The sequence below is a fragment of the Martes martes genome, assembly GCF_963455335.1.
Source record: "Martes martes genome assembly, chromosome: 12".
NCBI classification, from domain to species: domain Eukaryota; kingdom Metazoa; phylum Chordata; class Mammalia; order Carnivora; family Mustelidae; genus Martes; species Martes martes.
Genome location: NC_137900.1, coordinates 13,131,354 through 13,393,764, shown reverse-complemented (window position 1 = coordinate 13,393,764; position 262,411 = coordinate 13,131,354). Strand labels below are relative to the sequence as shown.

At 39.4% G+C, this 262,411-nt stretch overlaps 3 protein-coding genes across 7 annotated transcripts; 2 read left to right on the top strand and 1 right to left on the bottom strand.

Moving 5' to 3' along the window:
* Positions 1-16,028: 16,028 nt before the first annotated feature.
* Positions 16,029-16,370, top strand: LOC308353047 (elongin-C-like; the record flags this gene model as incomplete). The annotated part of the gene is made up of 1 exon (XM_080819643.1): positions 16,029-16,370. Exon 1 carries the CDS (start codon positions 16,032-16,034, stop codon positions 16,368-16,370), a length of 339 nt encoding a protein of 112 aa, XP_080675769.1. The 5' UTR covers positions 16,029-16,031.
* A 51,646-nt stretch (positions 16,371-68,016) lies between these two features.
* Positions 68,017-199,114, bottom strand: LOC308353221 (uncharacterized protein C9orf85 homolog). Of its 5 annotated transcripts, XR_013967764.1 has the most exons (6): positions 198,719-198,919; positions 158,274-158,380; positions 99,511-99,658; positions 89,129-89,223; positions 75,259-75,358; positions 74,668-75,180 (listed from the first exon to the last, which is right to left on the bottom strand). XR_013967764.1 is itself a non-coding variant. In XM_080820066.1 (4 exons), the coding sequence occupies exons 1-4, from the start codon at positions 198,818-198,820 to the stop codon at positions 132,381-132,383; spliced, it is 471 nt and encodes a 156-aa protein (XP_080676192.1). In that variant the 5' UTR covers positions 198,821-199,114; the 3' UTR covers positions 131,186-132,380. The 5 variants fall into 5 exon arrangements, 1 of the variants encoding a protein (XP_080676192.1); XR_013967762.1 differs by lacking the exons at positions 74,668-75,180; positions 75,259-75,358 and adding an exon at positions 68,017-68,140; XR_013967763.1 differs by having other exon boundaries at positions 74,667-75,358.
* Positions 199,115-199,291: 177 nt separating this feature from the next.
* On the top strand, positions 199,292-255,256 carry ABHD17B (abhydrolase domain containing 17B, depalmitoylase). Its single transcript, XM_080819404.1, has 4 exons — positions 199,292-199,907; positions 243,618-244,087; positions 248,838-249,017; positions 253,714-255,256. Exons 2-4 carry the CDS (start codon positions 243,621-243,623, stop codon positions 253,931-253,933), a joined length of 867 nt encoding a protein of 288 aa, XP_080675530.1. The 5' UTR covers positions 199,292-199,907; positions 243,618-243,620; the 3' UTR covers positions 253,934-255,256.
* Positions 255,257-262,411: the final 7,155 nt, after the last annotated feature.

Here is a 262,411-nt window from a genome sequence, read left to right as displayed (position 1 = left end):
CTAGAGGATCTCATCATGCAGGTTACCTCTCTAGTACGGATCAGGAAAATTCCAGGCTCATTGGCTTAAAATCCCACTGATGGAAGAGGCTGAGACTGCACTTAGGTATTAAGTCTTGGTAGGGCTTAACATAAGTGACTGCATTTGGGGCCTATGGTTTCTTTTCAACACCCAGGCACTTTCGTCAACCTGCAACATTTAGTCCTTTGCCTAAGTAAACTCTACATTACATTACATTACATTAGTCCTTCACAACTCAATTTAAGCAAGAACCATTTTCACAGGAAAGCCTTCAAAGACCCTCTCCTCAACCTGAGCCTGGATTCAATGCCTGTTTTGTTATTCCTATAACCCTTTAGGGCCTTTCGTCATATAAAATCATACCTAATCATCTGCTCACATATGCATCTGTCTCACTATACCCGTGGTTTTCAAGTTCAGCTGTGTATTTGGAAGTAGAGTGTGGGTACTCATATATTTTTAAAAGCTCTCCCATGATTCTAAACTGCAGTCAGGTTTGAGAATAACTGCTTCACGCTGTGAGTTCCTCCAGGGCAAATATCTCCTCTAATCTGTCTTTTACCTGTAGCAACTAGCCCATAGTAGATGCTCAATAATGATGATGAATTAGGGAATAAATGGAAGCTCAAGAATGCCACAATAAGGAGTTTAGACTCCATGCATGGAGACAATTTTGTAAGCCCTCCTTGACCACTACCAATCGAATTATATTCTATCTCCACATTATCACAGTGCCTTATACACCCCTGGATCAATGGGTATGATATGCGGTACTAGAATTGCTTCAGAGAAGGTCTCCTCAGTTGGACTGTGGCTTCTTGAGGGCAGGGATCATGTGCTATTCATCTATGTGTTCTGGGTTAGGCCCACTCAATAAATGTAGAACAAAACAAAATGAGATTACCCCAGTCTCAAAAGCTATCCATTAACCAGAATCTCCAGGTCTTAGCTTCATTATCTTCCGCGGCTCTGCTTTCCCTTCCAGTACTAGATGATGAGGGTTTTGTGCTGTACAAAACTGATGTAGTTGAAGTAGTAGAACAAACTACCAAAAGCATGGTGCTGCCAAACAATTCTCGAAAAATTGCAGAAGTGGAGATGTTTGTCATCATCCTCCCTGCACCCTATGACCTACCACTGGGATTCCTTTTAGGTTCACTGGCCCCTATCAATGTCTCGTTCTCAAAAAAGCTCCCCTTTCCACCTCCCTCTCTCCCAAACCAGAATTCCCTTTCCTTATTTGGTTTATAATCAACTGGGTAATAGGAGAAAAATAAGCTGTACTTAATTATGTAAAAAACTTTGCCAAGGGTTAAGAAAGCAAGTGTGGATTTTGCCTTGGCCTCTAACCAATTATGTGTCTTCAGCTCTGTAGGTCATAGCTTCTTCTTATGTAAAGTTCTTAATCATCACTTTCTGTAAATCAAGCATTAGACCTCACCAAAAAATTACTCATTTAAGTTCACGAAGCTATGAATATTAGGTAGATTTAAACCTCCTGGGAGTATCTTCTTTTTAAAAACAGCTCTTACCTATATAAGTAAGCCATTAAATGGCACTGAAAGATATCTATATGGGATCTGCACACACACCCCCACACCCCACCCACTCTGGGTTTTTCTTTTTGTTTTTTGCTTACTTTAACATACCACCTCTATTCTCTTACTAGATGAATAAAAGAAAATTACTCGGCATCTTATTTCAGAAAAATGATCAGTTCCTAATATGAATGTAAGATTAAAATTAGGGCAACTCTGTGTCTATGTGCTTTAGGGGATAGTGTTTAACTATCTTTCTTTTAGTGCCTGCTCAGTGAAGTGGACTGAGGGAGCTGTAGGGAGGGGGAATGTTTCTGGGGTCAGAGAAGAGGGAAATATTTCTAGTGTCATCCAATGTCATCTCCAAGGCAAGAAATTGCTCAGGAATTTGCCTTTTCTTATCTTGGTAGCAGATGTCCTGGTCCCAGGTTCATATAATTAGAAGAGTCAACTTGTTCTGCTAGTTCTCCTGCCCTGCTCTCATGCTTACCAAGTAACGCTCGGATGAACATTTAGCTTCTCATATAGACTTCACTGGCAGAGATTCTTTCTGGCAGTTACATTTCTCATTGTCATGATTTAACTCCAGCATTTTCGGTTCCATGGAGTCTGTTGAGCTAAGTGAGCATGAATCTGTCTCCCTATATCTGGAAAGTTCTGGGACTCTAGCAATATTTGGAGCCGTAAGACTGAAGGCCAGAATATGGGATGTGAAAAATAGACCACAGCAGATGCCATGAGCCCTGAGTGGGTCCCAAGCAGGAATGTTTCTTCCGTGACTCCCCAACTTCCTCCTATGTGCCAATGAGTCCTAACTTAATCTAGAAGCAAGGAGGTGGCGATTAATGTTGCCTGAGGACTGCGGACACAGCTCGAGAATACCTAAGGGTCTGGAGGGAAAGTGAGGAAGACAAGCTCATTATGCCAGGGCCAAAATGCCAAAATGCCAAAACGCCAGGAATAAAATAATCAGTGGCGACTCCAGACATGTTTATTCATGGAAAGAGGCTGCTGGCCCATTCTTTTAAAAGCTTGAATAGTTTTTTAATCAAAAGAGAGCTAAAATTGGTGTCATTTTATTTCATCTCTCATTGCCAGTCAGGGTCGTACTTCAGACACCCTAAAAGAAACTCCAATGAGACCTCACCCAATCTGAGGAGTGAATTTATATTGCTCTGATTGTATTATTGTTCACTGTTTTGTTTTTATTACCACGTATTGCATTCCAAAAATAAGTTAGGTGCTAGGCAAAAAACTGAATCAGGCTCAAACCCTGCTTAAATTAAGATGCTGGCTGCCAGCCTGTCTCACAGGAATCCTAGGAGGGTTTAAAGCTGGCTTGAAAACTGGTAAAGAACTCCTACATAGAGTTGTCAAAATCCTAATGCAAATAACCAATCCACTCTAATCATATCAACACTGTATGTATGTGTGTGTGTATAATATATATATATATGTATATATATATATATATTTCTATCTTCCATTGTTGTGAAGATAATGGATATAAAATACCTAGCTCATGTCAAGCAGTCAAAAGTGACAGTAATTATTTTTAAATTATTCTCATTATTACTACTACAATTAGAAAAGAGATTGCCAATGTAAAGCAGATTTTTCAGAAGAATGGTAAGAAAGCCATCTAACACACATCCACGCTACCACATTCCACCACCTCAGTATCTGAAGCCCTTATTTAAGAGAACACAGAATGGTGAATGAGCACATTGGCCATTTGCCATTCACTTAGTTCTAGAGATAGCCTTGTAAATACATCAAAAATAATATGGTGCTAATAGGCAGGGACAGAAGCAGCCATAAACCCTCATTTATTGTACCTATTCATTTCTATGCCAATCACGTTCATCTCCTAATAATGAAATTATTTTCCATTTATCAAAAGTCCCTTTTCTGTGGGGATATGGATAACTACTGACAAAAATCCAGTAAACCACTAAATGGGAAAATCTGGAAGTCAGTTGAAACCACCAAGTGAAATAGTTGACGGAATTGAGCTAGGATTCAAAGTCCTCTCTAATATATGGTTTATAGTCCCACAGAGATAAGAAAACAGACAAGCCAGAAGCAGAAGATAAACAGATACATAAAAACTGAATGGTGGGGAGAGGGGGCGCCTTGGTGGCTCAGTCATTAAGCCATTAAGCATCTGCCTTCGGCTCAGGTCATGATCCCAGGGCCCTGGGAATGAAGCCCGCATTGGGATCCCTGCTCATCGGGAAGCTGGCTTCTCCCTCTCCCACTCCCCCTGATTGTGTTCCCTCTCTTGCTTTGTCCCTCTCCGTCAAATAAATAAATAAAATCTAAACAAAACAAAACAAAACAAAAACTGAATGGGGAAAACCATCTAACCTCTTTTGGAGGAAATGACTTCAGAGGTCATGAAGAGTTGAGAGTGCTAACAATTTATTTTGGCGTGGAACAGTAGAACATACACGGCTCAGTCTCATACATCATTTCATTTGATCCCCACAATGACAATGTAGGCAGATTATATGAGAGAATGTCCAAATTGCCAAGCCCTAGCTGGAAAGGAAAGAATGACTGGATCTACAGACTATTGTAGATTCTCCCAGGAAAGATTTACTTTCATATCTTTTCTCAGTTTTTCTTTTTAGAAGAGATTTCTTTTCCCATCAGTTAACTGAAATTTAACAACTGGCTTTGATTCAGCCTGGTTCAAACGCTTATTTTTTTTTTCATTTTATTTTATTTTATCTCTTTTCAGTGTTCCAGAATTCATTGTTTATGCACCACACCCAGTGCTCCATGCAATATGTGCCCTCCATAATACCCACCACCAGGCTTACCAAAAGCTGGACCCTCCTCCCCTCCAAAACCTTCAGGTTGTTTCTCAAATGCTTATTTTTTTAAAAGATATAATTTTATTCCACTCCAAGTGAAGCAGCCTATTGAATGTAACAAGTATCATGCTGTTCCCAAAAGATCAGGCTAAGTCAAACATAAAGAAATGGAAATTTAGAATGCAACAGATTTACTAATGATTTTGAACCATGCAGATGGCCAGTCTGAGTTGTTAAGGTCACAGAGAATTTTTCCTGTGAAATTTCCTAGGATTGACTTTGTATGCTCTCCTTGAATTGATCGGACTGTTTGCTCAAAGTGAGAAAAATACTCTCAGAAAAGATCAGAGAGAGAGACAAACCATGAGAGACTATGGACTCTGAGAAACAAACTGAGGGTTTCAGAGGGGAGGGGTGGGGGAATGGATTAGCCTGGTAATGGGTATTAAGGAGGGCACAGATTGAATGGAGCAGTGGGTGTTATACACAGACAACGAATCATGGAACACTACATCAAAAACTAATGATGTACTGTGTGGTGACTAACATAACATAATTTTAAAAATTATACACACACACACACACACACACACACACACACACACACACACACATTCCTAGCTTCCATCCCCAGAGATTCTGATACAGTAAGTCTAGGGAGAAGCCCACATACATATATTTTAAATTTTCTGCAGTGATTCTGATGATCACTTGATTTGAGAAACACTACTCGAGTATTGTTTTCCTGAGTACTGATCTGTCTGAATGCAACCAGTCCCTGTTAGCGAATAATTTATGATTACTTTGAGTGATACCATTAATGAATAGCCATATGTGTAAAATTTTGTGAAAATTCACAACTTCTTTGCTTTCTTTTATTTCAATCATTCTTCCTCCCCACTTCCTCTTTTATTTCTTTCTCTCTCTCCTTTCTTGTTTTTGCTCCATAATAAATAGGACCCTGGAATATTAAAATAAAGACTATAACCTCATTTTCTCATTTGATGAAGTGGTAGGTAGCCTGCATAATAATTATGAAAACCTGCAATAATATAATAGTGTTTTTATTTCTATGCATTTTTTAATGTTTGTATAATTTCTCTTAAAAAGAGAAAAATTGTGTTTGTGTGTGTGGTCAGTTCAGTACAGGTAAGGAAATGGAGGCCCAGAGAGATGAAAGCCCAGAAGTACATGGTTCTAGGTAGTGGGCTAGGATTCAAGCCCAGGGGTTTGAGTCTAGATAGGAAACTCCCAACACGTCACCACTCCACTTCTGGGCCTGTGGGACATGTCAAGTCAGATGCAAACAGACTGGAGATATTTGGTCTGAAGGTCAGGATAGAGACCTAGGCTCCAGAAAGAAATGCAGGACTTGGAAGCCCTTAGAGGTAAAGCCCTAGACTGGATGAAACCCCCGGGATGGTATTTGTATTTGTAAGAGGAAGATAACATATCTGAGGAATTTCAAATTTCTAAGGGATAGAAAAAAAAAAAGAACTCACAACCCCAAAGACTGATTAAATGGCAGTAAAACAAGCAAAGTTGGTGTTTTATGAAAGTCCGTGGAAGAAGAGTGTTACAAGGAGAGAGCTGTCAACAGAGTCAAAAGCTACTACAGTGAAGTTCAAAAGGGGACTCAGAAGATTCTTTGGCTCTAGAAATGAGAAGGTACTTGCTAACATTGCTTGGAGTGGCGTCAGTGACATCAGACACGTGCCAAGCTGCATGTGGGTTGAGGAGTGAGAGGTGGAGATAGCGAGTACGAGTCTTCCAGAAGTTTGTCTATGATGAGATAGAAATTACGAACATGCACAAAATAACAAAACGGTTAAGACCCAGTCTTGCAGGGGTGCCTGGGTGGCTCAGTGGGTTAAGTCTCTGCCTTCCGTTCAGGTCATGAACTCAGGGTCGTGGGATCGAGCCCCACATCAGGCTCTCTGCTCAGCAGGGAGCCTGCTTCCCCCTCTCTCTCTGCCTGCCTCTCTGCCTACTTGTGATCTCTCTCTCTGTGTCAAATAAATAAATAAACTCTTAAAAAAAAAAAAAAAAACCCAGTCTTGCAATCAGACAGAATTAGGTTTGAACCCCTACTCTCCGCCGCACACTTGTTGCATAATCTTAGCTGGTGCCTCAACTTCCTGAGTTCAGTTCCCTCATTTGCACAATATGGAAAACAACACTGACCTTAAAGAGAGGCTGAAAAAAGTAAGTTAATAGGTTTAGAAGCGTCTAGCTCCGTGCCTGGTACAGACGAAATGCTCAGTAGATGGGAAGTCCAGTTTTTTTGTTTTTTTTTTCTAAGATTTTATTTATTTATTTGACAGAGAGAGATTACAAGTAGGCAGAGAGGCAGGCAGAGAGAGGGAGGAAAGCAGGCTCCCCGCTGAGCAGGGAGCCTGATGTGGGCCTCGATCCCAGGACCCTGAGATCATGACCTGAGCCGAAGGCAGAGGCTTAACCCACAGAGCCATCCAGGTGCCCCGGGAAGTGCAGTTTTATTAATGCTCTTCGTACACCATTCAAGAGGATACTGAAATGCCGATGGTTGAAGTCAGAAGCTGAAGACATAGGAAAGGGGTCTAACTGATAGAGTGCAATTCATGGTCGGCTGAGGAAGAATCCAAAGCACAGATAGAGGAATTAACCACGAAAAGGAGAGTGGATTGGTAAATCCTAGGGTAGGCAAGTTTGTAGGTTAAGTGGTGCCAAGTAGAGCCATTGTCTGTCTTGTGTGTTCTCTTTTTCTGAACGATGCGAGTGTTGAGGTCATGTGTGAAGGGGCAGGTGGTAGAAGCAGAGGCTTGATAAAAGGGGAAAAAATTTAAATATCCACCATGGAGAACCTGGAGGTTGCTGATAAACATGGTGGACCATATAAAGCCTGTTAGGGAATTTGAATCATGTCTTAGGGACGATGAGTTTACACCCAATACTATATGCCTCAAATGTGTCAGGTTAAAATGCCACGTTTTATGTTCTCTGAATCACCAGATTTCTCACCAACAATGATATGGACTGATAGAAACCAAGAAAAGACCCCACTGCTTCAACAGCCGGTAATATCATTCAGTTGCATAAATGTCACTTTGCTTAGCGTTTTTAAAGTAAATACACTGCACATCTTTGACAAAAGCATTGCTGTTGTTCATCATTATTGACATGACTCATCCATCCTATTGGTAAGTATGCTCGTTCTGCTCTCTAAATGGTACTGGCACAGAGAGAGAAGCAGGCGAGCAGCTCTGTAAGGCATTAAGTTGCTCTTCTTGCATATGAAATATACGAGGATGAAGCTTAACTTCAAATACAAGACATTAAATTCTGAGGGTCAGAACTAAAGGATGTGAGCCCACACTTTACACAGAAATTTGTGACTCCTTTTGGTGATCTTTAAAATATCATTTAAAAACATGTGTCTTTGCTGGAGGAATCACAGTGGGAAAACATCCCACAGTCTGTACCCGTTTTCTCCCACGAAAATACCAGTAAGTGGTTCTTTATGCTTAGTTTGGTTGATAAAGTGTATATACTTATCTCACCACCATTACCTAAATAAAACAATGACATTTGATTGGGAATAATCAAATAGAGATCTTTTTTTCAAGTTACTCACTTGAACAAAAGAACCTTTTATTCTTCTCTTCCTTATTACAAAAGCAATACATGATAACTCTAAAAAAACATTAAAAAGAATCAGGTGTATTCCCATTATAATGAAATAACCTGTTTGCATTTTCTGGTATGTATTTCAAGCATTTTTTCTAACCATATGCATATTATCTGCATTTTTAACAAGAGATCATGCTATTTTGAAATTTTGTTTGGTTTGATAATATACATTTATGTATGCACTCAATATTCTTAAATAATCTTCAGCAATTTTTTTTTAAGATTTTATTTATTTGACAGAGAAAGACACAGTGAGAGGAAACACAAGCAGGGGGAGTGGGAGAGGGAAAAGCAGGCTTCCTGCCTAACAGGGAGCCTGACATGGGGCTCTATCCCAGGACCCTGGTATCATGACCTGAGCCTAAGGCAGACGCTTAATGACTGAGCCTCCCAGGCACCCCTCAACAATTTTTATAAAGATTTTGTTTATTTATTTATTTATTTGAGAGAGAGGAAGCAAGAGAGAGTAGGAGTACGGGGGAGGGCTGCGTGAGGGAGAGAGAAGCAGACTCCCCACTGAGCAGGGAGCTTGCCACGGAGCTGACCGCAGGACCCTAGGATCATGACCCAAGCACAAGGCAGATGCTTAACCGACTGAGCCACCCAGGTGCCCCCAGCAATTTTTTTATTAGCTGTTGTCATCTGAATGTGCTAACATTTAGAATCTAATCCCTTAGTGTTAAACATCATTCCTCCACTGACATTTTTTTTCTTGTTAGTGCTATCAGCTACAATAAAATAAACATGCTTATAGATAATTCTTGGTATGTAACAGTTACTTCTTTCATAAATATTCCTAGAGACTTCAATGCCAGGTTAAAAATTATGCTTACTTTTTAAAACATCTGTTTATTAGTGCAATAGATGGTTACTATCAATAAATATTAGATACACATTTATTGAATTATTAGGTAGTAGTCTAAACAACAAGAATACTCAGGAGAGCAAATATAGTTTCTGCACTCAATGGCCCTAAAATTTGGCGGAGACAGAAAGTAAACAATCCTTTGTCACATATTGTTAAAATGGCATTCAGGAAAAAAAGCACCAAGTTACAAACCCACCATCAGTATACGAGAACACCTATCTCCTTACATACATACCAACTTTTAATACTAAGCCTAAAGAAAAAAGAAATGTCACTTTGATGAGTGACGATGTTTGTCATGCTAATTTGCATTTCTTTGATTACTAGTGAAGTTGAATGGTTTTAAACGTATTTACACTGCTCTGACATATTTGGGGGAAAGTGCTGCTTTAAAAAAATCTGTGGAATTGTTTGGCTTTTCTATGCAGCTCCTAAAGTCTCATTTTTCATTTTATAAAATTTCTACAGCTCTGTAGAAATAGAGTTGAAATAATCAATATTGTGATAAAAACTTATATTTATGGGGTTTGACTCGATAAAGCTCGTTTAAAACACCAGAAGGAAGAATGAAGGAGGAATTTTTATATTGCACATACAAGTGCACATTACCATAAATTATAAAACTATTTGATGGTTCTAAAGAAAGGAATGAGGAATCAATTTCCCTTTCGATGCCTGAATTCATATCCTTAGTATCTCTCCCACATGTATATTTTTACTTCTACTTATTCAACCAGTATTTTGTTCAGTAAGAACACCCCTAAAAGCAGTCTGTGATAGTGGACCGTAGTGATTGTTTATTGACAACCACTCTCCCCTCCCCCTTCTTCCAGTTTACCAAACACAATTTTGTTCTGTTTTCTACTCCTGGGGGAAGGTACACTTAACCCAGCTCAGCGGCACATCCTAACCAATCATGATTCCTCCATTCCATTTGCTGGGTTGGCTTGGGTCTCAGCCCGTGACATATTTTCAGCCAATGAGATGAAGGAGAAATCTGCTGATAGCCTCCGAGAAAGCCTGCCTTACCTTTACAAAAGATAAACTCAGAGAGACCATCTCCTCCACTTTGTCAAAGACTGTCATGTCTGCTTATGACCATGACTGCCACCTTGTAACCAAAGCTACCCAAATGAGAATGGCTAAGCAGGAAATACAGAAAGAATCTGGTTCCTCGATGACATCATTGGGCCGATAAATAAACCCAATCCTACATAGGAGCCTTTCTTCAAGACAACTTTGTATGTGTCTTCATTGTTTAAGATGTTTCATTTGAGTTTCCAGTTACTTGTTGTCCACATTATCCTGACTAATATATTTTATTTTGAATTTACAAGGTAAACTTAGGGTTGTTAATTCACCTCTTTGAGTTCAAGTTCTTCATTGAGAGAGAGAGAGAAGCAGGGAGAAAGGGAGAAAGAGTTATTCTATATATCTCAAACCATTATTTTATAAAAGCAAGTCATTTTTTAATATTTAAAAAATAGATACGATCTCAGGGGGAAAAAGTCTTGGAAGATAAATTAATTAAACCTTTAAAAAAAAAAAACAGTGTTCTATCTTTATTTTCGTCATTTCTTTGTGGAGTGAAAAATCCCTCTAGATTCTGGTTGGGAAATCATTTGATTAAGACAAGTCATATAGCCATAAACTAAATAATGGTATGAATAAATTTTTGGTTCTTTTTTAAGATAAGAGTTCTAAAAAATCAGAGTTCGTGGAAAACAAGAAGGTTGGAGAACTTTATTAACAGAGGTGTGGGGTGCCTGGGTGGCTCTGTGGGTTAAACCTCTGCCTTCGGCTCAGGTCATGGTCCCAGGGTCCTGGGATCAAGCCCCGCATTAGGCTCTCTGCTCAGCGGGAAGCCTGCTTCCTCCTCTCTCTCTGCCTGCCTCTCTGCCTATTTGTAATCTCTACCAAATAAATAAATAAAATCTTTAACAGAGGTGTGAGGCCATTAGCCATGTAGAAGTTAGATCAATTTCTGAAAAGAAAGGGATAAAGCATTTTAGGCATTAAGCTGCATAAACAGAAACCCAAGGCCAGGAATAATTATGGTGAATGAACAGGCCTGGGGGAGCACTCCAGCCTGACTAGGACGGAGATTTCGTTTATGGAGATGGATCCTAAAATTAGGACTTACGGACCTTCAGGATTGTGTATGTCTTCTCAGAGGCCTTTGAGTTTTCAAAGACAATTTTTATATTTAATGTTTTCATTTCAGGGATCATCTAAAACATTAGTGTAAGTTTAGGTAGATCCCCTAAGGATGGCCCCTGAAACCCAGTCACTGCTACATCATTACAGGACCTATTCTGGTATTCATATTTATGATCTGGTTCATGGCAGAACTTCTGGTTCACTAAAAAAAAAAAAAAAGGTGGGGGGGGCACCTGGGTGGCTCAGTGGGTTAGGCCTCTGCCTTCAGCTCAGGTCATGATCTCAGGGTCCTGGGATCGAGCCCCACATCGGGCTCTCTGCTCAGCAGGGAGCCTACTTCCCCCTATCTCTCTGCCTGCCTCTCTGCCTACTTGTGATCTTTCTGTCAAATAAATAACTAAAATCTTTAAAAAAAAAAAAAAGAGAGAGAGAGAGACTTTTTTCCATAATGAGAACTATTCTGCTATATGTTTTCTGTTTCCTTTTCCTTTTTCAACACACAGCTAGATTATACTTACTAGCCTCTCTTGATTTGTATGTCGCCAGGTGACTGTTCTGGCCACTAGAATGTGGGCAGAAGTTATGTGTGCAATTTCCAGGTCAGGCCCATATAAGAACATACCCCACCTTTCCTCCAGTGCATACGATTTTTGCTCTCTTTCCCCATCTGTCAGCTGAACATAAAGGCCACTAAGGATAAAAGGCAGTTGGAGTCACAAAATGGAAGGAATCATGAAACGTGGAAGGTTGGAGGATCAGACTTTGACATGAGTGAGAAGTGAATTGTACTGGGGTTGGCCACCAAAAACTCAAGGCTTACATGTTATAAGAGCTAACACTTTCACTTGTACCCAAAACTTTGAAAGAGAAAAGTAGATGGAGAATTGAACCATCATATATCATCACGATACTTTAGACTTGCTGAACCCCAGTGAAATCTGCTTTCTGGAGTATAGGTTTGTGTAGCAATTAACATAATGAGAAAATGTTAGTTTCACATTCCAGTGATAATTCAATTAGGTATTCTTGAATGTAGATTTCCAAAAAGGCAGAATGCTAACGTTATCTTCAAGTAAATAAGATCATTTACAGAGTTTTAAATGACTCCATTAAAACTGGCATCTGAACATTTCTCACTGCCTTGAAATTATTAATAACATTCTGAACATTATATTTATATGAACACCCCATTACTGCAAACTGATTACCTACAGTACTTACTAGTAGATATTTTTTGGTATTTTTAAAACTAATCTGGGCAATTTAGTTTCAGCAAAACAAGCATCTTCTATCATGTTAATGCTACTAATTAAAATTTTATGGGCTTTTTAATTTGCTTAGTATTTAATTTGTAATCTAGTTTGACTTTAAGTTTATATAACAAATAAGGGCGTAAAAGGAACATTTTGTACCTACTTAAGATTCCTATAATACAAATAATTTATGCCAACTGTAAATCCATGAGTTGTTTTTGTTTTTGTAAAAGAGACAACAAAAGAGGAACAAAAAGGTCTGCAACTAAGTCTTTCTCGTGTTGAGCCCTGGTTCTGTTACTTACTAGCTATTGGGTGTTGGGCCAGTTGTTTAACCTCCTCAGACAATATAACTTAACTTTAAAGTTAGGATAATAATTATTGCCTCTTAGGATTATGCTGCTGGTAAAGCATGGGCACGTAATAAACAGCAGCCATGGGGCACCTGGGTGGCTCAGCAGGTTAAAGCCTCTGCCTTCGGCTCAGGTCATGATCCTAGGGTCCTGGGATCGAGCCCCGCATTGGGCTCTCTGCTCACCAGGGAGCCTGCTTCCTCCTCTCTCTGCCTGCCTCTCTGCCTACTTGTGATCGCTGTCTGTCAAATAAATAAATAAAATCTTTAAAAAAAATTAAAAAATAAACAGCAGCCATTACTGTCATCTATTGAATATTTTCAAGCGGTTCAGCCTGGTGGAGTTGTGATTTACATTTGTATGAATTTCTGATTTTGTCACATTTATATCACATTCAAGATCAACAACTTAGAAGAATTGCCTATGCTTTTAAAATTTGTAGTATTATCTTTTTTTTTTAGTTGTAATATTATCTTTTTAAGTATAAATCAGTGATCTTACTTTAGACCCACAGCCTCTACATATAAAAGCAGATTTAGGTGAATCTTGACTTGGAAATACTTTAGACTGAATTAATTCTATTTCTTAGATGCAGTTTTTTAAAAATGTTCTTTCTAGTACATTAAACTGTAATTCTGAGTTTTTATTAATTCAGGTTGATCTCCTTCATAAGCAGCCTAAGCTTGTAAATCATGCAGATTGAGAAGTCTGCATTCAAAAAGTCTTGTGTTTTGTGGGATGCTTGAGTAAGTTCTGTTGAATTGATAGTCTTTTTTTTAACACTTTTAAAAATTTAAATTAAATTAATTAACATATAATGTATTATTGGGTTCAGAGGTACAGGTCTATGATTCATCAGTCTTATGTAATACCCAGTGCTCATCACATCACATGCCCTCCTTAATGTCCATCACCCAGTTACCCCATCCTTCTACCCCCCTCCAGCAACTCTCAGTTTGTTTCCTATGATTAAGAGTCTCTTATGGGAGATGCCTGGGTGGCTCAGTCAGTTAGGCCTTTGCCTTAGGCTCTGTCATCATCTGGCATCAGATCACCCTGGGATCGTGTCTGGCACTGGGCTCTTGTTTAGTGGGAAGACTGCTTCTCCCTCTGCTTGCCGCTCCCCCTGCTTGTGCTCCCTCTCTCTCTCTCTCTCTCTGACAAATAAATTAATAAAATCTTAAAACCAAAACCAAAACCAAAACAAAACGGGGATCTCTTATGGTTTGTCTCCTTCTCTGGTTTTGTCTCATCTTATTTTTCCTCTCTTCCCCTTACGATCCTATGTTTTGTTTCTTAAATTCCACATATCAGTGAGATCATATGATAATTGTCTTTCCCTGATTGACTTATATCACTTAGCATAATACCTTCCAGTTCCATCCACATCACCGCAAATGGCAAAATTTCAATTTTTGGTGGCTGAGTAATATCCCATTGTGTATGTATATACCACATCTTCTTTATCCATTCATCTGTCAAAGGACATCTGGGCTCTTTCCATAGTTTGGCTATTGTGGACATTGCTGCTATAAACATTGGGGTACAGGTGCCCCTCCAGATCACATTTGTATCTTTGGGGTAAATACCCAGTAGTGCAATTGCTGGGTCATAGGGTAGCTCTATTTTCAACTTTTTGAAGAACCTCCATACTGTTTTCCAGAGTGGCTGCACCAGCTTGCATTCCCACCAACAGTGTAGGAGGGTTCCCCTTTCTCTGCATCCTCTCCAACATCTGTTGTTTCCTGACTTGTTAATTTTAGCCATTCTGACTGGTGTGAGGTGGTATCTCACTGTGGTTTTGATTTGTATTTCCCTGATGCCAAGTGATATTGAGCATTTTTTCATGGGTCCGTTGGCCATTTAGATGTCTTTTTTTTTTTTTTTGAGAAATGTCCGTTCATGTCTTCGGCTCAATTCTTGATCAGATTATTTGTTCTTTGATGTTGAGTTTGATAAGTTCTTTATAGATTTTGGATACTAGCCATTTATCTGATACGTCATTTGCAAATATCTTCTCCCATTCTGTCAGTTGTCTTTTAGTTTTGTTGACTATTTCCTTTGTTGTGCAAAAGCTTTTTATCTTGATGAAGTCCCAATAGTTCATTTTTGTCTTTGTTTCCCTTGCCTTTGGGGACATCTCTAGCAAGAAGTTTCTGCAGCCGAGGTCACAGAAGTTGCTGCCTATGTTTTCTCCTAGGATTTTGATGGATTCCTGTCTCATATTTAGGCCTTTCATCCATTTTGAGTCTATTTCTGTGTATGGTGTAAGGAAATGGTCCAGTTTCATTCTTCTGTATATACCTGTCCAAATTTCCCAATACTGTTTGTTGAAGAGACTTTTTTCCAACTGGCTATTCTTTCCTGCTTTGTCAGAGATTAGCTGACCATAGAGTTGAGGGTCTATTTCTGGGCTCTCTGTTCTGTTTCATAGATCTATGTGTCTGTTTTTGTGCCAGTACCATGCTGTCTTGATGATTACAGCTTTGTAATAGAGCTTGAAGTCCAGAATTGTGATGCCACCAGTTTTGGTTTTCTTTTTCAACACTGAACTGATATTCTATTAATACACCAGTAATGTGTCAAATCAATCTCCTTAATCTGGGTTCTATGGAAAATAAATCCTACCATTACTGGACTGAAATTAATCAGAGACTTTTAGACACAGAGAATTGCCTTAGCTGGAGTAGGCAATCCTTTAAAGGAGTTTCTGTAGATGCAGAGACATCAGGAGGCACTGAAAATAAAGAAAGTGCAAAGGAAAGGAACAAACTGTCCCCTGAGCGGTGTGGAACCCCACGAGCTCTTGTCCATCTGGAACATTCAGCTTTACATTCTAGGGACACAAGGCACTCTTTCTCAGCTAGAGGAATAATCACACATAATTTTTCACGGACAGCATGAGTGTCCTGATGCTTTGTCCTCTTAGGAGCTTACAATGAAAAAACGACTGGCATTAGTAAAAGGCCTCGTATCAGAAAAAGGTTATTACAGAGTAGCAGGGGAGCACTTTCCTTTAGAAAATGGTGTTCAGAGCCATTAGAATGCACAGAACTAGGAGACAAATCATAAGAGACTCTTAACTATAGGAAACAAACTGAGGGTTGCTGGAAGGGGGTTGGGGGTAGGGGGTAACTGGGTGATGGGCATTAAGGAGGGCACTTGATGTAATGAGCACTGGGTGTTATAAGCAGCTGATGAATCACTAAACTCTGCCTATGAAACTAATAATACACTGTATGTTAATTAAACTGATTTTAAATTAAAAAAAACAGGACAGCGTCCCCGCCTCTCCAGGAAACTACCAAACTTCCTGTGGAAGGAAAGTAGAATTTCATAAGAATATAATGGATGGAGAAGAGAAAACCTATGGTGGGTGTGAAGGCCCTGATGCCATGTATGTCAAATTGATATCTTCGGATGGTCATGAATTTATTGTAAAAAGAGAACATGCACTAACATCCGGAACAATAAAAGCCATGTTGAGTGGCCCAGGTCAGTTTGCTGAGAACGAAACTAACGAAGTCAATTTTAGAGAGATCCCTTCACATGTGCTATCAAAAGTATGCATGAATTTTACCTACAAGGTTCGCTACACTAATAGTTCCACAGAGATTCCTGAATTCCCAATTGCACCTGCAATTGCACTGGAACTGCTGATGACTGCGAACTTCCTAGATTGTTAAATAAAATAAATTATAATAAACTGTTAACGTTTTTCAGTATTTAATACCTGCAGTTCGGTTAGTAATTTTTTCATATATAGCACGTTGCCTGTGTGCAGTTGAACTTTAAAGTTCATTGCAAAGCAGATTATCTTCTGTTCTTTTGCATAGCAATGAGAGTTGATATTTGTTTGCTACATTAACAAATTAACGATATTTTCACATTGAGAAATAAACAAATATGCCCAAAAAACACAACAACAACAAGCAAACAAACAAAAGAATGCACAGAACTTGACAACTGAGGGCACGGAACTTCCCCCAGAGACAATAAAGTGAAAGTCGCGCTGTGCCGCATCACATTTGGCCACTGTGGAAACCAGCCCTCGGGGCTGGCTTCCACCTCCCTGCATTTCACTCCGTGGTGACCCCAGGCCAGACAACAGGAGGAGATTTTATGTTATTTTGAACTCATCAAATGCAGGCAGCTTTCACTAGAGTCCCAAGGATCACCAGATTCGTCGGGAATATTTGGTACAGGTGTGTACTTGGCAGGAAGGCAGGACACTGGAGTGAGAGATGTATTGGTCTAATCCCAACTCAGCAACTAAGAAGCTCCATGATGTTGGGTAATTTACTTAACCTCCCACTCAGCTTCAGCTTCCTGTCACATAAAATGAAGATGAAAATGCCTGTGTGCGGGGCGCCTGGGCGGCTCAGTGGGTTAAAGCCTCTGCCAAAGGCTCAGGTCATGATCCCGGGGTCCTGGGATCGAGCCCCGCATCTGGCTCTCTGCTTAGCGGGGAGCCTGCTTCCCTTCCTCTCTCTCTGCCTGCCTCTCTGCCTACTTGTGATCTCTGTCTGTCAAATGAATAAAAAAAAAAAGAAAAAGAAAAAGAAAATGCCTGTGTGCTCATCTGGGGAGGGGGGGATTTATTGCAGTAACAAGAAATGCAAGACAATAACGAGAAATAACCCGGTCAGTACTCAGTAATTATTCATTTCTCTCCCTCCTGCTTTTCCTCCTCCTCTAAACTCTTTCTCTACTCTGTTTCTCTCTCCTTCCCATTCTCCACCCCTTTCTTTCTCAGTATAAAACTGGTATATTTAGGCTAATTCACTGATCAATTTTGGGGTGCCTACTATGTGCCAGACACCCTGCTAAGTGTGTGCGCTATACAATGTAAGTCGGGGAGGGTTTTGCGTAAATAAAGGTAGCTTCACGATTTATTGATATCCTAATGGAAGCGGCAACTTCAAACTGTGTCATGTCTTCTTGACTGAAGGCTCAAAACTTGGATGTGAGTTTCTACCCTTAAAGACTAACCTTCCTCTTCCTTCTTTGCTTTTCAAAATCCTGGCCCAGTGATACAAAAATTTAGATTGTCTGAGAAGGAAAGTGCTCCAAAGTTTGAAGGAGAGGGGACTGGCCCAACCGGGGAGAGAGCTGGACTCCCCAAGACTATAAGGAGAGAGAGTAGGGTTCTACCGGTGGTGAGGCCCTTCTTTCCACTCTCACACAAAATGGAATGTCTCCTTACTGAGTATCACATCCTTGAAAGCCACAGCCATGTCCCAGGTACTGAATAGGACAGAGAGAAAGAATATGCTTAGAGCAAAAGAGCTGTCTGCTTCTGAATGGACCAGAGCATCACAGGGCTTGTCCCACACTATAGATGAGGCAAATGTGGAGTGTTTTCCTCCATAGGAAAGCGAAGGGGATGAAAGATGAAAAACTAAATGCCGCTGTATGTCATATATACGAAGGCTGGTTAGGGCAGATTCTGGGACAGAAAAGCCAAAATTAGTTTTATTTCAAAAATTGAAGAAGTCTGCTATCCTGCACCCAAGGTTTATGAAACAACCCAAGCCATTCTCGAATAATCATTCTCCAGCGTTTCACATGCTGTACTGTTGGGAAGATCAAAGTATCAAATTGAAGCCTATGGAACTGCCCCTCAGCAATTTCCTGTGGTTCAATCTAATACTATGGTTGCTCCAAGAAGGGCACGACCAAGGCAGAGATGGAAAACTGGTAGTTCACTCTATCGCTTGTTTTTGGTTTGGGCCTACAATATTCTGAAATATCCAAACTCTAAATACATAAAATTGGGAGATTTCCCATAAAATGCTGATTCCTGGCTTCTCTGGAATAGTCAGAATATTTGGCAATGAGGGGCCCATGTTCCAGGATGGCAACCATTTGCTGAAGCTGAGTAGGGAATGCCCTTCTTTAGCACATGTTCTCCAGTCTGCCTGTCTCCACAACCTCCTATTCTCTCCAAGATACTGAGGTCAATCATCAATATCACTTTTTCCCCTTATACCTGCCCTACCTCATTCATTTACCCGACCACCACAGATACTTGCCCCCGTGACTCCTGGAGCCATCAAGGAAAGCTCATAAAATGAAGACAACCAGGCAGACAAAGTGGGGAAGATTCTCCAGAAAGAAGGAAAGCACAAATGTGTGAGAATGCCTGTCATGGCAAAGTTAAGCTGGGGTGTATAAGATCCAGCACCTAAGGATGATGCTGGAAAGATAGGGTGAGTCAAGACCGAGAAGAGCGTTGTTTGTGATACTAAGGAGTTTACCTATGAGGCGTGATGGGAACTAGCAGAAATTCTTAGGCAGAAAAATTAAGCTATCGTTTCTGGAATCTGAATTATTACACAGATGGATTAGCGCAAGAGGCTGGAGGTATGGAGGCCAACCTAGAGACGCTTGCTAAATTCTAAGGATAATAAGGCTCTGGACTGCTGGGCTTTTTCTTCATTTAAATCATATAGAGACCAGATATTCTTCCCATTCCTATCAAGTGGAAGACTTAAAAATGAGGACATGATCAAATGACTTTATTCCAGTGACAAACGTGTGCTACAAGTGAGGAAATGGAACAAATATAAAAACTGGGTTTAGGAATGTCAGAAAGAGTATGGCAGACACTGTTGGTTAACAACCCAACAAAGGTTGACTCCTTTCTGGCTACCAATTTTGCTTCGGTTATAAAGTGCTCAGCCTCATCAGATGAAATCAAGACTGGCTTAAGCCAAGTATGACAATCCCATACCTCTCTTACAGTGATTGGTCCAGGGGTGTGCTGGTAATCTGTTTCTAGGCATTGAAACATACGAAGTTTGCTCAGATCTTCTTGGAGATTTTCCTCCTGCTAGGAAAAGTACATGTGGATAGAGTCTTTCCTCCCAAAACCCTTTATTCTTGCTTTTTGTCATTGCTATGTGACAACATGATGCTTATAGCAGCTACAGCCATCTTGTGCTTGTGAGGGGAAAAGACAGGAGAATTGCACAGACATTCATTTGTTCACTCACTGAATATTTACTGAGCTCTTACTATTGCTGGATGTTCCAAGCTTTGGGGATACACTAGTAAATAAAACTGTCTTACACTGGATATTCAACCAGAGCATATTATGAAGCAGAAGATACTAGTGTCACTATTGCTGAAGACACTGTAAATTAAATATTGTTACTTGCAGCCTGAAGTATTCTAAGTGAATAAAAGTGAAGAATAAAAGTGAAGTATTGTAAGTGAATAAAAGGTTTATTATTACTAATAGTAAAAAGTGGAGGTTGGGGCACCTGGGTGGCTCAGTCGGTTGGGCGTCTGACACTTAAATTCCTGCTTGGGTCATGATCTTGGGGTTGTAGGATCAAGCCCCACATCAGGCTCCACACTCAGCAGAGAATCTGCTTCTCTCCCTCTCCTTCTCCCTCCCCCACCCCAACCTCATGCACTCGAGTTCTCTTTCTCTCTTGCATGCATGTGCGCTCTCTCTCTCTCTAAAATAAATCTTAAAGAAAAAAATAAAAGTGGGGGCACCTAGCTGGCTCAAGTGGTAGAGCACATGACTCTTGTCCTCAGGGTCATAAGTTCAAGCCCCATGTTGGGTGCAGAGCCCACTTTTAAAAATCAATCAGTCAATTTGTAAAAATGATTGAAATATCTAAGCTGAGCGTAACTTCCTCAAATCCCCAACCCCACAGATTTATTTGCATGTGTCATTCAGTATGCAGGACTTATCCCCTACCTCACCCTCAAACACAGACACAAAAACAAGGCATGGATGAGTTTTCATGCTCATCTGGAATAGAGAAGAGAGTGATATGGAACAGAAGGATAAAAAGTATCTGCTATCCATCCCAACTCTCAGGGGCTATCTATAGAGAAGCAGGGATTATGAACAAAAGCTAAAGCATAACGATGAAAGACTCTAAGACATGCTGTATACTAGGTACCAAATTGCTACTTAGAGAGAAGAGCAGGTCCCCAGTGTCTGCACAGCACAGGGTGACCCTGGCAGGAATCTCAGGGCAATCGTGGAGCAGATATGCCAGGAAGCAACATTCCCACTGAAGAGCCCGGCCCCAGTAGCTACGCTAAAGAACAGTAATATGGTGGCTAATAGCAATGGACTTGAGTAATGATACAAAATTAGGACATGTGTGGACTTAGTCCTGAGTACAAGTGAGAATCTCATGACTTTGCCAAAAAACTGAAAATGAGCTGAGGTCCTCACACAGGGTAGAGAGGGCTGTAAGGAAGCTCAGTTCAGGCCTTATTAATGTTTTTCATCCGTGCCCACTGGTTGGTGAGCTGGTAATATTCAGGTTACACTGTGATATTAAAAAAAAAAAAAAAAAAGACTGCGGCTTCTCATTCCTTCAATATTTTTTAATTTACCGATAGCTTTTTTTCTGTTCCTTAATTTAAAACGCCTTTCCTCATCCCCCAAAAACATATATTAGTTTATCAAATTTTAGATCTTGAGAATTTCAAAAGAATTTAATCTTTTCTAAGGGAAGGGAAATAGAAGTTTTCCATCCAAAAATAGGGGACAAAGCAAATTTAGTTAAGGAGGATGCTGTGAAACACACTGTTTCTTCATGGTCCAAGACCTTTATAATTTATAGAATTGGAGATCCCTTTGAGAATTTGAGGACACTCTAGGCTTCTCTGCACATAAGGCCCATTGGCATGGATACATCTGAAGCCTGTCCATTCCCTCCGATCTTGGATGCCAAGGGATACTAAGTTGAAAGCTTGCATCAGGTCTTAGATTCTAGCACTTCTGTAGTTCTGTCTGGGGTTAGAGTATAATGCCACTGAAACAAAGTCCATGAATTTGGTCTACCAAATTACCAAAATGCCAGTTAGCATTATGGGAATCCCCAGGGTATCCCTGAACCTTTTCAAAATCCATCACATGTAGATGACTGAATACTGATGAATTATCTTTCCAAGTAGGTGTTCTTCCTGACACAAGTAATAATTTCACACTCCATTGTGTCCAATTGAGAGCCTCCCCTTCCAACACAACCGATCACCACTGTACCGAAGAGTTATAAAGACTGACACTTTGTACTCGTAAAAGAGTCCTAATGATAACTACTTAAATTAACAGGCACTTGAGCAAACTCTTTAAAAACATTATCCCTTTCCATCCTTATAGGAGAATGAGATTATGAATGAATACTCCCATTTTACAGATATGAAAACTAAGGTTAAGTGTCATAACGAAGGTCACCCAGGTAATAAGTGGCAAAACACATAACTATGCCAGTTTTATGATCTACACGTTTATGTACACAAATTCACATATTGAAGTCCTAACTCCCAATGTGATGGTATTAGGAGGTGGGCCTTTGGGGGGTAGTTAGGTTTGAATTAATTCATGAGGGGATAGCACCCCCCCATGGGGTCAGTGCTCTTATAAGAGGAAGAAGACATAGCAGAGCTTTTTCCCTCCACTGAGCAAGCATGTAGCAAGAAGGTGGCTGCTTGCAAGCCAGAAAGAGGGCCCTCACCGAAACTCAACCCTGCTGGCACCCTGATTTTGGACTTCCCAGCTTCCAGAACTATGAGAAATAAATGTTTGTTGTTTAAAGCCACCCAGTGTGTGGTGTTTTGTTACAGCAGCCTGAGCTGACTAAGACACCCAGGATGGCTGAATCCATGCCTTTCACTCCTATGCTTTTTGCATTCCAACTAATATGAATGGTATACTTTGTAATCTAAGCCCCAAGTGTCAACCCCAAATTAAATGAGTTCATAAATTGGGACGCCTGGGTGGCTCAGTTGGTTAAGCGGCTGCCTTTGGCTCGGGTCATGATCCCAGCGTCCTGGGATCGAGTCCCACATCGGGCTCCTTGCTCCGCGGGGAGCCTGCTTCTCCCTCTGCCTCTGCCTGCCACTCTGTCTGCCTGTGCTCGCTTGCTCTCTCTCTATAACAAATAAATAAATTAAAAAAAAAAATTTAAATGAGTTCATAAAAGCTCAACATAAATACTCCTAAATCTCCTGAGATAATTTCAATTGAATAAGACTGGCTTTTGAAAGACAATAAAATGTACTGGCATTGAAAAAAGAAAAAAAATGTCTTTTCACTTAATTGTTAGAATCCCCCAATCTATATCCTGCCCACATAATTCTCAACTAATAATAGCCTATTTCACTCAGTGTCAGCAGAGAATACAAAATGCTGTAATCCACATGCATGTTATTTTGCTGTGCATGCCTGCAAACTATAATTAGCAGATATCTTCTTCAAACATCAAGCCAAACATTTTTGAGTTTTTTCTTGCTTCCAGAAAAATCAGGAGCAAACAGCTTAGAAAAACATTTTTGTTAAAAAAATAATAAAAATAAAAGGGCAAAAAAAACAAACCCTGTTCTTTCTTCTAACACGATTTGACTTTGAATCTATCATCACATTTGCTAATTCTTTTGAAATCACGTCTGAAATTGGTGTGACTTGAAGGACAGAATATAGCCATTATAATATGAACATCAAAGAAAACACATCAAAGAAAATGACAGCAAGGGAAGAGAACCAAAAACAGATTTTGAAATTGGACTTAAAGGCATCTTATTAAAGATCCTGGTGGTCTCGGCAAGAGTTGTTTTGTTACTGATGAATGTGGGAATAGCGTACCTGCACGCAAGTCCTTGTCTTGGGCTATGCTTTTGGGGGAACACAAAAACTAAGAATGGTTACACCTGGGAATTAGGAATGGAGAAGGGGAGACATTCACTTTTTAAGCTTCTGTGCCTGTGTTACTTTTGTCTTTTGAGTGTTTCATATCATAAATAAGAACTCAAGAGTACAGAATTGTTCTATATATAAATGACTCCTCCTAAACAAAGCAAACCAGGCTGATCATTCTTATGGCTTTGTGCCTGTAGGGAAAGTGATAGAGCTTTAAAGATTAATTTTTTTAAAGCTCTTAAAAATTTTTTTCCACTCCTGTTGTAGGCATTCTCTGCCTTTAGTGCCTGTGGTTCTTGGTCATACCACTTTGAAGAATGAAGAGGTAGACCAGATGAAGAATGGTCATCATAACTGAGCAAAGCAAAGTTTATTGAGCAAAAGTATAAAGCTCCCACAGAGGGCGGGGGGCCCAAGAGGGTTGCCCTCAGAGTTTCTAAGTTGAGGGGTTTTTATGAGCTCTTTTGCAGAACTTTCTTAAGCAATCAGGGTGTGATGAGTCCTGCCAATCAGGGCTTTGGTCACATATCTGTCTACTTATTAGGTTAATGTCAACATGCTGATGGCCTTTTTTTGCTGACATCTGGCGACTTATGCCTCAACTGCCCCTTGCCCATGATATTGACAAATGTTTTGTGATTAACTGCCTTATTTTAGGACGTTTTGTAAAAGTCACTTCTGCAAAGGTTTCAAAGCAGAATGTTAGTGCAATCCTATCTGAGCTGCAAAACAATATAATAATGGTGTTTTATTCTAGCTGTCCTGGTTCCATATTTTCTTGTTGGGGACCCTGGCCCTGACTACCTAACTTTGTCCAACTCATTCCTAACACTTCTACACATAAGTTTTCTCTTTTTTTCATATTTTTATTTAAATTCCAGTTAGTTAACATATAGTGTAATATTAGTTTCATGCATAGAATTTAGTGATTCATCACTTACATACAACACCCAGTGCTCATCACAAGTGTAAAGCTCTTAAATTCTTGATCTGAGATGAAGCTTTTGTGCTCAGGGCTGGATCCCTGAGGACTCTGCCCTAACTCATCTCAAGATTTTAGGTATCAGTGTTCTCCCCTCCGTACTTCACCAAGCCTACAGTTTTTCCTCTTGTCCATCTTGACCCCTGTATCGTGCCCTCCTGGATTTACTTCCTTTCCCATTTAGTAAGACTCCATGGGACTCTGTGTTACAACCATCATATTTTGCCATCCTTTCTTATTCCCTTGTTTCTACATACCATTCATCCTCCAATTTCTAAACTGGATTAGTCCGAACATTTGCCTCCAGGATGCTGAGGACTGCTGGAGAAAATGATTTAATTTTCTTAATGATGTAGGAATGGAGCTGCTGCTGGTTATGGTATCCAGCCTCAGCAGACCTTCACCACTATTTAACAATGCTATACTGCATTGCCGTATGCTGATTTCCCACTCCCCATCGCTCTCCCTAACACTCATACCCACACTTCCACTGGGTGTCTTTGATCCGAGTTCCACAAAGAAGATGGAAATTGTTACATGTTAAATCTGCTTTTTTTTAAATTTAAAATAATCTATATCTGAACATGTCTTCAGAGAGCTAAAATGTATAATGTGTTTGCCAAGTACCGGGTACTGCTCTAAATAATACAGTAGCTAACACTTACTGAGCATTTATTATGATGATGTATCACAGTAACTAGCATCTATGAAGCACTCAGTAAATGCTGGCTGTGCAATGATGGGCCCAAAAAGTCGACGTTTATAGATACGGTGTCAGAAAGTAAAGTGATCAGTCCAACTCCAGAGCTTACACACTTAATCTCTACTTCTTCCCTTATGTTCTTTCAATAAACACTTTGGCCTATAATCCTTACAACATCACTAACTCTATAAACTTTTTCTTTGTACTATACAAGCAGATTCCAGGTTTGGGGGAGTGAGGAAGGTAAAATAGCTAGGAAAATTCTGAAAAAGATCAATGATAAAGACAAATTAATGTTTATATATGACAGTATAAATCTCCAAGTACCTGAAACAGTTTGGTAACAGTGCCTGAACAGAAAGACCAACAGAACAAAATGAAGGTCCCAGAAATAGGCTGAGATACATATGGGAATTTAGAATATGATAAAGGTGGCATTTAAATTCAGTGCAGAGAAGATAGGTTATTCAGTAAATAACAATAGTACAATACAACTGGTTAACCATCTGGCAAAAGTAAAATTGGATTCCTTCCTTTTTTTTGTCTTATTTCTTTTCAGCATAACAGAATTCGTTGTTTATGCACCACACCCAGTGCTCCATGCAATACATGTCCTCCTTAATACCGACCACCAGACTCACCCAACCCTCACCCCCCTCCCCTCCAAAACCCTCAGTTTGTTTCTCAGAGTCCACAGTCTCTCACGGTTCATCTCCCTTTCCAATTTCCCTCAACTCCCTTCTCCTCTCCATCTCCCCATGTCCTCCATGTTATTTGTTATGCTTCACAAATAAGTGAAACCATATGATAATTGACACTCTCTATTTGACTTATTTCACTCAGCATAATCTCTTCCAGTGGGTTCCTTCCTTATTTCTTATAAGGAAACAAATCGCAGACAGAAAAGGATTATACCTTAAAAAACAAAATTATAAATGTACTAGAAGAAAATATGAGAGAATGTTTTTGTAAGAGTAGAGTAGGTGTGACCTAAGCAGGAAACAAAAGCTAGAAGATATTAAAAAGCCTACTGATATACTTAAAACGTACAAATTAAAACATGAAAAAAATACCATAAAGGAAATTGGAAGTAACCAACCAGGGGAAATTCCTCAATACCTGAAGAGATCAAACCAAGGAAAAATTCACATACTAATGAAAAAATGATTGGATAACATGAAGACAGTTCACAGAATAAAAAATACAAGTGGCTTTTAAAAACTAATGAGAAGATGAAATAGTACTTAAAATGACATGGCAGTATATTTCACTTATGGGTGTGGAGGGGGCATATTTATAGTACACTGTACAGGAAAATGCTAGGAAGTAGCATTATTGCTAGGAGTGAGTTGGACAGTTAGGTGGTCAGGGCCCAGATCCCCAACAAGAAAATATGGAACCAGGACAGCTAGAATAAAACAGCGCTATTATACTGTTTTGCAGCTTAGGTAAGATCTCACTAACATTCTGCTTTGCAGCCTTTGCAGAAGTGACTTCTACAAAATGTCCTAAAATAAGGCAATTAATCACAAAATATTTGTCAGTATCATGGGCAAGGGGCAGTTGAGACGTAAGTCCCCAGATGTCAGCAAAAAGAGGCCATCAGCATGTTGACATTAACCTAATAAGTAGACAGATATGTGACCAAAGACCTGATTGCTTAAGAAAGTTCTGCAAAAGAGCTCATAAAAACCCCTTAACTTAGAAACTCCAAGGACAACCCACTCAGGGGCCCCCTCCCTCTCCAGGAGTTTTTATACTCCTGCTCAATAAACTTTGCTTTGCTGCCCACCACTTTCGTCTGGTCTACTTCTTCGTTTTTTAAAGCAGCGTGACCAAGAATCGCGGGCACTAAAGGCAGAGAAATCCTGCAACATTATCGCACATTTTTTGAGAAAGTGTGAGGCAATTTGATAATAACCATCCAAATTTAGATCCAGCAGTTTTAGGAATATATCCTACTGGCTTGTTTATGTAAACTTAAAATGATAGCCGCTGCAGCATATTTATAGTAGAAACAGACCAAGACATAATTGAATGGCACTAGTAGGATTTTAGTTAGTGCATCATTTCCATGGGAAACTCTCCAGTCATTTTAAAGGGATAAAATAGGGGCACTTGGGTGGCTCCGACCGAGCCCCCCATCAGGCTGCCTGCTCAGCGGGGAGCCTGCTTTTCTCTCTCTCACTCCCCCTGCTGTGTTCCCTCTCTCACTGTGTCTCTCTCTGTCAAATAAATAAATAATATCTTTAAAAAATTAAGAAATTACAAAGTAAAAGGAATAAAGCAAACCTATAATGACAGATATGAGAAGATCTCCTAAAACTATTTTATACAGAAACAAAAAAATCGTAAAACAAACAAACCAGAAACAATGAAATGTAATTTGTAGGCTTCTAGTTAAAAAAAAAAAAAAAAGCAGGAGTGTGTATATATGCATGCATGTATGCTTATATATTTAAATACAATATCTCTTAAAGGGTACACAAGAAACTAATAACAATGGTTGCCTATTAAGAGATGGGCTCGAAGAGTTGGGTTCCATTCCTTAGTAACAGACTCCAGACTTTAGCTAATTTCACGCTCAACTAGAATAAAGATGAGGTGTCCTAGCTTTCTTTGCAAACAAGTGTGGCTCAATTATGGCCAACGCTGTGGCCACAAAAGGGGTTGTACTCTTCTCTCACTTCTTGCCAGACAGACCACGGACCTGCTTCCTGGACCCGAAGCCACGTACTTGGAGCATGAGCGAAAAGCCCCATTCTTGACGATAGCACAGCAACAGAAAGAAATCAGGGTCCACGAAAATGGTGGCGTCATCACACTGGCCTTGAACTCCCTCCCTCTGGACTTCTGTTTTTGTGGGAGAGAAATAAGTTTCTATCGTGTTTAAACCATTGGTCTGTGAGAAGCTGCGTCATTCATAGCTGAAGCTGACTTACCTAACTGATTCAGGAGGTGGGGGGCCAGGAGACTCAGGAGCAGGAATGGAGGGTTGACTCCCATTACTGAGTTCCTTTTACAGGTTAGAAACATACCAGAGTATGGACAGTACAATGAAAAGTCTTTATAAAGGACCCTACTTTGTCTTCTCTCGATCTCCTCTATACTTTGAATCATTGTGGGGGCATCTTCATTCCTTTAAGATTATCACAGTTCCAGGATATTTTATTTATTCAAAAAGCCTAAAAGCCCAAACAATTTCTTACTGAGTATTCTGGCTGTGAGAATCTGTGAAAACAAGAGGTGGGTGTGCATGTGTGTGCAGCATGCAAAGAAAGGAGGAGAATATTCCTTTCAGCACACTTCAGTCTCAGTTGGATTCTTCCTCCTTACAGATATTCTGAGGCTGAGGCTTTTTATACCATCATAAATTAAGTTGTTTGTTACTAGATCAATTCTTAACTGGAGTCATTCCAATGCCGTGCTAGAAGAAGTAGCTATTTTATTTAATTTAGGATGTGCTGGCAAGACTGCCAAACATCAACAAGAACCCAGAAACATTCTCAAGCAGACGGAATGATACACAGCCACGATGTCAATCATATCTTTGCTTTCAATTTTGATTTATGGATCTCGTTTTAGGAGAGTCAAAGGAAAGAAGGTAAATTTGGGAACGCCAACCAGGATGCCGGGTGATGTGGGAAATAAAGGCAGAAGAAAATGTAGATAAAACTAATAGGTCCTTATAACCTGCAGCCCATTGACAAATACTTGAGGCAGGCAGAGAACTACCTTCTTCCAAGCAGCTCACAACTGTCTTAGTGTTAATGCCTTGCTAGAGGGAAAAACAATCTTGGTTTGACCATAGCAAGGCCTCTGGTATCCCATGAGTCTTCTGTAGCAGATGAAAATCCCTTTGGAACTTCTCTTATCTCTACTTTTCCCAACCCCAAGGTCTCTAATCAGTTGCTCCTCACACTCAGGGGCAGCAGCTCTTTCCGCCCACAGGTGTTGTCCCCATGCTTTAACAAAACCACCATTTTGGACCACAGATGTCTCAAGAGTTCTTTCGTGGCTGTCGGCTCCGGACCCCACAACATTCCAAACTACATCATTGGGGGACAGGATGCCCATCACTTTTCCTGTGGGTGAGAATGAATTCCCTTCATATTTCTCATTACACACTACTGATATCCAATCCTGGCTGAGCATTAGAGTAATCCTGAGGTACTTTTTAAAAATACAGATTCTCTGGGCCCTGGGTGGTTCAGTTGGTGAAGCATGTGACTTTGGCTCAGGTCATGATCTCGGGGTGGGGCGAGGGCTGGAATTGGGCCCTTGGTCGTGGAGTCTGCTTCTCCCTCTTCCTCTGCCCCTCCCCTCAGAGTGCGTTCTCTCTCTCTCTCTCTCTGTCTCAAATAAAACAAATAAAATATTTTTAAAAATAAAATACAGACTCACAGACTCCGTATGTCCAAAATTCTGGTTTGGTAGATCTGTTCAAGCCTAAATTTCAGTATTTTTTAAAAGTTGCTCTGCTAGGGGCGCCTGGGTGGCTCAGTGGTTTAAAGCCTCTACCTTTGGCTCAGGTCATGATCCCGGGGTCCTGGGATCGAGTCCTGCATCGGGCTCCTTGCTCAGCAGGGAGTCTGCTTCTCTCTCTTCCTCTGTCTGCTTGTGCTCTCTCTCTCTCTCTCTGAATAAATAATAAATAAAATCTTAAAAAAAAAAAAAAGTTGCTCTGGTGATTATGGCAGCTGAGTCCTGGTTCTACATTTACAAAGACCTGACATAGAGCCATTCAATATCTTTAAATACTTCTCATGTGTGAATTACCTCATCAGACACAGGGAGGTACACTATTGGTGTCCTGGCGGCTGGCTAATGTGTCTATATATCACTACTATCACCTTTTCCACCAACTCAGCAACACTGTGCTCACATCACTTTCTTGCTTTGCCTTTTTTTTTCTAATTAATTACTACATTTGTCATCTGTCCAGTATGCCCGTCAGGACTTTCTCTACCTGTATCGTCTAAGAAGCCCTATTCAAACTAAATGGAGGTGGTGGAAGGCAGACAATAAATAGGAAAAAAAAAAAGGACTTATCATCAGTTCAATAGTGTCATGGCTTCTGGCACAGGGTCATTATTTTATATCAGTCCAACAAAGTTCAAGAGATAACACCTGTCCACTGCCCCAGGGATACTCTTGCGGACCTAGATGAAGGATGAAGCTGCTCCAGAGGGCCCCCCAACCTCATCCTCCATTGACGCCTAGAGTTACGGCTCATTTTATGCCATACCATGGGCAGAGCTTTGCAAGGAGTCCAACTTGGCCAGTGAGAGGGTGTGGTCTCTAAAAAATTTAAAACGATAACACAAATGATTAGGAGGCAGTTTATCTTTTATTATTACCACCAGCTGGTGATTCTAAACAAAGTTGGTAATAAAATATCCCTCCCTGAAAAAGTCTTTTTTGGAATCTAAATTCTATAAAAATAATGATTCTCAAAATGTGGTCCTAGGTCACCTGCACAAGAATCATCTGGGAACTTGATAGGCAAATTCCTGGGGCCCACACAGGACCAGTGAAATCACTTGGAAGCAATATTTGTTCACACACATTTTTAACGAAGCACCTGTATTTGCGTAATTGAAAAATCACCTTGTGATTCCTCAGATGGCTTGGGGATTCTGCCCCAGACACAAGAGAGGCAAATGTTTTAAGTACTTCCACTCACCAGATATCCTATTAATCTCAATCTTCCAGGTTCTATATTATACAGATAATACATGCACGATGTGGGTTGAATTGAATTTATGTGCCCCAAAAAAGATATGCTCAAATGCTAGCCCCCAGTATCTGTGAATGTGACCTTATTTGGAAATAGGGTCCTTACACATGTTACCAAGTCAAGATAAAATCATACTGGATTAGGGTGGGCCCTAACCAATTACTTAGGTGTCCTTAGGAGAAAAAAAAATTGAACACAGACACAAGGGAGAAGGTGAAGAAGAGAAAAATATGTCACCCAACATTAGCCTAATTAGCATAGGGATTACCTCACACAGGTTATTTTTAAGAAACAGAGACACAGGAAAAGTTCTGAAACTCAAGTGGAAGTTACTCTTTCCTAGGGGAAATTTACATTTTTGAGGGAAATCTCCATTTGTACATGTGTACGTGTGTCTTCCTCTCTGTGCCAGGAAGAGGAGGATGACCAAATCTCTAGAAACTCATCAGTGGGGAAGGCAAGAACTGAAATCAGCACAAACACTGAGACAGGGAAACTGAAGGACTCCATAAAGATCTGCTTTTTGCTCCTCTTCCTGCTTCTACTCTTGCTAGGACCTGCATCCCCACCCCATTTTACACATGCCTTGTAATGGAAATAGCATATGTCCTCCTTGTAAGGGTCAAGGAGTTAATGATTTCTCTAGAACAGGATATATCTAAGGAAGGACCAGGTGAGAATGACCTGGTGAAGCTATCATCTGTGTATTCCAGACTACCAGCACTAGACATCTCAATGCCAAGGCCCCCTGACTCCAAGGAATAACACCTGGGCTCTCCTCTTTGTTCTAACCAGTTCCTGAATGCCTGAGGGGACATGTACAACAGACCACCTTCTCCAATTAAAAACCCCCAAGTCCTTAACAAAGATGAGACTCATGCTGCCTTCCTCTCTGAGTCTCCCAGATGTTCTGTCTGTATCTGTTCACTCTCTATCTTCAATAAACTCTGCTTTCACCTCCTGTTAGCTCATGTTTGCTTCTCATTCTGAGTGAAGCCAAGAACGCTCTCAGCTGATCCTCCAGGAACCCCCTTCTGGGTCCTCAGACCCCGCTGCCCATATCAAAACCATACCCTTGCTTACTGTGTTTTCCTGGTAACCTCCCATAACTAGCCTCACTCCTGCCCCAAACGTTTTTTGTCTTTAGTTAGGTATTGTATTTAAGGAGGTGGCTTGGACTGTTTCTGGGATTTACTCAGTTTTCCTGAGTCTCTCTTATGTATATATGTTATTACCCTTCTGTTTGTTCTTCTTCTGTTAACTCTCTTTTATTAAGAGGTGTTTCAGCCAAGAACCTACAAGGGTAGAGGGAAAATTGTTTTCTTTACTGACAAAGGCCATGTGCAGATAGAAGCAGAGTTTGAGGTGATACAGTTGCAAGCCAAAAAATGCCATGGATTGCTGACCAGAAACAAAGAGAAAGGCAAGGAAGGATCCTCCTCTAGAGTCTTCAGAGAGAGGATGGTCCTGCCAACATCTTCATTTCAGACTTCAAACCTCCGGAATGGGAAAGCAATAAATTTGTGTGGTTTTAAAACACCCAGTTTGTAGTAATTTGTTATAGCAGGCCTAGAAAATGAGTACACATGTTAAATAAGAACTTTCAAAAGCCAGCAATAAATAATCTGTTCTAAATGAATGATAAGAACACTCCTGTGTTATGATACCTTGGGGGATGTCTAATCATGTTCCCGAGGTCATACACACCAATTTGCCTGTAAACCAAAGACTCTAGCAGCATTTCTATTAGGCCGTAAAACAAATCCAGTAAAAAGTAGCAGAATGTGCCACCCCCAAATATGCCTCTTTGGCATAGGGATTATTTTGAGCTGATTATTTTGAGAAATTGCAGGCACAGAAGCTCTGAAAACAGAGTAGAAGTCACCCTTTTTAATGAAATTTACATTTATAAAGAAAATCTCCGTTTGTGTCTCCATGGGTGTCTCCTTCCCTGTAGCGGGAAGAGAATGACTAAATCATAAGAAACTCAACAATGTAGAAGGTACTTAAATCTGCGTAACAAACCTGACCCTTGTTTACTCTGCTTTTCCTATTAACCTCCTATTGTAGGCCTCCCCACTCCACACACCCATCTTCCTTTTGTCATTAGCCGAAGAATGTATTTAAGGGGGTAGTTTGGGCCATCTTGGGAGTTGCTCAGTTTCCCTGGATATCTGCAATGTACACATGAGATATACAAGCTAATATATCTGTGTGTTAGTTTTCTCTTGTTAATCTGTCTTTTCTTACAGGGGTCTCAGCCAAGGACTCAGAAGCGTACAGGGAATATTTTTTCCTCCCCTATAGCAGGAAATGGTATATTTTCATGTCACTTCTCCATAGAGAGTATTTTTTTTTAAGGGAAAGTGAGGGAGAGAGAGATAGAGAATCTTAAGTAGGCTCCACAACCAGTGTGATCATGACCTGGGCCAAAATTAAAAGTTGGAGGCTTAAGCAACTGAGCCACCCAGGTACCCCTCTATGGAGAGTATCTCTGTGATGAAGTTGATTATGGGACCAATACCTCCTGCCTAATCAGCCTAATGATGATGATTTTTTAGCCTAGCAGTTACTCTCAAAGGAAAATTTTTAAAAATCTGTTAAGTAGGATGCAATAGGAAGTTACTTAAATCAGAGGTCTGAAAGCTCATCAGGAGAAGGAAAGAGAGGGACAGGAAAAAAAAGAAGGGAAGCAATGTTGTTTTTTACAGTTCCACTGAAGGAGATCCCCAGTTAGGTGTTTCACCAAAATAGCCCCTTACATGAGCCAGATTGAAGTCGAGAACCTATGCAAAAGTTATCTTTAGCTCATTATAATACTAAGATCTCCTCCTACAGGTGGGGTTTTCCACCATTTTTTTGAACATATAATGTATGCATTAGCATGTTGATATGCTAGGCATGCACAATTGAACCAATATGCCTAAGTAATAGAATATTCATAAGTCCCTTAATGTATATGCAAGTTCCCTGCCTCTACCCCATAATACACTGAAGAAAAGCTTCCCGTACTAACCCCATGGGGAGAAAGTGTTTGAGAACTAGATCCCCATCTCCTTACTTGCTGCAAGTAATAAAAACCATTTGCTCAAACTAAAAGGACTAGGGCTGATTTATTGGTTGATGCACCCAAGAAGTGAACCCTTTGCATCTAGTGAAAACCCACTTTCTGATATACATTAAAAAAAAAAATATCCATATCTCTATACATTATTATAGTACTGACCCCAGGATATATGTTGTATAATCTTCAACAACAATAAAACACTCCAAAACATAGTTACTTAAGACAATTATTTATCATTTCTCATGATTCTGAGGGATAGGCATTTAGGCAGGGCTCTGCTGGGTAGTTCTTCTGTTGAAAGATAAACCGAGGCGGGGCGCCTGGGTGGCTCAGTGGGTTAAGCCGCTGCCTTCGGCTCAGGTCATGATCTCAGGGTCCTGGGATCGAGTCCTGCATTGGGCTCTCTGCTCAGGAGGGAGCCTGCTTCCCTCTCTCTCTCTCTGTCTGCCTCTCTGCCTACTTGTGATCTCTCTCTGTCAAATAAATAAATAAAATCTTTTAAAAAAAAAAAAGATAAACCAAGGCATGTTAAAATTTTAAAGAGTTTGAGCAAAGACTGATTCAAAGTGTGGAGCATCCAATCTGTGGATAAAAGGGAGCTCCAAGGAGCTATACAAAATAAAGGCTTTTATAGGCAGAAGAGAGTAGGAACAAGGAAGTCCTAGTAGGCAATAAAGCTGATTGGTTACTACAAAGCTGTTTTTACTTTAGGGCATGGCATGGGTCTAACCAGGCAGATTACCTGACTAGTGCTGATCAGTGATTCCTGAATCTCTGGTTTAAGATTCCATTTCTTTCTCTTTTGTTGTTGCTGTTTCAAGTTTTTATTTAATTTCTATTTAGTTACCATAAGATTCCATTTCTGAGAACCAAAAGCTAAGTCTTGATTTGGTAATATAAAGTCTAGCATAAGCAACTTGATTTGGGGCCTATTATCTTGCTTTTAACAGTTCCATGTGGGTTTCTGACTGAACTATATTCATCTTTGTTGATCTGAGTCCAAAGGTCAATAAATTATTATTTACTATATATGTTATCATATAATATATTATATATATATAATTATATGTTTTTTAAAAGATGAGCTAAAATGCTTTTTAAACAGCTAGTTATAGGAAGGGGGAGGGAACATGGTAGAGAGGACAGCAATAGAAAACTTCTACAAATACAACTTGTTTTGTGTGTTTGGATTTAGAACTACCTAAATATTTTACATCAAAATTAAAACAAAAGTAAATAATAAAAGCAACCTCTGAATTCAAAAGTTAAAGGAAACAAATGAACCTAACTACATTGTAGGTATTATAGTTGATAGAATAGAGAGAGAAATTACAACAAAGAACTTTAAAACACAGTACTTGTATATTCTTTTTTTATTTATTTATTCATTTTAGAGAAAGAGAGAGAGAGCAGGAAGAGGGGAAGAGGGAGAGGGAGAGAGCAAATTCTCAAGCAGACTTCCCACGGAGCACAGAGCCTAACATGAGGCTCAATCCCAGGACCCCAAGATCATGACTTGAGCCAAAAATCAAGAGTTGGATGCTCAACCGACTGAGACACTCGGGCACCCCAATAACTGTATATTATTAAGAAGGTACATTAGAGGGGTGCCTGGGTGGCTCAATGGGGTAAGCCTCTGCCTTCAGCTCAGGTCATGATCCCAGGGTCCTGGGATCAAGGCCCGCATCGGGCTCTCTGCTCAGCAGGGAGTCTGCTTCCCCCCGAACCTCTGCCTGCTGCTCTGCCTACTTCTGATCTCTCTCTCTGTCAAATAAATAAATAAAATCTTTAAAAAACAACAAAAAAAAGAAGGTACATTAGAGATACATTCTAAGGACAAGAAGACCGGGGTGGGGGCGGGGGGAAGAAAACCTTCAACCATTTTCAGTAATCTTATTGGAGGTGGTAAGTGTTACAATTGCTTTCTGAGATGACTGTGTGCATTGTATGGTAAAAATAAAACATCTAATTAGGCTGGTGTCACAGAGAACTGAAATCTGTGTGCATGCCATTACCAGAACATACAGATATACATTTGATGAAGTTAAATAAAAACCAAGTTTTAACTTAGAATTGATAGTATACGTATAAACTCATGATGTATTTTATCCTAACAACAATAAAAAACAAACATATTCCCTAACTCTAACCACTGAAACAGCAAAGAACTAATGACCAACCTGGTAGCAATGAGCACCCTAGTGCCCAGACTGTGATCTCTAAATATCATTTTTCTCTTAAAGCAACAGAACTCTTTGCAAAAATGATTAAGCCCGGGTCTAGAGTAAGAAATGTAAAAAAATACTGGAACATCATTATTCAAAATAGGAAGGAAGCTATTGAACACCATCAGGGCAGTGTCAAAAGTGCCCAGGCACTGGGGCACCTGGGTGGCTCAGTTGGTTGAGCATCTGCCTTTGGCTCAGGTCATGATTCCAGGGCCCTGGGATCGAGTCCCACATCAGGCTCCTTGTTTAGTGGGGAGTCTCCTCCTCCCTCTCCTCTGACCCATCCTCTACTGGTGGTTTTGCATGCTCTCTCTCTTCAAATGAATAAATTTAAAAATCTTAAAAAAAAAAAAAAAAGGTACTTCAGCATCAACCTAAATAAATCCTGCTGGTCTGAAATAGATCTGAGCATCAATGAGCATAATGATTCAATGGCCAGAAATACTTTAATATGGTTAAAACTATGAGTTGATAATTATTCTAAAACTAAACTAATTGGTCACCTTTGGAAATGCCAGGGAAAGGTCATTATATTGAAATCTGATAAATATAGGGAAAAAATCAAGCCTCTCCTACCCTTCCTATCAGTCTGTATTACAGGATAATCAAATAAGTAGTTGATAAGGGTAAGTTTCTCTTTATAGAAATAAATGAAAAAGTAATAATAGAATTAGAGTATCACCATTTTGTAACCCCCAATGAATGTCTCAAAACGAGAGACAGACACGAAGACACTATTTGCCTCATGATGGAAAAACATACCATTTATGAAGTAGTGTTGAAAAAAATTTTAACTTGAAATGAGCTTCTAAATCTGCCAATTTATAGGAAATACAGCAAACAAAGGAATATTTTTAAATTAATATAGGGATACAATTCACAAAATCCAAACTATGGAAGCTATAAAATAAGCAACAAAAAAAAAATTCAAGGAAAAAAAAAAGAGAGAGAGACAGATATAGGAGGAACCTATAGTTTAAAAGAGACTTTGAAAACCCATCAACCAATGGCAAACAATGGCCCTTACTTGGATTGCAATTCAAAAAGAAACTATTAAAAAAGTTTTTTTAAATAATCAGTTTGATGTGATGATATTGATGAATTATTGTAAATTTGCTTACATGTAATGATAATGTATCGTAGGTATGTTAAAAAAGAGAAACTGCTTATTTTCTGGAGATACAAACTGGACTTTTTTACAGAGGAAATTATATGATGTTCAGGACTTTAAAATAATCTCAATGAGGGGAGACTTGAAGGAATATGGGCAAAAAGAGCTTGACCGTGTATTAATTTTTGAAGCTATGTATTGAATACACCAGGCTATTATACTATTTTCTCTACTTTTATATATGTTTGAAATTTTCTAAAATAAAAAATTTTAAAACATCAATATTTATTAAGGAGTTAGATGAAACCCAATTGGTAGAATGACAGAATTCTATAAGCTCATCTTTTTACTATAATCTCCTCTCTAAAGGACTCGCTTTTTGGTGGGCAGGTCTCATGCATCTTGGTATACTTGGGTCTTAACACAGTGACTGGCGCATAGTAGTTGCTCATGTTTGCTGAATGGTAATAATCACTTCTAGCATTAGCACCAATGGTCTACTTCTCTGGTCAAATTTGTTTAGTCACCCACAAGTTTAGAAGGCTGCTGATTTTATTCAGAAATGTTGGCCATATGACAGCCCCTGGCAATCTTCATGCAAGACTGGGTACGCTCCACATGACACATGACATGTCACACCATCTAGGTATTCCTGTACTGAGTCCCCATAGTAGTGCTTATACCAAATTGCAGCTACAAACAGCCTTTTCTGCTCAAGTGTCCTATCTTCAAGTGTACCTCCCAGAAATAACCAAAATCTTGGCATTCTTCCTCTTGCTGAAATTTTGAGGCTTTGGCCAAATGTTGAGCTTCTGGAAGTTTTGCTCCTAATTCACTGAATTTGAGCACTTGCCTAGTATACAGTGGTTGGGGGGGCAGGTAAGAGGAAATCCATGCAGAACCTGAAAAAAACTCTATGGACAACAGAACCTAAATGTAAAATGATAAGCTATGTATGTATATCTAGGGTTTTAAAAGGAAACTTTGGTGTCACTATTAAACTCGGGCACATTTGTCAAAATTCCTTAGTTTAGTATGATGCACGTGTGCAGTGGGATGCTGACAATCTAAATTTAGAAAAAGAAAACTGACATATGGGAGGAGTGATCTGAATTTCTACCTACCTGAAGGTAAATTTTATGAACAAGAAATGGCTTGCAGGGGGTGAAACAGAGACAGTACAGAGGTAGCCCCCTATGTTCCTGAAGGGCCTTGACAGCAGCAACGGATGGGACTGCAGAATGCAACTGGACATTTAATTGATCTGGTGACTTCAAGATATTAAAAATTTTGTAAGGCCATCCACTACAAAAAATATCTTGGCTTCCTCTTTTCAAGATACTCTTGGCCACCAAATTGATATTCTTGTGGAAGACATCTGCTTGTAGGTGATGACTTAGAAATGGAACAAATATATAGCATAAATCTTCTGCCCTCAATTGCCTATTCTGCCAGCCATTACTAGTACACGTGGGTGTTAATTTGGTAGCTGTCCCAGATTTCAGAACAACAGAGATGGCTTCCAGCTAAAAATGGTGACTCGAGGATACATTTAACTACCCTTTATTTCATCCAAGTTTTCTTTTGAAATAGCCTATAGATATTATAAACAAGAAACATAGCAATGCCAGTAACTAGAAATGAAGGCATCTTTGTTAAGTATCATAAAGATGAGACCAGGAAGAGAAGGCCTATCACTCCAGGTTTCTTTGAAGTCTGGAAATTATATGAAAAGAGACCTCAGCAAAATCTGACCATAACCTTCATTGCAGTAGCAAGGGCCGGAAGTAATGGTAAGCCATTGGTGACCTTGTAAGGGGCACATATAAGTCAGCCGCCCCGCCTCAAGCAAATGCACTGCATGCCAGAGCCACAAAGAGAAGGAATCTTGGGGACATTCCAAATTATCTTATACTGAACATGGACTACCATGACGAAAAAAAGCACAAAGAGGCTGCCATTGCTCTCTCTACATATAAAGGCAATTCTGCCAGGAAAAGAATGAGCTGCTGTCCAGCTAAGCTCAGGCTTACCTGATCTGAGAGCTTCAAATCCCCACAATCTCTAAAAGAATATAAACCACCAACACTGGACCAACTCAGACCTCCTTCTCTCACTGAATAAGGTAAAATATGAAAAGAGCACAAGTCAAAAAAGGCACCAATCTGAGTGGTGGTCTAAGTAATGAGATTAAATTTTGCTAAATGCAACTTCAGAAATTCTCTGATTAGTTGAAGAGGATTTTGCATATTGTACAACAGAATAAGCAGTAACTAAGAACACAAAAAAGCTGACATTGAAAAAGACTGAAAAATTACAAAACCTGATTGTCAAGTTTCAAGCAAATCAGTGAATTAGGACCCAGACACCAAGCAATCTTAACAGAATTTGGAAAAGATAATAAAGAAATAAAAAGGGTAAAAGAAAAGATAAAAGCTGTGGACAATAAAACCAGGAGATCTAATATGTATATAATAAAGCTGGCAAACTCGGTTTAAGAGATAAAAATGTAACATTAATATATTGGAGAATCTGAAAATATTTTATAAATTAACCTGGGGCTAGGATAAAAAAAGACAAACTACTATTAACAGACTTGCAAAATTCATATGCAAAATTTACCACAGATTTGCTATATGTTATAATTTGAAAATTCTTTGTAAACATCTGGCGGACATATCTGAAATTCATAGAGGAAAATATAATTATAAATATGCATACAAAATAAATAAATATAAATTATAAAAATTTACTTAAAAACATGGGAAAACTTGAGTATTTAATTTTTACAAAAGAAACCTAAAAACAAGTAAGGCACCTTGCCCAAAATTATACATCTTGTAAGAGGCAGAGCATAAATTTGAAATTTCACAGCATCTTAAAAAAACATGTAAAGCTTCCCCATTTATATTAAGAGCTCCCATAATGTTGTTAGCAAACCTGACTGAAATAGCAAACACACACACACACACACACACACACCCCCCATGTAGATTATTTCCTTTAAATAGATGGAAAAAGCAAAAATAAAATACCAGAGAATTGAACGCATACTAAAATAAAATGATATAACAATGCTTATTTCAGTAATGTAAGGATTATTCACTCTTAGAAAATACATAGTACTGTATTAATATACCAAAGAAAAAAACCCATAATTTTGATACATTTCATATATGAGTCAATGGTATTTGATAAAAATCAACATCATTTTTTGATAAAAACTTGAAGCTTAATTTTCTTAATACAATTAAGACTTTTTTCTCAAAAAAGCAGGCAGGACCATAGTTAAGCTAAACCTATACATACTTCCACTGAAGTGTGGAATATTTAATATTGTTCTCAATAAGCAGTAAGACCAAAAAAAAGAGAAAAAAAGGAATGAGTTCAAAAGGGATTCTATTTTCACAACTGTTAAACTTGCACATTTTATTCCTCCCCACCTCTTACCTTAGCTTATGTTTGTTAGAGTCTTTCACCCTTGTGAGACATAAATTCAGGGCAGAGGACAGCTGTCAAATGAGTTTTGCTAAATTCCTGGGGTTCCCACTAAACATTGTAAAGAATCAATTCCTATGAATGAGGGTATAGAGTCCCTCCCATAGAGTACAGAAGATACTAATGATACCATTATTGGTTTAACAATGGGTCTTAAATCAGGTTAAGGTCAATATGATATAAGGGAAGAAAAAGTCCAAATGTGTTTTTTCTTCCTGGGTTTAGGCTGGAAGAGGTAGAAGAAAGAAGAAAAAGATGTGGTCGGTTGGTGGTCAGGAGTTCACCTCTCCAAAATCTGTCCATGTAAAGGGACAGAGTGATATGAACAGAGGCAATCGTGATGAGCAAAGAGGTTGTTTCCCGTCACCCTATTTGGGATTCCAAGAAGACGCTGCGCAGGAGGAAATATACCAACATCTGGCTGTCAGGTAAAATGGCCCAGAGCTTCTACGGTCTTTTAGCAAATCTAAGTCACTCGCAAACTGAAAGACCTAATAAAGTAAGATGCTACTGAACTACGATACGCTTGTAAGAAATAGTCCAATTCCACAGATGAGAGAATGTGAAAAAAATAATGCACAAATTAGAATCAACAAAATATGGGCGTACCCCTAAGCTGTCATGTCTGGACATGTCTCAGTCTCAGCAGCCTCTGTGTCTAAATCAGCCCTTGGTATACAGTAGGTACTCAGTAAGCGTTGAAGAAAAGGGGAGGGAGGGAGGAAGAAAAACTTGACTTGTCCAGCATCTGAATACAGTCCTCAGAACTATACATAACCATCTTCCCTTTCCTTTTTTTAAATTCCAAATACTGGTTCCTATTCTCAAACACTTCTGCTCTAACCAGCTCAGAAATAACACAATTTCTGCCTCTAGGGGCTCTTGCCCCATTGTCTTAAGTCATCGGAGATCCTGTATCTATTCTCCTCACTTCGAATTTGGCCCTTTCTCCTGTCCATAGCATGCCTCAAAATTTTTTTGCCTACACTGTTCTAGAGGCCAATTATGAAAAACAGAAGATTTTATGAATTTTGGGGAAATGGAAGAAAAACTGACCTCAAGGAAGTTGACCAGGAATAGACTGCACTTGAGCTGAGGCTTGAAGCATAAAAAGAAGAGGCGAGCCAGCACCGTAACACAGGTGAAGACATGGCAGTCTCACGTGAACTCAGCGTGCTAGGTCAAGGACTCAGAATGCTAAAATCCTTTGATTGTCCAAAATCTACCTTTGCATAATTTTACATTATAATTTATGTTCCATGTGCACAAATGCACAATGTGTTTTCTTCTGACAGCTGGCAATAATTAAGCAAGATTTCTGAAATCAAGGTCTATGTGGCTGAAAAGGTGCATTTTTAACAGGTGATTCTCTAGTTATTTTTAGCAGCAGCTGACTTGACCAATAGACCTACAAATATTTCCACTCCTGGAAAAGGGCACAGTCTGTGTTTCCTCCTAACTTGCTGGCTTCTCCTTGGTTCCTTTAACTTGCAACATCTCCTCTTTCAGATTACTGAAATTTGAAGAAACCCGAGAATTCTTTCGCTAGCTCTCTTTTCGTCTTTATGGTTGATTTTTTCTTTAATTTCCAAATTTTGAAATACTGGAGACATTTTTTAAAAACACATATAACATTTTTGCAAGTTATGAACCATATTAGTAAAACCAACAAGGACCAGGACTACAGTGGGGCAGGTGAGGCACTCATTTGGGTGTAAAATTTAAGGGGCACCAAGAAAACCCCCAATACTCAGGATAAATAATATTTTCATGCAATATTTTTAAAATCAAGATTAATGTGAAAAAAAAATCCATGGCAACCCAAAAATGACAATTTTAGATAAAGACAGGATCTGACCCTGTACAACACTGCCTCAGTGGGCTCACTGTAATCCCAGCCTTGGTTCCAATATACTCTTATTTTTAAAAAAAACAGATGGCTAGCCTGAGGGTTGTGGTTTGCCAATTTAATTTTTTTAAATATAGCATTAAAATATTATTTATCTTGATTACTGAATTTTGAGGTACCCCTTAGATTTGTCTTTCATGGTCCCACCCATTGCCCAACTTATGAAATGGAAAATGTCCTTCAGTTTTGCTTGTTTGTAAACTTTATAAAACTAAAATATAAACTTCATAAAACTTGAATTCATTAATCTAAGGTGTGCTTTTTTCTTCACTTAAGTCTCAGAGAATCCTCAAGGCTTATGAGAGGAGCCGTAAATCAGTCATATTTATGGTTTTCCAGCTTTCGATCCTGTGGCTACATCTTTATTTGTCATGTTCCAATTAACAGATGTTTGGGCTGTTTCTAGTTATTTGTCATTATAAACCTTGCTTCTGTGATCATTCCTGTGTCTGCTATCCACAGTTTGATGGTATTAGTGGGTCGTATGTTTGGGGGATGGTTGCCAATATGTATCTTGAGGGTTAGTGACAAAGGAAGTTTCCAAAGGAATTTTTATATGTTGAAGTAGACCTAGAGGATCCTGGGGGTCGGGCTAAGATCGCCTTTTGCCCTTAGCAAAGCGTCAACACCCAAGCAGTTGGGTCCCCAGAGGAATGTCACTCTGTTTCAAGGACTTAGAATGGGCTGTAAGTATTAAGGAAATTTAATAATTTTTCTTCTGCCTTCGTTTCCCATATCAACAGGGGGTATGTAAGTTGATATTTACTAGATAATGCCATATTATGATCCAAAATGCTTATACCAACATCCACTTCCACCAACAAGAGTTTTTGTTGTTCCTCAAGCCCAAGAGACTAGGACAACTTTTTATAACTTTTAAATCTTTTGTTAATCTAGATGGTGTAAGCGATACCCCATTGGTGTTTTTAACTTGTGTTTCCATGATCAACAATGAGATCGAGCATGTTTTCATACACTCATCGAAGATTCGTAGTTCCTCTTTCAGAATGCCTGCCCACATATCTTGCCCAATTCTACATTAGAATAGAATCGAATAGATATAATAATATATAGTAATAGAATACAATATATATGTATGTATATATGTATGTTTTGTTGGTCCTTTAATTTTTTCAGAAATTCTATATATACTCCAGCCATCAAACTTTTAAGTACTCCAATGTCTTCACTAGTCTTTTTACTCTCCTTATGATAGTTTTTCATTTGTAAAAATTCTTAATTTTAATGTAGTCAAAGGTATCATTCTTATCTTTTATTACCAGTATATTTTCTTTCTTACTTAAAAAATCATTTCCTGGGGCACCTGGGTGGCTCAGTGGGTTAAGCCTCTGCCTTCGGCCCAGGTCATGATCTCAGGGTCCTGGGATCAAGCCCCGCATTGGGCTCTCTGCTCAGCAGGAAGCCTGCTTCCCTCTCTCTCTCTGCCTGCCTCTCTGCCTACTTGTGACCTCTCTCTCTGTGTCAAATAAATTAATTAATTATTAATTAATTAAAAAATCATTTCCTGGAGGTACCTGAGTGGCTCAGTTGGTTAAGCATCTACCTTCGGCTCAGATCATGATCCTAGGGTCCTGGGATGGAGTCCTACATCGGGCTCCCTTCTCAGAGAGATCCTGCTTCTCCCCCTCCCTCAGCCCCTCCCCCTGCTTGTGCTCTCTCTCACACACTCTCTATAAAAAAAAATAAATAATCTTTTTAAAAAAAAGCATTTCCTGCTCTGTCATAATTTTTTCTACACTTTCTTCAAATAGTGTTACAGCTTTGGCTTTCCCATGTAGGCCCGGAATTGATGTTTTAGATATCATGTGAGGTAGGGTTCTGATTCCAGTCTTTTCGGCATGGGTAATTTACTGCTCCAGGAGCATTTCCTAAAAAGACATTCCTTCCCCACCAATCTGCAATGCCACATCTTCCACATAACAGGTTTTTGATATGTGTTATAAGTTAATTTATGTTTCATTGGTCAGTTTTTTAATCTTTGTGTCAATGCCAGACAGTCTTACTTAGGATAGTTTTCAAATAAATCTTGGTTTCTAGCTGGTCATAATCTCATCTCCTTACCAACTTCTTCTTAAAGAGGATCCTGGCTATTTGTCCCTTTAGGACGAGTTCATCAGGTTCCACTGAAAAATTCCTGGAGAGTATAATTAGTATATACAAAATCAATCCGGCAAGATCAATTTGATATTACAACGTTTGTCTTCATTAGGATGAACATGGTACATCCCTCCATTTATTTGGCTCTTTACTATAGGGGGATGAATGATGGCCTTGAAAGGGTAAGTTCATAACCCCTCAAACCTATGAATGTGATCTTGTTTGGAAAAAGGGGTTTTGCTTTCACCCCGGCCTTCAATCTAATGGCAAGTGTCATAAGACACAGAAGAGAAGGTCATGTGAAGGTGGGGGCAGAAACTGGTGTTATTCAGCCACAAACCAAGGAACACCTAAAGCTGCCAGAAGCTTGAAGTGATAAGGAATGATCATCCCTTAGACACTGCAGAGAGAGGGAGGCCCTGCCAACATCTTGGTTTTGCATTTCTGCCCTACAGAACTGTGAGAGACTAAATTTCTTTTGTTCTAAGACACCAAGTTTGTGGGAATTTGTTATGGCAGTCATGGGAAACTAATGCACTTTTAATAAAGTTATAATTTCTTCACAATGATATTGTTTGTTGTATTTATTCCCAAATTTCTTATTTTTATTGCCATTATAAATGGCATCTCTTAGGATTTATGTTTATTTGTGGTTTACTAATGATATTCAGGAAGGCAATTAATTTTTGGATGTTGATTCTGTTTTCAAAAACTTCATTAAAATCTTTCTTTTTAATAAACATGTGTCAACATTTTACTGTAATCTTGTATGCAAGCAAGACAAAATTGTTCTTTGCAAGTCAATTAAAATATTTGTTCCTGGTAGGGAAATTTTCTAGGAAAAAAAGAATACATTAGATACAGAAAGAAAGAACAGTCTATTTGAAGGTCACTGGCTGATAGTTGCATGACTCACTAGTTACCCAGAACAAGTCTTCATTCCATCAAAATTTATCAGAAATTGACACAAGAATTTATTAGAAATGCTAACCTTTCCAAGAAGGAGGGTGTGAATTACAGCCTGAAAAGAACCCAGATCATTTTTCTCTTATGATGGCTTCGTCACTTTACCAAGCACATCTTCCCACTCCTACTCTCCCTCATCTCCAATTTGTCCTTAACCTATAGCCCTAACTTTAAGGCAAAATTCTAAATCTAATCATGCTATTCCTAAGTGCAAGTAAAAACCTCAGTGTTTTGGGAAGAAGCCAAAATTCTTAAATGGCCCATAAGGCCCTGTAGGGCTTGGCCTCCCTCTGTAAGTCTTTCCTCTCATCACTCTTGCCCTAGTGCTCTGGGCTGCAACCACACTGGCTTTCTCTTAACTTTTGAGAATCCAAGTGCTCCTTTGCCTGTCAAGTATTTCTTTCTTTCTTTTTTTTTTTTTAGATTTTTTATTCATTTATTTGAGAAAGAGAGAGAGCAGGAGCAGTGGGGAGGGGTAAAGGGAGAGGAAGAAGCAGACTCCCTGCTAAGCAGGACCCTGATGTGGGGCTCCATCCCAGGACCCTGGGATCATGATCTGAGCTGAAGGCAAAGGCTTAACCAAATGAGCCACCCAAGTGCCCCAATCTGTCAAGTACTTCTACAAACTATTTCCTCTAGCTGAAATCCTCTTTCCCTTACCTCTCTCCTAGCCAACTCCCCCCATCCCTCACAGCTCAGCTTAAAGTCATGTCCTCAGAGTTTTCTCTGATTCTTCCATATAAATAATAAATGAGAATTCCCCCCATCCCTTCTTTATTGTTCCTGTTAACTCTCAGTGTCTCTCCTGCCAGTACTCATGGATTTTTTTTCTACTAATTTTTTAACTCACTTTTAAATTTATATTCACTGAAATTCACAAATATATAGTCTTGTAATAATTACCACAAAATTTTCCTCGTGCTATCTTTTTGTATCTTCAGTCCTTCCCCTCCCCCTCAAACCCCAGCAATCACTGTAGTTTTGCCTTTACCAGAATGTCATTTAAATGTCATTTAAAAACAGTAGGATACTAGAATAAAAACTGACACACAGATCAGTGGAACAGACTAGGGAGCCCAGAAATAAACCCACGCATATATGGTCAATTAATTTACAATAACGGAGCCAAGAATATACAATGAAGACTGGATAGTCTCTTCAAAACTACACACACACACACACACACACACACACACAAATTAAACTAGACCACTATCATATACTACAAACAAAAATTACCTCAGATTGAACTAAGGTCTTGAATTTAAGACCTGAAGCCATAAAACTCCTAGAAAAAAAAAACGTAGATGGTAAACTCCTTGACATAGAGCTTGGTGATGACTTTTTATTTTTATTTTTTGAGGATTTTAAAAATCTGACACCATAAGCAAAAGCAACAACAGCAAAAATAAACAAGTGGGACAAAATCAAACTAAAAAGCTTCTACACAGCAAAGGAAACAACCAACAAAATAAAAAGGCAGCCTACTGAATAGATAAAATATCTGTAAATCATTTCTCTGTTAAAGGGTTAATTTCTAAAACATATAAAGAACTCATACAACTCAATTGCAAAAAAAATCAAATAATATGATTAAAAAATGGGCAGAGGATCCAAACAGACATTTGTCCAAAGAAGACATACACACAGCCAACAGGTATATGAAATGATGCTGTACATCATTAATTACCAGGAAAATGCAATTCAAAACCATAATGAGATATCACTTTGCCCCTGTCAGAATGGCTAGACTCAAAACAATAAGAAGTAAGTTTGGGGGAGGATATGGAGAAAAAAGATTCCTTGTGCACTGTCCATAGGACTGTAAATTGGTGAGCCACTAAGGAAAACGGTATAGAAGTTTCTCAAAAAGAAATTAAAAGTAGAACCATCATATGATCCAGTAATTCTGCTGCTGGGTATTTATCCAAAGAAACTGAAAATACCAACTAGAAAAGATACATGCACCCCCATGTTCACTGCAGCATTTACAACAGCCAAGATACAGAAACAACCTATGTGTCCATCAATGGATAAACGGTTGAAGAAATACATACTCAGCCATAAAATAAAAAGAATGAATCTTGTCATTTGCAACAACATGGATATACCTCAAGGGCATTATGGGAAGAGAGATGAGTCAGAGAGAGAAAAACAAATTGCACTTGATCACTCTTACAGGTGGAATCTGAAAGTAAACAAATAAACTAATAAATTACCACTGTATGTTAACTAGCTAGAATTTAAGTTTAAAAATCTGAGAAAAAAAATAAATACAAGAGTACATATGCATTTAAAAATGATCTAGGTGTTCTTGAAAAGAGATATATTCTCCAATTACTAAGTACAAAGTACTACCTATTTGTTCTTTAGATCAAGATTGTTTATTGTGGGGGCACCTGGTTGGCTCAGTTGGTTAAGCGTCCAACTCTGGATTTCAACTCAGGTCATGATTTCAAGGTCTTGAGATCACGCTCAGAGTCGGTCTCTGTGCTGGGATGGAGCCTGCTTAAGATTCTTCCTCTGTGCCTCCCCTCTCTCTCTCTCTTAAAAAGAAAACAAAAGAGTATTCGTGGTATTCCTCAAATTCTCTTTATCTAGAGTGATTTCTCTTTTTGATCTATCAAACATATGTATTTGTCTATCGCTGCTTCAGTTTGCTCAATTTATCACTTATCTACTATGTATATGCTTTATGTATTTGGAACTTATATTATTAGAAATATACAAATTTAGTACTATTTGTCTGAAAAACTGAACTCCGTATCATTATATAGTAATCCCTTTGATCTCTAGTATTATATTTTTTCTTTAAATTCTAGTGAGGCACACATATAAATGCACTGGATTTCTTTTGGTTATGTCTACCTTGATATCTTTTTCCATTCTTTTTCTCCTAACTTTATTTGTCCTTATGTTTTAAGTGTATAACTTATAAACAATACAGAAATGTCTTTTTTTAAAAGCTACCTGATAACCTGTAATCTTTAACAGTAGAATTAAGTCCATTTACATTTATTGTGATTACTAACTTACTTGGATTTCTTTTTCCATCTTATTTCAAGCTTTCATTTTTCCTGCCCTTGTTTCTCCCTCTGTCCCTCCACCTCTCTCTGTCTCTCCGCCTCTGTCTCTATCTCTGTTTCTGTCTCTCTCCCTCCACCGTTCTCCTTACATTTAAACTCACTATAGGTATTTTCTTCTCATTCCATTTTTTCCCTTAACTGGTTTGGAAGATATACACCTTATTTCTATTCTTAGTCACTAGACTATACATGGACACGTAGCTTAACAAAATACAGTCTTTACTCACCTCACATAAATATGAAGCTTTTGAAATGCTTTAACTGCAAATACCTTGTTTCCTCACATGCAATTGTGACCCTATATTTTAGCTCTATCTTAATTTTAACTCCATAACTTAAGGATTGTTCATGTTTTAAATATTTATTTATTTGACAGACAGAGAGAGAGAGAGGCAGACAGAGAGGGGGAAGCAGGCTCCCCACCGAGCAGAGAGCCCAATGCGGGGCTCGATCCCAGGACCCCGAGATCATGACCTGAGCCGAAGGCAGAGGCTCGACCCACTGAGCCACCCAGGAGCCCTGCATTATTCATGTTTTATAACATCAGTATTTGTTTATATATTCCTATGGTGTTTACCATAATCCTTACTCACCATTGTGTCCTGTATCTCAAACCATTTCGGGGACCACTTTCCCTTCTTGAAGTTCATCTTTTAGAACTTCATTTGGGCAAATTTCTTTTTTGGGGGGTAGTGGTAAACTCCATTTTTTCTTTTACTGCAAGTTCCTTCACAAATCTCCATTCTTGAAATATAGTTTTTCTGCATATACATTCTAGGTTGCTGGTTATTTTATCTCAGCACATTTTAGACACTCCTCTGCATCATCTGGGTTCTACTGCTCAGAAGTCAAGTGTCAGTGTCACTGCCGTCCTTTGTTTATGAAATGTCGTTTCTCTTGGGCTACTTTTAACATCTCACTTCTGTAACAGAAATCTGAAAACCACGACTTTCATGAAATTATCAACCATAAACTTTTGAAAGTTGCTCTTCCCACATTCTCTATCTTATCTCTTTTTGTAACTTTTTTTTTACACACTTTCTATCACTTAATCTGTCACATTTTTCATATCTTTGTACTTCTCTGCAGAATTCTGTTGCTTCTTTATTTCACTGTTGTTTTTTGTTTTATTTCTTTATTTCTTTGTTTTCTGTGTTACTTCTTTTTTTTTTAGATTTTATTTATTTGTTTGACAGACAGAGATCACAAGTAGGCAGAGAGGCAGGCAGAGAGAAACAGAGAAGCAGGCTCCCTGCTGAGCAGAGAGTCCAATGCGGGACTCGATCCAGGACCCTGGGATCATGACCTGAGCCAAAGGCAGAGGCTTTAACCCACTGAGCCACCCAGGCGCCCCTAGATTTATTTTCTACTTCACCAAGTCTTACCTAAGCTTGAGTCGTATGCCCTTTAACTCTTACCCTATGTTTTACATTTAATTTATTTCTCCATCCAGATAATAAGTTCTACAGAGTCAAACAGGTTTGCTTATTTTGTTCACCGCAGTAAACCCAACTGCTAGAGGAATGCATACATAATGAGTGCTCCACAAACATTTACTGATAAACTATTACATGTTATATTCCTGGATATTCAGTTTGCTTTTTTTCCTCCGATCTATTTGCTCATTTTGGTTGTCTTTTATTTCTTGCTTTATTTCTTCCTTTTATTTTGTTAAGCAGCATAAAAAACTCTTTTGGATTCTGTATTTAATAATATCAAATTTAAATATCTTGCAATTCTAGTTGTGCAGACTGTTTCTGCTAACCCTCATTCAAAGTAGCTTGTTTCCTCACGTATTTTAAGTTTGCTTTAACTTTGTGGGAATTTTTTGAGGTCTGAAATGAAGGAAGAGTCCTCCAAGGAGGATTTGTGCTGCTTCTGCTCTGTGCCTGAGGACATCAGAGTCTACTTTAAACTGTAATCCCTAGGCGTGCCTGGCTGGCTCGGTCCATGGAGCCTGTGACTCTTGATCTCAGGGTTATGAGTTTAAGCCCCATGTTGAGTACAGCAATTACTTAAAAACAAAATCTTTAAAATGATAAATAAATAAACTACAATTCTTAATGTGTAGTTCTCAGGACCACAGAGATAATATAAATTCAGCCAAATCGATGGAAGATTCTCAAGAGGAGGCATTTTTCTTTTAACCCCTTCCAATAATACCGCAGCCAACACTGCAGTCTGCTTCTGAGGGGGTGAGTTTTCTTTCTCTGGTTCACCCTTGGTCCAAGAACATATCTCTTCCTATATCCTGGGTGTGTATAAGGTGATTATGATGTAAGGTGGTAAATGTACATCCTACGTCCCAAGACTCTGCCTCCAATATCCCTTATGCTCCATAGCTCTAAGCCACCCACATCCAATGGCTTTACTATATGCAAGGGATTCAGGGTTCACTTACTGTCTTGGTCTGCTCAGGCTGCTAGGACAAAATATCAGAGTAAGTTGCTTAAACAACCTATTCTCTCACAATTGTAGAGACTGGAAGTCTAAGATCAATATTTTAGTAAATCTGGTTTCTGGTTAAAAAAAAAAAAAAAAGAAACAAACAAAACAAAATAAAAACCTCTTCCTGGATGATAGATGGCCTCATTCTCACTGTGTTTTCACGTGGACCTTCCCTCAACAACTGTGTGCGGGAGCAGGTGGTGGTGGGAGTGAGGTCTGGTGTCTTCATACTTATAAAGACACTAATCCTATTTTAACCTCATTTAGCCTCAAAGTTACTAACCTTATAACCTCACAGTTCCTCAAAAGTCCCATTTCCAAATATAGCCACGCTGGGGGTTAGGGCTTGAACATATAAATTTGGGGTGTGGTGCAGGACACAAATACTCAGTCCATAACATTTATCTCCAGGTTCTCCTGAACCTCTTTATTCCTAACCTCAGAGGATTTCCATTAGTTTCCTAAAGGGCTCATCCGACTATTTCAAAAGGGTGTTTTTTTTCTTTATTGTTGTTGAGTATTTTTAGATGTCACGTAGCAGACATGAGTTTCAGAATCTCTAGCTTTTTGTATTGCCAGAAAAAGACATCTCTTCTCTATGTATAATCTTGCAGTAGGCAATTCTATCCAATCTTATATACATGCTTCAAATAACACATCAAATTTATATTCCCAGCCCTGAATTCTCTCCTGAGATTGGGATTCATAGCCAGCTGCTACTTGACATCGTTACTTGGAAGTTTATAGAATATTTAAAATGCAACATATCCCGGTCAGAACTCATAGTCTTTCTCTCAGATTTGCTGTTCCCCTCATTTTCCTATCTCAGTAAATATCACAATAACCGCTGAATCGGTCAAGCCAAAAATCCTAGACACCAACTTTGATTCCTCGTTTTTCCTTTCTTCCCACAGGCAAGGCAAGAACAAATCATGTCTTCCCTATTTTAAACAGAGGCCCTCAATCTGTCCCCTTCTCTCCACCTCCTTTTTTTACCACCTTTGTGCAGGCCAGCATCATGTCTCCTCTGGCCACCTCTATGGCCTCCTAACCAGGGATCCTTCTTCTACGTTCACGCTCCTACGAGGCTCCACAGATCAGCTAAAGTGATCCTCACCTATCGTCTCAATAACTTAAAATTCTCCATTTGCTTCCCATTACGCTTACAAGAAAAGTCTTACTATCATTTCACAAAGCTTTAAATACTCCAATGATCGTCTACCTCTCTGAGCCGATCATGCCCGTCTTCCCTGAGCTCCCCATACCATGCACCCTCTGGCTGTCTTCCTGCTTCTCAAGTATGCTTAGTTCATTCCCACCTCAAGGATTTTATTCTTGCTGTTCCCTTTGCAGGAACACACTTCCCCATGATTTCTGTTTCACTGGAGTCTCAGCTCAAATGTCATCTCCTCAAAAAGACCATTTCTAACCACTGCGAAATATTTCCTGTTCGTTCCTCTGAATATGCCATCCACCCATCTCTACTCTACTCTGTTCCCTAGAAAGCTGACCTTCATGGGATAAATCAGCCAGGATTCCTTGATCTCTCTTTCCATTGTTTGTTTAAGATTTTATTTATTTATTTGACAGAGAGAGAGAGCACAAGCAGGGGGAGCAGCAGGCAGAGGGAGAGGGAGAAGCAGGCTCTGTGCCGAGCAAGGAGCCTGATGCAGAACTCAATCCCAGGGCCCTAGGATCATGACCTGAGCTGAAGGCAGACACTTAACCGACTGAGCCACCCAGGTGTCCCTGGGTTTTGTCAATGGGAAGCAATGATGGAAAACGGGAGGGCAAGAGGAAAGAAAGATCTGGGCATGTATTTCCCTGGCTCTCCCCATGCTAGGTTGCTGGTTGGTGGTCGCCATGTTCCTCTACCCACGTTCCGAACAGCTGCCTGCTTTCAGAGCTATAACCTCCCGTGAGGTTCCACTAATGGCTCCTTTCCCTTATCCCTCCAGGCTCAGGTATAATTGTTGCTTCCTATTTGGGGGCCTGGAATGTTTCAGCCTCATTGTTAGTTTCCCTTCATTAAATTCTTTCTCCGTGAGCATGCCATCGTTTCCTGGTGCATCAGTTTTCCAGGGCTGCCACAGTAAAGGACCATGAACTGCACGGCTTAAACAACAGAAACTTCTGGTCTCACAGTTCTGTAGGCTAGATACCCAAGATCAAGTTGTCGGCAAGGTTGGCTCCGTCTGAGAGGGCTGTGAGGAAGAATCTGTTCCATGCCTGCCCCCAGGTAATGGCGGTCTGCTGGAAACTTTTGGCATTCCTTGCTTCTCCGGGCATCATCGCACTCTCTGCTTTCTTCCTCACATGATATTCTCCCTGTGTGTGTGTCTCTGTGTACAACTTTCTCCTTTTCTAAAGACACTGGTCATATTGGGTTAGGATTACCCTAATGACCTCATCTTAATGAACTACATCTGCCACGACCTTATGTCCATTCTGAGGTATAGGGGTTCTGACTTTATATGAATTTTGGAGGGGCACCATCCAACCCATAACACCTGCTGGAGCTCTAATAGATATTTCCTATCCACCATCACTCTCTATTGCATTTCCCTGTTCATTTTCTTATCGTTATTTTATGTTATTTTATTTATTTTTTTATATGTGTGTATATTGACTTTCTGGTTTTCTTTTTCTCTCAGTAGAATGTATACTTCATGGGGGCAAGCTGTTGTTTACCTTGTTTTTTGCTGTAACTGTACAGCATCTGACACAGAGTAGGAGACCAGTAACTACTTATTGAATAAATGAATAAATGGCAATATCTAAACTTTGGTTTAGAATCTTACACTGCTATAGGCTCTCATTGGTACTGAGTATGAACTACAATATTCTCATGCAACTGTAACATCTCCATCTCCCATACAAGAAGTTCAGACTCTCTATTTAATTGGTATCTTAGAAAGCAACCTCATGAGGAATGAGAACACTTGGTTGTTTTTTGTCCCAGATCTCTGTTTATTTATTGTGTCACGTTATGGAACTCTTGTAACCTCTCTGACCCCGAATCTCCCCAAATGAGAATAAAAATGTTTTCTAACCAGAAATATCGGAAGGCTTTTATCAGCTAACTATGGACTCAAACAAGCTTTGCAGAATGAGGAGTGAGAAAGAATTGCAAGCAATCATCATCTTTATAACGATTACGGTTACTAGGGGGATACTATTCAGATCCCAACTTGCTCTTAAGGATGTTAAGAAACATTGAAAGAAAAAGCAGCTGGCTAGTCAAATAAATTCAGGCCAAATCAGGTTAAAACAACTCAGTAACTCTCATAACTTTTAACAGTTTGAAGTATATTTACATTTTCTGTGAGTATCATAAACATTTTTTCCAAACTTAAGCATGCAACATTATTCAAACCATCTTATAGGGCAAAGCGTAGGGAAATGATGAATTAGGGGTTCTGTCTAAGCTAAAGAAGTCAAAGCACACAAAAAGTATAGTAGACTTTTAAACCAAAAGTAGAAAAAGAAAAGAATTTTCTAGCTCTAGATGCCAACATGTGGCTGGCAGGGTTTTCCAGCTCCAAAGCAATATAATGCAGCATTAGTCCTCAGCAAAGAACAGGATGACAGAGTTTCCACAATTAAATCCTTCCTCTTACCATAAATATTAGAGCACTTTTGAACCCTGCTCTTGTCATCCTGGCATAAAGTTAAAATTATGCCCCTTCACATTTTTCCTCATCACAGTATCTACGAGAAAACAGAGGGAAGCTTCCAAAATGTGACTCACTGGTGGTACTCTGGAGTGTGTGCTTCTGTGAGTCCACAGGACAGGCACCAGCCCACGTATATCATACACGTTCTTCTTACTGTGGCGAAGAAATTAAGGTTGGTCGAATACTAAATGTCATTTGCTGCTACTAAGAATGTTTTATCTAAGCTGCGGGTTTAGAGTTCCTCCTTCTGCTCACTAACAACTGGGGAACTAAAATAAAGCTGCCAAGTTTATGAGCTGATAGAACTACAGAATATTGCGATCAAGCCTTCAAAACAGAGATGAGGAAATCAAGGCACAGGGTGATGAAGTGAATTATTTAAGATCGCAAGAGGTCTTTGTATTACTCCAGAGGTGACCACCCAGGGAAGCGGACAATTCTGTCCTGATTTGCCCAAGCTCTCCCAACGTGTTCCAGCCTATCCAACTTTAAAGACCCTGGTCTCCTAGCTAGCTTAAATTCTAGGATTTCATTTGGAAGGTGATATCTTAGAGACCAGCTAATTCTTCCTTCAGATCTTCAGGAGAGAACTACCTAAAAAGACAGCAAAACAACTCTTAGAAAAAAAACTAGGGTTTGGTCATATCCTTAGACCTTAAACATCAGCTGGGAACTGAGCCTGTACCAGCCCAAGGAGAGTCCGACCAATCCCATTGTTCTTCCTTGCTACTTATCCTTCACTTACCCTTCTACAACCTTTTACCTGCATAGTACTCCGGGAGTCTTTCCCCCGATCTTCCTTCCATCAAAGATACATCACTTTCCAAATGAAAAGTTTTTACCTAGCAAAGGAAATCATCAACAAAGCCAAAAGGCAACCTACTGAATGGGAGAAGAGATTTGCAAATTATATATCTGATAAAAGGTTAATACCCCAAATATATAAAGAACTTATACAACTCAACACCAAAGACCAACAATCCAATTAAAACATGGGCAGAGGTTCTGAATGGACATTTTTCCAAAGAACACATACAGACGGCCAATAGACACAGGAAAAGATGCTCAACATCACTAATCATCGAGGAAATGCAAACCAAAACCACAACGAGATATTACCTCATACCAGTCAGAATGGCTAGTACCAAAAAGACAAGAAATAATGAATGCTGGTGAGGATATGGAGAAAAGGGAATTCCTGTGCACTGTTGGTGGGAATATAAATTAGTGCAACCACTACAGAAAACAGTATGGAGGTTCCTCAGAAAATTAAAAATGGAAATATCATATGATCCAGTAATTTCACTGCTGAGCATTTACCCAAAGAAAATGAAAACAGAAATTTGAAAAAGATATAAGCACCCTTATGTTTATTAAAGCATTATTTACTATTGCCAAAGTATAAAAGCAACACAAGTGTCCATCAATAGATGAATGGATAAAGAAGATGTCACACACACACACACACACACACACACACACACACACACTATGGAATATTACTTGGCCCTAAAAAAGAGTAAGATCTTGCCATTTGTGACAATATGGATGGACCTAGAGGGTATTACGCTAAGTGACGTAAGTCAGACAGAGAAAGACAAATACCATATGATTTCACTTATATGTGGAATCTAAAAAGGAAAATGAACAAACAAACAAAAAAACCCAAACAGACTCTTAAATATAGAGAATAAACTAGTGGTTGACAGAGAGGAGGTAGGGGAGAGAATGGGTAAAACAGGGAAACGTGATTAAGAAGTACAAACTTCTAGTTACAAAATAAATAAATCACAGAGATGTAAAGTACAACATAAGGGATATAGTTAATAATCTTGCAATAATTGTGTATGGGACAGATGGTAATCACACTGATTGCAGTAAGCACTGAGTAATGTATAGAAATGTCAAATTACTATGTTGTATACCTGAAACTAATATTGCATGTTGACTATATTTCAGTAATAAAAAATTGAAAAATAGAATAAAAATGAAAGATACCTCATTAATTGGCAAACATTTATCAGGCACCAATTATGTGCCATGCATCCTGCTACAAACTGCAGATACCAAGACACCATTTTTTCACTCAAGGAGTTACAGTATGGTGAGAGAGAACATAGAGAGATAATTGTTTGGTAGAGTGTTAGGTGAAGTGCTAAAGTAGAAAGGTTAGAACTAAGCTGTTCCCTCACACAGAGACCACAAGTGTTAAGAGAATGAACATACCGTCCTACCATTTCTCTCACCCGTTTCCTTTCTTCAGGCTTTAGTATCTCTTAACTGAACTAGTCTAACACCTTCCTAACTTTCTCCCTGCTTCCAATCTCACTTTTGCCAACCTAACTTTCACTCTTCTACCAGAATGATATTTTTAATTGAAATCAGCATATCTGGAATATAATAGAAATGCATAAATATCTATTGAATAATTAATGTCACCCCCCTGCTTAACACAATTCAGTAAGTTCCTAATGTACAGAGAGGTGCTTGCAAACGTTCCCACTGATTTGTCCCTACTGAGAAGGGGAAAGAAAACACATAAATCCCTGAAGGTATGATTCAGTACAATGCACAAATGTAAGATGTACAGCTCAGTAACATTTTATGTTTGCATAAACACATGTCCACCACTCAGATCGAATATAGGACATTTTCATTTCATCCAGAAATGTGTTCTCATGCTCCTTCTCAGGTCAATCCTCCTCCTCAGAGTTAACCACTATTCTATCTTCAATCACTTTACATTCATGCTGCCTATTTTTGAACTTCATATGTTCAATGCAATCATATGTATGTACTGTGATTTACTGGAGTATCATTATTTTATATCAGGTCACTTCTTTTCTTTTTTTTTTAAGATTTATTTATGTATTTATTTTAGAGAGAGAGAGAGCAGTGGAGGGGGCTAGAGAGAGATGGAGAAAGAGAATCTCAAACAGACTTCCCCGACTGTGGAACCTGATGCGGGGCTCAATCTTACAATTCCGAGATCATGACCTCAGCCAAAATCAAGAGTCAGATGCTTAACCAACTAAGCCACCCAGGCACCCTGGCCAGTCACCTTTCCTGCAACATCTCAGATAGAAATTTCCATCTCCCAGCTCTAATACACCCAGTGGCCACTCTCAGGGCTCCACTCTCCATACTGATTTTTTTTCTATTTCCTATAGATATCAATTAGAAAGAATCTCAAAAACAAATTCTCAGTAAAGGAAAGAAGATACAGATCATGTATATCAAGGAAAATATCCTCATGATTTATAACTAAGAAGTTATATCTGTATAAACATATGTTTGAGGATTGACTAATCAGATAATGTCACTTTGATTCAGGAAATCAATTGCCTAATAGTGGCCGTCAGAGCCAAAGACAAATTTGTCATTAATATATGTGAGCAAAAGGAAAATATCCAGAAGGACTGGATGAAAAAGTACCATTAACTGAGAGCTTATCATAGTCTAGGTAAAGTGCTAGCTAAGCACTAGGGATTTGAAAATGAATATGCCACACTATTGCTCTAAATTGGTATTACTTTTTTTTAAGATTTTATTTCTTTATTTGATGGGAAGAGTGAGAGAGAGAGAATAAGCAGGAGGAGCTGCAGAGGGAACAGGAGAAGCAGGCTCTGTGCTGAACAGGAAGCCCAATGTGGGGCTCGATCCTAGGACCCTGGGATCATGACCTGAGCGGAAGACAAACACTAAACTGAGTGAGCCACCCAGGTGCCCCTGATAGTACTTTTCAAAAAAAATTATACCTTTACTGACAGAATGGGAGAAGATATTTGCAAACGACATATCAGATAAAGGGCTAGTATCCAAAATCTACAAAGAACTTATCAAACTCAACACCCAAAGAACAGATAATCCAATCAAGAAATGGGCAGAGGACATGAACAGACATTTCTGCAAAGAAGACATCCAGATGGCCAACAGACACATGAAAAAGTGCTCCACATCACTCAGCCTCAGGGAAATACAAATCAAAACCACAGTGAGATACCACCTCACACCAGTCAGAATGGCTAAAATTAACAAGTCAGGAAATGACAGATGCTGGCGAGGATGAGGAGAAAGGGGAATCCTCCTTCACTGTTGGTGGGAATGCAAGCTGGTGTGGCCACTCTGGAAAACAGCATGGAAGTTCCTCAAAAAGTTGACAATAGAGCTACCCTATGACCCAGCAATTGCACTACTGGGTATTTACCCTAAAGATACAAATGTAGTGATCCAAAGGGGGACATGCACTGGAATATTTATAGCAGCAATATCCACAATAGCCAAACTATGGAAAGAACCTAGATGCCCATCAACAGATGCATGGATAAAGAAGATGTGGATAAAATGGAATACTATGCAGCCTTCTAAAGAAATGAAATCTTGCCATTTGCAACGACGTGGATGGAACTTGAGGGTATTATGCTTATCGAAATAAGTCAATCAGAGAAAGACGATTATCATACGATCTCCCTGATATGAGGAAGTTGAGAGGCAACGTGGGGAGTTTGGGGGGTAGGAAAAGAATAAATGAAACAAGATGGGATGGGGAGGGAGACAAACCGTAAGAGACTCTTAATCTCACAAAACAAACTGAGGGTTGCCGGGGGAGGGTGGTAGGGAGAGAGTGGTGGGGTTATGGACATTGGGGAGGGTATGTGCTATGGTGAGTGCTGTGAATTGTGTAAACCTGGAGAGTCACAGACCTGTACCCCTGGGGCTAATAATACATTATATGTTAATAAAAAATAAAAAATTAAAAAATTAAAAATTTTTTTTAAAAATTTATGTCTTTGTCCCAGTAGCTCCACTTCTATAAATTTATCCTAAAAATATATTCAAAAGTGAACAAAAATACAATGAGAAATACCCAAATATGTTGGAATTATTAAATAAATTATACTGAGTAAATATGGTTGAGTAACACAGAACCTTTAAAAATATACTCTTAAGATATATTTAGTGAAAAAAATTAACATTCAAAATATGAAGTTAAATTTTTTTAAAAGCAGGCTACAAGTCCAGAGCTATGGTGTGATACAAATTATGTGTGTGTATATATGCATGAGTACATGTGCTGATAGGATATATGTATTAATACACACACTCATTTGCATTTCCCCACACTGTAACTAAAAGTACATATTTCAGAATAACTTTGTCAGTAATAATCTACTGTTTCATCTTTGCCAACTGGATATGCCAAGATATAATGTTATTTTAATTTGGATTTTTAGATAGTAATAAATATTTTGCAAATCTTTGATTCAGAATTAATGAGGATATGACAGTAAAAGTACTAATATGCTGCTGGTTGTAGGAAAACTAACAGTTACTTTCAGGGGCAATTTGCAAGTATCTATTAAAATGTTACTTGAAGATACCCTATGACAAGCAATTCCACTTTTCAGGATCTGTCTTAGAGAAACAACTTACATACATATATATCCAAGGACATATATGCACACTGTAACACTGTCATAAAAAAAACAAAAATAGCCTATGTCCTCATCAACCGGAGAAGGGGTAGAGGGGCGCCTGGGTGGCTCAGTGGGTTAAAGCCTCTGCCTTTGGCTCAGGTCATGATCCCAGAGTCCTGGGATCGAGCCCCGCATCGGGCTCTCTGCTCAGCGGGGAGCCTGCTTCCTTTCCTCTCTCTGCCTGCCTCTCTGCCTACTTGTGATCTCTGTCTGTCAAATAAATAAAATCTTTAAAAAAAAAAAAAAAGAAGGGGCGGATTAGGGTTTATCACATACCAAAAAGATTATACAGCAATGAAAAATAACATAGTCATTTTAAAGATTGACAGAGACAGATTTTCAACATATTTTAAGTAAAATACAAGGGGAAAAATAATATACAGGCTATGAAACTTTTTGTAAAAATAAAGCAAAAAGCAATGTTACACATATTCCCAAGTTACAAGTGTATCATGAAGATGAACAAAATAAAAAGGATAGTCAAAAGAAGATGTGAGATATATATGTATGTATGTGTACACACACGTACACACACGTGTACACACACACACATATACACACACACACACATGCACACATGGAATACTACTCAGCCATAAAAAAGAATGAAATCTTGACATTTGTGATGATATGGATAAAGTTAGAGAATATTATGCTAGGCAAAATACATCAGTCAGTGAAAGACAAATACCACATGATTTCACGCATATGTGGAATTTGAGAAACAAAACAAATGAACAAAAGGGAAAAAAGAGAGAAGGCAAACCAAGAAAACAGACTTTAACTACAGAGAACAAATGGATGGTTACCACATGGGAGGTGGATGAGGGATGGGTGAAACAGGTGATTTCACAAGGAGAGCACTTGTGAGGAGCACCAGGTATTTTATGGAAGTCTAATCACTATATTGTACAAACGAAACTAATATAACACTGTATGTTAGTTAACTGGAATTTAAATAGAAACTAAAAAAAAGATATCTAACATTGTGATAATGTGGTTACATTTGAGGAAAACACTGGTTTTGGTGGGAACATGGTTAAAGGAGATTTTTATTTTCTCAGTGTTTTGTTTCAAGAAGAATGCATTAATTTGGAACTATATATTCATTTAGAAATAAACATTATTTTGAAAAATCAAATTGCTTCTTGAATACACCAATTTCTGCTATAAAGATTATAAGGTATTTTTTTAAATCAAAACCAATTAATTTATACAATGAATAGCTACATGTCCACAAGGCTAGGTATATCTGAACTAACTCATATGTTGTAGAGCAAACATAGAAATCTTTAGCCAGATTTATAGTTAATGAGTAAGTGTTGATTTAGTCTCATTAATTTCATGAGTAAGGAGCTTAAGTTCCATATATATCAGAGTGCACAAGTGATAAATTCCTGTCTGTTTACTTGGACAAGTTTTACTGTTTAAACTGTTTGGAATCTAGTGGATTAGGAACTTGCCTGGTTAGTTTCAGTTACAACAGATTTCATTACATCAGAAATTTTACTAGCTCTTAACCTTTAAAGCAATTCAGACCTAGGAAAATTCCCAAAAACCTTCAAGAAGGCAGATAGGTAGGTCATAAATAATTAAATTTTGGGCAATCTATTTCTTTTCCTTAATTTTAATAAGTATTAACTACTGTTAACTATCATACAATGCTTTATTAAAGTGATCATTTGCAATAAAAGCATTAGTTTATGAGAAAGCATACATAAATATTTTCCTTTAAGCTAATAGTTAAAAGGATTTTTAATAAGATATTATTCTAGAAACATAATTCAATTTCATTTTTTTGTTTTAAATAATTATAATTGAGGAAAGAAAGTAAGGGAGGGACTGGTATTTGGTGTAAAAAGATAGCTAAACTTAAAATACTCCACAGCTAGGAGAAGTATTATGGTGAATTTTTGATAAAGACAAGTAATTTTTTTTTCTCTTTCACAAACTAAATTTATTTATACTTTCTTAATAAAGTAAAAGAAATTTAGCCAGTTATTTCCCTCTTCATAATAACCACCATAAATGTATAACTTTATTGCTTCTTCCACAGGAAGATTTAATAGTGGGATGTTTCTTTCCTTTCCTTTCCTTTGGCTAGAAATGGAAGAATGAGAAGGATTGCCTTCTGTGGTGTTTTTATCTTACTCTACCTCTTGAGTGGTAAGTCATTGACAAAACGTAAATCAAAAAGAGGGAAAATTATCTAAGAGATTGCAGAATTACAGTATCAGTGAAGGAGGACCTTAAATAAGGTAATTAAGGAGCTTATAGCAAGGCCTAAGAAAGCTCTTTTAAACAAGCAGTACAAGCTAACATTTACTGAGCATATACTGTATGCCAGGAACTGGTCTAAACATTACATTTGCATTAATTCATTGAACCCTCGTGAGTTAAATCCTGTTACTTCTCATCTTATAGATGAGAAAACTGAGTTTCTAGGTGGTGGCCCACTTGTTGTTATTGCTATCACTAAGCTGGAACTAACCAAATGAGTCTGGAAGCTCTTATAAATATGGCAAAGAGAGGGGCACCTGGGTGACTCAGATGGTTAAGCATCCAACTCCTGATTTTGACTCAGGTCATGAAATTGAGCTCCCTTGCCCAGCAACACAGAGTCTGCTTGTCCCTCTCTGTCTGCTCCTCCCAATCTCTCTCTTGCGCACTCACTCTCTTTCTCAAATAAAAACTTTAAAAAATAGATGGCAAAGAAAACTAATTAATTAAACCAAATAAGCACAGACACAGGCCTTCTAGCACTCCTCCTGTTAAATGCGCTCTTCTCCACCATCTCCAGCATTCCTTTGTTGATAAAAGAACCAATAAAGGAGACAATAGGGCACTTTCAATTCCTTTTATAGGATTCCTAAAGCCCTTCCTACTAGACAGATATATACGAAGGTAATACCTCCAAACAGGCATGTTCAAGCACCATTATGGGAATTCTCTCTCTCAGGGAAGTGGTAAGATGATAATGAAGACAGTTACTCCATGCTGAACCCAGGGTTCTCTTAGAGTCACAACATTTAATGAACAAATGAGTCACCCGGGAATCTTGCTAAAATGCAGAATCTCATTCAACAGGTTGGTGTGGGGCCTGGGTCTGCATTTCCAACAAGCTTCCAAGTGATGGAAGATATGTTGGTCTGGACACCACATTTCAACAGGAAGAATCTAGAATGCATGCCAGAGATAAATAAAATTCTAATATTAAGACTTGGAGACTACGAGTAGCAAAGACTGGGGTCACTAACTGAAATGCCTCCAGCACCTGGTCAGCTCCTGTCACTGGGGGAAGAGCAGGGACAGCCGGGATCTGGCTACACACGTTCGCCGCCATGGAGAAAGGAGAGCCCGGCAATTACCAAACCTTCGGATTCTTCAAGAGAAGCCAGAAATCACGTTTTTAGGGAAACTCTCCACATATTTTGATATTCACAACTAATTTTTGAAAGCTCTGTGCAAGTTCAACAAAACCAATCTGGCCCCTGGACCACCAGGCTGTGGCCCCTGCCTCCCACACCACCCTCATGACTAAGTAGAGCACACGACAGAGAGGCAGTGGGAAACACACAGCGAAGCGTAGGTCTCAGCTGCGTTGTACATCTTTCTTTCTTTTTTTTTTTTTTAAGATTTTATTTATTTGACAGAGATCACAAGTAAGCAGAGAGGCAGGCAGAGAGAGGAGGAAGCAGGCTCCCCACTGAGCAGAGAGCCCAATGCGGGGCTCGATCCCAGGACCCTGGGATCATGACCTGAGCCGAAGGCAGAGGCTTTTAATCCACTGAGCCACCCAGGTGCCCCCGTTGTACATCTTTCTACCAGCTTCTCGGAAAAACTGTGGAGAGGAGCATGTGAGTAAGTGGAAAATCACAATAAGAACACCTTTGGTGTCTTGAATATCATGAAAAAATGATTCAGGGAGGGGACTGCATTAATTTGGCTGGATACACAGGGAGGATGTGAGGGTTAAGGAAGAAAATTCAGCATAAAGAGGAACCTTGAAGCAAGGACCGCCCATGAAGTAAGGAGTGGTTATTGAAAAAGCTCACCATCTGAGGCGCCTGGGTGGCTCGGTCAGTTAAGTGTCTGACTCTTGGTTTCAGCTCAGGTCGTGATCCCAGGGTCCTGGGATGGAGCCCTGCGTCATGCTCCACTACCAGCACGGAGTCTGCTTGATATTCTCTCTCTGTCCATCTCCTTCTGCCCCTCACATCTGTGCTCTCTCTCTCTCTCCCTAAAATAAATAAATAAAATCTTTTAAAAAATAAAATAAAAATAAAAAGCTCACCACCATCATGATTTTATAACATATATTCAAATAACTAGATAGGATTTAGAATATATCTTTAAATAATTATATGTAAAAAATTTATTGGATGTTCCCTGTTAACAAACAAAGTCATAGAATAGTATAGTTCAGAATTAATCATGCAAGGAAATACATTTTACAGAGAGCCTGAAGCTTTAAATTCAATTGTTAAATTGGAATATATCATGCTATATTGATGTTAATAAAGCCAAGAATAAATTTTCAGTTAAAAGACACTGAAAGAAAGGAAATCGGATCTGAGAACATATTTATAAATACTCAGGCAAATGGACAGATACAGTCAACAAAAAAGCCTAAAAATTAAGGTATCATCTTCAGCCATAAAGAATGTCAGAGCCACGGTTTTAGGAAGAAGGTTCTGGATACTGGGTGTGGGATCAGGAGGATGAAGGACCATCTAAGAGGGAAGGAAAGAAGCTAGAGCAGATCTCCCGCAGGAAAACAGTCCATGGGCCTCAGGCGAGGCAGAGAAAGAGCTAGAATCCTATGAGATCTCCACCTCGGAGGGGCCGCTGGCACCGAAGGTCTGAGCCACACAGTGGATCTCTGAGGGCAAGGGGTGAGATTAAGATGTCCTAAGTGCGGGAGGAAAACTCTCTCAGGCATGTCTTCAAGAACTAAGCAGCTCCAGTACGGACAGGCAACGGACCCAGAATCTAGTAAGAATCGAAACATCCAGAAAGAAGAGGGCAAGATCACCCAAAGAACAAATAATCCAGTCAAGAAATGGGCAGAGGACATGAACAGACATTTCTGCAAAAAGACATCCAGATGGCCAACAGACACATGAAAAAATGCTCCACATCACTCGGCATCAGGGAAATACAAATCAAAACCACAATGAGATACCACCTCACACCAGTCAGAATGGCTAAAATTAACAAGTCAAGAAATGACAGATGCTGGCGAGGATGCGGAGAGAGGGGAACCCTCCTACACTGCTGGTGGGAATGCAAGCTGGTCCAACCACTCTGGAAAACAGTGTGGAGGTTCCTCAAAAAACTGAAAATAGAGCTACCCTACGACCCAGCAATTGCACTCCTGGGTATATATCCTAAAGATACAAACGTGGTGCTCCGAAGGGGCACGTGCACCCGAATGTTTATAGCAGCAATGTCCACAATAGCCAAACTGTGGAAAGAGCCTAGATGTCCAACAACAGATGAATGGATAAAGAAGATGTGGTATATATACACAATGGAATACTATGCAGCCATCAAAAGACATGAAATCTTGCCATTTGCGACGACGTGGATGGAACTAGAGGGTATCATGCTTAGCGAAATAAGTCAATCGGAGAAAGACAACTATCATATGATCTCTTTGATATGAGGAAGTGGAGATGCAAGGCGGGAGGGGTTGGGGGGAGGTAGGAAAAGAAAAAATGAAAGGATGGGATTGGGAGGGAGACAAACCATAAAAGACTCAATCTCAAGAAACAGACTGAGGGTTGCGGGGGGGAGGGGGGACGGGAGAGGTTGGTGGGGAAATGGACATTGGGGAGGGTATGGGCTATGATGAGTGCTGTGAAATGTGTAAACCTGACGATTCACAGACCTGTACCCCTGGGGATAAAAATACATTATATGTTTATTAAAATAAAAAAATTAATTTAAAAAAAAAAAAAAAGAAGAGGGCAAGATCAGGGATCCGAAGAAGTTAGGCAGCTTTAGGAACACAGCGTGCTTGCTTAGTACAAGGGCTTTAGATTGCAACAGACCTTTTTAAACTCCTGTCTCTGCCACTTGCTTAAGCTACTTAAAATCTTGAGACTTAGTTTTCTTTTCGGTGAAATGTAAGCAGCTTTAAAACCTGCCTGGAAGGTCTCTTGTGAGAAATGATTGAGCTAATGCGTGTAAATTGTTGAGCAGAGTCCCTGGCATGTGCTTAGGTATTTTTTGTGGGGGTTTTTTTGTTTTATTTTTTGGGTTTTGGTTGTTGTTGTGGGTTTTTTGGGTTTTTTTTTTTTTTTGGCATACGCTTAGTTCTTAAAAACAAGTACTTGTTGAGGGACTGTTGATTATGAATTGAAAGTCTGTCACGCTCAGAGAGAAGCAACGTGAAATTTCCACAGTGTCTTGAGAGGTGGTTGAACTCAAAAAGAATAGTCAACAGAGGTTAATTAGCCTCATCAGCCAGATTGTTTTCTCTTAAATGTGATATTTTCTAACTCTGAGTAAGGCAGAGGGAGATGGAAAATACAATGTACAAAATGTCTAGTAAACTCTTCTTTCGGGTTATCGATGAACAGGAGTGACACAGCTATGATCTTCCATGTTGAAAGATGGGAACGATGAACAATGAGACAGATTTGGTCTCAGTTTCAGAAGAATCGTTGAATAATGTGAGGTGTTTTTAAAGGGGATGAGTCACTAGCCATGGTTCCCTGCAGAAGTCAGTACAAAGGAGATTTCTGAATTCGGTGGAACTAGTGGTTCTCAAACACTGATCCAGATCACATACCCTCAGCTCTTTCTGCGTATCTAAAAGACACACTTCAGAGCCCCACCTCCTGCAGATTCTAACTCAGGTTGTAGGGGCTCTGGGAATCTGTGTTTATTTTAACTGCTTATATAAATGGGATGCACGGTCAAATTTGGAAACCAATCTTCTAGATAACAGCTTCCAATCTTACCTGTGTTAACTAAGTTCAAGAATCTCTGGGCTATTTCCATGTAACCAAAATGAGTAACATTTTAAGCCACTGAATTTGAGTGTTGAAGATAACCAACATTAATCAGGCAATAAATATTCACAGACAATCTACCACATATAATGTACTGCCTTAGACATTGAAGTAAAGGCCTAGTAGTACATGGCTGAAATTCAATTTTCTTCCACAATAACTGGTTTGATTTAATTAGGCACTGAAGAACTCAGTGAAATGTTTTTTTAAGATTTTATTTATTTATTTGACAGACAGATCACAAGTAGGCAGAGAGGCAGGCAGAGAGAGAAGAAGGGAAGCAGGCTCCCTGCTAAGCAGAGAGCCCGATGTGGGGCTCGATCTCAAGACCCTGGGATCATGACCTGAGCCTAAGGCAGAGGCTTTAACCCACAGAGCCACCCAGGCGCCCTGAACTCAGTGAATTTTTACCAACTAAATTGTTTAGACCACCTGGCTTCATACCTAATTAGTATCTGTTCTGGGGGTTTCTAGTTCATGAATATAGCATATTCTTTGACATATCCCCCATTTTCAAAATAAAATAATTATAATTTATATGAGTTTTTAGAACTTTAAAATATTGCTTACCTTTTTAAGTTGAAAATAACCATTATCACTTTCTCTCTCTCTCTCTTTCTCTCTTGCTGTTCTCACTTCTATTTTCCCTTACTTCTTTTTTCTCCCATCTCTGGAGATGTTGGAGGTATACTTTGTAGATTCTGCAACCTTTCAATGCCCTTCCATGGATGTCTTTTGGATTTTGGAACCTGCAGAACAAAACCTGGTCAGTATTGTATGAAAAAGATTCACCTAAGAGGTAAGTCTTGACACTTACAAAAAAAAGTTATTGGAAATGAGTATAGAAAAAATCCTTTTATAAATGCTTTTATAAAAGCAAACATTCACCAAACATTTACTGCATGCCAAATGCTGTACTAAGGGCTTTACTGGGTTACATTATACAAACAAAACAATGATGTGGGCTGGATCTTGTCACTATCCCCACTTTATTTTAATTTTTTAAAAGATTTTATTTATTTATTTGCGAGAGAGAGAGAAAGTAAGAGAACAAGCAGGAGTGGGGAGGAGCAGGAGGAGAGGGACAAGCAGACTCCTCCCTACTGAGCGCAGAACCCACCATGGGGCTCCAACTCATGACAGTGAGATCACGATCTGAGCCAAAGCCAGAGTCAGATGCTCACCTGACTGAGCCATCCAGGCGCCCCAAGGATCTTATCACTATCTTCATTTTAAAGATGAGAAACCTGAGGCTTAGGAAGATTCAGAAATGTGCATGATGTTTCGCAGGCGGTAAGCATCGAAGCCAGTATGCAAACGCACATACTCCGATTCCAGAGCCTAGGCTCCTAGAGAATGTCCGAATTGCTCCATGGATACCACGCCCAGAAGCCAGCCTCGTCTGCACAGGTTAAAAAGTAAATGCAAAAATCTGAAGGATGAAAATGTTCGAAGAAAATCCTGAAGAAAGTATCTGAAGTTTGAAAGAGAAGAGGCCTCTTGAAAATCCAAAAGACAGATTGTAAAGGAAATGACCAACAAATTTGAAGACTTCAATATCTTATAAAATGTATAAAATGAATGACAACCCCCAAATCTGAAAGATAAAAAGCAGCTCAATCCATCAGTAAATATCAAAGAAATGCAAAATTACAGAAATACATATTTTTTGACCCATCAGATGATAAAAATTAGAAAAGCTTTATAATATCATGGGCTAGTGACAATATGGAGACATGAGAACTCTCGTACATTTCCAGTGAAAATTTAGATTAGTTTAGTATTTCTTTGAAAGATTTATTTATTTATTTGAGAAAGAGCGCGGACACACCAGCAAGGAAAGGGACCGAAGGAGAAGGACAGAGAGAGTCCTCCAGCAGACTCCCTGCTGGGCACAGCCTGGCGCGGGGTTCCATCTTAGGACCCTGAGATCACCATCCGAGTTGAAACCAAGAGTCAGATGTTCAACCCCCTGAGCCACCCTGATGCCCCTAGCACAGCATTTTTTTTAGACAATTTGGGAATTTAAATGACTGCAGCCTTCTACAAAGCAATTCTATTTCTCAGTATCTATTGCACAGAAATATTTCACACGTGACACAAAAAGCCATATTCTCAGGGTTATCCCTGGAGTATTGTATTTAATAATAAAGTAATGGAGGGGCGCCTGGGTGGCTCAGTGGGTTAAAGCCTCTGCCTTCGGCTCGGGTCATGATCCCAGAGTCCTGGGATCAAGCCCCGCATCGGGCTCTCTGCTCAGCGGGGAGCCTGCTTCCCTTCCTCTCTCTCTCTCTGCCTACTTGTGATCTCTGTCAAATAAATAAATAAAATCTTAAAAAAAAAAAAAGTAATGGAAATGACCTAAATGATTGTCTATAGGAGAGTGTTATTTATATGATGTGTATTCAGGCCATGGAATGCTATGCAACGTTTAGAATGAACTAGATCCCTTTGTTAACATGGGAAAAATCTCGAAAACGTTGATGAGCAGAAGAAAAAGTCAGTTGCTAAACAGTAGGTATGGCATCCCAGTTATGAATAAAAACCTCCATGAAGCAAAACTCTAAATTCCTGAATGGAGTTGGAAGGAGAGAACAAAAGTTATAGGAGATCAAAGTTAGTAAGGAGAGAAGAGAACTTGGGGATCCCGTGGGATGGGTTTTGATATTAAGAAGGTTATTTGATCTTGTTCAGCTTGTCTAGCCTGTGGCCTCTCCCTAAGCTCCCCCCTTTCCCTCAGACTCCCACCTCTGCCAGTCAGAGCCCCTTCCTTGTGGAATGGGAAAGGGGCCAAGGCCCCCTGGAGCCCTGAGATGCTGGCTCACAGTGATTGCTCTGCTCTCCCTAAATAAGGACAGACTGTTACCAAGGCAGTGTAACTTCAAGACAAGTACTAAAGGCAGTCTGCGCAAAAGAAAGAGTCTGGGAGCTGACATGTCAGATTACTGACCATAGTTCTTGGTGCATCAGGACCTGGTTTGACTAGTGTTGTGGGCGGAGCCGTTTCCTAACGTGGAAATTTTGTTGTGAAACAAACAGAAACGGAACTTAACACTTTTGATGGCTTTCTGCATAGGGTTGCTCAACTTGGACACTACTGACCCTTTGGCAGGATAATTCTTTGTTACGTATAGTAGGGTGTTTAGCACATCTCTGGCCTCTACCCACCACCCGCCAGTAATATCTTCCAAGTTGTAACAACAGAAATGTTTCTGGGCGTTATCTAATGTCCTGGGGTGGGAGGCAAAACTGCGGGTTTTGCTCCAGCAGCGGGACTACTCCTCTCCCAAGTTTCCAACCATCTTGTGTTCTGCTGCCTCTGGGGAACTGCCCCTCCGTGTTCTCCCTCCAGACCTGTGAAGCTGGGGGTACGAGGATTACAGGACAATACCGTCACTTACTTTACACTTGTGTGTCTTTTTCACATTGTCTGCAGCAGCATGCATTCCCTCTGTAATCAAGTGAAAACTAAGTGAGGCCAAGGACACGCGTCCATTTCTGAGAAGCACTTACACATCTAAATGACCCCTTCTGTGGATTCAGCCCTTTGAGTAACTCATGACCTGGGTTAAGCTGGGGAATGAGGACGGGAACTTCCCAGCAGCTAACGCTTCAGAAAGTCCCACACAGTCAGTGGCAGCTGCATGGCTTTTATCATCTGAGTTTGAAAGCTATTTTGTTTTGAAATTTCAAAGCTTTTGTATTGCAGTGTACCCATCCAGAATACACTCAGGTGGGCATTCTTAAAGGCAAAATGTGTCTTGATAAACCTAGAATTTTTGCTTTGCCTTTTTTTTTTAACCTGTTAGTTACTTGAAGCATCTGAAGCCAGGCAGACTGGACCTCACACCCCACCTCTTTTTTTTTTTTTTTTTTTTTCCACTAAGCTCTACAGCCAGCATGGGGCTTGAACTCATGGCCCCGAGAGAGAGTCACATGCTCTACTGACTGAGCCAACTCCTACCTCTTGTGTTTCCTTTAGGAGGAATTCAGTGGTATTCCATTTTGGGCTGCACAGAGACCCAAGGTGACTGCTTCCAGAAGAGGACAATGTCTTCTGGAATGAGTGCTACCTACTGTTGCCACCGTCCCCTGTGCAATTTCTGAGCCAGTGGTGCATTTCCAAGTTGCCTGATGAATCAGCCCATGCCCACATCTCACCTGATCACAAGACAACGAGCTACCATCTGCAACACCTCAGACCTTTGCAGGTCATGCAAGTTGTGGTCTGAAAAAAACTCTGATTTTCGAGGTGCCTCACTCCTTCTCCCCCACTCCAAACTCCTTCCAGAAACATCCTTTCCAACACCATGTCTCTCCTCTTTCTGCTTAATTCCCCTTCTGGTGATTTCAAAGCTACCAAGAAGGAAAAGTGTAATTCCTTGAGTCAAATTATGCACACTGTCTCTAGTTAACTAGTTTTCTTAAAGATTTCCACATTCCGAAATACAGTTACAAATGAATTGTATCCCAAGATGCCAGGAGACCTGAAAGTGTTCATTTGGTTTCCAAAGCCAACTGCCTGGCTCTTTGGGGGGTAACTTACGGCACAGGACAAAGTGTTTTTACCATAAAGAAAATAAGCCACAACTAAGCAAACCAGGCCTCAGAACTATGAACCCAAATGGCAAAGAGCTCAGACAAGGGCAAGTGTTGGCACTTCTGTCTCCTATCTGCGTTAGGATTTGTCCAAATTCCGGATTTCCATACCTTAACCACACCTAAGTGCTTTGGCTCATCTAACTTTGGGAGAGGAAGTAATTCACTTTAAGCAGCGGAACAAATTCGCCTCCACAAGGAATTTTAGGGGGTTCCGAGTACACTTGGACTGATGTTCAATTATTCTCATTCAGGGCCCTACTTACGCAATACCCAGATTACTGTGTTTTAAATTTTTAAGTTGTTTTTCTCTGTGTTGTCAGGAGTTTGAGAAATCCATATGGTAAATAAAAAATCTCAACAAAATCTTTTTTTGTCTTCTTCTCGGAACCTAAAACAACATCTCACATACAGTGGGCCCTCAATAATTGTTTTTCTATAAAGTTTGAAGAAAAACTAGCGTTCTTAAAAAAAAAAAAAAAAAGTCCAAGGAAACAAAACATTTCCCTCCACACTCATTTCAGCTATATTTCTTAGACCATATTTATGAACTTACTAAGGAGAAAGTTTCTTCATCCTAAAATTTAAATCCATTTGCCATTATTCACTGTCACTCTATGCATTAGCCACGTTGTTAAACAGATCAATGAACTTCATGAAGATACTTCTAATTCTGTTGTGTTTTTTTTTTTTTTTAAGATTTTATTTGTGTGTGTGTGTGAGAGAGAGAGAGAGCGCGCTTGAGAGGGGAGAAGGTCAGAGGGAGAAGCAGACTCCCCATGGAGCTGGGAGCCTGATGTGGGATTTGATCCTGGGACTTCAGGATCATGACCTTTGCTGAAGGCAGTCGCTCAACCAACTGAGCCACCCAGGCACCCTCTGTTGTTTTTTTAAACATACATTATTTACCCAATATCACAGGGAAACATGACAAGATCAGACAGTGACTAACTCCATAGGCTTCCCAAACTTAATTTGAAGTCTCAGTGATGTAATGACTAGAGAACAAGGAAGCTTGTGCTCCTGCTGACCTTTGCAAGTCACCTTGGTGTCTCTGCACCTCATTCGCCTCACATATAAAATGAAGAAGATCGGTCCTAGTATTTTATGGCTTGACATTGATACTTCTTTGGTGTTGTTAGATTAAAAATAAGAATTAGGGGCGCCTGGGTGGCTCAGTGGGTTAAAGCCTCTGCCTTCGGCTTAGGTCATGATCCCAGGGTCCTGGGATCGAGCCCTGTATCAGGCTCTCTGCTCAGCAGGGAACCTGCTTCCTCCTCTCTCTCTGCCTGCCTCTCTGCCTACTTGTGATCTCTGTCAAATAAATAAATAAAATCTTTTTTAAAAAATTAAATAAATAAAAATAAAAATAAGAATTAATGCTGAATGTCTAGAAGACAGACCCTGGTTATATGATCAATGCTCTCCCTAGCTCTGTGTAATCCAGGAAAATTCGAGGAGAAATCCAAGTCATGACAAACAGTGACCATCACTGAAGCAGTTTACTACCTGTATGCCAACTTGACCTAAAAGTCACAGAATAAAAACAATTTTCCCATCCATGATGTGGTTTGCTGAACAATGCCTCCCCCTGAACATGTCCACATCCTAATCCCTGGAAGCTGTGAATATGTCACTTAACATGGCAAAAGGGATTTTGTAAATGTGCTTCAAGATTCTGAAGTTAGGAAATTTTCCTGTATTTGGCTGGGTAGGCCCAATGTAATCACAAGGGTCTTTACAAGAGAGGGAAGCAGGAAGGCCAAAGAGGAATTTGAAGATGATACATGCTGGCTTTGGAGATAGAAAAAAGGGGTCGCAAGCCAAGGAAAGTGGACAACCTCTAGAAACTGAAAAAAAGGCAAGAAAACAGATTCTTCCCTAGAGTTTCCAGAAGGAACAAAGGCCTGCAGACACATTTTAGACCTCTAACACCCATAATTTTAAGATAAATTGGCTTTAAGAAAAATTAGATGCAACTGACATATAACATACTAGTTTCAGATGTTGAACATAATTATTTGATATTTGTATGCATTATAAAATGGTCACCACCATAAGTTCAGTTAACATCCATCACTACACACAGTTACAAAACATTTGCTTTCTTTTTTTTTTCTTAAGATTTTATTTATTTATTTGAGAGAGACAGAGAGCAAGCACTAGCAGGGGGCGGAGGGGGAGAGGGAGAAGGAGAAGGGAGCTGGACTGGGGGCAGGGGGCAGGGGTCGTGCTCCACGCGGGGCTCCATCCCAGGATCTCAAGGTTATGACCTGAGCCGAAGGCAGATGCTTAACTGACTGAGCCACTAGGTGCCCCACATTTGCTTTCTTTTAACATGATCTGTCATAGCAGTCATGGAAAACAAATACACTTGACCATGCAAGGTATGGCATTTCCCCTCCCTTCAAGGTCAGCACACCCAACACTTGGTTTACGGGAATCCGATTTCAAGAGAGACATTTCAGTGTCCTATTATCTTCCTTTCATTCTAACAGTTTCTCAGTCATGATTTCTCTTAAAACACACAGATGGCCTATAGACATGCAATCACATCTTTTCAGTCTGCACCTCCCACTCAAGCGCCTATCCATTCAAGATTTCTTCAGCTAACAAGTTTATTCTTTGCCTATCCCTCTGATCAGTTTTTTTTTTTTTTTTTTTTTTTTTTTTTTTCCTCTGATCAGTTTATAAGACATCACACCGAAGGGCCAGTGGAACTGAGGTCTTCCCCTGATCCTCCAAATACCAGGTTTGTTTCCTTGTTAATAATGTTTTTTCTTCTACAACTGAAACAGAAGCTTCAGTGGTTAGTGCCCCTTCATTCATTTAAAAGAAAAGTCTCTGCAGTCAATAAACTGGGGCCATATGGACAACACGTCAGGGAAGAGACAAATGACTCCATTAGCCAAGGAGGGATGGGACAGTTTTCGTGCCGATACTCAGTTACAAGGTTTCTGGAAGCTCCAGAGGGAACATTTTGTAAGTGAGATGGCCCTTGCTATCTCCCCAGTGTACTGATGAGAAATCTGAGCCTCCATAGCTCACAGGGGCACAAGGGGAACTTACGTGTGACGTACCATAGACCTTTGCTTCATCACAAGGCCCGTCTCTGGGAGAACCTCGGGGGTAGGCAAGAAGTCGGGTCGGCATGATGGTGTGACCAACTCCGTGGGACAGCTACACATCTCTAAGACAGGAGACTCAGGGTCTATGAAAGGAGCCCAAGAGCAAAGAAACAGGAGGAATGGGAAGGTTGGTGACTGACCTCTGAGATTCAGAAGTGCCTCGGAGTCTGACTGAAGACTTTGGCCAGCAAGAAAAATTTAGACAATGATGGAGAAGTCTGGAGTCCTGAATGTTGCAAGCTATAAAAACAAGTAGAAAGTGTTTTCTTGTTTTAATTTTTGCAGGAAGGACTCTGTGTGCTAATACTTTTCTGGCTAAAACAGCAGGCTGATGTGCACCACTGGAGACCTGGGAGACACCGCATCCTTGGGGAGACTGAGGGCTAGTGCAGCTCTGACTGACCGTCCAGAAGAGTACATGTTCTCTCTCCCGGCACTGACCCAGGTTTCCGCAAGTCTTACAGGTGAGGGCACTAGAGGAGGCTGTACCTGCTGGTGAACACGTTTCTTCCATCTTGCGCATCTCACGGATCTTTGCAGATCACCGCTAAGAAGTAATGCCATAACGTCTTTTGGCTGAACCTCAAACCTTAACACTTCCCATTAACAAGACCGATACAGAAAGGTAGGTCCACGATCTGTCCTTCCCACAACTTTGTGGTGTGCATATATTTTCTACCTTCTTGTGCCCACACACAGTGAATAAAGTTAATAGATCCTGGCATCAGAAATTATTGTGTAGAATGGTACTTCCAGGCGGAGCTGTAACTAGCCATCTTAGTGCCAGGGGAGGCATAAAATATGCCCTCAAATTAACTTTGTGATTCATGTCTTGGCTCACGTGTCAGTGTTACTGATAATACCTACCATCTGGTAGCTTCCATTTTAACTATTACTCTTGCTAACTAGGTGTTAAGTATAGTGATAGTGCATGCACATGCTGTTGAATCAGTTGCACAATCATTTTAAAATTTGGCACACTGTAAAGTTCAGAGCCCAGGGGCAGAGCGGCCAGGTGGAGTTACGGCTCTGATTACGGAGAGGGAAGGGAGAGGAAGAAGGAGCAGTCAATGACGGTAGAAATTTGAAGCACAGAGGACTCATTAACTTGATACATATTTACTGAGCAATTCGTACATGTCAGGTACAATGGAGGTGATGGAGATACAATAGTGAATAATTTAGATGTTCATGCAGTTACTTCCAATATGAGGGAAGAAATCACAAAACCGGCATTTGTAATATAATACAGTAGGTCTGGAATGTTAATAACTGCAGGAGGTACCTACCCCAATGATGGTCACAAAAGACTCTCAAGGGAAGTATGACTAAGCCAAAATCTGAAAGAGGGGAATCAACCAGAAAAGCTGGGAGGTTGGAGGTTTCTGTTGCTTGAGATCCAGAGTCCAGACTAACACAGAACCTCCCCTGAAAAACCTAAGGGCAGTGGACAAAGAGCTTTTCATTTTAGAAAAGTCGCAGTGGCTTCAGTTTAGAAAATAACTAGAACTCGAGGCTAGAAGAGCATTTAGGCTTTCACCACAAGCTGGGTGAGAGATGATGGGGGACCTGTAATAAGAAAGTGGCAGTGGGTATAAAAGTAAGAAATATTTCTTGCACTTACTAAGTGCAGGAACGCTGCCAGGTTCCAGGGATACAACAGTGAACAAGTTCCTGCTCTTGGAGATCTTACCTTAGAGTGGATCTTACACTGTAGTGGAACAGGCAATAACTAACTCGGTATCTAATAACGTAATGTCAAGCAAACACCATGGGAATAAAGTTAGACGGGTTAAGGCGATGGGTGTGTGCTCTATTTTAGAAACGATGGGCAGAGCAAGGCATCTCCAAGCAGAGATCTGAAAGGGATAGAGGGTAAGTCATCTACAACATGGAAGGTGAGCATTTAGGCAGCTGGGACCTCAATGTTCTCCTCTGGATAGATTAAGCTTGAGACACTGATTAGACACCCTGATGGAGACTGCTAATGTGCAGTCAAATATGCAAGTCTGAAGCTCAAGAGAGAGGTCTGGCTGAGAGAGAGAGGAATTTGGGATCCATCAGCAAAAAAAAAAATATGCTATTAAGTATCTTTGACCTGAATGAGACCTCCTAAGGATGAGTATAGGACTGCATCCTGGTGCCCTGCAAAATATAGAGGTAGAAGAAAAGAGAAAGAATGTTCTAGTTTCCGCATTGGAGAAGACCACTTAATAGAGGCTGGAAGAGATGATCAAAGAGCCCTTCCACGGAATCTGGCACAGTGACTGAGGTCGTTTGTAGAAAAAGATAGTGGGAAATAAGGCCAAAAAAGAGTCCAGCTTGTTGAATTTTAGTTGAATTTATCTATGAAAATGGCACTAGGCATCGGAGCATATGGGTTTGAAGCTCAAAAGGGAAATATGGGCTGGAGATAGATTTGTGCATCCGGCATCTAGGTCAAAAAATAAGGTCAGTGTGAGCGTGAGAAAAGAGAAGAGATCAGGGCAGAACTTTTAGAAAGACATTCATCGAATGTGGTTCAGCAGGAAATGAGAAGGAGATCTGTAAAGGCTCAAGGGTAAGTTCGGGTTATTGCAGAAAAGGAACATGTATTAGGACTTAGCAAATGAACGTGGCTAAGCTTCAGCCCTGAGGCTAAGTTGAATAAGGTCTATGTTCTGAGAAGAACAGAGGCTCTGAAGCTAAAGCAAAACAAAACAAAACACACCAAGGCTGTAAGTTTAGTTGGACTATTTACTAGCTGCATAACTCTGAACCCGTTACCCAACTTGCGGAGTTTCAACTTCCTTATTTACAAAGCAGGGTCAACGGCATCTGCTTCACTGGATCTTGCAGAGTCTGGTATCTAACAGATGCTCGCTACTTTCTCCTCTTTTTTCTTTCTCTCTGCCCCGAAAGTTTGCATCAAGAAAGCAGAGCAGGCTAAGTAGCAATACTAAGAACGGGAATGTCTGAAGCAGGGTGCGGCTGTTGTGGTCAGAAGAGGCCACACCCAGCAGGTGACCTTGCGTGGACCTTCGGCGAGGGGGAGGCTCAGACCCAGAATCCTCAAACTTTCAGAGCCGGCGGATCACCCAGGGCACCTTGTTACAAGGCAAGTTCTCAAGACCTGCCCCCGGGTAGTCTAGGTTAGGCATGGGACCGGGTGATACCACCTTTTTCCCCCTCCTTTTCCTTCTTTTTTTTTTAAATTTAAATTTTAGGTCGTTAACATACAGTGCAATATTGGTTTTCAGGAGTAGAGTTCAGTGATTCATCATTTATAAACAACACCCAAGGCTCATCGCAACAAGTGCCCTCTTTAATGCCCACCGCCCATCTAGCCCATCCCCGCCCACCTCCCTCCATTAACCCTCAGTTTGTTCTCTATTGTTAAGAGCCTCTTACGATGGGGCGCTTGGGTGGCTCAGTTGGTTAAACGTCTGACTCTAGGTTTCAGCTCAGGTCTGGATCTCAGGGCTGTAAGACTGAACCCCACATCAGGCTCCACATCAGCACAGAAGCTGTTTAAGACTCTCCCGCACCCTCTGCCCCTCCCTGCTTCTCTAAAATAAATAAATAAAATCTTTAAATAAATTTATATCTTTTTAAAAAGTCTCTTATGGTTTGTTTCCTTCTCTTCCTTTTTTCCCCCTTCCTATATGTTCATCTGTTTCCTTTAAACTCTACATATGAGTGCGATCATATGATATTTGTCTTTCTCTGACTGACTTATTTTACTTAGCATAATACACTCTCGCTCCATCTACATCGTTGCAAATGGCAGGATTTCATCCTTTTGATGGCTGAGTAATATTCTATTTTTGTATATGTCATATACAAATAATATAAATATTTATATATAATATATAAAATGGATACATATCACATTAATCAGTCGGTGGTATTTGGGCTCTCTCCATAGTTTGCCTATTGCTGATAATGCTGCTATAAACATCAGGGTACATGTACCCCTTCAAATCTGCATTTTTGTATCCTCTGGGTAAATACCTAGTAGTTCAATTGTTGGATCGTAGGGTAGTTCTATAGTTCTATTTTAAATTTTCTGAGGAACCTCCATACTGTTTTCCAGAGTAACTGTACCAGCTTGCATTCCCACTAACAGTGCAAGAGGGTCCCCTTTCTCCGCATCCTCGCCAACACCTGTTGTTTCTTGAGTTGTTAATTTTAGCCATTCTGACGGGTGTGAGGTGGTATCTCACTGTGGTTTCGATTTGTATTTCCCTTGTGATGAGTGATGTTGAGCATCTTTTCATGTGTCTGTTGGCCACCTGAATGTCTTCTTCGGAAAAGTGTCTATTCATGTCTTCTGCCCATTTCTTAACGGGATTACTTGGGGAAGGGTGTTGAGTTTGATAAGTTCTTTACAGATCTTTGGATACTAACCCTTTATCAGACATTGTTTGCAAATACCTTCTCCCATTCTGTAGGTTGTCTTTTAGTTTGTCCATTGGTTCCTTGGCTGCACAGAAGCATTTTATCTTGACCAAGTCCCAATAATTCATTTCTGCTTTTGTGTCCCCTGCCTCTGACAACCTGTCTAGCAAGAAGCTGCTGCAGCCGAGGTCGCAGAGGTCGCGGCCTGTGTCCTCCTCCAGTATTTCAATGGATTCCTGTCTTAGGTCTTTCATCCGTTTTGAAATTGTTTTTGTGTATGGTATAAGAAAGTAGTCCAGTTTCATTCTTCTGCATGTTGCTGTCCAGTTTTTCCAACGCCATTTGTCGGACAGACCGCGTTTTTTCCGTTGGAGGCTCTCAGGTGATACTACCTTAGATAAATGGAAGAGGGTGCAGAGCGCTCTGGGCTGGGGCACAGGGATATATGTGGATTCATGGTCTGTTAAATATAAGTAGAAAGCTCATGTGGACAATCACAGTGTGTAAAGGAGAACACTGAGTGCCCAATCAGTAGACCTTGGATTATGGGCAAGAATGAGAAAGCAGTGAGTTCATAGAGTTTTGGTTTTTAAAGATCTCCATTTAATTCCATGACTAGGAAGGATCACAGGGGGAAAAAAGGCAATGGGAAAAAGAGAGAAGCAGACAGATCCATGAGAGGGGGAATGGAAGACAATTACAGAGAAAGGCTACCAAAGAGGCACATACATGGTCTTGGGCAAAGATTTCATGTCACATCTCTCCCTTCCACCATCTAGAAGAGACAGGACTGTTTGTAACCTCTGAGTTTCTTACAAGCACCCACTTCCAATGGTTCCCAATTGGGTGTGGGGGTGGAGGAAAGCAATCTATGAACTTGGATGGGAAAAAAACTGTACCTTTATTCCTTTTATTTTCACTCATCTGTAACTAAAATTTAGTATCTCCTTCTATAATTAATAAGACCAGCATGTCCAGGATAGTAATAGAAATACCTGTGACTTTGTTATTAAAAAAATAACAAATATTGTTATATCATATTTTTATTACACAGATAAAAATTTTTGTTGTGCAGATTATCTCCAGATATCATTGATGCTCATCAACACTTTAAAATTACAGTAGTCATTATATCCAGCACTAGAGCTTATCTTTATTTTTTTTTGAGAGCTTATCTAATACACTGATAAAGAAGCACATGTATTATTATTCGGGTTTTTAATATTCCTTTGTAATCCTATATATTCTATGTTAAGCATTTGGAAAGAGTATTCTGGAAAAGGGTCTATTTGTACTACCTGTTGCTATGCAACAAATCACTGAAAAACTTCATCGCTTAAAACAGTGGTCATTTGGGGGCACCTGAGTGGCACAGTCAGTTAAGTGTCCAACTTCTGGTTTGGCTCAGGTCATGATCTCAGGGTCCGGAGATCGAGCCCCCTGTGAGGCTCTGTGCTCAGTGCACAGACTGCTTGGAGTTTCTCTCTCTCCCTCTGCCCCTCTTCCACTTGTATGCCCACGCTCCCTCTCCCTCTCTTTTTTTCTCTCTCTCTCAAACAAATAATAAATCTTTTTTAAAAAAACAACAATGGTCATTTTACTGTTACACTCATGGTTCTGTGGCTGATAGCTCCACTAAGCAATTCTTGCTTGGGGTTTCTCAAGGAAACACAGACAGTAGCTGGGCCTGGTACAATCCATTTATAAGTTTAGCACCTAGGCTAAACTTATAAATGTAGGACAGGGTAGGACAGGGTAGGACAGGTGGGGCTCATTCAGAATCTCTATCTTTTTTTAAAATTTACTTCTTTAAATTTTATTTTATTTATTTTCATAATGATAAGTGTACCCTTTAATCCCTCCAGAATCTCCATCTTTAAGTGATATTGCCACGTGGTCTAACATGGCAGCTTCAGGGTAGCCTGACTTTCTACGTGAAGCTCAGAGTCCCAAGACAGAAAGCTAGACAGAGGTGTATTGCTTGTTATTACTTATGTTCAAGGTCACGTGGCACTTCACTTTACTCAGTTAACTGAGGCAGTCGCGGAGACCTATCCAGGTTCTTGGGGAAAGTACATAGACTCCATCATTTGGTGGAAAAGAACTAAACTTCTGGAAAAAAATAAGACCCAAGATACAGTTAAGACCACTTTCGTAAGACATAGTCTACCACAAGATACACAAATTTCACCAGCCTGTCAAATGGGTCTGCGGCATTTAAAAAAAATGTTGGGGCTCCAGGGTGGCTTGGTCGATTGAGCATCAGACTCTTGGTTTCTGCTCAGGTCATGATCTCAGGGTTGTGAGATCCAGCCCTGGGGCAGGCTCTGTGCTCAGTGCAGAGTCTGCTTGAGAGTCTTCCCCCTTCTTCTCCCTCCCCCTCTGTGCCACCCCTGCCTTGCCAAGCTCTCTCTCTCTCTCTCTCTCAAATTAAAAAAAAAAAAAAAAATGTTAAGAATCCTTCTTAAGTTAAGCGACTGACCCTTGATCTCAGCTCAGGTCACAAGCTCAACCCCACATTGGGCTCCACACCAGACATGGAGCCTACTTACATAAAAATAAATATATAAATTTTAAAAAAGAACCCCTTCTAAAACCTCATCACAACTGAAGTTCACTCACGTTACGTAACTCCCCCAAAGACACTAATTGCTTCTTCTGGATCTTTTCTGCTGATCACATCTAGTGATTCTCTGGCCCATTTCTTCCTTTTCCGTGTTGATCTTGTTTCTCTGAAACTATCCCTTCCAGTGAACCCCACCTCCAAAGTACAACACAAGCACACACTCCTAGATTTCATTTTTCTGGCATAAATCATTCATCAGAACCCAAATGAGCCTGTTTGAAAGTCACCAAAGAATCTTATTCTCTATATTTCTGAATTACATGTGTGGAAGCAAATGCACCTCGCTGATGAGAATGCTGTTAAGGATCCCCTCAGCCTTTGGCTCTCAAACCTGGGGAGAGCCTCACCTGTAGCCCAGCTCCCAGCACCTTTAGCTTCCTTGCTGTGCTGCCCTGAGCGCCTCTGCCATCTGGTGGCCAACGGTGGTATAACTGCACCTTGTGGTCCAGCCTAAAGGCTTCCTGCGAACGCTCTTTCCCAGATCCATCAAGCCAGGATGCCCTACATGTTCTCTCTTTATTTTCCAATGTTCTGCACCAAGTTATGCAGAGACAACAGCCTTGGGTTATCAAAACATATGTGATCTTTGTTGCTAGTAAATGAGCCAAAACCTACAACAGTGCCTGTAGGAGTTACACGAACTCCAACAGAGGGGACCTAGTGTAAAAAATTTATGAAGAAAAAGAAGGGAGGAAAGGTAATTCTTGGGGTAGAATGAATTCAATTGGTCCAGGTTATGCAGCTCTGAAGTTCAAAAGACAAGAGAGTCCTGTATGCACTGCTGAGCCCCACAGGTGGATTCTACCCTAGATGCACACCTGACCAGCTGTGAGCAAGTTACTTCTCCAGTCCTTGGTGTTCTCATCAACAATGTGGTGATCGTAACATTTACCCTGCACAGTTTTTCTGGAAAGTAAATAAAATGCCTCATGAAAAACACCTAGCTTAGTGACTAGCAGGCAGAAAGTGACCAGTCACTGCTTTAATTATTATTACTATAGAGATGGTTCAAAATGTCAGAATCTCTTCTGTTAAGAGGAGGCAAACTCCTAGTGCACCCACGTGCTTATGATAAGAAAGTGATGCTAGAAATTTGTTGGGGGGGAGGCGCCTGAGTGGCTCAGTCACTGGGCATCTGCCTTTGGCTCAGGTCATGATCCCAGGTCATGTGGAATCGAGTCCCACATCGGGCTCCCTGCTCAGTGGAAACCTGTTTCTCCCACTCCCACTCCTACTTTGTGTTTCCTCTCTCTCTCTGTCTCTCTTTGTCAAATAAATAAATAAATAAATCTTTAAAAATATAGAAACAAAAAATAAAAAATAAATTTAGAGGGGTTATATGTGCAGGAAAACCTGAGGGAGAAGTTGGGACTGGAACTTTTTATTTATGGAGAAGCCATTTATAATCTTTTTTTAATAAAGGCTCTCCCACGAGAAATGATAATGGGTCACTGTCCCACCTCATGTCCACTAAAAGGAGGAACCAGAGGGAATGAGGCCAAATGGTTTGTTAGTAATTATGCTTAAACCAGAAATACCTGAAAGAATACTATAGATCCTTTTTATGTTTCTACTCTCAAAAGAAATTGTATTTCACCTTAAACAGAATGAAATCCCAGATATAGATGGGCATGATATGGTCTGAAATGTCACCTACAAGGTGGAAGAGGCCTCCTGTGCCCAACCTGCCACCAAGCAGCTGGCGAGGTGTCACAGCCCACTGAGGGTGCAGAGTCATTCCCCGAAGCTGACATGCTGGAAATTCAGCACTGGCACTAGCTGGCAGCCAGTAGGTCAGCCTTGGTGAGAGCAGCTCATTCTTTGGGAAAATGCAGAGCCTCCCTTCCTACCAGTATAGCTACTCCATGTTCAGGCAGTGGATGGCCAGGGAGAGACATTGGCTGATATTCCCTACGTAAGTCAAACTGTCTATCTGGTTATTGAGCATCTCCCTAGAGCAGATGCCCTTGTGTTCAATCCTATAGGTCCACCTTCATGTCTCCCAACTTCCAACTAACCAAGCCATTTGCCCTGCCCAGAAACCTCTATGTATCCATATCTCTGGACGCTTCTCCCACACAAAGCAAAGAACCAAGTGTACCAGTTGTTTCTCTGTCCACTGGAAGGATTCCCCTCACTCTGTCCTTGAAGGTCAATACTGAATGAATGTAATGTGGCAGCTGTCCATTTTCTTCTTCCCCCAATATACTGGTCTAACCCACCCATGAACCGGACTGGATCATCTGGAAGCTGCCATGAGAACATCCCCATGAACCGAGGAAAAGGCACTAGTGCCACAAAGGTGACACCCTCTAGACCTGCTTGGGCCTGATCTTTATGGACCATTTTCCCTTTGCACAATGGATTGTGGCAGTTCCTTATGACTCAGTGGTCGTGACGATGTCCAGCCCATGGTGAGCAACCTGACTGTCATCACTTGGTATCACACAGTCAGGTGCTCGGTCTCTACAGTGTCATGGTAGCCGTTACGGAACCTTTTCTCCTATGGGCAGTGGTTGTTCGCTACAGGAGGCGTAAGTGCTTCTAGAACCCTATCAGTCTGTGCTGCGATTTTCCTAATGGAGCTTGTCAGAGACTAAACAGTACCCCTTTCACATAGACAGTTCCAGCACTACTGGGTCTGCTGGATCACTTAGCACAAGCTTTAGGGCAGACTGTGATATAACCCTAATCTATAGTAAAGTCCTTTCTAGCTCTGGTCTTTACTCAGAACTGGCTGTGTCCAAAATCCAAGTGGCCGAAAGGCACTGAGCCTCCCTCTTACTGGTTAAAGGTACAAGGTACTACAGTTTGGTTTTCTACTTAAAGATGTCCCAGCATACCCCAGACAATTGGATCCCTAATAACTTTCCAAATATAGCATCCCCTTTTTCCTTTTATCTTTCATCCTTGAGAGCAAAAAACTCTGACTAAAGCATCCACAGTGTTTGCTACTTTCTGTTCACTGGGTCAGATTAACATTGTATCAGTGATATAATGGACCAATGTGTTATGTTATGCTATAAAATATCAAGATGGTCAAGGTCCATGGAGATTATTTTGTCCGCAATCAGGAGGGTTAATATAACTTGAGTCCAAGTCCATAAATGTGCATCACTGTTGGTTCCACGTTGTGAACACCTTGGATAACCTTTACTGACGGAACTGGGGAAAGAAAAAATGCATTCCCCAACACCAACAGCCATATACAAAGTGGCAGATCTGTAACAAAAAAAGATGCCACATATATCAGAGCAGCTATAATCGGGGATACCTTGGTTTGTTTATGTAGCCCACCTTTATAGCAACAATCCATCTGGTTTTTACAAGGGTTATACAACTGAACTGAATAGGAATATAATGGGGAGCCCTTAACATTTTGAGTTTAGACTCTGTACTATATGAACAGGACTCATACAGAAACCTCCCCAGTGTGTCCTTCTTGGGAAAGAACTGAAGGAACGTGTCCTGTACATACTTGCTGGAGGGTCGCAGAAACCTACCTTCAGAGACCCACCCTTCCCTTCAAATGATGGGCTTTGGGTGTGAGAGCTACTGAAATGCGAAAACTGGGACAGAAATCATTGATGGTGGAAACTAACATGTTTTTTGCACATCAAGTCTTACTTTCTTTCTGGTTATACAAAGCAAGCATTCCCCAGTTGGTGACCCATTGGTTTCACCGCTGAGAACATCACAGTCTTAATCATCACTGCAGACCTCTGCCAATCGAGATGCTTTGCCTGACACTCATATTTCTGTTCCCTGTAACAGTTTGGTCTCTCTTGCATCTGATGCTTCGAAGCTGCCACTGGCATCTGTTATTTGGGAATCTCACGGCTCTCACTGACACTAGGAAGATTAACTTTGCGATGGCTCCTACTATTGTCAGTCCCAACCTATGAAGGCAACCACCACTGAGGTTTCAATGATTCTGATGCCCTACACTAGTGCATTCCTCATCACTTTAACAAAAGGAGTACCTTCTGAGCCCTCTTTGAGAATCTAGTCAGCAGGGAGCTTCTCTGAGCTCATGTAATAAATCTATTCTAGCAAGCCCACTCTCTGAGCATAATGACCCCTTCCTCCATACGCTTCCATATCATGATTAAGCTTCAAGGAGCCACGCAACAGCATACTGGAATCAGCTGCATATTTGTTTACCAGGACGTTTAATCCGGAATCATGGGAGAGTGTTCCAGAATCATTTCACTGTTGCTAACCAGTTTTATATTCTGGTCCTCCACCTCCTCACCCAACTCAATACTCTCAAAATCCATTCCTGCACATGCTCCCTTGGTTCTGCAAAGTACATACTAGCCATGCCCTGCAATTATTGGTCAATATGTATTTCTTCCCTAGCAGGTATTAAACCTCCCCTCTTGGCATATGCCGAGACTTGACCCCAGTTATTGGTCTGGAGGCAATGAGCTGGAGGGTGGGGATAAGCGTGTCGAATCTTGAGGACAAACATCATCTTGCAACACAGCCTACCTTGGGTAAGGGCTTTGCAAGACCTTCTTGCAAGGGAGGCTGCTCTCTCTCCCCTAGCAAGGACTGTCACTCTTGCCAGCGAGGCGGGTTCAGAGGAGTACAGGGAGGGGCCCAAGGTTCTCAGACACATCCTCGAAAATGGCTTTATCCTGGAGCCCTGACTGCAGCGTAGGAGACTGGTGCATTCTGGGGTTCCTGACAGCCCTGCCACCTTATTATTAATTTGAAGGCCTGATTGTTAGCAAGGCTGCCCTAAAGAGAGACAAACCTCTTCATATGCTGCCAAACAAGCCTGCTGGCTTTTACAGCTTCCCTTGAGGTAACAGTTGGCTGACCTGCATGTCGTCGTCTTCTCCTTCAAAGATTCCCCGGCAGACATCCAGCCAACTCCATCATCTTCAGAATTATCCTTGCCCCCCACCACTCAAGTGCCGGGCCTCTGACCAACTCAGTACTTCTCCCTTCACTTATACCCCATCCCAACCCATCCACCGAGAGTTTGTGACTGGGATGCCATCACGTGCAATGGATTAAGGCCACCCCACTCGCCACTAGCCATGTTCTCCGTATAGGTAAGATGTGTCAGGAAGCCCACTGTGATGGGGCTGTTTTCTCGGGCCGGCTCTGGTACCAAATGTCCTAGTTTAGATTTTCCCTAAAGCAGAACCAGAGAGAGGACTTAGACTTGAGTGCAGGTTATCTGTGAGATGATTCTGGGAAACAGGAGTGGGGGAAAGTGAATCAGGGACGGAAGAAAAGCCAATGTTAAGTGTGCATTGTCAAGGGCACTCCTATCTTGACTCCTGGTACCTCCTGAAAAGTAGAACTGCCCACCCAAAGGATGGAAGGCTGGAACATTTATTCCCTGGCTCCCATCCCGTATTGGTTGAGGACGGCTTCTGAAGCCATTAACTCCCCTCACTGCCAGTCTACGGTTGGCAGGGTTACCCTTGAATATCAATCAAAGTAATAATCTATAGCAATAATATAACCTCGTGAATTCTGACCCCTGTGGACACAAATCTTTTCTTTAGCCCGTAAGACCTTCATAATCATAGGTTGACAAACAATGTTCATACAGTTTTGGGGTTTTGTTATAATTGACTCGTGGCCACACTACCTGTCTACTACATAGATTCAGTGTAATACACCGTCTTAAAGCTCTGTTTCATTTCTTTTCATAAGATTGGAAAGCTCTAGAAAAATAAGCAGTAAAAACCTTTGAAGAATTTTAACAAGATTAAATATAGATGCCAATTTAACCAACATTTCAGTAGGTCTGTTATGCCTGAAACTTATTGTCTAAAATGTTAATTATCTTGGCATTGAACTTTAGATTTTAAAAGGTTTTTCCTGTACAAATTTCATGGTTATTAAAGGCTATAGTAGAACTTCAACAAGAACACAGAATGGTCATTATAAATGGTCCCTGCACCCTCAAACACATCAAAATACATACACATGCATAATTATATTTTGTAATATATTTGGAAGAATCTGTCAGGAAATAATCATAAGAAATACTTAAGACTAACGAGGAATATGAAAAAGTATTCACAGCAATAAGAGCAGAAGAATTTGAGTACATGCATGACCAAGGAATTCTTTCAGCCAAAAACTAAAGTCACCATATGCCTGTCTCTTGGGAGATATGAAAGGTAATGAGTATTGAACGAGTCAGATCATTGAGGAAACATGAAAAAGAGTAAGACTGACTAGGAGGTCTGTTGCTCTGAGTATGGAATGAGGTTCCCCTGAAAGTCATTTTATGCACCTGCCTTGTTCCCTGCTGGTTGTCACTCTGTCTAGCTCTTGCTCGTGGAGGAAGTTGTGGCTTTAGCCTTTAAAGTCACATTCTTGGTTATCACTTCTGAGAGGGTCCTGTGCCGTGAGTCCTATAACCCTTCTCTCAGCAAGATTCAAGAGCTACTTTTTTTCAATATGATTAATAATTCAATGGATTGGGATGCCTGGGTGGCTCAGTCCAGTGTCTGCCTTCAGCTCAGGTCGTGACCCCAGGGTCCTGGGATCGAGTCCCATATCGGGCTCTTTGCTCGGGAGGGAGTCTATTTCTCCCTCTGCCTGCTGCTCCCCCTGCTTGTGCTTTCTCTCTCTCTCTGACAAATAAATAAACAAATCTTTAATAATTCAATGGATTAGTAACAAGAACACCTGAAATGCAGTTGACCTCAGTTTTGTGCCCTGCAATTCAGATTGGGAAAGGGCCGCTATATGGTCAGTTTAAGAGATGGGTCCTCCTTGGAGAGCCAAAGAGGCAGCAGAATGTAAAGCAAAGAGCATGGGTTCAAGCATCAGGCACATCAGGATGTGAGTCCCAGCTCACTGAACAACACTGGGAGATTACAGATGGTCTCTGAACTTCATTAACTATCAAAGGAGGAAGCTGAAAATGGCCGCCTTCCAGGGCTGAGCTCTCCTGTATTGTCCACTCGATAAACACCAGCATGCCGTGGCTGGAAAGTACGGGCTCGGGAGTTCTTGCCACTTACCCGCTGTGTGATCTTGGGCCAATTATTAACCTGTGTAGGCCTCAGTTCCTTGTCTGCGACGTGGGGATGATGACAATACCTTCCTCACTGGCTGGCTGCGAAGAGAAAAAAGCATTACTGCTCTTAGTACACTGACCTCTTTCAATTCCTCAACTGTGCCAGGCTTATTAGTATCTCAGGAACTTTGTCCCTGCCTTCTCTCCTGCCTGTAACTGGTGTGTGTGTGTGTGTGTGTGTGTGTGTGTAAGCATTTACAGCAGTGCCCGGCACATAGTGAGTGTTCTGCAAAACTGAGCTACTGCAGTGTCACTATTATTCTTTAATCCTACAGAACTCTGAAAATCCTGAGGATTTGGGAACTAGTTCCTCCATCTTCCAGAAATCTTTAACCTCTTCCAAGACTAGCCGAACTTCTGCTGCATATACTGGTCCACTAAGAAATACATTCCCCAAGGCACCTGAGTGGCATAGTTGGTTAAGTGTGTGATGCTTGGTTTGGGCTCAGGTCATGATCTCAGGCTCATGAGTAGGGAAATGTCTGGCGGCATGCAGAACCCAGTCTCCTGTGGTTACCTTCAACTTCGGGGCCACCATAGTCGGGGTTTGGCTCCCACTCCTATAGGACCTGTGCCCCAAAAGCTTGATCCAAGGTCAATTCCACTTACTGCTTTGTGGGTGCTGGCCCCTCCACCAGTTTTCCTAGGCTCACGGCCTTTTCCCTTCCTTCCTTTACCTGAAATAGACTCTTCCCATGGCTTTACCTGGTTATCCACAGCCTGCTCAAATGTTATCTCTTCCAAGAGGTTCTCCTATTGCAAAGTAACTTCCCCCAGAGCGGGGATCTTGTCTGTCTTATTCACCTGCTATACCCCTCCCTCCTAGAACAATACCTGTCCCCATATTAGGTGCTCAATAAGTATCAGTTCGTTCACTGAATGGCATAGGAGTTCAGGCTTTTTGCTGGTCTGTTTAGATTCACAATTCTACATTAGCAGGGTCTCTAATACCTATATATTTTGTCAGTGATCTATTTAGCTTCAAGTGTAAAGCACTGACTTTGGAGTTGACCAGATCTAGATTTTAATCTTGGCTTTGACATTTCTAACTCCATGACCATGGGCAAACTATTTAACCCCTCTAAAGCCTCCATTATTGGGATGCCTGAGTGGCTCAGTGGGTTAAAGCCTCTGTCTTCAGCTCAGGTCATGATCCCAGGGTCCTGAGATTGAGCCCCACGTTGGGCTCTCTGCTCAGCAGGGAGCCTGCTTCCTCCTCTCTCTCTGCCTCTCTCTCTGCCTGTCTCTCTGCCTACTTGTGATCTCTGCCTGTCAAATAAATAAATAAAATCTTTTAAAAAAAATAAAGGGGCGCCTGGGTGGCTCAGTGGGTTAAGCCTCTGCCTTTGGCTCAGGTTGTGATCTCAGGGTCCTGGGATCAAGTCCCTTATTGGGCTCTCTGCTCAGCAGGGACCCTGCTTCCCCCTCTCTTTCTGCCTGCCTCTCTGCCTACTTGTGATCCCTCTCTGTCAAATAAACAAATAAGATCTTTAAAAATAAATAAATAAATAAATAAATAAAAATGAAAAATAATTAAAAAAATAAAGCCTCCATTATTTTATAGATATCAACTCTTTCCTCATGGGCTAGTTTAAGAATTAATAATATATGCAAAAGGCTTAGTACAAGGCTTATTAGCACATGATAAGAATTCAATCAATATAACCCATTAATATTATAGATTAATGTTATTGTTACTATTGGTGCTATTTTTGTCACGTATGAACTTGCCCTAAGAACAGTGTGACTTAGGACACCCGCCAGCTGACAGCTGCACCTGACCGAGTACATATCCATTCACCACAGTTGGCTCCCACATGTTCATCCAACAGCCACCATGAGTGAATCTTAAGGGACAGGTGGAATTTGGAGAGGCTACAGGTGGACACAGGAGGGCATTTCACATTGAAACGGACTGTATGGGGAACGGACAAGTGGGAAGTTCGAGGAACAGCAACTAGCTCTACCAACCAGACCCCGAATTACGCTCATCCATTTATTCATTTGGAAACGATTTTCCAATCACCTGTTGTTAAGCAGTCCCTGTGCTATAGGCTGGGAATAAAAAGTATTAGCAAGCCTTCCCTGCCCTCAAGGAGCTCAGTCTAGAGAGGGGACTAGGCGGCAAATTGACGCCTAGTAGCTGAAGCAAGAGTTACTGGAGTGCAGAAGAAAGGAAGCAAGACCTTTCCAGGTGAAGAAGAAGAGAGGACAAAGCTGAGAGTAGAATGGGACCCAAGGCAGAGGCACAGCAGATCAGGCCCAGAGAGCTGTTTAAGGAGAAGTACTGAATGGTGCCTGGGTGGCTCAGTGGGTTAAAGCCTCTGCCTTTGGCTCAGGTCGTGATCCCAGGATCCTGGGATCGGGCCCCACATCGGGTTCTCCGCTCAGTGGGAAGCCTGCTTCCTCCTCTCTCTCTGCCTGCCTCTCTGCCTGCTTGTAATCTCTGTCTGTCAAATAAATAAATAAAATCTTAAAAAAAAAAAAAAGGAAAAGCAATGAAGCTTTTTGGTAAGGGAGTGATATAAACACCAGAACTGGAAAAAGAAAATAGAAGAATAAATACTCATTTTAAAATTTACCCACATGCAAAAAAAAAAAAAAAAAAATTTACCCATATGCACCCATCTTGAGAGCCTGGACTATTATGAAGAGAACAGCAATATCCCTTAATTAAATCAATCCAGAGCCTCCCAAACTGACCGGGATAGAAGTCTCTTCGTGTGGGAAGAGACAGATGGGCTTGGAAACCCTGACTTCCTTCCCCTTCCCCCTGTGAATAGGAAGAGGACGGGACTTCAGGCAGGGAAAGCACAGGGGTCCCAACCAGGCTCTGTGGGAAATAGAAAATAATAGTAACAGAAAATAATAATAACCTTACAAAAAGGAACCAGGCCCCAAAGGAAAAGTTCACTATAAAGATTAACCAGACCTAGCAACACATATCTATAGATCACCGATGTCACAGAAACATCAAGTCTGGGGGCGCCTGGGTGGGCTCAGTGGGTTAAGCCTCTGTCTTCGGCTTGGGTCATGATCTCAGGGTCCTGGGATCAAGCCCCACATCAGGCTCTCTGCTCAGCAGGGAGCCTGCTCCCCGCCCTCTTCTCTGCCTGCCTCTCTGCCTACTTGTGATCTCTCTCCCTGTCAAATAAATGAATAAAATTAAAAAAAAAAAAAAAAGAATATAGATGCTTAAAAAAAAAAAAAAAAGCATCAAGTCTGGTTGCAGGCCACTGACCTGATAACTGACAAGGGTCCTGGTAAAGTCCTAATACAAGGCCACAGGTGAAGGGCCCACACTGGCAACCTTGTCAGGTCCCCTCTCACTCCTGAGAGCTTTTTCTGTCTCAGTGCTTAATAACACTTTACCGCTTTGCTCAATTCTCCTTTGTCCTGGAGATTCACTCTTCATCTCTCTGAGCAAGAACATTGCTCTCCTGCTTCACCTGGATTGAGCTCCAGAGGGCGCTGTTCTCCTTCAGTTCTCGAGGGAGCAGTGGCGCTCAACAGTGAGCCAGCTTCAGGATGCCCTGGAAGAGGGGACACATCCCAAGGCCCCACCCTGACTTCCAGATCCAGGATGTCCGGGTAGGATCTAAGAATGTGCATTACTAATGAGTTCCCAGGTCGAGGCTAATGCTGCTGGTCCAGAGACCAACTTTGAGAACCACCGTTCACAAGCACCTAAGACCCTTCTTTGGATGGTCAGAAGTACAGGTAAAACAAGGTCAGAACATCACAAGGAGACCTTACTTAAGACTCAGGAGGAAATAACACAAATGAGCAGGAATTCCTCAGCAGGAATAACACAAATGAGAACATAGAGCGCAATACAAGAACCACATAATCGGAACAAGTGAAATACATATAAAATAGGAAATCCCTTTATTTCCTTAACAGTGTCTTATTTATTTTATAGCTCCTTCCAATTTCTAGAACAATTTCTTTGTCCCTGTTGTATGCCTAACATATGTCTGAAGTGAATGGACTTACGGTTTACAACAACGTCTCCTCGTGCACAGAAACACAATCTACTTTGCCGATGTTACTCATTTGTTCTTACCTGGCTCTATTTATCCAAAGAACTTTGAATCATGTATTATTTTTATCATTTATTGCCACAGCTTTCCACATAGCACACAGGCTCAATAAATACAGGCCTATTCTTCTTTATCTCTGTACTACGTCTTCCCTGGATCATTATCTTAGAAACCTGGGCTTAATTACTCATCTCATATCTGTTTGTGTCATGGCTTGTGGTGACTATGGGTTGTTTTTGTAGAAAAATATGCATTTTTTTTCCTTACAGTTAATCAATCACTAGCTACTCTCTGATGTCCTCTACGATCCTCTTGGGGACTAAAATTAAACTTCCCCACTTATGTTTCCTTTCTTGAGAGAAAGAACAAAAGGGAGTTAAGGAATGTGAGAGCCAATGAAGGAGAGAGAGACACAGAGAGAGATGCAAAGTGACTCTTCCATAAGGATGAACAGCTCCTCCCACCAAGCTACACACACACTCTTCAAAACACCTCACAAGTCCCTCAACCTGGAAGTACAAGCCTCGAGAGCTGAGTCACTACCGTAGCCCTAAATAAACTGCTTGACCTGGTTCTGAAGGGGATTACTTTTTGCCTTAGTCACTTACGGATTATTCCTTTGTGCTTTCAGTTGCCACCTGTCTGACTCACCCAAGGTGATTACTGCACTAAAGTCACTTTTCAGACATGAACTTCACAAAACAACATTTTGTTTATAAAAGACGAACTGGAGGCTGAATAAAGTAGAATATGGCCTCAGGATTCTCACTCATATTCCAACAAATGGAAAACAGACCAGGTTAGGAAACAAGAGCAAACAAGAAATTATAACAAATTAAAATGTGCCAGCTGTTGGCCAACCTCAGCCAAAAAGTAATCTTTTCTGAAAGAATAACATCTTGGGGAGCAAGTGTCATGCTTACAGGTCTCTGTGGGATGGACGGTTTGAAGGACATTTAGACTGATGACTTGTGAGTGAAGACAATTGGTTTATCACATTTGATCCCCATTAATGGCGCAGTGAGGAAAATGGATTTCATTTACACACAAGGGAGCTGAATTGCAGATTCAGTGATGATATCACAGTAAAAATGAGGAAGTAGAACCCAGTCCTCCTTGGGGCGCCTGGGTGGCTCCGTGGGTTAAAGCCTCTGCCTTCAGCTCAGGTCATGATCTCAGGGTCCTGGGATCGAGCCCCGCATCAGCCTCTCTGCTCAGCGGGGAGCCTGCTTCCTCCTCTCTCTCTGCCTGCCTCTCTGCCTACTTGTGATCTCTGCCTGTCAAATAAATAAATAAAATCTTTAAAAAAAAAAAAAAAAAAAAGAACCCAGTCCTCCTAATTCATAGTCTTGTGCTCTAATAAGTATGTATGGGCAAAGTGTCGGCCCTCAAAACTTAAGACAAAGAAATACTTGCTTGTAGTTAATACTATTAAAAATCTCCTACAACGGGGACACCTGGCTGGCTCCGTTGATGGAACACAAAACTCTTAATCTCAGGGTTATGAGTTCAAGCCCCACTCTGGGTGTAGAGATGACTTAAGATAGAAAATCTTTTTTTAAAAAATCTCCTGGGGGTGCCTGGGTGGCTCAGTCATTGAGCATCTGCCTTCAGCTCAGGTCATGATCTCAGGGTTCTGGGATTGAGCCCCACATCTGGCTCCCTGCTCAGCGGGGAGCCTGCTTCTCCCTCTCTCTCTGCCCCTGCTTGTGTTCCCTCTCTCGCTGTGTCTCTGTCAAATAAATAAATAAAATCTTTTTTAAAACATTTTTAAATGCTTTATTTTTTTAAAAATCTCCTCTAAGCTTATGCCTAAATTTACATTCACCCGTAGAAAACATAGTCATATTATAAACAAGTCAAGGTTATTGAAAAACAATAATAATATGTGAAGTTGAAAGAAGGATGACAATCAAGAATTAAGTGCTTAGTTCAAAACAATAGCAAAGAAAATCTTTTTTATCCTTTAATTTCCTCTCAAATTCTCTTCATAGAATGTGCTATTTGTTATGAATCAAGGGTAGATAGACATTTGTTGAAAGCTTCAAGTAGGAAAAATAGAAGCCCAAAACAAAGATAACAGAAAAGGAGTCCAGAAAAAACAGGTATAATGTACAAAGCAGAATAATATACTTTTTAATATACTTTTCTCTTAATATTTTATTTATTTATTTGACATAGAGAGAGACCACAAGCAGGGAGAGAAGCAGGCAGAGGGAGAGTAAGAAGCAGGCTCCCTGCTGAGCAAGGGAGCCTGATGGGGGCTGGATCCCAGGATCCTGGGATCATGACCTGAGCTGAAGGCAGACGCTTAACGACTGAGCCACCCAGGTGCCCCCGTAATAATATACTTTTTAGATATTATTATTATCTTCAGCAAGATAAGAGAATATGTTTCACACATAAAAAACTAAACAGGGTGCTATGAGAAAGGAATAAAAATTTTAAAAGTTCTTGAAAAATCAGGGGCGCCCGGGTGGCTCAGTGCTCAGCAGGGAGCCTGCTTCCCTTCCTCTCTCTGCCTGCCTCTCTGCCTACTTGTGATCTCTGTCTGTCAAATAAATAAAATCTTTTTTAAAAAAAAAGTTCTTGAAAAATCAGAGTTCTTTTTTTTTTTTTTAAAGATTTTATTTATTTATTTGAGAGAGAGGCAGTGAGAGAGAGCGTGAGAAAGGAGAAGGTCAGAGGGAGAAGCAGACTCCCCATGGAGCTGGGAGCCCGATGTGGGACTCGATCCTGGGACTCCGGATTCATGACCTGAGCCAAAGGCAGTTGTCCAACCAACTGAGCCACCCAGGCATCCGGAAAAATCAGAGTTCTTAAAAATTCAACAGAAGGGTTGGACTACAAGATTAAGTAAACTATAGAACTACAAGAGAACTATAAACTGTAGAACTATAAAAGATAAAGAAAATAAGGGAGAAAAGACAATAGACCAAGAGAAAAAAAAATCAAAGATACCTATCAAGTAACTCATAGCAGTTCCAGAAAAAGTGAACAGATAAAACAAAAGGAATAAAATTATCAAAGAATTGATATAAAAAAAAAATCCAGAACAGAAAAACATAGTTTTCAAGTTGAAAGGGTTTACCTGATATAAATAAGTGAAAAAGACCCCCCAGCATATTGTAATAAAATTTTGGAGGAACAACATAAATTAAGGATTTAATGCCTCACTGTCAGAGAGGAAAACCAAACAAAAGGATGGGGACTCAAAAGGACACTGAATTCTGAACAGCAATCCTGAAAGGTGTTAGGACAATTACTTAAAATGTTCAAGGAACCATCCTGCCAAATTCCATATCGAGTTATAAATCGCATGTGAAGGCAAAAACATTTATAGACATGCAAGGGCTCCAAAAATTAACCGCACGTGCCCCTTATTTAAGATGCCACTTAGAGTGTCCTCCACAAAATAAAGGAGTCATAACAAAAATAATCACAACAGAGAAAGCAGCACAGGACACACAAAAGAGAGACCCTAGAGAGGAAGTCACAAAATGAGTGAGAGGTGGGAGACCAGCCCTTTGGGATGGTCTGGGGGCACCAAGGACAACAACGCTCAACCACAACCATATACTCAGTGAAATGCTTCCTCCTTAGTAAAACTAAGATTGCTTACCACCAAAAGACTCCCTCACTAGGGAAACGCTAAAAGACATTCTTAAAGATGGAAAATAATCACAGGAGACAGAAGTTAATGGGGGGGAGGGGATAAAGAAATCGGCTAACGTGCCAGTAAATATAAACAAGTAAGAGGGGCACCTCTCTACCCATGCTAGGTAGAGAGATTACTCTCTATATATATAAATATACACACATATATACACACACAAACATATATAACATACAGAGACTGACTATATAAATCAGTAATAATAAAGTCTAATTTGAAGGAAAAACAAAAAAAGATAGAATGGAAACCCTGATAAAAATAGTATGTGAGGCAAAGTCCAAGGTCTTTGAATTTGGGGGAAAAGAACAGAGATTTTTTTTTTTTAAGATGTTATTTACTTATCAGAGAGAGAGCACAAGGAGGGGAAGGTAACAGGCAGAGGGAGAAACGGGCTCCCTGCTGAGCAGGGAACCCAATGTGGGATTTGATCCCTAGGACCCTGGGATCATGACCTGAGCTGAAGGCAGACACTGAACTGATGTTACCCAAGGGTAGAAATACTACCTAAGATTTTGTTAAGTATGCATATTAAGATTTTAAGGGTTAAAAGGAAATAATTAAACCTTCATACTATCTTGAAGAAAGAACTACAATTAAGAGTAACCCAATAGGGGCGCCTGGGTGGCTCAGTGGGTTAAAGCCTCTGCCTTCGGCTCGGGTCATGATCCCAGGGTCCTGGGATCGAGCCCCGCATCGGGCTCTCTGCTCAGCAGGGAGCCTGCTTCCTCCTCTCTCTCTGCCTGCCTCTCTGCCTACTTGTGATCTCTGTCCGTCAAATAAATAAATAAATAAATCTTTAAAAAAAAAAAAAAAAAGAGTAACCCAATAGCCCTAACCAGAAAGAATACTAACTAGGTACTAAGTGATACTAGCAAATAACAGCTAATGTTGTTAAGTATGATAATGGTTTGGAGCACCAGCGTGGCTCAGTTAAGCGTCCAAGTCTTGGTTTTGGCTCAGGTCATGATCTCAGGGTCCTGAGACTGAGCCCTGCACCAGGCTCCATGCTCAACACAGAGTCTGCTTGTCCCTCTCTCTTCACTCCTCCGCACGCTTACACGTGTGTTCTCTCTCACTCTCTAAAATAAATAAATTTTTAAAAAATCTTTAAAAAGGGGCACCTGGGTGGCTCAGTGGGTTGGAGCCTCTGCCTTCGGCTCAGGTCATGAACTCAGGGTCGTGGGATTGAGCCCCACATCAGGCTCTCTGCTCAGCAGGGAGCCTGCTTCCCTTCCTCTCTCTGCCTGCCTCTCTGCCTACTTGTGATCTCTGTCTGTCAAATAAATAAATATCTTTTTAAAAAAATCTTTAAAAAAAGATGTTTTTATGAATATGTAGAAATGTCCTTATTTTAAGAGCTCCTTATGAAATTATTCAAAGTATAAATATCATACTTCCTACAATTTACTTTTAAATATGTAAGAAAATACCCCTGGGGATAAAAATACATTATATGTTTATTAAAATAAAAAAATTAAAAAAAATAAATATGTAAGAAAATATATAAAGGAATTATGGCAAAATATTAATATATGTTAAATATAGGAGACAGGTATCATTAAACCACTGCTTCTCTCACTTAATGGACAAATGATTCAAATGGAGATCTTGTTCAAATGCAGATTCTGAATCAGTAGGTCGGGGGTAGGGCCTGAGATTCTGCATTTCTAACAAGTTCTCAAGTGATTCCTGATGCTACTGGCTCATGAACCATATTTTGAGTAGTAAGATATACCAAAAGTTTCTCTGTAAACCTGACTGTCTGAAAAAATAATTAAGTCTACTCATTAAAGAAAAAGAAATGAGGGGCACCTGGCAGGCTCAGTTGGTAGAAGATGCAATTCTTTTTTTTTTTTTTTTTTTTTAAGATTTTATTTATTTGTTTGACAGAGAGCGATCACAAGTAGGCAGAGAGGCAGGCAGAGAGAGGGGAAGGGAAGCAGGCTCCCTGCGGAGCAGAGAGCCCCATGCAGGGCTCGATCCCAGGACTCTGGGATCATGACCTGAGCTGAAGGCAGAGGCTTTAACCCACTGAGCCACCCAGGCGCCCCAGAAGATGCAATTCTTGATCTGAGGATTGTGAGTTCAAGCCCCACACTGAATGTGGAGATTACTTAAGAATAAAATATTTTTTAAAAAGAAAAGAAAAAGAAATGAGTATGTAAATTGCAAAGCGAAATAAAGTAAGCTTTATTTTAAAAATTTTTTTAACTATTTTTTTAAAAAGTAAAGATATTTATTAAAAATAAATTCAGAAGTGGGGCACCTGGGTAGCTCAGTTGGTTAAGCATCTGACTCTTGATTTTGGCTCAGGTCATGATCTCAGGGTCATGAGATCAAGCTCCAAATTGGGCTCCTCGCTGAGTGTGGAGCCTGCTTAAGATTCTCTCTCTCTCCCTCTTCTTCTGCCCCACTCCCTGCACACACTCTCTTGCTCTCTCTCTCAAAAAAAATGGGGGGGTTAGAAATAAATAAATAAATTCAGAAGAAAGCAATAATGGAAAAAAGACGGAATATAGAAAAATCAGGATGAGAAAACAAAGGGGAAGTTAGAAATAAATTTGAATATATCAGGAGTCACAAAAAATATAAATGAATCCAATTTACCTGTTAAAAAACCGAGATTGGCATGCTTGGGTGACTCAGTCGGTTAAATATCTGATCTTGATCTTAGCTCAGGTCTTGATCTCAGGATCGTGAGTGAGCTCAAGCCCTGTGCTGGGCTCCTTGCTTCCATGCTGGGTGTGGAGCCTACCTAAAAAATTTAAAAACAAAACAAAACAAAAACTGAGATTGTCAGACTGGGAAACTTAAAAATCTAATCCTATCCTTTATGGAAGAGAAAAACCCAAGACATAAGAACACAGAGAGGGGCACCTGGGTGGCTCTGCCTTTACTCAAGTCATGATCTCAGGATCCTGGGATCAAACCCTGCACTGGGCTCCTTGCTAAGCAGGCAGCCTGCTTCTCCCTCTCCTCCCCACTCCTGCTCTTTCTCGCTACCTGTCTCTCTCTCTTTCTTACTCTCAAATAAAATCTTAAAAAATAAATAAGTAAACAAATAAATAAGGACACAGAAAAACCGATAGTAATAAAATTGAAACTAGATATATGAATATATAGGCAAACACAAACAAAAATAAAAGCTGTTATAGCTATAGTATATAGAATATACTGTACTATAGTATATAGAACATAGAATGTAAGGCAAAAAATGTTATTAGTTAGGTTATAGAAGTTCACTAGATTGATAAAATTTTGAAGCAATGAATTGTGGCATTCTCATAAAATGGAACACTCCAAAAGCAGTGAAAAGGAATGAAAACAGGAAAAACAGTAAGTTACAGAAAGATGTGTACAATATTGTGCCATTTCTATATAGTATAAAACCAGGCACAATGATAATATGTATTTATAGTATAATAATAATGTAATATATAATACATTTATGATGATATATATTATACCCACACTATACACACATATACATAAACTATATGACACATGTGTGTGTATGTGCATGTGGGTATAGTTTAGGGATGTGCAGACATAGGAGAGGATTATAAAGAAGCGCATGAAGATGGCAGAACACGAACTCAGAACAATGGCTCCTTCTGGGAGCTTCTGGGGTGTACGCAGCAACATCAAGGATACTAGAAGCATTTCATGTGTTAAACCACTCTGTGCACATTGCAGTTCATTATATTTTTTTACATTTCTTTTTTTTTTTTTTTCAAAAACGATGGAATGAGAGCATGTACCTATCTACCATCCTGTCTGAAATGCTGTTGTAATCGTAGAAAGGAGTATTTTTTTAAAGAACCAATTTCTAACAGCCCCCGAGACAAAAGAAAAGGGGACACAGATAATCAGACTAAAAACACTGGAGGGAGGGGGACACAGAGGTAAGAGGAGAGAAACCACAGTCCAAAACACAGCAGCCCAAGAAAAGAGCAGTCCTCTCTGAAGACACTGGAAGCCCACAGTCATGACTTAACATAGTCATGTTAGCTCGGCTACTAATACCCAGATAATTCTCCAAAGGTGAGTGTTGACCACCTGACTTAATCAATGAAAAGATCTACTCGTGGCGATCATCACAGAATAACTGGACCAAATTGGCCCATCTCCCCTTCCTCCCCGTAATCCCCACGCCCTCTCCTCCCACACTAAGCAGTGGCCAGCAATGGCTTTTAAGCCCAGTAGAAAAACCCAATGCTTTTGAACCCAAAGATATGCAAAATACTGGCTGAATCAAGCTTAGAGACATATTTTGGCTTTGGGGGGTTTTGTTTATGGTTTATTTATTTATTTTATTTATTTGAGAGAGAGAGTGTGTGTGGGTGAGAGAGCACAATCAGGGGGAGTTGCAGAGGGAGAACCAGACTCCCCACTGAGCAGGGAGCCCTACATGGGGTTCAATCCCAGGACCCTGGGATCATGACCTGATCCGAAGGCAGAGGTTTTAAATCAATGAGCCACCCAGGTGCCGCTAGAGACATACTTTGTTTGAACTCCAGAGTGCTATACTTACTGAAAACTTTAATTTAATTTAATTTTTTAAAAAGATTTTATTTACTTATTTGACAGAGAGAGAGAGATCACGAATAGGCAGAGAGGCAGGCAGAGAGAGGAGGAAGCAGGCTCCCTGCTGAGCAGAGAGCCCGATGCAGGGCTCAATCCCAGGCCCCTGGGATCATGACCTGATCTGAAGGCAGAGGTTTAACCCACTGAGCCACCCAGGCGCCCCTACTGAAAATTTTTAAATAAAAACCCAGGTTTTCAGCCTTTCATAAAAAACAAACAAACAAACAAAAACAGGGCATTAAAGACCACGCATGCTGTACCCCTCAGTCCTGAATGACAACACCCAACCGGCCTGAGTTTATGCTCGTCAGGGGCTGAGTCCCTAACGGTTTTGGTCCTTAGCCCACCTGGCTCCTGCTCGCATTTCTAGTGTTTTCTTCTGCCCTAGACCCATGTTCCCCAGACTTTGCTCATTGCTAAACAGGTTTCCCAGGCCTTCCCTGGGAGATTTTGATTTGATGGGTGTTATTTCCCACCCCCACGCTGCCTCCACAAATTCCTATGTTGGAGACCTGACCCCTAGTCCCCAGGATGTGACTTTATTTGGAGATAGGGTCCCTTAGAGGTAATCAACTTAAAATGAAGTCATTGGTGGGGGGCTAACCCAATAACTAGTGTCCTTATGCAAAGGGAAATCTGGATACGGACACACACATGGAGGGGAGATGATGTGAAGACTTAGAAGACAATCATCTACAAGCAAAGGAGAAAGGCCTGGAACACAGCCTCCCCCTACAGCTCTCAGAAGGAACCAATCCTGCCAACACCTTGCTTTTGGACTTCGAGATGCCGCATCTGTGAGACAATACATTTCTGTTTAAGCCACCCAGTCATGGTATTTTGTCCCAAGAGCCCTACAAATTAATACAGCAGGTTTGGTACTGAGTCTGGAAATTTGTACTTTAAATCAGTGCAACAAACACAGCCGCACATTGGAATGGCAGGTGAAGCTTAAAAAGAATACCGATTCCTGGATCCCAACTCCGGAGACTCTGACCTAATTACTCTCGGATGGGGCATCAGCATCAGGGTTTGCTAAATCTCCCCAGGTGCCATAGTTGAGAACCAGTAGTTGGGAAACACTGCTCTATGATACCAGATTCAATGTTAATAAACCAGTTACATTCTATTTCACTTTTTTTTTTTTCATTTCTTAGCTGTCTCGTCTGTAAATATTGTTGATTAGCTGCCATTTACTGGGGCCCTCTGATGTGTTAGACACTTTATCATTTACCCCATTTAACCCCTAACAGTTTATAAATTTGATTCTTGTTTACAGTTGAGGTAAGTGATCCTGAGATTAAATGATCTAAAGTGGGGGGCACCTGGGTGGCTCCGTTAAGCATCCAACTCTTGATTTCAGCTCGGGTCATGATCTCAGGGTCTCGAGATCCAGTCCCATGTCAGGCTTATGCTCAGCAGAGAGTCAGCTGGAGATTCTCTCTCTCCCTCTCCCTCCATCCCTCCCTACCCCATGATGTTTCCAAAGCAAATAAATAAATTCTTCTTCTTTTTTTTAAGATTTTATTTATTCATTTTACAGAGATCACAAGTAGGTAGAAAGGCAGGCAGAGAGAGAGGAAGGGAAGCAGGCTCCCGGCTGAGCCTAATGTGGAGCTCGATCCCAGGACCCTGGGATCATGACCAGAGCCGAAGGCAGAGGCTTTAACCCACTGAGCCACCCAGGTGCCCCGCAAATAAATAAATTCTTAAAAAATAAAATGACCCAAAGGGATCCATTAGGGGCACGAGGCTAGCTCAGCTAGGGAGAGCATGTGACTCTCGATCTTGGGGTCATGAATTGAAGCCCCATATTAGGTGTAGCGTTTACCAAAACAAAAAAACAACAAACAAATGAAAAAACAGAAAAAAAAATTTTAAATAAAGTGATCCATTAGATTAAATTATCTGCCGACGGTCACATAGGATCCTAAGGGGCAGTCTATGCACCAGGGTCTCTTTCCACTCTATGATTTAGTCTCCCAAAAAAGCAGAGTTAAACCAAATGCTCTCTAAGAATGCATCCAGTTCAGAAACTCTTTAATTTTAAGATTCTTGGAATTGTTTTTCTAGTACCTCTGTCAAGAGTACCTGCGAGCCCCAGAACCTTCTATTTCTAGCTATAAATTAGTGAATAAATTGGATTCTCTTTTTTAATTTTTTTTTTTTTAGGATTTTATTTTTTTCAGTAATCTCTATACTCAACGTGGAGCTCAAACTCACAATCCCAAAATCAAGAGTTGCATGTTCTACCAAGCCACTCAGGGGCCCCTCACTTTTTTCTTTTTAAGGCAGGAAAACATTAGCAATTCACTAAAGTTTATTTCAAAGATCATGAAATGTGGGGCGCCTGGACAGTTAATTCAGTTAAGCATCTGCTTCTTGATTTCTGCTCAGGTCATGGTCTCCTGGTGGTGAGATCAAGACCTGCATTGGGCTCCAGGCTGGGTGTGGAGCCTGCTTAAGATTTTTTCTTGGCTCTCCCTTCCTGTTCCCTCTCTCTCAAAAAAATAAAAATCACGAGAAGTAAAACAACAATATAGCATATAAAAGAGAGCCCTGGTGAGGTGAGAGGACTAGGGGGAATCTCACACTGAGTTTCTCTCCTCCACATATTTAATAAGACTCCATTTCCCTCACTGGCCTGAGATAAATTGCCTCCTGTCACGTACACTGGTATTACCAAAGTAATCTGCTTAAAGATGTTTTAAATTAAAACATGAATCATATGCCCTATCTTCCTCATAATTGCTACCATTCAGTTTCCAAAAGGGTCACAGTATGTCTTTGCTGGGGAGTTCATCCATTCACTGGCCCACCAGTGCCAGACACCACGCCGGGGACCTGCGGTATCGTGGGGAACCAGCTCCCTGCCCTCGTGGAGCCTAGAGTAAGTGAGAGACTATGGTCAAAGACAGGGTCAGTAAATGAGCGAATTACAGATTTTGAAGACTGCTAGAAAAAGAAAGAACATGGCATGATGAATGTAGGGTTTGTGGGGAAGGACATCTAGATAAGGTGGTGAGGGAAGATTCTCTACGCTGAAACCTGAAGATGAAGAGGGGGCTGGGGAGGCAAAGAGCTAGAGCACGGCGTCCTGGCACAGGAGTCATTAATACAAAGTTCCTAAAGTGGGAATGAGTTTAACGTGTTTGAGGGAAAGCAAAGGCTGGTATGGCTGAAACACCGAGAGCAAAGGGAGGGACCCTATCAGATGACGTTGGGTTAACATCAGTAAGTAGGTTAAGCAGACAAGTCTTCCTTTGTCCCTTGTCAAACATCTATCCCATTTTCTCAAGTAGCCACACACAGGCCAGGAGGGCCAGACTGGGAGCTATAAGAGGAGGCCTCAAGGCCTCTGGACCTTGAGCTCCCGGTGATCCTGATCGCCACCCCCATCCCCCCGCCCCCAGTGACACCCACAGCTTTAAGAGATCACAAGCTCAGGCAGATGACACTTTCCAGTATTTGGTTCTCCTATGGCCATTGTTTCTGAACTCAAAAATATAAAAATCCATTAAATCGTTATACCATTTATAATGTGGGTAAGCAGTGAGTGTTATTAGCACACCAACTTCTAGTCAAGTCAAACCAAAAAATAGATACAATTTCCAGAGTTTAGAACCAGGGTTGGCTCTAAAACCTGCTTCTAAGTTCTTCCTGGTTAAGTTCTTCCTGGTTTAAGAACTCTTGACTGAATCATCCCTCTGGTTCACCTTTAAAATGTCCACGAAGACACAATTACAAAAAGACAGAAAGTCCCAACAGGACGTCAAAACAAAAATATCCATCATCAGGTAGGGCAGATCCTAATTATCAGTAAATATCACGTGATTGAGAAACCATCACTGGCTGGTTCAAATTATGACCTCTGAAACTAAATTCCAGAGCCAAGAGAAGTAGAACAAAGCCTCTGCTGGAGATGGGGGGGGGGGGAGTAGGGGGTGGATATTAAACATATTTAACAACCGGCAGCAAATGGTCACAGATCAGTCAGCACAGAGGCCAGCGGCAAACCCCTGCTCTGTGTACAGGGGTATGAGCAGGAAGGAGGTGTCAGACCAGCTTCCTCTAGTCTCACATTCCCATCCATCATGGAGAGTCAGAGACAAACCGAGAGGTCACCCAAAACTGTGAAACCTCTTCTAAGGCAGTTAGGGCCACTGCCACACCCCCCAAACCCCACTATGACTTTCTCTCTAACCAGTCTCAACTACAAATCCTAGAAAGGCAACATGACCAGTGAGGGTATCTAACGGTGCTTGCAAGCTAAGGAGAGCTCAGGAAGCAAGTGGTGCTCCCTAAGCATCGCAGTTGTTCATGCTTCTGGTCAAAACAAAATAAAACAAAAAAAATCACAAGCTGAGTCAGATTATCCAGGAAAAAATTCTCCATAAGGTTAAGGGATGAGGTGTCAGGTCCAAAAGAAGAGTGAGCGGGTGCCTGGCCAGCTCAGTGGGTAGATCCTGAGACTCTTAACCAGGGGACTGTAAATTTGAGCCCAGCGTTGGGTACAGAGATTTCTTAAAAATAAAATCTTTTAGGAACGCCTGGGTGGCTCAGTCATTGGGTGTCTGCCTTCGGCTCAGGTCATGATCTCAGGCTCCTGGGATCCAGCCCCACATCAGGCTTTTGCGTCTCCCTCTTCCACTCCCCCATCTGTGTTCCCTCTCTCGCTGCGTCTCTCTCTGTCAAATAAATAAATAAAATTTTGAAAAATAAATAAATAATAAAGATAAAATAAAATCTTTTAGGAACACCTGGGTGGCTCAGTCGATTAAGCGTCTGCCTTCAGTTCAGGTGATGATCCCAGGTTCCTGAGATCGAGTTCCGCATCAGGTTCCTTGCTCAGTGGGGAGCCTGCTTCTCCCTCTGCCTCTGGCTCCCCCTGCTTGTGTCTCCACCCCAACAAATAAATAAATAAAATATTTCTAAAATAAATTAATTAAAATTAAAAAATAAAATCAAATCTTTTAAAAAAACAAGAACAAAAACAAAACAAAAAGAAGCCAGCCTTAATCTAAGAGGACTAAACTTGATCACCTGAGAAATACTTCTGGCTAAAGCTGAAACCACACCCCCACCCCACTGATGATCAGACAGGAGTTCAAAGGCCCTCAAGTGTGGAGGAGGCAGGAGAGATTGAAATCTGGAAATTAAGTTGGAACCGTATCTTTTACCTTACTCTAAGAAAATTCCAAGCGAATCAAGATTTAAATGTAAAATATCAAGTTCTAAAAAGAGAACACATGGGAACTTTTTTATAACTCTGAAGTGATGAAAACCTTACTATGTTTAGTAGTCATTTAAAAAATTGGCTAATTGGTAAATTTCACTACATTAAAAAAAACAAAAACAAAGGAAAGCTTCTGCATGTGTGTGGGAGGGTAGTGAAGGGAGATTATAAGTAAAGTCAAAAATAAATGACACCAGGGGCACCTGGGTGGCTCAGTCCATTAAGCCTCTGCCTTCAGCTCAGGTCATGATCCCATGGTCCTGGGATGGAGCCCCACGTCAGGCTCCTTATTCAGCTGGAAGCCTGCTTCTCCCTCTCCCTCTGCCTGCCGCTCCCCCCAGCTTGTAATCTTTCTCTCTGTCAAATAAATAAATAAAATCATAAATAAATAAATAAATAAACAGCATCAACCATGCTAGAAATAAATGATATATTACACTCTGAAAGAAATCTTTACAATTAACATCACAGAACAGAGCTAATCTCCCTAATATTTAAAGAGCTCCTAGGAAAAAAAACAAAAACAAAAACAAAAACCAACACACAGGTTTAAAAAACGGCAAAGAATATGAACAAACTGTTCACAGAAAAGAAAGTACAAATGACTGTAAATTAATGAAGAGTTGTGTAACCTCACTCTTACTGAAAGAACTACAAATTAAAACTATCCTGAGATAGTATTTTTTCCTCTATTGGTGAGAGTTTAAATGGACACAAGCCCAGGGGAGAGCTGCGTGTCACTATCGAGATTACTAATGGCAATTCCTTTCATCTAGCAAGCCCATTTCTGGGCATTTATCCTGCACCTGTAAGTACATACCTTTAAAATGACATGTGTATACAGAGTTATTCATTGTATTATTGCGACAGCAAAACACTGGACACAAACATCAAACATCAGGGACCATTATGATAATATGACTGCATAATAGAACACCATGCAGTTGCAAAGATAAATGGGGAATTATTTTTGAAGCAATTTGAAAATGTCTGTAAGATATAGTGAGTGAGGGGGGCGCCTGGGTGGCTCAGTGGTAAAATCCTCTGCCTTCGGCTCAGGTCATGATCCCTGGGTCCTGGGATCGAGCCCCGCATCGGGCTTTCTGCTCAGCAGGGAGCCTGCTTCCTCCTCTCTCTCTGCCTGCCTCTCTGCCTACTTGTAATCTCTGTCTGTCAAATAAATAAATAAAATCTTTAAAAAAAAAAAAAAAGATATAGTGAGTGAGGGAGAAAGCATGGTGCAGAACAATGTGTATAACATAATAGTATTATATAATTATATCTATTATGTTATATATAACAACAATACAATACCTCCTGTATATAAAAGGGAAAAGAATAAGAATCTACAACCTTTGTGGGCAAATAAAAAAGATCTGGAAGAATACTACGCTGGATGTTCTTCATGTTGTTCCTCTACCTCTAATCTTCAACCTTCCCCCCCAACTCGTGCCCAGTAGGCTGAATGTTATGCTTTAGGGATGCCCTCCCTCTCCCTTTGGGCTGGATTTGGCAACAGGGAGGTAGAACAGGAGAAGAGAAGGCAGAAGAGTGTAATGGGTGCTCTTTATTTTCCAGCAATAGCTACTAGTGGACAGCACTTGCCTAAAACCCTCTCTAGTTTCACTAACTGTTCCTTACCCTTTGCACCTTGAACCGTAGCGACCACATGTCTCCCCGACATCCCTGCTTCTGCTAGCCCTGGCGTCCTTGATCATCCTGAGTTGGTTTTCCTTAACCATGCACAAAACTCTGTAAATAGTCCCTCCATCAGAATGTTCTCGGCTACATCACTTGAGCTTACCATCTAGTTCGTGCTAGATCCCAGACTGACACAGATACTGAGCTGATGGATTTTAAGGACAAAAATGGAGATGTTTTTTCATTGTACACTGCTTTATACTTTTTGGTTTCTGAAACATGAGCTTATGGCAGATTTAAAATTTTTAACATATGCTCTTTTAAACTTTTATTTTAAAATAATTATAAATTCACAGAAGCTTGCAAAAATAGTAGAAACAATGAAGTCAAGGTCTCCTGTAGCCTTCATCCAGTCTTCCCCAGTAATTACATCTCACGATCTCACGTAACTATAGTATAATATAGGGCAATAACAAAGTCAGGAAAGTGACATTGGTACTATACAATGGCATAATTCTTTTTTTTTTTTTTTTAGATTTTTTGCTTATTTGAGAGAGAGAGGGAGGGCAGAGGGACAGAATCTTTTAAGCAGACTCCACACTGAGCATAGAGTCCAAAGCAGGGCTCGATCTCATGCCCCAGATCATGACCCAAGCCAAAATCAAGATTGAGCAATCTAGGCGCCTCTGTACTATACAATGGCATAGTTTTATGCCCTTTTATCATGTGTGGATTCATGCAACTTTGCTGTAATCAGGATATGAAATTAGACCATCACCACAGAGCTCTCCCTTATGCTACTTCACCATCACACCCACCATCTCTCCCCACAACGTCCCTAAACCCCGGCAGTCACTAATCTGTTTTCCATCTCTATAACTTTGTCATTTTGAGAATGTCATATCAGTGGAATTGTATAACATGTGGCCTTTTAAGATTCCCTATTTTCAGGTGCCTGGGTGGCTCAGTGGGTTAAGCCTCTGCCTTTGGCTCAGGTCATGATCTCAGGGTCCTGGGATCAAGCCCCACATCGGGTTCTCTGCTCAGCAGGGAGCCTGCTTTTCCCTCTCTCTCTGCCTGCCTCTCTGCCTACTTGTGACCTCTGTCTCTCTGTCAAATAAATAAATAAAATATTTTTAAAAAAAAGATTCACTATTTTCTCATTTAGCACAATGCCCTTGAGATCCATGAAGCTGTTGTACCAACAGTATGTTCCTTTTTCATTATGGTGTAGTACATTATGTATCAATGTACAGGGTTTATTTAATCATTCCTTATCAAGGGACATTTGGATTGTTTGCCGTTCGAGGCTATGACAAATAAAACTTCTATGAACATCTGAGTACAGACTTTTGTGTGGACATGAATTTTCATTTCTCTGGGATAAATGCTCCAGTGTATGATTATAACTCATACACCAAGTGTGTGTGTAGTACTTTAAGAAACTATCCCACAGAGTATCAGTTTACCTTCCCACCAGCGATGTATGAGACATCCCGTTTCTCCTAACCACTGCCAGGATTTAGTATTGTCACTACATTTTATTTTAGCAGTTAAAACAGACGCACAGTGAGAGCCTACCAGGGTTTTCATTTGCATTTCCCGAATGGCTGATGATGTTGAACGTCTTTTCCTGTGTTTATTTGCCATCCAAATATCCTCTTCAGTGAAATGCCTCTTCATGTCCTTTGCTCTAAAAATATTTTTATTTTTAAGTGATCTCTCTACCCAGTGTGGGGCCTGAACTTACAACCCTGAGATCAAGAGTCACATGCTCCATCGACTGAGCCGGCCAGATGTCCCTACCTTTGCCCATTTTCCAACTGGACTGTTTGAACACATCCTTGTAAAAAGTTTATGGATTTACACTGGAAATGCAAGTTTATTTTGTAAGCATGAGGGAAGTACAGAAGGGCTATTTGACCACATTGTAGCTGTTTAAATGCAGATGCAGGAGACAGAATGAGGATGATACTATGACAAATACTTAGGAAATAATGTCAAGTGTAAACACACAAGGGAGGAAGAAGGAGGGGAAAGGAGGAGGGGAGTGAGGGGCCGTGGACGAAGAAAGAGCGGAAACAGAGCAAGGGCAAAGAGATGAGGACAGAACAGGAAGAACAGAGAAGGGGGAGAAGCAAGAGATGTCGTGGCTTCAAGGCTAAGCACACTCTAGAACAAGGGCTTGTATCAAGCTTAGAAAGCAACCCCAAGACAAATGGGCAAGATTGTCCATAAAGAAGTTTTTGGGGGGAGCTTGGCTGGCTCAGTCAGAAGAAGTTGCAACTCTTGATCTTGGGGTCACGATATGAAGCTCTACACTGGCTGTAGGGATTACTTAAATAAACAAAACTTAAAAAAAAAAAAAGGTTTTGGTATTGTAAAATTGAATTATAACCTGCAAAGTGATGAAGATTTTGACTTCCTTTAAACTAAATCTAAGCTGACTGCTAGTGGTGGGGTTGAAAGAGGATTGGGAGTAAAGGGAAATCATCTTTAAGATTTTATTTAGTTATTTATTTAAGAGCTAGAGCAAGAGGAGGAGCAGAGGGAGAGGGAGAAAAATTCAAGCAGATTCAGCACTGAGCCTGCAGCCCGACGACGCAGGGCTGGATCTTACAACCCCGAGATCACCGCCCAAGCTGAAAGCAAGAGTTGGTAGATAACCGACTGGGCCACCCAGGCACCCCAGGATATGATCTGACAAAGCTCTTGACAAACTCTTTCATCTGTAGATTGGGAAATCAAATCATCTGCCTCTCCTATCTCTTGGGGGCTATAACCCATAAAACACTTACTAGAAAATACTTTTGCACCTGAAAGGTCTTACAAATAAAAATTGTCATTGCTGATATTATTATGATTTTGTGTTCTTCACATTACAGTTAAATTCAAATACTCTATAAATGAAACTGTAACGTACAAAAGTGTGTAAGACCACAGAGAACGAGGTGGGGTGAGGGACACAAGAGAGGCTCGAGTTAATGACCTGGGAGCCCGTCAGTGAGAGCCACTTCTCAACTTCTTTCTTCCTGTCACGGCAATGAGAGGAAGCCTGAGACCATCCAGCAGTTGGCAGGATGGGAAATTCCTGAGGTGGTTTCTCATTTTCAATGTTCTCTTCTCAATCCCAGTTAGACCTCAATTCAAAAGAACTCTCCTCTTCCCAAAGCCACCTTTGGGATCAAAAACCTTATCAGTACATTCTGGAATTTCTGCATCAGCCTCTAACTCAGCAGACCATCAATGTTTCTTTCCCCTCAACTGCTCTTCCTGATTTCACTATCTCAGTCAATGACAAGGTTATCCTTTCGGTGTAAACGTTTCAGTTTCCAAACTTTGAAGTCATTCCTGAATCTTCCTACTCATGTCCAGGACTACATTGTGACATCATGGGCCCTAGGCACTTTTCCTTTGTAGGTCTCTTTCTCCATCAGAAAAAAAAAATAGGGTGTCTGGGTGGCTCAGATGGTTAGACATCTGTCTTCAGCTCAGGTCATGATCCCAGAGTCCTGGGATCAAGCCGCACATCGGGCTCCCTGCTCAGCAGGAAGCCAGCATCTTCCCCTCCCACTCCCCCTGCTTGCATTCCCTCTCTCACTCTCTCTCTCTCTGTCAAATAAATAAATAAAATCTTATTTTAAAAAAACACAGAGTGCCATATTAATTTCAGGTATACAATATAGTAATTCAGCACTTCCATATATCACCCTGTGCTCATGTCGTTTTAATTATTTTTTTCTTGTTTTATACAAATGTCTATACCAGAGACGCAGTGCTGGCTTCTGCTGTGGGGAGGTGGGGCTCTTGGCAGTGATGGCAGCCACATGAGGGCAAGTTCATCTTGTTCAGTTTACACCTCGTTCTGTCCCTGCCACTCTGGTGCCTTTGCATATAGGTAGGCTCATTGAGAAAACATCAGAGTAACTGAAGAAAGAAATCAACTGGTATCCGTGGGCCAGGTTATCTTGCCAACTCATCTATTAAGAGCATCCTCTGTCGTGTACACTCTGTGTCTGTTCTGAACCATCTCTTAACATACTTCTCCTTCATTGCCTTCATCATACCAGTTTTCCCCAAGTCTCTAATAAGCTGGACAACCTGTTTACTACTGTTTATGAATCACTTGAGATCTGAACAGTCTCTTCTTTCACACCAAGTGACAACCAGATGTACTGTTCAAAGTTTGGCCACTGGTAGGACTTCCCTTCCCCGTGATCTTTCAGGGCCCCCCTCGGATGAAGCTGTATGCCAGACGCCACAGATGCTAGCGTATTAGAAGATCCCACAGTATACCAGGCCCAGACTCCTTCATCACGTGGTCATGGAAATCTTCCCCTGGAGGCACGTAAATGCAGTGAGGAAGGGCAGTGAAACTGGGGACCAGGCAATGCGGGAGGCTGAGTCATCCGCTTGGCAGTTCACTTGACCCTTAGGTCTGCATGGGACTGACTGCATAGCCCTTATTTCCACTTATAAAGGCAGGCTGCTGCACACACACAGTTTTATGGTTCAGTGAAGGCTCCCGCCTTCGTTGGGTAGTTGGGTCACACACATATATGATGGCCCACGGTAAGGCTTTCAGGCTCTACCAAGCCACAGGAGCAAACCAGAGCTGCTTTCAAATGGGAATAATTGCCAGCAGGTCAGGAGTTTCCCACTGGGGCTTGCCAGAGGCTCCATAAAACATTCCATCGGTCACAGATATGTCAGCTGTCATGGGGTCTGCTGAGCCACAAGGCTCAAGTGCAGGCAACTTACACTACAGCCTGCACCTGCTTCAGAACGCTTTCTTGCTCTGAATCCTACTGAAAACTATCAGCTTCCCAGCTTACGAGGTAAATGAGTTGGAACATCATGCTCAAGTGGGGCATCTGTTGCTTCCAAAATCCAGAGAACCAACGTACATTACGCCTTTTGTAGAAGTTTGCAATGCAGCAAACTTGTCTCTCACTTTAAAGAGACATGCCTCAGACTACTGCACTCGTCAAAACATCACACCTGTGGCAGGCCCCTGACCTTTCACAGACCTTACTTCCTACCTCCTGGCATAAATGTGACTTACTAAGGCATGTAGGATACTTGCTACTTCCTGTTCCCCAGTCCAATTAGCATTATGTCATCATTGCAGTGGATCAGACTGATGCTACAGAGACTATCAAGATGATCAAAGTCCCTTTGGGCTCTTTTACAACACACAGCAGGAGAGATCACCAGGCATAGAGGCAAATCAGTAAAGGTATATTGTTGCCCAGCCTTGCAAAGGAAACAGCTTCAAAATGCTTCTCATTGTTATTAATGATGAGAATGGGAAAAAAAGCATTTGCCGGGTCAATAGCTATAAATGGATACATAGAGCTATACGGATTTGTTTTAGTAACGACACCGCAGCCAGGCCACGGTTATGATTAGCATGACTATCTGTCTAAATTTGCAATAATATCCGATCATCTCCATAACCCATCTGTCTTTCATACTAGCCAAAGAAGCAAGTGGAATGGGGATGTGACAGAATCATACCACTGCAGCTTTCAAGTGTTGGATGGTGGCACCAACCTCTAGAATTGCTCTTGGCTTACTGTCTTAAAGGGGAGAGTTTTTGCCTGACCTTTTCTGTAATAGTAACCACAGTGTCCTCTGCTGTGTATATATACATATATACATATGTATATATGTATATATGTATATATACACAGCAGACTATAGAAGATATGCTCTTTTCCCCCAAAAGCTTCTACCCAGGCTTTCTGATTACCCTCTTAAGTTGGAAACTCACAGTTTCATTTCTCCTTTATCCTTCATACACACTCTGGGACTGTCAAAAGAAGCCAGGTGGCCCCATGATCTATATACTCATTACTACCAACATGATGGCTGAATGCCACAACTACTTGATCTGTCCTCCTCCTGTGCTTTATCTCATGCCCACGTGGCGATAATCTGAATAATCACAATGCTGTATATACCAGGGATTACGTGTCCCATTTTCCACTGGCAAATAAGTCTGTGCTCTTCAAACAGACTGGCAACCCCAACTCAGAATCCCATTCTAAATGTCTGTTTTCTGGGGTCACTTATGATAGCAATTTTTAAGTCAGTCAAGATCCCAGAAAGAAAAAGATGACACGCAAGAATTGGGTAATTTAGGGGTGCCTGGCTGGCTCAGTCCATACAGCATGTGACTCTTGATCTCGGAGTCATGAATTCAAGCCCCACACTGGGTGTAGAGTTTATGAGAAGGAAGGAAGGAAGGAAGGGAAGGAGGGAGGAAGGGAGGAAAGAAAAGGAAACGAAAGGAAAGGAAAAGAAGGGAAGGGAAGGAAAGGGGGAAGGAGAAAGGAAGAAAGAAATTGTTAGTTTAAAGGTGTTTTAAAAAGGGGTACTTGGGGGGCACCTGGGTGGCTCAGTGGGTTAAGCCTCTGCCTTCGGCTCAGGTCATGATCCTAGGGACCTGGGATCGAGCCCCGCATCGGGCTCTCTGCTCAGCGGGGAGCCTGCTTCCTCCTCTCTCTCTGCCTGCCTCTCTGACTACTTGTGATCTCTCTCTGTCAAATAAGTAAATTAAAAAAAAAAATTTAAAAAGGGGTACTTGGGTGGCTCTATTGGTTGGGTGTCTGCCTTCAGCTCGGGTCATGATCCCAGGTCCCTGCTCAGCATCAGGCTCCCTGCTCAGCGGGGAGCCTGCTTCTCCCTCTCCCTCTGCCTCACCCCTCCACTTGTGCTTTCTCTCCTCTCTCTCTCAAATACATAAATAAAATCTTAAATAAATAAATAAAATAAAAAGAGACAATTTACAAGGAACTGAGTAGGGTATAGGGAATCTACAAAGCATGGTACAGTACCCTAAGGCTAGAAAGAGCATGACATCATTACCACCTCTAGACTTGAAGGAGCATTAAGAATGTCCTCCAGGAACTGGAAGAAAGAAAGGTCTGTATGTGGAGAATCATCAGACTATCTATCTCTACTTATCCTCAGCCTGTCCATGGTGACCCCACAGGAAGGGAGCCACGGGAATAATCTGGACTCTTCTTTCAGGGATTCCCATTACACAACTCCCATTGGAAGCCAAAAAACAAGGACTCCCACAGATGGTACCACACAATCAGCCTCTCAGGATGGAGAGTGAATCTAGAGGGACAAATGGAAGATGTCCTATGGTTTTAAAATATTAACTCGTGTGTATTTACTTTGGGTCCCCCCACATAGATTGTAAACCCCTTGGGGCAGAGGTTTACATGCCTTATCCTTCCATGGATCCTCCCACAGCACCTGAGACAGTTTGGCATGACCGAATGAATGAAAGTACTTCAGTGTTGATAGCTATGTCATAACACGTCCATAGACCAAACTACAAAGCACGATTTTAAAAAATTATGTGAAGGGAAAAAAAAATCTGCCCTAGGTATCGTACCCAATTCCAAAGTGGTACACAGGGAACAGAGTACAGCATTACAAAATGACTAGATGAGGTGAAAGAAACTCTGCCAACATTTAATATATTCCCAGCTGAACAAAGATTTCAGCTCTCCTTGAATGATTTCATAGGTAGGCGTCAGCCAGTCCAGCCCCCGCTTTTGATGCGCAGGGCGTCAGATGAAATCAGATCACCCAGCTTGTGGCTTTAAAGTAATAGCTGAGTAATGGATAGTAATTTCCCATCTATTAAGCTAAGGCTCCCTTTCCAATGAGTTTTTGTGCATTCTGCTAAGTGACTCTGATTTTCATTTCCCCAACACATTTTTCTTCCCTGAATGTCCTTCCAATATGTCTTGTTTTGACAGTTAACGGCTTAGTACAATTTGCAAGGATTTGTTTTTCTCAGCTACAGATTGATTCTTTTTATCTCACTTCGATTTGCTGGGAAACATTTGACCTCCTATCAGAGATAGGAGAGGTGTAGAGGTCTTTTTCTGCAGATAATAGGCAAGAGGCAATTTTATTACACTGTATCACAGAATTTGAAGAGTAAGGAAGAGAGAGCAGAGGGTTGCCATAAGAAAATCAATTACCCAAGTGTATTGCTGCAGAATGTGTGCCCGGACACATACAAGTTTAAATATAGAGAGCATGTCACCTTCTCAACTTGGGGCCATAGAGATTGATACACACACTTTGACTTAGTATCAACATGAAATCAAAGTGCTATGTTCATCTCTCATGATCACAGGTGGCACAGTAAAATAATACATTACTGAGTGATACTAGGCTAGAACGACAATTATTCCCCCTGAGGACTACATTTCAATTTTTCTAAGTCTTCATTATTGAGGAATAACATACACAAAGTGCAATCTTAAGAGTACAGTTCAATATACATATGTGTGCATATATGCACATAACTCTCACCAGATCAAAAAGTAGAACATTTCCAGAACTCTCAAAGGTTCCCTTCTGCTCATTTTTAGTCCTACTTTGAAGGGTATCCACTATCCTGACCTCTATCAACACAGATTAACTTTGCCTGCTTTTTTTTTTTTTTACATTTAAATGGAATCATAGGGTATTTCTATTTTGTGTCCCGTTTATTTTTTTGCTCACCGCTATGAGATTCAGCAGTATCGCTGTGTGTATCACTAGATTATTTATTTTCACTGCTGAGGGATATTCTATTGTATGTATACACCACAACTTATTTATTCATTCTATCACTGATGGGTATTTCATTCCTTTGGATAAAACTGAACAAACTGCAAGTAAATATTTAACAAACTGTACTAAGATATAAATTACAGAATAATCTCTTAAAGAAATTAAGAGATACACTTTCATCTTCCATGCATATCCAGTGGTAGTTTTGAAAATGCCTTCCTTTCTCTATGAGAGCAACACCTAGTGGCCTAGGAAGGCTATAGTTCTGGATGTGTGCATTTAGATTTGGAAACAGTGCCTTTTAGGGGCGCCTGGGTGGCTCAGTGGGTTAAAGGCTCTGCCTTCGGCTCGGTCATGGTCCCAGGGTCCTGGGATCGATCTCCCCACGTCGTCGGGCTCTCTGCTCAGCAGGGAGCTTGCTTCCTCCTTTCTCTCTGCCTACTTGTGATCTCTGTTTGTCCAATAAATAAATAAATAAATCTTAAAAAAAAAAAAAGTAAACAGTGTCTTTTAGTTGTTGGGTTTTTTTAAAAGATTTTATTTATTTATTTGACAGACAGAGATCACAATTAGGCAGAGAGGCACAGTGCCTTTTTAGTTTTAACAGACCTCCGATAGCATCTAGATGTCCGTTAAAACCACATAACATCTGGGCCCCACTAGAAATCATCTCAATCAGAATCTCTGAAGATGAGAGCCCAGGGCTGGTAAGTTATAAAAGCTGTCTCGGCGATTTTAATGTGCAGCCAGCGCTGAGAACCACCAATCTAGACCAGTTTTTGCTGAACATCGTAATCCCCTGGAGGGCTTGTTCAAACACAGATTGCCTGACCCCACCCCGAGTATATTTCAGTGTATCTGGGTAGTGCCGCAAAATTTGCATCTCTATCTAGTTCCCAGGTGATGCTGATGCCGCCAGTCCTGGGACCACATGATGAGAACCAATAATCTAGACCAACTCTGTTATTTCACATAAGAAGAAACGTCAGGCTGGGCATTTGAAGTAATTTGCCGGAGTCGTAGAGCCAGTTAGGGACAAAGTTATAATTAGAATGGAGCCTCAGAGTCACTTTTCCTCTCATCTGATAGAGGTATAATTGGGTATCTCTGAATGTTACATCATCTGAAGCTATGTTAAAAGACAGGCTATTTCCCTCCAATGAAAAACAAAATAAGGAGATGTTTAAGGAGTGGATGAGAGTAAGTCTTTTCCATAAACCTATCCACAAGAACCTAGGCATTCCGAGGAAGTGGGCAGATCACACAGTACAGGCCAGCAGGGATGGGAAACAGAGTTGGCTTGAACTCTGATCCCTGCTCAGGAAAGGATGGATCTGTCCTCTCACTCACTCCTTCCCTCCTTCAACGTCCCCCGAAAGGCTGAGCAGCTTCAACCCAGATGGGCCATGTGGTCCCAAGTCACCAGGTCAGAAGTCAGGAAACCTCTTGGCCAATAGTCTGTCTCTCCCACATCTCTCTCAGAGCACAAGATTAATGCATCTTGCTGAGTTTCTCTGTGGTTCCTAAGTCTTGCCTATATTTGCCCCTTACAAAACAATGTTTCCAAATATGGCCAGCTCATTCCCCGCCCCCCACCCCCCTGAGGTTTGGACAGCTCTATGCCTAAGGATCCACGCCCCATGCTGTTGAGAGGGGTGAGCCCATTCTCCGAGCTTTGCTAAACACGCTGTAATGACACAATGCACCCACAGCTTGGACGTTGGCCTGCTGAGCCATTCTGGGCCACCCTCCTGTCTCCAGGAACTATCTCAACATGGCAGGAGAGCTTTGTCTAAGGGGCTAGAAGATCAATATTTTAAATACACATCGCAGGTGATTCTAATGTAAGCCAGGTCTGGAGACCACTGCCCAATATCATATTATTGAGTAAACATTAATCTTAGTTGCTATTGTTGGGGGGGGCGGGGTTTAATGGCATTATACAGCAATCTTCATTGTGTCTACACTTTTGGGCAGTGGAAGAAGTATTTTCAACTCAAGATTCAAGCAGGAATGGGGACGCCTGGCTGGCTCTGTCGGTAGAGCACACTGGGCATAGAGTTTACTTAAAATATAAACAAACAAAATCTTAAAAAAAAAAAAAAAGATTCAAGCAGGAACAAATTCATGCTACTGAATGAGAAGAGAGAAAAGAAACTTCATCAACCAGAGTGTACAGGTATAAGGTATGTAAGATAGTAAAAAAATGTGTTCTATAGAAAATAACTGATGCAGCCTCATTTTTTAATAAAAAATAGAAAAATTTTAAAAAGTAAAGATGCAAAGACTCTGATGACAGTATGCCCACCACAGGAGAAAACAAGAAATTCCTAACATAAAATTTCACACTATCTCACCTATTGAGGCAATGTGCTGGACACACGCTCTCTACATGTGTTCCAAATCTAAAATTTTACTCCAAGAAAACTGTGTGCTCTAAGGCTTTCTTATATTTATATGGCACAGCATGTAGCTGGGAGAGGCAACAGATAGTCTGTCACACTTCAAGACTCCAAACCTCCATGGCTACCAGAGGGACCATTATGTCGGCACACTATTAATTACTTAATGGGAAGACTATTTTTTAACTGAGGTATATTTATCATATAATATTATACATATCAATAAAATAAGCCACAGATGGGCAGAATAGTATTTCCAAATTATGTCTAATAAAGGATTTATATATAAAAGATATACAAAGAAATCTTACAACTGAATAATAAGTAAACAACCCAATTTTTTTTTATGTAGGCTCCACACCAATGTGGGGCTTAAACTCACAACCTTGAGATCAAGAGTCACATGTTCTACTGACTGAGCCAGCCAGGTGGCCTAACCTGAGTTTAAAAATAGTCAAAATAGGGGTACTTGGCTAGTTCAGTCAGTAAGGCATATGTCTCTTGATCTTGGGGTCTTTGAATTCAAGTCCCACATTGGGTGTAGAGATTACTTTAAAAAAAAAAAAGATAATTTAAAAAATTTTAAAAAACAGGCAAAACATCTGAATAAATAGTTCAAGAAAGACTATATACAACTGCCAGATAAGCACATGAAAACACATTGAATCAATACCATTAGTAATTAGGAACACAAAAATTAAAACCACTGTTAAGACTCTACACCCACTAAAATGGTGATAATCAAAATGGACTGACAGTCACAAATGTTGGTGAGGATGTGGAACAGTACAGTGGTGTGGCTGCCTAGGAAAACAGTTTGCTAGTTTCTCAAAAACTACACATAAATTTACTGTATGATCCAGAAAGCTCTCTCCTAGGTATGTATGTACCCAAGAAAAATGAAAATATGTTCAAGAGAAGACACACAAATGTTCACAACAGAATTATTCATAATAGCTATAAAGTAGAATTGAATGAGGAAACAAAATTAGCCTGTCCAGGGGCGCCTGGGTGGCTCAGTGGGTTAAAGCCGCTGCCTTCGGCTCAGGTCATGATCCCAGCGTCCTGGGATCGAGCCCCGCATCGGGCTCTCTGCTCAGCAGGGAGCCTGCTTCCTCCCTTCTCTCTCTGCTTGCCTCTCTGCCTACTTGTGATCTGTCTGTCAAATAAATAAAAAAAAAAAAAATTAAAAAAAAAAAAAAAATTAGCCTGTCCATACAATGGGGTGCTATTCAGCAAAAGGGGGGGAGAGAAAGAATGATTAATTCTTGATACATGTTAAAACATGGTTATATGTCAAAAATGTTATGTTAAATGAAAGAAGCCAGACTACCTATTTCATTATTTCATTTCTATGGAAGGTTCCTAACAGGCAATTTTATAGACACAAAAAGGAGATAGTTGCCTGAGGCTGGGGACGGGAATGGGAAATACTAAAACTGGCCATGACAGATCTTTCTGAGGTGATGGCAACGTCCTAAAAATGGATTGTGTTAATTGCACAATGCCATAAATTTACCAAATCACAAATTTTACACTTAAAATGAGTGCATTTTATGGTATGTAAATTATACCTCAAAAAAAGCATTTAAAAAGTACAGAGACAAAATTATCACTATGTTGTAGAAAAAACTTCCATAGAATTTTACAGAATTTACAGCACAGTGAGGCTGATCATTTTATCAGTGGTTCCCAACCATTCCCAGGCCAAGAATCCCTATTTTTTTTTTTAAGATTTTTTTTTTATTATTTATTTATTTGACAGAGAGAGATCACAAGTAGGCAGAAAGGCAGGCAGAGAGAGAGAGGGGAAGGGAAGCAGGCTCCCTGCCGAGCAGAGAGCCCGATGCGGGGCTCGATCCCAGGACCCCGGGATCATGACCCGAGCTGAAGGCAGAGGCTTTAACCCACTGAGCCACCCAGGTGCCCCAAGAATCCCTTTTTAATAGCAAAAACAGTGACAGCCTTATATATCCTAATTGAACCTTTAGTATAAATCAAGGAAATAAATAATTTCAAGAATATTGTGAATTTGCATTAACTAATCACATCCACTACATATAAAAATAATAGATAGATCTGCAAGACAGGTTATTATTCAGTCTACGGACAGAGCTAAGTGCACCTATGGATTCATGGGCTTCATGCATAATGGTGGGGTCAGTGGCCCTAGAGTTGAAACTCGCTCAAAATCTTTTTGCCATCCAATGCAGCACTAAATAAAAAGAGCAAAAAATACCACTGTAAGTTCAGTTCCATGGTGAGTAGTCCTCTCTGCACTCCGTTTACAGCTGGGAAGAACACGATTGACTTTTGGACTATGTGTGGGCAAAATGTACTTGACAAGTGGCTCACAGGAAAAGAGGAAGGTCGCATGACTGGAAAAATAGTTGGATGCTTGTCCAAACAAAGGAGGGAGCTGTTTTGTGAATTCCTGTTTTGTCTCCCTTCTACCCGCCCCCCCCCCCACCCCGGGCCCATTTCAGTTGTAACCAATGTGTTCCAACAGTTCTACAGCGCAAACTCTGTATTAAATGATCATGGCCATGCTCGCCCCTCCCGCCCCCGCAGGGAGCCTCTTTCCTCTGGGATTTTCACTTTCTGTAGGACATCCTCTCAACTTTACTGACAGTGGCCGAGCAGCATGAAGTATTTCTGGAACTACCAATTGAGGACTTCCCATGTATAAATCAATCACTTAATAGGATCTGAAACGTACTGTTTTCATTGCCAAGAAATGGGTTCCAAAAGCGTTTCCAAGTTATTTATAAGAACCACTTGTTTGTTTCAGTAAGTCTTGTTTTTGTCACTGCCCCACTGGCAGCGGCTCACACCGCACCTGCCTCGTTCAGCTGGCGGCCACAAGTGTTGCAAAGGCAAGAAACATAGGAGAAACTTCTTTTGAAACAGTGTGTAACTGTTCAGTTGCGCTTCCAAATGGTATGTTCAGTATGCTCTTGGGTGACGCATAATAAATACAATATTCTTCCTGTGTTACCAGATGTTCTGGACACTCTGTGGTACATTTTTTTTTTCCAGAAAAACAACTGGACCCCTCTGGAATACTTCACCAGAACACATACTGAGTATACTATGTAAAAGTGTAAATAACATGGTTTAAAGGTCGGTTTGTGTTTCCTGATTTTGCGGACATGCTGTAATATCCTCTGCTAAGGGACGTCACTTTCATCCTTTAGGAGACCATCTTTCCTAACCTTGCCTGGTCCTAGCAATTTCCTCAGGGCCCATTCATTTCCTATATTGGTCATTTAGGTCGCTGTTCCTCATGTTACCACGATTTTTCAAGGAAAAAACTGTTTTACAGATTAAAGAAAATACATTCCACAAATAAATTTGTGGCCAGATTAAAATAAAAATAAAAAGTGGAATAATAAATATGGTCATACTCAATTACACAAAAACCTGTATTTGTAATGTAAACAGGCAATTTATAATTTAAATAAAAGTTCAGGGTAATGGGGGCACCTGGGTCGCTCCGTGGGTTAATCCTCTGCCTTCAGCTCAGGTCATGATCTCAGGGTCCTGGGATCAAGCCCGCATCAGGCTTTCTGCTCAGCCGGGAAGCCTGCTTCCCCCTCTCTCTCTGCCTGCCTCTCTGCCTACCTATGATCTCTCTGTCAAAAAAAAAAAAAAAAAAAAAAAAAAGTTCAGGGTAATAGAACATGCTTTTCTAATTCACTTTCTCTTCTTAATTCATTAAGTAATTTTAAAATAGAAATTTTTTGATCATTTGATTTACTAAAGTTTCTGAGTTTCTCTGTGTTTGCTATTAATTACAGTTAGCATTGTGCCATTACTAAGTTTTAACAAAGGAATGAAAGGCAGTTGGTAAACTTGTTATTGTCAGAAATATTGTTTCTAAAGCTTTTTTATTGCACACACATCTGTGTATGTTGTCACTGAAGGGTCTACCCCTAGCAAGTACTAAAAATAGCCAATAGCAGTTCTGACATTTCTTATACAAATGCTTTCATTGAAAGGGTCTGCTTCTCCTCTTTCAATGTTAATAGAATTCTATATCAAGTTTTTTTTTTCTTTTTCTTTACCCAAGAATTTTCAGCGTGCCCACTTCTCACCCCAACAGAGTCTCTTAGGATAATCTGAAAGAAAATCTCAAAACCAAAATTTATTATATAGTATCTATAAACATCAAGAATGGAACACCTTCTATAGCCAAGAGCTTCACAGATACTGTATTTAACACTTCCAGAAATCTTATACTGTAGAAGTCATCATCCTCATTTTACAAATAGGAAAGGTACACACAAGGTAACTTCACAGAAGTAAGGAAACTGGTCCAAGGTCATGCCATGAGTAAGAGGCTGGGTTAGGATCTAAACATCCTTCTGCCTCCAAGTCACTCCACCTCCTACTTGCCTGAATTAAGATTTATGTTGCTTTATTTCAAGGCATGTTTTTGACAACAGTATACCATCAAGTGCTTTTAATTTAAAGTTATAATTATTTTCAAATTGATGAAAATCAAATTTTCAAATTACATACAATAAATTAAGCAAATCCTGTGTTGAATTTTGTATTTCTTTCTTTTTTAAAGATTTTATTTATTTATTTGAGAGAGAGAGAGCATGAGCAGGAGGAGGGCAGAGGGAGAGGGACAAGCAGGCTTTATACAGTGCAGGGAGCCTAATGCAAGGGCTCTGTCCCTGAACCCTGAGATCATGACCTGTGCCAAAGTCAGATGCTTCACTGACTGAGCCACCCAGGAGCCCCTGAATTTTATATCTCCATACCCCAGTATAACCACCACCTAGATCAAGATCAGGTAGCTCCTGCATTCCAGAAGTTTCTCTCGTGCCCCTTCCTTGTCAATATCACACCCCCAAAAGTAACCACTATCCTGATACCTACCACAAAAAAAGTAGTTTTGACTACTTTTGAACTTAGGTATAAACAGAATCATAAAAAAGTAATTTCATTGTATTTGGATTTTTTTGCTCATCATTATCTGTAAGGTTCATCAATGGACAATGTATACCTTTTAAAATGTTAATTGAAACTTAATGCTAATGTTGAGATCAAAAACTTTTTAAAATTCATATGGAACACTTCATAGATTTGCATGTCATCCTTGCACAGGGGTCATGCTAATCTTCTCTGTATTGCTCCAATTTTACTATATATGCTGCTGAACTGAGCACAAGTTCAAAGACATTTGATTTGCTCTAAACCAATGAAAATACGTGGGGTCCCTGGTTGGCTTAGTTGGTAGAATATGTGACTCTTGATCTCAGGATTGTAAGTTCAAGCCCCATGTCGGGTTTAGAGATTACTTAAAATTTAAAAAAAAAAAAACACTTACAAAAATGAAAAATATAATTTTAAGTAGTATTTAATAATATATATTTAAATATTTAACAATAAAATATAATTTATATACTTCAAATTAATATTTCTAGAGGTTACAGAAACTTCTAAGCCAAATTTTGGTAAAATATTTTATCACTTAGTCAACTTCTGAACACTTAGGTACTATTTATATTTTTATATCGAATATATATTTTTAGATCTTCCATTTTTTTTGCTTAAAGAGTGAGAATACACATGCACAAGTGGGGGGAGGGGTCAAGGGAGAGGGTTAGAGAATCTTAAGCAGACTCCCTACTGAGCAGGGAGGCTGACACAGGGCTCCGTCTTACAACCCTGAGATCATGACCAGAGTAAAAACCAAGAGACTGCTTAGCCAATGAGCCACCCAGGTGCCCCTTAAGCCTTCCATATCAGTAAAAGTACCAACTGCACATTTTATGATAATGCACATTTTTCCTTTGAAAGGAACTATTTTTAAGACCATAAAAATTTTTCATTTTTAAGATTATACAGAAATAAAAGGTGCAACTTCATGTGTAATTTTATGTAGTAGTATCTTTTAAAAGCCTGGTACTTCAATTCCTTAAAAAGTGTTATGTAAGAGATTTGAGAATGCATAATTATTTCCATCTGTATTATTGACAGAATTGTGGGACTCATTAGTATAGAGCTGAGTATGTAATCCCAGCATACTCCCGTGACTCCATAAGGGTTGCCAGTAAAAACTGGAAAATGGTCTTGCAACATACAGTATTACACACAAATCAGAACATCATGAGTCACAAAATTCTATGCCAGAAGTTATATGGAAGATATCTATAAACTTTGTATAATAAAAAAAAAAAATGTACCTTTAGAACAGGACACTCATTCAGTAACAACTAATGTTACACGGGAAGACAAAGACCCAGAAAGAGGGAGGTAGGAAGTGATAGAGGTGTGTCCAAGTTAATGTTGTTACAAATTTCACTTAAGGGAAAAAAAAATGTTTAGGAACGTGGAATATGGGTAATTTTGCATAAATGTGATTGAAATGATATAGGCTTTGGAATCATATAGACTTGGTTTGAATCTTAGGTTTATTTTTTTTTAAAGATTATTTATTTCTCTATTTGACAGAGAGAGAAAGAGCAAGCACAAGCAGATAGAGTGGCAGGCAGAGGCAAAGGGATTCCTGTGGCGCAAGGAGCCTGACATGGGGCTCAAACCCAGGACCCTGGACCAAAGACAGGCACCTAACCAACTGAGCCACCCAGCCCCCCCCAGGTTTATTACTTATTATCTTTCTGACTGTGGCAAGTTACTTAATCCCTGAGCTTACTTTAGTCACCTGAAAACTGAAGAACAATTACTCAGAACACTGCTGTTTATCTTACGTGATAAAAGAAAAACATTCATACCAAGTACATATAACAACTTTTTCTTGGGGCACCTGGGTGGCTCAGTGGGTTAAGTCTCTGCCTTCGGCTCAGGTCATGATCCCAGGGTCCTGGGATCGAGCCCCGAATCGGGCTCTCTGCTCAGTGGGGAGCCTGCTTCCCCCACCACCTCTCTGCCTGCCTCTCTGCCTACTTGTGATCTCTGTCTGTCAAATAAATAAATAAAATCTTAAAAAAAAAACAAAACAACTTTTTCTTCTCCTAATAATTATTACTGTACTAAAAGATAATCATTGCAACTTACCTTCCCAATACAACCTATGGGATATATTCAGAACTGCTTGCAAACACCTATATTCTTTCCATTATGCAAGTAGGTCTCACAATAAACTGACATCACCTGCTTAGGAAGATTACAGGTATTATGACTCAAATGTGGAAATCAACAGTCTCAATTCAAGGGCTTCAGCAATGAGCACTCTCCAATGATGCCTGAGACACAGTGGTTCTTCAGGAAAAAAGCTCTGAACTGTCTGAAACAATGGAAGATGAAAGCAAGGCAGAGGAGGGCTGTCAGCAGAGTCCTGGAATACTAACAGTATAGAAAACAGTAGAGTTACCCTGCCAGCAACGCACAAACTATTCTCACGTATACTAACCCTAATATGCGAAATGGGTTCTGGGATCAAGAGATTGTACAGGTTCAAAACCTAGACTTAATTTCTCATCTGTTAACATGGATAATGACTGTTATCACTACACAGAGTCATGATGAACACTTGATGAGCTTATCATGGAAAGGGCGTAATTTTGAACAGTATTAGAATACATTCCACACTTGATTCACATGCCCTTTGCCTTCTAAGCAAGACACCTGTTCTTGGTTCTCCTTCTGCTTCTCTGGTCATTCCTTACTCTCCAAAGCTCCACAAGCCCAGGGCACAACTCAAAGAGTCCTCGCACAGAACAGCTGCTGAGACAGGCTTAGAGCCGAGAGGTCATGCAGTGCTGGAGTCTGGCCTTACCCATGTTAAGACCCCAGGAAATACATGCCCAGGAATAAAGACAATATTTGAGAAGTAAAACACAGTAATAAGGAACTCTAAAAATAAATGTAAAACTGCAACAGACCACCCCAGCAAAGCCTAAGATCAAGTTCTGATAGGATCAAGTTGATCGGCAGTCATCTGTTTTTTAGAGGACCCTCTAAAACTCATCATCCACAATTTCTAGCCTATAATAAAAATTATTAGATAGGCAAAACAGGAGAAAGTGTCCAAAAATCAAGATAAAATAATCAATGAAAGCAAACAAAAGTGAAAAAGGACTTCAAAATAACTGTGATAAATATGTAGATAAAAGAGAAAAAGATGCACGAGATAGGTAACATGGAATATTTGAACAGTTATAATCAATAAAAAAGAATCAAATGGACATTTGGAACTGTAAATTCCAGTATCTGAAATTAGCTATTTATTAACTGGGTTTAAAAGCACACTCAATACCTTAATCCTATTTATCTAGAAGACAGAATTAATGAATGAAAAGGCAGGCCAACAGAAAACATACAAACTGGGGGCACCTGGCTGGCTCAGTCAGTGACTCTTGATCTTGGGGTTGTGAGTTCAAGCCCCACATAGAGCTTACTTTAAAAAGTAAAATAAGGGCACCTGGGTGGCATCCAACTCTTGATTTCGGCTCAGGTCATGATCTCAAGGTTATGAGATCAAGCCCTGCATGGGGCTCTGTACTGGGCATGGAGCCTGCTTAAGAGTCTCTCTCTCCCTCAGATAAAGGGCTAGTATCCAAAATCTATAAAGAGCTTATCAAACTCAATACCCAAAGAACAAATAATCCAGTCAAGAAATGGGCAGAGGACATGAACAGACATTTCTGCAAAGAAGACATCCAGATGGCCAACAGACACATGAAAAAATGCTCCACATCACTCGGCATCAGGGAAATACAAATCAAAACCACAATGAGATACCACCTCACACCAGTCAGAATGGCTAAAATTAACAAGTCAAGAAATGACAGATGCTGGCGAGGATGCGGAGAGAGGGGAACCCTCCTACACTGTTGGTGGGAATGCAAGCTGGTCCAACCACTCTGGAAAACAGTGTGGAGGTTCCTCAAAAACTGAAAATAGAGCTACCCTACGACCCAGCAATTGCACTACTGGGTATATATCCTAAAGATACAAACGTGGTGCTCCAAAGGGGCACGTGCACCCGAATGTTTATAGCAGCAATGTCCACAATAGCCAAACTGTGGAAAGAGCCTAGATGTCCATCAACAGATGAATGGATAAAGAAGATGTGGTATATATACACAATGGAATACTATGCAGCCATCAAAAGACATGAAATCTTGCCATTTGCGACGACGTGGATGGAACTAGAGGGTATCATGCTTAGCGAAATAAGTCAATCGGAGAAAGACAACTATCATATGATCTCTTTGAGGAAGTGGAGATGCAATGTGGGGGGGTTGGGAGGAGGTAGGAAAAGAAAAAATGAAAAGATGGGATTGGGAGGGAGACAAACCATTAAAGACTCAATCTCAAGAAACAGACTGAGGGTTGCGGAGGGGAGGGGGGACGGGAGAGGGTGGTGGGGAAATGGACATTGGGGAGGGTATGGGCTATGATGAGTGCTGTGAAATGTGTAAACCTGAAGATTCACAGACCTGTACCCCTGGGGATAAAAATACATTATATGTTTATTAAAATAAAAAAATTTAAAAAAAAAAAAGAGTCTCTCTCTCCCTCTCCCGCTGCCCCATGCCCCTCTAAAAAAAAAAAAAAAAGTAAATAAAATTTAAAAAAATTTTTTTTGTATTTTATTTATTTATTTGACAGAGAGAGCCAGATATCACAAATAGAGAGGCAGGAAGAGAGACGGGGGGAAACAGGCTCCCTGCTGAGCAGACAGCCCGATGCGGGGCTCGATCCCAGGACCCTGGGATCATGACCTGAGCCGAAGGCAGAAGCTTAACCCACTGAGCCACCCAGGCTCAGATCATGGTCTCAGGGTCCTGGGATGGAGCCCCACATCAGGCTCTCTGCACAGTGGGGAGCCTGCTTCCTCTTCTCTCTCTGCCTGACTCTCTGCCTTCTTGTGATCTCTGTCAAAGAAATAAATAAAATCTTTTAAAAAATAATAATAAAAAATAAAAAATAAATAAAAGATCATAGCCTAGGGGCACTGGGTGACTCAGTCGGTTAAGCATCTGCCTTTGGCTCAGGTCATGATCCTGGGGTCCTGGGATCGAGAGCCACGTCGGGCTCCCTGCTCCAAGGGGAGCCTGCTTCTCCCTCTCCTTCTGCCTGTCACTCCCCCTGCTTATGCTGTCTCTCTCTCTCTCTAATACATAAATAAAATCTTTAAAAAAAAAAAAGAAAAAAATCATAGCCTACTTGCCACCCACTTGTATACCCTCATCCCTATGCCATCCAAGCCCTTAGACTCCCAAACAGCCAACCGTTCCATATTTTTCCCTATAGCACTTTCACATTCTAATATAATTTACTTCTTATGTTCAGTGCTTGTTGTCTATCTCTACCCACTAAAAAGTTATCTCTGAAAGGATAAGGATCTTTGTTTGGTTCATTGTTGTACCCTGCGTATCTTGAACAGTGCCCTTGCACATGTTAAGTGCTCAATGATTATTTGTTGAATTGAATGAATGCTATTATTAAATTGTTGTCATTATTATTCCAAGTAAGTTCATGCCATGTCCTCCATCTAACAGTTTTCTCTATTTACCTTTGGAACTCCTTTTGATGTGTGACAAGAATGGTAATACAGTACAGTAGTTAAAAAACAGACTCTGGTACCAGACAGCATGGATCTTCAAGTAACAGAATTCCATAGATATATATATTCTGCATTCCCTAAATACATATATGGAATTTATATATATATAAATTAGGTTAGGGTTAGGGTAACCTAAAAAAAAAAAAAAAAATATATATATATATATATATATATATGTGTGTGTGTGTGTGTGTGTGTGTGTATTTATTATTATTATTATCTTGGGGGGGTTAGACAAAATAATTCCAAAAAATTAAATGAACCAAATGTAACAATTAAATTTATGTCTGCTTAAAAAAAAAACAAAAAAAACGAAAAACCTCTCTTAGCACTAATGACAGAAATGCAGATATTAGGCCATGTCACTAGGTGATGCTCTTTGTTAAACTTCTCTCCTGAGAAGGTAATCTGAGGAGTTATGATTCATTCAGATGGGAAAGAACTTATGCTAGAACTAATGATTTAGTTGGCTCCTTAACCACAATTTACCGTGTCCAGAAAATAAGTTTATATGCAAAAAGGTAAGCCAAATTGATGGGAAACTTTCTGTAAAGTCCTAAGCTTAGAATACTGAGACTTACCCAGCATGAACCCAGTATCTCTCTCCATTTATTTTATCTTTCTCCATTTATGTGTCCATTTTTTCTTAATGTTTTGATAAGATTTTATATTTCTATTTTTATTTTTTTAAAGATTTTTATTTGTTTATTTGACAGAGAGAGAGAAAGCACACAAGGAGGGGAAGCTGCAGGCAGAGGGAGAGGGAGAAGCAGGCTTCCCGATAAGCAGGGAGCCCCAAGCGGGGCTCGATCCCAGGACCCTGGGATCATGACCTGAGCTGACGGCAGACGCTTAACTGACCGAGCCACCCAGGAGCCCTTAAGATTTTATATTTTTAAACAAAAAAAATCTGATTAAAAATGGGTAGAGAGTTTGAACGGACATTTTTCCAAAGACTACATACAGATGGCCAAGAGACACATGATAAGATGCTGGAGATCACTAATCCTAAGGGAAATGCAAATCAAAACCACAATGAGAAATCATCTCACACTTTGTCAGGGTGCCTACTCTCAAAAAGACAAGAAATAGCAAGCACTAGTGAGGATGTGGAGAAAAGGGGGCCCTCGTGCACTGCTCAGGGGAACGTCAGCTGCTGCAACCACTACGGTAAACAGCATGGAGGTTCTTCAAAAAATTAGCAAATAGAAATACTATATGATACAGTAATTCCAGCACTGAGTATTTACCCAAAGAAAATAAAAGCACTAATTTGGAAAGATATATGCAGCCCTATGTTTATTGCAGCATTACTTACAATACCTAAGATAAGGAACCAATCTAAGTGTCCATCCATAGATGAATGGATAAAAAGATGTGGTATATATACGTGCATGTGTATATGTATATATACATACATATACACATAAATTACAAAATTAGTAAGACAAAGACATACATACTTATCAAACTGACAGAAATTCAAAGATGAAGTGTACCTTGCACAAGAAGGAAGGTAAAAAATGTGATCAGGTATGTAAAAATACTTTCAAAGAAAAACTGCTACAACACTTGTTAAACATTATTACAAAAAATAAATAACTAGCTTTTTATAATAAGCTTATAAGTAAGGGGCTTTGTTATGTGGGCCATTTACTTGAGATCAATCTATAAAAAAGTACTTAATGTGGACCAATTTTTGAGGCTAGCACTGATTTTTCCACAAGATAGTTCTTATACAACCAACAATTCTGAATCTTCTTTAGTTTGATATTAGGTAGTATACTCTTCTAAATAATTCCCAAAAACTGCAATATGATACCCTAAGACTCATTTTGGCAGGTATTCTAGCATATGCTACTTAAAAATTTATTATAAGAAAGTTCTGGATGAAATCTTGCCGTTTGCAATGACGTGGATGGAATTAGAGGGTATTATGCTTAGCAAAATAAGTCAATGAGAGAAAGACAATTATCATATGATCTCCCTGATACGAGGAAGTTGAGAGGCAACATGGGGGGTTTGGGGAAGAGGAAAGGAATAAATGAAACAAGATGGGATCGGGAGGGAGACAAACCATAAGAGACTCTTAAGCTCACAAAACAAACTGAGGGTTGCGGGGGGCGGGGGGAGGAGGGTTGGGTTATGGACATTGGGGAAGGTATGTGCTATGATGAGTGCTATGAAGTGTAAACCTGGCGGTTCACAGACATGTACTCCTGGGGCTAATAATACATTATAGGTTAATAAAAAAAATAAAAAATAAATTAAAAAAAAAAGAAAGCTGTGGATGAAAGTTTTATAATTATCCAGGTATCATGCATAATTTATATTGTTCATGTGTGAATTGTGCCTGTTTTCTATAGGTTTTTGCTATTTTTCTCATTAGGATTTCACAGTATTTTTGTGTAAAACTCCCAAAAGTCAAAGTCGCTCAGAATTTCATGTTTTTAAACTGGTTTTTAATATATTAATCCACTTGATTGTCTTTTGTGTCATCTAAATCAATATCAAAATCTAAGTCATCATCGCTTTCTTCTTCATTTCTTCTGCAACTTCTATGGTTGGAACGTAGATTACTTTCAGGATTTTCTGTCTTTTCTGGTTCTTTATTAAACCTAAAAAAAAAAAAACTTCTATTTATTTCTCAGGCTTTCATTTTCTAACTGTTGATTGAAAAGAACTTTATATTTCCTGATTGATAGGAGTCTAATAAGTATAAAGAAAACAGTCCTTGAAGACTAACTCCAGTCTTGAAGTCTTGACTCCAACCAATTATAATACTGTTGTCAATAAAGTAGGGTCAAAGAAATTAATAAGTGATGCCCATTCAAGAAAATTAGTTGTATAATGAATAAATTCTTGTGTGATGAGTGATGAATGTGAACTTCACAGATAAATATTTTAATTTCCTAAAAATATAGTTTTATTTTTACTATAATGATAGAAAAATATTGTAAGTAATTAAGATTTTTTCCTGGTAGGTAGAAAAAAAAAAGTCTGAATCAGTGTGATACACTGTACCTTAAGACTCTCAGAGCTACTGGATGTTTCCTCAAAAAAAATTCAGAGATCAATTACTTAAAGAGTAAATCACAAACATTTTTTAAAAAATACTCACGGAATAACAATGTCTTCTTTCTTTCCACATTTTGCACAAACTTCAAGTTCACAGGCACATGGTCTACACATTATGTGGTAAGAATCTTTCACTGACTTTTGTAAACATTTAACACTAAAAGTGGGGGGAAAAAATCAAGCATTATTTTTTACCAATTGCCTAAGATTTATTTGATGAAATAAAATAAACATAGGGCTGCTCTACTGACTAAGCCATGCAGGCACCCCAGATTTATCTACTTTCTTATAGCTTTTAAAAATGTCATCTGCAAATCGTGACAATTTTACTTCTTCCTTTCCTATTTAGATGCCTTTCATTTCTTTTTATTGCCTAATTCCTCTGGCTTCGACTTTCAGTACTATGTTGAATCAAAGTAGCAAGAACAGGCATCCTTGTCTTGTTCCTGATCTTAGAGGAAAAGTTTCTGGCTTTTTATTATGAATATAATGTTAGCTGTGGGTCTGTCATACAAGGCCTTTATTATGTTGAGGTATATTTCCTCTATACCCTGTTTGTTGAGAGTTTTCATCATAAACAGATGTTGACATTTTCTGTCTAATGCTTTTTCTGCATCTATTGAGAGTTGAATTTGGCTTGTTAATATTTTGTTGAGCATTCTTGCAATTACATACATCAGGGATATAGGCCAGCAATTTTCTTTTCTTCTGCCATCCTTGTCTGGTTTTGGTATCAGGATTTTGGCCTCATAAAATGAGTTTGGAAGTTTTGGAATGATTTGAGAAGAATCGGTATTAATTCTTTAAATATTGGCAGAATTCACCCATGAAACTGTCTGGTCCTAGACTTTGTTTTGGGAGAGGTTTTTAATTATTAATTCAATTTTACTAGTACTTAATCTGTTCAGATTTTCTATTTCTTTAATTCAGTCTTGGTAGGTTGTATGTTTCTAGGAAATTATTTATTTCTCCAATTTGTTCACATATGTTTGTTCATATAGTCTCTTGGGATCCTTTTTATTTCTGTTGTATTACTTGTAACTTCTCCTCTTTTACTTCTGATTTTATTTGAGTCTTCTCTCTTTTATACTTGGTGAGTTTAACACAAGATTTGTTAATTTTGTTTTATCTTTCCAAAGAACCAGTTCTTAGTTTCACTGATCTTTTCTACTTTCTTTTTAGTTTCTATTTCTTTCTTTCTTTCTTTCTTATTTATTTTTTTTTTCCCTGCTTTGGTCTATGTTATTTCCTCCCTTCTCCGAAGTTTGGGTTTTCCTTCGCCTACTTCTGCTGCATCTTTTAAGTTATGGTGTGTTCTATTTCCATTTACAGTTGTCTCATTCACTGGTTGTTCAGTAGCATGTTGTTTACTTTCGACAACTTAGTGAGTTTTTTCACTTTTGTACTCGTCATTTATTTCTGCTTTTATAGCGCTGTGGTTGAAAAAGATGCTTAATATGATTTCAGTCTTCTTAAGTTTTTAAAGTTTGTTTTGTGCCCTAACATATGAACTATGCTGAAGAGTATTCCATGTGTAATTGAGAAGAAAATGTATTCTGTTGTTTCTGGATGGAATATTCTGTACATATTTGTATAATATTATTAAAATGTTCACATTACCCAAAGTAATATACAGATTCAATGTAATGGTTAGCAAAATTCCAGTGACATTTCTCACAAAAACAGAACAATTCTAAACTTTATATGGAACCACAAAAGACCCTGAAAAGTCTAAGCAATCCTGAGAAAGAACAAAGCTGGAGATGTCACACATCTTGATTTCAAACTCTATTACAAAGCTACAGTAATCAAAAAAGTATGGTATGGACATGAAAACAAGCACATAGATCAATAGAACAGAACTGATACGCCCTAAACAAAAGCACACATATGTGGTCAACTAATTTACAACAAAGTTGCCAAGAAAAACAATAGGAAAACAACAGTTTCTTCAATAAATAGGGCTGGGAAAACTGGACGGCCACATGCACAAAAAGTGAAACTGGATCCCTGTCCTACACCATACACAAAAATTCACTCAAAATGGACTAAATACTTGAGCGTAAGACCTGAGATTATAAAATCCCTAGAAGAAAACATGGGCAATAAGCTCCTTAATAGGTCTTAGCAATAATCTTTTGAATTTAAGACTAAAAGTAAAGCAGAAAAATTAAAAATGAGTAAGTGGCATTACATCAAACTAAAAAGCTTCTGCACAGCAAAGAAAACCATCAAAATGAAAGGTAACCTACTAAATAAAAAATATTTACAAATCATATATAGTATCTGAGAAGGGATTAACATCCAAAACATAATGAACTCACACAACTCAATAGCAAAAAACACAATCTGATTATAAATGGGAAAAGAATCTCAATAGACACTTTTCCAAAGAAGATGGCCAAGAGATACATGAAAAAAAATACACATCATCATTAATTACCAGGGAAATGCAAACCAAAACTACAATGAGATCTCCCCCAGACATGTTAGAATGGCTGTTATCAAAAAGACAAGAAGAAGTGTTAATGAGGATGTGGAGAAAAGGGGACTCTCTTTTATATAAAACAATATGGAGGCTCCTCAAAAAACCAAAATTAGAAATACCATATGATCTACTAACTCCACTTCTGGGTATTTATCTTCAGAAAATAAAAACACTAACTTGGAAAGATACTGCACCTCCATGTTAACTGCAGCATTATCTGCAATAGCCAGGAAATGGAAACAACATATGGGCATCTGGCTGGCTGTCAGTAGAGCATGCAACTCTTAATCTTGGGGTTATGCGTTTGAGTCCCACATTGGGCATAGAGATAACTTAAAAAAAAGAAAAAGAAATGGAAATAACCAATGATTCTACTGATTGACGAATGAATGAAGAAAATGTGCTAAAATATACAATGGAATATTATTCAGACATAAAAAAGAAGAAAATCAAAAGGTACAAACTTCCAGTTATAAAATAAAGTCATGGGAAAGTAATGCACAGCATAACAACTATAGTTAATATTAACTGGATTGCATATTTGAAAGTTGCCAAGAGAGCAAATCTTAAAAGTTCTCAGCACAAGAAAAAACAACTTTTAAAACTATATATGGTGGCACATGTTAATGAGACTTATTGTGGTGATCATTTTGCAATGTATATAAACATCAAATCATTATATTGTACAACTATAACTAATATAATGTTATATGTTGATTATACCTGAATTTTAAAAAATTTAGAACTTTTTGGGGCGCCTGGGTGGCTCAGTCATTAAACATTTGCCTTTGGCTCAGGTTATGATCCCAGGGTCCTGAGATGAAGTCCTGCATCGGGCTCTTTGCTCTGCGGGAACCCTGCTTGTCCCTTTCCCACTCTCCCTGCTTGGTTCCCTTTCTCACTGTCTCTGCCAAATAAATAAATAAAACCTTTAAAAAAAAATTTAAACATCAAAGGACATTATTAGTATCGAAAAAAAATAAAACCTCATTGAATGGCAGAAAATATTTGCAAATACAATAATAGATTTGTATCTAAAATACATAAAGAACTCTTCTAACTCAATAATATAAACACAAATAAGTAAAGGATTTGAATAGACATTTTACAAAAAAAAAAAGATAAATAAACGGCCAATAAGCACATGAAAAGATGCTCAATGTCACTAGACATCAGGGAAATGCAAATCAAAACCAATGCAAATCAAAAAAAATGCAAATAAAAAAAAATGCAAATAAAAAATGACATACCACCTCACAACACTAGAATGACTATTATCATAAAGAAGGACAATAACAAGTGTCAGTAACAATGTGGAGAAGTTGGAACCTTCATATTGCTGGTGTTAAGTAAAAAAGTATGGTTGCTTTTGAAAACAATCTGGCAGTTCCTCAAAAGGTTAGATATAGAGTTAACATATAACCCTGGTATCCCAATTCTCTCTCTCTCTCTACACACAGACACACAGACACACACACAGACACACACACATATGAGAACTGAAAACAAATATGCATACAAAAAATTGTCCCTGAGTGTTGACAGCAGCATTATTTGTTAATAGCCAAGAGAGTAGAACAATCCAAGTGTCCATCAAAAAATGAATGGATAAATAAGATGTACAGCTCTACAATGGGATATTTAGTAATAAAAAAGAATTAACTACTGATAAGTGTTACAATATACTTGAAAAAATTATGCTAAATGAAAGAAGCCAGTCACAAAACACTGCATGATTCTGTTTATGTGAAATTCCAAAATAGGCAAATGGGTAAAGACAGAAAGCAAAGTGGGGTTGTTTGGGGGTTAATGGAAATTGACTACTACAGGGCATGGGGTTTCTTTCTGAGATAATGAAAATGTCAAATTGATTGTTGTGATGGTCACACAACTCTATGATACTGAATTACACATGTCAAATGGATGAACTGTATAGTGTGTGAATTAAATCTTCATAAAGGTTTTTTAAAACATCAAATGGAAGTGTTAGAAAAAAGAAAAACCTGGAACAAAAGACGTAAGATACCAGAAATCCACTTTAAATATAAATATACAGATACAAATTGAACAAGGAAAAGAAAAAAAAAAAGAAAGAAAGTAGGACAAGGGGAAAAAAACAACACTAATCAACAGAAAGCTGGAGTCACTATATTATTATCAAAATATACTTCAATTTCCAGGTATAAAAAGGGCTATTACATGACAATAAAGGGATCAATCTTCAAAAAACACACAATAATCCTAAATGTTTATGCACCTAACAACAGGGTGTTAAAGTAAATGAAGCAAAACTATTGCTGAAAAGAGAAACAGAAAAAGTACAGTTATGGACTTCCCTCTCTGTAACTGATGGAATAAGTCTACAAAAAAGTCAGTAAAGATACAGAATACCTGGTTGATAGAAGGCTATCAAATTCATAGAAATTCCACCCAACAAGAACAATGTATTCTCTTCAAGTACACATGGAAGCATTCTTCATGACAGACCATATTTTGAGCCATAAAACCAATCTCAACAAATTTAAAAAAAAAAAAATCTTAAACCTGAAATTTGTTATTTTACCGCAATGAAATTAATTGATTAAAAAATCAATAAAACAGAAAAATATCTGGAAAAGCCCTAATATCTAGAAAATAAAACAGTCCCAAATAACCTACAGATCAAAGAGGAAATCACAAGGGAAATTAGAAATATTTTGACTGGGGGCACCTGGGTGGTTCAGTCCGTCGAGCCTCCAACTCTTGATTTCGGCTCAGGTCATGATCTGAGGGTCCTGGAATCAAGCTCCACATTGAGCTCATGGCTCAGTAGGGGATCTGCTTGTCTCCCTCTCCCTCTGCCGTGTGTGTGTGTGTGTGTGTGTGTGTGTGTGTGTGTGTGTGTGTGTCTGTGTGTCTGTGTGTACACACGCACGCATGTACTCTCTCTCTCTCTTTCTCTGAAATAAATGAATCTTTTAAAAAATTAAAAAGAAAGAAAAGACTTAAAAAATATTTTGATGGAACAACAATGAAAACACATCATCAAAATTTATAGAATGGAGCTAAAAATGTTCCTGGGAAATTTATATAATATTTATATTAAACAAGAAGATCTAAACTTCTACTTTAAGAAAGTAGGGTTGGGGGGGAAGTTGTAAATTAAACGCAAAGCAGACAAAAGGAAGGAAGCAATATCAATACAAACCAAAATCAATAAAATTGAGGGGTGCCTGGCTGGCTAGTTAGTAGAGCATGTGACTCTTGATCTTGGGGTCATAAGTTTGAGACCCACAAGTAGAGTTTACTTAAAAAAAATCAATAAAATTGAAAACAGAAAAATAGAGAAGATCAATAAAACCAAAAGCAGGCTCTATTAAAAAAATTAATATAATTCATAAACACAAAGCCAGATTGATGAAGATAAAAAAAGAAAAGAAACAAATTACCAGTATCAAGAATGAAAGAAGGGACAGCGCTAGACAAATACAACAGATATTAAAAGAATAATAAGGGAATATTACTAACAACTCTCTATCTATAAATTCAACAACTCTATTGAAATAGATAAATTTCTGGGGTGCCTGGGTGGCTCAGTCAGTTAAGCATCTGCCTTCATCTCAGGTCACGATCTCAGGGTCCTGGGATGGAGCCCTGTGTCCCCCTACTCCCTGCTCAGCATCTGCTTCTCCCTCTCCCTCTGCCTCTCCCTCACCCTCATGTATGCAATCTCTTTCTCTCTCTCAAGTAAGTAAAAATTAAAAGAAAAAAAAAATAGACACATTCCCGAAAAGGCATACTATCAAAACTTGCTTAACAAGAAACAGATAATCAGGGCCTCTGGGTGGCTCAGTCATTAAGCGTCTACCTTTGCCTCAGGTCATGGATCCCAGGGTCCTGGGACTGAGCCTCACACTGGGCTCCCTGGAGAAAAAAAAAAAGAAAGAAAGAAAAAAGAAGAAATAGATAATCTAAAAACTCCTCTACTCATTAAAGAGAAAATTAATCTTATTTGAAAATTCTAGCCCCAGAAGGGCTTCACTAGTGAATTCTACCAAATAAGAAATAGCACTAATTTAAAAAAAAAAAAAAAAAAAAGGAATAGTACTAATTTTACACAAATCCTTCCAGAAAAGAGAAAACAAAATAGGAAGGAAGAGTTCCCAACTGATTTTATGAGACCCTAATATCATGACAAAACAAAGACAAAATTATAAACTGGTTTTTCTAATGAACATAGATATCGAAATCTAGGACAAAATGTTAGCAAATGAAATTTAGCAATATATAAAAAGGATATACATCATGACCAAATAGGCTTTATCCAAGGGCATTCAAGGCTGATTCAAAATTAAAACCCATGAATATAGAGGCGCCCGGGTGGCTCAGTGGGTTAAAGCCTCTGCCTTCGGCTCAGGTCATGATTCCAGGGTTTTGGGATCGAGCCCACGCATCAACCCAAGCATCGAGCCCCACATCGAGCCCCACACTGAGCCCCGCATCGAGCTCTCTGCTCAGCGGGGAGTCTGCTTCCTCCTCTCTCTCTGCCTGCCTCTCTGCCTACTTGTGATCTCTGTCTGTCAAATAAATAAATAAAATCTTTAAAAGAAAATCCATGAATATAATTCACTAAATTGATGTTTTAAGGAAGAAAAACCATATATTGATTTCATTAGAGACAGAAAGAGCATTTAACAAAATTTAACATCCATTCATGATAAAAACTCTCAGCAAACTATAAAGAAACTTCCTCAACCTGATAAAAAGCTCCTAGAAGGAAATTACAGCTAATAACATACTTACTGATAAAAGAATGAATAAAATCAGGAAAAGGGCAAGAATATGGGCCTTCATCATTCCTTTTCAAAAACATACTAGGGATCCTAAGCAGTGCAACAAAGTCAAAAAAGAAATACAACAGCGGGGCGCCTGGGTGGCTCAGTGGGTTAAGCCTCTGCCTTCGGCTCAGGTCATGATCCCAAGGTCCTGGGATCGAGCCCCATATCGGGCTCTCTGCTCAGCAGGGAGCCTGCTTCCCCTCTCTCTCTCTGTCTGCCTCTCTGCCCACTTGTGATCTCTGTCAAATAAATAAATAAATTAAATCTTTAAAAAAAAAAAAAAGAAATACAATAGCATACATACAGATTGGAAAGCAAGAAATACAACTGTCTTAATTTTAAAAAAAATCATTGTCTATATAGAAAATTCCAACGAATTTACAAAAGCAGTATTAGAAATAAAAAGTGAGGGACACCTGGCTGGCTCAGTTGGTAGAGTATGCGACTCTCAATCTTGAGGGTTGTGAGTTCAAGTCCCACATTGGGTGTAGAGATTACTTAAAACTAAAATTTAATAAATAAATAAAACAAACGTGAGTTTATTAAAGTCATAGTATATATGGTCAGTAAACAAAAATGAACTATACGTAGCAATAACCAATGTCTTTCTGTAGAAATTGGCAAACTGATTCTAAAAGCTATTTTTTTAAAAAGCTATAATAGTCAAAACTATTTTGAAAAAGAAAACCAGCTGGAAGATTCATGATTGGATTTTAAGACTTATGATAAGGCTACAGTAATCAAGTTAGTGTGGTATTGGTGAAAGGATAAACACATAGATCAATGGGACAGAACAGATTCCAGAAATAGATACATAGTATATATAATCGATTGATTTTTCAGCACAGTACAAAGGGAATTCAATGGAGAAAAAAAACAGTCCTTTCAATAAATAATGCTGGAACAACTGGATATCCAAAAAATTAACAGGAAATGGGTTAAAAGTCCAAATACAAAACCAAGAATTATACAACATCTAAAAGAAAACAGGAGAAAATATTTGTGATCCTAGGCCAGGCAAAGATTTCTTAGCTACAACAACAAAATCAAGAACAAAAATTCCTGATAAAGCCTGATCTTCACCAAAATAAAAAATTATTCCACTCTGAAAGTATAGGGGACAAGGGCAGGCTGCCCCAAGATGGGACTTTGGCATGAACATTATGCTGAGTTAAAAGCAATCAAAACCCAGCAGATTCAGGAAAAGCCCTTTACTTCCCACACAACTGCTTGCTTATACCAGGAAGACAGCTATTAATAGAGATTCCACTTTACCTAGCCATTTACCTACATAAAAGGAAAACCTTTGTTTCCTAAACATCTCCTCTCCCCTTCCTGCTAATGGTCTTTCTCCCCTTTGCATCCTCAGACCCCCTACCCCTCTCCTTAGCTCATACAGATCATGTTACTTATCTTTGGAATTTCCACGTCTCTGTGGATTCCCTGTACTTACACTACTAAACTTGATTTTCTCCTGTTAATCTGTCTTATGTCGATTTGATTCTTAGTTCGGCTAGCAGGACTTTGAAAGGTAGAGGAAATTCTTCCTCCCCAACAAAAGTCACTATTAAGAGAATTAAAGGAGCGCCTGGGTGGCTCAGTGGGTTAAGGCCTCTGCCTTCCGCTCAGGTCATGATCCCAGCATACTGGGATCGGCCGGCTCCGCATCGGGCTCTCTGCTCAGCAGGGAACCTGCTTCCTCCCTTCTCTTTCTGCCTGCCTCTCTGCCTACTTGTGATCTGTGTCAAATAAATAAATAAAATCTTTTTAAAAAATAAATAAATAAATAAATAAATAAGATGTCAGAGGTTGGCAGAAAGTATCTGCGAAACCGATATCTGATAAAAGATTTGTACCCGCAATATATAAAGAACGTTCAAAACCCAGTAATAAGTAAACAAAACAATTCAATAAAACCATGAGCTAAAATATATAAAGAAGACTTCACTAAAGAAGAAACAAATGCAGAATGAGGACATGGAAAGATGTTTAGCATCACTGGTCATCAAACAAATGCAAATTAAAATCACAATGAGATGTAGCTACTCACTTCAGGCTAAAACAGGACACATTGGGGCACCTGGGTGGCTCACCTAGTTAAGCATCCGACTTTGGCTCATGTTATGAACCCAGGGTCTTGGGATCGAGCCCACGCTGGGCTCTGTGCTGAGCGGGGAGTACACTTTGCCCTCTCCCTCTGCCTCTGCCCCTCCTCCTGCTCGTGTTCTATCTCTCAAATAAATAAAGTCTTTAAACATAAATAAATAAATAAATAATAAAATAAAACAAGACAAAACAAACAGAAGATCCTAAGTGTTGATGAGGATGCAGAACATCTAGAACTCCTACACTGTCAGTAGGAATGCAAACAGTACAGCCATTTTGGAAAACAGTCTGATACTTCCTTATAAACACATCCCTAGCATACAATCCAACAATCTCAGTGCTACACATTCATTCAAGAGAAATAAAAACCTGTTCACATAAAACCCTGTACAGGAATGTATACAACAGCATAATTCATAATCACCAAAAACTAGCAAAACCTAAGGGTCCATCAGTTGGTGAATGAACAATCAATCAGCAGTCCATCTTTACCAAACGACTCATCCACACTAAAATATGGATGAATCTCAAATCTACTATGAAGTTAAGGAAGCCAGCCTCAAAAGGCCATATGCTATATGATTGTATATATATGACATTCTGGAACAGGTTAAAGTATAGGAAATGGAAATAGATCAGTGTTTCCTAGGGACTGAGAGTGTGGGTATGATGAAAGACTGAAGCAGAAAAATGTTCAGTTTTAGCCCATAAGGGTGATCCTGCATAGTTTTGATCAGGTAGGTGCCGGTTGCTACAGTCTTTTTTTTTTTTTTTTAATGATTTTATTTATTTATTTGACAGAGAGAGAAAGGGAGGGCACAGTAGGCAGAGCAGCAGGTAGAGGGAGAGGGAGAAGCAGGCTCCCTCTGAGGGCTGCTCTGAGTGACCCAGGCACCCAACAAATCTTAAAAACAAAACAACAACAACAACAAAAACAACAACAACAAAACAGCAGCAGGTAGAGGGAGAGGGAGAAGCAGGCTCCCTCTGAGGGCTGCTCTGAGTGACCCAGGCACCCAACAAATCTTAAAAACAAAACAACAACAAAGAATGAGTGGGGCTCCTGGGTGGCTCAGTCACTAAGCATCTGCCTTCGGCTCAAGTCATGATCCTAGGGTCCTGGGATCGAGTTCTGCATCAGGCTCCCTGCTCAGTGAGAAGCCTGCTTCCTCCCTGTCCCAATCACCCTGCTTGTGTTCCCTCTCTCATTATGTTTCTCTGTGTCAAATAAATAAATAAAATCTTAAAAAAAAAAAAAAAAAAAAAAAAGAATGGGTGCCTGGGTGGCTCAGTTAAGTGTCTGCCTTCCACTCAGTTCACGATCCTAGGGTCCTGGGATCAAGCCCAGCATAGGGCTCTGGCTCAGCAGGAGCCTGCTTCTCCCTCTCCCTCTGCCTACTTGTGCTCTCTATCCCTCTGACAAATAAATAAATAAAATCTTTAAAAAAAAAAAAAAAAAAAGAGTTCTTTCTTGGCCATTGCATTCAATGACCCCACAACAGGTGGAGTGACTACAAAGTTTTAGGGTAATGGAACCAACTGTCTTATATTTTAATTGTGCTATTAGTCTCACAACTGTATTCACTTTTCAAAACTTATAAAACTGTTGCTGAAAACATGAAAGGAAGCCCAAAATGGAGTTACTTAAGCTAAGACCCAAGTCACCAAACCAAGATGTAATCCACTTTCAGCTCTGCCAGAAATGGAATCCTACACCAGTCAGGCATCTCCAAATCAGCACGAGTTAGGTGACCTGCCTAACAGACCTCTCTGTCAGCCCCTAGAGGAAAGCTGCCTAGGGTAACCCACCAGCTTTTTTGTCTAGTATAATTTCCTTGTTCCCACTCCCTTCTGCCTATAAGTATCTTTCATTTCACATACCTCCTTGGAGCTCCTTTCTGTCTGTTAGACTGTATGAACTGATTCATGAATCAACAAATAAAGCTAATAAGATCATTAAAATTTACTCAGTTGAGTTTTGTTTTTTAATACTGTACATTAAAAAGGATGAATTTACCACATAAAAATCATATCTTCAAGAGACTTGACGGACAAAAATCAAAGTTAGAATTTAAAAAAAAAAACAAAAACAAAAAAACCTCTCTGATATACAATCTAAGTGAAAATAATTATTAAAAATTTCTTATTAAAGGGGCGCCTGGGTGGCTCAGTGGGTTGAGGCCTCTGCCTTCGGCTCGGGTCATGATCCCAGGGTCCTGGGATCGAGCCCCGCATCGGGCTCTCTGCTCAGCAGGGAGCCTGCTTCCCTTCCTCTCTCTCTCTCTCTCTCTGCCCGCCTCTCTGCCTACTTGTGATCTCTGCCTGTCAAATAAATAAATAAAAAATCTTTAAAAAAAAAAAAAAAAATTTCTTATTAAAGCATTTGGTAGGTTTATATTTTGGATTTCTAAAAAGCTTTACTTAATTACTCTGCAATAAAAACAGATTTAAAGAATATATGTCATTAGAACACACACAGATGAAGTTCTAACAATCCACATGGATTTAGAAAAACTTCAGGTTTTCTTTTAGTTTCAAATTTTTAAAAGTTTTAAAATAATTTTAAAGAAAGTCTGTCTTTGTTAGGTTCATCAAACAACTCAGGGAAATTAGAATGTTTTCATTTCTGTGAATATGTTGTTTCATACCAGGGAGTCCTGGGTTAAACCAACCCTTAAGAATTCAAATTGCTGGGGCGCCTGGGTGGCTCAGTGGGTTAAGCCGCTGCCTTCGGCTCAGGTCATGATCTCAGGGTCCTGGGATTGAGTCCCGCATCGGGCTCTTCTGCTCAGCGGGGAGCCTGCTTCCCTCTCTCTCTTTCTCTCTCTCGGTCTGCCTTTCTGCCTACTTGTGATCTCTGTCAAATAAAAAAAAAAAAAATCTTTAAAAAAAAAACATTAAAAAAAAAAAAAAAAAAAAAAAAAAAAAAAAGAATTCAAATTGCTAATTCAGGGATAAAACTGTATTTACAGAACTGTTAATGTTAAAATTTACATGTAAAATAGGCTTTAAAGTGGGATATCCTGTTTTGGAATCTGAAGTTAAAAGATCCCAGAGTCTGAATTCTCTAGCCCACTGAGTCCCCAAAACAGTGACTCTTAACACTGTCTCCAACACCTGCATAGCTTATTAAAATGCAGATATCTGGGTTACAGCCATTATTTACATGCTCAGAATCTTGGGGATGGGTCCCAAGAATCTGTTAAACTCTCTAAGAAATTCTTATGCACATTACCACTTGAGACTCTTGACCAGATCAAAGTATTACTGCCTAAAGATGGGCGTTTTCCAGTGTTTCTCCTGCTGGTTTAGACCCTAATGGTCAATTCAAAGACCAGAAGGCATTCTATTGCTGAAATCAACTACACTCTTTTCAAATTTAAGATCATTCTGAAAAACAGCCAGGTTTTATTAGGCTAGCAGCTCTATGAATATAAGTATGCCTATCTTTTAAGGAAACACACACATTTTTTAAATATTTCCTTTTTATCAATGTGAAATATGTTTGTGAAAATGTAATATGTTTATACACTTACACTTAACAAGCTCTCAGTTTCCCTTGCACGTAAGTAGGACCCTTGTGTACCTTCTCTTTCAAATCTCTTAATTCAGGCTTTATGTCTTCACTGGGAGTAGAATGAAACAAGGTCTGAAAGTAATTGAATTTCTGCATTTTTTTTTCACCTCAAGACTCAAAGAATCTTGATCTTAAGAATGGAATGGTTTAGATATTATTTTAATGACAAGAGACACACCTTCCAAGTTGTCATAAAATCTGTGAAATATCATGAAACATCTTTTAAAGTGGCTGAAAATTATTTAATCACTCTTGAGTGGCTTTTTCCTACAAAATGCACAGTAAAGAAAAACATTAAATTCACCTAAATATAAGTTTTACCTATTTTCCCTTGAAAATGGCTATATTTTGAGTATTTTAAGTCCAACACTAAATGAACTTCAGAGATGTTAAAATAATCATGGATTTGCCTTCTTTTTATTTCTCCACGAAATCTAATTCCCAGAAACAATCAATCTTGACCATGCATAAATCAAAACTGATCATTTCAGTGGAAACCATGGCCAAATAAAAACACAGGTCACTCCTATTAACCATGTTTACTGACAAAGGAGACAGTAGTACACCTTTTTAAAAATGATGCCATATTTACTTTTTTATAATGAAAAACACAATAGGAAAGAAAAGTAATTAAAAGCTAAAATACGCTCACTACATATTTAAGGGTGAAAGTCAGGACAAAACTTGAAGTTTTCAATGGACCCCTGTAAATACTAGCAGATATTATTTTAAAAATAGCACTAACCTAGGAGACCGAGATTCTACCACAGCTTTGTCATATAATCTTTGAAAGTCACTCTCTTTGAGTCTTATTCTTCATAATGAATTCTAAAAGTGCTGGCACCTTAGCATGAACAAAAGACAGGGGCACCAAACTGTACTAGTAATCACTGTATTCGTCACCTCCAAAAACTCAGTTAAAAAACAAAAAGAAAAACTCAGATTTTTCTACTGACACTGCTGTGATATTAACATACTTTTATATTGTATAATAAAACATATCAACATTCGGAAGATCAGTAGAACTCAGTGAACTAATATTTTCCAAACGAGTAAATGTATGTTATAAAATCATGCATGGGTATGGGGCACCAGTCTGGCTCACAGGGTAGAGCGTGCAACTCTTGAGAGGATTTCTACAATTATCTGGGAAAAGCTATTAAAATTTACTTTTACTCCTTTTAAAATTTATTCTTTCCTTTCTTTTCTACTAGCCAGACACTAAAGAAGTTTGTAAAAAATGTGCAACAATGCCACTTGTCTCACTAGTATTTTTGTTTCTAAGATTATTTTTCACAAAAAGTTATTAACACTTATGGGCATATTTTGCTTATATTCACATTATTTAGTAAATAATTATTTTTAAAATGTCTGCGTTTTCATATCTAATACAATAAACAGCAATAGATAAAACCCATATAAGACCATATAAGCCAAGCTTTCTCAGGTGCTCAAAACTTTATTATAAGAGTTACAAAGGAGTCCTGAAACAAAAGGTTTCAGAAGCACTGATCTAGACAATAAATACTAAGGGAAAAAGAACTGTTCTTATATTTTTAGTACTTGCTACAAGTAAAAGGCTTATTTTACTCTGCAACAACTTCGCTGGCACTGTCTTCATTTCCTGGTTAAATTATTACACTTTAACCTTTAGCATAATTCAGCTCCACTTGTAATACTCGTAATATGCGATGACTAGGTGCTTTCGTAAACAATGAGCTATGGTACTCCACCCTTGATGTACAAATAATACAAACTCGACATTGACAGAGTTCCATAAAGTCACACTTCCTGCAGTGACTCTAAGTAATCTGCTAACATAGATTCTGAAACGATACTAAGGAATTATATCATATGCTACTTAGAAAATGCTTTTAAGGAACCAGTATCTCTAAAGTCCAACAATTTTGAGTACAAAAAGCTACAATTCACCTCCTTGTGTCCACACAAGGTTTAAAAATATTTGTTTAAGTGTGTTTAAATAAATGTGTTTAAATAAGTGTGTTTAAAAATAAGTGGAGAGGGGCGCCTGGGTGGCTCAGTGGGTTAGGCTTCTGCCTTTGGCTCAGGTCATAATCTCAGGGTTCTGGGATCGAGCCCCACATCGGGCTCTCTGCTCAGCGGGGAGCCTGCTTTCCCCTCTCTCGGCCTGTCTCTCTGCCTACTTGTGATCTCTCTCTCTGTTAAATAAGTAAATAAGTAAAATCTTAAAAAAAAAAAAAAAAAAGTGGAGAGACTGTACTACCTCTTGTCATCCCAGATTTGATTAGAACAATTCCTAAGAGTACAAAATATTCACTTCTCACCATGAGTAATTTAGAAAAAAAAAAGAGAAAATGGAAGCTATTGCACTTTAGGGCAGGCAATTTTAAATCAAAGCTTGCTGTATCTATCAATATTAATATTAAAAAGTAAGTTTCATGCACAGGTGAATGATGGATGACAGTAATGAAAACTTTCCACGTTTACACTTGAATATTAAGGACTCTGATATGACATGAAGAGTAACCTGTGAGCAAAACTCCACTCTGGGACATTTTACTACTCCTGGAATGGGGTTACACAACTCTCATGTCACTGATTAACCATCAGAGTCTCAACCTATTGTAAGAAATGCTGGGGCTGAAGAATTTAACCAAAGAGGCCCAAACTATATAGTTCATTGTCACAGACTGATAACAGGAGGGACTTATAACATTGTAGTGTATAACAATGTTTACTTCTTTTAAAATGTTTATTTTATTTTTTTAAGTAAACTCTACACCAAGGTGAAGCTTAAACTCACAACCTGGAAGTTACAGTTGCATACTCTATAGACTGAGCCAACCAGGCACTCTTACTTTTTGTTTTGTTTTGGTGGTGTTGTGTTTTTTTTTAAATAATCTCTTTGCCCACTGTGGGGCTCAAACTCACAACCCTGAGATCAAGTCACATGCTATACAGACTGAGTCAGCCAGGGATCTCAGAACAAAAGAACCCAAAGACCATACATACAGAGACACCTTGAGATTATCCACATTATCTATCAAAGGGAACATGTGGTTCTTGTTCATTTTTCCTCCTTGCCCTGGTGATTTCCTCAGAGTGTCCTACAAACATTGTTTACAGCACTCTTTTACCTTTAATTTATATCTTTTCTAGATCTACCACTCCTGTTTTCATTTTATTAGTCCTCTGCAGTCTCACCTTGTACCCTATGGGTCTCTTTCATCTTTTACTTATACCTGACACTTCTCAATCTGCCCAAGAATTATTTGTGGGCCTATCTCTCATAATAGATTGTAAACTCCTTGATGTTGGAGATTGATTTTGGTATCTTCTATAATATACAGCACAATGTCTTATATATTGAAGATGCTATTTGAAGTAACTGCAAACACAGAATTTGATTTTGCCACATCAAATTTAAATTCTATGTAGCAAGTTCTATGTGACAGTTACTTTACACCCATGATGAATATAGTCTCTTATAAAAGAAAAATATTGGGGTGCCTGGGTGGCTCAGTCGCTTAAGCATCTGCCTTGGGCTCAGGTCATGATCCTGGAATTAGGTTCCCCCTCAGTGGGGAGTCTGCTTCTCCCTCTAACCCTCCCAATCTCATGTTCTCTCTCTCTCACATACAAACATACATAAATAAAATCTTTTAAAAATATATTAACTTTGTGGGGCTCCTGGGAGGCTCAGTGGGTTAAACCTCTGCCTTCAGCTCAGGTCATGATCTCAGGGTCGGGGGATCAAGCCCCACATCAGGTTCCCTGCTCATCAGGGAGCCTGCTTCCCCCTCTCTCTCTGCCTACCTCTGCCTACTTGTGATCTCTCTCTATCAAATAAATAAAATCTTTAAAAAAATGTGTATTAAAAAATATAAATATATATTAATTTTGTGAATAAGGTAAAAGTAAGGTTTGGTTGAAATAATGTGTATCTTTAAGGTAAAATTCATTAAAAAACTGACTATTCCTTTAATTTGTGAAGTGTTTACTCAGTAATTTAGAGTAGGAAAAATGGATTACAATGGCACTTTTTGATTTTTTATTTGTGCTGCTTTCATGACTCTAGAGAGTATTAGTACTGGGGTGCCTGGGTGGCTCAGTCAGTTAAGCCTCTGCCTTCATCTCAGGTCCTGATCCCAGGGTCCTGGGATCAAGTCTCACACCCGGCTCCCTGCTCAGTGGAGAGCCTGCTTCTCCCTCTCCCTTCGCCTCTCCCCCAGTTCTCCCACACACTCTCTCAGATAAATAAAATCTTAAAAAAAGAAAGAGTATTAGTACTTACTTTAGTTTAGAATTTGTTAATGTCTTTACTGATTGGGTATAATAATAGTTTTTACTTAGAACTACCTTATTTGTGATTTATAAAATCTAATATTCAGTTAATTATTAACATAAAGTTAAACTTAATTTCCATTTAAAAAAACAGTTAAATTACTAATGACTTAATAGTTATTTTGGATAATGGTTTTACTATTTTTTTTGTTGACAGCAAAAGCTATACAAAATGTTTTTGTTTTTTTTTAAAGATTTTTTATTTATTTACTTGACAGAGAGAGAGATCACAAGTAGGCAGAGAGAGAGGGGGAAGCAGGCTCTCTGCTCAGCAGGGATGCTGAGGCAGATACAGGGCTCGATCCCAGGACCCTGAGATCATGACCTGAGCCAAAGGCAGCGGGCTTAATCCACTGAGCCACCCAGATGCCCCAGCTATACAAAATGTTTTTGAAAATAGAACTGCAGGGTGCCTGGGTGGCTCAGTCGGTTAAGCGTCTGCCCTCGGCTCAGGTCATGATCCCTGAATCCTAGCATCCAGCCTCACATTGGGCTCCCTGCTCAGCGGGGACTCTGCTTCTCCCTCTCCCCCACCTTGTTTGTTCTCTCTCTCTCACTCTTTATCAAAAAAAAAACAAAAAACAAAAAAACTTAAAAAAAAAAAGAAAATATAATTGCTATGCTTTAATTTCTTGGTGATTCTCAATAACATCATTATTAAAATATATACTTTAAAATAAAATAACTGCAAACAAATGTTGGCAAAGATATTGAGAAAGTGGAACCCTTGTGTATTGTTGGTGTGACTGTAAAATGGTGCAATCACTATTAAAAGAGGTATGAAGGCTCCTAAAACAATTAAAAAAAGAACTAGCATATGATCCAGCAATCCCACTTCTATATATATACATGCCAAAAAATTGAAAGCAGAGTCTTGAAGAGATATTTGCACAACACCACTCATAACAGTATTCAAAACACCCAAGAGGTAGAAGCAACCTAAGTGTCTACACAGATGAGTGAAAACCAAAATGTAGTGTGTATGTCCATGTGTATATACATTCAGTGGAATATTACTTAGTCTTAAAAGGGGAGGGAATTCTGTCACATGTTATGACAACAATGAGCCTTGAGAACACTATACTAAATGAAATAAGCCAGTCACAAAAGAACAAATACTTTTATGATTTCATTCATATGAGGTATTTAAAGTAGTCAAATTCAGGGATGCCTGGGTGGCTCAGTCAGTTAAGCCTCCAACTCTTGATCTCCAGGGTCCTGAGTTCAAGCCCCACGTTGGAGCCCAGAGTGGAGCCTCCTTTAAAAAAATAAAAAATAAAGTAGCCAAATTCATAGCAACAGAAAACAGAATGGAAGCTGCCAAGAGCTGATGGAGCAGAGAAAGGGGAGCCTCTGTTTAATAGGTATAGACTTCACAGTTGCAAGATGACAGTGTTTTGGAGACCTGTTGCACAACAATATGAATATACTTAACACAACCAAACTGTACACTTACAAGTGGTTAAAATGATAAATTGTATGTTATTTATTTTACACCACCACAAAAATAGAGAATGTTAAAAAGACAGGGTGGCTCTACAAAAAATTATCTTGAGGGTCTGAGTTTGGCTCATTTGGTTAGAACAAAGTTTTGGAGTAAAGGGGGAGCAAGAACCTGGTCAGAAAGACAAGCCAGATAGGGTGCCATGGCCGGCTTAGGAGCATCTCATCCTCCTCTCATTTTCTCCTGAATACTATGACTTTTTCTCTCACAGTTTAAAGAACCTCATCCCCACTCCCACACTCTCCCACACCATTAGCATACATGCAAAAGCACAACTTCTCTGGGCAGAAAAAATTCCACTTAGCCCCCTGCTGCTGGAGACCCAACTCTTCCTGATAGGAGCCCTTGAAACTTTTATGTGAAATAAGCCTTTTTCAAAATACTAGCTTATTCAAACTCTGGACCAAGGAACGTAGCTGAGTAAAAGTGAGATAGGGGAGAATTTATTTAATACGATGAAGTATGAAGAGGTAGGGGCTTCGGTGGGGTAATAAATTTTGAAAATTATCGGTCAATACCGACCATATGAGAACCAGGGGTAGTGACTTCCATTTAAACGCAAACAGTGTTTTAAGCATTAAGCATGCCCATGTCTTAAAACAGGCCAGACAGTCGAAGAGGCGTGTGACACCAGTTGTTGCCCTCCTCATTAAAATATTTTTTAGAATGAAATCTACTCTTAAACGATTATATTTAAGTAATCTCTACATCCAACATGGGGCTCGAACTCACAACCCTGAGATCAAGAGCTGCATACTCCACTGACATTCTTCTTGCAGCATTTAAGGTGTAGGGCAGTTCTGTTTGGGCCTATTGGAGTGAGTGGATCCCTGGCTAAGCTTTTGTTTTATTCAAGAATTCTATAGCTGAGGGGCACCTGGCTGGCTCATTCTATAGAACATGTAACTCTTGATCTCCAGGTGGTGAGTCCCAACAACCCATGCTAGGCATAAAGTTCATTTAAAAATAAAAAAATAAAGAATTCTACAGGTGAAAATATTGAAAACCACTGGACTAAGATATATGTCAAGTTTCAGTGGGACTTGGCCCTGTGAGTATCCATGTATTTTGTATACACCAAGGTTTCTCAACCAAGACACTAGTAACATGCTGGGCTGGTTATGTCTTTGATGCGATGGCTGTCCTATGCACTGTAGGATTTTTTGTAGCATCTGGCCTTTACCCACTATATGCCAGTAGCATCCCTCCCAGCTTCTCAAGTCAAGACCATCAAAATTGTCTCCAGGGGCACCTGGATGGCTCAGCTGGTTAAGCATCTGCCTTCAGCTCAGCTCAAGTCACGATCCCAGGGTCCTGGGATTGAATCCTGCTTCTCCATCTCACACTCCCCCTGCTTGTGTTCCCTTTCTCACTGTGCTCTCTCTGTCAAATAAATAAATAAAATCTTAAAAAAAAAAACAACAACAAACAAACAACTGTCTCCAGACACTGCCAAATGTCATGTGGGGGGGGGGGCACAATCGTCCCTTCCCATTTGAGAACTGCTAATGCAGGGGACATATAGATCCACTTCTAAGCTCAGAGCCCAATTTGTTTGTGGTCTGCTGCTGTTTTATACCAGCTTCTACTTTCTCTTCTACTACTATGGTAATGTTAAACATAAACTAACACCATATTCTTGGTAAATTCTTTTTTATGAGTAGGAAGAGAAAAAAAGCAGGCTAGAGATTCTAACACAAATATGGGTATTTGCCTATAACACTTCTAAAGTAATACTTGAAAAAGGTTGCTTGGTTACCTGAAATACAAGGCACGAGAAGTTTCTAGGTACTAGCTTAGGCATTGCAATGCCTGAATATAAAATCTATTTATTTGGACATGTGTATTTTAAAAAAAAAATGAGGTGTCTGGCTGTCTCAGTTGGTAGAGCATGCAACTCTTGTTCCCAGGGTCCTAAGCTCAAGCCCCACTTTGGGCATCGAGCTTACTTTAATTAACTAATTAATTAATTAATAAGCGGGTCTATACATGTGGTACTCGGCAGTGGATAACTTTCATAAACAAGACGGGTGATTATAAAAATTAATATAGCATTAGGCTCAGATGAAGAGAAGAACAACGCTTTTTGAATGAATAATATAATACTGAGAAATCACTGTAGGAGGACAGGAAAACATGGCTTTGGAATGGGAGCAATTTGCATTTGAATCTTAACTCCATCTGCTTTACTTTCTGATCTTGGCTAAAACATATAATCCGTCTGAGCCCAGAAAAAAGGAAAGAAAAAAAAAAAACAACTTTATTTCTTGTCTTACATTGCTTGAGGAAGGGGATAATCTTTTAACCATCTGAATTTCCAATATAGCTGGAAAATAATTTGATAAATGAATTTTAAGTAAAAATGTCAAGACTCCTTTCTTCTTTAAGAGCTACACAAATCATTTAACATTTGTAAGATCTCTTCCTTTTCCAATAATTCAGTTCCACACTCAAGGTTATTTACAGGATTCCTGAATGATTTAGGACTGACCAAGCACAGTAACGAATGCTTTTAATTTATCTTTGGGTTTTCTTTTTCAAAAGTCAAAACCAGGGCCCTTGAAAAATGAGGGGTTTCTTGTTTGTTTGTTTTTTAAGATTTTATTTATTTGACAGAGAGACACACAGAGAGAGAAGTAACACAAGCAGGGGCAGAGGGAGAGGGAGAAGCAGGCTTCCCGCCGAGCAGGAAGCCTCTATGTGGTGCTCTATCCCAGTACTCTGGGATCATGATCTGAGCCACCCAGGTGCCCCCAAAAATGAGGTTTTATAGAAAAAGATTTAGACTCATTCTTATCCACAATTCTTACATATATAAGCAATCTTTAAGTCTAATGATTAGACCATTTGGGTGTCCAGGAGTTGTTAGTGGCACTGAAGCAGCCCTCCAACCAGGGATTAGCAAGGACTCGCCTTAAAATCGAAACACATTAAGCCAAAATGAGTGGGAATCCTGCTACAGAGTAACCTGACCTCTGATTAAACAGCCAGGCATGGGGGCGCCTGGGTGGTTCAGTGGGTTAAAGCCACTGCCTTCGGCTCAGGTCATGATCTCAGGGTCCTGGGATCAAGTCCCGCAGGGAGCCTTTTTCCTCCTCTCTCTGTGCCTGCCTCTCTGCCTACTTGTGATCTCTGTCTGTCAAATAAATAAATAAAATCTTAAAAAAAAAAAAAAGAAATATAAAACAAACAAACAAAAAAAAACACCAGCCAGGCATGAAACAAGGTGGTGGCTCATCTCAGCTTTTATAGAGAAGAGAAGCTATGAAAAGCTGAGCATTATCTTTATAAGCCTTTCACTTTACTTCCATAAAGACTTGAAGATCTGAGTATTCGATGATATTTAAAACTACCTTTGGGCGCCTGGGTGGCTCAGTCATTAAGCATCTGCCTTCGGCTCAGGTCAGGATCCCAGGATCCTGGGATGGAGTCCCACATTGGGCTCCCAGCTCAGCAGGGAGCCTGCTTCTCCCTCTTCCACTCCCCTGACTTGTTTGTTTCTCTCTCAAACAAATGAAATCTTAAAAAACAAACAAAAAAAACAAAACAAAACAAAAAAACCCCCTACCTTATAACCAAGGGTAGTACCAGGATCACACTGTTTATGTAGCACTAATGGATGATCTTTTTATCCTCCTCCCTCTCACGAATGACAATCATCCCACCCTCCCTAGCAAATACACGTTTTCGGCTCTTACAGCTCCAGTTACGACATCTTTTCCAAAAATCTCTGGAATGGTCCAGGGTTGTTTTCAGTAACTGGGACAAAGTGTCATAAGAACATGATCATAAAAATCCTGTAGAATGTCACCTCACTGAAAAGGAAACATGAGACCTCCTCTGCCAAGTACAAACACAATACAGTTTTTGCTTCTGTGGTCAAAACAGATAACATGGAAGAGTTTAGATGTCTAATTCTCTCTTGGGTCTAATATTTGGGATTAGATCGCAGGGGCAATGGAAATTTGCTAATCATCCATGATTTTTGGTGATTTATAAGCCCAACGAGTAAGATAAAAGAGCTTCAATTTTCCCAATATTCAGAATATTACTTCATTACAAAAGAAATGTCACCTATAAATAGTCTCTCCTCCTCTTACATTTTATGTTCTGTTGAACTTTTCCTTATATACATCATTTGGCTACATAATCTGTGGCAAAAGATAGCTAGACAAGTAAAATACTCAACATTTTAATCAATGACAATATTTGGGGTGCTGGAAAATTATCTTTTCACAAAAGACACATCCAATGTCAAAGAAAACTTCTCATATAAATCCTGACAAAGGACAAATTTAACTTCTAAGCAAGATTAGCTGGAGTAAAACATTCAAAATTTCTAAGTAAGTTATGTTACCATCAGAATCTTTCATCAATGCACTTAAATCCCTTATAATGTTGGTAAAGTGTTAATATGCAGAGAGTGGGGACGCCTGGGTGGCTCAGTGGGTTGGGCCGCTGCCTTCGGCTCAGGTCATGATCTCAGGGTCCTGGGATCGAGTCCCGCATTGGGCTCTCTGCTCAGCGGGGAGCCTGCTTACCCCTCTCTCTCTCTCTCTGCCTGCCTCTCTGCCTACATGTGACCTCTCTCTGTCAAATAAATAAATAAAATCTTTAAAAAAATAAAAAAATAAAAAAAAATATGCAGAGAGTGCAACATGAATATAGTTAAGTTATACTTTCTAGGACACTCTCAATCCTGGATTGGAGTTTGAAAGCTAGGCTTTCCAAAACGCCTCATGTGCCATGTGTTCAGTGTAATTTGAAATTCGTGATACTCTAGGCCAGGCAGGTGACATCCTCAGGAACATGTTCAGACCTTGGTTTAACTGACAATTTCTTAGTCTCTCATGAGTAATCATTTGTTCTACATTAGGTTGGGCTTCTTTATTACATTTATTATTGTAATATAATGTAATGTAATATAAATGTAATATAAATATTACACTTATTATTCTTTATTATATCTTCCTTTGCTTGAATGTCTTGTTAACTGTAACTGGGAATTTATACAATATTACGTATCCTTCATTTTGCACTCACCGTGCGCTATTCTGTGGCTAATTTCATCGGCCTTAAGGTGATGTGGAACAGCAGCTCCTGAGGTTCTCTCAGCCTTCATCTCCTTGACCTACCTGAAGTTTCTCAAAGAGCTCTGGGTCACCACATTACCTAGGTAGTGGTAACATTATCATGACCTTTCCTGATTCCAAAGACTTCAATGACTCCAAGACAGGACAGAGTTGCTGATCCTTGAGTTGAGGTGTCCACATTCAACCATTCTTTTTTTTTTTTAAGAGTTTTTAAAAATTTTAAAATATATTTATTTTGAGTAATTCCTACCTCCAACATGGGGCTTAAACTCATGACCCCGAGATCAAGAGTCACGTGCTCTTCTGACTGACCCAGACAGGCACCCAAAGTTATACCAACATTTAGAAAGAAATCTTTTTTTTTTTTTTTAAGATTTTATTTATTTATTTGACAGAGAAGACGGCGAGAGAGGGAACACAAGCACAGGGAGTGGGAGAGGGAAAGCAGGCTTCCTGCCGAGCAGGGAGCCTGATGTGAGGCTTGATCCCAGGACCCTGGGATCATGACCTGAGCCAAAGGCAGATCCCTAACAGCTGAGCCACCTGGCAGCCCAATCCCTTTTTTGTTTTTAAGAGATTTTTATTTTTTAAGAAGTCTCTACAGCCAACGCGGGGCTCGAACTCACACCCTCAAGATCAAGGGTCGCATGCTCCACCAACTGAGTCAGTCAGGTGCCTCTAGAAAGCTACAAATAATATAATAGGCCTATAAACTAAAACTGCATGGCTTACGGCACAACCAGCTACAGAGAAGACAGTAGAAAACACAGTTAATTCGTTCATGGAAATCTAGCCTTGGATAGCACCAACACTTGTCAAACTTCCCTACTGCTAATTTGGGCCACTGAGAATAAAACTCATCAGATTTGTTTAAAAGTATCTTCTTTTGGGAGGAAATGCTGAAGAACATGAAAAAAAGACTGAAAGGGGGGCACCTGATGGTTTACTCAGGAAGTTGCCTTCAGCTCAAGTCATGATCTTAGGTTAGGGTCAGGCTTTCCACTCAGCAGGGAGTCTGCTCCTCCCTCTTCCATTGCCCCTCCCCTTGCTTGTATATGTGTGTGTGTGCGCGCGCACGCGTGTATGTGCATGCACAAGCGCTTGTTCTCTCTCTCTCTCACTCTCCCCATCACCCCCTCTCTCTCTCTGACAAATAAATAAAATCTTACAAAAAAAAAAAAGAATAGGGTGGGAAAGGGTGAATCCATTTTATAAAGAAGGAATCAGCATGTAAGATGAAATTCTCCATGGGAGAATGGGAGTTTTTTTTCCACCTACCTTAGTATTTAATTGGATATAATTTTGAGTATCAGGGAAAGAAATAACAAGCTGATACATATACTGTTGGTAAGATAATTAAGAAACATAACTCACCATTTTTTAGGCTTCGACAATGGTTTATATTTGCTGTATTTTACACGCCATTCTAGTACTTCTTTACAGCGCTGACAAACTCCATCATGAAGCTTTGCATTAATTTTCTTAAAACCAAACAGAAAAACAAATTAAGAATTTCCTTGGTGAGCCAGCATTGTAAACCCTGTAAAAAAGGTACATGAGAAATTTAAGTATTTTTAAATAGTAACCTAACTTTAATCTGCTTAACACTTTATGATACACTGTGTAATTTTATGTGTATTACTCAAGTTGATTCTTTACAAAGGCAAAGATTTTTTTTTTTTTTAAGATTTTGTTTATTTATATGACAGAGAGAGAGACAGTGAAAGCAGGGGGAGTGGGAGAGGGAGAGGGAGGCTTCCCACTGAGCAGGGAGCTCGATGTGGCACTCCATCCCAGGACTCTGGGATCAAGACCTGAGCCAAAGGAAGACACCCAAAGACTCTGCCACCCAGGCACCCCCAAAAGGCAAAGATTCTTAACTAGGTGTAGCTCAGAATCATCCAGGAAACGTTTTAAGCTCTTGGCAGAAGTATTTTAGAAGCCCCGTACCCCCACTGATTCTGATGTGTGCAAATGTTAAAACTCAAGTTTGTACCATCAAGACATGTGCGTTTTACTGTATGTAGGTTATACCTCAAAAATAATGTAATAATAAAGAAGAAAACCTAATGCATATTTTAAGACTATTGTTTCCAACAATTAAAATCTTAACAATGAGAAATAAGACAATACACTGAGAAATTACAGTCCTAAACTGTCATTCTGTAGAGGAGAGCAGAGACCATGACACCTGAGAAAGGAGTGTCAGGCAGAAGCAGCTGGAAGCACAAAGGCATTTCATTCTTCAATTTAATACTTTCATCTTCTCATGTAAAGAAAAAATGTTTTGGAAAAGTTACCCTGCTAATCTGACTTCTTCAAAACAGAAAATAGGGGCACCTGGGTGGCTCAGTCGTTAACTGTCTGCCTTTGGCTCAGGTCATGATTCCAGGGTCCTGGGATCGAGCCCCACATCAGGCTCACTGCTCAATGGGGAGCCTGCTTCTCCCTCTCCCACTACCACTGCTTTGTGTTCCTTCTCTCACTGTCTCTCTTTCTGTCAAATAAATAAATAAAATCTTAAAAAACAAAACAGAAAATAAATGTGTGCATGGGAATATCTGTGGTGGGAAAAGAGATTTATAGGGGAAAAAAACACACCATATTTATTATGATCTCTTCTCAAAATCTGTTGGGAAATTAGAAGGATGAAAAAAATTTAAATGTGTCATGTGTTTTCCCCAGTAGTTTTACATTCTATAACATATTCATGTGATTCAGGACCCAGACTATTTATGTTCACTAAGTACTCTGAGAATTCTCTTACTTTGCCTGTGGAAGCCTGGTCTTTGCCTATTGTTGGAATAATGAGTAAAGGAACATTTTAAGTTTTCTTTGTTTCCTTTGTTTCCTTTTTTAATTTCTCAAGAAGAGAAAGAAAAGGATCACAAAAGACACAGATTCATTGGGAGGTTATCTGATGCTGAGTTAAAAGCACAATGTTTTAAAGATCATTTGAAAAAAACAAACAAACAAACAAAAAAACACCAAAACTTTGGAACAGGGCTTGATATTCTTTAAATTTCTAAACAAAAAGGTAAAATAATTTGACAAAACATTTACTCAAGGAGAAAATATTTCAAGGGTCTTTTCAAAAGCCACAAATTAAGCTGTGAATACATTATGTTTGATTTTAACTCTATGGTGAAAAACATATTCTGTTACTTAGCAATTGTGTATAGGTATTCCTTTCTCCCCAACCTAGATGGAGAGCACCTGGAAAAATAAATGCTACATGATACTGTATTCTTTGCTTACTGCTAACTGTTGCCAGAAAGAAGGAAATCTGTGTCCAAAACCAAAACTCCTCTTCTCATCAAACTTGATACATAGCTATCCCACATAATACTTGCTAAGAAATACCCAGAACTAAAATTCACATTTCATCATTTGTTCTCACTGCCCTCTGTTGCCTAGAATATCTCACAAAAAAACATTACTTATATTTTCCTAACTCTAACAGTAATGGAAACAAGCTAACAACTTGAACTATGATTACAATATGCATGTGATATGAACTTTCTTAATAGAATATTCTTAGAATGCAAAATATTTTGTTACTTGCAATTTTATTATATATAGCACACTCTGTTCGTCAACTAGGAAGCATTATTTGGTTTCTTGTTTGTTTCTGTATCCAATTCCTGACCAGTTCATCTTGATTTACAAAGCTGCACATAGCTTGGAAACTGGTTTCTTCGGGGTGGATCGGACAATGGAACAAAACAGGTCTTTGTGGAAACTTGCCTGTGAGTGATGTGTGAAACAGTATAAATGGAGATGTTGTAGAAAGTTCACATGACTAACAGGCACTACTACAAAACTGAACTTGATTTTCATGTGTCAAGAACTGAATGAGCATAAGAATGAAAGTGAACGGTATTTTCACTTAAAAAGAGTTGTAAAAAGAAAGGAAACTGTGTACCTTGTCTTACTATATTTTGGCAAACTAGAAAAAGTGAATTCCAGAGATGTGAGCAATGAAAGCTAAATCCTAGTTCTAGGAATCATTCTGCCTGGAGCAAAGAAGATGGCAATCTTACCTTACTCACACCTATGTTTATAACTAACCCTATTTTAGCAATTAATTTTAGCATAGTCCTCCTGGTAGAAATCATAGGTTATTACGGTTAAGATTTAAGCATGTCCAAATATAAAATCAAAACTCAGTTTCATAAATACAAAAGTCTTTAAAGATCTTTTTGTATAAGAAGCTACTTTCCAGACCTTTAAAGGGAAAGAACTTCAGAGACGATTCCATTGAACTTAGGAATTTTAGCTAAAGAAGAAAACCTTATTTATAAATTGAACACTAAGTTAGAATAAACTTAGGGTATATTAAAAGACACTCTTACTTAACATATATGTAAAGTCTTAGCCATTATTGATTCATACAACGTATTTTATAGTAAATGTTGTTATTCCTGCTGTAAACATTCTGTTCACAGACAAGGCATCTTTTAAGATGCAATACGGCAATCTCAAGAAGAAATTAGATGAGGACTTTACCACCCAAGAGGCAAACTGCAAATATAGTATCTGTATCAACAGGCTGATACTGAAAAATACTTTATAAAATATAAAGTATCCTCTAACAGAAGGACGATACTCTTATAGGGGAAAGGAATTTGAATACCACTCAAGAACAACTAATTATTTCTCATCAGCGTACTTTTGTACATCACATTTCCTTCAGAAATGCTAATGGTAAACAATGGCATATTTTACTTCCCTTCATTAACTGAAAAAAAAATTTTAAACTAAATTAAAATCAAGGAAAATAACAATTCTAACGGCTGCTGAAAATCCATTTCCAAGAACTGGCCTCGTTCTTCCCCTTGCATTACTCCTTCCTCCAAAATAAGGTTTTGGTGCTAATATAGCTCCAAGAGTATTACTCCAGAAAACGGGATTTTTATAGCCTATTTATATATAAAAGTTTATATATACATATATATACATTTTTTAAAGACTTTATTTATTTATTTGACAGAGAGAGACACAGTGAGAGAAGGAACACAGCAGAGCACGAGAGAGAAGCAGGCTTCCTGCCAAGCAGGGAGCCCGATGTGGGGCTCGATCCCAGGACCCTGGGATCACGACCTGAGCTGAAGGCAAACACCCAATGACTGAGCCACCCAGGTGCACCTAAAAGTATATATTTTTTTAAATTTTCTATTAATATCCCCTTATTCTAAATTTGGTTAGAGGATAAAGAATCTTTAGACCTGGGAGCAAGAATTTATGTGATTAATAACATTAAAATCTGTCCTTTAGGATGTGACTTTCAAATTATAAACTATTTTGTTTTAAATCCTTTTAATATGGCCAGAACCCGGTTGAGCATAAATTTTCTTCAAAATGAATACAACTGGGACACCTGGGTGGATCAGTTGGTTAAGTGTCTGCCTTTGGCTCAGGTCACAATCCCATCCCAGGGTCCTGAGATCGAGTCCTGTGTCTGGCTCCCTGCTCAGCAAGAAGCCTGCTTCTCCCTATGCCTGCTGCTCCCCCTGCTTGTGCTCCCTCTCTCTCTGTCTCTCTGACAAATAAATAAATAAAATCTTCAAAAAAAGAAAATCAACACAACCAAAAATAGATGAGGGAATCATACCGAAGGGAAAATGAGAGTAGGCAAGGAAAATGATGAAGCACTTAGGAGTGCAGCTAGGAAGTACACTTGCTAAAGATGGACCACAAGTGAGAGCTAAGCTTTCTAGCCGCCAGTAAAACATGAGCTCCAATCCCCTATCTGCTTCAATGCCTGTAACATGCCCAAAATCCAGTTTCTTTGAAGTAGTACAACTATTCTGGTTATGGAAACCCAAAATCTGGTCCTTCCCAAAAAGGACCCCACATGATACAGTAAGCCATGCTCTCAACAACACCCTTATTATATAAAGCATTTCACAGAGCTGTTTTCTACCAGGTAGTCTGGTGTTACATAATGTCAAACACAGTGTGATAAAAGTTATTCTCGGGGGTACAGTGTAGGTACAGATGCCTGATATTAATAGGATCTACACGAATGCACCACATAGAATAAGGTCATCATAAATAGTATTTCTCTTAACCAATTTCTAAAAACAACCACTTCTACTGTGATAAATTTCAAACATGCAGAAAGAAGTTAAAACGATACTAATGCACAGCCATATACACATTATTGTGAGACTACTGTTAACATTATTTTTATTAAAGATTTTATTGTTAAAAATTTTATTTATTTACTTGAGGAGAGTGAGAGAGAGAGCATGAGAGGGGAGAGGGTCAGAGGGAGAAGCAGACTCCCTGCTGAGCAGGGAACCCGATGCGGGACTCGATCCTGTGACTCCAGGATCATGACCTGAGCTGAAGGCAGTCACCTAACCAACTGAGCCACCCAGGCGCCCCAACTGTTAACATTTTTTAACCTATCTGTTTTCTATGTGTGTGTACACTTAAATTAAGTTGCAGACATCAGGACCCTTTACCTCTTAATATATGTACCCTAGAAATACTTTTTCCTAATTAACCACACTGGCTGTTACTTTTCTGTTATTGCAGAAAAAAATGAAAAATAACTGTCTAATGTCATTGAATGTAGCCAGTCTACATTGAAATTTCCTCACCTGCTCCCTGCCCTCTAAATCAGTATTCAAGTACTGATTCTACAAGAATTTCCCTTTTTTTTTTTCTATTTAGAGACAGAGAGCAAGGGGGAGGGACAACGGGAGAGAGAGAATCTAAAGCAGCTTCATTTGCAGCACATAGTCCAATGACACAGGGCTAGATCTCAGGACCCTGAGATCATGACCTGAGCTGAAACCAGAGTCAGACACTTTACTGACTGAGCCAACCAGGCATCCCAGGATTTCCCTCTTTCGCCCTCTGTTGCATTGATGTTTTTGAAAATAGCAGGCATTCTGGATATGTCTGATTGTTTATTCATAGTGTAATTTAATTTATTGCTTTAGCTATCATATTTCTGTAAAATGGAAGTTAGGTTTAAAGGCTTGGTAAGATCCAGGTTTAACATTTTTTGATAAGAGTAGTTCATATTTGCTGCTGCTGTACATTTCATATTACTCCCCCCCCCAGAGGCACAAAATGTCCCGTTCTCCCCTTGTTGGGGATATGAAATTTGGATTGGTTAAGACGGTGACTCCCCTCATCTCCTCAAATTATAAACATTAGCAATAACCTAGGCAGATCATGTCAATATACTATTCCACAATACATTTCATCTCCTGGTTTAATACCCATTCAAGATCCTTCACCTGAATCACTTATTTTATCTATTCATTTATTTATTTCATAAGTTAAGTAATCTCTACACCTAGTGTGGGGTTCGAATTCACAACACTGATATCAGGCGTCGCATGCTCTACCGACTGAGCCAGCCAGGTGCTCCTGAATCCACCATTGTAAATGCTACCTCTACCATTCTTTGTACATTCATTAAATTTTTTAAAAACATTACTAGCTGGGGGGCTCCTGGGGGGCTCAGTCAGTTGAGTGTCCCACTCTTGATTTCAGCTCTGGTCATGATCTCAGGGTCATGAGATAGAGCCGCACATAAGGCTCTGTGCTCAGTGCTGAGTCCGCTTGAGATTCTGTATTTCCCTTCCCCCTTGCCCCACTTGCATTCTCTAAATAAACAAATAAACAAACAAACAAATAAAATTAAAAAAAAAAAAGTTACTAGCTGGGAGGTGCCTGGCTGGCTCAGTTGGAAAGACATGTGACTTGATTCCAGGGTCATGAATTGGAGCCCCACATTGAATGTAGAGATTATAAAAATAAACAAACTTTAAAAATAATTTAAAAATTAAAAAAATGGTTACCAGTTGAAGTCAGTATTGTGGTACAATGCATATATTATATATACATATAATAAAATTTGCCCATTTTAGACATACAGTTGTATGACTCTGACAACCAAAATACAGAGTATTTTTTTTTTAAGATTTTATTTACTTATTTGGTAGAGAGAGAGACAGAGCAAGAGAGGGAACACAAGCGGGGATCGGGGGGAGAGGGAGAAGCAGGCTTCCCGCTAAGCAGGAAGCCCAATATGAGGGCTTGATCCCAGGACCCTGGGACCATGACCTGAGCTGAAGGCAGATGCTTAACAACTGAGCCACCCAGGTGCCCCCCAAATATAGAATATTTTCATTACTCTGAAAAGTTCCCACACGGCCCTTTGTTGTCAATCTCTTCTACCAGTCCCAGGCAATGCTGATTTTTTAATCTGCTCCTATAGTTTTGTCTTTTTCAAAATGTCACATAAATGGAGTATGGATAAAGTATATGGCTATTTGCAGAGCTCATTTCTTTTCATTGGTGATACTCCATTGAACAGATGTGCTATAATAATATTTATTCATTCACCATTTGAAGGACATTCTGAGCTGTTTCCAGTTTTGGATAGTAATATTCATATACAAGTTTTGTGTGGACACTTTTTACTTCTCTCAGGTTAATATCTAAGAATGGTATTGTTGGACTTTGTAAGAATTTTTTTAAAAAATTTTTGTTTGTTTGTTTGTTTATTTGAGAGTGCATGTTCCTGAATAAGCAGGGGGATCAATCAATCTATCTCTCTATTTATTTATTTATTTGAGAGTGGATGTATCTGGATAGACAGAGGGAGGAAGAGGGAGAGAGAATTTCAAGTAGACTCTGCACTGAGCATGAAGCCCAAGACAGGGCTCAATCTCATGACCCTAGGATCACAACCTGAAGTCAAGAGTCAGAAGCTTGGGGCACCTGGGTGGCTCAGTGGTTAAGAATCTGTCTTGGGCTTGGGTCATAATCCCAGGGTCCTGGGATCAAGCCCTACAGCGGGCTCCCTGCTCTACAGGAAGCCCATTCTCCCTCTCCCACTCTCCCTGCTTGTGTTCCCTCTCTGTGTCTCTCTCTTGGTCAAAAAAATGTTAAAAACCTTTAAAAAAAAAAAAGTCAGAAGCTTAACCGAGGTGTCCCTGTGACAATTTTTTGCTTTTTTTTTTTTTTAAGATTTATTTACTTATTGCAGAGAGAACAAGAACATGGGCACAAGCAGGTGGTGGGGCAGAAGGAGAGAACCTCAAGCAGACTCCCTGCTGAGCATGGAGCCAGATGCAGAGCTCCACTCCACAAACCTGAAACCATGACCTGAGCTCAAACCAAGAACTGGATGCTCAGCCCACCTAACCACCCTAGTGCCCCTGTGCTGAACTTTATAAGAAACTAACACTTCTTCAGGGCACCTGGGTGGCTGAGTTGGTTAAGTGTCTGCTTTCAGCTCAGGTCATGATACCATGGTCCTCAGATCAAGCCCCACATCAGGCTCCCTGGTGGGAGTGGGAGCACACTTCTTCCCCTCCCTCTGCCACTCCCTGTGTTTGTGCTCTCTCTCTCTTCTCAAATAAATAAATAAAATCTTAAAAAAAAAAAAAAAGAAAGAAAAGAAACTAATACTTTTGCAAAGTAACTATACCATTTTGTATTCCCACTAACCATGTATAAAGATCCAGTTTGGGCGCCTGGGTGGCTCAGTGGGTTAAAGCCTCTGCCTTCAGCTCAGGTCATGATCTCAGGGTCCTGGGATCGAGTCCCACATCGAGCTCTCTGCTCAGCGGGGAGCCTGCTTCCTCCTCTCTCTCTGCCTGCCTCTCTGCCTGCTTGTGATCTTTCTCTGTCAAATTAAAAAAAAAAAAAAAAAACTTTTAAAAAAAATTAAAAAAAAAAAGATCCAGTTTTTCCACATCATTTCTAGTGCTTGAAATTGTACATATTTATTTTAGCCATTAGAATAAGTGTACAGTGTTATCTCATTATGGTTTTAATTTATATCTCCTTTAAAAAAATTTTTTTTAATTTATTTATTTGTTGGAAAGAGAGAAAGTGCACAAGCTGGGGAAAGGGGTAGAGGGAGAGGGAGAAGCAGGCTCCCCGCTGAGCAGGGGAGCCTGGGGAGCAGGGGACTCCATCCCAGGACCCTGGGAACATGACCCAAGCCAAAGGCAGACGTTTAACCAACTGAGCCACACAGGCACTCCTGTATCTCCTTAATAATTAGTAATATTGAACACCTTTTTATGTACTTACTTGCCATCATGTATGTATTTTCCTAAGCGTTCAAATCTTTTGCCCATTGTTTTCAATTGAGTTGTTCATTTTCTAATTAATGAGATATGAGGGTTCTGTCTATATTCTGTATTCTCCCAATCTGTGCTTTTATTTTCATTATCTTAACAGTGTTTTTATAAGAGTTTTTTAATTTCAAAGAACTCATTTTTCTTTTCTAGAAAGAAGCACAGAGCTTACTTACTTAACTTTTTTCTTTTATAGGCCTTGCATTTTGTGTCAAATCTAAGAAGTCTGAAGACTCATGAAGATTTTTACCTATATTTTTGGCTAGAAGTTCAGTAATTTTAGGTTTTACATTAAATCTGTGATCCATTTTGGGGCACCTGGGTGGCTCAGTGGGTTAAAGCCTCTGCCTTCGGCTCAGGTCATGATCTCAGGGTCCTGGGATCAAGCTCCGCACCGGGCTCTCTGCTCAGCAAGGAGCCTGCTTCCTCCTCTCTCTCTGCCTGCCTCTCTGTCTACTTGTGATCTCTGTATGTCAAATAAATAAATGAAATCTTTTAAAAAAAAAGTTTAAAAAAAAATAAATCTATGATCCATTTTGAATTATTTTTGTACATGGTCCAAAACACTAGTTAGAGGTTCATTTTAAATTAAACATGGATGTCCACGTTCTACCACCACCGCACTGCATTTGTATCCTTGTCGAAAATCAAGTATGTGTGCATCCATTTCAGGACTCAATACTCCATCACATTCATCTGTGTCTGCTCTTTCACCTGTACCCTGTCCTGATTAGTGTTGCCTTAGGGTCTTGAAATCCGTACTGTGCATCCTCCAACTGTGTTCTTTTTCAAAATCGTTCTGACTATCCTAGTTCCTTTGCTTTTCCATAAATATTTTGGAATCAGTTTGTTGATTTCAACAAAAAAGCTATGACTGTGATTAGGATTGCACCAAAATTATGAATAACACTGGGGGAGAACTGACATTTCAACAACACTGAATCTTCCAAACAATGAACACTGCATTCCTGAGATAAGCCCCACTTGTCTGTTATGTGTCTTTATTTACTGGTGAATACAATATTGAATACAATACAAAGGCTAATATTTTCTTGAAAATCTTGTGTCTAAATTCAATGAGAGATTTTAGTCCATAGGTGCTTCAGGTTTTCTCTTACAACGCCTTCCTCTGGCATTGGTGTCTGTCTAACTCAGTTGCTAGAGAATTCATATGCAAGGGTTAAAAAGACTTAAAATAGGAAAAAAGACTACATATTTTAGAAGAATAGAATATTAAAAATCTTGTACAGTAAGCCCAAACCCTATTTTTAAATGTTTAAAAAAGTACATTTACAGGGGCGCCTGGGTGGCTCAGTGGGTTAAGCATCTGCCTTCGGCTCAGGTCACGATCTCAGGGGGTCCTAGGATAGAGGCCCACGTTGGGCTCTGTGCTCAGTGGGGAGCCTGCTTCCCCTTCTCTCTCCGCCTGTTGCTCTGCCTACTTGTGATCTCTCTCTCTCTCTGTCAAATAAATAAATAAAACCTTAAAAAAAAAAAGTACATTTACATGTTTAAAAGTGTTTTTTGTCACAAACCTAGGAAAGAAAATTACTGTAACTACATGGAATTCAAATTTCTTATAGCTATAACTAGACTTTAGTCATATTTACAGAATACTTTTAGGACTCAACTTTTCAGGAAGATAAATATGAAATGGGGTCAGGGAGAAGACAGAGTTCAAACTTAACATAGAAATCCCTTTTGTATTCTGTCCCACAGTCTGTAAACTTTGTTCATTTTCTTACTGCTTAGATTTGCAACTACAGTGGTTCTTTCCCTTTAATATTTTTCCCTACTGTGTATTAATAATGGTACACTAGATTACACAGTTTTCTTACGTTAAGAATTACTTTTGTAGATGAAAAATAACTTTACTAATCAATTTTATAGATTTAAAACAATATGAGCAATTATATTTAAATATTCATATTAGAGAAATGTTATTATAATACAGATAGAGACAAATCTCATCACTCAGATTCTATAATTTCCAGCATTTAAGTATATTTACAAAGCTTTCCATTTTTTTCCATATTATTGTTTTGTAACTTGTCATTATTTTTTTCATATTAATATATATTTTGAAAGCTTGTTTTTATTGGCTGCATTACATTCTCTCAGAATACTGTCATTTACTTAACCTACTTCCTATTATTTGACAATTTGGTTGTCTCCAATTCCGGGCCAAACAAATATAGATAAAGATATATAAATATTTTTATAGATATATAAATATTTTTTAAAGTAACCTTTACGCCAATGTGGGGCTTGAACTCATGACCCCAAGATCGAGAGTTGCATGCTCTACCAATTGAGCCAGGCAGGCACCCCTGAATATACATTTTTTTTTAATATATAATATTATAAACATCAGGAAATGTCTTATAAACGTGCAAATTCTCATCACACTATATTTACACATAACAAGTTCTGATCCCATTTCAAAAAGAGTGTAAAAAAACCAGGAATTTAAAAAACTTACAGTAAAGAATAATTGTCCCTTTTTTTTTTAAACACATATATATTTTTTATATTAAGTAGGCTTCACATCCGACATGGGACTTGAACTCACTACCCCCAAATCAAGAGTCACACATTCCATCAACTGAGTCAGCCCCTAATTGTCCCTTTTTTGAGTCAAGTATATAATTAGTTGGATATTGAAGCAAATGTTCTTAATATTGCCCATAAAAATTTGCTTTGCTTTTTTATCCAGATAGTTAGATTTTTTTTTTTTTTTAATTTATTTGACAGAGATCACAAGCAGGCAGAGAGGCAGGCAGAGAGAGAGGAGGAAGCAGGCTCACAAGCAGAGCAGAGAGCCCGATGCGGGGCTCCATCCCAGGACCCTGGGATCATGACCTGAGCCGAAGGCAAAGGCTTTATTTAACCCACTGAGCCACCAAGGCGCCCCTGGATAGTTAGATTTTTAAAAGGATAGAAAACACTACTACTTTCCTTTTCAAAAAGGGAATTAAAAATACACTTGTCGGGGACACCAGGGTGGCTCAATTGGTTAAGCTGCTGCCTTCGGCTCAGGTCATGATCCCAGTGTCCTCGGATCGAGTCCTGCATCAAGTACGCATCAGGCTCCTTGCTTGGCAGGGAGCCTGCTTCTCTCTCCGCCTCTGCCTGCTACGCTGCCTGCTTATGCATGCTCTCTCTCTCTCTCTGACAAATAAATAAACAAATAAAATCTAAAAAAAAAAAAAAAAAAACACCTTAAAAAAATACACTTGTTGGGCCCCTGGGGGGGCTCAGTCAGTTAAGCCGCTGCTTTCAGTTTAGATCATAATCCTGGGGTCCTGGGATGGAGTCCTGCATCAGGCTCCCTTCTCAGTAGGGAGGCTGCTTCTCCCTCTCCCTCTGCAGCTCTCCCTGGTTGTGCTTTCTCTCACTCTCTCTCCTGCTCTCTGTCCCATTCTCTGTCAAATAAAGAAATAAAATCTTAAAAAAAAACTACTCTTGGTATAATCAACTTAATATCACATTTAGACCGCCACTAATATGTCATCTAGAATATCAATACTGAATTCTGTTGGCTTCAAACTTTCAAATCTATATACTTTTTTTTAGTGTGATAAAGCAGTAATAAGTTTACATTACTCTCAGAAATACCTTATTTGAATTAAGTCATCGAGTCTTAGTATTTTCATGTATTTTATTATTTCACAAAATGAGCTAATCATATAAGTAAACTGGAAATACTTTTGAAGTTCATTCTGATAGTAAAATTGGTTTTACTGTCATTTAAGGAAAAATATAGAACAAAAGTTATTTAATGCAACTAGAGGGTATTATGCTAAGCGAAATAAGTCAATCAGAGGGGGCGCCTTGGTGGCTCAGTTGTTAGGGGTCTGCCTTCGGCTCAGGTCATGATCCCAGGGCCCAGGGATCGAGCCCCGCATCTGGCTCCCTGCTCTGCAGAAGACCTGCTTCTCCCCCTCTCCCTCCCCCTCCTTGTGTTCCCTGTCTCACTATCTCTCTGTCAATTAAATAAATAAATAAAATCTTAAAAAAAATATATAAGCCAATCAGAGAAAGACAATTATCATAGGATCTCACTGATATGAGGAATTTGAGGAACAAGACAGAGGATCATAGCAGAAGGGAGGGGAAAATGAAACAAGACAAAACCACAGAGACAGACAAACCATAAGAGATTCTTAATCTAAGGAAAAAACTGAGGGTTGAAGGAGTGGAGGGGGCTGGGAGAGAGGCGGTGGTGTGGTGATGGACATTGGGGGGAGCATATGTGCTATGGTGAGTGCTGTGAATTCTGTAAGACTGATGAATCACACACCTGCACCCCTGAAACAAATAACGTATTATATGTTAAAAAAATAAAAGTTACTTAGGCTTGCTTCTTTTTAGGAAACCATTTGTTCAATATAGCTAAAAACAGATTAGCTGCCAACATATACAATTATTCACAAAAAAATTCAGAACAAGTCTCCTTTAAGTAAAATAGTACCCTAGGGTTCTAAATTACTTGATATGTATACGTGTATATATATATATACATATATCAAATACATAAATACTTGAGTTACCAATACTTGATTTTTTACTATATAAAATTCTAATTAAAAGATACCCAAAACATAGAGGCACCTGGCTGGCTTAGTCAGAAGAGTGAGCAACTCTTGATCTTAGGATCATGAGTTTGATCCTCACATTAGGTATAGAGATTACTAAAAAAAAGTAAATTAAAACAAACAAACCAACAAACACACTAAAAATACCCCAAAACCCAAACAACAAAAACAAAACAAAAGAAAAAACAAACAAACAAGGGTACCTGGGCGGCTCAATAGGTTGAGTTTCTGACTCTTGATTTTTGGCTCAAGTCCTGATCGCAGGGTGGAGCTCCGAGCTGGGCATGGAGTCCACTTGGGATTCTCTCCCTCCCAGTCCCTCCCTCCTCTTGTTCACACATTCTGTCTCTCTCAAAAAACCAAAGCAAAACCAAACCAAAACAAAAAGATACCTAAAGCATAATGTGGGGTATATTTCTACTACAAGCTAAAATAATTAATTTTCTTCCCCAAAGTCTACTCCATCTTCCTCCCATTCACTCTGTATTAATTTTAGGTCCTTAAAGAATCAACCAAACTGAAAGAAGTGGAAAATATACATGAGAAATACTCAAACTGGTCCTCTTACTCAATAAACTTAAAATATAAGGTTTTTATAGTCAAGAAATAATATTTGAGTCCCTCTCCCATTTTGGGGGGACTTCTGGGATCTTTAAGAAGTGACATCTGCGGGGGCGCCTGGGTGGCTCAGTGGGTTGAAGCCTCTGCCTTCGGCTCAGGTCATGATCCCAGGGTCCTGGGATCGAGCCCCACATCGGGCTCTCTGCTCCGCGGGGAGCCTGCTTTCTCCTCTCTCTCTGCCTGCCTCTCTGCCTACTTGTGATCTGTCAAATAAATAAATAAAATCTTTAAAAAAAAAAAAAAAAAAAAAAAAAAGAAGTGACATCTGCGAAAATAAACAATTCCATTCTCATCCAAACACTGAATATAAAATGAGTCTGAATCGTCCCAAACAGAGGACCATTCTCTCAATAAGTGGGTAGAGCTATTGTCCACTGGAATTATACAGAGAGGGCCTGTGTACAAACTACCCAAACTATCTACTGATTTATTTCAGCAGCCAAGCAAACTACCCAGATTTTCACTGACAAACTGAATGCAAACAGACCCTTAAGTGGAGTCACACCTGCCTACAGGCAGAAACATGCTGTTGCAATATTTTCTGGGAGTAGAGAAACCTATTTTAAAAAGCATTTTTTCCAAAAGTATATTACTCGTTTACTCTATAAAAATTTAAAGTTAGTGCTGTGCACTTTAACAAGCAAGTATTTCTAAAAGATACTGACAACCAAAACTGCATTGTTAAACTGATCAATCACAACCTTGGTTTGTCTGTTTGTTTTTTTTTTAAGATTTTATTTATTTATTTGATAGAGACCAAGCAGGAGAGAGGGGCAGAGGGAGAGGGAGAAGCAGACTCCCCGCTAAGCGGGGAACCCCATGCAGGACTCGATCCTGGGATCATGACCTGTGCTGAAGACAGATGTTTAACCCACTGAGGCACCCAGGCGCCCCTCAATCACAGCTTTAAAAAGGGGTAGTCAGTTGCAACAAAGAGAACTCTGGAATGAAGATTTTTAATTCTGTCCATTTCACTCTAAAAGGCACAATTTGGGAGGACATGTTATGAATGTTAACATAATATTTTTATGGAAGGACCCAAAACACAATGCTAAAAACAAATGATAATCAGAACCTTAGAAGGAATAATCTCCAGACAAGAAATTTTGCCTTCTAATTAAAACATGGGCACTTAATCTTTTAAGATAATGTTATGCCAATTATCTTTCAGCCATCTTCATTATTAAGTATGGGACATTTTTAGTAAACAAGTAACCCAAGAATAGCTTTATTATCAGAGCAGTTCTATGAGGAGTTAAAGTCTTCTCTTAAGTTTAAGTCTTCTCTTCCTCAAAATTTGCTATAGATGATCAAAATGTCAATGGTTTTAATCTAAAAATAGTTTTTGTCTTTCCTGAAAAAAAAGACCTTAAAAAGTAGGATCGTATCTCCAACTCCATTTGTTCCTTCTCAGGATCCTTTGCTGAGGCTTCTTCCCCTTAAAAATATCCATTTCCCAATATTTATTTAGTCGTCCATTCATGCATACACTCACTCACTCATTCTGCCTCTGTCTCTTCAACCAGAGTGCCTGCTCAGTGCTTCTTTTCACATTATGTATTTACTCTTGGTCAACTGAAGCTGTAACCACAGCCTCAACAAGGAACTCAATGAAGATTATAACCAAAACTATGTTCCCAGTCCTACTGTCTCTCTGGCGGTCCTGATATTTCACACTGCACGTGCAACATTTCACTTTCCTCCTCATGCAAATCCTTGAAATATCTCAAATTCATGGACTAAACAGCAATCACTATCTTAGCAATAAAACCTGTTTCTCCTTTGTTCCAAACTTCATCTTTAGAAAGTCTCTGGTAGGCACAGTTACAAAAATCTCAGGTCACTTTTGACTTCTTGCTCTCCTTTTACCAAAATGCCAATAATGACAAAATCAATTTCTCTACAATATCCCCAACCATGCCTTCTACTTCATATCCCCCCACTTCCTTATTCCTTATATCAGGGCCTTATTTCTGGTCTGCATTACTGAAGTAGCATCCCAAATGAAGATGGACTGGGGAGTGAGGAAGATAGAGAACGGGAGACCAAACCATCAACACTTAGGTTTTTTGTTTTTTTTTTTTAAAGATTTTATTTATTTATTTGACAGACAGAGCTCACAAGTAGGCAGAGAGGCAGGCAGAGAGAGGGAGGGTGAAGCAGGCTCCATGCTGAACAGAGAGCCCGATGCAGGGCTCGATCCCAGGACCCTAGGATCATGACCTGAGCTGAAGGCAGAGGCTTTAACCCTCTGAGCCACCCAGGCACCCCAACACTTATGTTTTAATGGACATCTCTCCATCACTTTCCTCTAGTCAGAAACCTACACTCTTTAAGGCACTCCTAAGATTGATATTCAGAACTATCTGCAATTTGATCCCAACTTTTCTTTCTGGTCCTATCTCTGGTTTTTCCTCCCTGTGCATCTAAGCACTCCCGAGTAAACCAATCTGGTAGCACAGAAACTGCACTGTGCTTCCTCCTGTCTTTGCTCTGCCTACACTGCATCCTCTTTTGCTCAGTATTTGCGTGCTAAAGTTTAATTCTTTATTCACATTCCAGCTTTGCTTTCCATGCAATCACCCCAGTTCCACTGTAGTATTTCCCACTTCATTCAATTCAGAAGGCGTACCTAACACTTAAAATGGCCAGGCCATATCAGATATTAGAAATACAGGGTCAAAAAAGAGTGAGGTAAGGTTCTTGCCTTTGCGAAAGGAAGGAGGCAAATGAAGACAGTTTGACACTGGGGAAATTGCCTTGGTATCACCCTTCACCTAACAAAGTCCAGTATACCGGGAAGACCTTGTCTAAGCATTAGAAAGCATACGGCCCTTCTGGGAAACTACAAACTACAACAGCTGAACAATAGGGTGTGATGAGATGGAGAGGAATGAGCTAAACTATAAGAGAAATTGCCTGCTAAGCTAAAGAATTCTGACTCTTAAATAGGGAAGGGACCTCAATGGATAGGATCCTAAGGTGTAGTTAAAGACCAGACCAGAGGGAAGTATGGAGATCAGTATGGAAGTTGCTATAGTCACCTAGAATTATATGCTAAAACACTAAATTTGGCTGTGGTAGTGGGAATAGAGAGATAGGTACAGGCATGGGAGACAATAAAGGCACAGAAATGATCTGGATTCAGTAAAGAGAACAGATGACTACAAGAGAGTTGGAGCAAAGCCATGACTCCAGGAAGAGTGACTTTTAAGTCAATTCCCAAACTCCAGGGTACGTAAGACCCAACTGGAAAGCATATTAAAAATCCTATTTCCAGGGCGCCTAGCTTGCTCAGCCAAAGAGGATGTGACTCTAGATCTCAAGGTTATAAGTTCGAGCCCCACACTGGGTGTAGAGATTACTAAAAATAAACAAACTTTAATAAATAATTTATTTAAATTAAATTAAAATAAAATCAGATTTCCAAGCGCCGTTCCCTGAGATTGTGATTTTGTAACTCAGGAGCTTCTGTTGCACGGATTATGCTTTGAGAACCTGTGGCCGAAGGATGGGAGAATGCTCTGGAGCAAGGAGGAGCTCAGACAGGGCGGGCTTCTGGAAAAACAACCCCTCCCACCTTCCCAAGGTAGACCTAAATGTAGAGAGAGTGTATGATTCTTGGAAAGCTAGTCAAATAGTCTAGAGTATCAAATATGGAGGAAAGCAATTACCAGAATAGTCTCAGGTGTGGTTTGAGGACCATGTACACTGGAGTTGCCTGTGAGATTTATTAAGAATGATGATTCCTGTGGGCGCCTGCGTGGCTCAGTGGTTAAAGCCTCTGCCTTCGGCTCAGGTCATGATCCCAGGATCCTGGGATGGAGCCCCACATCGGGCTCTCTGCTCAGCAGGGAGCCTGCTTCCCTTCCTCTCTCTGCCTGCCTCTCTGTCTACTCTGTCTGTCAAATAAATAAATAAAATCTAAAAAAAAAAAAAAAAAAAAGAATGATGATTCCTGGACTTAACCCAACAACTAATGATTGAGAATTTCTGACTATTGGGATTCTGCATTTTACACAAGCTTTCCAGATGACCTTTAAGCATGCCAAAGTTTAAAAACCACTGTCGTAGGCAGCTGAAACAGACATTTCTAGAAAGAGGAGTATATTCCCTACCTCACCTCTACTACTGAAAGCACTACCACAAGGGAGGTGAGACACTTTTCCTTAGAAAGAAAGTTATGGTTACTACAGCTGAAACACCATTAGTGTTGGTAAGAAGTAATGATGATGATAATAAACGACATTTATATAGGGCCTTCTGCTTAAAATTCAGTATTTACAGTTAAGTATATCACTTCCACACAATTACCTTGGGAGATAAATAGTACTATTCCTACTTTAGAGATGAAGAAACAAATCCAGACAGGTTTAATAATCTACCTACAATTACACAGACTAAACCAGGACTCAAGACCAAGCCCTCTGACTCCAAATACCATATTCTGCCCTAGAATTTCATATTGCCTCTCTTTTAAGAACTAAATATCAGTCTGATTCCTACTTTCACTGTTGAGAGCATCACTTCATTGGGAAGATGCACTCTGATTTCCAACCAAGTGAATGGAAGAAATATATGAAACATAGTGTTACAACTAGCCTCCTTGTTTTCTAGAATTATGTATCAAATATCTGAGTCACCAGAATGACCTCAGAACTGACAGGAAAAGCTATGTCAGGAACATAAATCAGGAATCCAGAAGAGCTATTATTTAAGAAGCTTTTCCAAAATTTTATATCAAAAGACATCACCCCAAAATGCAATTTATCCTCAATTCTCACTCATATGTATAATGTCCCTTAATTCAGATGCAGTTCACGATAAGGCACTGTACAGAAACTATCTGTTTTCTACCCCGACTTCTCATGCTCAGGAAAAATAGAATTTATATCAGTAGTTTCTATCCTTTATTCCTATTCTTTATTCCTATTCTTAAATTCCTAGAATTTAAGTCAAACCTAAACACACTGAAATTATTTCTTCTTCTTTGTTCTTCCCTACTTTTTTTTTTTTTTTTTAAAGATTTTATTTATTTATTTGTCAGAGAGAGAGAGAGAGAGCGCGAGCGAGCGAGCACAGGCAGACAGAGTGGCAGAGGGAGAAGCAGGCTCCCTGCGGAGCAAGGAGCCTGATGTGGGACTCGATCCCAGGACGCTGGGATCATGACCCGAGCCGAAGGCAGCCGCTTAACCAACTGAGCCACCCAGGCGTCCCTCTTCCCTACTTTTTTACAGTTTTATTGAGAAATAATTAATGTGCATCACTGTGCAAGTTTAAGGCATATGGCATGATTTGATTAACATATATTGTGAAATAATTACCACAGCAGGTTCACTACTATCCATCTTCTCATTTAGCTACAATAAAAAGAAGAAGAAAGGGGGGAAAAAAATCATCCCTAGTTAACCCCACCTTAGTCATAGAATCAAATGACTGACCAAATCTGAAATAGCTAGGGAATCTAAAATTAAAGACATGCTGGGAAATGAGACTATTGCTGGATCAGTGATTCTCAACCTTCCTTTCTGCCTCTACTGTTCACATCCCCATGTTACTCTCATTATCAAATACAAGAAATATCCTTTAAAAAAAAAAAGTTAAGTCATCTCTACAACCAACACAGGGCTCAAACTTATGACCTGGAGATCAAGGGTCACACACTCTTCCAACTGAGCCAGTCACGTGCCCCAACACAGGAAATGTCTTTTTTTTTTTTTAAATAAAGATTTTATTTACTTATTTGAGAGAGAGCACACAAGCAAGAAGAGGGGACGAGGGAGAAGAAGAGACTCCCACTAAGCGGAGAGCCTGACACAAGGGCTCCATCCCAGGACCCTGGGATCAGGACCTAAGTGGAAGGCAGATGCTTAACTGACTGAGCCACACAGGTGCCCCAGGAAATGTCTTAATTAACAAGAGTAATGAGTATTTGGGAAGGACAGGGAAGAGAGATCCTAAGACACTGTCTCCCAACACAGGACGTCTCTATTGAAATTAAACGAGGTAAAGTTTCTATCTTCTCAAGAGACCTTCTACTATATTACTTAACTCTCTGCCTGGTCGTTTACAGTTCCTAGTCAATATTCTTTTGCTTATTCAAGTCCGTGTGTGATTTAACATGCAAGGGACATGTCTGTACTTTGCTCAGGTGTCTGGACAAGAGGATACTTAGAGAAGTGTTACTTGTTTACACAGTTTATTACAAAACAGGTATTTCTGGTGTTCACTATAAAAAATAATATCAAACTAATTTTTATACAGAAGACTGCTATCGTAAATCTATAAACCACATGTCTAATCCTTTATACAAATTCTCTCTGCTGCTATTCTTAGAACATTCCTGTGGCTAGGGTAGGCATAATTATCTTCATTTTGCAGATGAGAAACCTGAGGCTCAGAGAATTAAGAGATTTGCTTGAGGTCACACAATTAATCAGAAGCAGCAGAGGCAGAACCCATAAAAAGATGCCTTTTAGTTTAGGGCATTCTACTAAAGTTACAAGTAGAAAGTGTTCCCCTACAGCTTTCAAGGTTTTCTAAAGATTAAGAAAAAACAAAAAAAAAAAAAATTGCAGAGTATACATTTCAACTTGTGCTCTGTTTGGACTCAAATTCTAACACTGCTATCTTGTTTTGTAAATAGGGCCCAACCTGCTGGCTTGTTTGTAAAAAACACAAAATGAAATTCCAAAGTTAAGAAAAACTCATTTACGAAAGAAAATATTATCTTTGCTAGGCAATGTTCTAAAAGAGGAGGATTTACTTTCTACCATGCTCCTCAGAGATTTTCAATGCACTGAGACCTAAACAATAAAGGGTAACTAAGAGGTAAGCCAAATGGACTAACTATGTACGACTGGAATGCAAAAGGCCTATTCAAGCAGCAATTGTGTAGTGTCACGAGGCAACACACGTTTTTATAAGCACTCATTAAAAGTTAGTCACAATTGGAGATCTTGTCCAACCGGTACGGTATGCCCCAAGTTAGTGATCTTAAATGAGACAAAAATGACCGATCACTGTTTAATGTGTATTAAATAAAAAAGAAGGATGATATTCATTTCCTCTTAATAGCATATTTTAAAATTTTATGGATTAACTCTTTCAAGCATAATAACTGATAATGTCCACAAACCAAATGATTTTACCTTTTAAAATAAATCAATATTGTCGGTCATTTACTTGGGGGCAGATATATGAGGACGATTACCATATTGAAGCTAGTTAACTTCTTCAAAGATAGTCACCTTGTTCTGATCATACTAATATGTCGTAACAATAACCAGTGTATGCTGATAATTGATTCAGGAGCTAAGTCACTTAAGGAAGATATTTGGTTTGTGCCATGATTCATTCTGTTTAGAGCTCTGTATTCACTTACGACTTATCTAACTTGAGTAGAGAACATTTTCTCATTCTTAAAAGGAAAACGAAGATGTTTTTGATGACAAGACTATAAAAGGCTAAGGGATAAAATTAAGGTGTATCCTGAATGAAAGATGCAAATCACCTATAACAAAACACTACTACATTTCTATAGATTTTTAAAAATCTGAGTTTCTCCTTTAATGCTTCTCATATCATCCCTGTGTATAAGCAAGAAGGTGGTATTGTTATTCATTGTTATCCTAAGTTATGGGGTTGATATAACTTAGCTGCGGCTATAGAGTGACTCAGTGGCCACACCAAGAGTTTGAAGAGTCTGTGGTGCTGCCCTGACTCCAAGCTCAGGACTTCTTCCAACACATCAAACTGTAAACTGTGTCATGGATTAGAATTAAATACAGCATGCGCTATGATTCTCCCTCTGCTGCCTACGGAACAATCCAAAAAAGTATGAGTTTGTATGTACTCAGCACTACGGGAGGCATCTCAAGGATTCAGAAGATTTGTGATGTACAGATCCTTCTACATGGTGCTTAAAATTTGGTTGGAGAGACGAAAATGATGGGCATTAAGTAAATCCGAAGAGTAAGCAATATTTGTTAGAGTTGAAATGGTGTTTAAAATAAGGGATTAACTGGCTGGCCATCTTCCAACCAAGCTTTTGGAAAGACTAGGATTGAAGGGGGAGTCACTATAGATCCAGGGCTAACTGGTAACCTTGCCGATCAATTGATTGATTGATTGATTTAAAATTTTCTTTATTTATTTGAGGGAGAGAGGGAGCCTGAGCAGGGCTTGGGGAGGGCAGAGGGAGAGGGAGAAACAGACTCCCTGCTGAGGAGGGAGCCAGATTCGGGGCTCGATCTCAGGACACTGAGACCATGAACTGAATCAAAAACAGATGCTTAACTGACTGAGCCACCCAGGCACCCCTAGCCTTGCAGATTTAAAAACACCATAATTTCATTTAGCCCAACCCAATGGGACCCAAAGTGAGGGAGTCATGTATCTGCTACTTATGACAAATTTGCAAAGGTGTCACAGAGTATTGCATTTTAGGTCTTCAAAGACCATTTATCTTAAGTAAGTTCTCAAAAGGTATCAGGTCAGATCACCCAGGGCACCTGGGTAGTACTGTCAGTCAAGCATCAGACTCATGATTTCAGCTCAGGTTGTGATCTGGAGATCATATAGGATTGGCCCACGGAGGGCTCTCGGCATTCAGTGTGGAGTCTGACTGACTGTCTCTGCAACACCCTCCCCAGTCTCACTGCTTGTGCTCTCTCTCTCAAATAAATAAATAAAATCTTTTTTTTAAAAAAAGGTATCAGATCAAAGTCTAAGGTAATACACAGTCTTAAAGCAACAGCAACCCGTACTTCTACCACACATCTATTAAATGGGCTTTAGTCACAAGCAGAGGTAGGAGAGACTATGTACAGATATGCACACAGGTCATTGGGTTTCAGCACCTCCTGAAACATGTAGGGCTTGATAATGGAGTACTAAGCCACCAGAGAATAAGATGTTCAAACATCTGCTTCTACAGGGAGGAAACTCTTTTTTTTTTTTTTTTAAAGATTTTATTTATTTATTTTGACAGACAGAGATCACAAGTAGGCAGAGAGGCAGAGAGAGAGAGAGAAGGGGAAGCAGGCTCCCCGCCAAACAGAGAGCCCGATGCAAGGCTCCATCCCAGGACCCCGGGATCATGACCTGAGCCGAAGGCAGAGGCTTTAACCCACTGAGCCACCCAGGCGCCCCCCCCTCCTTTTTTTTAAGATTTTATTTTTTAGGTGGCTCAGTTGTTAACACCTACCTTCAGCTCAGGTCATGATCCCAGGGTCCTGGATTGAGCCCTGCAACAGGCTCCCTGCTCAGCAGGAATCCTACTTCTCCCTCTCCTTCTTACCCTGCTTGTGTTCCCTCTCTCACTGTGTCTCTCTCTGTTAAATAAAAAATAAAATAAAATAAAAAGATTTTATTTTTTAAATACTCTCTACACCCAACATGGGGCTTAGAACTCACACTCCCAAGCTCAAGAGTTGCATGCTCTACCGACTGAACTAGCCAGCTGCCCCCAAATCCCACATTTTCAATACTAGATTATATGAAAAAATAATAGGCACTCAGAGTTTTTAACTTCAATAGTGATACTGATTGTTCTTCTCAGGCTTCTCCACCACCCTGAATAAGACAAGATCTTTATTTAGCTTGATTTTATTCTTACCTCCTAGGTTTGGTTGAAATTGGAAACTCTGGTATAGATTTTGTCTTCTAGAAAACTTACTTCTTCCAATACATGATTCACAAATATAACAACAGCTTTAACTTTCACCACCATCCCATCAATGGTTATTTAAAGTTAACTCAGTTTTACTGGGTCATAGTTCACCATTATTCCTTCTACCACGTATCTTCTTATATTCTGGAGCACATCCTTAAATTTATACTAATGTTGTTTTTAAGATTTTATTTATTTTAGGGGGATGGCGGAACGGGAGAGGGTGGTGGGGATATGGACATTGGGGAGGGTATGTGCTATGATGAGTGCTGTGAAATGTGTAAACCTGGTGATTCACAGACCTGTACCCAGGGATAAAAATACATTGCATGTTTATTAAAATAAATAAATTAATTTTTAAAAAAAAGAAAAGAAAAAAAGATTTTATTTATTTTATTTGAGAGAGAGAGAGAGAGCACGCAGAAGCAGGCAAAGGGCAGAGAGAAAGGAAGAAGAAGCAGGCTCCCCGCCAAGCAGGGAGCCTGATGTGGGGCTTGATCCCAGGACTTTAGGATCATGACTTGAGCCAAAGGCAGACATTACACTGACTAAAACACCTAGGCGACCCATACGTATGTTTTTGACAAACTTTTACTCTGGATGATTCTTTTGTCCTAGCTACTGAGTCACAGCTTAACTCTATAAAGAACTCTAAATTTAAAATACTTCCCTTATAGCATTTTGTAGATCTTGTCCTATTTTTTTTTTTTAACAAGTAGCAGATAAGAAATCTCATGCCTACAAAATTATAGTTGCTTTATGGGTAACCTCTCTTTTCCCTCTCTCTAGAAGCTAACAGGAATTTCTTTCTGTCACAGAGTTCAAAAATTTTACCAAGATATGTCCAGAACCCTTCTATCTGAAGGCTTAAGATTTTCTTCAAGTTTGGGGAATTTATGGGGTTTTTCTCCTTACTTTTTTATCATTCCTTCCACAGATGGCTCTTGGTTTCAGCTCAGGTCATGATCTCATAGTCCTGGGATTAAGCCCCACATTGGGCTGAGTGCTCAGCAGGAAGTCTGCTTGAGGACTCTCCCTCCCTTTCCCTTTTGCCAATCCCCCTGCTTACACACACTCTCTAAAAAAATAAATAAATAAAGCCTAAGAAAAACAAAAAACAAAACTAGACCTAGCATTATGTCCTACAAGCATTCAAGTTTACAGGAAATATGATAACATATTACTCTAATGTCTTATGATAAAGGCTAATGATGTAATATATTCACATATACAAGTATATACCATGATGTCAAATATATTACTCAAATTGATGACTTCAGTGACATGAATAATTTCAAAACAAACAAATATGCCACCTGGAAAGATAGGGCTGAGTATTTAATAATATATAAATCTTCACAGAACAACAAAGCATTTAAAATAATCACCAGCTTAGTTCAGTATTTCACACCCATAATGTTGTAAATGGCATACAACACGACGTGACCTTCAAAACCAGACCTGATTAATATAAAGGTACAACAGAATTCTACTGCTGGGAAGCCATCACTGAAAATTATTACACATGCATAAATAAGAAATACATCCTTGTTAAGGAGACAAGACTCTAACAAAGCAAAAACAAATAAAAAAGAAAAGTGTATCATACATTTAGTTTCAAAAGGACAACATGAATAATTAACTTTAGAATATAAACCCAACTATTCCAACTAGAAATGAACTTAATATCCAAGAAAACGTCTACCAGGAAGTTCTAAAAATGTCATTCAACCTCATGAATAAACAGATAAATTGGAAGAGAATTAGGATTGAGGTTGAAATAGCTCAAAAAATTACATAGCTCCGAAGCTATGGCAAAGTTCAAATTCATTTTTAGAAGCCAAAATCCAACAGAGACCAAATTAATCATTGTTGGAAAACCAAATCACACCAATTTCTTTCAGCCCAAAAAAGTATTACATGAAGTTTACTGTATATTTAAAGAGTTGAGATGATTCATCAGGATGCTTTTCTACACCCACTAATACTATCTCCGAAAAGAGACGATAGTCATTCGGGTACCTATGGTTCTCTCTCCTTTGCTTCCAAAAGCTATGAATTCAAAGTTGTTTTAAAATATTTCCCATGCATCACGATAACGGTTAAATTTGAGGAGGAGAGTAGTAGTGACTGAGAGATGAGGAGCATTCTCTTGATCTGTGTGTTGGTTACAAGACTGTTCACTTTGTCAAAATTCGCTTTTGCACTTTTCTGTTACGTTTGTATGCTATACTTTAACAAAAAGTTTAAGTAAAAATGTTCCGTATTTGCCTTTTTCCACTTGTTAAAGAAGCTACTAGTGTGAGATTCCTGAATGAAGGCTTCATATCTCACTCATCTTTTTGCTGGTGCTTGGTACATAATATAGGCTTAATAAAGACAGGTAAATTGACACAAATCAATAATTAATTGTACAATGTCAATAAGAATTACTTGATTTCCAGTTTTTCAACCCACATCATAAAACTACTTGCTATAGGTCCATGAGTAGTTGAAATATATATATATGCTTGAGTCCCTGTCCTCTGAGAGATAGATGGTATTTGTATATACGTATGTGTGAGAGAAAGGGAAAGAAGCCAAGACATAAATGCTAATTACTAACATGACACATGCCATATGTGTGATAAGGACAATACATGTCATACAGAAGGAGGGAGACATTCCAGTGGGATTAACCAGGAAAGGAATAACTAACTGAAGGAGTAGCATGTGAGCATGATAAACATCTTAGTAAGATGAAGGAAGGGACTAGCATTTACAGAATGCTTAACACTGCATGCCAGCTACCATGTGAGCACTTCCACAAACTTACTCAATCCTCAAGATACAGCTAAGCCCACTAAGACCCTGATGGACTGAAAAATTTGTGCAAGATCACACAGCCAGTACATAGCATATAATGTGACCTAAACTTTTGACTCCAAAATCAATGTCTTTCTGCTACACCATGCTGCCACTGTCTTGAACAAGAAGAGCTTGGTATCTTTGGCCAAAAATCCATAAGCTCACACATGAGATCTGACAAAAATCGATAAGGAATTGTTTCCTACCCAATGTATATACTTCAGAATATTTTTATTCTTCAAAGTTACCTGACCAAAACCAAACCAAAACAGACCACATTTACTTACAAGAATGATGGTCTAAATTGACAGTACTGAAATTTTAATTCACAGCTTGAGATCAATCCATTTGGCTATCTTTTTGGTAAAAAGATTTTAGTCAACCACAGGCTTCCAATTAGAGAGCCTATTACCTAAGAGACGCTTTCATTCTTAGGCTTTTGCCACCACATAATGTAATACATTCATTTTGGCAATAAGCGTAAATACCTACTTATAATCTTGTTCTGGAAAAAGACCTTCACAGATTCATAGTCTCTTCTTGCCCTTCTTTATTTTTAAGGGGACCTTTATTCATTCATTCAAACATTACTGAGGAGCCTTCAATGTCTCAGGAACTCTGCCCTCAATAATGAATAAGAGAAGCTTTGTTTTCAAGAGAGCATTTAATGTAACAACAACTTTACCCAATCTTACTTCATTTTGTTGTTTCCAGATGAACCCCCTTCAACTTTTTGACCCACAACCTACAAACTCATCAGAACTCATTCTCCCTTTCTGCTTTACTCCATTTTTCTATCTCATTCCATTCAACTTTTCCTTGACCCTTCATCCTTAAGCTGTACTATCTCCTTGAGGATAATACTGTACCAAGTATTTATTTCCTTTCCCTCCCTTCCTTTCAGAACTACTATAGTACTCCCCTGTACCGCCCTTTCCACAGCATTTAATACATTGTTATACTTAATTATTTACTTCATTCAACCCACCAGCTACTTATTGGTACATAGGCCATGCACCAACCCATGGCCTACTCCTGGTCGAGGTATTGAGGATATAAAAAATATACATTTTCCCGGTGAAAATCATATTCCAGGGTAGACTATAAATAAGACAAACAAACAAGTAATATGGCAGAACGTAATGAGGTTATAAATATTAAAATAATTTAACAGTTCATAGTTGTACTGATAAATTGAAACACAGGGAGAAAAAAAAAACTGTGAGAAAGGCCACAAATCAAGGATGATTCTTATATTTTTGGTGTGAGGAACTGGGTACATGACAGAGCTGTTTGCAGAGTCGGGGAACACTGGAGGAAAAGGTTTGAGAGAGAAAGATAAAGAGTTCTTTCTCTGCTATATTAAACTTGAGATGCGTTTTTGATATTCAAGAATAGAGGTCAAGCAGGTAGCTAAACATACAGCTCTGCAGCTCAGGAGAGAGGTTGGCCTGGAGCTCCAGATGTGGAAGGTTAAAGATGGTATTCAATGCCATGGACTGAGCTGAATTCAGATAAGCGTTCAAGAGGCAATGATACTAAGTGATTGAGAAAGATGGGAACAGAGCATTATTAACCAAGGATTTGGCACACAGACATCAGTGACTTGACAAGAGGCATTCTATGAGTATAAAACAGTTGAGTACAAAAACTATACTCAATGATGAGTACTCAAAAATGAGTACAAATACTGTTTGGGCAGGGATGGAAGCCATGGGATGTAAAGAAGTTAAGAACCAGGAGCTTTTCCATAGAAAGGAAGAAAGCTAAGAAGAGTTTGGGTTTTTTTTTTTTTTTTTCTTAAATTGAAATAACCCAAGGGGCGCCTGGGTGGCTCAGTGGGTTAAAGCCTCTGCCTTCTGCTCAAGTCATGATCCCAGGGTCCTGGGATCGAGCCCCACATTGGGCTCTCTGCTCAGCAGGGAGCCTGCTTCCTCCTCTCTCTCTCTGCCTGCCTCTCTGCCTACTTGTGATTTCTGTCTGTCAAATAAATAAATAAAATATTTTAAAAAAAGAAAGAACAAACCCATTGGAGATGGAAAGACTGATGATGTAGGACAACCTGGACAAAAGAGGAGCCCTAATACTTTAAATCCTTAGATAGACAATAGGGAATAAGCTCCAGGGTGCAAGCGGAGGGCCTAGTCTTCTGGAAGGACAGGCATTTCATCCACTGTCACAGGAAGGCAGACTATATGGGTACAGATGCAGGTGGTTTGGTTGATGTCATGCTGAATAGAAAACTGGCTTGAAGCAGGGGTTCCATCAGGCAAGTACCATAGAGGGAAAGAAGAATAACGCTGCTGAGGTATAAGCAAGAAGAGAAAGGTATATTGATAAAACATGAACTCTGAGCTAGATAAGGGAGGGGAAAAAGATATGAATGGGGTACAGTAAAAGAAAAAGGACATGAATTGGGTACAGTAAAAAGCATAAAAGTTAATGCACAGGAGCACCTAAGGGAGTTGAAAAATATATTTGAGAGATAAGGAAACTAGATAAGTAGATGGTAGTGATCCATTTTTCTAAAAAGTTTGTAAGTGGAGCAGTTACCGGCACTGGGAAAGTTTAAGGTTGACCACGGGAGTAGGTTCCTGATGGGGGTGGGGGGAGGTCTAAAAGCTAAGAGATCAGATGTTGGATTACTCACGGGGATGTAGCAATCACTAGGTATGATGACAGGAACTGTGGAAAGGCAGGGAACCAGGTACTGATGAGGAGGTATAACTAGGAGGCAATGACAGATCCAGAAGGGATAACAGTCTGGCACGTATTTCAAAAAATATGGGAGTTTTGGGCAAGGAAAAAAAAAATGGACTGAAGCAGCAAATGGGAGGAAGAGTTCTAAATGAGAGGTGGGACTGGGGCTGAAGATGTGGGGTGAACAAACTTCATCACTTGGGGCGCCTGGGTGGCTCAGTGGGTTAAAGCCTCTGCCTTCCGATCAGGTCATGATCCCGGGGTCCTGGGATCGAGCCCCGCATCGGGCTCTCTGCTCAGCAGGGAGTCTGCTTTCCTTTCTCTCTCTCTGCCTGCCTCTCTGCCTACTCGTGATCTGTCTGTCAAATAAATAAAATCTTAAAAAAAAAAAAAATCATCACTTAAGGACTACAAGGAAACAGAGTTCCTGGGAATAGTCAGGTAGGGCAAGAAAGTGAAAGCAATTTTGTTCAACACTATGTCTCTATTTGATTACAATAGACTATTGATTCCAGGAGGCCAACTAGAAGGGCTAGAGGAGGGGCCCTGGAAGGCTGGAAGACTGTGTCTGGTGAAGATAAGCACAAAGTTAAATGAGAATAAATTTCCCAGTAATAACAGTGGGAATCTCAGACTCTAAAAGATCAACCAAAACACCTTTTCTAAGCTTTGGGATCTTTCCAATCAGTCTCCTTTTTGTTTAAATTAGCATTGGAAGAATCCTAATGCTAATTACCTTCACATAGAGGATCTTGCACACCTCAAAAGAAGCTCAGAGAAAGAAAGCTGATTTAATTCATTCAATACCTTTAAGCGCTACTTGGCCAGGAGTGATGAGGAAAATCTCAGAAAGGAATCTCAGGCATGTTAGCTATTCCTTTATCCTCTTCTCATTTCATTTCTTCCTTTCACAAATGTCAAAGGTGAGAAAAAGAGCAACCACAATTGATGGAGTGAGCTTGCAACCGGGCTGTTTTGAGGACTAGCAGGATTCTCTGCACACCTGCCTGTGACCTCACAGTAACACTTGTGCAGTGTGGAAAGAGTACTACGGCTTAAACAAATACCACAACAGCCTCTAACTGTCCGCCCTGAGGTATTCTGTCCAACTGCACACCACTCCCTACTACAGTGTTTCTCTAAACAGAAAAACGACCCACTTCGGGGAGAGTTAATATAAATTATGACTTTTTCTCTCAGATAAACAAATTTACCTGCATGAAGAATTTTGAGAGTACTTTTTCTGACAGTATATATTTAACTTTATGAAGAAACAAGTGTTGACAATATAATGATAAAACTTCATAATCCAATGGGAACTACTATCCCCTAACACAATACACCAAATCAAGACAAATTAATTTCAGTTGTCACTATACACAAAATGTACGTAAAATGAAATGTCTAAAATTCATGATCGATGTAGAAAAAAGCCAATTATATTGTTATAGGCCTCATTTTAAGAAACATGCTGAATCACTTCACTGGCTTCAAGAGGAAGCACCATGGGAACGTAGATAGATGGAATATCCCCACGCATGGATGGAATTATTTTTGTGTGAAAGGGAGAGAAAATAAAAGGTAAATAATAAGAAGAATACAACACTTCTAAATACTGAAAATACCAGAAAGGAAAAGTAAAGAGTGTCATAGCACTAGGACTTTCACTGAGTACAAGACTGCTGATGCGGGGGCGCCTGGGTGGCTCAGTGGGTTAAAGCCTCTGCCTTTGGCTCAGGACATGATCCCAGGGTCCTGGGATGGAGCCCTGCATCGGGCTCTCTGCTCAGCGAGGAGCCTGCTTCCCTTCCCTCCTCTGCCTGCCTCTCTGCCTGCTTGGATCTCTCTCTCTCTGTCAAATAAATAAAATCTTTAAAAAAAAAAAAAAAAGACTCCTGATGCATATCATAATGTCAAGCACACCATAGACTGTTGCCTTGTCAACTGAAAAAGCATGCTGAATTTAGCAACAAATCAACTGGGGGCAGGATGGATTTAAGATAAACCCATTTAATAGACAGCATTGGTGAATCTATCAAAGAACATCTCCCAATTTGGAAAAACATCAAAGGGAGTCTCGGGTGGTCTCTAGAGTCCCAGAGATGGTTAGCTAGAAACTACAGTGGATTCTTTTCTATATCCGCCCAACTGCAGATTTATTCAATGACTACCCAGTTGTTTTACTCTTCATTGTTGACACCAATTGATTGAGAAATAACCTTTATTCCCACGACTAGTGCTTCATCACTCACAAGGAAATTACTCACACCAGGGATTATCTGAACCAATCTGAGACTGTTCCCTAAAGCGCAAAAATAGCTCTGGGTGAAGAGAGACAGAACAAAAATCTCATAAGACTTGATTCTAAGCTATCTGGACAAAATGAGTCTTACCACTAGCAGGACATCCTTTTCCACAACAAGATCTTATCTATTATATATTCATTTATTAATTATTTATTCATATACTAAATCATATACTAAAATATTTATTCATATACTAAATTAGTATATTCATATACTAAATTCAGATACCATATTTATTCATATACTAAATTTCCTAGAGTGAAACTAGGAAAAAAACGAGACCCAAGCTCAATAATCTTATGCACAAAATCCACTTTGTAATGATCATCTTTGCTTTTCTTACAGAAAAACAAACTCGGGGCACCTGGGTGGCTCAGTCGGTTGGGCCGCTGCCTTCGGCTCAGGTCAGGGTCCTGGGATTGAGTCCCACATCGGGCTCTCTGCTCGACGGGAAGCCTGCTTCTGCCCACCCCCCCACCTGCCTCTCTGCCTACTTGTAATCTCTGTCTGTCAAATAAATAAATAAAATCTTTAAAAAAAAAAAGAAAAGAAAAACTCAAGTGTCATGACTAGTGTTTATATATAAAGGGAAAGTATTAAATGCAATTATTAGAATATTTTGACGTGGTTAGCTAAGATATTCAATATATTAGAATGTCACCTTGTTTGTTTTCTTTCCGGAAAAGTTAATAAAATTGTTTTCTTTTTTAAAGACTGATATAAGAAGTATTTCTACACCTTCCTCAAACAAAAAGCAAACAAACAAAAAAACCTCATGACACCTGAGTGGTTAATCAGTTGTTTTGTCACAATATCTATTTTTACTTTACTTTCAAAGTTTTATTTATTTATTTGAGAGACAGATAGTAACAGAGACAGCAAGAAAGCACAAGTGAGGAGGAGAGGCAAAGCAGATTCCCGCTGAGCAGGAAGCCCGGCATGGGGATCGATCTCAGGACCCTGAATCATGACATGAGCTGAAGGCAGATACTTAACCAACTGAGCCACCCAGGTGCCCCTATAATATCTATTTTTAATTGAGGTAAAATTTACATTGATGTCATGCATAGATTTTGTTTTAAAGATTTATATATTTATTTGAGAGCAAGAGACAACACAAACACAAGTCAAGGGAGGGACACAGGGAGAGAATCTTTCAAGCAGACTCCATGTTGAGTGCGGAGCCTGATGCAGGGCTCAATCTCCTGACCCATGAGATCATGGCCTAAGCCAAAACCAAGAGATGGACACTTAATTGGCTGAACCACCCAGGTACCCCTCAAGCGCAGATTCTAACGCACAATTCAGTGATTCTAATAAATGTATTTCCTCTTGTGATCTTCACATTTCCATCATTCCAGAAAGTTTTACTGAGCCCCTTCCAATCAATCCCCCACCCCCACCCCTGCACCAAAAGCAACTATTGCTCTGATTTCTATAGACGGAAGAAATACTTGGTTCCTTTCCTTCCACACAACATTTCTGAGATTCGTCCACAATGCAAAAAATGCATGAGTTAGTAGTCTATTTTTTTTCCAATAGCAGAGTAACATCCCATTGTATGACTGACACAATCTGCTTATCTATTCTCCTGTTGATAGATATTTTGGTGTTTGTGGGGTTTTTCCCAGTTTTTGGCTATTGTGAATAAAGTTGCTGGTAAACACAGAATCCTGTTCTGCTGTAAATGTAATCATATCACCTTAAACTTAAGACAGCTTCCTGCCTAACCAGAAGCTGAGTGATTTGACTGTATAAGCATCACAGTAAGGGAGTGAAAGGAGCCCCACCTCTGCCACAGAGCCCTGGCTGAATACATGGGACCCACTCCAAGGAGCCCACATCTGTGATATGTGACACCACAGGCAATCACACCTTGTGAGGAGAGACCCTCTCTCTGGGACATTTCAAACAGGAAGTGTTTAGGGGCAGTGGCAATAAAGTACATCTCTGTTCTGACCCTAATGTGGTGTCACACTGCTTCTAGTACCCACAAAAATGCACTATTAAAAAACAACATTGGGGCACCTGGGTGGCTCAGTGGGTTAAAGCCTCTGCCTTCGGCTCAGGTCGTGATCCCACGGTCCTGGGATCGAGCCCCGCATCGGGCTCTCTGCTCGCCAGGGAGCCTGCTTCCTCCTCTCTCTCTGCTGGCCTCTCTGCCTACTTGTGAGCTCTCTCTCTCTGTCAAATAAATAAAATCTTTTTTTAAAAAAATTGAAAAAAATAAATAAATAAGGCAAAGCAAAACACACACACACACACACACACACACACACAGGATCAACAACACTGGGGCACCTGGCTGGCTCAGTCAATGAATGAAGCATTCTACTCCTGATCTCAGAGTAGTGAGTTGGAGCCCCACACTGGGAGTAGAGGTTAGTTAAGGACAACAACTGCCACTGCAACACACATATACAAAAAGGGGTTTTGAATTACTTGTCCTTGGAGATCTCTGAGCACAGACATCACCTAATCAATGGCTAGCCATGTGTTAGTTATGTAACTTGGGTAGGTATATCATTTACCACTAAGTCCTCACTTTCCAATATGCAGAATAAGATAATTATAGCATCTATCTTAGAGTTGCTTTTTAAAAAAGATTTTATTTATTTATTTGAGAGAGAGAGAGAGAGTATGCATGCATGAGCTGGGGCAAGGTGCAGAGGGAGAGGGAATCCCAGCAGATTCTGTACCAAGTGCAGGCCCGATGTGGGGCTCAGTCCCAAGACTCCAAGACCATGACTTGAACTGAAATCACGAGTTGGATGCTCAGGGGCGCCTGGGTGGTTCAGTTGGTTAAGCATCTGCCTTCGGATAAAGTCATGATCTTGGGGTCCCAGGATGGAGCCTCACATTGAGCTCCCTGTGCAGCAGGGACTCTGCTTCTCCCTTTGCCCTTCCTTGTGTGCTCTCTCTCTCTCTCTCTGTCCCAAATAAATAAATAAAATCTTATGGGAAAAAAAGAGTTGGATGCTCAACTGACTGCATCACCCAGGCATCCCTTAGGGTCATTTTAAAGTTCAAAATTAGATGATGTGGGGCGCCTGGGTGGCTCAGTGGGTTAAAGCCTCTGCCTTCGGCTCAGGTCATGATCTCAGGGTCCTGGGATCGAGTCCCACATCGGGCTCTCAGCTCAGCGGGGAGCCTGCTTCCCCCTCTCTCTCTGCCTGCCTCTCTGCCTACTTGTGATCTCTCTCTCTCTCTGTCAAATAAAAAAAAAAAAAAAAAAATTAGATGATGTACATAAAGTATGCATAGTGGCTAACACAATTAAGAATATAAATACTAGCTATTGATAACAAAACTTTTTTCTCATTATTTTTTTAATTTTCTTTTTTAATTAACATATAATGTATTATTAGCCCCAGGGGTACAGGTCTGTGAATCATCAGGCTTACACACTTCCCAGCACTCACCATAGCACATAACACCCTCCCCAAAGTCCATAACCCAACCACCCTCTCCCTACCCACCTCCCCCAAGCAACCTTCCATTTGTTTTATGAGATTAAGAGTCTCTTATAGTTTGTCTCCCTCCCAACCCCATCTTGTTTCATTTTTTCCCTTCCCTACTCTCCAAACCCCCCACTTTGCCTCTCAGATTCCTCATATCAGGGAGACCGTATGATAATTTTCTTTCTCTGATTGACTTATTTCACTCAGCATAATACCCTCTAGTTCCATCCATGTTGTTGCAAATGGCAAGATTTCATTTCTTTTGATGGCTGCATAGTATTCCATTGTATGTATGTATGTGTGTATACATATATATATGTATACACACACACATCTTCTTTATCCATTCATCTGTTGATGGACATCTAGGTTCTTTCCATAGTTTGGCTATTGTGGACATTGCTGCTATAAACATTTGGGTACACGTGCCCCTTCAGATCACTACATTTGTATCTTTTTTTTTTTTTAAGAATTTATTTATTTATTTGGCAGAGAGAGATCACAAGTAGAGAGAAAGAGGAGGAAGCAGGCTCCTTGCTGAGCAGAGAGCCCGATGTGGGGCCCGATCCCAGGACCCCAAGATCATGACCTGAGCCGAAGGCAGAGGCTTAACCCACTGAGCCACCCAGGTGCCCCTACATTTGTATCTTTAGGGTAAATACCCAGTAGTGCGATTGCTGGATCATAGGGTAGCGCTATTTTCAACTTTTTGAGGAACCTCCATGCTGTTTTCCAGAGTGGTTGCACCAGCTTGCATTCCCACCAACAGTGTAGGAGGGTTCCCCTTTCTCAGCATCCTCACCAGCGTCTGTTGTTTCCTGACTTGTTAATTTTAGCCATTCTGACTGGTGTGAGGTGGTATCTCATTGTGGCTTTGATTTTTATTTCCCTGATGCTAAGTGACGTGGAGCACTTTTTCATGTGTCTGTTGGCCATCTGGAGGTCTTCTTTATAGAAATGTCTGTTCATGTCCTCTGCCCATTTCTTGATTGGATTATTTGTTCTTTGGGTGTTGAGTTTGATAAGTTTTTTATAGATTTTGGATACTAGCCCTTTATCTGATATGTCATTTGTAAATATCTTCTCCCATTCTATCAGTTGTCTTTTGGTTTTGTTGTTTCCTTTGCTGTGCAAAAACTTTTGATCTTGATGAAGTCCCAATTGTTCATTTTTGCCCTTGCTTCCCTTGCCTTTGGCGATGTTTCTAGGAAGAAGTTGCTGTGACTGAGGTCGAAGAGGTTGCTGTCTGTGTTCTCCTCAAGGATTTTGATGGATTCCTTTCTCACGCTGAGGTCTTTCATCCGTTTGGAGTCCATATTTGTGTGTGGTGTAAGGAAATGGTCCAATTTCATTCTTCTGCATGTGGCTGTCCAATTTTCCCAACAACATTTGTTGAAGAGACTGTCTTTTTTCCATTGGACATTCTTTCCTGCTTTGTCAAAGATTAGTTGACCATAGAGTTGAGGGTCTATTTCTGGGTACTCTATTATGTTCCACTGATCAATATGTCTGTTTTTGATAACAAAACTTTATTTCCAAAACAATTTTTTTTTAAGATTTTATTTATTTGACGGACAGAGATCACAAGTAGGCAGAGAGTCAGGCAGAGAGAGTGAGGGGGAAGCAGGCTCCCTGCTGAGCAGAGACCCCGATACAGGGCTCAATCCCAGGACCCTGGGATCATGACCTGAGCCGAAGGCAGAGGCTTTAACCCACTGAGCCACCCAGACGCCCCTCCAAAACAATTTAGAGAGTATAGCCTCAGATTTTCATTTTCTTTTTCCATTTGAAGGTAAAGACCAGAGTTTCCCCAAATGAGTGCGTTCCTCCAAAAATTAGTTCAAATTCAGTAGGTATTACGTAAACCAAAGGGTTCCATAATCAAGCAAATTTTGGTTAAATAACTTTTTTTAAACTGTGAAACTGCTCAGTGTGGTATGCCACTATGCCAAAGCACACTATGAACCCTACAGCGAGATCCAGAATGTACTATTTCCAAAGTAACTGAACCATGAAACTGACTCCTGCTTTATCGAGAAGATGTGATCCTGGGGCACGTTGGGAAATGCTAATAAAAACAACACTAACTGCATATATAAAACAAATAGTGTTCTTAAGAAGAAGGATATATGGTCTTCCCATTTCATTTAGTTAAATGCTCTCTATTCCTTAGATCTCAGGGAAGCCTTCTTTAAGCCTCTAAACTCAATCAAGACTTTCTGCTAGGGGCACCTGGGTAGCTCAGCCGGTTGAACCTCTGCCTTCAGCTCAGTTCCTGATCTCAGGGTCCCAAGATTGAGCCCCACATCACATCAGGCTCCCTGCTCAGCAGGAAGTCTGCTTCTCCCTCTCTCTCTGCCTGCTGCTCCCTCTGCTTGTGCTTTCTCTCTCTCTCTATGAAAAAAAATTAAAAATCTTAAAAAAAAAAACAAAAAAACTTCCTGCTTGATACCCTCAGCTTTCCTTAGACTCTTCCTTCATCACCCTTACTGTGATTCCTATTAACGTGCCTGAAAAATTATTTGATTACTACTTTCATCTCACCCACCAAATTATATTATGCTCAACTCTATACCTCTAGCATCTAGCACAATGTTTGGTGCCAGGTAATAGATGTGGAACAAATATGTGAATCCACGAATTTTACTGCATCTTTGCTATAGTGGAAAACTGAAAACAATCTAAGTATTACTATCAGGAATGTAAGGTACTCTACATTTATATTATATTAGACAGCCATTAAAAGGAATAACTTAATCTTTGTATTCTGACATACCTACTTTAATTGAATGAGAAAGAAAAAAATGTACTTTCTTACATATATACTATATTGTGCAAAGACACCTAAAAACATACACAAATTTTTAACGAAAAAAAATTGTTCCAATTTTAGTATATGTGCTGCGGAAGTGAGCAAGTTAACAACAACAAAAAAATTAATAGTGACTACATTTGAAGAGGAATAGGACTGGGAAAAGGTACTTTGAATTTTGGACTTTATACATTTCTCTATTTTCAATATTCTCCAAGAAGTATACATTTCTTTTTAATTAATTGCTTTGAGCAACTGCAAGTCTACATAAATTATCATATGCTTTAGGCTCAGTTCACATTTGTATCACTATTTGTCAAAGATATTTTTGTAATGATCCCTATAGCAATCTTGAGAGGTAATTAAGACAACAGATAGTAATAACCCCATATTGTAAATTAAAAGCTAGAGGTAAACTGCCTAACACCACAGAGCAAAAGAAACAACAGAACTGATGCTAAAATTAGTTGATCTTTTTCTTAGTCCAATATTCTTTTCATTACACATCACTGCCTTTCCAAAAAGGGACATAAGCAGTCTTGATACAATTAACATTTTAGTACTAAATGACTAGAAGAGATTAAACCTATTCCCATCTCAACAAGTCATGAGAGGAAACTGCAGGCCAATGGCCATGGAGGCCTATTCTAAGTAACCCGAGTGAAAGGGAGTTTACAAAATCCTAGTGCATGCTTCTACTGGACAACTCTCTTATATTCAGCTGAAATCTCTCTGTAACTTTAACCTTTTGGTTCAAATTTGGCCATCTGGAAGGCTACAGAATAAGCTTCTCTCTTCTTCTGGAATATGTCCAACATATGAAGACAGCTATCAGCCGTGTCCTTTTGAGAATGGGTGCTTTACTTGGACAAACTTCCCAATAAAACATCTATCATTATCCAACTGGTTAGGGAAAAAGGGAAACTATCATGCAGGACTCCTACAAACTCATGAGATATAAACAAGCAATTGTCATCACTACAGTCCTTTAAGGAGAGCTAGAGAACCATGCACTCTCACCACTCCTTTGTCGGATGGCACTGAATCAAACAGCTTTCTGGTATAACGCACAGGAATGAAGACGGGTTAGATGTTTCTGAAAAATCCTGGCACACAGCTGGTTCAAGGATTTGCTATGAACAGCCAATTATTACTCCTTCATTAGAAAGATGAACAATCAACCTAATCTTTCCTCAGTAAAACATTTCTTGAAGTTTTGGTCAGATTCTCCAATAACAAAATACCTGCTTATTCTACCAATGGACAAATAAGACTTCCCCACAATTTAAAAGAGGCAAAGAAATTGATGGTAAAAGTTATAAAATGAAACTTAGTGACTGCATTTGGGACTCATAAGAAGATTTAAGAGGGTAATAACACGGTTGTTAGGGAACCAAGAAAATGAACAATGAAAAATACAAGAAGTATAAGGTCAAGAAGTCTTATACTTAAAACTGTAAGAGGCAGAGGAAGCTACATTACAGCTAAATATTTCTTAAAACTGCTTTTTATGATCTGATGAAAACCAGTCAGAATTAAATGCTTGTGCAAAAGCTCAGAGCAAATGGACAGGACAAGAAAAACATCTACTTGGAATAGCACAGCTTTTTATATTGGTTTACCGAATAATGAGCACAAGCTTGGGAAAGTCTTCCCAAATGCTTCCCCAGGTTTTGCATCTGAATGTGAACCTAAATAAGGAAAAGGAGAGGTCCTCTGAGCACCCAACTGAAGATATCCCTCCTTACTCTTCCTTACTGAGCTATCTTGCACTTCATTAGAGTTTATCATAATCTGTAATTATGTAGCTCTGTGCTTGCTTGTTGTCCAATGACCCAGAAGACTATAAGCTCCTTGAAGGCAGAGTCAGCTCTTTTTAACCCTGCAAACACAGGATCATGGGGTTTTGTACATGGAGGGTGCTCATCAAATATTTGGAAGGTAAATAAGTGAAGAGAGAGAAAAAGAAAAGGAGATCGCAGATTACCATAAACAGTTTACTTTGCTTTCTTACCCAATGTTTATAAATTAATCACCTAATGGACACTTATTACGACCCAGAGCAATGCATACGTCATTTAGTTTAGCCTCCCAACAGAACTCTGAATTTTCTTCCAGGTCACAGAAACCCTCCTAAAAAAGTAAATTACTTTATAACCAACAAAACAAGCATCTTTATGTTAGCCAAATAACCTGATCCTCAAAACAATCTTACGAATTATGTTGGTGAGGATACTGGGGCTAAGAGTTCTTAATCCTTCACATTCTCCCTACAAACCTCTGAGCTTGTAGTTTCTACAAAGAAATAGTGGCTGCACAAACACGGTGCAAACTTTGACACTCATGCTGTAATTCTCGTTTCTTACTGCTGATACGTGCTCTAGACGGGAACCGTTCAACGACTCAATTCTCCATTCGCATTTTAGGTTTGATGAGGGTCCCGTTCACTCTGTGTAATTGGTTAAATGTTGACCGCCAAATATACTTATGAGGAGATAACACATCCAGGTCAAAGAAAGGGCGTGGGAATACCATTTTAGAAAAGGTTGCACTGCAGCCAAAACTAACTCTGGGCTGCGGTCCACAATCGCTCCCTCCCCAACTCCTCTCATTTCCTCTCTCCCCTCCACCGAACCATTCCTTCCTAGAGTCAGATTTGGTGCAACAGGCAGGTTCCTACCTTGGTCTGAACACTCTTATCAAACTTGTCATTTTTGAAGCTAAACGTATTCTGGTGCCTCTGAGGCCTGGAACGAGCCACGTTCCCTTTCTGGGAGCTCATCGTGGAAACCACAATCACCTCGTGCCGGTACAGGGAGGACGCGGGGAAGACGAAGACGCCGGGAACTGCCCCACGGAGTCCACGCTTCTGTCACTGACCCGGAAGGAACTTATCCGGCCTTTCCGCCCCCGCCCCCGTCAGCCCACGTGACTCATCGCGGAGGTCAAAAGACTCCCTCTCATCTGTCAAAACCCTCAAGGTTCTTCCACGCGGCCCAGTCTCGACCCATCCCCCTCCGCTCAACCTCTCTCAAACCCGGCGTCTAAATCCCGCTTCCTGCGAAGCGAGAATTCCCCCATTGGTCCGAACGTGGCAGTCCATCAAGGCGGAGAGGCAAGGAACCTTTGCGTTTATTGGTTCTCCTTTTCCGCAATCCCCGCCTCCTGCCGACCCAGCTCAGCCTCTCCAGGCGCCCGACTCCGCTGGACGGCTTGTGATTGGTTGAAGTCCGGCTAAGCTGTGCTGCGTCCCTCCCCCGGCCCGCTCGCAGGCTGGAACCCGGGTCAGCTTGGCATCTTCCTCCAGTCAGTGACCAACTCCTGCTTCAGCGAGCCGTCTGCTCGCCCCCTCGGTTCCCTTCCAGCCTTCCTCCCGCCACCAAAGCTAGCCTCGCGGTGGCAGGCTGAGGAGGAGCAAAGAAAGGAGGATTAAAGAGAAGAAAGACCTGGCTGGGTTTGGCCGGTGTCTGCAGTGCCAGAAAGGGAGGTGGCGGCGGCGGCGGCTGCGACCACGGCCGCGCGGGACGTGAGGCCCGAGAGCCGCCGACGGCGACGGCCGCTCCAGAGCCTCGTGCCGGGGCCGTTAGTCAGCAGAACGCGAACCCGTGTGGAGGAGCAGGGTCGGCGCGAGGCGAGACTCCAGAGCGCGAGCCGGCCCCCTCGGGCGCCGCCGTCCTTCCTCGTCCCGGCGCCGGGGGCTGCAGCCCTCGTCCCCCCTCCTCGGCCGCGCCCGCCCGCAGGCCGGGAGAGTCCGGCGGCGGCGGCGGCAGCAGCAACGTGGGTCGCACCTTGTGGAGGACAGCGCGTCGGCAGAGGCTCTCTCCCTGCCCTTTCTTCCCGACACCTTGGCCGCGGCCCCTCAGGTGCAGGTGCGTGGGGCCGTGGCGGGCCGGGCACTGCGGCCGGGCTCGGGGAGGGGGCGCTAGGCCCGGAGCCGCAGCGCGGGAGGGACGAACCCGGGCCGGGCGGGGGGAGGGGAACGGGAGGCGTCTTTGTTGTTGGCGACCGGGATCCCTCTCGGCGGCGGTGAAAGGCGGGGAAGCCGCTTCGGATCGGGTCTGGTTTTGAGAGGCTTCACTGGTGGTTCCGTGGAGGGGAGAGGTAGGAGAGTCCCTGCGAGCCGGGAGGCTGCGGGAGTCTGGGGGCGGGAGAGAGACGTAAAGCCGGACTGGGAAAAAGGTCTTAGGTCCTCCTTGCGGAGAAGGCTCTCGGTTCACTTGTTTTGCTTTGCTCCCCGCGGACAGAAAGATGGGGTCAGCTTCACATTCTGCTCCCTGGCTCCCCGTGAGGCTGGCGATGCCCGAAAGCCTTCTCCTGAATGTCCTCGTGTGTGCCAGCCTCGATCTGAGATCGAATCGGCCCCGTTCTCGGTGATTTGTGTTCCCGGCGGGCCGTCTTCGGGTTCTTTTTCTCTGGGCTCAACTTGAATCAACTTGAATCTTAACCAGTTTCGAACTCTGTTTTCGAACCCTAGATTGAGCTCCTCAGTAACTGCTTTTGAGCTGGAAAATGAGAGGTTTTGTTTGTAATTTTTTTTTTTTTAACTCTGAAACGAAAGTTCTGTCAAGTTTGAGTGTAGGTTGTGGAGGGCTCCCCCCCACCCCACCCCGCCGCCGCCAAGAAAAGTGAGTTTAACCCCGGCTTTCTGTTAAAAAAAAAAAAAAAAAGGTTCAGAGCTTTGATCCTTGGGGAGATTCTGCCAATGTCAGAATACAGGTTAGGGGGGGTTTTGGGCGATGCTTTGATACAAGTCTACGTGAGGTGGGCTTGATAAGCAAAAAGATAAATAATAGAGCAACAGGGTGACCTTTAAATTTTGGCTCTTTATGGAAAGGTGTTTTCTGTTTAATATATTTCGTAATATCTATGCATATAATACTTCATCCGCAAGATGATTCATTGATTTTTTTTTTAAGACTCCAATAAATGAAAAGAATTTTTGGAGATCTTGTGTCAGCGTTTGGAACAGCCTAATGAGTCTGTATCTGTTTACATTAACAGGAGAACTTAAAATGAACTTTTCTTCATAGTTTGTCTCTTCATATGTTGATGGCATAAACTCATTTGTGTAACATACCTAGTATCTAATCATAACCAATATTTTAATAATCATAATTACCAGTGTTCTTACTTGGGACTGCCCAACTCTGGTTAATTTTTATTGTGAGAGTAAAGATGGTGGCTTAAGGAACAGGGGAGATAGCCATGATTCAATTTACAAAAGAAATAAAATCCCTGTTGTGCAGTAATTGCTTTATTATTTGAGGTCTGTGAGGAAATAAATAGCACTCTCACCCATATTTTGACCTCTCTTTTCTCCTACTCTAGTAGTAATAAGGTTAATTGGGAAGGATGGGATTAGATTTTTAGCAGGCTAGGCAGTTTTAATTTTGTCCCTTGCTGTGCAGGACTGTAGTTAGTAAGTGGCTTGTTTGAGTATCTTTGCCCATTTTGAAATATGTATGAAATGATACCTGACAAGGAATTTCTATTTTCTGTGACCAGATTATCATAAAACATCATGTCAGAATACTGTTTTTGATAAAGAGTGCTTTTCAGTGCAGTTCTCTTATTTTGGTATGAATTTCAATTCCTTGATGAACGATTAGACTAAAGAAATACAGTTACAGTAGGGAGAATGCCTATCCTATGTGCCATCCTCTAAGAATTGATAACTCAGAATTTCTTTCATGTTAAGATTCATGTTGATATTCTTATAATCAGTGATGATGAGAAAATAGAGTGACAAATTGGCTTGTTTGGTTTACTTGTAGATACTCTTTCTAGTATATCCAAGGTTTTTTTCATTCCCAAAAATTCTTCCTTTCCTACCTGTTAAAAAATTCATTTTTTTTATTTATGCCTCTCATTCCTATCTTTGTGAGTTGGGGAGGGAAAATGATGTTATTTGTGACATTTTTACAGATAAAATAAAGCCAAGAGAAGTTAGTTCTTTGAATTGCCCAAAGCTACATAATTTCTAAGAAGCAGAACCTGGGTTTTCTGACTTAGAGTCCTGAATCCTTTGCTTCGGAGCAGTGTTTTCCAACCAGCTGTTCGGACGCAACAGTTTTTGCCAATTCAAATGAAATGAAAATACAGCAATATGAGTATTGGCAACATACAATATAATGAATATTCATGCACCCATTACTCAGTTGGAGAGATAAAAAGACAAAACAAAATGAAGCTTCCTTTGTACTTCAAAAACCCTTCTTAAATCCTACTTCCTCTTCCCCCACCCTCCAGCCACTAACCGGAAATTAGAATGCATCCTTCCTATCCATGTGTTTATACTTAACTACATGCCTTTATGTCCTTGATCATTATGTAGTTTTTCTTTGATTATTTTAAGACTGTTATTTTTAAGACTATTTAAATACGTATTTGTAGCCTGCTTTCTAGATTTATCTATGTTTATTCGGGTAATTCTAGTTTATTTTTACTGCGATAATGGTATGTGTTCCATTATGTGACTATCAGATTTCTCTTATCATTTTAGTATTTTCCAATTGCTTATTAAACACCGTGGGGAATATTCTTGTATATGTTTATTTAGGTACATGTGCAAGACTTCCTCTAGGGCAGTGGTTCTTGAGACTATATCCCATTTTTATAGAAATATTTTATAACTTCTCCAATTCTGCCCTCAAATGAAATTCAAAATAATCAGCAGAAACTTAATGAACTTACAAATCTATAATGAAATTAAAACTTAAATAAATTTACATTATATTTTAAAGTAATGCTCTTACTAAAATGTAAGAATTTATAACACTAATGTATTTCACTGTGTTGATGCTCATACCAAACCACACTTTAATCTTGCTACGAAGTGTGATAGTAGACTAGTAAACGCAGAATTCTGGGAGCTTGTTAGAAATCAGAACCTCAGGACCTACCCTACTGACTCATGCTGAATTTTAACAAGACTCCCAGGTGATGTGTGCGCGCGCACATAAAAATCCAGAAAGCACTGCTGGAAGAAACAGTAGTCAGATACTTTTATACCAATGTTTAGTATCGCCATGAATAGGGTAAACTACTGATGAAAATTATTACTACTATTTATTTAGATTTTATTTATTCATTCGAGACTGGATGTACAGGAGTTGAGGGGTGTGCAGGGGTGGGAGAAGCAGACTTTCTTCTGAGCAGTGAATCTGACTTGGGGCTCTGTCCCAGTACCCTGAGATCATGGCCTAAGCCAAAGGCAGACGCTTAAAAATTGATCTGAGCTACCCAGGCACCCCTACTGATGCAAATTAAAACAGGTGTGTTGAATTGGCTGTTCAAATACTGATGGTGGCATTGTTGTTGATAAATGAGTTTCTGAAATAACAACTATTTTCCGTAACGTTTGGACAAAAAAAATGCAGTCTTCTTTCTTTACACAGTGGTTGCATTTTTAAAAATCATCTATATTAAAGCAATATAAATATACTCTGTGTTAAGTCCTGTTTATAAATATCTGACCTTATTTCCCCCACCTCCTCCTCATTCCCTTAAATGAGCAATCAGCAGAATATTCAAAAGTCATGAGAGGAGACAGGGGGCAGCATTATTGTTTGTATGCACCAAGAGTGCCTGGCATCCCTGGAAGCTGTTCAGTAGTGCCCCATTTGTTAAACAACTAAAAAGCCATCATCGAGATTTCCCTGGGAAGTCTAAAGAGCGCTAGAACAAAGGTTATGTATGAGCAACTTCTTTAACCTATTGGATAACCACCAGTTTTCTCTCAAGTGTTTCTATCAGTAATGGATGAGGGTATCTATTTTCCCACCTTTCAAATACTTTATTAGACTTCTCATGGTTTGCCATGCTGAGGAGTATGTGAAGGATGGTACCTCATTGGAATTTTCATTTGCATGGCCCCAGTTAGTCCTGTAGTTGAGAAGACTTTTATTTTGGGGGGCATTCATGTTCCTTTTCTGTGAATTGCTTATTTGTTTTTCCTTTAAAGATTTTATTTATTATTTATTTGACAGAGAGAGATCCCAATAGACAGAGGCAGGCAGAGGCAGAGAGAGAGAGAGGGAAGCAGGCTCCCTGCCAAGCAGAGAGCCTGATGCGGGACTTGATCCCAGGACTCTGAGATCATGACCTGAGCCGAAGGCAGCGGCTTAACCCACTGAGCCACCCAGGCACCCTGTTTTTCCTTTAATGGGATTGTTTATCTTATTGATTTGTAAATGCTTTTTATGTATTCTGGATAACAGTGCTTGGTAGCCTTTACAAATATCTTCTAGTCTGTAACTGTCTTTGCATTTTACATATGGTGTGTTTGGGCTTCTGGGTGGCATCTGCCTTCAGTTCAGGTCATGATCCCAGGATCCTGGGATTGAGTCCCATATTGGGCTCCCTGCTCAGCGTGAATCCTGCTTCTCCCTCTGCCTCTCTCTCCCCCTCTCTCTCTCATGAATAAATAAAATCTTAAAAAGTAAATAAATAAAGTGTCTTTAGGACTTAACGTTCTTAATTTTAAAGTCAAATATATTTTTTAATGATTTAAGTAGTCTCTTACAGCCTGGGGGACTTGAACTCATGACCCTAAGATTGAGTCGCATGCTCTACTGACCGAGCTAGCCAAGTGCTCCTAGTCAAATGTATTTTATGATTGTGCTTTTTCTCTCTCTCTCTTTAAAGATTTTATTTATTTATTGGACAGAGATCACAAGTAGGCAGAGAGGCAGGCAGAGAGAGAGGAGGAAGCAGGCTCCCTGCTGAGCAGAGAGCCCGATGTGGCTCATGACCTGAGCTGAAGGCAGAGGCTTTAACCCACTGAGCCACCCAGGAGCCCCTGTGCTTTTTTCTCTTTAAAGGAAGTCTTTTCTATCCTGAGGTTGTAGAGATTCTGATAACAGCTTTTTAAAGTATTTTTTATATTTAGATATTTAATTCACATGGGACTGTTTTTATATAACGAGGTGTATGTGAATCTAAATTTATTCAATAAAATCACTAGCCTCCATAGTGATACTGTTTTTATGTGATGTGTTCTGGAATTAGTGATAGTAGATTGTATTTAATTTTTAATATTCCTTTGCGGCAAAATTAAAATTTGGCAACTCTGTCATTCGAACGTCTTAAAATTTAACTAATTTTTGAAATTCCTTAGTTTTGGGAACCACTGCTTTAGGGTACTTTAATTCCCATGCTGCGTATGTGCCACAAATTCAGTCTCTAAAGCATCAAAAAAAGTGAGTAGGCACTCTTTTTAAGTACTGATCTTTAATTGTCATTTGCATCCTTCACATTTAAGTTTGTTTTACTTGTGTCTTCATCACTTTTTACTGGAATTTTTTTAAAGATTTTTACTCTTTTATGCATTTGACAGAGAGAGTACAAGCAGGGGGAGCAGCAGGCAGAGGGAGAAGCAGGCTTTCCCCTGAGCAGGGAGCCCCATGCCTAAGGCAGATGCTTAACCAATTGAGCCGCCCAGGCCCCCTGACAGTATAGTCTTTCAGTTAAATGTGTATATACTTAATAAGTTGTGTGAACGTGGACAAATTAAACTGAGTTAAACCTGAAGCCTTGATTTCTTCAAGTATTAAGGATGACAACCTGAGCAAAGCATTATTAAGATTAAAGGAGATAACAAGTGAAAACACCTACCTCTTACCCCCATCTAGTTCTCATGTGGCACTCTGTATTTTTATCATTTAGCATTTATCACAGTGTAATTACCTGTCACCAGTTGATAAATTTTATCCCACCTCTTCTGAAATACTAATGAAAAGAACCAGTGTTATATTTTATTAACATATATTTGTTTGTAAACGATCTTTAACCCTTTTTTATGTGAAAATCCTCAGATTTCTTGAGAAAATGTTTTGTATTTAAGACGTCTTTGTGCTGGAGCTTCAAAATGCGTTACAGGCATTACCTCATTGATCACCACACACCATCTTTGTGATGGGAGGCAGTGCATACGTATCATCTTGCACTTGGAATGAATTGAAGCTGCTAAATGGTATAAAGTGACACACAAAGTCAAGGAGAATTTGGATGAAATTTGATTACATTTGGTTATATTTTTCCCTGTGCTCCTTTTTTCCCTTTCTGCAATACTGCTAAAATTGACTCTCTATAAAAGCTTGAAAAAAAAGGTGTAACTTAGGTTACATTGTTAGATTGTGTGGCCTTTGGAAAATCATTATGACACAAACAATATTTTAGTTACGACTTTATTTTCCATTTTCCCACATGAAGCTTTGCTTAGTATCTAAGGAGATAGTGTTAGAATTGGCAATAGAGGGGCGCCTGGGTGGCTTAGTCATTAACCTTCTGCCTTTCAGGTCATGATCCTGGGGTCCTAGGATTGAGCCCCACATTGCCCAACATGGGGCTCCCTGCTCAGCAACAGGATGCCTGCTTCTTCCTCTCCCCCTGCTTGTGTTCCCTCTCTTGCTGTGTCTCTGTCAAATAAATAAATAAAATCTTAAAAAAAAAAAAAGAATTGACAGTAAAGTTGGAGGTCTTCACTTTTATAAATACATACTGCTTAAGAAATTCAAACGTTATGGTTGTCTTGGACTATTAAACATTTTTAAGATGTTTAAGATTAAAAGAATAGGATTAAGAAAATAAGTGTATGCTTAGTGTAGGTCAGGGTAAAAAAAAAAGGGGGGGGTTGAAATAACCTCATTAACTTGGTGTAAGCAGATCTGCATTATAACCTCAACAAACCCAAACCCAAAGTAGAGCAAGAGTGCCTCCAGGAACAAAAGTAGAAGACGTTATTTTATCAGTTGCAGTAAATTTGTTTGGCTTCCGAATTCAGATTGTTCTTAAATGTGTTTCTAAAATTAAAATCGGGGCGCCTGGGTGGCTCAGTGGGTTAAAGCCTCTGCCTTCAGCTCAGGTCATGATCCCAGGGTCCTGGGACCAAGCCCCACATCGGGCTCCCTGCTCCGCAGGGAACCTGCTTCCTCCTCTCTCTCTGCCTGCCTCTCTGCCTACTTGTGATCTCTGTCAAATAAATAAAATATTTTTAAAAAATTAAAATCAATTGAAATAATCCCTCTAATAAACTTTTCCCAAACATGCCATCCACCAACTGTGACCTAGGTATTTTAATTTTTACTTTCTAGCTTAGCCATCCCCAACCCCAAGAGTAAAAATTATTCTTTGCACATCAGTTATTACCAAGAAAATAATGCCATTCAGTAACTAGTGTTGGCAAGCTTATAACTGAAACACTGTGGGTTACATTTTGTTCAGAGCTTTTTAAAAGACCTTAACAACATTTGTATTAATAAAGATTTAGGGCAGTAAAGTTTAATAAGAGTGAGGGGAACTTTAAAAAATTATGCATTAAGGACATTCAGATAAAATCCTCTAGGGTAATTGTTCTCAATTCTTTTGTTAGAATTCGTAAGAAAGACATTTTGCTTCATGATTTGATACAGAAAAAGGAGTTTCATTGAAAAGATTAAATCCATCAGCATGAGCATTCTTGAGGGGAGATTTTTTCCTCCTAGAGAAAGAAGTAAAACTTAAATAGAGGGCTTAAAAAACAGTAGAAGTTGTTTCATTTATATGTAGAGGAAGTGATTGAGTTGGGGGAGATTTAAGCAATAGTGAAGGAACAGTATGCACAAAGCCATAGAGGGAAGAAAGAATAGGTCTCTCATTGAAGAATAGTATGTTCAGTAGAATGGATGAATAGGGAAGTGCTCAGAAGTAAGGTTAGAGACTGGGATGCAGAGAGGGGGAGGGGATCATATATGGCATACTAAAGTATTTAATTTATTCAAGAGGACTGTAAGGCCCATTGAAAGATTTAAACAGGAAAGTGACATCACCTGGCCACAGTGTGGAGTGTGGATTAGAAGAGTATGAGATAGATGTTAGTAAGAGGCTTTATAATGTTAAATGCAAAGCAGTTGAGCAAAGATGTAGCCTAGGGAATGGAGAAAGATACAATACAGGCCTTGCTTGAATGGGGGGAATGAAGAGAGGAAAAGGAAGGAGAGGGAAAACAGATAGTCAGGGTCTGTAGCTTAGGGGAGAAGTCTGTGCTAGAGATTTTAAGTTTTTAGATTTAGGCCTCATTAGTGTGTAAGAGGTAATTAAAGCTGTGGGTACAATTGAGATAAAAAGACTAGAAAACAAAAGACAGAAGTAGTAGTTAAACCCATGGCTTTGGGTGAGAAACAAAAGAAGACAAAAGGCTAATCTGCAAAAGTAATAATAAAACCTTTGAAGAGGTCACCAGAAAAACCAAGATTGGAAGTTAGTTTCAAGAAGGAAAGAAGGGACAGTGGTATTTAATGCCACAAAGTGATTGTGTAGATTGAAGACTAAGAAGTATCCAATGCACTTTGAAAAAAAAATTTTTTTTTAAGATTTTGTTTATCTATTTGAGAGAGTACTCTAGAGCACATGCATGAGTGGGATTGAGGGGCAGAGGGAGAGGGAGAAGCAAAATCCCAGCTGAGTGGGGAGCCTGACCAGGGCTTGATCACCTGGGATCATGACCTGAGTTGAAAGCAGATGTTCAACTGACTGAACCACCCAGGTGTCCCTGCACTTTGAAATTTTAAGAGGTTATTGGTAATCTTAAATGGGTCAACAGTTTTATGATAGATGTTAGATCACAGTTCATTTGGGACCTATTGTAGAAGAGAGGGAAGTGAGAATTTTAAAAGTTTGATTCAGGGTAATTAGAATCTAGATGGAGATATACCCACTTTTTTTTTTTTTTTTTTTTTTAAAGAGGAGAGTCTTAAATATGTTTGTAAACAGAAGATATGGGCCAGTAGAGCAGGAGAGGCTGTGAGGATATGGGAAACAGGATAATTGATTAAACAGGGTCTCTGAAGATGCCAGAAGCATTGGAACAATCTGTTGTTGGAACACACTGGAACAATGTGTTGGAGGGATTTGTCATGAGGGAGTGAGACTTTAAAGGAGTGAAAAGGCAATCAGGATTCAGTGAATTGATTTCTAGGGTTCACGAAGAGATTATCAAATATGTGCCTGTCTGTTCCAAGTAAAAAGATTTTTCTGAATCTAGTATGCTGGGAATTTAGGTGTTCCTCATTTAATGTTCTTAGCAAGTCTGCAAAGTTTACAGATAAGAAAAATTGAGGCTCAGAGAAGATGTCTAAAGCTATGCAACTAGAAGGTAACTCAGCTCTGATTTGATTGCATTTATGCCTAGTTCCAGAGCTTAGTACTAAAACTTTTTTTAAGGGCCAAATTCCCCAAAAAAGGAAAACAGTAAGAGGCTTCTAATTTTAAGTTTTGCCCAGTGAAATCACTTCAGAAAGAATTTTTAAACTTAGTGCCTTCTACAATTTTTAAAATTTTTTACATGTTTTCTTTTTCACAAAAAGATATATTTTAACAAAAATAGAAAGGACATAATGTCCAAATAAATAGAAGGAAAACCTTTGAAATCATAAAGCCCACTACTCTTGTCCATAGCTTTTCTCATTTTTCCAAAGAATAACTTTATCGACAACCAGTACCAGTCCTCAAACCACCCTTTCCAAAAGACTCTTGAAAGTTTTACAAGTAAAAATATATAGTACATTGTTACTTCAGTTGTTAGAGTTAAACATTTATATTAAAAAAAACTCAATATTGTATTTTCCCACCTTGCTAGGAACTTTCATATTTTGTTTTGCTGCAAGTTGATTTCTAAGGGTTCTCATTACCAAACCTCTTTATTTTATTTTATTTATTTATTTGACAGAGAGATCAGAAGTAGGCAGAGAGGCAGGTGGGGGGAGGGTGGGAAGCAGGCTCCCCGCTGAGCAGAGAGCCTGATTCGGGGCTCCCCCCTACCCCCTCATCCCAGGACCCTGGGATCATGACTGAGCCGCCAAAGGCAGGAACTTAACCTACTGAGCCACCCAGGCGCCCCTACCGAACTTCTAAGAAATAAATAAAATGACTAATAAACTGAAGCAACTCTAAGAAAATATATAGCATTAATTCCTGAACAATTTCCTTCTATTAACTTTTTAGATACTTTTGGGTTTATTATGGTTTATTTTTTCAATTGCTGAAAGCCATTGTAGATCCAAATTTTTTATTATTTTTGTCTAATTTTTAAGTAATCTCTATACCCAGTGTGGGGCTTGAATTATGATCCTGAGATAAGGAGTTTCGTGCTATACTGATCTAGCCAGCCAAATGCCCCAAAGTGTTTTCAGAAATAGGAAATCAAATTGCTCTAACATACCATTGCTTACTACCTTAACATGTCCCTGTTTGGGAATGTTCTCCTGTGTGCATAAACTTACTTGCTTATAGAAATTTAAGCATTGCCTAATCAACTATAACAGCACATCTTTTTTTTTTTTTTTTAAGATTTTTATTTATTTATTTGGCAGAGAGAGAGGGGAAGCAGGCTCCCCGAAGAGCAGAGAGCCTGAGTGGGGGCCAATCCCAGGACTGCGAGATCATGACCTGAGCTGAAGGCAGAGGCCCATCCCACTGAGCCACCCAGGCACCCCTAACAGCACATCTTCAATCAACACATTTGTAATTCTCTTTTTTTTTTAAGTTCTTATTTAGGGGTGCCTGTGTTGCTCAGTCAGTTAAGCATCTGCCTTCAGCTCAGGTCATGATCCCAGGGTTCTGGGATGGAGCCCCGCATTGGGCTCCCTGCTTAGCAGAGAGCCTGCTTCTCCCTCTTCCCTCTAACTGCTGCTCTGCCTACTTGTGCTCTTTCTATGTCAAATAAGTGAATAAAATCTTTAAAATAAAAATAGAAGATTTTATTTATTTGCTAGAGAGAGAGAACAAGCAGGGGAAGGGGCAGGCAGAGGGAGAGGGCTAAGTGGGCTCCCCACTGAGCTAGGAACCCAGTGCCATGTGGGACTCCATCCCAGGACCCTGGGATCCTGACCTGAGCCAAAGGCAGACACTTAACCTACTGCACCACCCCATGAACCCCTGTGTAACTCATTTTTTAGGATCCCTACCAAAGTGAAAAACAGAGCTAGGTTCCATGTTTTGTTTTGTTTTTAAGATTTTATTTGTTTATTTGACAGACAGAGATCACAAGTAGGCAGAGAAGCAGGCAGAGAGAGAGGAGGAAGCAGGCTCCCTGCTGAGCAGAGCGCTTAATGCAGGGCTCGATGCCAGGACCCTGGGATCATGACCTGAGGCAAAGGCAGAGGCTTTAACCCACTGAGCCACCCAGGCACCCCGGTTCATGTTCTTTAAGTCTGAAGTTCTGCTTCTCACTTTGATGGTACTGGAAAGCAATGAGAGTAATACAGAAAAAAAATCAAAGTTCAGAGGCTTATAGCCGCCATTATTGCTAACATTTTCCTCTCCTAAGTCCTGAAGGTATGAAGATGGTTAGCAAGACGTTTGCTGATACTCCCTGATGTTGATGCTAAAGATGGAAAAGGGAAGAACTTCTTAGCATCTGAGTATCCCAATCACTGGGTATTAACTTTTGAGTGAGGGTAGGCTCCACCACCTGAGGTCTTCGCAGCTGTAGTTGACTGCCCTAACTAGATGGATAAGTCATCTTCAAAGTCATCCTCAAAGACAAATTTGCTTCTTTTTAAGGTGGTGTCAGGGCTTTTGATTACTATGTTATTGCTATGCTGTACTTGGGGACTACGGGAGCAAATCACTTATTTTAAATGCCCAAACCAACCATTTTCGCAGGGTCCTGGGCTGTACTCAGCGAGGAGTCTTTGAGTTTCTCTCCCTCTGCCCTTTCCTCCCTCCTTTCTTTCCCTCTTAATAAACAAATCATTTAAAGTTTAAATGCCTGAACCACTTAAAAATGATTGCTTCAAGGTTTAAATCCTTCTCTTTAGCACACATCTTATCCCCAAAAGAAGCCCTCAGTCAAACACAAGAAAATGTTCAATTTCTGCCAGTAGGAAAAATTACCTCTCCAAAATAATTAATGAGTACCAGGTTCTTTAAAATGGCCTCCCAAAGTAATCAGTTGGGAAACATTTCAACTTTTTTTTCTTTTTGGCCAACCATCAAATAACCCCTTTTTTTTTTAATTTTTTTTAAAATTTATTTATTAGAGAGAGAGCGAGCACAGGCAGACAGAGTGGTAGGCAGAGGCAGAGGAAGAAGCAGGCTCCCCACTGAGCAAGGAGCCCGATATGGGACTCGATCCCAGGACGCTGGGATCATGACCTGAGCCGAAGGCAGCCGCTTAACCAACTGAGCCACCCAGGCTTCCCCAAATAACCCTTTAAATAAAGGATTTTCCGGGGCGCCTGGGTGGCTCAGTGGGTTAAAGCCTCTGCCTGCAGCTCAGGTCATGATCCCAGGGTCCTAGGATGGAGCCCTGCATTAAGTGCTCTGCTCAGCAGGGAGCCTGCTTCCTCCTCTCTCTGCCTGTCTTTCTGCCTACTTGTGATCTCTGTCTGTCAAATAAATAAATAAAATCTTAAGAAGTAAATAAATAAATAAAGGATTTTCCAACCTCCATGAGTTGTCAAAGGACACTCGTGATATAAATTGACAAATAAAAATACAGTATTACCACCTTATAATCAGGAAATTGATTTGCTATTTTGCAGTTAATGGGCTTTAACCAGATAAAACATCTTTAGTAATTTGTACATGTGTTAATTATACCCATATTAATGGTCTGTCTATTTAATAACTACCTTTCTTAAGGATTTTATATCCATCAGAAGGTGTTTTTTTTAATGCATAGAGTGCAGTGTAAATAGAAATATAATTTGTAATTACGATTTCCAAAAAGATCCAAGTGTGAATACTGGTTCAGAACAACAAAACAGAATCTATTTTGATTATATTTAGCATTATCTAGGGTTTTTTTTTTTAAGATTTTATTTATTTGACGCAGAGAGCAAGAGAGAGAATATAAGCAGAAGGAGTAGGAGAGGGAGAAGCAGGCTTCCCACGGAGCAGGGAGCCCCATGCAGGGCTTGATCCCAGGACCCTGGGATCATGATCTGAGCCAAACGCAGCTGCTTAACGACTGAGCCACCCAGGTACCCCATTATCTCGGTTTATATTCTGTCAATTCTTTAGGTATAACTCCAAGTTCTTATTTTCTTGACTCTTTCGTTTAGATTGTTATTAATCAGGTACTTTGTATGTAGTGCTAAAGAAAACACATGGTCAGTGACTGCATAGTAAAGACAATAGGTATTTATCAAGTAAGTTCACAGGTGACTATGTGGCAAGGATCACTATTTTCTTTCTTTTTTTTTTTTTTAAAGATTTTATTTATTTATTTGACAGAGATCACAAGTAGGCAGAGAGGCAGGCAGGGGTGGAGGAAGCAGACTCCCTGCTGAGCAGAGAGCGAGATCCCAGGACCCTGAGATCGTGACCTGAGCTGAAGGCAGAGGCTTAACCCACTGAGGTACCCAGGCACCCCAAGGATGCAATTTTCAACTGTAAAGGAAAAGAACTGGGAGCTGTAATAAAGAATAACCTTAGGTGTGCCTGAGTGGCTCACTCAGTTAAGCGTCTACCTTTGGCTCAGGTCATTATCCTGGGGTTCTGGGATCAAGTTGTGCGTGGGGTTCCCTGCTCCGTGGGGAGTCTGCTTCTCCTCTTCCTTCTCCCTCACTCTCTGCCACTCTCCCCGCTTGTGCTCTCTTGCTCTCTCTCAAATAAATAAAATCTTAAAAAAAATAAAGAATAATCTAGATTTGAGGTTCACAAGATCTCTCAGAAAAGGGACATTTGAGATTGGAATAATGAGAACTCAGGTAGAGTGTGTGCAAACCCTGAAGTGGAAACCGCTTTCATGAAAATGGATGTTGGGGAGGGAGACAATAACCCTAAGTGATGAAAGGAGAGTGTATCAAGATAAATTTGGAAAGATAAGCAAAGGCCAGATCCTGCAAGGCCTTTAAGGACTTCTAGAGAAGTTAGATTATTACAAGTACATAGCAAGACCATAGAGGAGTTCTTAAGTTATCACCTGGTAGGATGGGTGGAACATATGAGTGGGAGAAAATCATACTTAATCTCCGCTATTTTCCATTTTTTTGTTTATTAACACGTTTTGAGTTCTTCTGTTTTCTTACTCTGCATAACCCTGGTCAGTCCTTTTCATTTGTAAAAGCTGGGAACTACAATAAAAGCATAGAAAAGTAACAAGTAAATCAAGAGATTTGTATGTGTTTTCATCTATAATTAAGGATGATAGGGGCACCTGGGTGGCTCAGTGGGTTAAAGCCTCTGCCTTCGGCTCAGGTCATGATCCCGGGGTCCTGGGATCGAGCCCCACGTCGGGCTGTCTGCTCCGCGGGGAGCCTGCTTCCTCTTCTCACTTTCTCTGCCTGCCTCTCTGCCTACTTGTGATCTCTGTCTGTCAAATAAATAAATAAAATCTTAAAAAAAAAAAAAGGATGATAGAAATTAAATGACTTCTCAATTGAACGCTTGTATTTATACTTTAAGATACTGAGGCCAATGTAAACTCCTGCTATTTGATACTGTTTTGGTTTATATTTAGTAATGCTCCCATAGGTTTCCTTTTTTTCTTTAGAAATGTCATATTTAGAAACTTTTTATATTCTTGGTATTCTTTTTTTTTTTTTTTTTTAGATTTTATTTATTTATTTATTTGACAGAGAGAGAGAGAGAGAGAGACGCGTGCGAGAGAGGGAACTCGAGCACAGGGAATGGGAGAGGGAGAAGCAGGCTTCCGGCAGAGCAGGGAGCCCTGTGCGGGGCTCAATCTGGGGACCCTGGGATCATGACTGGAGCCAAAGGCAGATGCCCTATGGCTGAGGCACCCAGGTGCCTCTATTCTTGGTATTCTTTTTTTAATTAAAAAAAAAATTTTTTTTATGATTTTATTTATTTGACAGACAGATCACAAGTAGGCAGAGGCAGGCAGAGAGAGAGGGGAAGCAGGCTCCCTGCCAAGCAGAAGGCCCAGTGCGGGGCTTGACCCCAGGACCCTGGGATCATGACCTGAGCCAAAGGCTTTAACCCACTGAGCCACCCAGGTGCCCCTATTCTTGGTATTCTTAATAGATTTCTCTCTTGGGGCACCTGGGTGGCTCAGTGAGTTAAGTCTCAGCCTTCTGGTTCAAGTCATGATCTCAGGGTCCTGGGATGGAGCCCCTCAGCGGGGAGCCTGCTTCCCCCCCCCCCCTTTCTGCCTGCTTCTCTGCCTACTTGTGATCTCTGTCTATCAAATAAATAAATAAACTCTTTAAAAAAAAAAAAAGTCTACAATATTCACTTGTTTCGGGGCGCCTGGGTGGCTCAGTGGGTTAAAGCCTCTGCTTTCAGCTCAGGTCATGATCCCAGAGTCCTGGGATCAAGCCCATGTTGGGCTCTCTGCTCAGCAGGGAGCCTGCTTCCCTTCCTCTCTCTCTGCCTGCCTCTCTGCCTACATGTGATCTCTGTCAAATAAATAAAATCTTAAAAAAAAAAATTCACTTGTTTTTTTGCTACTTGCCTCTTCAAGAGGAGAACATAAGGCAAAATTTTTATTTACTAAAACATCCAATAAATCAAGATTATCTTTATTTTGCAAAGTAGAAAGTTATGTTACTGATGTAGAGAAACAATTACTTTTAAACATAGTTGAGTATTGATATTTAACTGAAGGATGTGGTTTCCACATTTTGCAATATGATAACCATTTGTTCATTTTCTACTTTCTTAATAGTGTGTTTGGCATACCTCCGTGTAGTAGGTTGAAATGTGTGCCTGTTTGAGGCTTGTTTTTGACAATTTAAATTTGTAATCTTTAAATAAAGTTACTAAGTTCCTGTACTCTACTTAAGTCATTGGTACATAGGCTTTTATGCAGTTTCCTAAACAACTGCATCATCCTAATACATGTGTTAAGGAACTACAGTGGTTTCTATACCTTGTTGAGCAGAGATTTGTTTTTAAATTTTTCCTTTTTCTAATTCTTCCCTGTCCCAATTTTTTCTCCTTCTTTCTACTACGCACCCTTTTCTTTTGTTCTCTCACTATCATACTTTTACCTGTATTATTGTCCCAGCCTAGAGAATTTTCCCTTTGCTTTTGGAAATCACATCCTAGTTTAAAGTTCTAATTTTTTTTTTTTCTAATTACGGATACCTACTTTTGTCTGATTTCTGAAACTTAAAATCTACCCCACATTAAATAATACTTAATTTTTATAAGATGAAAAGATGCTGTACATTGATTTATTAATAATAAATTATAATATTCATTTATTCATTATAGTACATTTGAAATGTTGACTACCAATTTACAAAAGAGCACATGAATTTAGAATTCAGAGAGACTTGAATGAACATGAGGCCAGTTACCTTAATGTTTTCAAATGAGGAAACAGACTCAGCAGTTAAGTGACTTCTCTAAAGTCTGGAAGAATTTAAACTGAGTCCTAATTTAATAAATACGTTTTTGTTTTCTTTAGGCATTTAAACCTTTTTTTTTTTTTTTGAAATATTCTAGTTTGTGTTACGTGCTCCTTAAGAAAATGTATGCAAAAGGTAAAATTTTCATGTTTGAAGAAACGTTGACAGAAATGTTGATTTGTTGGGATAGGAAAAGTATTAGGCACAAGTGAGGGTGACAGGTATTTACGACACATTTTATAGGAGTAGTGGTAATTTCTTCACAGTTTTACTTACTGCTGAGTTTAGCTAAGGAAAAGCAGTTAGCAAGCAGAAGAAATGGAAGTGGTGGCGATGGCAGTTTGTGGAGGTGGCCAGACTGTTGGTAGACAAACTGAAGGCCATATTAAGTAAGAATTGACTGACTTGTTACACAATCTGTGTAAAGAGAGGCAGTGTTCTTGTTAAGGAATATAATACTTATATTGAGACTGCATAAATTCCATAATCCCCCTTTTATCCCTATAAAAAGGCCTTGTGTATCATTTATATGGAGAAGGGATTGATAGATAAGAGGAATATACTTTCATGCTTCTTATCATGCAGTTCTGTGGTTTGTTTTCCACGTGGTTGGTAAAAATACCTTTTTCAAAATTATTGTTTGTAGGAACAGTTGAAATTGTACTCTGATCTACTCTGCAGCCATGTGGTTTGGGGTTTTGGTGTTTTGTTTTTTGTTTTTTGTTTTTTTAATGCTGAAACAGATTTATATCTGCCCCCACTTCTCTGTGCTGCTTTATTAAGTAAGTGGTAGGGTAACACTAACTTAATTAAAATAACTGAAATCTGGGGCGCCTGGGTGGCTCAGTCAGTTAAGCGTCTGCGTTTGGCTCAGATCATGATCCCAGGGTCCTGAAATGAAGCCCTGCATCATGCTCCTTGCTCCAGGAGGAGCCTGCTTCTCCCTCTCTTTGCCCTCCATTCCCCCTGCTTGTGCTCACTCTCTCTGTCAAATAAACAAAATATAATTAATAAGTAATTGAAATCTCACTCCTTCACCAAGTAAACATTCTTAAGAGTTTATATCTCAACCTGGCGATTCACAGACCTGTACCCCTGGGGCTAATAATACATTATATGTTTATTAAAAATTTTTTTAAAAAAGTTTATATCTCAGAACTGGCCTAGTGGAAGAGCCTTTAATTTTGAGAATTAGTGTTTAAACATATATGCAGATTTGACCACTTCCATTTTAAGTGTATCCTATAAGATAGCAGAATGCCATCATAACAAGGAAGGCAGTTGAAATTTCTTTTCTTTCAAAAAGGAGTCTTTGAACAAAAAGTTAAAGCAGAAGGTGGGGCACCAGGGTGGCTCAGTGGGTTAAAGCCTCTGCCTTCGGCTCGGTCATGATCCCAGGGTCCTGGAATCGAGCCTCACATCGGGCGCTCCGCTCCGTGGAGAGCCTGCTTTCTCCTCTCTCTCTGCCTGCCTCTCTGCCTACTTGTGATCTCTGTCTGTCAAATAAATAAATAAAATCTTAAAAAAAAAAAAAAGTTAAAGCAGAAGGTAGAAGCTAAAGAAACCAAGGAAAAGGTAACTGTCAGAGAAATTAGACTCTGGGGGTGCACCCTCATGCACCTTCTCTCTCTCTCTCTCTCTCTCTCTCTCAAATCTTTAAAAAGAAAGGAAGGTTAGACCCTGGATACACTTGATAAGAGGAAAACCCAAAATCCAAAGAACATTTTGGAAGGAATAAATTATTATTTTGTTTCCATTCTATTTAGACACTCTAGTAGTCCTTCTTAGATACTTTATATTTACATTCAAAATTACGAAGCCTACGGGCGCCTGGGTGGCTCAGTCGTTAAGCACCTGCCTTCTGCTCAGGTCATGATCCCAGAGTCCTGAGATCCAGCCCCGCATTGGGTTCCCTGCTCAGTGGAGAGCCTGCTTCCCTCTCCCACTCCCCCTGCCTGTGTTCCCTCTCTGTCTGTGTCTCTCTCTGTCAAATAAATAAATAAAATCTTAAAAAAAAAATTAGGAAGCCTATATGCTAGAATGTAAAGTAAGTGCAATTGAACTCAAGCCTTTGATGTTAGAGATAAGGAGGCTGAGATTCAGGGGGAAATGACTTAGCTGATGTCTCAGAGCTAGTTGGTATCAGAACAGGGAGTAGAAACTTTTCTAATTCATAGACCAGGGTTCTTTATGCTATACCACAGACCAGTTAATGATTTTTTTTTTATTATTTATTTATTTATTTATTTTTTAAGGCAGGAGGAGGACACCTGGGTGGCTCAGTTTTTTAAGCATCTGCCTTTCCCTCAGATCATAATCTTAGGGTTTTGGGATTGAGTCCTGCCTCAGTTGTTCTTGCTCAACAGGGAGCCTGCTTCTCCCTCTGCCTGCCTGTGACTGACCCTGCTTGGGTGCTTGCACATGCATGGTTGGTCTCTCTCTCTCTCCCTATGACAAATAAATAAATAAAATCTTTTAAAAGACGTCAAAATGAAACCTGATATGTTGTTAAATTTAGACAATATTCAGTGTTTATACCTTTATATGTTCTTCTGATTTTTAAAATAAATAATTTTGTTGACATTTCTTTCTCACTTGTGACAGGAGGCTCATGATTTTATCCAGATACTGCACATTGTTATAGCCTTGGTTTTATGTGTGAGGATGTATTTCTCTGCTAGATAATTGCATATCTCACATGTAACAAGGTTATAAGAAGTTAATAATATGGAGCAGTTAAAGCCTTCTAAGGCAACTGTTAATAGTTTTATAATTTATTGGAGCTTCTGCTTATAGAGAGAAAGAGAGCTGCAGCGTTTCTTAGATTAGTCTTTAAGAAGGGCAAATCAATCTATTAGCATTAATTGGCACTTAAAATCATTTCTGGTTATAAATTTATGTGTCTTCTACGAAACACCAGAAGTTTTCTTATTGTTCCCTACTACTTTGTGGAAATCTACTAGGAGACATCCCATGCCTTATTTTAGTCTAGGATGTTTTCCATATTATCAGCACCAAAGCTCCTAGAAGAGATACAAAAAACTTTTCTAACCTGATTCAACTTCTTCAGCTTGGAAAAAGCACCCTTCTTGTACCATCATGAAAAATGTGTACATGGACTTGATCAATTTTTCTCTATTCTAGTTTTCTTTTTATTTTTCCCATTTGCCTTTTTTTTTTTTTTAAATAGGCTTTAATTCATTTATTTTCTTGTATAAAGTATGTGATGGCCATAGCAGAAGCCTGAGTCCTCTATATGGGGATTCTGGTGTGGGTCATTGCCAGGTGGTCAGTGAATTCCTTTTTTTTTTTTTTTAAGAGTTTATTTATTCATTTGGGAGAGGCAGACTCCCCCACTGAGCCAAGAGTCTAACATGGGGCTCTAATCAGAACCTGGGGAGCCCAACGTAGGGCTCAATCCCAGGACCTGGAGATCATGACTTGAGCCGAAGACAGATGCCCAACCATCTGAGCCCTCCCAGGAGCCCCAGTCAGTGAATTCCTGATAGGGAAACTCTGTGAATGCGGTCTGTTTCCAGAGTTGGGGTGAGCTAGCTGTAAGACTTCGGAATGGCATTAAAAGTGGCCTTGGTGAAGTGGCAGTGCAGTCCCTGGCTGAGGGGCACCTGTCATCTGTACTGGCCACCATCAGTAGCTTCTTGGGTATAGGAGCTGTGGCAGTGCCAGTGCCCCTGGGGCCAGGGATGAGGTGCCACAGTGGCCGGTCACCATGCATGGGACAATGTGGGGCTTGCCGATCTTGTTCCCCAAGTAGCCTCACCACACAGGTCTACGGAAAGCTTGTCAGGGATCATGACCCCACAGATGGCAGCCTCTTTGAACCATTTAACACCTAGAGCGCCGTATCCATTGTCATCTCCAATGGCAACAAATGCCTTGAACTTGGTCCACTGGCCAGCACAGATCTGCTTTTGCACCAGCATAGTCTTCAAAACCTCATCCTTGGTGTCCCCAGGAAAAAAAATCAGTGATCTCAGATTCCTTGATGTGCAAGGAGAAGAAATACATCTCTAGGACTTGATCTTTATGTCCTTCACTAGGTGGCCCAGCTTGGTGATAGGGATCTACTTCTTATCCTCAGCCTTGCCTCTGCAAGCTCTGCAGTCTTGGGGGCTCCGACCACTGCTGCCACCCCAACACTGGATGCTGCTGCAGAAGCCATCATTGTGGCCTTTCATTCCAGGGCCCTCTGCCATTTGGTCTTTTCTCAAAGAAGAAGGATATTTGCCTTTTAAAAGATGGGGAGAGAGTGATAGTCTCTTGTCCTGAGGAAAGGGTTTGTATACGTCTTTTAGAAGATAAACATATATGTTCCTGTTTCTTCAGTTGATATTAGCATGATAATTTTAGTATCATTTTACAAATCTTCTATGGAAAGCTGGCAGACTCTACAAATCTGGCATCTCATTATGTTCACAGACTCAAATTCTAATCCTCTCCTCTTCCCAGTATCTGTAAATCTATATTTTTTTAAAGGTTCTGTTTATTCATGTGAGAGAGTGAGCAAGAGAGAGAAAATGAGCAGGGCCAGAGGGAGAAGCAGGTCCATCTGCTGAGCAGGGAAGCCTCCATGGGGCCTGAGCCAAACGAAGGCAGATGCTTAACAGACTGAGTCACCCAGGCACCCCTGTAAATCTTGTTTTTTAGAATTACAATGTCTTGACCAAGTTCTCTGGAACCTCCACTGGGTAAGGTCAGAACTAGGGATATTCCTTAATGCACAGGTAAAGGCATATCCTGAAACCAAGAATAAGAAGTCTGGGGGCGCCTGGTTGGCTCAATGGGTTAGGCCTCTGCCTTTGGCTCAGGTCATGGTCTCAAGGTCCTGGGATCGAGCCCCGCATCGGGCTCCCGGCTTCGTGGGGAGTCCACTTCTCCCTTTGACCTTCTCCCCTCTCATGCTCTCTGTTACTGTCTCTGTCTCTCTCTCTCAAATAAATCTTTTAAAAAAATATTTTGGACCCTTCTTCTAAAAACTTTGCATATAGTTTGAGGGGTCATTGGACCATAGATATTCTTAATAGTGGTGGTATTTCAGGTAGTTTTCAGGTTTGATCCAAGCTCATGACATGGTGAATTTTCATGGAATTGGTTAAATAAATAGTACCTAGCTCAGAACCATCCAGATAAGGGTTTGTCCATTATCAAGTCTGAGATCAATATTTTGCAATATGTTAACCTGGTAACTGCTACAGAGGTTAGAATAAGAAATAAGCATTTTGTTAGGCATTAGAATATTGACAAGATGGTATCATAGAGGCTAAAGGACTTGATACATTCTTCACATTGCCCAGACTGCAAAGAAAGGTAATGTAGCAATTTTCTACCTTACAGATCAATATTGGCTTAGAGCAAAAATATTTCAAGTTCCTAAAATAAAACTTCTTATTAATTATTAATTTTTATAATGACATAATTATAATAATTAACTTCTTATTAATTATTAATTTTTCAAAAAATTTAAATTTAAGGATTACCTGCAATTCTCCAAGCCTAAAATTTTTTAGACATTTTATATTGGTAGTACTCTGAATATTGGTAGTACTCTGAATCATCACTAAATCAGTTTCCACTCTGTATTTATTAAAAGGTATCTTCTAAAAGTATGGAAATGTATATGAATGGCCCAAGAACAACTGTTTCAAGAAACTAGACTTCCTGAGCTTAAAAAGGTTTCTTCTTTATTTTATTATTAACCAACTGAACAACTTTGTAAATTACCATCTATTTATTAACCCCAAGGATGTGTCTGTCCTTACTGTTATGAACCTTATATGATGAACCAGATAAACCAGATGATGAACCAGATAACATCTTTCATTGCATATCCTTAACATTCAAGTATGCCTACTTCTAGCAATGGCTGCCACACAGAAGTAACTCAAAGACTATGTTAGCTGAGCTTAAGTTTGTAAAACAAATCAAATGAAATAGTATTATCACTAATTTTTCATATTGAAGAATCTAAATTTGCAGTCTTGAAATTTTGGTGAGTTATGAAAGCCAAGCTACTGTTTCTAAAAATGTAATTACATACAGATAGCTCTTATAAAACCTTCATAAATATTAACCTTATTTGACCTCATAACATTCCTGTAAAATAGAGACCATAATCATCCCCCTGGCCCAATTTACAGAAGAAGAAACAAGTTTAAATTTCCCAAGATGACAAATCAGTAAAGCCAAGGTTCATATTCAGCATTTTGGGTCCAGAGTTCATGCTCTTAATTGTGGAGTTAAATTAATGTGTGAGATGGGGCACCTGGGTGGCTCAGTCGGTTAAATGTTCGTCTTGATTTCAGCTCAGGTCATGATTTCAGGAGGTAGGATGGAGCGTGGTGTGGGGCTCTACACCCAGCATGGAGCCTACTGGGATTTTCGCTCTCCCTGCTCCCACCCCACCCACACACGGATGCATGGCTATGTGCCTGTGCACTTGTTCTCTCAATAAATAAGCTTGGGAGAATGAAGAGTGAGTGTTTTGCTGTAATGTGAATGTAGAGAGTATAATGAGTCCGGTGGAAGAAGAAAAATAAGGATGAAAGAGCTTCCCATTTCATATACAAAAAAAGACAAATTAAAAAAATCTGAGACTGGATGAAGAAAATAAAGGTGAGATAGTTGTTCAGAATGAGAGTATCTGAGGAAAGAGGAAGGAAGTGGTTTTGGCCAACAGATGGCAAAAAATAAGTAAAATCTGAGCTGGTATCTGTATATTCATTCACAGCTTTACTGCTCTCTTGTGAAGTTGAGGTCACATTTTTTTTATAGGTAAATTTTATTACATAGAAGTGATGTATTTCATTGGGCTTCAAATGTGTAAAGATTCTAGGAAGCCTTTGGATATATGCTTCAATATTAGCAAATTTCTGTTTTAAAAATTGTGCCTGAAATGGACCACCAAATGATTGTCAAAGGTGGCATCTGTTTGCTGTAACACCTATACTCCCAACCCATGGGGATTTGTCATTTGGATTAACTTTGATATGTTAATGAATGTAAGTGATAGTCCCTTGGGATGCTGATGAGTGGCTCTGAATCTAGAAATCAATTTGGGAGGAACTGAAATCTTACAGTGTTTGTATTCCTAAATAAGGTATCCCTGTGTACATCTTTCTTTAAAATTCTATTTTCTAGTTCTTTGTTGAAGTATAGAAATGCAGTGTGTTTTTGTGTACTGACTTAGTACATGACAACTTTGTGAATCCTTATTCTTTTATTGCTATTTCTTCCTTTACTGCACTGGCCAGAATTCTGTCACACTGTCCATGACCATGTAAGCTCGAGTTCTTAATGATGAAACACTGACAGTATTCTTTTTTTGAAGTAGAATTTTCCTACAGAATTTTTATGGATGTCCTTTAGAGATGAAGGAAATTTCCTTCTAGTTTTCTAAGACCCTTAATGGGATAAACTCCACAAAACCAACCTGGCATTTGTGAAATAGTCCTAATTTGGTGATGATGTAAAATTTCTTAATGCATTGCTAAACTCACTTTGCTCCTAGTTTGCATAGAATTTTTTCATTTACATTAATGATTGAGAATGGCCTTTCATCGTCTGCTTTCATAGTTTTCATCAGGTGTTATATTTTTTTTTTAAGATTTTATTTATTTATTCGACAGAGACAGAGATCACAAGTAGGCAGAGAGGCAGACAGAGAGAGGGGAGAAAGCAGGCTCCCTGCTGAGCAGAGAGCCCACTGCGGGGCTCCATGCGGGGCTCCATGCGGGGCTCCATGCGGGGCTCCATGCGGGGCTCCATGCGGGGCTCAATCCCAGGACCCCGGGATCATGACCTGAGCCGAAGGCAGAGGCTTTAACCCACTGAGCCACCCAGGCGCCCCTGTTTTGTTATATGTTAACCTCATATAATTTAGTTGGGGAGTGTTCTCTTTGTACTAAAGAAAAATTAGTTATATTTTCTTATAGTGAGTAATTAAGAGTTACTATCTTTTTTTTTTTTAACCTGAAGATTGTTCTTATGATCTCCATTTTCTCTTGGTATTCTTTCCCTCTGTTTTAACTCTTTTTAAAAATGCTTATGGTGGGGGCACCTGGGTGGCTTAGTGGATTAAGCCTCTGCCTTAGGCTCAGGTCATGATCTCTGAGAGTTCTGGGATCTAGCCCCGCAGCGCAGCGGGCTCTCTGCTCAGCAGGGAACCTGCTTCCCCCTCTCTGTCTGCCTACTTGTGATCTCTGTCTGTCAAATAAATAAATAATGCTTATGGTCAATTATACCTTAATAAAGCATTTAAAAAAAAATCTCTTCTGTAGTAGCTGTCCCAATGAAATAAAATAATGGGTGGTATCTCACAAAATACTGCCTACCACACAGAAGCTGCTAACATGAGTTGTAATTAAGCAGTCCCTGATTTATAGTAGACCTTTGGAGTTTATAGAGTTACTATTCAGTGTCAGCCACTAAAGGACAGGTGAAGATGTCTGTCCTTGCAGTGATGTGTAATGGGATGGGAGTACTACCTATTTCAGAGTGTTGCTTTGAGAATGAAGTAAAATAAGCAAGACCTTACACATCCGAAATTCAAACTGAGAAGTTGTTCCAAGAAAAAGTAAGAGCTGAAGTCCTATCAGCCTTTAGTAACAGAATTCTATCACCAAGCCTTGAATGTGGAGTTGAATGATTTGTTTCTGAAAGCTTGGCATCCTCCCTGGGGTATGTGCTAGCATGGAAATGGAGATGGCATTGGTCTTAGTGGTACATAAACCAATTCGGAATTTGAGCCAGTTTGCAGCCCTTGAATATTATTCAGCCTTTAAAGTTAAAGAAATTCTAACACATGCTGCAGCAGGATAAACGTGAAGATATTATACTGAGTGGAACAGTCCAGTTTCAGAAGGACAAATATAATTCCACTTTTATGAGATGCCTTAAAGTAGCCAAATTCATAGACAAAAGTTAGAATAGTGGCTGCCAGTGGCTAGGGGAAGGAAGGAATGAAGAGTCATTGATTATGAAGAGTCATTGAGTAAATGGTTAGAGAGTCCAGATGGGAGAGATGAAAGTTCTGGAGAAGACTGGTAGGCATGACTGCACAACAGTGTAAATGTACTTAATGCCAGAAAATTATACATTTAAAGATGCTTAAAATGATAAATGTGATACATATTTTGCCACAGTTTTTAAAACTAAGCATCGTTTCCCCAAAGTGGCCAGGAGATAAAAAGAAATGATTATTATTTTTTTTTAAGAGGATTTTTTAATTTCATTTATGTGACACAGAGAGACAGGGAGAGAGGAACACAAGCAGGGAGAGAGGGAGAAACAGGCTCTCTGCTGAGCAGAGCAGGGAGTCTGATGCAGGGCTCAGTCCCAAAACTCTGGGATCAGGACCTGAGCAGAAGGCAGACACTTAACTGAATGAGCCACGCAGGCATCCCAGAAATCACTCATTTTGGAAAGTAGAGCTGTGAGATCTCTCTCACCCCCTCACAAACGCCTGCACTCTCCTCCACTTTACTGCCTGCCTCCCCATTACAACTTATTAACTATAACTTGCCTAATATAAATTAATGTGCTTGTTGAGGTGCTTTGTTTTTAGTGGGGGGGGGAAGCTTTGAGAATCTCTGAAGTTTTTCAAGTTACAAATTTCTTTACATGCTGTGGAATATTGAGTGAATCAGTGTATGAGAATTTAAAAGCATCTTAGTCACAAAGTTGCGGAACTAGAAGAAACCTTAATATCTAGTTCAAATTTCTCATTTTATAGAAGAAGAACATTATGTATAAAGAGACTGACTTTCCTAAAGTCACCAACGTTTTAATAGTAAAACTACAGCTGAAACCCAGGTTACATAATTCTTAGCTTAGTGGTTTCTGGCCTATGCTATGCTCAGTGGAAGAATTTACTTGTTAGAAGTCCTAATTGTATTACTAGATCAAATAGTTAAAGCTGTACATGTTCTTGAGTATTTGTAAAGTATATTCTGTTCCCACTGAACATAATAAACAGAAGACACTTGTTTTGTGTCATAGGCAGAGGTGGGTGCTTGCGTGTGTGTGTGTGTGTGTGTGTGTGTGTGTGTGTGTGTGTGTGTGTGTAAGGTGTATGTGAGAGAGGGATTTGAGACTTGAGTCTGATTCTCACATAGTCTATGCCCAGAAATCCTCTTTATTATACTAGTAAATGTGAATAGTCATTGAGGAAGCAATCCTACAGCATGAAAATCCAAGGTAAACAAAAGAACAAGCACCCAAAAAACACAGATGGACAGAACAACAAAAATTTGTCTTCACTCCTATTCCAAGAGAGATTTGAAAGGATGTGTTCCCATAAAACTAAAACCGATTCCTAATGTTAAAGTGATTCTAGGAACACCTGGGTGTTCTCAGTCCTCTAAGCCGTCATCTTGATTTCAGCTCAGGTCATGATCTCACAGTCATGGGATTGAGCGCCCCCTGTCAGTTCCATGCTCTGTATAGAGTCCACTTCAGATTCTTTGTTGTCCTTGCCTTCCCCTTCTGCCCCTCCCCACTCACCCACGTGCTTTCTCTCTAAATAAAATCTTTTAAAAGTACAAATAAAACTAATTCTATACTCTAGAACACCAAAGTAATGATCTGTAAGATAAACTATAAGAAATTTCTTAGCGCATAGAGCTGAAAGAGATGGGGAAAAGGAGAGAAGTTTATAGGTGTAATGCATAATCTTAGAATTCCTGTTGGAACTGAGAAGGCGGAGAGGAAATTTTTTTAAAAAGTAGAAGAAAGGGAACCTGGGTGGCTCAGTGGGTTAAAGCCTCTGCTTTTGGCTCGGGTCATGATCCCAGGGTGCTGGGATCAAGTCCCGCATTGGGCTCTCTGCTCAACAGGGAGCCTGCTCCCTCCTCTCTCTCTGCCTGCCTCTCTGTCTACTTGTGATCTCTATCTGTCAAATAAATAAATAAAATCTTTAAAAAAAAAAAAGTAGGAGAAAAATTCTCTGAGCTGAAGAAAAGTCCTGGGGCTTTTGATCAAAAGAACCTGTTAAGTACAAATAGAATGGATACAAAATAACACACATATTGATTTCAGAGCTAAAGATAAAGGAAAATCTCAAATTTTTTGTGGGAAGGAGATGGGAATCACTTCAAAAAACAAAAATCAGATAGGTGTTAATCACCATGGGATGGGATGCTAGAAGATGTGGGTGAATGATTTAAATTTTGAGGAAAAGTTTTAAAATGAACTTAAAATTCTGAAGCATGCCTAGTTTGTCCTGGGTATGAAAGCAAAATAACATTTTTTGAAAGTATGCTTTAAAATGTGGCTTACTTCATAAGGTCCTTGAGAAGGAGGCAGGACAAAGTACTTGGAGATGTATTCCAACAAAATCAAACAAATCCCACCTTTAAAAGGTTAAAAACTTAAAATTAAGAAATCAGCGAAAGTGTGTGATGAAAAATTAAATCCTGGTTAGGCAGACAACTGGGCTCTATAATTGTTGTAGATTAAAACAGAACTCACTGCTGGGGCGCCTGGGTGGCTTAGTTGTTAAGCGTCTTTCTTCCACCCAGGTCGTGATCTCAGGGTCCTGGGATCAAGCCCCGCATCGGGCTCCCTGCTGGGTGGGAAGCCTGCTTTTTCCTCTCCACTCCCCCTGCTTGTGTTCCCTCTCTCATTGTGTCTCTGTCAAATGAATAAATAAAAAAAAAAATTTTTTTTTTTTTAAAGGAAAAAACTCACTGGCATCTAAGAATGTCTTCAGGAGCAATGTGGATTCTGTTGTGTAAATTCTAAGAATAAAAAGAGTGTGATTTTAAAAGTGTGGATTTTCTAAAAATGAAAAGAGACCCTAGAAAAATAAGTCACTTCCAAATAGGAAGTAAGCTGAAACGTGCCTTATTTTTGAGCAATTACCAGAGTATAAACACCTTCACACTTGGAATTAAGGGACAAAAAAATCACTACATATTCTCTGGATTTTATCACACTGCTTGGATGGCAGTGAAGAATACCATAAATGCTTTTTGTTCTTACTCAGTTTTTAAAAATCAACCTAAAGAGAAAACACAGGAAAATTTAATAGTTGTAAAACAAACTGCACTAAAACTTAAGTAGGTATGTGATTACATGGGGAGCCAGTAGAAACTTCTTAAAGTTGATGGGACAAGAAATGAAGGTTCAGGTATAATAATTAAAGTTATTAAAATAACCAGTGAAAACTAAAAATAACAAATCAGAATGAGCAGAGGATGGAGAAAAATTGGATAAATTCTCTGAATCTTTTATAATGAGGGTACATTGTAATAAAGGATAAATATGAGTACAGTAGTAAACACCCAGAACTAAAATGACCCAAAGTTGTAACGTCTGGATTTTAGCCTTAGTTTTTAGCCTGGCAGTGAGATTTATTTTTTTATTTTTTAACCTCCTATGCTGCTTGAATTTTTTTTTTTAACTCTTAGAAATTTAAATTGAGATACCAGTAATGTGAGTTCTCTTTGAAAAAGCTTGTGTTCCTCATTATAGTCAACAGTAGTAAATTTTCTGAAGTTTATGACTTCTTCATTTAGATCATATTGTGCTATAGAGGGTATTTTTTCTTTTTAAGATTTTATTTATTTATTTGACAGACACAGCGAAGGAGGGAACACAAGCAGGGGGATGGGGAGAGGGAGAAGCAGGCTTCTGGCTGAGCAGGGAACCCCATGCAGGGCTGGATCCCAGGACCCCGGGATCACGACCCTTGAGCCAGAGGCAGATGCTTAACGACTGAGCCACCTGGGCGCCCTGCTATAGAGGGTATTATATGCTGTGGAATACATTGAATAGGTGTTCATCTGAGAAGTTCCCCAGAAAAAAATTTTACTGCTTATAAATGGAGGAGAGAATAATGTGCATTCTTTGCATTGTCTCTACCAGTGTACTATGGCAGCTCTTCTGTGATCTTTGAGGTAAGTATGTTTTGGAAAGTCTTTTAGGAGAGGTGCCAAAAAACTATGATTAAGGGAGGAAAACATGTGCCTGTTCATGTTTTAGTTTATGCTCAACAATGTGGACAGGTGTGACTTTGAAAGCTAAGCTATAATTCATTTCCCAGTCAACAAAAGCTTTATAGGAGTCTGTACTATTGACCTAAGTAAAAATCAGCAACCTGTCCTACTTAATCATTAGAAAGGCTTGATTTGCTTGTTAGGGCTTTACCTAAGTGGATCATCAGGATTGTAATATCTAGAATTCTCTATGGGTTACATTCAGAAATTACTTGGCTAATAGTCACAAATGTCTTTATAGTTTTTTTTTAGTAAAGAAAAAATTTTGGGGTGCCTGGGTGGCTCACCCTTTAAGCGGCTACATTCGGCTCAGTTCATGATCCTGGGGTCCTAGGATCGAGCCCCACATTGGGTTCCCTGCTCAGCGGGAAGCCTGCTTCTCTGCCCAGAACTCTGGGATCATGACCTAAGCTGAAGGCAGACCTTAACCAACTGAGCCATCCAGGCACCCCTGTTTTTATAGTTTCTTACGTTTGCTTGCAGTTCCAGTATATAGAGACCCTTTCAAGAATATGAATCCATTTGACACGTCAAAAGCATGCATTAAAATCTATAGTTGACCTAATTGATTTGCTTTGCTCATTTTTAATAAAATGGCTTTTACATTAAAATTGGGTTAAATGCAGAGAATACCAGAACATTAATTCAAAGGAGTATGTGCACCCCAGTGTATAGCAATGTATAGCAGCCTTATGTACAGTAGCCAAATTAAGGACCCAAGTGTCTCTCAACTGACAAATGGATGAAGATGTGGATATGTACAATGGAATATTAGCCATGAGAAAGAATGAAATCTTGCCATGTGCAGTTACATGGATGGAGTTAGAGGATATAATGCTAAGTGAAATAAGTCAGAGAAAGACAGATACCATATGATTTCTCTCAAATGTGGAATTTAAGAAGCAAAACAAGAAAAGCGGGGGTAAGAGGGGGCAAACCAAGAAACAGATTATTTACAGGGAACAAACTGGTGATTATGGGAGAGGGTGTTGGTGATGGGGATTTAAGAAGAGTGCTTGTGATGAGCACGAGGTGTTACATAGAAGTGTTGAATCACTATACTGTATACCTGAAACTAATATTACACTGTGTTAACTAATTGAAATTTAAATAAAAAGGGGTCCCTGGGTAACTCAGTCAGTAAGTATCCAACTGTTTATTTCAGCTCCTGTTACGATCTCTGAGTCAGAGTTCTGAGATGGAGCCCCATATCAGGCTCCACACTGAACATGGAACCTTCTTAAAATTCTCTCTCTCTCCCCCTCACCCCCACTTGCCACAAGTGTTCTGTCTTAAAGAAAAAAAAAACTTAAAGAATTGGGCTAGATGTTGCAATGTTTTGTCTAAATACATTCTTCTAAAACTGTATTGTGTAGGCAATCTCATTTAGTTCTGTGTCATTTGCAGTTTTTAGTAAGAAGTTCTATACAAATTGCTTGTACATACCAGGAAGGAAAGAGTCCAACGTTTCAAGGTAGTATGTGTAGAAGTATAAAAGCTCTTGTTCTGGATTGCCTGCATTTGAAAGGTTCTAGTTGAGCATTGCCCAGTAGAGCTTTCTGCAGTGATGGAAATGTTCATTCTACACTATGCAGATTGGTAGGCATTAGTCATAGGTGACTCCTGTGGTTGAGGAACTAAATATTTAGTTTCAGTTAATTTCAATTTAAGTAGCCATACATAGTTAATGGTTCCTGTATTAGTGTAGTATTAAGAACCTGAGGGAAAACATAAATATAGAAATAGTTACATGGACCTATGTTAGGACTTCTGGTCCAAATTATTTTGGCACAGCTTATAAGCTCTCCAGCTTCCTCACTTCTGATCTTCTGCTCTTTACTGCTGAACCTTTTTTTTTTTTTTTAACTAAAAAATTAGTTTCATAACCAAATGCTAGGATTGAGACTTTTTTAACAAGACTTTTCCTTTTTATTCATCTTTTCTTTAAGTTAAATTAATTAGCATATAGTGTAATATTTGTTTCAGGGGTACAGGTCTGTGATTCATCAGTTTATATATAATACCCAGTGCTCATTACAACACATACACATACAACACATACCCTCCCCAGTGTCCATCACCACATTACTGCATTCCCCCACCCCTCTCCTCTCCAGCAACCCTTCAGTTTGTTTCCTAAGATTAAGATTTCCAGTGCTAGGATTGAGGCCTTTGATAACTCTGGTAGATTCTTGTCATCTTCACCTCAACTATTTTTGTGTGTCTATCTCCAACTCTTAACCACCAGTGGAACAGAATCTTATTTGACAGCATGCCAGTAATTTTTTTCCTAGTTGGGGGGTGCCTGGATGGCTCAGTGGGTTAAACCTCTGCCTTTGGCTCAGGTCATGATCTCAGGGTCCTGGGATCAAGCCCCGCATCAGGCTCTCTGCTCAGCGGGGAGCCTCCTTCCCCCTCCCTCTCTGCCTGCTTGCAATCTCTCTTTCTCTTTGTCAAATAAATAATCTTTAAAAAAAAATTTTTTTTCCCTAGTTGGGAAACTCCTCTAAACTTTTCTAGACTCTTAGTTATTAAGGCATCTCTGCAGTTTATCAATAAAACCATGTTTCCAAGGGTGTTTTCAGGTGACTTATTGTATTATAGTATTGTATACTTATTGTATTATTGTATTATAGTATTTCTAGAATCTTACTAGTAAATTTTTTTAAAGACTTTATTTATTTATTAAAGTAAGAGAGCAGGAGCGGGGGCACAGGCAGAGGAAGAAACAGACTCTCTACTGAGCAGGGAGCCCACTGGGGCTGGGTCCCAGCACTCTGGGATCACCACCCCAGTAGAAGGCAGACGTTTAACTGAATGAGCCACCCAGGCGCCCCAAGAATCTTACTAGTATTTAAAAAGTATAACTCTTAACCTAAAAAAGTAACTGACATGATGCCTTTTTCAAAGAAAATCGTTTTGCCAAAATTTCTCTTTTCAGAGTGAAGTATAAAAAATAGGGTACAGAATACTTCAAAGAAATTTTTCCTTGGGGCTCCTGGGTGGTGCCGAGTCGGCCTCAGTTTCTCTCTCCCTCTGCCCTTCACCCCCATTTACTCGCGTGCTCTCTCTAAAATAAATCTTCAAAAATATTTTTTTCTTGGGGTGCCTGGTTGGCTCAGATGGTTAAATGTTGGCCTTCGGCTCAGGTCATGATCTCCAGGTCCTGGGATCCAGCCCCACGTCGGGCTCCCAGCTCATTGAGGAGTCTCCTTCTCCCTCTCACCCTACTTGTGATCTCTCTCTCTGAAGAATAAATAAAATATTTCTGAAAAATGAGGATAATTGTAAAACGAAAAATTGTTTTAAAAAATTGGGGGGGGCCACCTGGGTGGCTCAATGGGTTAAAGCCTCTGCCTTCGGCTCAGGTCATGATTCCAGGGTCTTGGGATCGAGCCTGCTTCTTCCTCTCTCTCTGCCTGCCTCTCTGCCTACTTGTGACCTCTCTCTCTCTCTGTATCAAATAAATAAAGTCTTAAAAAAAATTTTTTTAATAAAAATATTTTTTTCTTAAGGTTTTAAGTGTCTGTTCCCATGTTAGCACAGCTCTTGTGGGGTGTTTCAGACGGTGAAGTACCTTTGCTGCTGAGTGCTATATATAATGGTCCAAAAGAAGAAGGAAATAAAACCTGCCCCCCAAAGAAAACAAACTACATTTCTGCATAAGGCATATACAAATAAGATAGAAAATGTCTTTTAAAAAAACTCCTAGTTTCAGGGTACCTGGGTGGCTCAGTGGGTTAAAGCCTCTGTCTTCAGCTCAGGTCATGATCCCAGGGTCCTGGGATCAAGCCCCGAATCGGGCTCTCTGCTCAGTGGGGAGCCTGCTTCCTCTCTCTCTCTCTCTCTCTCTCTCTCTCTCTCTCTCTGCCTACCTCTCTGCCTACTTGTGATCTCTGTCTGTCAAATAAATAAATAAAATCTTTAAAAAAAAATACACCTAGTTTCTGAATTATAGTTACTTTGATCATTGTAAGTACTTTGGATGCGGTCTTAACTAAAAAAGGAGCATGCTGCCAAACTCTTTAAGGTGAATGAATGGGGTGCCTGTGTGGCTCAGTCAGTTAAGTATCTGCCTTCTGCTCAGGTCATGATCTCGGCGTCCATGTCCCCACGTTGGGCTCCCTGCTTAGCGGGTGATTTGCCTCCCTCTCTGCTCGCTTGCTCTCAAGTAAATAAAATCTTAAAGAAAAAGGTGAATGAATATTCTGCTTCTTTGTATGCACTTAACTCTGTAAAGTATGTGGCTCTCTAAATACCAAACACCATAGCAATTATGATTTCACTTCTAATTTTGGCAAATGTTGCTACAGATTATTCACTTAGTACCCTTAAAGAATATTGAAGTGAGTTTAATTTTCCGTGCTTTGGTATTGATGACGCCCCTAGGGCTACTGATCTTTTATATTATTGGCCACCTTTACATAGTACTATTATGGTGATTTCCTTTGGATCAGTCTTTGGTATATGTTGCACTTATGGCTCCATTGAACAGAATTGACCTAACATCAGATTCCACCCCCCCCTTTTCATAGTTGAATATATATTTTTTGCCATCACTTCTGACTTTAATCTTTCCTACCTCCTGCTGTTAGTAATTAAATACCCACTTCATGTGTCTGTTTCTGGTGTTAGGCTCTGGTATAAATCTAATTTTTTAATTTCTTCTGTCAGTTTATCTAAAAAAACAGGCTTTAATTTTTATAACCAAAGACACATCAGAAGTGGGTTTGTTTGGGGACACCTGAATGGCTGATTCAGTCAAGCATCTGACTGCTAATTTTGGCTTAGATCGTGATCTCAGGGTCATGGGATGGAGCCCCCATCGGGCTTGGTGCTTAGCGGGGGAGTCTGCTTGAGATTCGCTCTCTCTCTCCCTTTGCCCCTCCTCTCCTCTTTCTAATAAATAAATAAATCTTTTTTAGAAGTGAGTTTGTTTTTTTTAAATGGTGGCAAATGAACTGGTCTTTACATTTTGTACAGATTTCTCATTTTCAATTATTATTCATTTTTGAATGCTCTGAGATTCGTTTTATTAACAAAATAATAATCTCAGGGTACCTGGGTGGCTCAGTCAAGTTAGGCGTCTGCCTTTGGCTCAGGTCATGATCCCAGAGTCCTGGAATCAAGCCCCACATCGGGTTCCCTGGGCAGTGGGAGGCCTGCTTCTCCCTCTCCCACTTCCCCCCATCACCCGTTTGTGTTCACTCTCTCGCTGTCTCTCTGTCAAATAATTGAATGGAATCTTTTAAAATAATAATAATAATCTCTAGGAGGTGTCTGATTGCTAAATGGATGTCCCTTTAACTAATTGGAAGCAGTTGGAGATTTTCTAAGTGACATGATAAATCCTGACTTCCATAAAATGGAATATGTAATAGTACTTTCCCCGATTTATCCATGAGTGAAGCCAAATTCAAAGTAACTCATTTTCGACTTAACCTGAAGCCTTGTATATCAAAATTTAAGTGGTTTATTATATACCTACCTACGCTCTAAATTGGTAAGATTTTTAAATCAGCATAAATCCTATTTAGAGTATAGTTGTCAAAATATCACTCAAAATGAAGAAGAGATTGAAGCATTTTAAAAATGTTTCAGGACTAGTTCTGTTCATTACAACATCTTGAACCCTAAAAAAAAAAATCAGTTGTCCTTTTTTGATGGTGGTTATTTGCATTGATTTGCATTACCAAGAAACTGTTAAAAAGAAAATCAAAGGGAAATTTTTTTTCACTAAACCGATATTATTTCAGGAATTGACAGGAGTCATTTCAGTAATTTCTTCTGTCAAAAGAGAGGAAGGAGATATAGTAGGTCATTCTATTTGGAGACATTTTTTAACCTTAGTCTTCCTGTTTTGCTGAGAGGGCACTCAGATGTTCATCTTTATTCCTTTGTCATTGAGCAGGAAAAAGTTATCAGGAGAAGCAGATTCTTAAATTATTAATTCATTACAATTTTAGGAAATTCCTCCTGCTATAAGTGAAGTAACTTTGAGTCTCCTGCCAAAAGGAAAACCTTAATTTTCACAATGGACCATCTGTTTAACATTCAGTTGACCTTTTATTTTGTGACTTGATTTTGAGAGGGGCAAGATTTCCTCCTCCCTAGATGCCTGTCCTATTCTGTGCTTCATAACACACTGAATGATTTGGGTAACTAGCTATGCTTTTCCCACCTACATTGCCCAACCCCAAATTAAGTTTATAGTTATAGTTATAGTTATAGTTACAGTTATAAGTTATTGTACCTATACAAAAAACCTACATAATTATTACAAAACATATTTTTCTTTCTTTTTAAAAACAGGACTTAGTAAACCTTTTTTCTTTTTTTGTGGGAGTCTGTTAGGTGCAGAGAATGGAGTTAATCTTAATAATTTACTAACTTGTTCACCCAGAAAATATTAGAAACCCTATTATATGTCAGGTGTTCTTTTTGGCACTGAAGCCCCAGTGGTAAGCAACCAGATAAAGATTTTTTTTTTAATATTTTTTTATTTTAGAGGGAGAGAGCGAGAACAAGAGGGGACAGTGGTCATAGGGAAGGGGACAGAGAGAATCTCAAACCGACTCCCTGCTGAGCACAGAGCCAGTATCCAGCTCTTGGTTTCTCTAGGTTTCACAGGAACCTGACATCATGACCTGAGCTGAAACCAAGAGTCAGACACTTTGACTAAGTCACCAGGCACCCTGACCAAATGTGATTTTTGTCCTGTGGCACTCATAGTCTAGTTCGTGGCACATTGTCATCATCAATCTATGAACCTAAGTCCTATTCTTGTTTTATTTACTTTTTTTTCTTCAACGTTCTTTCCTGTTCCTCCTCCACAAGTATCCAGTCAGATACACAGGTCTTTAAATATATAACATTCATTGTGGTTTTAGTTTTCATTAATGATAGTATAGATCTCAGGTTATTCCTTTTTTCTCACCCAGTACTGTATTTTTAAGCTCTGGCCATCAAACTGCATAATATTCCGTTATCTGCATCCAAAACATTTACTTATTCATTTCCTGGTGATGAAATCTATGTTACTTTCTATACCCTGGTACAAATAATGCTGCAAGCAACCTTGTACACATTTCTTGAAGGATCTCTGTAAGTATTTCTTTGGAGTTCTTACCTAAGTGGAATTCTGGATCATAGGTAAACAGAATGGCATATCAAACAGTTCACAGAAAGGTTCCTATTTTCTTCCCCTGTTCTTACCAATACTTCATATTACTCAGTTTTCTAATTTTTATTTTTCTTATAGCTTTAAAGCGGTATTTCTTGCATTTTTCTGATAGTTGGTGAGAGTGGCCTTTCTTAATATATTTGATAGCCTTTTTATCCCATAAATTGCCTATTAATTCTTCTCCCCATGTGTTCTCCTGAGTACTGGGTTTTTTTCTCTTGTTTTTGTAGAAGTTCCTCATATTTAAGATGCTAACTCTGATAATTTTAGTTGAAAATCGTTATTCCCAAAGCATTTTTCACTGAATAGAAACCTTCATTTGAAGCTAAATCTACCAATATTTTCTCTCTCTTTTTATAAGTTATATTAATTTTGCCTTTTAGATCTGTTAATCCATCTGGAGTTTGTGTTCTGCATACATACTGAGGAGTAGGGCTCTAACTACTTTTTTAAAGATTTTATTCATTCATTCAACAGAGATCACAAGTAGGCAGAGAGGCAGAGAGAGAGAGGGAAGCAGGCTCGCCGCCGAGCAGAGAGCCCAATGCGGGGCTCAATCCCAGGACCCTGAGACCACGACCCGACGAAGGCAGAGGCCTAAACCACTGAGCCACCCTGAACTACTTTTGCCAAAAAATACTTGAATTTTTCTAGCACATCCTACTAAAGAATTCATCTTTTTTTACTGCTTTAAGAAACCAGCTTTGTCATAGGACAGTCTCATTTATACATCCATTTATAAGCTCTGTATTCTGTTAAAACTAGGTCTGTTTGTTTCTATGTCAGCACTAGTCTGTCTTTTATTTTATTTTATTTTGTGTAGTCTCTCTTAATACCTGGGAGAGAGAATTTGCAGCTACCCTGCAAATACATACATACTTTAAGCTCGCTCTTTGCAAAATTACTTTAGCTTTCCATAGACTTGGTGGTGGTGGCGGTGGCCGTGGCAGGGGGTGGGAGATGAGGATGGTAAAACGCTTCCCTTTTTTTAAGAATTTTGTTTTTACGTAACCTGTATACCTAGTGTTGAACTTAATCCTGAGATCAGAAGTTCCATGTTCTATCAAATGTACCAGCTAGGCTCCATATTAAAGAGGTTTATTAAGATGTAATTCTCAGGGCACTTGGGTGGGTCAGTAGGTTAACTGGCTGACTCTTATTCTCAGGGTCTTGAGTTCAAGTCTCTCTCACTGAGCTCCATCCTGAGCATGGGGCCTACATTTTTAAAAAAGGTGTAATTCATATACAATTTATTTACTTAAAATGTACAGCCCAGTGATTTTTAATACATTAATAAAGTTCTGCAGCCACCACTGAAACAAATTTTAAAGCATTTTCAGTATCCCCAAAAGAAACCCTATTGCTCTAGCTATTGCTCTCCTTCCCTCCCATTTTCCATAGCCCTAGACTTAGTCTCTATTGACTTTCCTATTCTAGACATTTCATATAAATGGAATCATACAGTAACTGATCTTTTGTGACTGCCTTTCACTTGGTGTAAGTTCTTCAAGATTCTTCTACTTTATACCATGGATCAGTACTTTTGTTTTTGTTTTTTTATGACTGAATGACATTCCATTATGTGGATATACCATATTTTTTTTACCCATTCATCAGTTTATAGACATTTGGATGGTTTCTACCTTCTGGCTGTTATGAATTATGCCATTGTGAATATTCATGTACAAGTTTTTGTGTAGACACAGGTTTTCGTTTTTCTTGTGTATGTACATAGGAGTGGGATTGCTTGGTCAAATGTTAACACTCCGTATTTAAACATTTTAAGTTTAACCAAACTGTTTTCCAAATTACCTGCACCGTTTTACTTCCCACCAACAGTGTATAAAGGTTCCAATTTCTCCATATCCTTGTCAGTTTTGGTTTAATCTGTCATTTTTATTATAGCCATCCTAGCGGGTATGAAGTGGTATCATTGTGGTTTTCATTTACATTTCCTTAATAACTAATGATGTTGAACATTTTTTCATATACTTGTTAGCCATTTGTATCTTTTTTATGGAAAAATGTCAGATCTTTTGTCCATTTTTTAATTAGGTTGGGTTTTTTGTTCTTTTAGATTACTCAAGAATTTAATTAATATCCTCTAACTTAGTTTATTGGGGTTTTTTATTTTTAGTTTTTTAACTTTAAAAGCTGTATGTCTCTCATCTTTCGGTTTTTTGCTTTTTTCTTTCAGTTTGTCAGTCTTCTGTAGGTTCTCCTTCCACAAAACAGTGGTTATGAGTTCAGGCTCCAGAGTCATTCTGCCATACATACCAGATATTTCTGTCACTTACCCAGCTGTGTGACCTTTTTTAGGTTACATAACTACTCTAAGCCTCTGTTTCCTCAAATGGAAAAGGGGGTGAATTGACATATCCTTTGTCAGAAGGTTATTCAAAGGATAAATGAGTTATCTAAGAGTCAGCTTTTGGGTCTGTTGATACTACTGGAGTTTTTTGTTCCCTTATTTTGTTGCTATCTAGATGCCCTTAATTATTTCTTTGAGTTTACACTGCTTGAGTTTAACACACTGACAAATAGTCAAAGCTGGACATTTGTAATGAATATAACTATATCAGGTATATCCTAGAACCTATAATTTTATGGTGGTTATATCTGACTCATTAATAGTCTTATTTATATTTTTCTTCCATGTCTTAAGTTTATCAATAGTAATACCATTCTGAACAAGGCAAGTGACCAGTGAACTCAACACATTTTTCACTTAAATCCCTAACTATGCTTCCACTTCTCTTTATGTTCATATTCCCCAAAGGTTTAGTTTTGGTTTCTTTGGGGATATACTTTTTGTGACTTTTCTTCCCCCTCCATTGCTTGCTTTAAAACAAAACAAAACATTATATTAACTATTTTTATCATATCTGACATATTTCATAGAATTTTCTTGGATTTATTTTTGTCCTTGCTGGAGTTTCTCAAAGAGAGTCTCAGTTTGGTAAGCCTTCTGAGTTTTAGTATGCCTGCACCTAAATTTATTTTATCCTTATATTATAATGTTATTTTATCTCTGTAAATTCTAGTTTCAAAGTTTTGGGTTTTTTTCTTTCTCACTTTGAAACTATCTTCCCAGTATCTTCTGGTTTCTAGTATTGATTTTGAAAAGTCAGATGTTCACCTGATTCTTGTTCCTTTGTAGGTAGTCATTCTTTCTAGAAACTTTCATATTTTTGTTTCTGGCAGTCTTAATATTTACTATAATTTGCCTAGTCTGTGAGAATTTTCTCAGATATTTGGCACTCACTCTGAGCAATTTCAGGCTGAATTTATTCTTTAATTCTGAGAAATTCCTAGATTCTTGTCTTTATTTTCTCCTCTTCTTCTCCCTCTAGGACCTTTATAATATTGATACTGGTATTTCTACTTCTATTTTCCTTAAATTTTCTTTTATGTTTTCTCTATCATCATCCCTTTCATCCTGAAAAATTCCATTTGGGAATTGTTTAATCTGATTTTTCAGCTTACTAATACATTCTTTAATTATTGAATCTTGTACCCAATCCATCAGGCTAATTCTTTGTTTCAGATACTGATTTCTCTAAATCAGGGATTCCAGTTGGATTTTCTTCATGACACTTTTCCACTACATCTTTAAGTATTCTCTTTTTTAAAAACTGGCTTATTATAATGTACTTTTTTTTTCCCCCAAGATCTTGTTTTTAAGGGGCACCTGGGTGGTTCAGTCAGTTAAGCGTCTACCTTTGGCTCAGGTCATGATCCCAGGTCCTGCATCTGGCTCTCTGTTTGTGCTCTCTCTATCTGACAAAAAAATAAAATCTTGGAAAAAAAAAAAAAAAAAGATGGGGCACCTGGGTGGCTCAGTGGGTTAAAGCCTCTGCCTTCAGCTCAGGTCATGATCCCAGGGTCCTGGGATAGAGCCCTGCTTCTGGCTCTCTGCTCAGCAGGGATCCTGCTTCTCTGCCTACTTGTTATCTCTCTCAGTCAAATAAATAAATAAAATCTTTAAAAAAAAAAAAAAGAGTAAAAAGACTTTAAGTAATCATCTCTACACCCAGTGTGAGGCTTGAACTTACAACCCTGAAAGAGTCACATGCTAGATACACTGACTAAGCCAGCCTAGCACCACTATTTTAAATCCTTGTTTTGTCTGGTCCAAAATTCTGCACTAAATTATTCAATTAGTCATCTGTTGCTTGCTGTTGTGTACTTTCAGATGTTCATCATTTTACCCCTACAACTATTTACTGCCTTGTCTCTTCAAGACTTTGTTAGCCAGGAAATAACTGGTGAATGATATATTTTTATTCCGATGAATTTTATATATAAAACAAATGGGACTGTGCTCGCTTCGGCAGCACATATACTAAAACAAATGGGACTTAAAATAACTTAAATTTAGCAAGATATGTAATGTTTTTAATTTCAAGAATAAAATTTTTTCCTCAATAACTTGTTTAGCTCTGACGGTACTAAAATTTAGGTTATTTATACTTCTTTCTTAAGCATGTCTATGTTGCTGTCCTATACCAGGCCTATTATTAGAAAAGTGATAATTTGCAAGTTTTTATTATTAAATGGACACCACTTACCTGGTTTGGGGCTATGGTGGTAGGAATAATTTCTTCCACTGCCATTAAGAAGTAAGGTTTTTGGTTGCCTACATGGCACAGTTTGTTAAGCATCTGACTTAGGCTTAGGTCACGATTCCAGAGTCCCAGGATGGATTCCCACCCACATCAGACTCCCTGCTCAGCAGAGAGCCTGCCTGCTTCTCCCTCTGACCCTCCCTTGTCTCATTCTCTCTCAAAAATCATAATCTTTAACAAAAAAAAAAAAAAAAATTCAAGTTGTCCTTTCATTAGGGTAGATCCTGGCACTGCACCTTTTCTCCTTCTCTCCTTTGGTGTTCATCCCCAGAAGCAACTCTGCGTATTAACATACATTCAGTCAGCCACATTTGTTTTTAAATTACAGTATTATCATATATAAAAGTCTTCATGTTCGAGAGGTAAATTATAGGAACATATAGGTATGTACAGCTTATTATCAACCAAGCTTTTAATAGACTCTTGAGGGTCAGCAGTTGCTAGTTGTAAGGTAATTGGCAGCAAGAAATAGCTGTAGACAGATTATTAATCAGAGAGCATTAATAATATCATACCTTATACCTCATCTTTTTTTTCCCCCTAGGTCATCTCCTTCTCTTAAACTGACCCTTTGAACTTTTCTTTCCTGCCATCCTCTTCACCACGTCCTGTATCCTCATGACCAGGATAATAAATCTGTAGCCAAATCGTGTAGTAGACATCACTAATTTATGACATGTTTTTTGCCTGCCAAGCCTTGCATATGCCCTTAGAATCCTTCTCAGTACAGTATTTCACGGAGCCAGTTAGAGTAACCACTAAAGATGACACCTCATTGTCATTTCTATTTTATCAGACTCTTTTTCCAACTAGACTCTGACATTAACTAGACTATGACATTAACTTACTCATGCTATATTTTTTTGAAGGTTGAAAAGGACTAAAGATAGACTAGCAAATAAAGGTGTTTCCTATTATCCAAGAGACACTTTCTGCCCTCCTCTTACTTTTTAAAAGCCTTTTATATCACTCCTATATTGTTTCTCTGTGTGGTGTTTCTCCTCCTCTCTACCTAATTAGTTTACACTGGGAAATTAGTACATGTCTGTTGAGCATATGAACAAGATTTTGATTCTGTGATGGTTGAAAAGGACATTTTTTTACTTTCCAGATGGTGTGATGTACATTTTTTTTTCCATCCTCCTGTTTAGATTTTAGATTTTTTTGTAGATTAGGTGCCACCAAATCTCTAGAAGGTGTTTGTTTTGAATGCTTTCTTCCTGGAACTAAGCAATCATCACCTACTGCTAAAAAGAGGTAAATCTGAGAAAGGACAAAATAAAAAGAAATGGCTAGTAGGGCAAACAGGTATTAACCTATTTTTGTTCGTGATTTAATATCAGCTAAGTACTTGAAAAATATTAATGCAAAAGACAGAGAGAGTGGACCATCCTTAAGTGTGCCATCTGTATCCCCACTACTGTAGTATATGTCCTAACCACATCATGATACTTGTTCTTCACAACCAGGCATTGACCTCATCTACTTAGGAAGACAATGAGGTTTGAAAGGGTAAACAATTGCCAAGAGCAAACAGCAAGCAGCTAGTAAGTGGTGGAGTTGGGGACGCCACTCCAACTGTCTCTGACTTCAAACCTTATACCACTCCTTCCCATCTAACCATATAGGAAATATTATTAGCAAATTTTATCCTTTTCTTTTTTGTAGCCTTTATATTGTAGCCTTTTTATTTAATTTGGGCAATAATTACATATAGACATATGTCTTAATGTTTTATAGGTTATTTGAGCCACTGGAAGTATGGCTGAAAGAAATGATAGGCATCTGAGACAAATAGTTTTCTGAGCCTTTGAGGCAGTGTAGCCCAGGGATGTAGAACAGTGTTGAGCCTGTTGTCAAATCCTGGCTCCACTGCTGCCTCACACTGTGTAAGCTGCTTTTCTCAAATCAGCCATGGTAGTTTTGAGGATTAAATGTGATAATACACATAGAATACCTGCCAAATAGCAAGGATTTCATTTATGAAAATGAACAATATATATGGTATCGTTATATATTTACTGTATCATGTTAAATACCTACCTTTCCATGAGATTCTGAGAACTTTCACTGACTTAAATTTACACATTACTCTAAAGATACTTCATACCTCCTATGCTGTTTTCTGTAGAGCAATAACAAATATTACCTCTACTCTTCATATTAGTTTTCATATTTTGGTTAAATATCATAATATATAATCACTACTGTTTGAGACATCCTATGATGGTTGAGTATCTCCTGATCAGAAATATTTGCCTCACCAGAGGATTTCAGTTATTTCTAGAGTGATTCCAAAAATCTGTTTAGGCAGAGGATACTTGAAATAATAGCAGTAGACACTGAACAGCAGTAGAGTTTACCAGTGCCTTTATTTTAACCTTCTGTTGTATGAAAATGCAGAATCCATATTCAATAATTAAAACATTTGCTATCTCTTCTTTTTCAGAAGATGAATAATCTTTCATTTAGTGAGCTATGTTGCCTCTTCTGCTGTCCACCTTGCCCTGGGAAAATTGCTTCAAAATTAGCGTTTTTGCCACCTGATCCTACTTACACGTTGATGTGTGATGAAAGTGGAAGCCGCTGGACTTTACATCTATCAGAACGAGCAGACTGGCAATACTCTTCTAGAGAAAAAGATGCTATTGAGTGTTTCATGACTAGAACCAGTAAAGGCAACAGAATTGCCTGCATGTTTGTGCGTTGTTCACCCAACGCCAAATACACTTTACTCTTCTCACATGGAAATGCTGTTGATCTCGGGCAGATGAGCAGCTTTTACATAGGACTGGGATCACGGATTAATTGTAATATATTCTCATATGATTATTCTGGATATGGCGCAAGTTCTGGGAAACCAACAGAGAAGAACCTCTATGCAGATATCGAAGCTGCTTGGCTTGCTCTTAGGACAAGGTAAATTGTGATTGGAAGTTACTTTGCACATTTATTATGATGGTTAACTAAAATTGTCTTATATTTAAAAAGTAGTTTTTATAACACATGTTTTGAAGTATTAAATAGAGATTATATTAACCAATATATACCTATTAAGAATTAAGCTCTTAGGGGTGCCTGGGTAGCTCAGTCATTAAGGCTCAATGGGAAGCCTGCTTCTTCCTCTCCCACTCCCCCTGCTTGTGTTCCCTCTCACTGTGTTTCTTCTGTCAAATAAATAAATTAAAAAATCTTTTTAAAAAGAAAGAAAAGAATTAAGCTCTTAGATTGTAATTTTAAATTTTTAAAAATAGCATAGTTTTTTTTTTAAGTGATTTTTTTTTTTTAAGATTTTATTTATTTGAGAGTGCACAAGCCAGGGAAGAGAGTGAGAAGCAGGCCTCCTATGAGCAGGGAGCTGGATGTGAGGCTTGATTCTAGGACCCTGAGATCATGACCTGAGCCGAAAGCAGATGCTTCATTGACGGAGCTACAAAGGCCCTCCAGAATTACATAGTTTTTAAGACAGATCTCATTTGTGTCTGTTAGTGCATGTGTGTGATTTTCTTTAAAATTTAAGCCAATGACAAATACTTGGTTTTATAAATATGTAGAGTGTGGTATAAAAATGTTTATTCAAAGTTGCAATGCAACATTTCAAGGGATGAGAAATAACTGACATAGCTAGTGATTTACTTAATCTATCATTAAGAGTATAAGAGGCGGGGCGCCTGGGTGGCTCAGTCGTTAAGCGTCTGCCTTCAGCTCAGGTCATGATCCCAGGGTCCTGGGATCGAGCCCCACATCCGGCTCCCTGCTCCGCAGGGAGCCAGCTTCTCCATCTCCCACTCCCTCTGCTGTGTTCCCTCTCTCGCTGTGTCTCTCTCTGTCAAATAAATAAAATAAAATCTTTAAAAAAAAAAAAAGAGTATAAGAGGCTGGATTGTTTTTGTTAAAATCATAAACCAGAGTTTGCATTGTTTTATGTAGTAATCTCTTAGAAGTATGACTTACAGGTATTTTATTGGAACTAATTTTAAAGTATTCATTCTGTAAAAGTGAGATTTTTTTACTTTGCATTCTGGACTAATAAAATTTGGAAACATGATCTCATGTAAAGAAAAGGTAATTTATGATAAATATTTTTCTTTTTTAAGATTTTATTTATTTGAGATAGAGACAGAGAGCGAGCACAAGCTGGGGGAGCAGTAGGCAGAGGGGCTCCTCTGCTGAGAAACAGAAGCAGGCTCCCTCCCTGGTGAGCAAAGAGCTTGATGTGGGACATGGGACTAACTGACTGAGCCATCCAGGCGCCCTGTGATAAATCATTTAAGCAAATTCTCTTATCATTTCAGTTATTCTTTAGCTATAACAATACATTTTTGAGAACTAGAAATTGCTTTAATCTTTCCTAGTCATCAGTATTGAAAAATATTGCTATTTTGTAGATTTCCGGGTTTTTTCCATCAGATGGTTCATGTACAATAAAGATATCTTAGTTCAAGTTATTCCTCATATTATTCACTGATAAGCTACCTGATTTCCAAAGTATTTTAGACTAAAGCTAAAGGACTCAAAGAAAACTTATCATTCATAATTTAATGTTTAAATATTAATGGTTTTAGTTAGAACCTCCACAATTTTGTTAGTAGGCATAACCTTTTTTAGAAAATACTTTTTGAAGCATTTAATCCTATAAGATACATAATAAAACTATGTTCCCATAACAACGTTTCATATAAAGAGGTTTCTTAAATTATTTGAAATGATACAAAAATATCCTAATGAGTTAGAAAAGATGGTGAGTGGTAAAAAAGTTGGTAATGAGTTGTGGGGGGTAGGATATGGTAAAAATTTATAAACTTAAAAACTGCCTTGGGCTCCTGGGTGGCTCAGTTGGTTAAGCAGCTGCCTTCAGCTCAGGTCATGATCTCAGGGTCCTGGGATGGAGTCCTGCATTGGGATCCTTATTCAGCAAGGAGTCTGCTTCTCCCTCTCTCTCTGCCTGCTCCTCCCCCTGTTTGTTCTCGCTCGCTCTCTCTCTCTCTCTGTGTGTGCTTGGAACATACTAGTATTCAATTCAGTGTTCTAGGTATATGTTATAAAAAATAAAACCTTGTAGGTGGTTAACTTTTTCCTATTTTTCATCTCATCTGATCAATTTGAAGGAAACTTTATAAAATAATTTCTAGTTTTGATTTAATTCATCTTTTTAAACAAGGTTGACCACACATCCTTAATGAATGAGAGAAACAAGGGCTGAATAGATGAATTTCTAAGTAGTACAACAGTCTTTGAGTTTATTATCTGTGTGTTATTGAAAAGTCACTGGCCTAGGAGTTAGGGTACCTGGGTTCTAATTATAGGTCTGCCACTGACTTATTCTGACTTTGAACATCTACTTCATAAGCAGCTGAACTAGATTAGATAGTCTTTAAAGTCCAAGTTGTACTTTTCTGAAATTCTGTTACTGCTTTGAGTTCTCTGATGCTAAATTGGCATCTCCTTCTACTCTGGAGCCTTGCCATTGCTAACATGAGCCTAAAACCCAATAGTTACCATCCAGCAGTTCTGCTGTTCAGCTAAGAGCAACCACACAGCCTCAAGAGTTAATGCTGATGATGGAAGTGTTCATTTTCTTCTTCTTTTTTTTTTTTTTTTTTTAAGATTTTATTTATTTATTTGACAGTGAGAGAGTGACAATGAGAACAGGAACATGAGCAGGGGGAGTGGGAGAGGGAAAGCAGGCTTCCCACTGAGCAGGGAGCCCGATTCGGGCCTTGATCTCAGAACGCTGGGATCATGACCTGAGCCAAAGGCAGTTGCTTAACCAACTGAGCCACCCAGGCGCCCTATTTTTTCATATTTAGATACTTGGAAAGCTACATTACCTTTTCCAAAAACCAGATGCTGTTGTGCAAATGGCCCTTAGCATCCATAAGTGACTGCTTTCAGGCTTTTAAAGTGGAAAAGCATATTTGATCTTAGTCTAACTTCTAACCCCACATTCATTAGCTCCTGTAGCACTTCATTTCTGCTTGCAATAGTTTACATTTGGGACAATTATACCATAGACAAGTAACAGTGCTTGGAACATAGATTATATCTGATATATTTGAGGCAAGAGTTGACGTATTTAAATCTGCAGCATTTTTTTTTTTAAGATTTTATTTATTTTTTATTTGACAGACAAAGATCACAAGTAGGCAGAGCAGCAGGCAGAGAGAGAGGAGGAAGCAGGCTCCCTGCTGAGCAGAGAGCCCGATGCGGGGCTCGATTCCAGGACCCTGGGATCATGACCTGAGCTGAAGGCAGAGGCTTTAACCCACTGAGCCACCCAGGCGCCCCTGCAGCATTTTTAAAGGAGATAAGGCAATACTCGAGATTTTATCATGAAGTTTGTTCATAATTAACTGAATCATAAAGTATTTGAAATTCTCTTTGATATCTTTATCTTTCCAGTCATTAGTCCATAGTAAAGGCAACTTTCAAGAAAAATAGTAATTTATTTTCAGCTAAAATGTATATATATTTTATTCCATGTAGTAACCATATCTAGCCCTTTCCATCACTATGACCAACTTCAAACAATGAGGGGTGCCTGGGTGTCTCAGTCGTTAAGCGTCTGCCTTTGGCTCAGGGTCCCAGGGTCCTCGGAGGAAGCCCCGCATTAGGCTCCCTACTCAGGGCAGGCTTCCCCCTCTTCCACTCCTTCTTGTGTTCCCTCTCTCACTGTATCTCTCTGTCAAATAAATAAATAAAAATATCTTTTAAAAATAAAATGAGCCATTGGGGCACCTGGGTGGCTCAGTGGGTTGGAGCCTCTGCCTTCAGCTCGGGTCACGGTCCCAGGGTCCTGGGATCGAGCCCTGCATCGGGCTGTCTGCTCTGCGGGGAGCCTGCTTCCCCCCCCCCTCTCTCTGCATGCCTCTCTGCCTACTTGTGATCTCTGTCTGTCAAATAAATAAATAAAATCTTTAAAAAAATAAAATAAATAAAATAAAATGAGCCACTTTTGAGGTGTAGACAAAGAACTTTTGTTATATAGAATGGAAAATAAACAGTCTATTAAACATCAGTCTACTAAAATATTAGTGATGTGGGGCGCCTGAGTGGCTTACCCATTAAGCGGCTACTTTCGACTCAGGTCATGATACTGGGGTCCTGGGATCGAGCCCCAGCATTGGGTTCCCTGCTCAGTGGGAAGCCTGCTTCTCCCTTTCCCACTCCCCCTGCTTGTGTTCCCTTTCTAGCTGTGTGTCTCTCAGTCTCTCTCTCTCCCCCGCCTCTCAAATAAATAAATAAATAAATAAATAAAATCTTTTAAATAATACTGAAAAATTGGAAACCACTTAAATATCCAAGAATAGAAAATTACTTAAATAAATTATGTTCCATTCAAAAAAAATCTTTTAAATAAGTAAAATATTAGTGATTATGCCACATTGATTTGCATGAGTTATTCAATGAATTCATTTAAGTTTGAAATTTTAAAAGACCTCAGCAATTATTTTTCCAAAAGACGAAACAGATGAAATAGGCTAAGAATATAGATTTTATTATAGCATTAAGTATAATAATGATGGCTAAGAAACAGATTTTAAATATAAAGTTGGCATTGTCTCATTCTAAATCATTCTTTGTAAGATTAAGTCCTTAGAAAATGATTGAATATTTCATACCAGTCCAACTCTCCACCTTTTTTTTTTTTAATTTCTGAACTTTATAGATATGGCATTCGCCCTGAAAATGTGATTATATATGGCCAAAGTATAGGGACAGTACCATCTGTGGATCTTGCTGCTCGGTATGAGAGTGCTGCTGTTATTCTTCATTCTCCTTTGACTTCGGGAATGCGAGTTGCTTTTCCTGATACCAAGAAGACCTACTGTTTTGATGCGTTCCCAAAGTAAGTATCAATATTCGAAATCATTTAATTCAAAGAAACTTTTAAGGGCATTTATTTCCATCACCTAAGGTATTCATAATGCAGTTCAATCAGGCATGAACTTCTCTTTCACATATGTTATAGAAGTAGTGAAAAATTAATTTTTGGAAAGGGTGGTGGCAGGAGCCCAGTCCGGGGGCTGAAATGTTGGAGCAATAATAATCCTGATGAAAAGAGCTGAGGGCCTTACACCCCAGAGAGGGGCATTGACTTAAGTTGAGAAATGAAATTGACAGAACTGCATGTCAAGAGTGAATAGAGGGGGCGCCTGGGTGGCTCAGTGGGTTAAAGCCTCTGCCTTCGGCTCGGGTCATGATCCCGGGGTCCTGGGATCGAGTCCCGCATCGGGCTCTCTGCTCAGCAGGGAGCCTGCTTCCTCCTCTCTCTCTGCCTGCCTCTCTGCCTACTTGTGATCTCTGTCTATTGAATAAATAAATAAAAATCTTTAAAAAAAAAAAAAAAAAGAGTGAATAGAGGATGCTAAACAAAAGAACTTGAGTATAATTCCCAGGGTTCTGACTTGAGCTGCTAATGAATAATGGTACCATTCAGTGAGACATAATACTGGCGTAGAGGAAAAGTAAAGGGAAAATAAAACATGTGCATAAAAATTAGTGAATGGCATCTAATTAATGATAGCTGATTTATAAAAGAAGTGAATTGCAAAAAAGTTCTGTCTTAAATTAACAAGTGTTGCCACCACAGAGTCTGCAAACACAGTTTTATTCAAATTTGAAAGGAGGACTACTTCTCCTCAAGACAAGATGGAAGTTCCTCTAGCTCCTCTTGATAACTAGAAACATCTGGTGGCCCATTTTCCTCCGAGAAGGCAAAAGGGAGAATCTGGCAATTTCAGTCATATTTCTTTTCCCCAATTGGCAGCTATACAGAGATTTTTTTGTGACTGATAGATGGGCCAAAGGCCAGAGTCATTACTTGCTTTTTTATAAAAACAAGGGTCATTTCAAAAGCAAATTTTTTCATCATTAGCCAGGCAGTGATCACTTTCTTAGGGAAACTAATGGTAGGAGCATATGAGCAGGCTGTGGGAGATTTTTTTGTTCTTATATTAATTTAGGGTTTGTTGTTTTAGGTAATGGTATATTGTAAGGTATGTGCATTACACTGCTTCTGTCTAATAGAAAAGTAAGAATGATAGAGGGAGTGTTTGGGGTAACACTTTTGCCATCCTGTATCTCTCTCCAGCTCACTCTTTCATTTCTGCTGCACCAACAAAGATAGCAGTACTTAACTGCAAACTGTTTGAAAAGGAACATAGATTTCTTTTTATTTGTTATAATTCCTTTACTATTGAACATTTGATAGCAAATAACATAGCCAACCAAGCATTTTTCCTTAACAAATGCAGCCTTGAATTATTTCATTGATTTCCTTTTTCAAGATTGTATCTTCATTTTATAATGCCTTCTTTCTCTCTGGAAAGATTTTTTTTTTTTTTAAGCATTAAAATTTGTTTGTAAGGTCTCTGTGCAGTTTATGTCTCTTTTAAGTTGCCTTTTTAAAATTGTTTTGATCTCTGACTGATACTTGAAGTGTTCTCTGATGTCTGATAATTCTTGTTGTCTCCTCATATGTAAGAGTGAGGAACTAAAGAGCTAGTATGAAGCAGGTGGTTAAGCCTTCTTGAGTGCGAGCTTCACTATACAGTCATCTGGTCAAATCAGTTACTTGGGGATCCCACCCTATGTCACTATTTCTATATCTTTCCTCTTAAAGTGTATATAGTCTCCAACAAGGAGTCTTTCTAAAAGTCCTCTCTGGAGGAATGAGGGCCTGGCTGCCAGCATTCTGGGGACCCAGTACAGAAAACAGGTTCATAGCAGCAGTATGTATGTTTACACATATGTGTGTTTATCTCTTGCCTCAAACTGTTCTTGCAATTCCCTTGTCCATAAAACCTTCAGTTTTGGGTAGAGAGCCGCTACCATTTTTACAAAAGGAAGGGGAAAGAATCTGGAGGAGAGGGACCTCTTTATTAAACAGACTTTGTTTGTTTTTTAATGTAATGTTAGTCACCATACAGTATATCATTAGTTTTTGATGAAGTGTTCCATGATTTGTTGTTTGTGTATCCAATGCTCCATGTAATCCATGCCCTCCTTACTACCCATCACCAGACCAACCCATCCCCCCAACCCCCTCCCTTTTAAAACCCTCAGTTTGTTTCCCCGGAGTCCATAGTCTCATGGTTCTGTCTCCCACTCCCGATTCCCCCCCTTCATCTTTCCCCTTCTTCTCCTAACGTCCTCCATGCTGTTCCTTATGTTCCACAAATACGTGCAACCGTATGATAATTGACTTTCTCTGCTTGACTTAACTTCACCTAGCATAATCTCCTCCAGTCCCACCCATGTTGATGCAGAAGTTGCGTATTCATCCTTTCTGATGGCTGAGTAATAATTCCATTGTTTATATGGATCACATCTTCTTTATCTATTTGTTGAAGGGTATCTCAGCTCTTTCCACCATTTGGCTATTTGTGGACATTGCTGCTGTGAACCTTGGGTTGCATGTGGCCCTTCTTTTCAGTACCTCTGTATCTTTGGGGTAAATACCCAGTAGTGCAATTGCTGGGTCATTTATTTTTAATTGTTGAGGAACCTCCGCACTGTTTCCCAAAGTGGCTCCAACAACTTGGGTTTCCACCAACAGTGTAAGAGGGTTCCTCTTCTCCACAACCTCTCCAACATTGGTTGTTTCTCACCTAGTCAATTTTTGCCATTCTTACTGGTGTAAAGTGGTATCTCAGTGTGGTTTTGATTTGAATTTCCCTGATGGCTAATGATGATGAACATTCTTTCATGTGTCTGTTAGCCATTTGTATGTCTTTTTGGAGAAGTGTCTGTTCATGTCTTCTGCTAGTTTTTTGACTTACTTGTTTTTTAGGTGTTAAGTTTGAGAAGTTCTTTATAGATCTTGGATTTCAGCCCTTTGTCTGTAGTGTCATTTGCAAATAACTTCTCCCATTCTGTGGGTTGCCTCTTTGTTTTGTTGACTGTTTCCTTTGCTGTGCAGAAACTTTTTATCTTGATGAAGTCCCAAAAGTTCATATTTGCTTTTGTTTCCCTTGCCTTTGGAGACATGTCTTGAAAGAAGTTGCTATGGCCAATATAAAAGAGATTACTGCCAGTGTTCTCCTAGGATTTTGATGGATTCCTGTCTCACATTGAGGTCTTTAATCCATTTTGAGTTTATCTTTGTGTATGATGTAAGAGAATGGTAGAGTTTCATCCTTCTATGTACAGCTGTCCAGTTTTCCCAGCACCATTTATTGAAGAGACTGGTTTTTTTCCATTGGATATTTTTCCCTGCTTTGTTGAAGATTAGTTGACTGTGGGGTTGAGGGTTCATATCTGAGCACTCTGTTCTGTTCCACTGATCTATGTGTTTGTTTTTCTGCTGGTACCATGCTACCTTGGTAATCACAACTTTGTTTTTTTTGTGTTTTGTTTTTTTTTTTTTTTTGTAATCACAGCTTTGTAATACAACTTAACATCAGGCAATGTGATGCCCCCAGCTTTGTTTTTTTTTCAACATTTCCTTGGCAATTTGGGGTCTTTTTTTGTTCCATATAAATTTAAGGATTGTTAAACAGACTTTGAACTAATTCTGTAAACTCCTCTATCACCTGCCTTCATCCCCATATCAATTCCTAGCCTTCTGGGATATCCCCTGGTATAAATTGGATTGTTTCTTCAGTTTACCTTGTATCCCCTTAAAATTGGCTTTTTCCCACAATTTCAATCTATTATCCCACTCATTTATCTGCCTTCCAGCTCCAGAATTTTATGTTGTATTAAATCCTCCCTATTTTTGTGAGTTGGTAACCCCAAAACAAAAACAAAAAAAGATTTTGTTGTCATTTTAGTAGATTAAGGGGAAAGAAAAAAATAAGAGTGCAGAGGTATAAAGTTAGCACATACCTGAATAGTCCTTAGTTTCCTCCTCTCCTTCCAACCTACGTTTGTGCTAAACATTGTTTGGGGTGCCTTCGCCTGAGGTCATGATCCCAGGGTCCGGGGATTGAGCCCCACATCAGGTTCCCTGCTCAGCAAGGAGTCTGTTTCTCCCTCTGCCTCTCCCCTGCACCCAACTTGTGCTTTCTCTCCTGCTCTCAAATAAATAAAAATAAATAAATCTTAAAAAAAAAAAAAAAAACCATGGTAGAAAGGTGCAGTAGGTTGCCAGTAACCATTGAATGATTCCCTCAAAACAGAAGTGCACGAAGTTAGGCAATCTTAAGGAGTATGTAAAGTAACTTTTAAATCTTATTTGAAATCCAAGAAGCATCTGTTTCTTCTGAGTTGATTCAAGGACCATTCTGATATTTGTTTTGTTGTTTTTTTTTAATATTTTATTTATTTATTTGACAGACAGAGATCACTAGTAGGCAGAGAGGCAGGCAGGGAGAGAGGGGGAGAAGCAGGCTCCCCGCCGAGCAGAGAGCCTGATGTGGGGCTCGATCCCAGGATCCTGAGATCATGACCTGAGCCGAAGGCAGAGCCTTTAACCCACTGAGCCACCCAGGTGCCCCCCATTCTGATATTTGAATGATCTGTCAGGATATCACAAGAAAGTATGTTTTATGTTCCTTTTCATAGCTAATTCATTGACTTTATCCCCCTTTCTTTTACAGCATTGACAAAATCTCTAAGATAACCTCTCCGGTATTAATAATTCATGGGACTGAAGATGAAGTCATTGACTTTTCACATGGCCTCGCACTGTTTGAGCGTTGCCAAAGACCTGTGGAGCCTCTGTGGGTTGAAGGGGCAGGTCACAATGATGTGGAACTTTATGGACAGTACCTTGAAAGGTTGAAACAGTTTGTGTCACAGGAACTGGTAAATTTGTAAAATATTCTGTAAATTTGCATACTGGGTTTTCTTTTCTTGCTGAACTGCACTCTTTGGTAAATAACATAAAACCTGAAGGTTTTGTTTGCAAATCATGTCAGTTGCCTTCATAAATGTACAGGTAATGATTTGTTAACAGACTTAATGAAGGTTTTTATTACCAGAACTAGAAACTGGAAATAACAGTATCATGCAGTCAGGCTGTGTAATTTATATTTTTTTCTGTGAATTTTTTTTAAACATCAAAATGAGTACTGTATGAAATTTTAATTCTATAAAATCAAATGCTGTAAAAGTATTGCCAAATGCTTTTGCATATCAAATTTATAGATATTTTTAAAACATCTCAACGTACTAAATCTTATCCAGGTATACAAATGTAATAGTCTTCAATAAAAAGCTGTATATCTAAAACAGTTCAAGTACTCATAATAGAATAAACTGTATGAAAACGTGCAAATTCACTAGAGATGACCTAAACCCTGTTGTACAGGGATTGAGGTTTAAACAGTTATTTTATTGTAAAATACATTGAATTTTCTGTATTCCCTGGTTATCATACATTTTCTCCTTTTAAAAAATGATGTAAGTCTTAATTTTTATGCCATCTGTTAATTTACCAACTAGTTACCTTGTAAATGAGAAGTCATTATAGCACTGAATGAATCTTAACTAGTTCTGATTTATAGGTTTGGTACTATGAGGCAACTACTTAAAATTCTCGTTTTATTATTTAAAAGGCATTTAGAGCTTCAAGAATGATTTTGTACGCAATGTTGTTTTAAATTTTGACTAATCTCATAGAATTGCAGTACTCTTCATTATAAGAAAACCTGAAGAGTCCATTAGATGTTCTTCAAGACCACAAACAGGCTGGCTATTTGGTTGTTTTTCACCTTGGCTATTTTTAATAGGATCTGTTGTTTTAGGTTACTATCTGAGAATTTCATGGATTCACTCCTGGAATACAGGAGATAAGAGAACATTTAATTCATAACTTTTATATTAACCAATGTAGTAAAAAAAAAAAACTCACACACAAAAACTAAGTTGCCTTTCCTTGAATGAATCCTGCCTGAATAAAACAATGAAAGAAAAATAAAAATAAAATTAACGGTATGTAGTCTAATTTGTAAATGAATGAATATTGAAATAATACACACTGTGGATATATTTTAAGGCCTTATGTAGTTTTAATTGTTCTGCTTGTTCTGTGGTTATGTCTAAGACTATAGTATATGATTCTCTTCAAAGTATATCAAGTATTGTGAATGCTTTGGTTCAGATGTGTCAAATTAACAGTAAAACAACAAATATACACCCAGCTGTGCTTGTTTGCCTTCTTCCATGCTTCCCATCCCTTACCATAAAGACTAAATACATTTACCATTCATCTTTATAGAACATAGTTGTGTAGTTTTCTCATCACTTCTTCTTTTGGAGAGGTTTCTTCTCAAGATTGTTGTGGAGCTACTGTACAGTTCCTCTTTTTGTACAACCTGCACCCCAGAGTTTATGTGTTTTCTTTGATTACTTGTTAAATTTAAAATATTGATCATACTAATTCAGTATTCATTCATTCAACAAATATTTACTGAATGTCTAAATCATGTAATACTCTATGCCAGCTAAAGGTAGACATGGACGATGTTCTCATAGACTTCACAGTATAACCAAGGACACAGATACCTTATTAGTGTTTGGGTAAGGGCTGAGAAGATTTGTAGCTTATTAAAACAGGTTAATTATACTTTATGGAGGAGAACATGTGGAGAAGGCCAAGGAAGAGTTTCACAAAGTGATATTTGATATAAATTTTGAAGAATGACTCAACCCGGTGGCCAAGGGAAATCATTGCTAGCTGAAGGGAACAGTATGTGGAAGCCTAGAGGAAGGACAGTGCATTTAAAGTGTGAAAAGCCTGGCCAGAAGTCATGGAGAACAGATGGCATAAAGATGAGGCTCACAAATTGGTTAGGGGCACAATCATACGTGGTGTTATGGACCCTGATTATTACCCTACATACAATAGAAAGCCATTGATAAGAATATGGAATTGCATTTATCAAGAGTTTACAGATGAAGGAAAAAAACCTGGGTATTTTTTATTTTACTAGAAATAATGTGAGCCAGTTGTAATTGGCTGCAATTTTAGGATGCAGAAGTATTAACCATGGGGCAGTAATCTCATACAAAAGGCTAATCAAACCACATCTGTAAATATTAATTTCATTTCAAGGTGCAATGAAAGGATATTCACAAATGAGAATAAATCCTGTAATGTTTTACCAAGTTGGAAAGAGTCCCACAAACCATAACCCAAAGACCAACTGGAGAATTATGTAATGATAGCTGTGTTCCGATATTTGAGAGGCATGTGCAATTTATTCTTTTTGACTCAGTACAACTAGGTGAAAGTTCCAAAATGGCAGATTAGAGCTCAGTGTAAAGAAGCAAGTGGTTATTTGTCCATGACAGAAAGGGATTGCTTCCTCAGTGTCAAAGAGGATCTTATCTCTGGGGAAAAGCAGAATGACATCTGCCCCAGTGCTTCAGGAGAAATTCCAGATTTAAATGTGAAGTTGAACTAGATGGACTGTGGATGTCAACTTTAAGATTTGATACTCCATTTAGATTTCTCCTGCCTTTTCAGAGCATTACCCGCACCATGGCATCCAGAAGATAGTATCATGTAGAAGAATTGGCAAGGAGATCTGGGTTCTCTTCTCACCGGACACCAATTAGATCTGTGGCCTTGCCAAGTCACGTCTCTGGACCAGTTTCCTCACTAGAAATGAAGAGATGGAACTGATTGATTGATAATAATCCCTTATGTTTCTAATGTAATGAAAATCTCAACCCCATTCATCTGTAAAGACTCGTACCAATTTTTAACCTGGGCTAGAATAGCCTCAAGTTAACTTATTTTGATAGTTCTCTTTTGTGCATACCAGCATGGTGGAATTTGGATGGTAACACTAATCCTGGGGAAATGGTTGGCAGTGTACATAACTCCTGCCATATCTTCAAGTACATAAGACAGTATAAGAACTTTAATTAATTGGTTTATAATCTATACAGTTTTCCAGACTTCTGACTGACTTCAATGTGTCCTACCTAAAAATGTATTGCAGTAGTTTTTCTTGGTGTTTTCTACAAATACTAGGTATTACCCAGTTTAAGAAAGCTTGAAATGTGGAAATAAATTTTTTTTAATTGCAAACTGCCATTAATTTCCTATAAATAGAAGGTTCTTGGTGCATTTAGACATTCTATATGACAAAAATAACTTTCTGAGAACAGGTATTATGGAAAGCCAGACAAACTCCAAAAATAAAACTTTAGATATGAAATAGCTTAATTCCTTCATTTTATAGATGAGGAAACAAACCCAGAGAAGAGTAACATTGTCAAAATCTACAATATAATTGTCATTAGTTGTACTTACTATTTTCATCAAGTTTACCTGGACTAATACCAATGATCCTTTTGAATTATAACAAAAAGTTACTTGCTCTCCAATATTAATAATGATTTTATTTTTTAAATGGCTTAGATTTCTTATCAGCTAATTATTCATTGCATACTAGGTAAGTTGTGCCTTTCACATTTATCAAATTAATGATTTATATATTTAAAGTATTTTAACACTAATCCATTTTCAGTAAGCTCAGTAACAGCTATTTGGTTGTGTTAAAACAGTGAAGATTGGGAGCCTGGGTGTCTCAGTGGGTTAAAGCCTCTGCCTTCAGCTCAGGTCATGATCCCAGGGTCCTGGGATCGAGCCCCACATCGGGCTCTCTGCTCAGTGGCGAGCCTGCTTCCCCCTCTCTCTCTGCCTGCCTCTCTGCCTACTTGTGATCTCTGTCTGTCAAACAAATAAATTAAATCTTTAAAAAAAAAAAAAAACAGTGAAGATTGTAGTCGCATGAATAAACAGGTATTTACTTATAACACTGAGAATAAGCAATTAACATTGAAAAAAGTATCAAAGCAGTTACACTGATTGGTGATGGGTGGGCTTTTAATTTGTGTCCTAATTTTATTTTATTTTTTAAAAGATTTTACTTATTTGAAAGACCCCAAGATGGGGAGGCCAGAGGGACTCCCCACAGGATCATGACCTGAACAAGAGGATAGTCACTTAACTGACTGAGCCACACAGGCCCCCCTGTTGTCTTAATTTTAAACAGGCATTATGGTTAAATACTATGGTAACATGTTATATTCTAATGATGATGTACATGCCAAGTGTGCAGTAACCAAAAAAGGAACTACACAGGATACCTGGTGTTGTGTTTTGAGTTATGCAGGATGCAGAGAGAAGACATTGGTGTACTACATGTCTAAGAGATTATGCATCTGACTGACTAGTTGAATGAGTAATACCAAGGAAGGAAGTAAATACCTCAAGCCTGGAAATGACCTACTAGACATTAGTTTAAAAAAAAACGGAAGTAAAGCATAGAGTCTATATAAATGTCACTGAGCTAAAAGCTGTTAAAGTTGTTCTTTCATTAGAAACCCAGTGGATGAAATTATTTTACCCTTTATCTGTAGGACATGTACTAAATTGGCATAATACCATTTTAACACAGAAGAATGTTTTTAAGAGTATGCTTCTAATGAAATCCTTATTAGAGAACTATATTAAAATCATGGGGAAAATGGTATTTTTATTTTTATTTTTTTGAAATATTTATTTCACAGAGAAAGAGTGAGCACAAGCGAAAGGAATGGTAGAGGGAGAAGCAATCTCGCACCTGGGTGGCTCAGTGGGTTAAAGCCTCTGCCTTCGGCTCAGGTCATGATCCCAGGGTTCTGGGATCGAGCCCCGCATCAAGCTCTCGCTCCGAGGCGAGCCTGCTTCCTCCTCTCTCTCTGCCTGCCTCTCTGCCTACTTGTGATCTCTGTCAAATAAATAAAAATCTTTAAAAAAAAAAAAAAAAAGATCTCCCACCTGAGCAGAGGACCCAGCTCCAGAAAAAAAAATTTTTTTTTAAGATTTTATTTATTTATTTGACAGACAGAGATCACAAGTAGGCAGAGAGGGAGAAGCAGGCTCCCTGCCGAGCAGAGATCCCGATGCAGGGCTCTATCCCAGGACCCTGGGATCATGACCTGAGCCAAAGGCAGAGGCTTTAACCCACTGAGCCACCCAGGTGCCCCAGAAAAATAACTATTTTTAAGTGATTTGTGATGTTTTGTATCTGCTGATAAAATGCACATTTCAGCTATTGTCTTAGGTTATTTCAAGGTTGAGTTTTGGGTGTTTTTTTTCCCTCTCCCCAAAGTTACTGCTTAAGATAGTGTATTGAATTGAGGTAAGAAGGGTAGTAGGGTAGGTCTATGGATATAGGAGTGTCTGAATTTTAAAATTTTAAATGTACTGCCCTGTTCCAAATTATTCAAAGTATGGTGGATTCATGGACTAAAAATCAAGACTTCTAATTAGCATTTTATAATATAAATACTACTCAGATGAAACTTTCATTTAAACAGTTTCAAATAGTGTAGATATATTCAAGTTTAAAGCTGGCAAAATCCAGAGGTCATCTAGATTGCTTCATGAGAGAGATTTTGCTGTTTTTTCCCCCCAGCTCTTCCAAGTCTGGGAGTTTGGGCTCCAGGCCATCTAAGTCCACCATAAGAAGATTGAGCAGGTAGGAGAGAGACCCAAGAAAGTGGCTTATATATCTCTGAATAAATGTGATGCTATTGAAAATGATAATTAAATTTTCTGAAGTATCTAATATAATCCCAATTGAAAAATGAAAATATAAACTCTTATACCTCTGTAAAACTAAATGCTTATGGGATAAAAGAATGATTATATTGAGGTATTAGGATTATAGGTGAAATTTTTTCCTTTCTTAGACATCCTCCTTGTTGCTATGTTGTTTTTGTAATTAGAAAAGAGGAAAAAAAACTTGTTCTTATTTCCACTGTCCAAAATTGGCTCTTTTTTATAAGTCTGGTCTTCTGAAACCAGGAACCCAGGATAGACCACAGAGAAGTAACTCCAAATAAGTTTTGAGCCTGGCTGTCAAAGTGACAAAAGCCAAAAAAGGATTCCTCGTACTTGGATGATGAGTTTTTTGTGGGTTTTTTGGGGAGGTTGGAGAGGGTGGCTGATAGGGAATATAGCATTGTATAATAGTATCTAAAACATTATCTCATTGAGTACCAAGTCTAATAAGTATTTTCTAGGCAATCCCCACATACTACATCTGTTAATGTTCCACACCTAACAATGCATTGATAATTACTACTTTACCATCTGTGGTTGTTTCCTTATGTTGTTACAGCTTTGCTCACATTCACCTCATGGGTGCTGTCGTTGGCAATTACACATATATTACACTTCTATGTTACGTTACAGGCCCAATAGTAGCTTACAGTTGGCCTTTAACACAAGTATGAACTATAGAAGTCCATATGTAGATCTGTATGCAGATAGTTGCAATGGATACGGTACAATAACATATTTTACTTATGATTTTATTTGTTATTAGTTTTTTTTATTTTTATTTTCTGTTTATTTGAGAGAGAGCCCAAGCAAGAGGAGCAGCAGAGGGAGATGGGAGCCTGGTACAGGGTCCCATCCCAGGACCCTGGGCTTATGACCTGAGCTGAAGTCAGATGCTTAACCAACTGAGCAACACACAGGTGCCCCTTACTTAATGATTTTCCTAATAACTTTTTCATTTCTAGCTTACTTTACTGTAAATATATAGTATGTAATACCTATAAAATATATGTTAACCATCTTGGTACGGTTTTGGTTAATAGCAGGCTGTTAAGTTTTGGGGGAGTCAAAAGTTATAAGGGGATATTTGACTGTGCAGGGGAGTGGTACCCCAACCCCATGTTGTATATGGGTCAACTGTATATGCATATTTTATGAAATTGCTTTTTAATTCATTTAAGAAAAGAAATGGGAAAAAATATGCATTTATATAATGGTGTTCTCTGGTCCTGTGGATTTGTGTTACTGTCTGACATCACTTGCTTTCCCTCTGAAGAACTTCCTAGAATATCTCTTGTAAGATGAGTTGGCCTGGCAACAAATTCTTTCAGTTTCTGTTTACCTGGGAAAGTCTTTATTTCACTTTCATTTTTTTTAAGAATAAGTTTGCTGGATATCACAGTCTTGGCTGATAGTTTTGTTTGTTTGTTTGTTTGTTTTTACCAATTTGAATATTTTCCCACTGCTTTCTGGCTTCCATTGTTCCTGCTGGGAAGTCAGCCTTGGATCTTACTGGGCTTCCTTATAAGTGATACTTTGTTTTTCTCCAGCTTTTCCCAAGATATTTTCCTTATCTTTGATTTTCAGCCTTTTTACTCTGATATGTCTATTTGTGGGTCTCTTCATCGGGCTTCCTGGGTGGGTTATTGTTTTTCAATAAAGTTGGGATGGTTTTTGCCATTTTTCAAATATTATCATCTTTCTCTCCCAGTATTCTCCGTTCAAGGGCTGCAAGGATTATAAATTTGGTCATCTGCTCTCAATTAGTGGGCCCCAGGCTGCTTTGCTTTTCAGGTTCCAGTGTTTGCTTTGTAGTTTCTTCTGTTGGCCTTTCACACTGTTAACTGCCGTTGCTTGCTTCTGTGAACTTCTTTCCTCTACTCTAACTTGATATTTCTCTGTTTCTACTCCATTATCTAGGAAACCAGATATAACTGAACTACTTAAAGTATGTTTAAATTAAGAGCAACATGGCTCTGCTTTTGAATCTCTGAGAGACCATGCTCTGAGCTACAGTCTGACAGCCAAGACCGAGGCTACCCTACCCTGAGGTAAGCATGAGACCCTGCCTGCCCAGGGGATTGGGTTCCATCTAGAAGATCTGGATTTCTAGGGCAGGCTGCTAGGATCTTGTCTCTCTCTGGCAAATGTTACTGCTCTTCTATGATTCTTGTTTTAGAAAGTCATGAATTTTCAAGAATCTGAGCAACGTACCATTTTCTAATGTTGCCAAAGTTGAAAGTGGCTTCTAAATGATTAAGCACCAATCTGAGAAACTTAAGAGGGATCATGTGAAATGGTAGTATGCACAGCCTTGAGCTTAGCACTAATAACCATCATTGACCAAGGTGATGAGTTTGAAAGTGCTCCTCTTTAAAAGACATGCAGACCAAAAGGTACACAAGTACAGACCTCAAGGAATATGAAATAGAATTTAGAGTGACCTTGAAAATGAAGGAACAGGTAATCCATATCAGAAAAAAGCAGAATAGGTGGAAGTAATGCAATGTGCCTTAAGACTAACAGATTCTGGGGCACCTGGGTGGCTCAGTGGGTTAAGCCTCTGCCTTTGGTTTAGGTCATGGTCTTGGGGTCCTGGGATCGAGCCCGGCATCTGGCTCTTTGCTCGGCGGGGAGCCTGCTTCCCCCCCTCTCTCTGCCTGCCTCTCTACCTACTTGTGATCTCTCTTTCTCCGTCAAATGAATCAATAAAATCTTTTAAAAAAAGA

Bases quoted from the DNA above. Each gene is read 5' to 3' on its own strand.
- LOC308353221 (XM_080820066.1), bottom strand. From the start codon at position 198,820: ATGAGCTCCCAGAAAGGGAACGTGGCTCGTTCCAGGCCTCAGAGGCAC. The intron at 158,381-198,718 runs GTAGGAACCTGC...TTTGGTTTTAAG, and splicing joins ATAAGAGTGTTCAGACCAAG to AAAATTAATGCAAAGCTTCA. The intron at 132,529-133,031 runs GTGAGTATTTTT...TTTTTTTTTTAG, and splicing joins AAAGAAGACATTGTTATTCC to GTTTAATAAAGAACCAGAAA.
- ABHD17B (XM_080819404.1), top strand. From the start codon at position 243,621: ATGAATAATCTTTCATTTAGTGAGCTATGTTGCCTCTTCTGCTGTCCA. The intron at 244,088-248,837 runs GTAAATTGTGAT...TGAACTTTATAG, and splicing joins TGGCTTGCTCTTAGGACAAG to ATATGGCATTCGCCCTGAAA. The intron at 249,018-253,713 runs GTAAGTATCAAT...TTTCTTTTACAG, and splicing joins TGTTTTGATGCGTTCCCAAA to CATTGACAAAATCTCTAAGA.